The sequence below is a fragment of the Eumetopias jubatus genome, unplaced genomic scaffold, assembly GCF_037043125.1.
Source record: "Eumetopias jubatus isolate StellerSeaLion01/CBP00866 unplaced genomic scaffold, mEumJub1_p1.0 scaffold_17, whole genome shotgun sequence".
Classification (NCBI taxonomy): Eukaryota; Metazoa; Chordata; class Mammalia; order Carnivora; family Otariidae; genus Eumetopias; species Eumetopias jubatus.
The window spans coordinates 45,486,066-45,774,423 of record NW_028274823.1 but is presented as its reverse complement, the minus strand read 5'-3'; the positions used below and the strand labels follow the sequence as shown (position 1 = coordinate 45,774,423).

Here is a 288,358-nt window from a genome sequence, read left to right as displayed (position 1 = left end):
CTCAGCCCTGCAGGGTGGTTAGGCTTGATTAAGTGGGAACCAAGAGCAGGAAAAGCACAGGAAGTAAATATTTGTGGAATAGAATGAGCTGCTTGACCCAGAGTCTGGGGACAGGAGGTCGGGCTGTTGTTTCAGCTTCGTTCACAGATCATTCTGTGACCTCACGTCAATTCCTAACTGCTTTGAGCCTGCTTCCTCACATGAAATGCAAAGAATTCATGGAGTTGCTGTAGGAATCATTCTCAGATCAGCTAGCACAGTGCCTGGCTCCTAGCGGGGCCTGAACATTAGCTATATTGCTGATGGAGCTCCGGGCCTTTGGTTTCTTTATCTGAAAACGAGTGAAATCACTCCAGATCAGTGTTTCTGGGTGTAATTTTCACTGTCAACCAATGCGTAACTTCTCATTTGTAGGAGCAAGGCTCTTAGCGGGTTGAGGGGCCACTAAGACGTCAGCCCCTCTGTGCCAAACTCATGCCTTGGGAGACTTTTATGTTTGTGGAGCGTAAATGCCCTGTGGGAGTTGGGAGCTACAGCCCTGGAGGCCATATCCATGACGTATTCTAACCAAGACTTACGCAGGCCGTGGGAAAAGATGTTTGTTTACCTTGCAAAGGAGGAAACTGAGAAGACCCCAGTGGTTCCACCCCAGCGCACGTAGCTGGTGAATGGCAGGTTCAGAACCACAAACTTCATCTTTGGTCCTGGCTGGGATTCTTTCTATGACAATGGCTGGCTTGCCAGTTATCATCCTTTCCCCTTCGCTTGTGAGGACACACATAGAAGGGCCTGGCTCCAAACCAATTCTCAGGCACAGCTGCCACGTAAATCCCTCTTTCTGTTCCCCACCCCTCCCTTGGTTATGCAACTCTTTTCTAATTTGGCTCTTAGCCACACACCGTTTGGATTCTGGGACCTTAATCCTGCCCCATTGGGCTGAAATGAACGAGAAAGCGTTCCATTCCAGCTTCACAAAGGCTGCACTGTCCAACTGGTGAATGCGTTCCTTCTACTTGGCCAAAAGCACAGTTTAGGGAAGGGGGCAGCAAGAAGGAGCCCAAGGCCTAGCATAATCACCTGCATGTGCCAGCACGTGGAATGGCCCTTTAAAAGGTGGGGCCTAGCTTAAAGAGCCAAAGAAGAGCTGGGCTGGCAGGGAGAAGGGCCCAGCATGGCAGAATCGGGGTCCCTGCCCACCGGCTTCAGCGAGCTGGAAGTGTTGGCTGTGGGGACGGTGCTGCTGATAGAAGGTGAGCCAGGAAGGACCTGGGTGGAGTGGGGACCCAGTGGGCTCCCCGATCCGGGCCACAGCTATGGAGTTGACAAGAAGAGGCCCCCAAGCCCTACTCCTCTGTGCCTACACCCCTGGGGCTTCTGATGGGTGCACCTGTGGGATGCAGGCTGCAGGCTGGGAGCCGAGAGAGAGAGAAGCCAGGCAAGGCCCAGGGAGTGAGGGACATCTGCCCAGAACATGACCAAGAACAAGGTTCAGGCCTTTTCTTGTCCTCCAGCTGGGAAAAAGTTTAACCCACTCCCTGGAAATTCTGCTAAGAATCTCATATAAGCTCAGGCCTCTAGTAGGTTCTGGAGACAGCTCTGTCATGTGACTATAACCAGGTCAGCCAGGTTCTCGGACCCCAAGTGTGTGGTGGTGAAGGTTTGAAGGGGTCATGGGTGTGAAGTGCTAGCCTCGATAGACACTGAGGATTTAATTTCATTTGCCCCCATCCTCTCTGGCTCCACATTGCTCCCACCATCTCCATTCCCCAGCCCAAAGCATTTCCATTCCAGGGGCTGCCTGACTCCCTGAAGTGCCTGCCTCAGCCCAGAATCGCTAAGATGCTCCCTGAGGCCAGAGCTGGGACTAGAGACAGTGGTGCTGGGTCAGCTCAGGACTAGGTTAATCGGGAATGCAGCCCTTGTTCACAGCTTATCCAGAGAAATCGTCAGTCCATTGCCTCCCCCAACAAGAATGCATAGCGGGGAGGGAGTGGCAGTCACTAGACTGGTCCCCGAGGTCCCCGACACCATTGTCTGTGGGCCCTGCCCCTCTTCCTCTCTTCTAGGAACCCTACAATCCAGCACCCCTCTCAGTCCTCAAACATGCCTTGAAATTTTACCACTTTAAGTTTCTACACATGCTGCTCCCCTTTTCTAGAATGTTCTTCCACACCCTGTCCTCCTAGTAAACACTGGCAGTTTTTTTTATTTTACATTTTTCTTATTTTATTATGTTATGTTAATCACCATATATATATACCATCATTAGTTTTTTTTTTAATTTTTTTATTGTTATGTTAATCACCATATATTACATCATTAGTTTTTGGTGCAGTGTTCCATGATTCATTGTTTGTTCATAACACCCAGTGCTCCATGCAGAACGTGCCCTCCTCAATACCCATCACCAGGCTAACCCATCCCCCTACCCCCCTCCCCTCTAGAACCCTCAGTTTGTTTTTCAGAGTCCATTGTCTTTCATGGTTCATCTCCCCCTCCGACTTACTCCCCTTCATTCTTCCTCTCCTGCTATCTTCTTTTTTTTTCCTTAACATATATTGCATTATTTGTTTCAGAGGTACAGATCTGTGATTCAACAGTCTTGCACAATTCACAGCGCTCACCATAGCACATACCCTTCCCAATGTCTACCACCCAGCCACCCCATCCCTCCCACCCCCCAGCACTCCAGCAACCCTCAGTTTGTTTCCTGAGATTAGGAATTCCTCATATCAGTGAAGTCATATGATACATGTCTTTCTCTGATTGACTTATTTCGCTCAGCATAACACCTTCTAGTTCCAACCACGTCGTTGCAAATGGCAAGATCTCATTCCTTTTTATGGCTGCATAATATTCCATTGTGTATATATACCACATCTTCTTTATCCATTCATCTGTCAATGGACATCTTGGCTCTTTCCACGGTTTACCTATTGTGGACATTGCCGCGATAAACATCGGGGTGCATGTACCCCTTCGGATCCCTACATTTGTATCTTTGGGGTAAATACCCAGTTGTGCAATTGCTGGGTCATAGGGCAGCTCTATTTTCAATGCTTTGAGGAACCTCCATACTTACACTTGCAGTTTTGAAGGCGGGATCCTTCCCCATTTCTCCCTTCCGATGCAGAAGCCAGGGTTCAGAGACCAAAAGGAGCAGCAAGTGAGGGACCAAGCAAAAGCCCCAGGTCTGGTCTGTCAGCTGCCTGAGGTTGCCCCCTCCAGCTCACCTCACCGCTTGCTGTCTCGGGCAGCCCCCGGCTCGTACCTCCACACCCTTTGCCCAGGCTCTCCCTAATGTTGCTGCACAGCCCTCAGAGTGGCCTTTTGGAATTAAACGGACGTGAGTCTGAGTCCCAGCTCCGCCACTCACCGGCTGTGTGCTTAGGGCAAGTTAACTAGTCTCTCTAAGCCTGTTTCCCAGCTGCACGTGGGGAGGACAGCATCCAGGTGAAGACAGAACGGGAGGACCCTCAGAAAGCGCTCGGCCCAGTGCCCAGGCTGTGATAAGTGTCAGCAGCTGTCAGTGACTGTGACTATTCCAGCATGAACCGTGCTGCACCTTACTGGTTTCTTCCTTTTCTTTGAGTAAGGAAGGGGCAGGATGTGCATCTTAGGGCCTGTGGTATCTGAGAGCCAGCCCTTCGCAGAAATGTTTGACGAGCTGCACCGACAAGGTAGCTGAGCATGAAGGGGGCAGGTTGCTGAGGCTCCGTCCACCCCAGGCCCTGGTTCTGACCCCAGACGGCCTCTGTAGCCCTGACACTGGCCTCCCCCTTCTTTCCAGCTCTCACTGGTCTCTGCCTCAATAGTCTCACCATCCTCTCTTTCTGCAAGACCCCGGAGCTGCGGACCCCCATCCACCTGCTGGTGCTGAGCCTGGCTCTGGCGGACACTGGGATCAGCCTGAATGCCCTCATTGCAGCCACATTCAGCCTCCTCCGGTACCCGCTTCCCCCTCCCCCCCTCCGAGCTCAGGGGCCCGGCCTGGGGCCTGAACTCTGGGCACTAGGCAGCCAGGTCAGGGGCATTCTTCCCACCTAGAGAAAACTGTAGGGGACAGGGTGGGCAGGCAGTACGTGGTTAAATCCGAATTCCACACCATCCCTGAAGAGCAATGGCTGATTTCTGGAGCACAGGAGTTGCTCAAAACCCCCAAAGAGCTGGTTGACTGTAGGGATGAAGGGCACAGGCCCTGCAACCAGGCTGCCTAGATTTGAGCCCTGGCTTCCGTGTTTCTATCTCTTGGCTTCTCCTGTAAGTTGAATTATTATTACCTAACTCATATGGTGGCTGGAAGTATTCACTTGTTATTATGTGGAAATAACTGAAAACAATGCATGGCACCCAGGAAGCCCGACAGATGTGTTTGCAAAAGCCCACAGGATTTTGACAAGTGTCTAAAACCTCCTTAGGTGCAAACCAGGATCTTTCAACACGGTGTCTGGTGTTTACAGGATTGTTTTCTTAAGTGAACTGAACATTCCTGCTCTGGTTCCAGGCACTCAAACGGAGGCTGGAGCCCACCTGAGTGTGCTTGCTCAGGGCTGACCAGTCTGTGGGGTCAGAATCCGTGAGGATTCCTTGCCCTGATCTCCTCCTACCCCTTCCTGGGTTCAGTGAGGGGGCAATGGAAGCTTTTACTTACGATTGCTTGGTCCATGGGGCTGAGAGCTGGGAGTCCTGGGGTCTACTCTCTGACCTTGCCTTCATCTGCTGTGGGACCTTGGCTCAGTGCCTTTTCTTCTCAGAGCCTCAGTTTCCCTATCTATAGAAGAAAGGCATGGACTTTCTTCCCGGGATGTCCCATTTCCTGTGCTGGAGGCTTCTGACCACACAGAGAGACCCTTTGGTCCCTCTGAATGCAGAGAAAGACATGGAGCCCAGGGAGTTTGCATCGGGCTCCACCTGTTCACCCCAGGAACTTGACCTCTCGAGCCCCTGTTTCCTCATAGGAAAAGCAGACAAAGAAGCCCTCTTCTGGGGAGCCGGGCCAACATTCAGGAGGGTGCCCTCCACGCTCCTGAGGGGCAGGTGTGGGAGTAGGGCAGGGACAGAGGGAAGGGGTCACCGGCCCCAGTGTCTCCCACAGGCGCTGGCCCTATGGCTCGGAAGGCTGCCAGGCTCTCGGTTTCCAGGGCTTTGTGACAGCACTGAGCAGCATCTGCAGCAGCGCGGCCATCGCCTGGGGGCGCTATCACCACTACTGCACGCGTGAGTCCGCGCTTCCAGCGGGGAGGGACGTCTACACCGCGAGGGTGAGCAGGTCAAAGGTCTGCTCAGCGTTTCCCAGTCCAGGGGAGTGTGGGTGGGCGTGCATGTCCGTGAGTATGAGGCGTGGGCATTCAGGAAAGGAGGGAGGCAGGGAGAGTGGGCAGGAAAGGTGCCAGGGCACATGCCAGAAAGGCTGCCTGTGCCCTCAATGTCATCGCAGCCTCAGAGAAGTCAGGAGTCCTCTCTGAACCTCTGCCTCCTCTAAGAGCAGATTTTTATAAGCAACCTCCCAGTTTTATTCTGAAAATCAAATGAGATCATCGGTACAGAAAATGCCCTTGCAGACAGGCCCCTTTGAGGCTGTGTGTGTGTGTGTGTGTGTGTGTGTGTGTATACTGGGCGTGTATCCCTGTATCTCACACTTCCATGGGGCCTCCACCATGCCAGGGCTTCATGAAGACCAGTCCAGCCCCAGATTTCCCAAGCTGTGTTGTCAAATATCACCTTCATAATCGGCCATGTCACTGTACCACCTGCTCTGTTATTTACTTGATTTTTTTCTCTTAAAAGTGATTCATTTTAAAAAATGTAAACACCTGCTCTAGTATCCTCCTAAACAATATCTCTGATGTCTTTATCATTTTAGTACACATTAAAATAAACATGTTCACCCACCGGCCGTCTAGAATCCCACTCATACTTTGAGGAGCTGTGACTCCGCTAACCCTTATCGCAAACTCCAACTTGCAGACTGGGAAGCAGAGGCTCAGAGAAGTTAAGTTGCTTCCCAGGTCACCCAGCTAGTAGAGGTGGGGGGGGGGTGACTGGGCGTGGCCGGAATGTCTCCTGAGGCAGTCACTCCCAGGAGGGCCCCACGTCCCGAAAGGTGGCTCTGCCTGGCATGGAGGCTGCTGTGGGTCCATGGCCAGCATGGCCTGAAGCCCTGGGCATGGCCCCTTTGGAATCTGCTGGTCTTCCCTGACCCCACACGCACAACCCTCCCCACCCCCCCACCCCCCCGCCCCAGGAAAGTCACACACCTCTCCCCAGGCCAGAGAGTTGATAGAAGTGATAAGAACAAAGCTTATCATTTCTAGAGGCAGGTTAGCCCCACCTGCCCCACCTGCCCTCGGAGCTCCTGTCCTGCCACTACTGTCCCAGTCTGACCCCCGAAGCTCCCTCAGACCACTATGTGCACACGTACACGCACATGCACACTCACACACGTGCACATACACAATGCACACCTCCTCAGACAGCAACATGCTTCCCTCCCTCAGTATAGAGCAGCTGATCCCTGTTCTGGGGTCCCTAGAGCAAAGCCTTTCCTGAGCTGGACGGCACCGTGGAGCAATATGAAAATGGGGGAGGGGAATGGAGGGGGCCTGAGCTTATCTACTCCATACTGGGTGACCCTGGACATAGCACCGTGGTCATCCACTTCGAAAGCCAAAGAAGCAATACATGGGTCATGGTAGGTACTAATTATTGTGTCCACAGTTAGGGGGAGGGGTGTCTTTGTCAGCTTGGGCTGCCATAACAAAATACCATACGCTGGATGCTTAAACAACAGAGATGGATTTCTCACAGTTTCTCGACACCGGAAGTCCAAGATCAGGGTGGCAGCCCTGCTGGGTTCTGGCGAGAGCCATCTTCCTGGCTTCTGGACAGCTCCCTTCCTGCTGTGTCATCACACAGAGAAGACAAATCATCTCCCTTGTGTCTTCTCACATAAGGGCACTCATCAAATTATGGGCGCTCCAACCTTGTGACCCAATTACCTCTCAAAGGCTCTCCCCAGGAATACCATCCCACGGGGATGAAGGCTTCCACAGAGGAGTCTGGTGGGGGCTTAGACATTCAGTCCATAGCAGGAGGACACATTCAAGCAAACTGCATCCGGGGCTGTTTGTCAGTGGACGCGGTGTCAGGATGAAGGAGGGTGTAGATCTCCTCTTCTCTGTGGACCGAACCCCACACGGAGTCCTGCCCTCTGCCCTGGGACCTTGTCCACAAAAGAACATGACAAACCACAGACAGACAAGGCGCAAGGGAAAAGGCCTCTGAAGCTGGGGCCAGGAGGAACCACTGGATGGGAGGGCTGGGTGAGGCTGTTACCGAGAGCGGCATGGGAGGAGGGGGTATGGAGGCAGTCAGGTCACTGGGACTGGTCACATGAAAAGATGCTGTTGGGACCAAGCCCCTGCCATCAGCACTGAGATGGCACCCCAAGTCCTCAGAGGGTATCCTGGAAGCAGGGATAGTGGCCTATGTCTGAGCAACAGCTAAGGATGGTGGGAAGTTCAGATTTCTGCCTCCCTCCCTCATGACCCTCACCCAAACCACTGCCCATGCTTCTTCCCTAGTCGACTTGGGGAAGCACCTCTTTCTTTGCTCCTCCCTCCTTCTCTGTCCTCTAAAGAAGATGGTAGAGAGTGTCCACTAGGAGGCTTCACCACGCTTTATCTCTTTTATTCTTCATAACCATCCTCTGAGACAGGGATTATCATTCCCATTTCATGGAGGAGAAAACGGAGGCTCGGAGAAACTTTTAACTTGCCTGAGGCAATAAGCTAATAGCATCAGAGCTGGGATTTAGGAACATTCTGTGTGAGGATGAGGTCCATTCTTCTGCGCCCTGCCTAGCTAGCACCTCCTCCGGACCCTCCTCCTCCTCTCTCCCCTGCAGGCAGCCAGTTGGCATGGAACACGGCCCTCTCCTTGGTGATCTGTGTGTGGCTGTCTTCTGCCTTCTGGGCAGCAATGCCTCTCCTGGGCTGGGGCCACTATGACTATGAGCCTCTTGGAACGTGCTGCACCCTGGACTACTCCAGGGGGGACAGGTGAGGTGGGAGGAGGAGCTCCAAGGCTCCCTTCCTTGGGAACAACAGTGTCACAGCTGAAAACCTAAATGGGGAAATGTCAACATTTGCCAGACAATCTCAACTCCTTGGTCATGATGCCCACTTGCAAGTCGACAGTGGGACTAGGGAAAGCCCATTCTGAAAGGCAGCCAAGTGATGGGCATGTTATGCAAACTGGGGTATAAAGTTGTGCCCAAGAAGGAGTATTACCCCCTGAGCCGTTGGTCTGTGTCAGTTACAACAGTCGCTGAGTCCCGTGACCCCTTTGCCAACTTCAGTCCAGTCAGTTGTCCCAGCTCTGACTTGATCAGTTTCTAAAGGGAGTTGTGTCTTTTGTTCAATACAGCCAAAGAACGTTAAGGTCTTTGCATTGGGAGGGACCTCCTTGGCATAGAGTTTAGTTCTCTGAATTTCCTGAGTATCTGCTGTGAGCCAACCCCTGGGCCAAGCCCTAGGAAAAGATTGATGCATGATGGCCCCCACCATCATGGAGCATATGTCTAGTACTGCCCCATCCATGTGGCTCTGGGGACACCAGGGCTTAGAGAGACCCTTTAGGGGACACCATGGGGAGCGGCCACCTGGGCTCCAGCTCCCCTCTTCTACTAGAGGCATGTTGCATTCATCTGCTTTGCATGTTTGCTCATGGCACACCTGCCCCTGAAGACAGGCTTTCCAGGTGAGACCTACCTGAGAACACAAGTCTGGTACAAGGGTCCTTCCAGGGCACTCCCTATGGGTATCCCCCCAGCCAGCGTCCAGTCCTCTGGCAGGCTTTCCTCCTACCCGTCCCTACTGGGCAGCACCCAGGTAACATGGTCTTCCCTTCACAGAATGGGAGTCTGCCTTTCTGTGACTCCCACCTGTTCCTGGTTAGCCCTCCCACTTTCCCATGACCCTCCCTGGGCGCCCAGGCCCTCCTGTGGTCCTTTCAATGGTTTCTTCGGTGACACAGTGTCCAGTCTGTCATCTGCAGACCCCTTTCAAATCCCTGTGCCAAGCATTCCTTGAATGATCCTTCCTCTTGGTCCACTGACCTATCTTCCATTCGGCAAACATGTTTCCCAAACCGAAGTGTCCCATTCTCCATGCTTAGGGCACATACAGAAAGCAGGACTGAGCACTTGAACTGCCCAACAGAGAGTTGAAGGAGGACTCTCCCTCATCTCAGCCCTCCAACTCCTAGGGGTAAATTCAAGAAGGACACAGTGGCTCCCTGTCTCTAAGGGGAGTCTGTCTGGGACCCGGGGGTGACCGCACTCAGAGTTTTTGTCTGATGAGAGCAGTTCCTCACATGTGGCTGTCTAGAGCAAAGGCTAATTAAGCCTTCAAGGGCAGCTGATCTCCCCCCGAGAGATGGTCCTGACTCCTCTACCCACTCTGCCTGCAGAAACTTCACCAGCTTCCTCTTCACCATGGCCTTTTTCAACTTCTTCCTGCCTCTCTTCATCACGCTCACATCCTATCGGTTCATGGAGCAGAAACTCAGGAAGACGGGCCACCTTCAGGTGAGGACCAACTCCCGGAGCGGAAGAAATCCCTCTGTCCCTCTCAGGGAACATGAATGATGTGAGAGACAGTAGTTAGGGGTTTTCTGTGTTTTCAGAAAAAATTCAGCATTTACAGAGCTTGGGGTGTCAGGGCAGGAATGCACCCTCGCCATTGCTGGGCATCGCCAAGACCTGGGAGGAAGGGTCAAGACTGCTCAGGCTTACGGAACCCCATAACCTCGAGAGCCAGGGCACCCTGCTGGACCCCATGCATGCTGTCACATTTCATTCTTCCCAAGGATTTAAGGGTTGGCACAAAATGACATACTCTTCAAATGCTTCTTTTAAATTGCTCCAAAATGTTTCATTGAATCACAGGCACAGACTGTTATCCACAACATAAACTCACACCTGCAAGCACATTTATCCAAGAAAAACAATCCTTCAAAAAAAAGCCCTCCTGGCCATTTCTGAATTTCTGCCTTAATATTCCCTTTCCACAATTTTCTTTTGTCACCTGGACAATCTCTAGCAGACGAGCCATAACAAGCACCAAGTTAAAAAAAAAAAAATCAGATACTAATACTACTTTTCTGTGCACTATGCCATTCCATCTTCCCAACCACTCTCTAAGGAACGTTTCGTTATCACTTTGCCACAGACTAGAAAATTGAGGCTGTAAGGCTTTGTTAAGTAACCAGCTACAAGCTCTGAAAGTAGTAATCACAGAATTGGATCAAACCCAGGTCTGGGACTCCATGACCCAAGTGGTCATAGTGCATAAAAGAAACAATCTTTGTTGAGACACTTAATCTGCCACCTTATTTTTTTCCCCCGTAAATTGGAAAAGGACGGTACAAATCGATTTTAGCCGGAGATCCAGGCTGCTCTGAGTCAGCGGGAGGACGAGGGCTGGGCCGCGACCAGAATCGTGGCTCTGGGCTCATGCTCCCCTTGCCTCTCACCGCCTCCGGGCAGTCCTCCGCGCCGCCCGCCCAAGCACGACCTGGGCGCTCAAAGGTCGCTACATTTATTGGAAGTTCAATCGGCCAGGAGACAGGGCTGCCACGCCGGTTTTCTCTTCCCCCCCCCCCCCGCCCCGACTTGAACCCATCAGTCCCCGCAGCATCAGCAGAGGTCGCTGCGCTTGGGCGCGGGGACCTCGGTCAAGAGCAGAGCGATTCCCGGAGGCGACACTCTCTCTGCTGAGGGCTCCGTGCACCTCCGGCCTCAGCTCCGCCCCGGAGCCCCTCCGTCAGTGCGAAGCCCCTTTTTTTTTTTCTTTTCTTTTTTGGACGGAGGGGCAATTCAAGAGAATAAATGTCTCCCAACTGACATATTTTTATTTCATCAAAGAAACCTGTCCTCTTTCAACTTAAGTCACCTTCTTCGTTAAAGGGAGACGCGAAGAGATAACAGGCACTGATGTCTAGCGTCCGCATTTTAACATCCGAGGGTGTAGGGGAAGCCGGAAGAGCCCCTTCCGTCCGGAAATTAGAGCGCAAGTCGTGCGCCTCCCTGTGGCCAGAGGCGGCACCACAGGGCCCGCCCGCGGCTTGTACCTCCCACCTTGGAGAGCCGCTTGGAACCCAGCACAGACCTACCGGCCGGGGCGGGGGGGGGTGGGGGGCTGCGCTGAGGCGGCTGCGGGTTGCTGGCTGCTGGCGAGCCGGTTCTGGGACTGAGGTGTGAGGGCAGCCCAGCCTGGGGAGCCGCATCACCCAGCCACACCCATGGAGCCCAGAGCTCCTCAACCAGAGCGTGGACCAGGAAGGGAGCTCATTATCCGCCCCCTGGTCCCCGCCTCCAGGTAAGTGAAGCATTATCAAACCATTTTTGCAAACAAGACAACTGAAGTCAAGTAAGGTTAAATGACAGGTTTAGGGTCACACAGCTTACACGCCAGAGAGGTCCATCTGGCCCCGAGGTCCTCCGCAGGCTCAGCGCCTTCCCACAGCTGGGTCACACTGCCCCGCCCGGCTGCGTACCCACCTGGTCACCCCCGCTCGTGGGGCCACAGCCGGCTAGAGCAAGTCAGTGCCTCCCTCCCGTGACGATCTCTTGGCAGGTGAACACCACTGTGCCGGCCAGGACGCTGCTGTTCGGCTGGGGCCCCTATGCCCTCCTGTATCTCTCTGCCACCGTCATGGATGTGAGCGCCATCTCCCCCAAGCTGCAGATGGTACAGACGTCTCCCGGACCCAGAGTTAGAACTCTCTCCATCTCTGTGTCTCTCCGTCTTGCCCCATCTCTCTTTCCTGCTCTCTGGCCTCCTGGTAGTCTCTTCCTCTCTTCCTTGGAACACTCCTATTGCACGGGGAATTTGCTTCTCTTGGGGGCCACCCGGAGCGGCACCTTGACATTGCCTTGGCCTTGCGTGAGAGGACAGGGACAGCCACACTCTGGGACCAAGGCTGAGACTGGTGCTCAGGACGGGGTGTGCTTCCATGCGTCATCTGCCAACTGGTCAAGGAGGCCTTGGGAGTTGCAGAATCCAGCCCGGGACAGATGACTGGGGGCTGGGTGGGTGGGGGGTGGGGGTGGGACTGGGGTCAGCAAGTGGGACCAGGGAGAGGAGCCGAGGTTGCGAGGCTTCTTCCCCGAACTTTTCTGTCCCAACAGGTGCCTGCCCTCATTGCCAAAACAATGCCCACGATCAATGCCATCAACTATGCCCTGGGCAGGGAGATGGTCCACAGGGGAATTTGGCAGTGCCTCTCACCACAGAGAAGCGAACTGGACCGAGCCCGGTGAGGTTCTCCCGGGGGCTGCTCAGACCCAGGCCCACCCCTGACCCCCTGGACTGAGCCCGGTGCTAGGAGGCTGCCCTGGAGTCCTGCCCAGCAGCCTCAGAAGCCAAGCTCCAGACACTCACTCCCCCCACCCCCCACCCCACCCCTCGGAATGGCCCTGGTGGGCCTGGGCCTCGGTCGGACACGGGGCATTCAGAGAGCACCCAGTCTGCGTGGGAGGACCTGGGACTTTGGAACCAGACAGATACGAGTTTCCATCACAGTCCACCAAACAGAGGTTGAGACACCTTGGCAAAGTCACTCCCTCTGAACTGAGCTTCCTGACCCATAACATAAGGTCTCCACGGGGCCGCTGTGAGGTTTAAGCAAGATAATGTGTACTCACCACGCACACGGAACCTCATTAAAACAGCTGTCAGGGCTCCGAGTCTTACATAGAAAGGCGTGAAAGCCCCTGGTTTCTTGTGGAAGGGCCGATCAGGCTGTCAGCGTTCCAATGCCACTTATTAAACTGAGATCTGGTGCAAGCGACTGAGTCTGTGTGTGCCTCTGGTTCCCAGCTTGTGAGACGTGGTGACGGGCATGGTGACTTCACCATGCAGAAGGGACCAGAACATCACCTGGTGCATTAAGTGCTCACTGACAGTTAGCCACCAGCACCCTCTGGTCAGAGACGGCTAGCTGCGTGCTGCTGAGTTTCCAGCATTAAAAAATCAAGATAATGTATTTAAAAGTCCAGATGTCTGAAGATGAGGCCCCACCAGCCTGGAGGAGGCTCCCTGGCGACAGTCTGTAGAACTCAGAGCAGCTCTGTCCTTTGCCCGGGGCTTGTCCCCTTCCATTCCCCTTCCATCAGCTGTAGCTTTTATATTCCCTGGCATCTGGGTTTGTGACAGTGATGGGGTTCCCATCCCTGGATGGACATCTGCACCTCCAGCAGAGTCAGCATTTCAGGGACAAGGTGTGGCAGGTGCGCAGACCTGGGGGGACCCGTCGCCCTAGAGGGAAATGGAGGTGGTTGGCAGGGAGGTGGTGGGCTCCGCAGAGGGTCTGATGAGGGAGCACTGGCTGCCCCAGGGACCTCAGATGCAGGAAAGATGAAAGCTCAAGCCCCAGCTGCGGAGCCGGGAGGAAACAGGTCCCCAGGGGTTGGGGATAGGATGGTCGTGAGAACAGCGTCTGGGGTCCCTGTGTACCAGGACCTGCCTGTCAGCTTTGCAGATGCAGAAAATCAGGTCACATAAACGTGACTCACAAGAAGTCTGCGTTCAACAGAGGCTGGCTCAGTCATTTGGCAAAACCAAGTGGAAGGGAGAAGGAAGCAGCCTTCCCCCAGCATGTTTTCTAGACCACACCCCGAGCTGGGTGCTGTAGAGACAAGATGCCACGGAGCCTCACCCCAGTGACCAGTTGGGTTCCTGGTCTTAGGCCTGCAGTGGGAACTGATTGGGGAAGTCCTGGGGCCTGAGCTGGGCTCCCATACAGGCTGAGTGGGTGGCCACAAAGGTGACAGTGTCCCTAGCCCAGAGATACTGACCCTGTCTGCACAGCCCAGGAGTCCTTAAATTGTCTTTACTGGGGATCCGCCCTGCTCTCCACCATTAAAGACACTAACGCCATAAGGTGGAACAAGGGAACACAGTGAGAAGAGAAGGGGAGGTGACCCCCAGACTCAGACAGGTGGGGGGGATGCAGGTTGGCCAGCCATGGTCAAGGACACCTATAGCTCCAGCCCTGCACCCCAAGGCTCTGTGGAGAGGAGAACGTGGGCTCGGGGTATCTCTACCCTGGACTAGGTTGGCAGGAGACGGCAGGGGCTGAAGCAGCGCCCCCATGGGGAATGACCAAAGCCCTACGGGAAGCCCCAAGTCTACCCACACCCCTGCCTCTCACTCATGGAATGAGTTTAGGGAACCCTGCCACCTTGGAGCTTTTCTGCCCATGTCCCAAAGCACTTTCAGGATCTGGAGTCCTTGTGGACACTGTGTACAGAGCCTTTCCTCTGCCCTCCTTGCCACCACCCTCCAGCACCCTACCCTGCACTTCCACGGAGCAGCTCACCTCCCAGGCCAGAGGGACAAAGGAGGTGGCGCTGGGTCCTTTCAGATGCCCACCTCCCTGCAAGCCCTTGGCACAGGCACTGGGCTGGGAGAGGAAACAGAGCCGGTCCCTGGGAGACAGTCAGCACCTGAAAAAACTTAGCACACAGCCCCCAAAGCCCTGGAACCTTCTGCAACTCCCCCTGCTCTGCCCGGCCCCCACCCCAGGCCCATACACAGCCCTCAAACTGCCTGCTGATCTTCTCCAAGTTCACTGTAGAATACGTCAGGAACTTTAACAGTCAGGAAAACATATGAAGAAAGCAGTTACTTCTGTCTCCTTGACGTGTTTGTTTCCTGGCCCCTTCTGTTCATTTATTTTGGTGAGTGTCCCTCCCCTCCCTCCTCACTCTGCTGCCCCCTCAGGCTCCTGTTGAGCAGTCTGCCCCAGGTCCCTTTCCTCCACATGCGTAGGGGGCCCCCAGTGCCACTAGTAGGGACAATGCCCTGCTCCCCCCACACAGACACAACGGGCCTGGGGGGACATGCCAGCCGGTCCCCCAGCCCACACCATCCATCACTGTTGCCATCATGCTCTCCCCGAGCTCCTGCATGGACCACCTGGTGGCAAAGATGCTCTGTCCCCGTCGGACACTGGGCTGATGGGGGGAGACGGGTCCGAGAGCCTTTCCAGTCACCTCAGAAAAGGTCCATGCCTCCTTACCTCTTCCTGGCTTTTGTGAGTAAAACCTGTGCTAAGCTGGCTAAGAAGGTTCAAAAGTAGAGACTAGGGTCCCAGCTGTGTCCACGCAAGTGGAGTCACATAGTCATCAGCATTATTGACATTACCCAGAAGTTTCCTTCAGAGTCTCCGCAAGTCTCTACGTCAAAACTAAACTCTTTTCCCTCATTCTAGGTAAATTAAACATGCCCTCTGAGCTCCACGGTATGCTTGGTTTAGTCACAGGTTTCAACAGAATTGTCCCCCACTGACTTTCAATGTACAGAGAATGTCAGCCCCATTCTGGGTTTTCCTTTAAGTTGCTGTGGCTTGACTTGGTAAGCTGTATGTCTCCATTATTTTAAAAATGTAACCTATGGGGGAGGAGAGCCCCGTGCACGCCCTCACGTGTGGTGCGGAGGCTCCAGCCCTGCCACCCTCTCCCTGGGGGACCCTGGGTGAGTCCCACGCCCTCTCGGGCCCATCCTTTCTGTCTTCTCAATCTGAATGGGCTCTGACAAGGGCACGAGGTTTTCAGACTCTATCAAAAGTCTAACTCTTTTTCAAACAAGATGTATGTTATGGATTGTATGTTTTTGTCCCCTCCTAATATTCATATGTTGAAGCCCTAACCCCCAGTTTGACTATATTTGGACATAGAGTCTTTACAGGAATGACCAAGATGAAATGAGATCATAAGGGTGGGGCCCTGACCTAGTAGGACTAATCTCTTTGTAAGAAGAGATACCAGAGAGTTCTCTCTCTCTCTCTCTCTCTCTCTCTCTCTCCTCTCTCCCTTGGGCATCAGGGAAAGGCCATGTGAGGACACAGATGTCTGCAAGCCAGGGGGAGAGCTCTCACCAGACACGAACCCTGATGGCACCTTGATCTTGGACTTCTATCTCCAGAACTATGAGACAATAAATGTCTGTTGTTTAAGCCACCCAGCCAGGGGTATTTTGTTACAGCAGCCTTAGCCGACTAATACAATGTTACCCGAAAGCTCATTGTTTAAAACAGATGGAGTGCCCTGCTGTTGCCACCTGCTCACCAGCACCCAGACTACCCACCCAGTCTCACTTCTGCAGAACCAAGAACTGCTGCATGAAACCCAATTTAAAAGGCACAAAATTCGCCTTCTAAGGTCACCTACTGTTCTCAGCCCCATTTATTTCAGAGTTTATTTTTGTAAGGAAATATAAGTACAGTAGAATAATAGCCCCCGCCCCACCCCATCTTCCCGCTGGGAAAGACGGCTCTGCTTATTGACAAATGGACTTGAATTAAAGTCACAAACAAAATAGCAAGTTATCTCTGAGGTATAGGAATGTACAATCCCTGCCCCCCCCCAAAAAAAAATCACCACTGGAACAATTTTTCTGGGGAGGGGAGGGACTGTGTGCCTGATTGATTAGCAAAAAAAAAAAAAAAAAGGAAGGGGATTTTTGAAAATTTTCCACATAGAGAAATAAATTCAATAGCAAGGTAACAGGCCTCACTTATTTGTATCTTTGTCCTTGCCATGAAATTGATAGGATTTCTGTTGTTTTCTCTGTCAGAGACATTCCTGGTTCAATTTGCTCAAATACAAGCTCACTCCCCCTCCCATAAAACGGCCTCTAGTATTATTTTCCCTATCTCAGTAAATATCATTACTCTCTGTCCTGTCATATAAGCTAAATGAAAAGAAAACGAGGGGAAAATGCAAAGATCTGATACCCCTAAATACTTGGCAGTTTAGGACCACGCAGTGCTTAGCATCTACCACAAGGTGGCAGTGTGAACTCAATGATAAATTCATCCTGAGCCGTTGCCCCGGAGGTACCTTTCGGAAGAGCCTGGGAGTTCCCTGGTGAGGCCCTCCGGGTGGATTCCTGATTCCTGCAGGATCTCAGGCAAGCTTTCTTTTCTGCTCTTAGTACAGAAGCCGGATGTCTAGCGGTTTTCTACCTCAGATGATGATGTGATTCCCCATCTCTCCTTGAAGGGAACAGAAATTGCATGCCCACTGGCCAGAGACGGCCCAGGTGGCCCTACAGGGTTGCCCTTTTCTTTGCCAGCAGAACAGTCACTGGAAGTCTTCCTGCACATAGGATTTGATTAGGAGGGCATTCCAAGTACTATGCTCAGAGAAGCAGCCCGAGCCTCCGCGAACGTGCAGTAAATGGCATTTGGTGATGGTAATGTTTCTAAGGTCACGAGTGCTGGAAAAGCCTTGGGTGAAGGCCAAAATCATAATCCCTGAATCTTCCCTCTCCTTTTGGTTGTGGTAACTTGCCGTTCCCCTCGTAAGCCGTTCCCTGGCCCTGACACCGCACACCTGTTCTTTCCTCTAGCTGCTTCTACAGTGGTCTCCATTGTTTCCCTGCAAGGCACCCTCCGCCCAGCTGCCCCTCCCTCTGCAACTGTGGGAACACATGCAAGTCCTTCCCCTTCCAGATAAGAGGCAGCATGGCAGCTTGGAAAGCACGTAAAGTGTGGGCATTGGAGAGACGGAGGCATGAATCCAGGATTTGCCTTTTATACAGTGTGTGACCAAGTTGGAGCAGGGTTCTTATCTCTGAGTTTGTTCCGTGCCCACCAAAATGGACTCACCGGGTGGCATAATTTAAAGCACATGGCACGTGGTGGGTGTTCAACAAATATTTCGATTCCCTCCATCAGGGACCTTATCAGCTATTCCTTGCTACCCCCTGATTTTTCTCATTAGTCGCTCGAGAAAGGGGCATATGGGAAAATTACGAGGATTGGGAGACAACTATATGCCACATGCATCAAATCTACTACCTCATTTAATTTGCTGCACATCCTTAGAAACAGTTGTCACACTTGTCTGCACATCGAACCATCTGGGGCTTGGTGATTCAGAGTGTGGTCTCTGGACCAGTAGCAACAGTTCCGCCCAAGTGCTTGTTAGAAATATAGACTCTCAGGCTCCACCTCAGACCTCCCAAATCTGAATGTGCTTTTTAACAAACCCCCACCAGGTAATGTGTGTGCACTTAGAGCTTGAGAAGCATGGTGGAGCTTTACAGACTACTGGTGTCTGGGTTCCTCCCACAGAGACAATGATGTAATTGGCCTGAAGAGCTGGCTGAGCTTGAGACTTTTAAAAGCTCCCAGGTGATCCTACTGTGCAACCAGGATTAAGAACCACTGATGGGGTGGGGGGCGATTACTGACATCCATTTTACAAAGAGTGATTTAGCTGAGATTTACCGAGTCATCTCTGAGACCATTCTCTGCTGTTTTATATGCACATATAACATATATGCATATAATATGTACATACATATACATATATAACAAATACATGCATGTGCATATTAATATATACACACACCTGTACATTTATATCTATGTACACATGTGCATATATAATATATACACACATGCAGATATAATATATGTAGCTTTGCATGTATAACATAAGGCACATGCATATTAATATATATGCATATGCATACTAACATACACACATGTGCATATATAATATGCACATGCATATTAATATACATGCACATGTGCATATTAATATATACACACATGCAGATATATGTGCATATGCATATATTACAGGCATAGGTGTATGCATGTTGATATGTACACACATACATATATAATATATACACATGCATATTAATATATGCACACATATGCATACACATCTCCCTCCAGAAGTCCTTTATTTTTACTTACCTCCGTCTTATCCTATAGCTTGCTTTCATCTTTCCCTCACTAATTCCCCAAATCCCAAAGTTCATAGACGAGCAGGAGATCCTCAGCCCATGGCTTTTTGTTTTATCACCATGGTATCATTTACAAGATAATAGGGTCAGGTCTTGTACATAATTGAGAGACTAAAGCATAAAAAGGTTGAACACCCTGCTGAAGGTCATAAGTGTCTGGGGAAGCTTCCTGGCTCAGGGGTTTTCGGGTATCAGTGCAGGCAGTGCATTTTGAGGTGGGAAAGAGAGGCTGGCTTCTCAAATCATAAAATGCACAGGATCATCTGGGAATCTTGTTAAGTGCAGACTCTGGTTTGGTGGGTCTGGGGTGGGGACGAGAGTCTGCATTTCTAACAAGCTCCCAGGTGAAGGGGATGCCGTGGTGTGTTTGGCCAGAGCAGTGCACTATAACGTGATCCCAGCTGCCTGGCCTTCACGTCCCAGCAGCTGACTGGGGTGTTCATTCAGTCTCTCTCACCGGGCAGATGATTCAGACCAACGTTAATGGTGTGTCATTGGCTGTGGAGATCCACTGACGTCCATGCCAGGCCTCAGCCCACCACTGGGTGGCGCTCTGGGAACACCTCCCTACAGGTTTCTTGTTGCTGACCAGCTCTCCGTGTTCATTGAACAAATGTTTATTGAGCCTAATTATAAATCAGGACACAATTTAAACAAGACAGTCAAGGTCCTCATGCGCAGCTGACATTCTAGTAACAATAAACAAGTAAGTGTATAAAGTAGATCATTACAAATTGTGATAGGAACCCCAAAGGAGATAAACACGGGATAAGACAGGAAGGGACTGGGAGGGTGGTCAGGAAAGAGACCCCTGAGGAGGTGATATTTGAGCCCAGACTTAAAGGATGAGAATAAGGCAGTCATGTGGAGGGCAGGGGAAAAGCATTCCAGGCAGAAGGAACAAGCAAGTGGGAAACAGCATGACTGTTTAAGGAACATAAAGATTCGTGAGGCTGGAGCAGATGGACTCAAGGAGAAGCAATGAGAGATGCAGGGACCACGTCCAGCAGGGATGCAAGGTAGGGTGGGTGGGAGGTGGTGGACAGAAAAGATGGATTAGGGTTTTTTTGTTTGTTTGTTTTTTAAGAACAAATGAAAGTCTTTGGAAGGTTTCAATGAGGAAGTAGCCAGATCTGATTTCCATTTCTAACTAGTCTCCCTGACTGCTGTGTGGAGACTACACTGGAGTAGCCAACAGTGGAGGTGAGGTAAGAAGGTGAAATGGGTACTGTTATGCTAGTCCGGGCTTCAGGTGCTATTGCCTTGAAATGAGGAAAGTGATGGTGGTGATGGTGGTGGTAATGTTAAGTGAGCAGATATGATATATGTTTTTGGAAGCAAATATAACAATTTGCTAGTGGTTTGAATAAATTCATTAGTTTGGTTCTTTTGATTTCAGGAAACAAAACTCAATCTTAACTTTCTTCAGAAAATAAGGACAATTTACAGACATAAAAATGAAAACTGATAGTTGTAGGCTTCAGGCAAGGTTTGATCAGGGCTCTAGCCTTATTTTTCTGGTTCTCAGTCCAGCTCCATCTGTCCCCCACCCTTTGTGTGTCCATTTATCCTTAAGCTGAGTCCATACATGGTTGCAAGAGGGCTTCAAGAGCAAGATACATACATGGTGGCAGGATGGTTTTATTTGCATGGAGGAGGGGCAGGTATCATTTCCAACAACTGTAAAACAAAAATCTTGATTTTGAGATTGATTGAGCCATCTCTGAACAAATATCTATTGCCAGGAGAATGGATCAGAGAGTTACCTTAATACCCCCACTATACCTCCATTGCCAGTGGACTGATTAGCTTTGATGGGAGTTACTAGACACAATCAGCATGGATAAGGGATGAGATTACCTTAGTTGGCTTGGACCAATGAAGGTATGGGTGTGATCCCATCCTACCCAAATGACATAGGGGCTACATAGAGGGGAAGAACGACATGGATGTTGAGGAGAAACGTACAACTTCCATTATTGTAAACTGTATTAAGTTTGAAGGCATGAAAGAACATGAGGATGACACCTAAGTTTTTGGAGGTGTCAGGCAAAGATGGGGAAGACCATAAAGCTTGGAGGGGAATAAATACAGATGTCTCTTAGGTACTCAAGTATCTGAGTCCAGTGAGCATTTGGAAATATGAGCAGAGGCTAAAGGGAGTTGTCCTGGGTGGAGTCACTCACATCACATGGCATCCTGTAGGTGTGGGACAGAGTGACAAACTTCAAGCCACTGATGCAGTCTCTCCTTGACTCCTAGCCCAGGGATTAGCATGAAGAGAGGGGTGGCCTAGGATTCTGATTAAAGAGTTAGGACTAGTGATTTTCCAAACCAAATAAAGCCACAAGTATCAGTATTCTGCTACTAAGGGAATAAATGGTGGATCTTAGTAAACATGTGGATGAAAAAAATTAGAATGAAAAATCTTTTTCATGTCTTTTATTTCTGTGATACTTAGAACAACCAGAGGAGGGAAGTAGGAAGTGAATTTGGAGCCCTATTTTTTTCAATGAAAACAATGATTCACACAGGTTAACTGATGACACCAGATCTCGTGTTTGAACCCCATCCTCTTTATTCTAAATCTAACCTCCAAACCCTGTAGATCCAAGTATCTATGGCCAGATAAGATATTCTTGGAGATGAGATATGTACATGACTCAAGACAGGGGAGGTAACTTAACAGGGTCACAGCAGATAAGATGGAAAAAATCCTGGACTCCCCGTCAGAACATCAACCTTGGAGCTTTGCTGCTTCCTTCCTGTCTGATCTTGGGTGACTCATTGAATTTTTCTGATCTTCATTTTCATCTATCGAATAAGGGGCTTGGGGTAGGTTAGTTATTTTCAGAGTTTAAAAAAAGAAACCTTTTTTTCCCCCAAGAAAAGCCATACTAGGAAGTGTAAATAAGTTAGAGAGATCCCAGCATAACTTGTCTCCCACCCTCTTCCCCCAAGACCATCATCCTGGAAGGTCTGAGGACCCCTCTGTTTTCCTTTTCAGGAGTCTGTAGGGTTGCTTCCCTTTCTACGTAAGTCCTGGGGTTGACTACCTTCCCCAGCTTTAAAGCCTCCAGTCCTCCAGGAAAGCTGCCTCACAGTCCCTGTCTTCATATCTGGCCAGTGCCACAGGGCAGCAAGTGTTTATGTTCATAGCTCTGTTAGTGCATGAGCCTCGTGGATGGAGCACCTTGGTTGTTTTCCCTGCATGGGTTTCAAGGAAGGCCTTTGTGGAAGCTCAGGTATGAGGGAGTTAAAGACAGCATTGTTCATCAGTTGCTGTTAGCAAGTGCATTTGCTAAACCCTTGCTCAAATTAAACAGGAAATGATTAAAGTTTCCTGGAGTTAGGAAAGGCAAGAATAATAAACACTCATAATTATGAGCAGCATTGTCGTACACTGTGTTATGGGCTTTATGTGTGTCATCTCATCTAATCCTCTGAACCATACTAGGATCACATTATTATGATCTTAAATATTGTTATCCACATTGCATATATGGAAAACTGAGGTTCTAAATGATTATGAAAACTGCCTTAGGACACTCTATTAAAAAGTGATACAATTGGGATAGAAATTCTCAGAACTGTCTAGATACAAATGCAAGAACAGTTTTTCCAGAATTCTCTAGGATTAAGAAATAAGGCCATAGCATCCCAAGTCAACAAAAATTTTTCTCAATGGTTACCTTCTTTAGGGGTTCAATCACTCATTGCTTCAACAACAGCCTGCTATTTGCCAAGCATCTGGTTTTGCTCTGGAAGGGAAAAATAAGGAGGTGAGTAAGACACAATCCTTTCCCTCTAGGAGCTCACAGCCTAGCTGGGGAATAAAGTAGGTCATACATACCATTTGTTATGAGTGCTATAATAGAGGTTAATTCAAAATGCTATTGGATGTCAGCAGAAATGATAGAATTAAGGGCCTCTGAAAATCTCCACAAAAACAATGAAAACACTGGTGAAAAATTAGAAAATCAGTGTTATCATAACCCGGGACATTAACAAAATCTTCCAACAATCTAAGAAGTGTTTATTAAGGAAATTTTCCTAAATATTTTCAACAGAAAATTATAACGCATGCAAAGAAACAAGAAAGTATGTCCTATATCTAGGAAAGTAAGTGATCAATAGAAACCAAAAAAGCAAACATATTGGATTTACTAGACAAAGACTTTAAATCGGATATTTTAAACATGTTCAAAGAACTAACAGAAACTATGAGATCAATGTCTTACCATGTATGGAATATCAGTAAAGAAAAATTATAAAAAGAGTTAAATAAAAATTCTAGAGTTGTGGGGTACCTGGGTGGCTCAGTCAGTTAAGTGTCCAACTCTTGATTTCGGCTCAGGTCATGATCTCAGGGTTGTGAAATAGAGCTCCATGTCAGGCTCGGCACTGGGCATGGAGCCTGCTTAAGATTCTCTCTCTCCCTCTCCCTCTATCCTTCCCCCCACCTCTAAAACAATAAATAAAAATCCTAGAGTTGAAAAATACAGTAACTCATATGAAAAATTTACTAGAGGGGCTCAACAATAAATTTGAGCAGGCAGAAAAAAAGGATTAGTGAACTTGAAGATAGACCACTGGAGATGTTCTAGTGGAAACAAACAGAGAAAAAAGAGTTAAGAAAAATGAACAGAGCCTCAGAGACCTGTGGCACACAATGAAGAATATCAACATGCACATAATGGGAGTCCCAGAAAGAGAGACAAAAGAGAAGGGGGCAAAAACAATACTTGAAGAAATAATGGCCAAAATTTTTACAACTTCAATGAAAAACATTAATCTATTATCTAATAGACATAGGACAAGAATTTAACAACAACAAAAAATCACAACACTTTCTTATGATAGAAACACTCAACAAACTAGGAATAGAAGGGAACTTCCTCAAACTGACGGAGTGTATCAATGAAAAACCCACAGTTAACATTATACTTAGTAGTGAAAGGATGAAATCTTTCTGCCTAGGATCAGGCAAGGGTGTTCACTCTCACAACTTCTCTTCAACATTGTACTGGAGGGCAAATAGGCAAGAAATAGAATGCATCCAGATCAGAAAGGAAAAAGTAAAACTTTTCTATTCACAGATGACCTGATCTCATATATAAAAAATTCTAAGGATCACACACACACACACACACACACACACACACACACACACACACACTATCAGAGATAATAAACAAATACAGAAAGTTTGCAGAATACAAAATCAGAAAAAAATTAACAATTGATTTCCTATACACTAGTAGAGAATAATCTGGAAAATTCAGTTAGGAAAACAACTCTGTTTATAATAGCATCAGAAATTTCTAAAAAATACTTACGAATAAATTCATCAAAAGAAGTGCAAAATTTGCACACTGAAAACCATAAAAAATGTTGAGAGACATTAAAGAAGACCCAAATAGATGGAAAGACAGGCAGTAATCGTGGATTAGAAAACTTAATATTGGTAAAGTGGCAATAATTTCCATTTAGTCAACAGATTTACTGCAATCCCTATCAAAACCCTGGCTGACTTTTTTTGCAGAAACTGACAATCTGATCCTAAAATTCACATGGAAATGCAAAGGACCCAGAACAACCAAAATGATCTTTAAAAAGAACAACATTGGAGGACTCACACTACCTGACTTCAAAACTTACTCTGGGGTGCCTGGGTGGTTCAGTCATTAAGCATCTGCCTTCTGCTCAGGTCATGATCCCAGGGTCCTAGGATCGAGCCCAGCATCAGGCTCCCTGCTCAGTGGAAAGCCTGCTCCTCCCTCTCCCTCTCCCTGCCTCTCTGCCTACTTATGCTCTCTCTCTATCTCCCTGTCAAATAAATAAATGAAATCTTAAAAAAAAAAAAAACTTACTCTATAGGTGCCTGGGTAGCTCAGTTGGTTAAGCAACTGCCTTTGGCTCAGGTCATGATCCTGGTGTCCCAGGATAGAGTCCCGCATCAGGATCCTTGCTCAGCAGGGAATCTGTTTCTCCCTCTGACCCTCCCCACTCTCATGCTTGCTCTCTCGCTCTCTCTCAAAAATAAATAAATAAACTCTTAAAAAAAAAACTTACTCTAAAGTGACAGCAATCTAAACAGTGTGCTACTGTCACAAGGAAAGACATAGAGGTCAATAAATAGAATGAACTCCAGAAATAAATCCTTACATTTATGATCAACTAGTTTTCAACAATGATGTCAAGATAAATCAAAAGGGAAAGAACAGTCAACAAATGTGCTGGGACAACAGGGTTTCTAGATGCAAAAGAATGAAGTTGGACTCCTACCATACTCCATATACAAAAATTAACTCAAAATGGACCATTGACCCAGATGTAAGAGCTAAAACTATTAAACTATTAGAAGAAAATATAGACATAAATCTTTGCGACCTTGGATTAGGGACTGGTTTCTTAGATAGGATACCAAAAACACAAGCAACAGCAGCAAAACAATGGACAAATTGGACTTCATCGTTAAGAACTTTTGTGCTTCGAAAGATACTCAAGAAAGCAAAGGCAACCTGCAGACTGGGATAAACATCTGCAAACCATATATCTTATTAGAGAGTGGTATCCAGAATATATAAAGAGTTCTTACAATTCAACAATAGAAGGGCATATAACCCAATCTTTTAAAACAGGCAAGATATTTTTATAGACATTTTCCCAAAGAAGATATGCAAATGGAAAATTATTCCACGAAAAAATGCTCAACATCATCAGTTATTAGTTAATAATACCAAACCATAATGAAATATCATTTCTCACCTACTAGGATGCCTATAGTAAAAAAGATTGACTATAACAAGTGTTGACAGAGGTGGGCAGACATTGAAACCCTCATACATTGTTGGTGAGGATGCTAAATGGTGCAGCATTTTGGAAAACAATTGATAAGTTCCTTAAAAAAAAGTTAAATGTATAGTTATCATATGACCCGGCAATTCTACTCCTAAGTATATACCCAAGAGAGTTGAAAACATACTTCTACACAAAATCTTGTATGCTGAGGTTTGTGGCAACATTATTCATAATAGCCAAAATGTGCAAATAATCCAAATGTCAGCTGATGAATGGATAATATAGTATAGTCATATAATGAAATAGGATTCAACCATAAAAAGGAATGAAGTACTGATGTATGCTACAACATGGATGAATCTTAAAAATATTATGCTAAGTGGAAAAAGCGAGACACAAAAGACCACATTATATATTATTTCATTTATAGGAACTATCCAGAATTGGCAAACACGTTGAGACAGAAAATAGATCAGTGGTTGCCTGACGGGGGGAAACGTGGAATGGTGAGTGACTGTTAATGGATACAGGGCTCTTCTGGGGATATTGAAACTGTTCTGGAATTAGATAGCAGTATTGATTGCACAACTGTGCGAATATGCTAAAAACCACTGAATCGTACACTTCAGATGGGTGAATTTTATGGTACGTGAATTATATCTCAATTTATATCTTACCCTATGTCTAGTTTTATGGTCTGTGAATTGAAAGTGCTACAGGAGCTCAGAGGAAAGTTAAAAGTTAACGGGAGGATCCAGGAAGGTGTCCCCAAGGAAGTGATGCAAATTGTCCTTTTCCTAGCTCTCAAGTCTCTGAATATCGCTGGCTTACAATCACGTCCCGAAGCAGTGTCTCTTCAGAGCAGTGAGGTCCTCTGATACTCCTTCCTAGCGCCTTCCTTTCCTCTATGCGGGCTTTACATCACATTCTCACAATCCAAGCCCCATTTGTCCACCCACGTTTCAGTGGATGTTTCTTCTACAACTGAATACATTATTTTTCATAGTCATTTTTATTTCTTTGACATTTCATTGTCTTTTAAAAAAAAAAAAGAAGTATAGTTGACATACTATATTTTATTGGTTTCAGGTATACGACATAGTGATTTGACATTTACATGCCTCGTGAAATGATCACCGTTATAAGTCTCATCACCAGAGTTATTACAATATTCTCTAGACAAATTAATAACAAAGACACAGCCTAGTAAAACAGAGAACTCTTAGACAATGACTGTCCCCCTTCAATCAAACACCATGGAAGAAATTATGGTCTCCTTCCCCACCCACACCAGGAAAAACTGAGTGAGGAGGCTAGGTGTCCACTTTTGTGAGGGTGTAACCATACTACCCCTGCCAAGATGGCATCAGGGAAGGTCAGGAAGGGAGCAGGACTTTCCTCGTCAACTAAATCAATCCCCCAGTTATCAGTGGAGAACATGGTGGGAGCCTGAACATTCACCTCTCCCCAGCAGCAATGGAGAGCCTTCTCCTCACTTTGAACATCAATAGAGGCCAGATAGAAAACCTGAATTCCTTCCTCCACCTATAAATAACAAGGAGGTGTCACCGTCCTCTGCCAGAGAAAGCCAGATAAAACAGACTCAAGTAAGATCCAGAGACTCACAACATAAGAAGAAAATGTCCAGCTTTCAGTTGAAAATCACTCATCATACAAAAAACCAGGAAGATCTCAAACTGAATTTAAAAAGATAATCAACAGATACCAGCACCAAGATGAGACAGAAGTTAGGATTATTAGATGAAGATGTCAAAGCAGCCAGGATAAAAATGTTTCAACAAGCAATTACACACCTGCTTGAAACAGTAAAAATAATTAGAAAACCTCATCAAACAAACAGAAGATATAAAGGGAAAACAAATGGAAATTTTATTTTATTTTATTTTAAAATTTTTATTTATTTATTTGACAGAGAGAGACACAGTGAGAGAGGGAACACAAGAAGGGCGAGTGGGAGAGGGAGAAGCAGGCTTCCTGCAGAGTGGAGAGCCCAATGTGGGACTCGATCCCAGGACCCTGGGACCATGACCTGAGCTGAAGGCAGACGCATAACGACTGGGCCACCCAGGCGCCCACAAATGGAAATTTTAGAACTGAAAAATATAGTGACTGAAATGAAAAGTTCTGTGGATGGGCACCACAGCAGAATGGAGGGGATGGAGGAAAATTTTATCAAAGGAATTCAGGAGTGGCTACATTCATCTCAGATAAAGGAGATTTCGGAGCAAAGAAAATTACCAGAGTCAAAAGAATTTTATATCAGAAGAAAAGTATAAATTCCTCCAAGAAGACACAGCGATCCTAAATGTGTGCACCAAACAACAGAGTTATAAAATATGTGAAGAGAAACTGATAGAACTGACAAGAGAACTAGAAAAATACACAATTACAGTGGGAAACTTCAATGCCTCCCTGTCAATAATTGAGAGAACAACTAAATAGAACATTAGCCGGGATGTAGAGGAACTCAACACTCAGGTATGTTCTTTAACATACCTGATCAACACATACAGAACACCCCTCCTACCAACAGCAGAATACACATTCTTTTCAAGGGGTCACCGAACATTCACCAAAGTAGACCATATCTTGGGCCATAAAATAAGCCTTAACAAATTTAAAGTAATGAAAAGCATATACAGTATGTTCTCTGATCACAATGGAATCAAATTAGCAATCAGTAACAGAAAGCTAACAGGAAAACCTCCAAACACTGGGAAACTAAACAAAACACTTCTAAATGATCCATGAATCAGAGGGGAAGTCTCGAGGGACAATTTTAAAGGGCATTTAGCCCAGTACAACATAGGAAAATGTGTGAGACACAATAAAACAGTGCTGAGAAGGAAACTGATAACATTAAATGCATTTATTAGAAAAGAAGAAAAGTGGAAATCAGTATGGATCTCAAAAAATTAAAAATGGAACTAGCATATGACCCAGCAATTCTACTTCTGAGTATTTACCCAAAGTAAACAAAAACACTAACTCAAAAACATATCTGCATTTGTTCATTGCAACATTATTTATGATAGCCAAGCCCTGGAAACAACCTAAGTGTCCACTGATGGTTGAATGGATGAAGAAAATGTGGTATAGATATATAATGGAATATTATTCAACCACAAAAAAAAGGAAATCTTGCTGTTTGCTACAACATGGATGGGATTTGAGGGCATTATGCTAAGTAAAACAAGTCATAGAGAAAGACAAATACCATATGATCTCACTTATATGTGGAATCTTAAAAAACAAGTTCTAAAAAATTAAACCAAGCACACAGATGCAGAGAACAGATTGGTGTGTGCCAGAAGCAGAGGATAGGGGGTGGGCAAGATGAGTGAAGGTGGTCAAAAGTTACAAACTCTCAGTTATAAAATAAGTCATAAGGAGGTAATGTACACCATGGTGACTATAGTTAACAATAGTGTATTGTATATTTGAAAGTTGCTAAGAGAATAGATTTTAAAAAGCTCTAAACACAAGAAAAAATCTGTAACTGTGTGTTAATGGATATTAACTAAGCTTATCGTGATGATCATTTCACAATATATACATATATCAGATCATTATGTTTTATATCTGAAATGAGTGTAATGTTACATGTCAATTACATCTCAATTAAAAAAGAGAAAAGGTCTTAACTCACTTATCTAAGCTCTCACCTCAAGAATATGAATAGAAGAGCAAAATAATGAGCAGAAGGAAGGAAGGAATAAAGAGAAGAACATCATTGAAATTTAAAACAAAAAATAATATAGAAAATCAATAAAACAGATTTTTTAAGTCAATAAAATTGACAAAACTCTAATAAGAGTGATAAGAGTAAAAGAAAGAAGACACAAATTATCAATATCAGGAATGAAACAAGGATATTGCTACAGACTCGGCAGATAGCTGAAGGATTAATATGGGAATACCACACACAACTCTATACACATAAATTTCACAACATAGATGAAATGGACCATTTCCTTAAAAAGCACAAAAGACCACAACTCACCCAATATGAAACAGATAATTTAATAGCCCTACAACTATTAAGGGAATTGAATTTATAATTTAAAATCTTCCAGAAACAACATCTTCAGACCCAGAGAATTCTATCAAATGTTTAAAGAAAAATTAATACCAATTCTATGCAATCTCCTCTAAGCAGTAGAAGAGTAAGGAAGTCTTCTCAGTTCATTTTAAGAAGCTATCGTTACCCTAATACCAAAACCAAAGACAAAACAAGAATGCTATAGACCAGTATATCTCACTAATATAGATGCAAAAGCCCTTAGAACTATCAGTAAATAGAACTCAGCAATACATAAAAACAGTTTTATATCATGATCCAAGAGGGTTTAATACCCAGAGATACAAGACTGGTTCAATATGGGAGAATCCATCAATGTAATCCACCATATTAGACTATTAAAGGATAAAAAGCACACAATCATATCAACAGATGTAGAAAAAAAAATTGATAACAGCACCCATTCGTAATAAAAAGTCTCAGAAAAATAGGAATAAAGCGGAACTTCCTTACCTTGATAAAGAGCATCTAAAAATCTTAGAGCTAACATCATACTTAAAGAAGAAAAAATAAATACTTTATCCCAAGACCATGAGCAAAGTAAGGATGTCCACTTTGATAACTCTTATTCAATATAGTGCTATAAGTTCTAGCCAGTGTAATAAGGGCAAGAGAAGGAAGTAAATACCATACAGATTGGAAAGGAAGACATAAACTGCCTCTATTTTGCAGATGACAAATGACCTACATAGAAAATTCCAGCAAATGTACAAATATACTCTTAGAACTAACAAATATCCTACAAGCAAGATTGTAGGATAAAAGAAAAATGTACAGGGGTGCCTGGGTAGCTCAGTTGGGTAAGTGTCCAACTCTTGATCTCAGCTCAGGTCTTGATCTCAGGGTCATGAGTTCAGGCTCCATGTTGGGCTCCCTGCTGGGCATGGAGCCTACTTTTTAAAAAAATGAAAAAGAAAAAGAAAAACATACAAAAATCAATTGTATTGCTATATATTAGCAATTAGCATGTGAAATTAAGATACAATGCCATTTACAATTGCTGAAAGACAATGGAATACTTAGGTTTTAATCTAACAAAACATATATAGGACTTACATGCTGAAAATCATGCAATGGTGATGAAAGAAATAAAAAAAGACCTAAGTAAATGGAGAAACACATCTTGTTCATGAATTGGAAGACTCAACACAGTAAAGGTGTTCATTCTCCCTAAATTGATATACAGGTATAATGCAATTCCTACCAAAATCCTAGCAAAATTTTTTATAGATATAGGTTTTAAAAATCGTATATGGAAAGGCAAAGGAACTTAAATACCTTAAAATTTTTGAAAAGGAAGAATAAACTGGAAGGAATCCATTTACCCAATTTCAAGGCTTATTATAGAACTACAGGAATCAAGACTGTGTAGTATTGGCAGAAGTTCAGTCACGTAGATCAGTGGAACAGAACAGGGAACTCAGAAAAAGACCCACACCGATACGCCTACCTGATTTTTTTTTAGAGATTTTATTTATTTATTTGAGAGGGCGAGCACAAGCAAGGGGAAGGGGTAGAGGGAAAGGGAGAAACAGACTCCTCACTGAGCAGGGAGCCCAATGCAGCACTTGATCCCAGGACCCCGGGATCATGACCTGAGCTGAAGGCAGTTCACTTAACCAACTGAGCCATCCAGGTGCCCTGCCCACCTGATTTTTGATGAGGGTGCAGAAGCATACATAAATGGTGCAATTGGACATCTGTAGACATAAACAAACAAATAAACAAATTAAAATGAAACTTGACCTAAGTGTCACATTTCATATAAAAATCAACTTAAAATGGGTCATGAACATAAATATAAAGTATAAAACTATAAAACTTTTAGGAAAAAATCTACAGGCTGTAGAACCAGCCAAAGTGTTCTTAGACTAGACACCAAAAGGATGATTCACAGGAGGAAAATCTGATAAATCTGACTTTATCAAAATTAAAAACATTTTCACTGCAAAAGACGCTGTTACGAGGGATTTTTGATAAGAACACATTTAATAGTGTCTAGGAAGGGACAGGGAACCTCACTTCAGGTCAATAGAGATTATCATTTGGGACCCTTTGCAAACAACCAATTACGACTATCCCTATGATACTGTCATCCAGCCCCCATTCCTCACTTCTGTCTTTGTGGTAATTAGGAGGTACTCACCTCATGCCTTGCTGAAGTCCAGACACCACTGTGTAAAGCAGTTCTTTAATCTGCCTGTCTAGTGATCCCATCACAAATGGCTCAGTGGAGTCTGGCACATTTTGGGCATGGTGTGATTTTCTACACAGTACACTCATTATAGGTGGATGGGACAAATGATCTAATTAATAAAAAAGCTACTTTCAAAGCCTTCTGTCCCAGACCCAGCTATATGTCTGTTAGGAGGAAAACACATTGCATTTTCTATTTGAGAACCTTTGGAGTTAAGTCTTCAATTTGGGCATTGGAGGGAATACGGAGAAGATGTTGTGACATCTGTTTTACCCAGATATTTTTACAAGGTGAAGATTTATTAACCACTTATTGTTTTGAACTCTCCATATTAAAGTTTTGAGTGAAAAACACAGTCTGTGATGTGAAAGGTCCAGTATCTTCTTACCTTGAAACTCATTTGTGCCATTTATGCTATCAAGGAATCAAATGTTTATAATCATAAATACTTTGTTATAAAAACTGCTTTCAACTCTCCTGCCTTCACTATACACTGCTCTGAAAATGTTTCAAATACTTCCAAAGACAACTGCCTAGGGAGCAGTCCTAGAGCATTTTCCTTCCACCTGGATATTAACCTGGCAAGCAGCAGCTTCAGAATTATGCACTTGTGATCAAGCCAAATGTGGTAGAAGCATTTACCCTTGTCTCTTCAGAGGCAAAGACACTCTATTTTGCACATCAGCCTTATTTTTTTTTCTTTGCTCTCTGCTCAGAGATCCAGCCCCACCCCATGAAAAGGCTGTCTATTCAATCAGAGAGACACAAAGTTGGCTTGTGCAAACCAAGCATAAAAGACACAAGAGCAATTTATTCTGGTTAACAAGCTGGGGGGAAACATGTAGAGGCCAATTGTACAGTGAGCACAAGAAGGGTTTCTTGTCTGGAGAGTGTATAATGTGGCAGACACTGTCATTTGTTTGCCCGTCCAATGATCATCCCCCTTTTTTATTGCTTAGGAAAAAAAAAAAACTATTTGCTACAGAATCAGGCAGGTGGCAATGGGATTTAGGAGAAAATGATTTGCTGCCAGTCCTTGTGGATGAGCAAATTACAATCTCTCTATACAAATTTTGGTAGGCAGCCTTCAAGATCTTCAAATAATTCTTGCCTCCTGGTATTTACACCCTCCTGTAGTCCTCTTCTATATAAAATAGGGCTGATGTGTGACCAACGGGATATTGTGGAAATGCAGAATTTAAATCCGACTTTCAAAGCTAAATCATCAAACACATTGCAGGCTTTACCTTGCTTTCTTGGATTATTCATTCAGGAGGAACACAAGTCTCACAGGGTGAAAACCTTCAAGCAATCTGATGATAAAATTCATGGGACCAGGAACTGACACCTCCTACCAACAGCCAGTATGAAGTTGCTGGTCATAGGGGTGAATAAACTTTGCTCAGATCCTCCAGGTCTGGCTTCAGACAACTGGAAATCCAGATGACATCTTGCCTGCACTTTTATAAGTGACCCCAAGCCAGAACCACACAGCCAAGTCTCTCCCAAATTCCTGGTACTACAAGTGATAAGACATACTATTGCTTTAAGCCAATAAATTTCAGGGCAATTTGTTACACAGCAATATATAACAAATATTCCAATCATGTTAATTCCCACTTCCCCTGTGTGGTATAGAGGTAGTCAGAAAACGACCAACTAAAAACCAGAGGCATAAATGAGAGACCTTGACATTGCCTATATCTTGTTCTGACAGCCTGGGCAAGTGGTGTGCTCATAAGCCTTACTTCAAGAACAATTTAGAAAGCCCTGAGTCTTAGTATTTACCTAGTTCTGTGGTATAAATATTCCCACCATGGTTAAGCTCCTGCTATCACCACAGTTGGGAAAAGTTGCACACAATTAGCTCTCTTGAGCCCCTGTGAGTCAGCTCTAGCATTGGAGAAAGAATTTAATTCCAGGTCTCTTTCAAGTCAAAGCTCCAGCTCTTTATACTCTGGATGCTGCTATTTCCAAAAAGTTGATAGCACTGAAGACCCTTGACCTAGCTAAGAAGAACTAAAGAGCATTTGGATTAAGTAATAAATGCTTTTGATTACTTATTATTGTAGTGGTCTGATTGAAGCCAGCGGATACTGCTTCTTCCATACCCACTTCTTCAGCCTTAAGGGGAGCTCCGCTTGGTGCTAGAGAGAGCCAACAAGTAGCTACATTCCTACTCAGTGGGAGAAAGTAGGTCATCCCTGAAGACGTGGACCGGCAATGTCCTAAGACAGTGACTTAAGAGTGCCAGTGCTTGACAGCAACTTAGGGATTTCCTGATGTGTGGTTAGGTACCCAGTGAATAGAATGGGCTTCACAAACTAAGACCAGGAGCCTCCTTTGAAGCCTAAGATATAGTTGGTTCAGGATTAAACAGACTTAGGGAAGGAACTTTTTATGGTAAGATAATAGCACGGTGGTTAAGTGTCAGCTCAGATTGTCTGCATTCACACTGTTTCCACTAGCTGTGTGACTTAGGGGCATTTACTTAATTTTATAAGCCAGAGCTTTCCCATCTTTAAAATGGGGATAATAGAGTTGATTGTATACAATTGTGTATGTTATATGCTTGGCCTATGGAAAGTATTCAACACAATTTAGCTATTAGTAGTGTTATTATTATTATCATTACCGTGCCATGATGCAGGTCACTGAAGGAAAAAAATGCAAATTTTTGACAATAAAAGGGAGATACTCCTTAGCATGTCTCCATATTCGCAGTGATGGAACTGGAAAGACAAGATGGATAGGGCCTCAGTGCCCCAGGCCCTCCCCGTGGACGTGTCAGTGATATTCCGCTGCAGAGGCAGCCCCACCCATGTCCTGAAGTATTTCCAACCAGGACAGGAGGACATCACAGCCTCACCCACCAGCTGTGCCACAGCTGGCCCTCCTGTCGGGTGCCCACCGAATCCCTGGTTACCCCTCCTCTTGTCCTTGTCTATCTGACCTGGTTTCCAACTCATTCGCTCTGCTGGACACTTGTCTGGGGCTGGAGCCCTACCGGGATCTTGTGGGCTTTGTCAAGAGGTTGGGGAAAGAGGCTCTCACGCCCTGAGATGACAGCTGAAGTCCCTCCTGTGTGGGTACCAATGGCCGGAAGAAGGGGGGCATCATCTGTTCAATGTGCACCTGTCCCTGTGAATCCCTCACCCAGATGGGGGCTTGCCACCCCACTGTGGATCCGCAGCTGCTTTCTAGAGAGGCTCTCCAGTCCCATGAGACCTAACCTGGCATCCTAATCTTCGCCACAATTTGATATTCCTGAAGTTTCTGTGGGTCTTGTAGATGTCCTCACAAAGGACATCTCTACACAAAAGAAGTTTGTTGTAATTAAACAGTCCTGTTCTTCAGTTCCTGGGCCCTACCTCACACCAGCCTGCAGCCAGCTGTCTGAGTTACCCACATGAACCGAGGGGATTCAGAAGTGTCCCCGTCCACACTGAAGTGCGGTACAGAATGGAAGGTGGTAACTCTAATGGGTGGGAACACTTCTGGGAGGAAATGCACCCATGTGTTGGCAGTTGTTATCTCTGGGTATGGACATAGAAGTGATTGATTTTCTTTTCTATACTTTTCTGCATTTTCTTATTTTAAAAAAGACATCTACCATGAGATGCTATTTAACAAATGTTTTTAAATATTAAAAAAATCTATCTACCTACCTATCTGTCTATAAAGTAGCAGGAGTAAAAGGAACCATCTTGAGTTTGAATCACAGTCTATTCTGTTTAGGTCTGTTTAGACACATCTGACCACTGTGGTGTTAGGAGCAGAGGTCACTCTGCAAGAGGGGGCACCCCAGGATGGCAGAGACTGGTCACTGTTGAATGCCCAGCGCCTAGAGCAGTGCCTGGTACATAATGGGCACCCAAAGTATGTTTTTAAAATGCACTGGTGAGGGAACGGGAAGGGAGGAATTCCTGCAGGTGGAGCCTGATCCAATCAGGAACTTGGTCATCAGGGAGGAGGCCAGACCTGGCACCTCTCAGCTTTGTCTCTCAGCCCCATGTTTAATATCAAGTACCAGGAGAACAGGATGTTGTAAGTAAAACTTCTAGAGACAAACACCCTGCTTTATAGCTACACCAAGAAAAGGCATTACAGGAGGTGGGGAAAATGTATTCATTCCCCTGCTTTGTCAAAGACCACACAGAATCTCTGGCAAGAGGGACTTCCCTGTGAAACCCAGGCAAAGCCCATCCCAGTGGAGCTGAGGTGCCTGGGGAAGCAGCCAGCAGGGTGAATGGTTCTGAGTGGCTTATCTTTCCCGGCATGGGGCACTGTCATTAGAATTCAGCAGGACAGCAAGATGCTCTCTTAAAATTTGCTATTTGTGGGAGGGTAGTGGCAGTTTCTAGCATTGTTTTTCTCCCAACTTGCCAAGTCTAATAGCTCATTCTTGAGGGCCAGGAGACAAAACCATAATGGAAAGTGGAACTTTCCACTTCTATCATCCCTGATTGTTACGTCTGTGGCCTAATTTGTCCTTGTTCTTACTTCCAAATAGCTTTGTGATGACTGTATAGGTATTCTTATCATTTTTTGCCAAACATTATTGCTCAATAGTGAGTGTGACGGAGGCAGGTGTCCCTGGACCAATGGGTCCCTGGATATAAGATGTCCACTTGAGGTCAAGGAGCAAATACTTTCTACCTCACTTTTATCTCTAAGTTATAAAGAGAAGTGTTGTCGTGAGAAGGACTCCTCTGAATTGTCTTCTCTAAAAATGGAATCAGGAGATAGAAACTGCCACTACCCATGCCGGGGAAAGTGAAGCCACTCAGAACCATTCACCCTGCTGGCTGCTTCCCCAGGCACCTCAGCTCCACTGGGATGGGCTTTGCCTGGGTTTCACAGGGAAGTCCCTCTTGCCAGAGATTCTGTGTGGTCTTTGACAAAGCAGGGGAATGAATACATTTTCCCCACCTCCTGTAATGCCTTTTCTTGGTGTAGCTATAAAGCAGGGTGTTTGTCTCTAGAAGTTTTACTTACAACATCCTGTTCTCCTGGTACTTGATATTAAACATGGGGCTGAGAGACAAAGCTGAGAGGTGCCAGGTCTGGCCTCCTCCCTGATGACCAAGTTCCTGATTGGATCAGGCTCCACCTGCAGGAATTCCTCCCTTCCCGTTCCCTCACCAGTGCATTTTAAAAACATACTTTGGGTGCCCATTATGTACCAGGCACTGCTCTAGGCGCTGGGCATTCAACAGTGACCAGTCTCTGCCATCCTGGGGTGCCCCCTCTTGCAGAGTGACCTCTGCTCCTAACACCACAGTGGTCAGATGTGTCTAAACAGACCTAAACAGAATAGACTGTGATTCAAACTCAAGATGGTTCCTTTTACTCCTGCTACTTTATAGATAGGTAGGTAGGTAGATAGATAGAAAGATAGATAGATAGATTTTTTTAATATTTAAAAATATTTGTTAGATAGCATCTCATGGTAGATATCTTTTTGAAAATTAGAAAATACAGAAAAGTATAGAAAAGAAAATCAATCATTTCTATGTCCATACCCAGAGATAACAACTGTTAACACACAGGTGCATTCCCTTCCAGTTTTTTTTTTCCCCCCAATATATGTAAAATTGGGAACATACCACACATCCCTGTATGGGAAGAATTGGCCATTATCTCCCTTTCCTTCAGAAGGACATGGGGGCCAAAGGCTCTTGGCTGAGAATGAAATGAAGACACTGTTGGAAGAGTCATTTCACAGCCCCTCTTGGGGTAACCCAGGGGGCTCCCTCCAAAGCATAATATGGCTTCTTTATTTTTCAGGCCAGCCCCAAGGAAATCAACCAAACAGGACATCCCATAACAATGCAGCGTACTGACTCCCAGGAAAAAGAGAGGTGTGTTACTAATTACAAGACCGGTCAGGGAAGAGCTCTTTCCTCATTGTAGGTTTGGGCACTGTCCCTGACAATTAGCATTGGTATTCGTCCATGGGACATGTGGGTGTTGGCACTGGATTTAATGGGTTCATCATTTGAGGAAGCAGAAGGGCCCAAGGTCATGCCAGTAGAAATGCGACAAAGGAAAGCTGACCAATGGCAGGCAGCACGCACCTCCATCACTGGCCTCTGAAGACCAAAGCCCCTCCTGGCCCCAGGATTCACAGGGCACTAGGTTATGGGGTAGGAGTTCCCCAGAGGGCTGCTTGGGATGGAAAAACCCAGATTTGGGGAAAGGTGCTGAAGCCATATAAAAGGATAGGTGTGGGGAATGAGGTCTTATTCCTCAGATGGGGGGGGTGTTGCTCAAATGGTGGGTTTAAAGAGAGAGACATCACCACAGTGAGGCAGGTGCAAGCAGACGGCCCACAGCAGGATTAGGATGTGGGTCGTTCCCTGGGGGGTCTCCTCCCCTCAGGGAGGGCTGTACCCTGAGGGGCTCACCTCATCAGTGTTCTTTGGATTCTAGGGAGAAGTGCTAATTGCCACTTTCTATGAGACAAAACTTCTTCCTCCACTGCCCTAATCAAAGCCTCTGAATGACATCCCGGGCAGCAGGCAGAGTAGACAGACATATGCACTGGGAGGGGTCTCTATCTCCTGAAAAAAAAAGGAGGTAACTCCATCCCTCATACCACGAGGCCTTGTCTTTGTGGTTATCATTTAATGAAAGAAAGGAAAGCATGTTAGGACTCCAGGAGAGGAAGACACAAAGCTATACAAGAAAGGATCTGTAGTCATAACACACTCCCTAGCTCTACCAAGAACACTGTCAACGTAGACATAATAAGGTAGCCTCTGTTTATTGATTTAACCAACAATAGTAAATAGAGCTCTACTGGGAGAATGGAGGGAAGAGAAGGTGACGTAAGAGAGCTAAAATCTATAGCAGGCAGAGAGAATGTCTAAGACTAATGTTGGGATTAAAAGTGGTTGTCCAGGGAGAGCTGGGTGTGGTCAGAGGTGCAGCAAGGTTTTGCTTTATCACTACCATCATCACCCTCTTACACTCGTCCCATGCTTGTGAGGGACTTTTATAGCAACTGTTACCTCTATGAAGTTATTTAGAAAACGGGAGTGTGCCTGCTCTGTATGGCAGGGGTCTCTGGAGAGGAGGCCCTGGGGACTCTACGGGTGTGGGAGAGGAGAGGGGCCTCCGACACGACCCCACCATCTCAGTGCTGTCCTGGATGACAAGGAGCAGCCAGGGCCCAGGTGAGCTGGCAGCAAGTTAGACCTGACATTTCAACGTTTAGCTCTCTCTTCTGTGTTTCTTATTAGAGATAAATCATCCATCGATATTCAGTCTTCTACTTCTGAATGAGGGATCTGGATGGATGGGAGCATAGCTTGCACTGGGGACATGGAGGGGCACGTCCTCGGGCAGGTCTCCCAGCTGTGTACTTTGCCACATCTGGCTATGGGGTCCAGCAGGCACCCGAAGTCTTTGCAAGCCCCTCTCTGCCACTGAGACTCCCACTCCCAACTCCTCTGAGTCTCGACACTTTCTCCATCCACCTGCTGGCCAGGCTATCTTCACCAGTGTTTTTCCAATTGCAGCATGCAGAAGAATCCCCTGGAGAGCTTGTCAGAACAAAATCCTGGGCACCACACCCAGAGATTCTGATTCTGGGTTCTAGGGTGAAGCTGAAGAGTTTGCAATTCTAACAGACTAACAGGTGAGGTGGGTCCAAACCCATACTTTGTGGAGCCCTAGACCACTTCTCCACCATGGCTTCTACTTGGGGGTCACTTTGCTCTCACGGTGGTATTCCTACGGCTGGCTCATGTGGTTCTCAACTCAGCTGCCTACCCCACATGTTCCTGGGAGCTCAAGAGAATTTCTGGAGTCCTTGTATCCCACAGGAGAAATAGTTCTTGTATCCCACAAGGGGATGAGGGAACACTTCCTCTAGCTGTCCCTCTGATGAGCATTCCATGCCACCTCCTGTCCCCTAAAAGGATGTGGGAGCTCCCTGTGAAAGGCATCCTTCTAGAGTACCAAAGGGGAAGAGAAATACAAGCTCCCTTTGTTTTAGGCTTTCTACCGGAACGGGTAATTTTTCCCTGCCATCTTCCCCCATTTTAACATTAGAATCCAAATGTGGAGACGGGTAAACACAAGGACACTGGCGCCTGACATTAAATTTATCTGTCTCTCGTCTCTTTCCCCCCAGAACCAGAAAGGCTTTCTTTGATTTCCCCTCTGGTCTGGAAATTGCTTCTCCATTGTTAGTTCCTCCTTCTTCCTGTGGTGGACATTTGGCCACGTTCCATGGAACCGTAATGGCAGGGCGGCTGCTGGGGAACATGAGTTAGAGAATATTCAGAAATAGTTTGTCCAATGTTTTCAAAATATTGTCCTCGATACATGTAGAAATTATGTTATCCTTTTTCTTTATTACATTTGCTGGGCATTCTTTTATTTGTTTATGCTTCTTGATTTGGGTTTATTCATTAATCCTACTTTTTTCCTATTTTCAGATTGAATAATTTTATTACCTTTATGATGTTTTTCATTTTTAGCTTTCTTTGTTATTTTTTCTAACATCTCAAATGGAAAGCTTTGTTGGTGTTCATTGACAACGTTAAAGGTATATTTCACAATCACATAGAAATCTGTAATTTTACATAAATGGGATCGTGTCATATGTGATGTTTTTATTGCAGACACCTTTGCAAGCCCTCGGCAGTATCCCCTTCCATTAGTACCACACCTTGCATAATCTTTCCTCTTATATAATAAAACATTTGAGGCCAGAAGTTTATCTTTTTATATGATTTGGCCGGATTCCACTGGTTCAACATGTAACATTGTCACTGTCTTTAATTTCTACAGATATTAAAATCCTGCCATAGATAATGTGAATTTGGACATAATCCCAATTTAGATCTATGGAGATTGGTGCTTCCTTTCTTCCCTCTCTCAGCCCTCCTCTTCCTTTACAAAGGAGGCAAGCTAAAATTCTTTTCTTCCTCAGGGGATGGGGGAAATATCAGATTGGGCTGTGAAGTGAAGAGAATATCGCCTCCAACTTCCTGGGATTCCCCTGGCCCTTTCACTCCAGGTCAGTTGGATACCAACCAGCTAAGAGATCCTGGGCTTGTCCCTCCTTTCTTGGATGTCTGAATCAGCCACAGAACCTAGAATCACCCCTGTGAGTATTTAGGTTGAGATAGCCATCTGCTAGCAGGTGGCACCGAATGCAGCCAGGACCTGGATAGATACATGGTAAAGCTCCAGCTAAAGAGACTCATCCTGTCCTCTCATTAAACTTGCAGTAACATAACCCTGCGTATTTTACAAAACTGAGTATTTGGGGGTCTTCTAAGTGAATTGTGGTGGGGTTTTCCTGGGGTAGGAAATACACCAGAGTCTGCTCCTACCCCCCCCCTTCATTGCAAAGGCGCAGCCCAGAAAATGGCTCCCTGTCTGTGGTATTCTGCTGCTCTTGCTCTCCTTCGGGCTTGCTTCCATCACGCTGTCCTGGCTCCTGGCTTTTCTGCACTTCATAGCCTTGGCTCCTAATCCTATCTGCCATTTCCTCCCTCAATCTTTCTTGCTTCAAACAATGATTCTGGTCATTTCTTTTTTGGTTGTGTATTACTATCATATAATTTGTATTTATTTCCTATTTTGAGTGGTATTTTTTTAAGATTTGTTTATTTATTTTTGAGAGAGAGAGAGCACCCAAGCTGGGGGAGGAGCAGAGGGAGAGGGAGAGAGATAGACTCTCAAGCAGACTCCCCGCTGAGTGGGGAACCAGATGTGGGGCTCAATCCCCCAACCCTGAGATCATGACCTGAGCCAAATCAAGAATCAGACACCTAACCGACTGAGCCACCCAGTGGTATTTTTTTTTTTGAGTGCCTCTTGAGTGGTATTTTTTTTTTTTGAACATGATATAACATTGAAAAACTACACAAGGTTTGGGGCGGGGGGGTCCCTGGGTGGCTCAGTCAGTTAAGTGTCTGACTCCTGATCTCAACTCGGGTCTTGACCTCAGGGTTGTGAGTGGAGCCTACAAAAAAAAAAAAAAAAAAGAAAGAAAGGAAAGAAAGAAAGAAAGAAAGAAAGAAAGAAAGAAAGAAAGAAAGAAAGAAAGGGAAAGAAAGAAAGAAAGAAAGAAAGAAAGAAAGAAAGAAAGAAAGGGAAAGAAAGAAAGAAAGAAAGAAAGAAAGAAAGAAAGAAAGAAAGAAAGAAAGAAGAAAGAAAGAAGAAAGAAAGAAAGAAAGAAAGAAAGAAAGAAAGAAAGAAAGAAAGAAAGAAAAAGAAAGAAAGAAAGAAAGAAAGAAAGAAAGAAAGAAAGAAAGAAAGAAAGAAAGAAAGAAAAGAAAGACAGACTACACAAAGGTATAGAATGAAATAAAGTCTTTCATTCCACGTCTCTTAGTAACAGAATCCCCTTTAGGGATGTTAACCACAGTTAACATTTTCTTGAGTATCTTCTGAGAAATGGCCTTTGAATTTAAAAATATTTATGGATATACATATATTTATTTTTCCCTATGCAAATTGTAGCATACTATACATACTACTCTGTACCTGGTTTTTCCCTCTTTCCATCATGAATTGGAGAGAGCTCCATTTCAGTACATAGAGCACTGTTCATTTCTGTTAATGCCATTACATTTCTTTGACTTTTGGAAAAGTGTCTTAGGTCATTCTGAGGACCCCCCCCCCGCAACCTGCCCTCTGTTCCCCATATTGTATCTTCCAGTAAGAGGTACCCCCTGAGTCCTCCCATCCCCCAAATATCCCCCACCCCCCTACATCCCCCACTCAGCCGCTGGCACCTTCCCTGAAATTCTCCCTGCTTTCCTGCCAGTGGTGGACAGGAATGAAGCAATTCTAACCACAGCACTTTAATTTCTCCCAGAACAGCTGAGCTGAAAAGGGAAATGGCTGTTTCTGGAAGGGAGTCTGTGGACCTTCAACAATGACATGCTGACATCTGGCAAGGAGCCCAGAGTCACAAAACCTCCCCAGCCATAGCAGACAAATAGCATTTATACAGCGAGGGCAAGGCTCAGCAATATCAAATCAGCAATCCTTTCTGCTTTATCAGAGTGTTTATCGTGTAAGATAAACAAGGGGTCACTCTCCACAAAGAACAGTCAGCATCTTTCTCGGGGCCCAGGGCTGTAAGATATCTCAGTTTCATTACCCCTTGATCATGCAGGTTATTGCATTATCACTCCCTAAAAAGTTAGCCTTTTCCTCCCCAATTCAGGTAATAGTTTTGAGTGCTTACTACATTACAGGTTGTATTTTAGGCACCAAGAATATAATTGTAGGAAGGCATGGTCCTTGTTCTCAACCTAGTTTATGGTTTTTTCTTCTCTAATCTTTCCTCTTATATGTTCTAAAACCTGCCTGGTGTCTGCTTCTTGCATAATGTTTCCATTGGAGAGCAACTTGATGGGAAGGATGGAAAAGTACTCAATCTTTCTGCTTGCTTTCCCTTCCTGTTCCTTCCCCCAGTGATTTCCATGGCTCAGGGGGAAAGAGAGTCTCCTGCCTCCCCTGGCTTCATGCCCTGGTGCTCAAGATAATGCAAAGGAGTGAAAGGAAGGGAGAAGGGAGCAAACACTGCACTGAAGTCATCTGTGGTCAGAGACTGTCCCTAATACACACTCTTCTTTTCTTCAGTAGTTGTAGATTTTGTATCTGAGCGCAGAACTGCAGAGAAGAAAGAACACATTTGCCAGCCTCCCCATAACTAGTTGCGATCATGAACTAAAGTTTGGCTGAGGAAATGTAAGAGGAAGTGTCCTATGCCCACCTTCAGGAACCCACCTTAAGTGACTGCTGGACTATGCCTTTTGCCCTGTCTTCCTTCCTTTCTCTGCCCTGCTGTCTAGAACACAGTTGCTGACTTAGATCTTGAAGATGAGGGCCACACCCTAGGGATGGAAGAGGGACTTTCAGAGACTTGATGGAGCCACACCCACCTACCAAATTGGAACTACATACACCCTGACTTTTCCATGAGGGAGGAATATGTTTTGGTCTAGTTGTAACCTCTATCAGGATGAATTTTGCTGACATTTTTCTTTTTTTCATCTCGACTTTATCCTAATAAACTATCATCCTCTCAGAATTCTCAAGAAAGAGATTTTAATGTTCATTTTTAATTTTTTGCTGCTAGTAATGGCAATGGTTAATCTGTAGATGTTGGTTTTAAAAGCTATCAGCTGTTCTCAGCCCTTGCCTTTCCCACCTACGTAGTAAATCCAGCTTGAAACCTCCGCCCTAGTCAATGGGTGAGCCGAACGGCAGGAGTATAGTGTGCATCTGGGGCAGGGCAGAGGGTTGCAGAGCAGTTTGAAATTCTTCTTTTGGGAGGTTGGATTCCAATATGCCCGTTTTTACTGAGGTGACACCCTGGACACCTATGTATTCATAGACCCTCAGCCTAACTCCTGCCTGACCCACAGAGTCGGAAACAGACTTCTTGCCTCTCTGTCATGAGCAGATCACTTGCTTCTCAAGGGCACACATCTTCTTCTTATGTCTGTTAGAAGAACCGGCTACTGGTCAGTGGTCTGGGATGGATATCCTCTCCATAACTGATCCCAAGAACCAAGGAAACTGGAAGCAGATTTGACATAGGAGCCAGTTGGGATGAAGTGAGAAAGGCAGCCCATGGGTCACTAAGCAGATGGTTTCTTTCTATCACTGGCACCACTGTTGGCTGGTGATGCGTGGGCATATTCACCCAGCTTAAAGATCCAGGGCAATTTGCATAGTTTCTGAGAGAAGCCTTTCTGGGTTGCTGATGCTTGGCCACCTGCACTCTGCTCAGCTCTAAATCGGAGGGATCATTTGGAAGTGCTCAGCTGCTGTCAACTGACTTAGAGTGTCCCTATTGCTTAGAAAAGCTGCTTAGAGAAGTGACTCCATCAACTGTACCAGACTGAGGTGCATGCTGGCTCATCATGTAACTCATATTTGCTAAGTACCCTGCATGTTAATTTAGAATCCTTGCCCCTACTATTAGAAGTCCTCTTTACAATGTCTTCAGTGACACGAGCCTTGGAACTACCTATCATCCTTTTTCTCCCTGGCCCATTGCTTAACCACCTACCCAGAATCACAGACACACTTCAGAGGGTCTTTTGTGTTTGCAGGAGCTCAAGTGAGGCTATGTCATCCAGGGAGAACCAGGGAGCCCTGTGTAAGTCAAGAGAACTATATCACCTGTTACTTCCCCTGCAATCATCTGTCTGGAAGAATAGACAAGGGGCAGAGGAGGCAGGAGACATCATGTTTGAGGACCAAAACTCTTCCCTACCACCGTGCAGTCTTGAAAGCTATAGCCCTCCTCCTACCCCCATACCTTCGAAGATACCTTCTTAGAAAGAGAGGCAGGGAACGGAGAAAGCCACGGAGGTATTAGATAGACCCTTTTACCCAGACATGATCAGACTTCTTCAAGGGTATTGTTTAAAAGATCAACTATGTCCAAGTTTTAAACAGGTAGATATTTAATAATTTTTCTCCCCAAAAAAATCAGGTAAGGACTCAGGAAATAAAGGCAGCTTAGTTACAGTCAAACAAAAGAATTTAAATTTCTCTGCTGTTACTGGCTGAACTGGGTCCCCTTAAAATTCGTATGTTGAAGTCCTAACCCGCAGTACCTCAGAATGTGACTGTATTTGGAGAGAGCGTATTTCAAGTGGTGATGAAGTTAACATGAAATCATTGAGGTGAGCCCTAATTAAATATAATGTGTGTGCTTATAAAAAAGAGGAAATTAGGACACAGACCCAGAAGAAGACCATGTAAAGGGCACAGAGAGAAGATGACCACATACAGGCCAAGGAGAGAGGCCTCAGAAGAAACCAACCCTGCTGACACCTCGATCTTGGATTTCCAGCCCCCAGAACTGTGAGAAAACACATTTCTGTTGTATAAGCCCCCCAGTCTGTGGTACTTTGTTACGGTAGTCATAGCAAACTAATACATCTGCGGGGGTGGAGAAAGATGGCAGAGGAGTAAGAGACCTGGATTTCCTCTGGTCTCAGGAATTCAACTGGATAGGGATTAAACCATTCTGAACACCTACGAACTCAACAGGAGATCGAAAAAAAGAATAGCAACAACTCTCTGAACAGAAAAGCGACCACTTACTGCAAGGTAGGACGTGCGGAGAAGTGAATCCGAGGCGATATTCGGGAGGATAGACGGCAGGGGAGGGGGCCTCCGTCGGCCGCTTCTGGCAAGTGATAGAGCCGCAGAGCATAAAATCGGAACTTTTAGAAGTCGGGTCCACTGAGGGACGCCGCTCCAGTGGCTAAGCAGGGGGTGGAACCCTCGCGGGACAGTGTGGTCTCAGGACCCTCGGGGTCACAGAAAGACCGGGGGTGCCTGAGTGCAGCAGAGCTCCCAGGGATTGGAGTGGGGAAGCTGGCTGCAGAGACGGAGCTGAGGCGCAGGTTCTCAGCTCAGCGTTGCCATAAACTGTGATCGGTGACAGTCGGGCCCCTGCTCCTCCAGCAGGGACCCAACAAGCAGCAGAGCGGGGGAGACTCCCCTTCCTCTCCCGGGAGGAGTGGCGCGGGAACGCACCGCAGGGATCTACTGGGTTTGGAGACTCCACACAGGGTCGGGTGCCAGAGATAGAAACGCTAGGTCACAGGCCGGGTGAGCACTGAGTGCGTGCGGCCGGAGACCAGGGACACGGGAGTGACTGCTTTTCTCTGGGGGCGCACTGAGGAGCGGGGCCCCGAGTTCTCAGCTCCACCGGGTGGAGATTGGGAGGCCACCATTTTCACTGTCGTCCTACAAAGCTGTACGAAGAGCTTGCAGGGAACAAAAGCTCCCGAGAGCAAACCCGAGCAGATTACTTAGCCCGGACTGACAAGGGCGGGGCAATTCCGCCTCCGGCAAAGACATTTGGGAACCACGGCAACAGGCCCCTCCCCCAGATCAGCACGAACAGCCAGCAAGCCAAGACCAAGTTTACCGATCAATGAGAATGGGAGAACTCCAGCGCTAGGGGAATACTGCACATAGAATTCATGGCTTTTTTACTATGATTCATTAGTCTTTCAAAGTTAATTTTTTAACTGTTTTTTTTAATTTTTCTTTTTCCCTTTTGCAACCAACATCTTATCAATCTCTTTCTTAAAAAACATTTTTATTTTTCATTTATAGAGTCATATTCTATCCCTTCATAGTAGTTACCCTTACTTTTGGTATATATATATATATATATATATATATATATATATATATAAGTTGTTCTCTCTTTAAAATTTTGAGATACAGTTTCTTCTAACAGATCAAAATATACCCTAAATCACTGGAGTATGGCTTTGTTCTAGTCTCCTGCCTGATCACATTCTCTCCCTTTATTTCTTTTTTTTTTAATCTTCTTCCTTCTTTTTTCAAACAACTTCTTATCAATTCCTTTTACAAAATCTTTTATAATTCTCATCTTTACAGTCATATTCCATCCCTTCATTGTATCAACCCTCATTTTGTACATATATAAGTCTTTCTTTCTTTAAAATTTTAGGAGGTACTTTCTTCTAACAGACCAAATACACCCAAATTCTAGTGTATGGCACCGATCAATGCACTAGCCTGATCATATTTGATCATATTCTGTTTTTTTTATTTTGTTCTGTTTTTGTTTGTTTTTATCTTTATCTTTTTCTTTTTTCTTCTCTTTCGTTTTTCTTTCTTTCCCTTTCTTTTCCCCTAATTTCAGGTCTTTTCTGATTTGTTTAGAGTATATTTTCTAGGAACGTTGTTAACCTGTTAGCATTTTGTTTTCTCATTCATCTATCCTCCTCTGGACAAAATGACAAGATGAAAAAAATCACCTCAGCAAAACGAACAGAGGTAGTACCGTCTGCCAAGGAATTACTCAATATGGACATTAGTACGATGTCAGACCTAGAGTTCAGAATCATGATTTTAAAGATACTAGCTGGTCTTGAAAAAAGCATGGAAGTTATTAGAGAAACCCTTCCTGGAGAAACAAAAGAACTAAAATCTAACCAAGTCGAAATCAAAAAGGCTATTAATGAGGTGCAATCAAAAATGGGGGCACTAACTGCTAGGATAAATGAGGCAGAAGAGAGAATTAGCGATATAGAAGACCAAATGATGGAAAATAAAGAAGCTGAGAAAAAGAGAGAAAAACAACTACTGGATCATGAGGGCAGAATTCGAGAGATAAGTGATACAAGACGAAACAACATTGGAATAATTAGGATCGCAGAAGAAGAAGAAAGAGAGAGAGGGGCAGAAGGTATATTGGAGCAAATTATAGCAGAGAACTTCCCTAATGTGGGAAAGGAAACAGGCATCAAAATCCAGGAGGCACACAGAACCCCCTCCCAAAATGAATAAAAATAGGTCAACACCCCGACAACTAATAGTAAAACTTATGAGTCTCAGAGACAAAGAGAAAATCTTGAAAGTACCTCGGGAGAAGAGCTATGTAACCTATAATGGTAGAAACATTAGATTGGCAACAGACCTATCCACAGAGACCTGGCAGGCCAGAAAGGACTGTAATGATATCTTCAGAGCACTAAACGAGAAAAATATGCAGCCAAGAATACTATATCCAGCTAGGTTGTCACTGAAAATAGAAGGAGAGATAAAAAGCTTCCAGGACAAGCAAAAACGAAAGGAATTTGCGAAAAAACGAAACCAGCCCTCCAAGAAATATTGAAAGGGGTCCTCTAAGCAAAGAGAGACCCTAAAAGCAACATAGACCAGAAAGGAACACAGAGAATATACAGTAACAGTCACCTTACAGGCAATACAATGGCACTAAATTCATATCTTTCAATAGTCACCCTGAATGTAAATGGGCTAAATGCCCCAATCAAAAGACACAGGCTATCAGAATGGATTTAAAAACAAGACCCATCAATATGGTGTCTGCAAGAGACTCATTTTAGACCCAAAGACACCACCACATTGAAAGTGAGGGGGTGGAAAACCATTTACCATGCTAATGGACACCAAAAGAAAGCTGGGGTGGCAATCCTTATATCAGACAAATTAGATTTTAAACCAAAGACTGTAATATGAGATGAGGAAGGACACTATATCCTACTTAAAGGGTCTATCCAACAAGAAGATCTAACAGTTGTAAATATCTGTGCCCCGAACATGGGAGCAGCCAATTATATAAAGCAATTAATAACAAAAGCAAAGAAACATATTGAAAACAATACAATAATAGTGGGGGACTTTAACACCCCCCTGACTGAAATGGACAGATCATCTAAGCAAAAGATCAACAAGAAAATAAGGACTTTAAATGACACCCTGGACCAAATGGACTTCACATACATATTCAGAACATTCTATCCCAAAACAAAGGAATACACATTCTTCTCTAGTGCCCATGGAACATTCTCCAGGATTGATCACATCCTAGGTCACAAATCAGGTCTCAACTGGTACCAAAAGATTGGGATTATTCCCTGCATATTTTCAGACCACAATGCTCTGAAACTAGAACTCAATCATAAGAGGAAAGTCGGAAAGAACACAAATACATGGAGGCTAAAGAGCATCCTACTAAAGAATGAATGGGTCAACCAGGAAATTAAAGAAGAATTAAAAAATTCATGGAAACCAATGACAATGAAAACACAACTGTTCAAAATCTTTGGGATACAGCAAAGGCAGTCCTAAGAGGAAAGTATATAGCAATACAAGCCTTTCTCAAGAAACAAGAAAGGTCTCAAATACACAACCTAACCCTACACCTAAAGGGGCTGGAGAAAAAACAGCAAATAAAGCCTAAACCCAGCAGGAGAAGAGAAGTAATAAAGATCAGAGCAGAAATCAATGAAATAGAAACCAAAAAAGAACAGTAGAACAGATCAATGAAACTAGGAGCTGGTTTGATTGATAAACCCCTGGCCAGACGTATCAAAAAGAAAAGACAAATGACTCAAATCAACAAAATCACGAATGAAAGAGGAGAGATCACAACCAACACCAAAGAAATACAAACAATTATAAGAACATATTATGAGCAACTCTATGCCAGCAAATTAGATAATCTGGAAGAAATGGATGCATTCCTAAAGATGTATCACCTACCAAAACTGAACCAGGAAGAAATAGAAAACCTGAACAGACCTAGGAAATTGAAGCAGTCATCAAAAATCTCCCAAGAAACAAAAGCCCAGGGCCAGATGGCTTCCCAGGGGAATTCCACCAAACATTTCAAGAAAAATTAATACCTATTCTCCTGAAACTGTTCCAAAAAATAGAAATGGAAGGAAAACTTCCAAACTCATTTTATGAGGCCACCATTACCTTGATCCCAAACCCAGACAAAGACCCCATCAAAAAGGAGAATTACAGACCAATATCCTTGATGAACATAGATGCAAAAATTGTCACCAAAATACTAGCCAATAGGACCAAACAGTACATTGAAAAGATTATTCACCATGACCAGGTGGGATTTATTCCTGGGATGCAAGTTTGGTTCAACATCTCCAAATCAATCAACGTGATACAATACATTAACAAAAGAACAAGAATCATACGATCCTCTCAATCGATGCAGAAAAAGCATTTGACAAAGTACAGCATCCTTTCTTGATCAAAACTCTACAGAGTATAGGGATAGAGGGTACATACCTCAATATCATAAAAGCCATCTATGAAAAACCTACAGCGAATATCATTCTCAATGGGGAAGAGCTGAGAGCTTTCCCCTAAGGTCAGGAACACGGCAGGGATGTCCACTATCACCACTGCTATTCAACATAGTATTAGAAGTCCTAGCCACCGCAATCAGACAACAAAAAGAAATCAAAGGCATCCAAATCAGCAAAGAGGAAGTCAAACTCTCACTCTTTGCAGATGATATGATACTTTATGTGGAAAACGCAAAAGACCCCACCCCAAATCTGCTAGAACTCATACAGGAATTCAGTAAAGTGGCAGGATATAAAATCAATGCACAGAAATCAGTGGCATTCCTATACACCAACAATAAGACAGAAGAGTGAGAAATTAAGAAGTCGGTCCCATTTACAATTGCACCCAAAACCATTAGATACCTAGGAATAAATCTAACCAAAGAGGCAAAGGATCTGTACTCAGAAAACTATAAAATACTCATGAAAAAAATTAAGGATGACACAAAGAAATGAAAAAACATTCCATGCTCATGGATTGGAAGAACAAACATTGCGAAGATGTCAATGCTACCTAGAGCAATCTACACATTCAATGCAATCCCCATCAAAAAACCATCCACTTTTTTCAAAGAAATGGAACAAATAATCCTAAAATTTATATGGAACCAGAAGAGACCCCAAATAGCCAGAGGAATCTTGAAAAAGAAAGGCAAAGCTGGCGGCATCACAATTCCAGACTTCCAGCTCTATTACAAAGCAGTCATCATCAAGACAGCGTGGTACTGGCACAAAAACAGACACATAGATCAATGGAACAGAATCGAGAGCCCAGAAATGGACCCTCAACTCTATGGTCAACTAATATTCGACAAAGCAGGAAAGAACATCCAATGGAACATAGACAGTCTCTTCAACAAATGGTGTTGGGAAAATTGGACAGCCACATGCAGAAGAATGAAAATGGACCATTTCCTTTCACCACACACAAAAATAGACTCTAAATGGTTGAAAGACCTAAATGTGAGACAGGAGTCCATCAACATCCTAAAGGAGAACACAGGCAGCAACCTCTTCGACCTCAGCCGCAGCAACTTCTTCCTAGAAACATCGCCAAAGGCAAGGGAAGCAAGGGCAAAAATGAAGTATTGGGATTTCATCAAGATAAAACCTTTTGCACAGCAAAAGAAACAGTCAATAAAACCAAAAGATGACCGACAGAATGGGAGAAAATATTTGCAAATGACATATCAGATAAAGGGTAGTATCCAAAATCTATAAAGAACTTATCAAACTCAACACCCAAAGAAGAAATAATCCAATCAAGAAATGGACAGAAGACATGAACAGACATTTTTCCAAAGAAGACATCCAATTGGCCAACAGACACATGAAAAAGTGCTCCACATCGCTCGGCATCAGGGAAATCCAAATCAAAACCTCAATGAGGTACCACCTCACACCCGTCAGAATGGCTAAAATTAACAAGTCAGGAAACGACAGATGTTGGCAGGGATGTGGAGAAAGGGGCACCCTCCTACACTGTTGGTGAGAATGCAAGCTGGTGTAGCCACTCTGGAAAATAGTATGGAGGTTCCTCAAACAGTTGAAAATAGAGCTACCCTACGATCCAGCAATTGCACTACAGGGTATTTACTGTAAAGATACAAATATAGGGACCAAAGGGGTACATGCACCCCGATGTTTATAGCAGCAATGTCCACAATAGCCAAATTGTGGAAAGAGTCAAGATGTCCATCGACAGATGAATGGATAAAGAAGATGTGGTATATATACACAATGGAATATTATGCAGCCATCAAAAGGAATGAGATCTTGCCATTTGCAATGACGTGGATGGAACTGGAGGGTGTTATGCTGAGTGAAATAAGTCAATCAGAGAAAGACATGTATCATATGACTTCACTGATATGAGGAATTCTTAATCTCAGGAAACAAACTGAGGGTTGCTGGATTGGTGGGGGAGTGGGATGCATGGGGTGGCTGGGTGATAGACATTGGGGAGGGTATGTGCTATGGTGAGCACTGTGAATTGTACAAGACTGTTGAATCACAGATCTGTACCTCTGAAACAAATAATGCAATATATGTTAAGAAAAAATAAAGAAGATAGCAAGAGGGGAAGAATGAAGGGGAGTAAATCGGAGGGGGAGATGAACCATGAGAGACGATGGACTCTGAGAAAGAAACTGAGGGTTCTAGAGGGGAGGTGTTGGGGGGATGGGTTAGCCTGGTAATGGGTACTAAAGAGGGCAAGTTCTGCGTGGAGCACTGGGTGTTATGCACAAAACAATGAATCATGGAACGCTACATCAAAAACTAATGATGTAATGTATGGTGATTAACATAGCAATAAAAAATTTAAAGAAAAAAACTAATACATCTGTATGTCTGAATAATAATTTAAATAAATTTACAACCCTATTACATCTTCATTATGTTGTTTTTTTTTTTTTTACAAATATTGGAGCATTTTATAATAATATCTAGTTATTTTGCCATTCCTATGGGCCAGGCATCGTTCTATGGGCTTACCTATATCAACTCATTATATTTTTATTACCACCTCATTTAATCCCCATTTACAGGTATAAACACTGAAGGACAGAGGAAAGCCTCACAGAGCAAAGTGTCAAGTGGCAGACAGGATTCAGGGCCAGGCGTTTCCATTAACACAGGGAAACTTGGTTTTTCACTTAAACTTACTTCCTGGTGGTTTTCCATATCAGTCCACATATAGTGACTGCTTTTGTTTGAAGAGCCATATGGAATTCTGTGTTTTATTCCAGGGTATAAAACTTAAACCTGCATTAGTGTCTTTGCTGCTTTAGCAAGTGGCCTTGTGCCCATAGTCAGAAACAGTGATTCATCTAGAAAGAATTAAGGCTTTTCTTCTCACCCCTACAGGAGCAGAGTGGTCATTGTGTTTCTAAGGATTGGTAGGCTCTCCTTAACTTAGCAGACACTTTTGCATTGCTAACAGAACTCCTTTTTGAGAAGCTTTGGCTGAAAGGATTTTAAGCCACATTACCACCGAAAAGAAGCAAAATGAGGGTTTTTTTTTTTTTTTTTTTTTTTTTTAGGAGTGCTACTAGATGGATTTGGAGCCAGCATCCCAAGAAATGGCTGAGGGTAGAAGACAGGAAGGCCTTTCAGTCCTGAGGTCCAGTGCCTGGGCCATCTGTGAGTGGTCCCATCTGTGGTGTGTAGACTGGAAAGGGTCAGATTTAGTGTGAACAGGGCCAGAGGGGTTTTTTTTTGAAGTGCCCAGGAAGGATATCGGACGAGAGAAGAAATAGCCAGGTCAGGCTGCCCAGAGGAGAAAGGAATGTACAGGTCTGCACTTGCCCTGCCTGCCCAGCCTCATGGGAGAGCCTACTAAGCCCTTATCCCACAGTGATTCATCTGCAGTGAGGGGCTTCTTCTTAGTATCTGAGGACTTTGGCCAACTTTCAGGAGACCTAACTAGATCATTTCATCCTGTATTCTCAATCTCTTTTTCTGTTTGTTATTAGTGTCTGTGAGATATTTTTCAACATTATTTTTGATTCCCTCTGTTGAGTTTTCATTGTTGCTGTATCTTTTTCATTTTCAAGGGCTCTTTTGTGTTTTCAGAACATTTCTTTTTAATAACACCTATTCTTGCTTCATGGATGCAATATTCTTTCTTCTCTGCACATATTACTGATAGTTTTTTGGGGAGGGGAGTGTATGGAGGGGAGTTTTCTTCTTCCTGCAGAGTTTCTGGTTCCTTTCAGGTCTAATAGAACTAAAAGATCCTATAAAACTATACTGAATTCTGTACCTATAAAAAGAGACTATACCTTTCTTTGCAAGTGAATATGGAACATTCATAAAAATTGAGCAAATAATAGGCCACCAAGAAAATCTCAAGAAATTCCAAAGAATAGAAATATACAAATAACATTCTCTGGTCATAATGTAATAAAACTTTTAGAAATTAATGACATACTTCCTTAAAATGTTTTAATTTTCTTTTTCCTGGTAAGTTAAAACACTCTGTTAAACAACTAATGGGATAAAGAGAAAACAAAAAAAAATAGTAGAATTTCTTGAAGATAATAATGAAAACAATGCAGAATCTCTGTCATACTGCTAAAGCACATATCACAGGGAAACTTAAAGCTGGAAATACCTGGTACAATTAAAATGAAAACATAAATATAAATTAATTTAACATCCAAATGGAAACCTAGAAAAAAATTAAGTCAAAAGAAAGAAGAAAGGAATTAATAAAGATACACTTATAAATAATAATTTGGAAAACAGAAAAGAGTAGAACTAATAAATCCAAAAGTTGGTTATTTGAAAAACACAAATACAGAAACCATTAGCTAATTTGAGCTTTGAAAGGGAGAGAGCACAGAGGTTCCTGGGTGACTCAGGGTTAAGCGGCTAGCTTCCACTCACATCATGTTATCATGTTCCTGGGATTGAGCTCCACACAGGCTCCATGCTCAGCCAAGAGTCTGCTTCTCCCTCTCTCTGTGCTCCTCCCCCTCACTCATTCTCTCTCTCTCAAATAAATAAATAAATAAAATCTTTAAAAAGGGAGAGAGAACGAGTATACAAAAATAGAAATGATAAGGAGGAAATAGCATAAAAACAGAGAAAACAGTTTTTAAGAAGAAAATACTTTTTATAACTCTATGCAAATAAATGTAAAAACATAGAAGATTCAATAGGTATATTTTTAGGCAAACACACCTTACCAAAACAGATCCTAATAGAGAGTCTAAAAAACTAGTTAATGTAAAAGAAATGAAAAGGCTCTAGGTTATTCCACAAAAAGAAATACACAAAGAATCACAAAGAATATACAAAGAAGACAAATGGTTTCACAAGGAAATTCTACATAATCTTTAAGGATCAGATAATTCCATTGTTACTTAAATTATCTTAGAGCATTTTATTTTAGGAAGCACATATAATATTAATCCCAAACCTGATAAGGATTGCCAGGTTTTTATTCCAATAAACTTCAAATTTACTTGGAATAAGTTCCAAAGATTTTTATTCCAGTAAAAGGAAACCACAAACCATTTTCACTTAAGAATGTCAATGCAAAAAACTTAATATAGAATCTAACAGCAAATTTAAAAGATACATTGTGATCCAGTGGAGTTTATTTCAAGAATGAAAAAGAAGGCAATATTAGAAAATCCATTAATATGTAAGCATTTCCACAGATGTAGGAAAGGCACTTGATAGGATTCAACATCTATTTGTGTGTTTTTTTAAGTCAAAGCGCTTGGTAAACTAGAAATTGATATATATCCTTAACATGATAAATAAATAAATACATACATATATATATATATATATAGAGAGAGAGAGCGCTATGGTAGATATATATATATATGTACCATAGCTCAAAAGTTAGCTCCTTACTAGCTTTTCTACTAAAGTAATGAACAAAATAATGTCATTATGTCTTCTATTATATAATATAGAGTTGGAGGCATTAACCAGGAATATTTACAGAGAACAAATTGCATATGTGGAAACCCCAAAGAGTTAATGAGAAAAGTAGTACAAACAAGATAATTTAGTAAGGTACCCAAAAAAGGCATCAAATTAACATATAAAACCCAATGACCTTCATCCATGCAAACAAGAAACAGAAGACATAATGGAAAATAAGTCGCCATATATTACAGTATATAAAATACTAAGGCATAAGTATAATACGTGCTATCCAAAGAAGGAAAGCTGAAATAACCAAGAAATCACAAATTTGAATGTGAAAAAATGGAAAGACATCAAGTTGCTGGATAGGAAGATACAACCTCATAGATATGTCAATTCTCCCTAATTTATAAATGCAGACCCGTTCCAATAAAAATATGTCTTTTTTTTTTCTGAAACCATGTAAGTTGATTGTAAAACTTGAGGAACAGAGGAGCAAAATTAACCAGCAAACCACTGGGGGGAAAAAAAGAGCAATGGAGAGGCTTGGAGTTAACCTTATGCAGCTTTTATATTTAAAACATTTTGATAATGGTCCATTAATGTGCAGAAAGATCAATAAAATAGAATTTAAAAATCCAGAAATAGACTCAATTCCATTCATAAAGTTAATATATGACAAAGGCAGCATCTCAAATTGATGAGATAACAAAAGGCAAGCTGAGGGCAAAAGGCAAACTGACACTTCACATACCCTCTGCCTGCAAGACGACAGTGCGATATATGCGACATTCCCCAGGCAGTCATGACTGCCCAAGAACAAAAAAAGGAAAAACAAATGCTGAACTGATAAAGATCACAGTCATGTGGAACACGAAACTGTCAGTTTGTCACTGTCTTAATGATTTACAAGAAAAACACAATCTTAATCATAGCCAGACCTCCAGAAACCTATAGATTCAATTTCCTGGAGCCCTAACATCATCTTCCCCCCTCCATAGGATAAGAAACCCTATGTAATTAGTCATTTCTCAGACTTATAATACAGATTTTTCTGCCCAGCGGTCTTGTCCCGTGCTTTAATAAAACCACCTTTTTGCACCAAAAACGTCTCAAGAATTCTTTCCTGCCATTTGCTCTTGGACCCAAACATCAAACCTTCATTATTTTGGTGCTCATTCTGGGGCTCAAGTCTTCTCATCTGGACTCTGAGCCTAGGGGCAAACTTGGTGAGTACTTCCTCTTCTCTTCCCTTACTTTGATTTCAGGGGCTTTTCAGGGAGTACAGTCTTATTGGAACGCTTTCATGTTGATTGCTCAGGCTGCAATCCTCTAGCCCATGGCTACTCTATAGGGAGGAAAAAAGCCTGCCTTTTGGCTGGAAGTTACTACCAAGGCTGGAATGGTAATAAGACCCAGAAACTTGATGCCCTCTCATATTTCTGTCCTTATACAAAGTTGTCTTTTCTTGGGCAGAAGACAACCACTTAAGTCACTAGGACAGGTGCCAATCTTAAGACTCCCATGTGAGATTTCCTCCTCATTGGTCTAATGTGGTCCCCTTCACATCTCTGGTCTAACCACCTTTTGCCTCTGCCTGGAGCCAGCTGAAACCACCCAAGTGAATTAAAGCCCAACCAGGGTCCATTTCCTAGGGAAGTTGGCTGTAAGGACTACATGTGTTGAAATGTTGCTTAGATCATGGTGGATTTCTGTCTTTACTGTTTTTCATCAATGTCCCCTACTAACTACTTAAATTACAAAATTAGGTACCTTGTAAAACTTTTTTTGTGTGTTTTCCCTCGGTTAAAAATGGCAGGTTCTTCCTGGCACAGCATGGCATTTTGGTCCACTCACTGGCACCATTTGTAGCCTAAGATGCAATGGGGGATACCCACATCCCTCCCACAAGGCAGGGGCGGTGATCACAGCAATTTTGTTCGAGGGTCATCTCCAGTCTTTTTGACACCAGGAATCTCTGACATATCCTGCATGGGATGCCACCTGGGAGTCAGGGGTGGATTTTTTTTTTTTTTTTTTTTGGTAATGGACTTTCTCTACTTTTCTAGGAACGTGGGATCTTCTTTAGTTCCCAAGAATTCTCCCTTGGGATGCCTTTTAATCCCCTGGAATCAATTCAGATTGCAAGATTTAAGAAAGAAAAAGCTGATCTTCCATAACACTGCATGGCCTCAGTACTCCTTAAGAGACAAGGAAAAATGGCCCATTAATGGCTATCAGTTAGATCTCTTCTGTAAAAAAACAGGGCAAATGGACTAAGGTACCCTATGTCCAGGTCTTCATGTCCCTGAATCAGGACCCTGACCTAAGGGCCTCTTGCAGAATGTGTTTAACTACCAACCAGGTTAATAAACCCCCCTCAACATATTGGATGATGATTGTCTAAATAGGCCCATTCCTCCTAATATACCTGGGCTACTGGAGGAAACACCAGCCAGTCCAAACAAAGAGGACACCAGCTCTGTTGCTATCCTTTTTCCTTATAAACCCCAAGACCCCTCTGCTCCCAGCCCAGCTGGACATACCAAGAGTAGAACCCCCTATCATCTGGCAGCTCCATCTAAATCTCGACTGCATCCTCTTAGGGAGGTTGCTAATGGAAAAATGGGCACAATTATGTCCATGTCCCATTCTCCAAGGCAGACCTGACTCAGGTAAAACAAGAATTAGAATGATATTCCTAAAACCCTTCTCAATTTATGGAGGGCTTTCAACAATTATCTATTATGTTTGATTTGACCTGGCAAGATCTATACATCATATTAACTCATTGTTGCACCCCTGAGGAAAAGAACTGTATCTGGGCAGGGCCTCAAGAATTTGCTGATGATCTGGCAGCCAGAGATAGAAATTGTTATCGGGTAGGGGGCACTGCTGTTCCCAATATTGAACCTCACAGGAATTATCAAAAAAAAGACAGGAAAAGGAAAGATGAGACCATAATCACCTGTTTAATAGAAGGAATGGAAAAAGATTCTCTAAACCTGTAAACTTTGATAAAATTCAGGAAGTTACTCAAGGAGCTTGCAAGAATCCAGCTCTATTTCAGGGTCATTTGATAGAAGCCATCCATAAACATATAAATCTGGATCCAATCCCATCTGAGGGAACAACTATACTAAACATGCATTTCATGAGCTGGCGCCTGACATTTGCCAAAAAATGACTAACATGACTTTAGGTCCTTGAACACCCCCCCACCCCCAGCGCCTACTAGAGGTAGCTACTGGAAACTTTAATAATAAAGTTATGGCCTTACAGCAGGAAAAGGACTGGAGAGCTAAATTGCAGGATAAAATACAGGCTCAAATATGGGCTGCTGCTATTGCAGATTCCTCACAACACCAGACCAACCAGGGGCCAAAGAAAATGCCAGTATCAGACAAAGGACCAGGTAAGACCCAATGCCGTGAGTGTGGCCAAATCAGACACTGGAGTAAAGAATGTCCGAACAAATGCTTTCCACCAGGGCCATGTCCTGTGTATAAGGAAAAAGGACATTGGAAGAGAGACTGTCCTCAACTCCAGAGAAAGAGGAAGACAGGAACTCACTTCCCCACCTGAGAGCAGGCACCAGAGGATGGGGCCCTCAGGCTGGTCTGGCTCCCTTTGACATCAAGATGACTGAGCCCTGGGTTATCCTGGATGTGGGAGGTAAGTTTATAAATTTTCTTATTGATACAGGAGCCACTTAATCCATTCTTATTCAGCACTCTGGCCCTACTTGTCTTTCTAACCATACAATTGTTGGCATAGAACGATAAACTAAAATGTGCCACCAGACAATGCCTTTAACTTGTAAATATAGAAGTCAGTTGGCCACTCATATTTTTCTAGTCTTTCCATCTTGTTCCACTCCATTACTTGGACGAGACTTGATGTATAAACTAAGGAGCAGGTTTGCTCTTACTAAAGAAGAGGATGGATGGCGTGTTCTCTTTAACACCAAGAGAATTAAAAACTTACCCCAGTATCCTTTCTAATATCTGGAAGGAAGTAAATCCACAGGTCTGGGATTTCGATGTCCCAGGATGGGCTCTTAAAGCCCAACCAGTTAAAATGACCTCAAAGGACTCAACCACTATACCTCATAAAAACAATACCCCTTAAAACCTGAGGCAAAAGCTGGGTTACAATCACTTATTGATAAGTTTCTCAAACGTGGTATTTTAAAACCTTGTCAATCTCCTTATAACACTCTAATCTTACCAGCAAAAAAGTCAAATGGGGACTATCAAATGGTACAAGATATAAGAGCTATAAATGAAGCTGTTGTGCCTACTCATCCAATAGTGCCAAATCTATATACAACCTCACACAGGGCCCCGGTGATGCCAACTGGTTTATAGTACTAATCCAATAGCGCCAAATCTATATACAACCTCATGCAGGGCCCCGGTGATGCCAACTGGTTTATAGTACTTGATTTAAAAGACACCTTCTTGAAAAAAATGAAGGGGGGGAGTTGGAGGGGGAGACGAACCATGAGTGACGATGGACTCTGAGAAACAAACTGAGGGTTCTAGAGGGGAGGGGGGTGGGGGGATGGGTCAGCCTGGTGATGGGTATTAAAGAGGGCACGTTCTGCATGGAGCACTGGGTGTTATATGCAAACAATGAATCATGGAACACTACATCAAAAACTAATGATGTAATGTAGGGTGATTAACATAACAAAATAAAAATTTAAAAATTTAAAAAAATGGGGTGCCTGGGTGGCTCAGTCGGTTAAGCATCTTGCCTTCAGCTCAGGTCATGATCCCAGGGTCCTGGGATCGAGCCCCACATCAGGCTCTCTGCTCTGTGGGAAGTCTGCTTTCTCTCTCCCACTCCCCCTGCTTGTGCTCTCTCTCTCTCTGCCAAATAAATAAATAAAATCTTAAAAAAAAAAATAAAAGGCACCTTCTTTTGCATTCCTCTAAGTGAAGAAACACAGCTACTACTTGCTTTTGAATGGACCTCACTTTTAAGCTCACAGTCTCCTCAATTAACTTGGACAGTCTTGCTGCAGAGATTTAGAGATAGTCCTCACCTATTCAGGGATGCCCTTAGTAAAGAACCCCATGCTATCTCCCTTTCTCAAGGGACTATAGGTTAATATGTGGATGATATTTTAATCTGTAGTCCCACAAAAGAAACATCTGATAGTAATTCTGTAACTCTACTTAATTTCTTGGCAGACAGAGGGTGTCACTTCTCCCCTAAGAAGGCGCAAATGTCTAAATAGAAAGTACAATATTTGGAATATGAACTAATACCAGGTCATTGGACCTTGTCTACTGACAGAAAAAAGGCTATATTAGATCTTGGACCCCCAGTTATGAAAAAACAACTCCGTACTTTCCTAAGCATGCAGGTTTTTGCTGCCTTGGATTTGGGCTCTTAGCCAGACTATTGTATGATTCAATTAAAGACCCTGATGAAGAAACTTTACTCTGGACTAAAGCCCAGCAGACAGCCTTTCAAACATTCAGAGCTAAGCTTTCATCAGCCCCAGCTTTGGCTTTACCAAATTTAGAAAAACCTTTCATTTTACGTGTAACAGAAAAACAGACAAGCTCTGGGAGCTCTTACCCAGAAATTAGGAAGTGAAACAAGACTGGTGGGCTATTTTTCATAGTCGCTTGACAATGTAGCAGAAGAGTGGCAAGCTTGTCTTTGAGCAGTGGCTGCAACAGCTCTCCTGGTAGAAGCAGCTTCAAAACTTACTATGGGGCAATCCTTGACATTGATGACTCCACATCAGGTCTAAAGTGTCTTAGAGACCAAAGGCCACCAATGGATAATGGGAGGCTGACTTACTAAATACCAGGTGACGCTTTTAGACACACCTAAAATAATATTTAAAACCTGTCAAACTTTAACCCAGCTATCCTTATGCCTGTACCTGACCATCATACTTTTATGACTAGAACATGACTGCTTAGAGATTATTGATCTTGTTTCTTCCAGCAGACCAGATTTGAAAGATTTCCTACTGAAAATGTATATGACAACTGGTTTACAACCCACAGGTGCAGATGCCAGTAGCTTCATGAATAGGGAGAAAGAAAAGCTGAATATGCTATAGTTAGTTTAACTAAGACCATTGAGGCAAAACCCCTCCAATAAACACTTCTGCTGAAAAGGCTGAATTAATAGCACTTACCTGTGCTCTTCAGTTGGCAAAAGTTCTAAAAATTAATATTTATACTGACTCCAAATATACTTCCTGGTGCTACATCCCCATGGGGCAATTTGGAAGGAAGGGGAATTATTATCAAGCCATAACTCTCCAATCAAATATGTGCCTGAAATAATTACGCTTCTTAAATCTGTACACCTACCTAAGGAGGTAGCCATGATTCACCTCTGAGGACATCAAAAGGATATGACCTTAGAATCTAAAGGCAACAATTTGGCAGACGATGCAGCCAAGCAGGCAGCTCAAAATAAATATTAATTCATACCAGTCTTGACTCCAATAAAGTCCCTAACTTCAGTCTATTCAGACCAAGAAATTCACATAGCCCAGGAACAAGGATATTTAAAAAATGCATAGGACTGGGTTATTAATCATGAGGGAAAAATCTTTATACCCCAAAATAACACCCAACATTCAGGATGACTATCATTGGAAACGTTCTCTGATCATTGCGCTCCAGACTACTGACTGGTTTGCTACTGATTGGATAAGGCGACCTGGAATTGGATGGCTAGCTCCAAATGGAACCCAATGGTTATGTGGAACTAACCTATGGCCCTGGCTTCCTCCAGGGTGGATAGGCCATTGCACCTTAGGTTTTACCTGGATTCATGTGCACATTATCAAAACCATCACTACCCCAGCTAATCTTCCCAATTTATTTATTTATTTTTAAGATTTTATTTATTTATTTATTTGACAGAGAGAGAGAGAGTGCAAGCAGGGGGAGTGGCAGACAGAAGGAGAGGGAAAAGCAGGCTCCCCGCTGAGCAAGGAGCCCGATGGGGTCTTGATTCAGAACCCTGGGATCATAACCAGAGCCAAAGGCACTTAACTGACTGAGTCACCCAGGCACCCCTAATCTTCCTAATTTTCTTTTTTTTAAAGATTTTATTTATTTGACATGGAGAGAGAGACATAGCGAGAGAGGGAACACAAGCAGGGGGAGTGGGAGAGGGAGAAGCAGGCTTTCCACGGAGCAGGGAGCCCAGTGCGGGGCTCGATCCCAGGACCCTGGGATCCTGACCTGAGCTGAAGTCAGATGCTTAATGACTGTGCCACCCAGGTGCCCCATAATCTTCCCAATTTAAAACACAGATGAACATGATCGGTTTTCAATGGTATGACCATTTAGTATCCATTGTTGTTCCATCTGTAGGATTAGAAAGCACAATTTGGCATATCTAAGCCCTCAATAAGTACACCATGAAGGCACTCAGTGATTCACAAGACAGCATCTCCTTACTTGTTACTAAAGTCACACAAATGCACAAAGTGGTTCTACAAAATAGAATGGCTTTAGATGTCCTAACCGTGGCATAAGGAGGTACATGTGTCATTATTAAAACAGAGTGCTTTGTATACATCCCAGATCATCACAAAAATGTCACAGGACTACTAAAAGATATGAATACCCAACTTAAGGCTCTACAAAATCCTTCCCTCTCTTTCAATAATTGGTTAAGTTCCTGGTTTGGGGAAGGACTATGGTTGACTATTAAGGGTCTCTTTGTTGGACTTCTCATCCTTATAGCCATTTTAATTTTAATATATTGCCTTTTTCAAAGTTTCTCTGTTTGGTGCCGAGACTCCGTCGCTATAATAACTTCACATAGAGAGATGGCCTTACCACCCACAGAGATACTTCTTTGCTGTCCACATTGGACTCAGCTGCCTCCACCTTTCATAACTCCCCTATACATGCCCTGACTGATGTTGACCCATAGGTAGGGACATCTCTTTGCCCCTGTTTAGCAGAAAGAAGCTACAGAAGATGAGATCTTCCACCTTCAACAGTCTTAAAGATTTAAGGGTCAAAATTGTTCAGGGGGGAAAATAAGATAACAAAAGGCAAGATAATGGCAAAAGGCAAACTGACACTCTACATACATGCCCCCACCCCCAAGGTGGCAGTGGGATATGTGTGACATTCCTCAGGCACTTATGACTGCCCAAGAACAAAGAAAGGAAAAACAAATGGTGAAATGATAAAGATCACAGTCACGTAGGACATGAAATTCTATCAGTTCATCACTGTCTTAATGATTTACAAGAAAAACACAATCTTAATCATAGCCAGACCTCCAGGAACCTATAGATTCAATTTCCTGGAGCCCTAACATCATCTTCCCCATCCATAGAATAAGAAACCCTATATAATCAGTCATTCCTCAGACTTATAATGCAGCTTTTTCTGCCCAGGGGTCTTGTCCTGTGCTTTAATAAAAACCACCTTTTTGCACCAAAAACATCTCAAGAATTCTTTCTTCACCATTCGCTCTTGGACCCAAACATTAAATTACATCAGAATCTGTGAGGAAAGGATGGACTTTAAAAAAATACTCTCTTGGGGCACCTGGGTGACTCAGTCAGTTAAGCGTCTACCTTCAGCTCCAGTCATGAACTCAGGGTCCTGGGATCTAGCCCTGAGTCAGGCTACTTGTTCAGTGGGGAGTCTGCCTCTCCCTCTGCCCCTCCCCCTGCTCATGCTAGTGCTCATGCCCTCTCTCAAATAAATAAAATCTTTAAAAATGAATAAATAAATAAATAAATCTCTCTTTTTACCCAGAAATGATGATAGACTTCAATTTATAGTTTCAGGAAGCACAATAAACACTGCACAATATAAATAAGATGAAATCCATTGAAAACCACATAATAATAAAACTACAGAATGTTAAAATCAAAGCTATCTTAAAACATCCAGAGTGTATAGACAGTTTACCCCCAGATAATAAGAAATCAATAAAATATTATCAACAGTGAAAGTTAGAATACAGTAGAATAATATCACCAAAGGTTTAAGAGAGAAGATTCTCACACTAAACTTTACCCCCAGCTTAATGTTAAATTCAAGAATGAAATAAACTAAAATATTTCATACTAAAAAAATAACAGAATTTACTATTAATGAACTTCACCTAAAATAACTTTTAAAGGATATACTTCAAGAAAATGGAGTATGATCCCTGAACAAATATGAAATGCGATAAATAGTAAGGAAAAGTGGTAAACATATAATTATAAGAAAACTTATACTGTATAAGACCAATTATAATGTCAAAGTCTGGAGGAAAAAATCCAAAGCTATTTAAAATATTGGACAGTCCTAACCTGAGAAAAAGCAGAGACGAAAGGAGTTACAGAGCTTTAAGATACTTAAGAGATATATATTTATGGTTTTCCCCTAAATATGTATACTATACTTTTAAGAACAATCAATAAACAATAGAATTCTCCTTAAATGTTATTTATTGCAGTTGAGCTGTTGATAAGTGTGGCCCACAAGGATTTCACTGAGCAGCTAGTCTATTTGCCACATGCAGCTTGCAGGCTTTAACACTCAGCCAGACCTCGGAGACCTCCAGGGTAAGAGCACTAGAAAGGAATGGAAGAAGGCTTGTGGGTGATGGAAGTTCCAACGGGAAGTAGGAACCGATTCCTGGCAATGGGAACTCAGATTGATGGTGCCACGGAAGATGCTGCAAATCTCAGCACTTGGGGGTGCCTCTTCCTTCCCCCCAGCCTCAGCAAGACCCCGTGTTTTGGTGTGGTGGGTTGGGTGTATGGTTCAGGCATGGCCCAGAGCAAGGGAGGGCAGGGAACAGGGATGGACACAAATACTGGAGATGCTCACACCACTGAAAAGGTGGGAGAGGAGCCCACGTCAGTCCTGAAGCTCAGACTATCAACTTCTCGGGGTCAGGAGGTGGAGTTGACAAGTTTGACCGCGGTCAAGCAGCAAATGTTATTAGTTCAAGGTGCCGGCTAAAGCTGAGGTCCGACGCGGTGCGGGCGTCACGGGTCCAGCCTAGCAGACACCTGAGTCAGGGGGCAGAGAGGCAAGGTCAGGGGAGGGGGGAGCGGGTCCCTAGGTAGGGGCGGAGCCTGGGAAAGGCCGGCGCGGGTGGGGGCGGGGCCAGAGGTGGGCTGAGGCTAGAGTCAGGCGGTGGGGGCGGGTCTGAAGGCGGAGCCTGGCCCCGTGGGGTTTGCGCCTGCGCACGGGGGTCCCGGGGGCGGGGTTGCGCGCGCGCGGTGCGCGGGCCCTGGAGGGCGGAGTCCAGGGCGGGCGCAGGCCCAGGGAGGGGGCGCGGTGTCTCTGGAGTCAGGCGCTCCCTCAGGCCGCGGGCGCGATGCTGGCTGCTGCGGGTTCCGCGGCGATGCCGGCGGGGATGTGACGGGCAGTCCCTCGCCTCACCTGCAGTCCTTGGACCCGTGGGTCACTGGGCGGCCCGCAGTCGGGCCGCAGCAGAGGAGGCAGCGTGACCTCCCCACGGTGAGAGTCGGGGTCGGGAGAGGGCCGGGGCCGGAGTCGGGGCGGGGCTGGCGTCCGCGACTGTCCAGGGCTGGGGGCGCGGCAGGTCTCGGGCCCAGGCACCTGGGGTGAGGCAGTGACGCTCTCCGGCCTCCCGCCCTCCCGGCACCTTCTTGAGCTCCCCGCGAGCCGCCTGAGGAGGGGCGAGCGTGGAGCCTGGAGGCCGGACGCCCCCCGCCCCCGGGCTGTGACAGGCGCGCCGGGGGCCTCGGGCGCTGGGGCTGTGCCTTTCTCTCAGGAGGAATCAGGGCGAGGCCAAGTTACCCAGGGATTTCAGGGCCAGGATGCTTGTGAGGGTTGACAGGGGAAAGTACCCGGGTGCCCCAGTGACGGTTTTTGTTTTTTTTTTTTTTAATTACTGGGCCAAAACAAAGACACACCCTAAAACACATCCTGAGATCAAACTTTGGTGGACCACACCGTTGTCACAGGTTCAGATGGTGCTTCTCTCTCCTTTTGACATCTGCTGTTTTTATACATGTATTTGTTTTTTATGCTCCTAGTTTTTTTTTTTTTATCATAGTAAAAGGAAGAATGATTCCTTTGAGGTAGTCGTCGGTGGCTAAGCTTGAATTTGAATTTCAATAATTGCAAATTCATCTTTGTAGGCTACCCAGCCAGTTAGGCTTGCAGTTCCAAGACTAGGCCTTAGCAGTGTGGAAATTACTGATTCAGGGACTCTTCGTGGTCCCAGATTGAAATGTGGATGTTTTGCTCCCATTGGTGAGATAAAAATTGAGTTTTAGTCTTTTCAGAGTAGTCATTTGAGAAGGCATTCCTTTTCTCCTTTTTTTCTGAGCATTAATTTTGCCAGTTAAAAAAAACCATCATCTTTTAGGCTAAAGATTTTAGTGGTGGCAGCTCTTCTTTAACCAAAAGGAATTTAAGATACCCTTCTGCACAAAACATGTCTTATCTGCAATCAATATATGACAAGTATTTAAACATTCCTGAATGTTTACCTGAAGTCAGTCTTCTCAGACATTATTACTGTTTGCCTCTTGTGATTTTTTAAGCTAAGTATTATTTCATTGTTTTCTTTAGTGTTCTCAACAACATTGACTTCAAAGAATCTTTAGGTAAAAATACACACACTTTCTTGAATCCTTTAGCCATAATTCATACTCTTTCACTTCAGTGTGGTATTAATATGCTGTAGTAAGAAACTGCTAGAAGCCATCCGAAGTGCAGGAACTCTCCATTTGAAAAACAGCAACAACCAACCATTTATTCTCTATTTCCATATTGAGACCTGCATTTTTTTTTGTTTGTTGCTTTGACTCAACTCCTTTGACTGTATGCTAGAAGAAGGGGACTTTGCTTCCATCCATGACTCAGTATAGTTATTGAGTCCGTTAGTGACTCTCCATAATCTGTGTTTGATAAAAGTCGAAGTCCTTCACAATTTCTGATAACTTGTGTTTCTGATTTCATTTCTACCATTTTGCCTGCCTTTCCATACAAAGACTACATAAGAGTTCTCTGAAGATGACATCTTCCTTTGTGGTTTTACATTGTTCCCTCTGTTGAGAATTCTTCTCTACCTAATAAACAATTTGCTCTTCAAGACCTACTGAAAATATCAACTGTGAAAATGGTCCAGACATCTTATCCCCCTTGTCTTGACTGATCCAATATAGCACATCATATATTCTGCATTTAGCATTTGTCAGTTAGTAATGATTTGTTTATATGTCTGTCTCCATTAGACTTTTGGGTTTCTTCAGGGAAGGACCTTTGCAACTCTAGCATATACTGTTATGTAGTCAGGTACTCAACTGTTTATTGAATACATTTTTGAGAAATGCTCTTAATCCTGAATATAGGTTGAGGATAGGCAAACTTTGTTAACTATCTCTTTCAATATCAGAAAACATGGAAAAGATGGATGTGCAAGGTACTTTTAAATTTCCAAGAACACAGTCAAAATTGTTGTTGGTTGGGAATGAAACCCCAGTTATGACAGTGAAAAACCAATACATTTTATGATGCAAGATTAAAAAAGGCATGGCCAGTAAGGATTGCAGCTTCGTTGATTTTAGGACTTTATTTTGAGGCAAAGTAAATTGCCCAAGGTCATGCAGGTAGAAAGGGACAGACCTGGGATACAATTTTGACTATCTGTATTTTATGTTTGCTCCCATTTTCCTAATTCTAAGTCTTAATAATCGTTCTGAAATCTGAGTGGAAGGTTTTGAAAGTCATAGACATGTGTTAGTAAAGGGGGTCTATAAATAGAATGTTGAATTTGAAGGAATTAGTACATTATTTGGTTCAGCTGTAAAAATTTTACCCATTAAACAACTAAAGCTCGAAAGGTAAGTGCCTTGTTTGAGGTTGCTTAGAGTCAGTCGTACCCCACATCTCCTGACCTCATGCTTGTGTATTTTTCATTACTTCATGGTGCTTGTGGGGAAAATGAGGAAGCTGTCAATTTTCAGAGGGAGAACAAATCAGCTTGTATTTTCTCCCTCTTTGAATGCTTAGCTGCCATTCTTAGGAACTTAGAGCCCTTGAGTGATGAGAAACATGATTATTCATTTGGGGATAGAGGAGAAACCTGACCTTCACTACTCCATTGGCTGGATAGTTTTTAACCTCAGTGCTTGGGGCCGTCTTTCCAGATGCCCCATAACAAGTGGCTTCTGCTCACCATATGGAGATTCCATATACAGTTACGTTTTGATGGTAAAATGAGATTTTAATATAATAAGGTTACAGATGGTTAGTAGCATGGCTAAAATTACATGTATGGCTAGTCTGTATGTGAGAAGAGCCTATCTGATTACTCCTCTGTGATAGGTTTTTTTGGGGAAAAAAGTGGACAGTTGTGGCTTTATGCCTCTGAAAAGCCAGTTTTGAAATGTGTACTTATTGTAGTGGGCCTGATCAATAAATAGCACATAAGAAAAAAAAATAAACGTTTAGTTTTTCTTCTTATTTAATTCTTACCGTATATATGTGATTTTATACTATACTATTTTATACTATAATCAAAGCATAAATATAATGTTTAATATTTGTTTTCATATTTAATGTTTTCTTTTTGCTATAATTTTTGTACACTTAAATTATACATGTTACAGTGAACTGAGTTACTTATTTTTAATAGTTGGACATCTGAGTTGTTTCTTGTTTTGCAAGTAATGCAGTTATCATATAGCTGTGATGTTTTGCTTCTTTACTTTAGGCTAAAGACCCAGGAGGGGGAATTTCAAGGTCAAAGGGTATGAAGGTTTTTGTCACTTTTGAAAAATATTGCCGAATTTATTTCTGAATTTTTTTTTTTTATTGATTTACACTGCCTCCTGCAGTTTGGTTGACCAGTTTCATCATAATTTTTTTTTTAAGATTTTATTTATTTATTTGACAGAGAGAGACATAGCGAGAGAGGGAACACAAGCAGGGAGAGTGGGAGAGGGAGAAGCAGGCTTCCCGCTGAGCAGGGACCCAGATGCAGCTTGATCCCAGGGCCCTGGGATCATGACCTGAGCCGAAGGCAGATGCTTACTTTCATAGGTTTTTGTTTTTAAAATTTGTGTTTTAGGGGTGGCTGGGTGGCTCAGTCAGTTAAGCATTTGCCTTCGGCTCAGGTCATGATCCCAGGGTCCTGGGATCGAGTCCCACTTCGGGCTCCCTGCTCGGCGGGAAGCCTGCTTCTCCCTCTCCCTTTCCCCCTGCTTGTGTTCCCTCTCGCTGTCTCTCTGTCAAATAAATAAATAAAATCTTAAAAAAAAAAAATTAGGGGCGCCTGGGTGGCTCAGTCAGTTAAGCATTTGCCTTTGGCTCAGGTCATGATCCCAGGGTTTGGGGATTGAGCCCCACATTGGGCTCGTTGCTCAATGGTGAGCCTGCTTCTCCCTCTCCCTCCTGCTCATGCTCTCTCTCACTATCTCTTTCTCTCTCAAATATAAATAAAATCTTTAAAAAAAAGTTTGTTTTTTAAAAACAGGTGTAAGGGCATCTACTGTCTAACATCACTATCCACAATAGAAAAGCAAATGCAGTATTTTTCTAGTTTTACCTTCTCCTTTGTATGAATTGTCTTTTGCCCATAAATTTATTGGAACCTTTTTACCAATTTTCATTAACACTTAACATCATAAATATATGAACCTCTTAAAATATGTATCTGATCTGTTGTTATTATTGTGGACTTGGCAGTTCTTAAAATTATTTAAACCACTGACTTACAAAAAATTTTTGTGATTTCATCTTTTTGATTGTGAGGTCTAAGAATGAATGTCACTCCACAATCTGATATACACTTTTATTTTCTTAAGCTTCTAGAGTTTGTTTTGTTATATGTATATATCTTTAGAAAATTATATATGCAATTGAGATTGAATTTAGTTTATGTGGATTTTATACTATAGAGAATCACATTCTTAGAGATATCTGAGTTTCTATTGGTAAGCAGCTGTTTTTTTCCTTCCTGAACTTGAATAGAAAACAAAACATAAGTAATCTAGTTATTTTTTTTAATAAATGGATACTTGTTTTTAAATAAATTATAGTAAATTTCGACAAACGAAAATTTCAGGAAAGCATATTTTGGTTAATTGAAGTTTTTGTTGGTTCATTGTTAACGAGAAGGTCATTTCTGATTTAACTCTTATTATTAATCATTCTAAAGTATATGAGAGTAAAACTTTGGTTATCTGCTTCCTTTGATGAGTGAGACATTCTAGACAGATGAGATATCCCAGGGTAGTAGTTAACATTAGTTGAATGCTGGATACTGTGCGGGTACTTGGCATGGAGTTGCTTACTTCATTCTCCTAACAACCATGAGTAGGTTGTTTTTATACCCTCACTTTGTAAATGAGGAAACTTAGAGAGGTAAAATGACCTGGCAAAGGTAACACAGCTAATGAACAGTGGAACTGGAACTCCATCTGCCTACTTTTAAAAGGCTCTGTTTGAGAACTGTATTATCTTATTTTCTGTGCTAAGGATTTGAACTTTATCTTGTAGGCATTGGAAAGATATTAGATGTTTCAAAGCAAGGGGATGATAGGGTATGTCATTTAGGGAGTTGGCTGATGTGGCAGTGTGGAAGTATATTGAATTGTGTTTCTGATAGGAAGTAGTTGAATAGGTCATATGAGAAATGAAGCCTGAAATGCAAAGTGAATTTGGAGATCAGGGGATATTATGGAAAGATACAGGACTGAGTAACTGATTTACAAGAGAGTGGGAAGCTGGAGTGTTGATTTGAAAGATATGGAGTAGGGTAATGACAGATAAATATCTGCTTCTAGCACTTGGTTGTATTTCTTTCATGGCACTGACTGTGATGTATTGTACCTAATCTAGTGACGCATCTACCTGCCCCACTGGATTATGTCCTTTTCAAAGACAGGGACTGAGTAGAAGGCATGATCTAATACAGGATGAGCTAATACAGGAAGAGGGCAGAAGACTGAATTGGGGGTGGGAAACACCAAATCACCTAAATCAAGTAGTGCCTGGAGGAGAGGAGATCTAAAAAGTGGCAGCTGTCAGGGGGGAGCGGGGAGAGCCTTCAGTGCCAGACTGGGGAGGAGTGTTAAGGAGAGGGAAGTATTAGCACAGACGCAAATACAGAATGCCACTTTAGGCTACAAACAATTCTAGTTGTTGTGTCCTAGCAGTGATATGCTGCTGACCAGCAGTTATGTACGGCTAAGTTGTCTTTACTTTGTTACTGACTTTTTCCTCCCATACCTTTCTCAGAGCATCCTGTGGTTTCCTGCTTCTTTTAGCGTCTGACACACTTGCTACTGTGCTGATGCTGGGATGTGACTCAGCCTATGGAGAGCAACCACTCAGAACTCTCCTTCCTTTTTAAGTGAGTTGACAAATCAGAGTATGTTAGGTGTAATCTGTGAGTTTTCAGCTCTTCTCTGCTGAGTTGATTGCTTTTGAATGTTCCCCCAGTTACTTCTCTGACTTTCAAGACTTCTGATTGGTGGTTTTGAGATTTAGAACCTTGAGGAGCCAGAGGATTCTTAAAGACTGGATCCATGAAAGCTGAAGTTTTTTCACCTGTTTACTTTTCCATGTTGATCAGTTTGAATATAATTGGGTCATCTTTGAGGATTGTTGATCTTAAAAATGCCCCAGGACCATCATTCCAAATAGTTAAGAATCTCTGTTCTCTTTGTACAGTTCTGTAGTTATCTAAGGTGTGGGGGCTTGTTTTAAATTTCCTTGGTCAGTTCCTAACTTATTTCATATGACTGGTTTTCAAAGAGCCACTTAGAAAAGGAATTTGTGCTTGATTTCTTCTGCTGTTATTTGCTTCAGAGCATCCTCATTCTTCACTCTCTGCCTTCTTCCCGGTTTTCATCTATCTGGTTTCTATACTTGGTAAGTACAATAGGAAGGGGAAAAAGAGAAAAAAAAATGGGTATTACTTTTCTCTTCCCTTCTTTTCTGTAGTTGTTACCACACTCTTCACCCCAGTCACTGCTCCCAACTGTCCAATTTGTCATGGCCCCCTACCCCATATCTTCAGTTCTGTGTGTGGGAATGGGAGATGCAAGACAGCTTTTTAGCTGAGGAATGTGAATGTCTCAGGGTTTTGGTCCTTCTGTAATGTGATGTCTTATAGCTTAGTAGATGCTTTTCATTCCCTGGCAATCTACTTAAATAAATTTAGGCCCTATTTCTTTGAATTAATTCCCATTTATTCTCTCTCTCTCTCTCTCTCCCCCCTCCACTTCTCTCTCCTTCCCCTCCCTCCCTCCCTCCCCCTCTCCCTCTCCCTCTCCTCTGCCTTTCTCACTGTCCTCCCCCTAGCTTCCTCAAACGCACCCCTCCCCCCATACCAAGATACCATAATCTTGATGACAGAGCCCCTAGAGAATACACTAGGCACAGCTAACTTAGGCAGACACCAGAAGGTACTTTGAATTTTGTTGTCATCATATTAATGATATTTGGTTGCAGCCTGAGTGCTTTGGGGAAATTTGAGAGCTTTCTCTGACCATTATGTCTTGGCAGGCAGTGTTGGGGTTGGCAATTACAGTTTTCACTGACAATCATACTTCAGAAAGGCAGGAACTATTTGTAACAGCTATTTAAGTGTAGAATGGGTCTGGTGATGTTTTGGTCTGAGTTTGTAGGCCAGGTTATAGGAAACATATCCAGGGAGTGGGGAGGCAGAGATGGCCATTTTTTTCTTCTTCTTCTTTTTCCTTTTATTTTTATTTTTAAAAATTTTCTCAGGTTTATTTTCTTCATTTCATGGTTGCTTTTGGCAGTCAGCATTTTCCCAGGCCTTGAGAAGTTCTGCTGTATAAATTCCCTCAACCCAGTCTTTGAGACCAGATCCTGAGTCTAGATTTTCCTGATTCATGCCATCCATCCATTCAAGAAATACCCACTAAGCCCTTGCTAATAATAGTGCAGTGAAGAAAACATATTTTTTGCCCTGTGGAACTTTCATTCCAATGACAAGATACAGAAAATAGAGAAGTATATATGTAATATGTCAATTAATACAGTGCTGTGGAGAAAAAGCAGAATAAGGCAGAGAGGATGCAAGGAGGATGCTGCTGTGTTATGTAAGACGGTAGAGAAGGCTGCAATGATGAATGATATTTGAGCAGTTATATGGAAGAAGTGAGATTGTGATTTAATCTTTGCAGGTATTAAGGGAGAGTGTTTGAGGAAGATGAAAGGCGTGCAAATATCTTGTAGCTGAAGCATGCTTGTTTTGTTTGAGGAGTGGCAAGTAGGTCAGTGGAGGCATTGAGGGGAATGATTAGTGGAAGATGAGGTGGGGGGGCATAGGCAGTACTGGGAGAGGGGTATATGATAGATCATATATGGCCTTGTAGGCCAGTGGGACATTAGCTTTTACTCTGAAGGTGGGAAGCACTGAAAGGTTTTGACTTGTTTTAAATAGACCTCTCAACAGTTTTGTAGAGAATATCTGAGGCTAGGTATAATGAGATCATTCAGGAGGCTCCAGCAGCAATTCAAGCTGGGAGATGAAAGTGATTTTAGGCAGGGATTGGGAGAAGTGCTCATAATCTGTATACATTTTGAAAGCAAAGCCAACAAAATCTGATGGTGGATTGGATGTGGCCATTTGTCGGTTTTGTCCTGAACAAGTGGAAGAATGGAATGGCCGTTTATCAAGATGAGGAAGACTTCAGGAGAAGCAGGTGGGAAATAATGAGTTTAATTTTGGACATGATAAATTAGCAATTCAAGTGGAGATACTTTCCAGACAACAGGTATACAGGAGTCTGCAGTTCAGGCCAGAGGTCTGGGCTGGAGATACGTATTTCCAGTCATTGACATAGAGATAGTGTTTAATACCCTGGGAACTGATTAGGATAATCTAGAAAGGAAGTGTGGCTGAATAAGCCCAAAGATTTTGCCTTAGGGTCCTGTAATGTTGACAGGGAAAGGGAGAGGGAAAGGAAGAGCTAGAGCTGAGAGAGTAAGAGTAAGAAGCACTCCACGAAGGAGGAGAATTAAGAGGGAATGGTACAAATAATGCAATATATGTTAAGAAAAAAAAAAGAAGAAGATAGCAGGAGGGAAAGAATGAAGGGGAGTAAGTCGGAAGGGGAGACGAACCATGAGAGACGATGGACTCTGAAAAACAAACTGAGGGTTCTAGAGGGGAGGAGGGTGGGGGGATGGGTTAGCCTGGTGATGGGTATTAAAGAGGGCACGTTCTGCGTGGAGCAGTGGGTGTTATGCACAAACAATGAATCATGGAACACTACATCAAAAACTAATGATGTAATATATGGTGACTAACATAACAATAAAAAATTATTAAAAAAAAAAGAGTGAATGGTATCCCTGAAGCCAAGTAAATGTTTTAAGAAGGAGGGAGTGAGTGAATAGCTGTGTCAGATGTTATTAGATCCAGGACTAGGATATGACCAGATTGCTAGATTTAGCAATATGAAAATCATTAGTGACTGTAACAAGTTCCTGGTGGATTAGTGGTGATGAAAACTTCATTGGAGGGGGTTTAAGAGAGAACTGTAGAAGAGGATGGAGACAACTAATTCTTTCAAGGAGTTTGCTATAAACTGAAGATGAGAAAAACGGCGATAGCTAGAGGGGATGTGGAGTCAAGGAATTGTTTTTTTAAAGATGGGTGCTTTTCTAGTATATTTGAATAAATAGAAAAATATTTATAGCTGATGTAATGATCCAGTAGAGAGAGAAGAAAATTGAAGGAGCTATTTCTTTGAAAAATAAATGAAATTAATTTAATTCTAGTCTGAGAACCCAGGGTCCATCATTGTCATATATATGTCCTTATGTATTGACCTATTTCTTTCAAATTAAGACAGTGGCTAGTGGGGAGAGGTGTTAAAGAATAACTTCTACCCCCAATTTGGCAAATTTTTATCAGTTCAAAACTAGTTTTTATATGTGAGTAACAAAGATTGTGTTTTTTTGTTTGTTTTGTTTTGCTAACCTGTTTTTGTCTGGTAACTTCTCCCTGTTTATCGTTCTCAGCAGTTTTGCAGAGTGCTTGGCCTGTGGTTCTAAATTCTGTTTTGGTAATCTCTGTCTGATATGGTAGTTCCACTGTGAAGTATCTTTTTAAAAAAGGAAAAAAAATATTTAATTAAAAAAAAACTTCATAAAGTGTAAGTGAAGTATTTTTAAGAGAAAGATTTGATGGCCATTCTTTTTCCTTTTTTTTTTCTAATGTACCTGACCACACTTTTTCTGTAATTGCTTCTGATTACTGAATTGATGTTTGAGATGACTTCACAAACTTATGTTGAAAGCCCATATTACAGTTACGTTACTTTATATGCCTCCTTCTGTGGTTCATTTATGTTTGAGTAAGTAGTTGTCAATATTTAGTGCTGAAGCATTACTGCAATTGCTTTTTAATCTTCTTCATTGGTTTGATTTTCATCCCTTAGCCACTTATCCATACTACTGACTTTTGAATTTCTGAAACACAGATCTGATAAGGTCTTATTGTTGCTTAAAAATCTTTTGTGGCTTTCTGTTGTCTTCGGAAGTGAGACACCTTTTTTTTTGCTTCTTGCCCACCTCTTGCCTACACCTGCAATCTGCTTTAGGGGATTTGCAGTGCTCCTTACTGGGTTCTAATGCATATCTGATGTTTCTTATCACAGGATAATGGTCAGATTTGCTGTCTGTGTACAGAAAAGTCCTCCATTTGCTGTGGCCCTTATCTTCTGTCATGGTTCCATGAAGATGAGAAACTCTTTGACATCTCTATGCTTTTGCACATAATATTCCTTTTTCCAGAATGCTATCCAACTTTTTAGCTACTTTGCTAATAAATCAGTTCATCTTTTTAAAAACCCAAATAAAAGTCTCCTCTTCTAGGAAAGCTTCTAGGCATATTTTTACCACGCCTCCTCTATCCATCCTCCATGGTACTCTTTGTTACCTGTATTTCTGTAACATTTTGCCGTTATTTTGTTGTAGTACTTGCTGTATTTTACTCTGTTTGCTGTCATGGCTGGTCTCCCTTGCCTCAACACCAAATTTACAGTCACTCAGTAAATTTTTGTTGAATGAATGATTGAGTAAAGCAGATGGTTATTCAACACTGACCCAGTTTTGACCCATTTGGTTGTGCTTTTTACATCAATTTAATTTGTAAAGATTATACAAATGAGCAATTCTTTTTTTTTAAGATTTTATTTATTTATTTATTTATTTGAGAGAGAGAGCGAGCGCACAAGCTGGGGGAGAGGCAGAGGAAGAGAGCGAAGCGGGCTTCCTGGAGGGAACCCAATGTGAGGCTCAATCCCAGGACCCTGGGATCATGACCTGAGCTGAAGGCAGATGCTTAACCGACTGAGCCACCCAGATAGCATTCTTAAAGAGAGTCCCATACAAAATGTATTAGGAAGTTAATATTTTATTAAATATTTGCTCTTCTGAGCAAATAATGAGATTTGTTGATTCCATTGTGTATCACAAATCTTTTTTTTTTTTTTGTCTGAATATCTGAATAGTTTTCCTTTGTGGTTTTAGTTTTTTCTCTTTGATGTTTCTATTTGGTTATCTTTACTCACCCTCTCTACCCTAAACATATCTTAAACTCAGTTTCTAAACTTGATCTTGACTTTTACATTAGTATTTTCTGTAGCACCATCTTGTAAGTTACTTAAGTTTCTGTCTAGCATTTTTAAGTCTCACTTCTGTATCTTATCGTTATTGAGTTCTATTCTAATTCAACACACATTTTTTGGCCACTTCTCTTGTTCCTGATTTGTTAGCACTTGTGATGAAAGGCTGAATAAGAGAAGGTCTCAGTCCACAAATTATTGTCATACATGATGAGTATAGTAATATAGTAAGAGTGGAATATTTAGGGCACCTCGAGAGTAGAGAATAGCTCTCTTTTATGTACTCCTTAATTCTTACTTTGGCTGCTACCAACCTCTGTCAGGCCCTAGATAATTTTAAGACTGCTTAATAGTTTGTCTTGCCTTAACTCTCCTGTCATTCCAGTTCATCATGAATGCTGTCATCAGATCAATTCATTGTCTTTGAAAGGAAAAAAAGAAGCTATCAGTCTTTCTTCTTCCTGCTCGTGGAATAAAATCCAAAATAGAATACAATCTGGAATGCAAAGGCTTTGGCCCAGACTTCCTTTCTTTTCTTCTGCTGCATGAACTCTCCATTCCAGCAAAACTCTTCTACATTCTGTTCCAAACATACTTCATACTTTTCCTTTTTTGCCTTGTTTGAGCCATTCTGCCATCCCAACAGTGTTGTTACTCATGATTCTTCTATTTACTGAAATTGTGTCTGTACTTGGATTTAGTTCCTGTTGTTAAATCTAGTGTGAACCTTTTAGATGATCATGCCAATGTTCGTAACACCCTCTCTGCCTTCATGACATCATTCCTGTTTCTCCTTCTTACTTATTCTTTCTCAGCTGTCTTTACCGACCCCATCCCTAAATGCTCGTGTTTCCCAGGGTTTTCAGTCTGACCTCTTTATCTTCATTCTGTCATGCTTTCTTGGAACACGTGTCGTTTTTCATTATCTCCTTTGTATTCATTTCTTCAGCCCTGTTTTCCTCTTGAGCACTCCAGTCCTTAGGTGAGCTACTTAGAATGCCCACCTGATTGTCTAGCAGAAAACCTGAAACTTAAAAACATCAAAAATGAAGTACGTGTTTTCCTACAGACTCGTGTATTCACCTCATTTTCCTATCTTGGTTAATGTTGCTGCCAATCACTCAGTTACTCAAATTATAAACCTGGGAATCATCCTGATTTCTGGTCTCCTATCCCTCATTTTCCATTAGCTGCAATGTCCTGTTGTTGGAGTTGTTCCCTCTCCATTCCCTTTACTGTTTCCTTGGGCCAGGCTCTATTATCCTGAGTAGACCATTGTAAAAAGTCCCTTTAAAGTAAGTTTTCTGCCTGATCCTGGATTTTGTGTAAGCAATGCATGTTGATTGTATTCTGGAGGAATGCCAAAGGCAAAATAATTTTGGGTCTGCTACCCTAGAATAGCACCTGAACCATGGATTAATCTTTGTGTATCCATTAAAGGTCAATTTCGTAATATCTCTATAAAATGGTATTGTTAAGAAATAATTTATGCTTTGTACAAGAAATTTGCTTAAGGATTAAGAATGTTTTTTCTAAGGATTAAAGGGAAAAAGCAAGGAAAGATATAGGGAGACAGAGGTCTGGCTGGGACAAGTGCCAGAAATGATCTTATAGGGCATTTTCTTAATGAACTAGAAAAGAAATTGTAAGTTTGAAAATAACACTTGGTGCCTCGTGTCCAAATGCCAGTTAAAGAGCAGTTAACTACAGAAGGATCTTGAGACTGTGAATAGACAAAACTGAGAGCTTTAGGGTGGGGAATTATAAGCTAATATATTTGAGTAGTACTTTGAAGAGATGTTGTTTAACCATCAGTTAATACCCAAGAGAGACTCCTGATACCATTCTTGCATGTTCCTGGAAGATACTGGCCTAATGTGCTGATGCTACAGATATGGTACCATACTAACTACCTATATGTCATCTAATATATTTCATAAGCACAAGCCCTTTAGTATTGAATCATTATTTTCTGAATTCAGATATAGTCAAAGAAGAGCTCTTTAGTTTTTTGAATTTTTTCTTGGTTTGCTAATAGATTTTAGATAGAATTTGTCTTGCTTGTAACATTTTAAAAAGTCAGATTTGCAGAAGAAAGTACTTTAAAACTTGAGTCCTTTATGTTCTTTTTTTAATTTAAATTTTAGATAACATACTTGAGTCCCTTATATTCTGAATGAGTTAGCATATATTTCAAAATAATTGAATTTTATATATTGTGAATATTTTGCCAAGCTATTAAGTGTATTTTTATTAGCTTTTGCTGTTGCTGTATTGTTGATCTTTATTAATTTTCCAGTGAATTTCGGGTTTATGAGGCTGGCACTAGATCCTCACTTGGAAGTTATCTTGGAAAATCTATTTGAGCATTCTGTATTGTAGCATTTTGAAGTTGAGAATGGGGTGTGTGTATCATTTTGGCTTATGCTGTTCTGCCTCGGAGTTCCTCTGCAGAGGAAAGAAAGGAAAAAGGCTTCAGAGAGAGTTCTCAGGGTAGACCAGAGTGGCATTTTGAGCAAGGGAGTAGTGTGTACTCTGGTAAAGAGTCCTGAAAGATCATAGTCATAGTGTGAGACTGGGTCTTGGGTAGTTTGGCATGAAGTGGAAGGCAGGGTTTGTTGGGTAGTAGAGAGAACAGCTGCAAAGGAATACCAAAGCCATGTTTGGAGTCTTAGCTGTTCTTGCTTACTATCTGTGTGTTTGGGGACAGATTATGTGATTTCTCCATGTTGCAATTTCCTTAAATCTGCAAAGTCAGAATAATAAAATTACCCATGTTGTAGGATTGTTGTGAGATTTAAATGAGGTAATAGGTACCTCGTACACAAGTGCTCGGTAGGTACCAGCTGCTGTTGTTTGTACTGTTGAAAGGCATTTTTTTTTGAGAGCCATTGAAGGATTTTAAATTGAAGAGTGACATGATCAGGTTTATAATTTTGAATATTAAGTCTGGGAAAAGTATAAAGGGTGGATTAAGGGGAGGAAGCCAAAGGTAGGGAATTAAGGAAACTTATGCTAGAATACTGGCTAGAGATGATAAGAGTCTAGATTAAGTGGTGTTGGAGAACACAGGATGGATTTGAGAATTATTAAAAATTGACATGTGTGGGACATGTGACACATGTTAAGTGTTTAACTCTTGATCTCGGCTCAGGTCATGGTCTTGGGGTTGTGAGGTTGAGCCCTGCTTTGGGCTCTGTGCTGGGTGTGGAGCTTGCTTGGGATTCTCTCTCTCCCTCTCCTGCTCCCTCTGTCCACCCTCCTCCCCATCCCCCCCAAAAAATTGACATGTGCATTATAGTCTATGAGTTGGGAAAATCTAGAGGGAACTAGAAAAGTAGACAGCAAGGATGTAGACAGAGTACCCAGCTGGGTAGGAGACATTGTATTCTTTCTTTCTTTAATAGGAGAAGGCGGAAGAGGATGGTTAGAGGCACATGCTCACCATTGCCAGGGATCTAATGGCTGAGCTGGGCTGCCTACTGTTCTCCAGATGGGGCTGGAGTATTTGGGCAACTCAAGATGAGTCCAGAGCAGTAACTTGGGCAGCACACAGGGATAATGTACCAAATAGCAGGAAGCTCTCATGAGTGCAGGAGAGACATGATAATAAACCACACATAGAGCTAAAAGCAGTACTAGGCTTGAAACAGAGGAAGAGCTAAGGTCCAAGGGACTGGAAGGAGATTTGAATTATGTTTGGATTTGAATCTCTGGGTTCTGTCCTTTCTAAGTGCTAAAAGAAGGTCAGGCCCTACTAGGGACTTAACTAAGTTTTGTTAATTTTACAAGTTCAGAAGTATCTTTTAAGCATTTGGTATTGTAGCATTTGATAGTTGGGACATTTTGAAAATGTTAACATATAGTCATTTTGCTTAAGGATGCATATCTGCTTTATAGTTTTGTTTTTGGAGTACTTAATGTATATTCTCATTTAATCACATATTCTTTGGCAAGATTAATTGTAGCATTTAAAAAATGCTGCCTTTCACAGTAAAATGATTAGTTTTTAATTTGTTTTACTAAAGTTGAATATTCTTACCTTACATAATTTTACTTAAATACTCTTTGATAATAAAGAACAAAGTTCTGCCTAGAATATTATGACATGTATTTTCTTGTCACTGAAGTGTTCCTTGCATTGATTGACCAGTAGCAAGTATAGGTTAAATATAAATGTACTTTGATTTTAAGGTGTGGTTGATACTTAGGCATCAGCCTACAATACCCTTTTACTTTTTATTAATCGTATTTTATAAAATTATAATTATCTGTGTTGTTGAAGTGAACAATATTTGGGGATTGTGCATAGTGTTACTGGCATTTTGAGTTCTTTATCAGCAACACTTAGATATTATGTCTCCGTTGCTATGGAATTAGAGTAAGACTCTTTCTATATACTGCTATGTCCAAGGGGAAGAAATGGAATACCTTCTAGTAAAGCTGCAGTCATACATATTTAGATTTTTCAGTAACTTTCATTTCTTCACTCATTAGCTTTCATTGAATGTTTTTTTTTCTACATATTATGATACTCTTTAGGAATTGAAAAAAAACCCAAATATATTATGGTCCTTGTTCTCAAGGAGCTCCCAGTCTAGTAGAGAAAGTAGAACATATGTAGATATGATTTTAAAAATAAAATAGGATGACAATTGCTATACCCAGAGATGTATGGGAGCATACAGGAGGAGCACTTAATCTAGGCAGGAGTCACATGAACATGCTGATTCTATAGTGAGCCTTATTGCTATTTATTACATGAGAAGCGAAAATACAAAACCTAAGAGCTGTCATCTAGCAGCCTGATATAGATCAGGCCATAGGACTTAGTACATTCCAGAGAGCAGAGGTATAGATATTGTATGTCATGGGAAATTGCAAATTGCAAGAAGCCTGTTGTTATAGCCCTCACTTCTTGTCGTGCTCTCTTTGTGGAGCTATTGTGTATGCTTCTTATCTCCCTGATGGAGACACCACTCTTGGTAATGGAAAAGACAAGATGGCTGGTTGGGGGGAAATACATATGAGATGGATCGAAAAGAATTAGAATTAGTTAGCATGAATAAGGTAAGTGTAGTATTGACTGCCTAACTTTTTTTTAAATTTGGAAATAATTTCATACTCAGAGGAAAGTTGCAAGAATGAAAATAGTACAAAGAATATTCACATAGTCTTAATCCACATTCACCTGTTGTCAAAATTTTATGCTGTTTATCATTTCCTCTCTTCCGTATACACACATGTACATATACATGTACATATATGTGTGTATACATACATATGGTCTTTTGTACACACATGCATGCATACACACACACACCACGAGCATTTGAGAGTAAGTTGCATATATTATGACACTTTACTCCTAAATACATCCACATGTATTTCCTAAGAATAGGGATTAAAAAAAAAAGTCTAACCACTATGCAGTTATGGGTTTGCTAAATTTAACACCAATACAATAATCTACCATTTGTATTCCAATTTTTTTTTTTTAATTTTCACTGACCAAGTCTCCTTTATAGCATTTCTCCCCTTAAACAGACTGGCTTTTATTTTATTTTTATTTTTTATTTATTTTTTAAAAGATTTTATTTATTTGACAGAGAGAGGGAACACAAGCAGGGGGAGTGGGAGAGGGAGAAGCAGGCTTCCTGCCGAGCAGGGAGCCTGACATGGGGCTCGATCCCAGAACCCTGGGATCATGACCGGAGCCGAAGGCAGACGCTTAATGACTGAGCCACCCAGGCACCCCCAGACTGGATTTTAAAGAGCAGAAAATGAAGAATGAGATTTTTTTGATAGATAGTTTTTATTAAGGGTCTAAAGAAACTCATAGAAACTTGAAGTTGGATTCCCCTTTTACTCCAAATCTGTCTCTCCCCCATTCTTTCCATTTCAGAAAATGGCAGCACCATTTGATTATTCAGGCACTCAGAAACCTGAGTGTCATCCTTGATTTCTCTCTTTCCCTTTTTCCTCATCCCATGCATTTAATCTGTCAACCAAATGCTATAGCTCCCGTTTACCCCTGCCTGCATCTTCAGCTCTTTTACTCCTTTCCATCCGTCCACTTCAACCTGCCCAGACCATCATCATTTCTCATCTGGGCTCCTTCCTACCTAGCTTTTTTTTTTTTTTTTTAAGATTTTATTAAGAGAGACAGAGGCAGAGATAGTGAGAGAGAGCACAGGTGGGGAGGAGAGGGAGAAGCAGGCTCCCGCTGAGCAGGGAGCCCGACATGGGGCTTGATCCCAGGACCCTGGGATCATGCCCTGAGCCGAAGGCAGACACTTAACTGACTGAGCCACCAAGACGCCCCCCTTCCTAGCTTTTTAACTAATTTCCCTGCTTCTGTGTTTTCTCCCTTCCAATTCATTTGCCACAAAGCAGCCAGAATGATTTTTTAGAAATGAAAGTCAGATCGTGTCACTCTCCTCATAACCTTCAATGGCTTTCTATTGGGCTAGAGCACTAGAGTCTAGCTGGCTCTTCTTTCTTTAGGTTATAACTTCAATCTTTTTCCTCTGAGATGCCTTCCTTGATGCCCATTTTTCTCCTATAGCATTTTGTTGTTTTCCTTCAACAGGACTTATGATTTGTAGTTACTTTTTTGCCTGTTTTTTTTTTGTTGTTCTTTTTCTTTCTCTTTTTCTCTGTCTCCTACACTAGACCGTAATTGCAAAAACCGTAGAGGCCATGTCTATTTTGTCTTCTTTTGTATATTTAGCAGCTAGCACATTGCTGGGATCATGGCAGGAGATTAAATATTTGAATATGCTTAGTGAAAGGAAACATGAGAGATTATCTGGTCCTACTGCCCATCCAGTGTAAGAGTCTGCACTTTCTCTGGCAGGTGATTATTCAGCTTGTTTTTGAACGTTTTCAGATGTACAGCTTAGTGTTTTATGTGGTAGTGCATAACCTTGTTGAATAATTCTGATAGTTTAAAAGGTTTTCTTTACTTTGAGCTGAAAACTGCCTTTCTGTTATTTTTATCCATTGATCCTAGTTCTGTCCCTCTCTGACATCTTAAACTATTTGATAGTAACAATCATATATTCTATTGGTTAGGCTAAAACATTTGTAAATGCTTTACATTATGTAACATGGTTCTTCACTTCTAGCCCCTCTGAACATAACCATTTTGTCAGGGTGACTCTAAAAGTGTGGTATATTGAAGAATAAAGATGTTCTTAATCTTTGGTCTAGTAATTTGTGGTTAAATGATTTAAGCATATTATCTTAATGTAATAAAGCGATTGAAATAATAAGTGTAACTATAGTAATATGGGAAATACTTTAAAATAATTTAAAAAGTAAAATGTTAAATCGTATCTAGTTATTATAGCCAACTGACTAGTTTATAGTTAGTTTAATAAGGGGAAAATGTAATGCTAAGAACTATTAGTGTCATTCCAGCTAGAGGTAAGTGAGCCTTCAATAGTTGGCATTAACTCCTCTCGGCATTAACTCTTCTGATTTAGATAGTGTGTTTCTTTTAGTGTAGTCTAAGATTGCTTGTTTTGTGGCCTTATCACACTGTTAACCCCTTTGACCTCAGCAGCTAAAATTACTAAAGTTAAACTAAGGAGCAAAATTTGTTTCCTTGAGATTAAAAAACATTTGAATTTTTCATGGTGACTTCAAATTGGGTTAGAGACTTGAGGTACACTGAATGACCAGGGGATTATTTAGGGCATTTTTTTGCTGTCTAAATTATTTGTTGAAGGTACTGCTCGTATATTATTTGAATATTCTGTACCAATGCTGTAATTCCTGTTGTCCTGAAATAGGTTAATATTTTAATATTATTTTTAATCAAAACTAATAAGTAGTAATTATAACTAGAGTTTAGACAGTTATTTTTGAGAAAAGGTTACTTAATATGCTAAAAGTAGCATATTTAAGAGCAAACTTAAAAATAAATCCATACCTTGATTTTACAGAAAAATGTCTTTAGAATTGAATTATTTAATATTGTCCAAACTTGGAAAGCTTTTTTTCTCATAAAGACATTATTTTATATTTGCCAACCAAAAATAATAGAAAATGATACCACTGTATATTAGTAATTTAATGTAGAAAATAAAATTGAAATTATTCTTTTAATTGATATGTGAAGAAAATCAAGTTTTATTAGAGGAGCATTAAGGAGATAGGTGGACACTTGGAAAGAATAGGAGCAGGGTTTCTTATTATTCTTTGGATCTAGTAATTTGCTTAAGTGGTTGTTGAGTGAATTCAGAAAGAATTGCTGGGCCCATCCAGTATCAGAAAGGCTGGCTTTGTGGTCAGCAAACTCTGAATGGCAAATCTCTTAACTTTTCTGGACTCAATTTCCTGTACAAGCTGTAATTTCCCAGTTCTAAAATTCTGGTTTATTGAAGTACACTGTATGACAGGGTGGCATTTTCAAAGGTATAGAGGTTAATAGCACTTTTATTTATTACATCTAATTTCACTTCAAAATATTTTTCTTGCTAAGAAGTTATTTTTATCTGGTTTATCTATTTTTTTAATGTCCATTTTATATTTTTCATATGGAGAGAGTAATAAGTTTGTGTGTGTGGAAAGTTTTCAGTTTTCTAAAAGGTTTAAGAGGAGACTCCATTTCTGGTTCTCATGAGCTAGGACATTCCAGCCAACCTTCCTTCTAATAATAAATAAGCATGCTGGACAAAATATTTTATTTAATCATTTTATTTTTTTAAGTTTTTATTTGAATTCCAGTTAGTTAATATACAGTGTGATATTATTTTCAGGTGTACAATATATGATTCAGCAATTCCATACATCATTCAGTGCTCATCAGGACAAGTGCCCTCCTTATTCCTCATCACCTATTTAACCCATCCCCCCATGCCCCTCCTCTCTAGTAACCATCAGTTTGTTTTCTATAATTCAGAGTCTGTTGATTTGCTCTCTCTTTCTTATTTTTTCCCCTTTGCTTGTTTGTTTTGTTTCTTGAATTCTGTATATGAGTGGAAATAATATTGTATTTGTCTTCTCTGACTTATTTCACTTAGCATTATACTCTAGCTCCATCCATGTCAACGCAAATGGCAAGATTTCATTTTTTATGGCTGAATAATACTCCATTGTATGTTACATCTTCTGTTTTTTTACTTTTTAAGATTTTATTTATTTATTTTAGAGAGAGAGAGCAAGTGCAAGTGGGGGGAGGGAGAGGGACAAGCAGACTCCATGCTTAGCATAGAGCCCGACGTGGGGCTTGATCCCAGGACCCTGAGACCATGACCTCAGCTGAAACCAAGAGTTGGACATTCAACCTACTGAGCCACCCAGTGCCTGTATGTGCTACATCTTCTTTATCCATTCATCTATTGATGGACACTTGGGCTGCTTTCATATCTTGGCTATTATAAATAATGCTGCTATAAACATAGGGATGCATGTATCCCTTTGAATTAGTGTTCTTGTATTCTTTGGGTAAATACTCCATAGTGTGATTGTTGGATTATAAGGTGGTTCTATTTTTAACTTTCTGAGAAACCTCCATACTGTTTTCCACAGTGGCTGCCCCAGTTTGCATTCCCACCAACAGTCCATGAGTGTTCCCTTTTCTTCACATCCTCACCAACACCTGTTGTTCCTTGTGTTGTAGATTTTAGCCATTCTGACAGGTGTGATTTATCTATTTTTCAAGCTGTATCTATCTTCCACAGGCACATTTTGTGATTCATAACCAGAACGAAAATAAATAAGAGGTTTTTTTCCTCTGAATAATAACTGGTCAAGAATTTGAAAAGACAGAAGGAGAGAAGGATAAATATTTAGCTTTTATGTTTGTGTATAAGACTGTGCTTTCCATTATAGTAGCCACTAGCTGTGTACGTAGAGCTATTTAAATTTAAATGAGTTAAAATTAAATAAAAGTAAAAGTTCAGCTCCTTCGTCACCCTAGCCACATTCTTAAGTGCTCGATAGCCTCGTATGGCTAGTGTCTACAGTTTTGGATAGGGCAGATACAGAACATTTCCATTATCACAGGAAGTTCTATAGATAGTGCCATAATAAGAAATTGTATGGGATAGGATTACTCATGAGAGTGAAGACAGACAAAATGGTGACTTGTGTGCACACTCCTTTTAAGGCAAAAGAGACTCAATCTTGAAGGTAGAATGAGGGAGAGGTTTATGAGCAGGGCCCCAAGACATACATACATTTCTTTGTACTGGCCATAAGGTGGCAGTGTCCACTCAGATCAGCTGGTTACGGGACAGTCACTGGGGAAAGAGGAAGTATGAGGGGAGCAGTCCTCTGGATGAGTGGTGGCCAATGAAGATTTCTGTATATGCAAAAGTTTGTTGATAAGGTCTTTACATTTTAAGGAATACCTATGCAGAAAAAAGTTTCTTAGACATTACATAAAAATGTTTTATCCTTGTGTATTTTAAATCTTAGGATGTTCAGAACATATTACATGCTGCGCATGTATATACACACATAACTAAAATGTCGTGAAATGCTGTGTATGCATGATGCCTTCTGATATTTTTTATTCTGTTCTGTTCTTGTATGTGTAGCAAGGATTTTATTACTAAAATAGGACAAGTCTGCCTTAGGATATTACTACAATAAATCTAATTTCCAAAATATAAAATGACTGAAATGTTGCAAAATTAATTTTGAAAATCCATCTGAACATTATAGAAACTGCTGAAGCTATAACCATCTTAGGTTCTGTATTGGTTTTCCTTATGTGAGATACTTACAAAAGCAAAAATGTTTACATGAAATAATTTTATTGTACTGTTTCAGGTTTTAAGAAACATAAGTCAGCAAGTTTCTGACTCTGAGTCCACTGAATGTGACATGCCTTGGTTTTTTGATCTGATAATAAGACCAGTACCAGGGGCACCTAGGTGGCTCAGTCGGTTAAGTCTGTTCCTTCAGCTCAGGTCATGACCTCCAGGTCCTGGGATTGAGCCCAGCTTTGTGGGCCCCCTGCTCAGCATGGAGTCTGCATCTCCCTCTCCCATTGTCCCTCCCCCAACTCATGCTGGTGTACTCTCTCTCTCCCCCTCTCAAATTAAAAAAAAAAAAAAGACCAATACCACACACAAATGGAATCACTCCACATGAAGAAACTGAGTCTGTCACCACTTTATAATCCTTAATCTACTTTAATATTTCATTGACAGCTTGATTTATAGAATTATTTTGTAATTCACCCCAAATAAGATAATTCTTTTTCACCTTCAGAAAGTTTTGATTTTGATTTCTCACTTACATCAGAGTTTCTATTTGATGTTTTTTCTCTTTCAAACAATAAATACCTACATGTATGTGTATACTTTAACATCTTTTTGCCTTCTATTTGTTCTTTAATGAGAAGTTTTAGATTTCCCTGAATTTCACCTGTTTCCTCTTTGCAAAAATATCAGTCTTCCTTCATCTGTCTTGTCTCACTGAAAATTTTCCCAGTTGTCATTTTATAGCTACTATTTTCCTTATTTGTTCCTTAACTTCCTTAAAATGATGGAGCTGACTGGTTTCCAGTTCAGTGTCTCTCCTTTTGCTTAAGATTTCTTTCTCAAGGGGCGCCTGGGTGGCTCAGTTGGTTAAGTGACTTGCCTTCGGCTCAGGTCATGATCCTGGAGTCCCAGGATCGAGTCCCACATTGGGCTCCCTGCTCAGCAGGGAGTCTGCTTCTCCCTCTGACCCTACCCCCTCCCATGTGTGCGCGCTCTCTCTCTCTCTGTCATTCTCTCTCTCAAATAAATAAATAAAATCTTAAAAAAAAAAAAAGATTTCTTTCTCAAACTGCTTTTCAGAACTTTTCTCTGCATCATCTGGATCAGCCACGTCTGCTTCTAGTGCTCTCTTGTCATCTTCCTGTTTATGTATTATTATTTTTAATTTTTATTTTAATAACAGTATAGGTAACACACAGTGTTATATTTGTTTCAGGTGTACAATATAGTGATTCAGCAATTCTGTATATTACTCAGTGCTCACCAAGATGAGCGTGCTCTTAATCTCCTTCACCTATTTCACCCATTCCTCCTCCTCTGATCTCTCTGCTGGTAACCACGTTTGTTCTCTATAGTTGAAAGTCTCTTTTTTGGTTTGTCTCTCCCTTTTTTTCCTTTGTTCATTTGTTTTCTTAAATTCCACATATGAGTGAAGTCATATGGTATTTGTCTTTCTCTGACTTATTTTGCTTAGCATTATACTCTCTAGCTCCTTCTGTGTTGTGGCAAATGGCAAGATTTTATTCTTTTTTATGGTTGAATAATGTGTGTGTGTGTGTGTGTGTGTGTGTGTGTGTGTGATGTATACGCACAGCATATCTTCTTTATCCATTCTTCTATTGATGGCATTTGGGCTGCTTCCATAATTTGGCTATTGTAAATATTGCTGCAATAAACATAGAGGTGCATATATCCTTTTGAATTAGTGTTTTTGTATTCTTTGGGGTCATCTTCCTACTTAGAGCATTGCTTTTCATTTTCCTCTGCTGATTTCTTAGCCACCTCTAATTTCTTTATGGTGAGAAGTATCTTCTTTGGCTTAATGTAGAAGAGACTTTAATTCTTTTTTTGTTTGTAGTATTCTTATTTATATTTCATATTTCATTTTCTTAGCTTTAGCTATGTTTGCATAAAGAATTTTTTTAAGATACGTGGGGTGCCTGGCTGGCTCATTTGGAAGAGCATGTGACTCTTGATCTCGAGGTCGTGAGTTCAAGCCCCATGTTGGGTGTAGAAATTACTAAAAATAAATAATCTTTAAAAAAAAGTTATTTTAAGATACAGTTCCTGCCCATGTTACAATTCACTGTTAAAAAGTGAATTTTTTCATACTATGATATTCTTGAGAAAAATTGCAGTTTGTATATTGTTTGTTTTCAGTTCTTTAAAGACTCTGGTAACTGGTTCTCTTTTTCATTCTTTTAATTTTGCATACTTGTGTTCAGTGGCTTTGTTTTTTTTTTTTTCTTATTAGAGTTAAATTGAACGTCTTCAGCTTTCTGTTCTCAACTCCCCACCCTTTTCCTCGTATTCTTCTAGAAGTTTCCCTGAAGTGTTGATTTCTTTAAAAAAAGTTATTTTTTGTTTCTTTACAGTTACTTTACAGTTACTTTGAATAACCCTAAACATTTTCTCTTATCTATTCCACAAAATTTTTATACTCATAAAAGAAGAGAGAGATTTTCTGATTTGTGCTCCATGAATAAGTTCTTGAATACTTCTCCACTGTTAAATTTGCTTCCTTCCCTACCCATTACAGAGCTAAACACATTCATTACTTAATGCTTTTCCTGCAGTTTGCCACCTCCAGGATCTCAGCCATTTTGTCCAGCACTAGAGAAGGTACTGGGAAAAAAACTGGAGGGGGGGTTCCATTTTATTTTAGTCTTTTCATTTACAACAAAACTTGCTTGTCGTAAACTAATAAATTTATGTCATGATCAGCAGTTTGTAAAACACAGGTATATTGAGTGTTAGCTTAAGAAAATGAATTGGAGAGAGGCTGTATAAGGTAATGGTTAAATTTGAATGCTAGCCCCACTACTACTAACTGAACACCTTGGGAAAGCTACTTAACCCTTCTCTGTTTAGTTTCTTTGTTTGTAAAATAAAGATCGTATTTACTTCTTAAAGTTGTTGTGAAGATTAAATAGGTTAATATATGTGAAATCCTTAGAACATTGCCTAACACACAGTAAGAGCTATGAAAGTATTAGATGCTGCTGCTCTTGCTCCCACTCCCACCACTACCACTACCACTCCACTCCACGCCGAGTCCCACTGACGAGTTTAGTGGTCTTGGTCCTGAATAGCCGTATGAACTTGGACAAGTTACATGATGTCTGCAAACCTCAGTTTCTTCAACTTTGAAATGAGAATATATGTACTTCTAATGTGTTGTCATGAGGTTAAGATATGATAATTCTTGTAACTGCTTAACACAGTACCAAGCACATACCGTTCTTGATAAAAATTAGCTGTTATCATTAAGGCCCCTCACAATCATGTTCTCTCTTGTCTTCAGCAGGGACAATTAGGTCTTTCCACCCTCCTGGTCCCAGAGGAAGAAGTGTTTCTTGTTCAAGTCATGGGGACACTGCAGAGCCTATCTTCCACTGATTTTTCTGTCTCTTGGGATTTTGGCCTGAGCTAGCCCTAGAACATCATTCATTTGTATGCACTGTTGTCTTTTATGTCAGACTCTATGCTAGATGCTGAGAATTTTAAAAATGAGTCTTTTAATTAAACTACTGATTATAGGTTATAGGCATTTTCATTATACTTACATTTTTTAAATTATTTGTATTGAGCACTTTTCCTGTGTGCTCATAACATTTAGTAAGACCCTACTTTCTCTACCACCATTCAGCTGCAAGCACAATTCCCATACCCTACAGGTTCAGCCAGTCCTCACTAAGGTGGGCTGATGGGACCTACAATCAATGTGGTTACTGTACTTGCAGTGTTCAGTGTTCCTGGGGGCTAGAGCCCTGAACAGTATGCGTTTTAAGCTGCCACCTTCTTTGCAGCTCAGCTATAAATCAGGACCTCTGCCTTGTCTTCTTGTCTAACATTCCAAGTCTTATAGTGGGACTGATGTCCACCTAGATCTTGTATCCTATGTGAGTTTGCTTTACCTATTGTTCCCACCATTTTTAAAAAAATTTTTAGCTTCCTCTTTTAGCTCTTTCCCTGCATCTTAGAAACAGAAACGAGAGCACAAAATTAGAAAAAAAACAAAACTATTGTCTTTTTCTTTGTCTTTAAAAGAATGGGTTATGTTTCCTGACTTTTTTTTTACTCTTGTGCTCATTGTAGTCATTTGTCTGTGCCTCATCTTGCATCCTGAAACTGCTCTGGCAAAAGTGACCAAATTTGTAAGCTACTGAGTCAAATCATTCTTTTTAGATTTTAGATTTTCTTTCCTTATCAGTGGAATTTGACACTACTGTCACTACCATTTAAAAATTCTCTTCCAGGGGCTCCTGGTGGCTCAGTGGTTAAGCATCTGCCTTCGGCTCAGGTCATGATCCGAGGGTCATGGGATCGAGTCCTGCGTTGGGCTCCCTGCTCTGCCGGAAGCCTGCTTCTCCCTGTTCCTCTCCCCCTGCTTGTGTTCCCTCTCTCGCTGTGTCTCTCTCTGTCAAATAAATAAAATCTTAAAAAAAAAAATTCTCTTCCAGTTCTTTGCTTTCCTTTTGGATTATACATTCTCAGCCTTCTCTGTTGCTTTTTTTTTTTTTCCTTCTGTTCATTCCTTAAATGTTGGTGATCCTCTGGACAGTGCCCTTAGCCTTTTTCTCCTTGTTCTTTTTTTTTTTTTTAAGATTTATTTATTTTGAGAGAGTGAGAATGAGAGAGAGAGAGCGAGAGAGTGTGTACATGAGAGTGGGGAGGATTAGAGGGAGAAGCGGAGCCTGATGCGGGACTCGATCCTGGGACTCTAGGATCATGACCTGAGCTGAAGACAGTTGCTTAACCAACTGAGCCACCCAGGTGCCCTTTTTTCTCCTTGTTCTACATCTTCCGTAGGTGGCCTCAACTGTTTCCGGTGGAACATTTGACCATTATCTCTGTGCTGACAATTCCCAAATCATCATCTCCATTGAGACGTTGTTCTTGGATTTTAGACTCCTTTACATGACTAGTAAACATCCCCACCTGTACCCTCTGTAGGTACCTCAAAGTCAGGTTGACATGCTAAGTTCATGATCTCTTTTTCCAGACATGTTTGCCCACTGTCAGATCGGACAGCCTGAAATGTTGAACCCTATTTTCTCTTTCATCTTCTACATTTAATCACTTACTCAGTTACTCATCCATTTATTCCAATTAAATATTGTGCTCTCATTTTATGCCCACTATTGTGATAAAATTCTTAAGATTCAATATTAATATCTTTTGTGTTTGTACCTTTTCTCTAACCTTTTTGTTACAGTCCTTGCCATCTTTCTCATGTTATAACCTGACCTATCTCCCTTTCTTCCTCTAGTCCATCCTCCATACTGAAATCATTTCACAGTTTCAAACATTTCAAAATTGAGGTCAGATCACTGTTTTTCTGACTTAAAACCCTCGATTTCCTAACTCCCATAGTAAAGTCCACATTTCTTAGTATGGCACATAAGGCTTTCCGTGGGCTTGTTTTCTCTCCAATGTTCTCTTTTCCTGCTGCATTTCTTTGAACCCTGTTCTCTACTCTTGTTTAATAATAGTTAATGACTGTTTCTTGAATGTGCCATGATGGTTCTGTGCTTTTGTTCATGCTCTTAGGCTGTATTACTTTTCACATTCAGTGTCTTTATTATTATTTGCTATTTATCATTTGAGACAGCTTAAACATTGCCTCCTCTATGAAGCTTTTTATGATATCCCCTTCTCCCAGTTAAGGAATTTTTTTGTGTTTTGTGTGTACCCCCATGTACTACTACTCTGTACACTCTCCTATAGCCATTATAGAGCTTCATTGCCCTTTTCTTGTCTATATGTCTTTTTCTCTGTGTGGAATGTCTTATATTTGCACCCTCAAACACAGAACCTGACTTGTAATAGGCTTTCAATAAAAGTTTGATGACTGAATGAATATAAGTTATTACCATAATGAGACATTCTTTCCTTAGATAGGAATTCCTTTACTAGATCTTAAGCTTCTCCTAGCAGGTACTTTATCTTACTTTGTCTATTTTTCAGGATCTTGTCTCGTAGCTGCTTAATAAAAAAGTATTGTAGTAGTCAGAGGTGTAGGTATGCAGTGGCTTAAGCAGGATTTTCCTGCAGAGGAGGAAGTTGAATTGTGTTGGTCTTAAGCACAGTAGGATTGTTCTTATATTTAATGGTCCTTATGTTTTATCCATACGTCTTGATCAATTTATAGATGGAAACATTGCTTTGATATTTGCCAAATCAAGAAGATTCTCAGGGCAAATACTCTAGGGATTCATTAAATGCTGTTAACTAGGTTGAGGATTTTTACTTTTTAAAACTGTTAAAGTGTGGGTATCCTAGTTGCTGTTAAAAGTTGTGGGGTAATTATCTAAAATACTTTGTAACTAGGGGAACCTGAGTGGCTCAGTTGGTTAAGCATCCAAGTCTTGGTTTCAGCTCAGGTGATGATCTCAGGGTTGTGAGATCAAGCCCCACATAAGGCTCAGTGCAGAGTCTGCTTTGGATTCTGTTTCCCTCTCCCTATGCCCCTCTCGCTCATGCTCTCTCTCAAATAAATTAATCTTTAAAAAATAAAATAAAAAATAAAACACTTTGTAACTAAATCACACAAGGAGTTAACAGGTAAAAAGCACAATCAGACTGAGACTGTGTCATGTCCAATTTCTTTTGTAATTTAGTTTTTTAAGTGATGTTTTATACGAAAAATTGTAGGTTTCTTCTTGAAAAAGACTAAAGAGTTAGGCATCATGGATATGGGTAGGGATTGAGATTCCAAATTGGAATCAATTATTAAGCCAGAAAGAAGCTATCAGGAAAGAGATTGGTTTGTTAATTGGGTTTCATAACCCAGGGTGGTTTGTGGAGGGGTGAGAAAAAAACCAATATCATGAATTTGGGTACCTTTTTTGCCTAGGAAAAAAGGAACTTATAAACAGAAGCTATAAGCCAGTTCTGTAGGACCTCAGATATTAGTTGAAATATACTGCCTGTTTTCTGTCAAGCTGTCTTATGCTTTTTATACAAAAATGTTAATATTATAGGTTTGAAGTAAAACTAACAGTTCTCAGCAAGACACTGTTAAAGGATATGCTGTTCATTTATAAACAACCTACATTTATAAAACACCACTTTTGTGCCAGGCTGTGTCCTAGGGCTGGAGTGAAGAAACAGATGAGTGAAAGGCATAGTCTGGTTTCTAAAAGAACTTGGCCTCCAGTGGAGGGAGCATAAACCTGAAGTGGTATGAGGAGCATCTTGGTTTGTTGACAAAACGGAAGCCTACAACTTTAGCCTGCTGGACTGTGCCCTGCAAAGGTTGCTTGATACTATGAAGAATGTGTGAAGGGTGAGGGGTTGTGCATTCCAGGTGGAAGAAACTCTATGTTTAAACATATGGTAGTGGGAGACCTTGCTATGTTGTGGAAGCTTTGGGTCCCAAAACTCAACAAATCATCCATGAGCCTTTATAAGCAATTAGTGGAATAATCCTGGCCTGATGACTACCTACACTATCCATAGAAACCTTGAAAATGCCCTCATCCCCCCTTACCCTCCCATTGGACTTGGTTCCCATTGTATGTCCTGATACCATCTTTTATAACACTAATTATATTTTTATGCATGTTTTACTGTCTTCACATGCATGTTCAGTCTTTGCTGTGTGAATGCAAGGTTTATGTCTGTTTTAGTCACAACTGTTTCCCCAGAACCTTGTCCAGTGATTGGGTTGTAATGCGTGCTCAGTAAATACTAGGTCAACAAATAAATGATATTAAAGATAACATTGTAATAGTGTTATGGAAAGCATATCGTAATAGTTTTGTTGGAGAAGGGAGTGTGATTTAATGCATATTTTTAGCTGTGGGTTCTTTTCCTTTTAATTTCAGGCCAGATTTCTTCCCTTACCTGCTGGCTGTAGTTTAGCCATTTAGACTTCATAGAGAACACCCGTGTATCTTCAGTTGTTTATCTTGATTTCCTCTACCTCTAGTGATTCAGAAGACACGTGTAACGACAAAAGATACCTTGTTTGAAGTTAGGTTCTAGTTAGCGTGGAGGTTAAAAATCTTGTAATGTCACAATTGCCTTTGAAAAGTCAGATGGTGACCTAGGGTCAACCTAGTTCTTTTCTGAAGCTTTGCCTGAGCATTAGTTCAAGTAGTTGGCTTATGCAAGAAAACTCTACCTTCAGATAGTATCGCATTCCTGGTAATGTGCTCATGCCGACGGACATGTGCAAACGGAGACTTACTGAAGAAAGAGACTCGTCTCTTCCCTCCTATGTCCGCTTTGCTTCCTTCACATGTATAAAAGCTTGTGAGTTCAAAGCGGGTAGAGGAGCCTCTGTAGGTAGGTCTGTGAACCTATTTATTCTCTTCCCTGTGGCCCCAGGACCCCGACTGGCTTTGTGAAGTTTGCTCCTCAAAAGAATTCCTGTAACCTCTCTCCACTATTACCGATTCAAATGATGGGAACATCTAACTCCCAGCTATAGGTAGACCTTTTTTTTAGAGCTTTATTTCTAAAGGATTAGTTAATTCAGTCATTACTAATACTAATGTATATAATTCAAGAATTAACCAGAAACTTGATTTATCTGCTTTATGGTCACTTGCAACTCTGAAGGAACTAGAAAACATGAATGACCATTCTTTTAAAATTCTGTAAGAGTGGAGGGCTGCAATCCAGCTATTCTTTTAGCTAGAAATCTCTAATCAGTGGAATCTCTGTTTCAGTTTTTCAATGAAGTAACTGAATTTTGATAACTCTGAGAGAGATCCTGTGGCCTTGAGGTGCTTCCTGAATCATCAGAGAAAGCTTACATTAGATGTTACTATAGCTCTTGCACCAAGTGTATACTATTCAATTCTGTATATTAGTATTTGGTTATCAGAACAATTTGTTACCTAATTTACCAGGTTGGTTTATTATTTCAATATTTGTTGTTCAGTTATATTTGAGATTAATATTAAAATATGAGCTTTATGGTATAATATACTGTTTTATATTAAATACTTTTTAAAATACTATTCTTAAAGCTTAAATATAGGAAAGAAGCTGGGACTGTTATAGGAAGTTCTGTACCATGCTGATAATGAAACTGAAAATGGATACACTGCATTGTGACCTAGACATTTTGGTGAAAACATTTTGTTTTACTTAAAAAATAATGAACCATGAGAGACTATGGACTCTGAGAAACAAACTGAGGGTTCTAGAGGGGAGGGGGGTGGGGAGGATGGGTTAGCCTGGTGATGGGTATTAAAGAGGGCACGTATTGAATGGAGCACTGGGTGTTATACACAAACAATGAATCGTGGAACACTACATCAAAAACTAATGATGTAATGTATGGTGATTAACATAACATAATAAAAGAAAATGACAAAAAATAAATTATTAAGTATCTCACTTTTGTGAACCACAAAGTAATGTGTGACACAGCCACTTCTGCATCATTTCTGAGCTTTGGAGTGGGGTAGCACTTTGGTGTGGTAAGGGTCAAGGATGCCTGTTGTTCTTTCTACTTGGTAGTGTTTTCAGGAAATATCTCTTTGCAAATGTTAAAACAGCAGGTCCAGACTGGCTTCATCAGATTAGATTGTTATGTTAATCTAAAACAGCACAGCCTAGAAGAAAAGCCCTGATTAGGTACTATTATTTATCCATCATTTACATATTAAAAAATGAAATTTAATGAGAGACCACACTCCTAGGAAGTGATCTGAGTGTAAGATTCTAATCTGGGCAACTCCACAGCCCTCTTAACCATTACCCTTTACCACTTTACAAGATAGTTTTTCTCTTGATGGAAACTCTCAAGCCTTTAGGCTTATGGTACTGCTAAATCAAGACGCCTTTGTGGGAGAAGTTAAACGTAGAGATCCAGACATTGAGAGTTCTCTGAATGGAAGTACAAACTGAGACTTATTGAGGGGAAAAAAGAGAAGTGCTCCTGAGTTGGTTGAGGGGAAGGGAAGAAAGAAAGGGAGAGGTGGGAGGGGGTTGGAGAGAGAATGAATCCTAAGAGGAGGAGGGGGAACATGTAGAATGTGTTGTATTTTATTACACCTCTTTTCCTCTTATGGAAACATCCTTATTTGAGGTTTACTTTTTTAAAATTTTACTTTTTATTTATTTTTTAAAGATTTTATTTATTTGAGAGAGAGAGCACACGGGGATGGGAGGAACATCTGGGAAGGAGAAGGAGGGAGGAAAGAATTTCAAGCAGAGTCTGCTGAGTGCAGAGCTGGACCTGGTGCTCAGTCTCAGGACCCTGAGGTCATGACCTGAGCCAAAACCCAGAGTCGGAGGCTTAACCAACTGAGCCACCCAGGTGCACTTCTCTTTTTTAAAGAAAGAATTATATAGAGAGTATCAAACATACTTCTCCACAGTATGGTGAATCCCCCACCCCTCCAGTGTCATCACTCAGCTTTTAGCAGTTGTCAGTATTGTTTTATGTATAACACTTTTTTTTATAAGGTATGAGCATTATACTCTTTAACACTCCCAACAACAAAAATAATAAAATCCATAATATGATCCAGTGCCCATTTCATGCTCAATTTCCCTGAATTGTCTCAAAAACAATTATTACTGGGGGTTGGATCTGTTATGATCCACACAAAGTCCACACATTGCATTTGGTTAATATATCTCTTAAACTTGTAACATTTTCTTCCTATTTATTTGCTGAGGAAAGAAACTTAATCCGTCCTCTTGTCGCATTTTCACATTCTAGATTTGGGTGATGATGTCCTAATGTTTAACATATTTTTCTATCCCTTGTCCTTGCTGTAAACTGGTAGATCTAGAGGCTTGAATAGATTCAAGTTGAGTTTGTTTTGGCAAGAATATTTCATAGATGGTACTGTGTAGATCCTCTTGTCATGACAGGACGTTAAGATTGATTCAGAATCGGGTTCTTTTCACTTAATGGATTTAACAGTCATTAGTGATTGCTTCCTGGATATATTAATTCCTTAGAGATTGCTTGCTAACCAAACAAGTATATCTGGTTGTCTTTATTTTGTGATTCCATCATTTTTTCTGCATTTGTATGGTTCTTCTGTAGGGAAAACTTTCATCATCAATTATTTGATTGCTTTGAAATATAAGAAATACTAGTGTAAAGACTTAATTCTTTAGAGAAGCTTTTTTTTTTAAATTGAGTTATAACTTACATACAATAAAGTGCATAAATCTTAAATGTTGTACCTCTTAGTGAATTTTTACGTAAGTGTTCACCTGAGAAACACCATCCAGATTAAGTTACAGACTGTTAACCAACACCTCAGCCAACCTTCTCATAGAGGTAGTCTCTATTCCAAGATGCTAACCTCAGATCAGTAACTTCAGTATCACCTAGGAACTTGTTAGAAATACATGTTTTAAGACCCCATTTAGACATATTGGCTTAGAAAGTGGGGTGGGGGTGGCGCAACAATCTTCTTTTAATAAACCCGCCCAGGTGATTCTGATGCACACCAGCATTGGTGAACCACTGCTCTGTCCTAATCCTTATTATCATCATTAGTCTGTTCTTGACCTTCCCTTTATATGAATGGATCAACTGAACGTTTTTTATGTTCCATTCTACTTCCCCAGGTGCAGTGGATTTTTCCCTGTGTCCCAGGGGTAAGAGGGTTTGCTGCCCCTTCCCTGGGAGTTTAAGGCTTTGCTGCATAAAATAGAAGGATGCATAGAAGCTAGTGGGGCTTTGTCCTTGTTCCAGCTTAGCGTCTTATCTCCTGCATGCTTGTGCCCTTGAGAGGAGGCTCTCTGGTGTAATTTTCCTTGAATAATAGGTTGAGGCCCATGGAAAAAAGCTTGCTATTCCAAGCTGACATTTTACTCCACATTTGGCTTTTAAGCATCCATGAAAATGTGAGGGTATTACTTACTCCTTATGATGGTCACTTCTTTCTTTTATGCTCTGCCAAAAGTGAAACTGTTAAAAAATGTCTTGTCTCTTCTTGGAGGTTCTTGGCCCCCTTTGGAATTTGGCTTACTTGGTTGTCTTCTGATGTTGGCTCTCCGATGGGCTCAAGAAAAGTTAGGATTTTGAAGACTATCTAGCTGTTCCAGGTTGTTAGGTAGTAGTGACATTCATTGCAACTTTCTGCATCCTAAGTGGAAGTGACATTCTGATCTTTCTATAAATGGAACCACAGTATATGTACTCTTAAATATCTGGATTGTTTTGTTTAAAGGATCTTGCTAGATTCATCAATATTGTTGCATGTAACCAGTAGCTCCTTTTTTAAATTACAATGTTGTATTCTATTAAGTCAAAATTACTAGTAAATTTATTTTTCTATGATACTCTTTCAGTACATCTAAATCTTAACAAAATGTTTCATTTTGGGCTATTTATTGAGTGTCTGCTATATACTGAACGAGCTTAGGGTTGCGTAATGTATACTGGTGTATCAAACTCAGCCTGTGCCATTCTTGAACTTTTATAGCCTAGCAATGATCCATCTGTGTTAATGTTACCCCTGTCACTTTTCTCCATGACACTTGATTCTCTATAGCCCTGCTCTCGTTGCCTATTTAATTTAAGAACTTTGCTTGAGCAAGTCCTAAATAGACCAAAGTGCTAAAGGATTGCATACCGTGATTTTTCAATACCCAGTGTCTTATAAAATGTCTGGTTAATTGTTATGCATGTATACTATTTTAAAAGGCAGTGCAACTACTCAGGTGTTAGGGTTGGTCATTATTCAAGCAGCTTGGCACCTGTCATCTTTACTTAGCCCTTAGCACCTTAATGTCATTTGCATGCCCCACACAGTTATTTAAGTTTATCGGAACTAAATGGTAAAATTTGGAGAGAATTTTTGTGGTTTGGCCAGGGGAGCTTCTGGTTCCTCTTTATCTGCTAGTGTTCTCCTGTTCCTTAAATTAAAACTTCAGAAAGTAATATGCCTTGAATCTACATTTAATAACATTATTTAATGTTCCTAAACCACAAATTAATTTAAAGCCTCACTTTCATGAGTTGCTTTGATTCCCATCTGCTGAGTAGTAAGTTGTAGCTGGAGGACAAAAAGTCAGCTTGATACAATAATGGGGCTTTCTATTGAGCTTGGTGTGCTCTTTTTAAAACCACAAACAATCTGCAAGGAATGAAGTACTGTTTTAAACCTTTACTTTTAGCTGAAGGTGTCATTTTTGTTTATTTGATTATTGTAATCAAGACTTTGAATCAGTTTATGCCACAGATGAAAGCTAGGAGAAACAGGGCAGAAGGGGATTTGGGGGAAGTGGTTGAGTAACACAAGGTTAAAAAAAAAAAATTAAATTAAGGTATATATATCTGAATGTGAAAGCACATATTAAGAAGTGACTGGTTATGGATATGCAGTCATCACCATTGCTGTTCAGTTAATTGTGCTGGGTCTCAGTAGTGAATTTATGCCTTTGTAAATCCCCAAAATGCAGGTAGTTCATACCTTCTAAAAAGCTATTTGAAAAACTAAAAAAAGAATGTGAGTGGGTGGTTCCTCAGATGATAAGGTAATGGATATGAAAGGAGTTTGAAAAGGTGAAAGCTTCTACTGTTGCTCTGCAAAACTTCTCATTTAATTATACCTAGGTTCCTTGCAGTCTTTATGCTTCCCTAACCTTAATTATCCAGTCCCTTCCTTCACTTTTGTACCTCTCAATAAGGCTTTCAGAATATTTCATTCCTGAGGTGCCTGGGTGGCTCAGTCAGTTAAGTTTCAGTCTCTTGATTTCGGCTAGGGTCATGATCTCTGGGTCCTGGGATCCTGCAGAGCCCCATGTCTGGCTCTGTGCTCAGCGGGGAGTCTGCTGGAGATTCTCTCCCTCTGCCTCTGCCCCTCTCCTGCACCCACATGCACTCTCTTTCTGTCTTTCTCTGTCTCACTCAAATAAATAAATAAATCTAAAAAAAAAAAAAAAAAGACACTCATTCCTTTGTCAGGAAGGCAGTCTGCATGGATCCTGGAATCAGGTAGACTTGAAACTGAATCCTTTTCAGTAGTTCATGATTTTTTGGACAAGTATTTTAGCTTTTCCAAATCTTGGTTTATCTATTTAAAATGGTAGGACATCTACAACCTTATAATGTTATGATGATTAAACAAGGATAGAGTGGTAAGCATGATACCCATCATGTAAATGCTCAATGAAGTTTGCTTTTTCTTTTCCCTTCCCATCCAATTGTGGATTCCTTTTAAAAGCATAAAACAAACAAACCAAAACCAAAAAAAACCCCAAAAAACTTTTATTTACTAGATTTATTTATGGGGGGGAGGGGCAGAGGGAACCAGAGAGTGAGAATCTCAAGCAAGCTGACTCCCTGCTGAGCACAAAGCCCAACATGGGCTGGATCCCAAGACACTGAGATCATGACCTGAGCTGAAATCAAGAGTTGGAAGCCTAACTGACTGAGCCACCCAGGTGTCCCTGATTTACTAGTTTTTTAAAAAGGAATTTATATGTAGTTTTGAAATGTGAAATACCAATACTGTAAATGTGCTCTACTTCAAAAATCATTTTACAGAAATTAAATCAGAAAATCTCAGGTATTTCCAAGCCCTGTGCTAGGTGTTATTCTTAGTTCAGCATTAAATTAAAGCTCACAGACAATATTGAAGTGTTTCAGAGATGATATCATTAGATTTTGTAGCCAGCATGTACTTTTTCAAATTGTTACAACTGCATTCTTTAATCACTTAACAGACTGCATATCAGGGAAAGTTCATCAGAGGTAGCATAGCTACTAAAATGAGGCAGACTCACAATGTTTGTTTTATTTCATTTCATAGTTACATAAGCAAATATAGGAGAAAGTTTCATGAATATTTAAAGATAATAGGTAGTCAATCAATTAATGAAGTGACAGTATTCATAATATAAGCAGATATGCAGGCTTTACAGTTGAGCCATCTGATTAGTTTATACTTAAGACCACAGCCCAAATGATTGATTTCATTTATTATAATCATTTGTGCATTTAGAAATAAATAAATACTCTTGATGGGAAATAGTGTATTCAGGTTCTAATAAATTTCTCTTGTTTTTGTTCTGAGTGGTGGCACCCCAAACACTTTGTAGCAATAGTGTGTCTTTCTTGTGGGCTTATTCTTGTGCCTCTAAATTATTAATACTTAAGATATTCTTGGGAGATAATATATATTACTCTCATTTACACAGTAAAATAGAGGAATAGAGAAGTGAGTCTACTTGTGATAGGCAGGGAAATGTTAAAGCCTTTCTGACTCATAGACTGACTCACCAGAGGACAGAATCTTTAATGTGTGTTATTCAGTGATTTGCAAAATGACCCTTATATCTAATATCGTTACCTTTCCTTATGGTTATCCTGAAAGTGTTTGTAGGTGTGGACGTATGTTTTGTGGTACAGACTATTATAAAAAAAATGGGATGGCCGTCATCTGGCATGGATACTCCTTCTGTCCTTTTTTTCTGGTCATGGCATATATTGCTGTTTGATCATGATAATTTATCAAAGAGTCTAGATTTTACTTTAGAATCTTTTTCAACATAATCCTCAGGGCAGCTGCTACCAGTTAATCACAGGCTTACAAAACAAAGTTATTTTTCAGTCTTGATTTAGTATTTATTAAATTAACTTGCACTAAGAGATTATGAATTTACTTAAAAGTTGAGGATCTTTCAAATTTGTGGTCCTGTGGCAGGCCCCAAAGTATATAACACTTAGTTTATGCTCTTAACAGGTTTACTTTCTAATAGGTCAAATAGACATGCCCACAGTTATAAGACAGACTCAGCTATATTATTGATGCGAAGGGAATAGAGAAAGATGAGAATCAGTTTTAACTGGAAAGGTTTGTGGATGTAGGGATTTTGAACTTTGAGCATGGGGCCTTCGAGGTGGTCTTTCCAATAGCAAAGGCATAGAAAGTAGAAAATACAGGATAGATTTTGGGGAATGACCAACAATCATCTTGGCTTGAATGTATAGTACTGCAAAGATAGTGTAGAACCAAATAGAGAAGTTTAATCTCTGTAGTGGATTTTGGGTTTTATTTTGTTGTTCCTGGCCATGCATAGTTTTTAATTGGTAGAAGGATATGATCAGATCTGTGCTATAAGAGTGTAACTGTTGACAGTTTGAATCAAAGTGAGATGGGAGTCTTAATAATGTAGGAAGCCTCTGTAGTAATACAGAAAGACATGATGAGGGTAAGAGCCAGAGTTACGGAATGGAAATAATGCATTTAGAATAGATTTTTAAAGATAAAATAGATAAGTAAAACATATTAAATTGAGGTTTAGGTCTGGAGAAACTGAAATGGTAATTTATGAAGATGTTCTATCTATTGAATAAAAAAATCTTTTGTTTTTTATTCAGACATCTTCTATTTTTGTGCCTTTTAAGTATGTTTTATGTAATATTAAACTTAGTTTTGAATAATTGTTTTGGTTAGATTAAATTGTTAAGTCTTGTTTTCATATTGAGGGGTGCCTGGCTGCCTCAGTTAGAAGAGCATGCAACTCTTGATCTTGGGGTTATGAGTTTGAGCACCCCATTGAGTGTAGAGATTACCTAAATAAATAAATAAATCTTAAAAAAGAGAATCTTGTTTTCATATTGAATAAATGGTTTTTATTTTTAAGACAGTTTTTTAGTTAAAACTTTTTAAATTGCAAAAATATGGGCATGTTTAAAATATTTAAATAGTAAAGATTTAAAGGTAAAAAGAAGTCTTCCCTTCACTTAATTCTCACTTCCCTAATGGTAACCACTATTAACAGTTTGTTGTGTTCAAATGTATGTGTGCACTCGTGTCTTTATGTGATTTCTATCATGCTACCTTTATAAAAGTGGGATCCAGTGTAGTTTCTCAAAGTAGCAAAAATAGTTGTGTTCATTTACATGTCCCAAATCTAGTCTTTCTCTATAGTAACAAGAAGCTTCTGTAATAATAAGAAGTGAAAGCATATAAACTTGAAATTATGCTTTGTAATCAGTGTTTTAAGCATTCTGTTTTACTTAGAAATGATCTAGTAAGTCAATGATTATTCATTAGTTAATTCAGTTTATTTTTTAAGTTACCTTTAAAGTTCTTGAAAATTATGAGTAAGCTGACACTATAAAACATAATTACTGTTGAAATAAAAAGCTTGTCAGAATAATCATTCAAATTATTTTTTTAAAGATTTTATTTATTTATTTGCCAGAGAGAGAGAGAGAGAGAGAGAGCGCGCGCACACGCACAATCAGGAGGAGTGGCAGGCAGAGGGAGAAGCAGGCTCCCCGCTGAGCAGGAAGCTGGATGCTGGGCTCATCCCAGGACCCTGGGATCATGACCTGAGCTGAAGGCACACGTTTAACCTACTGAGCCACCCAGGCGTCCCAAAATAATCATTCAATTTAAACACAGATTTACATTTTCATAATCTTAAACATTGTTGTATGAGTAAGAATGGTTTATTTGATCATCAAACGTATATGTGTTTCATTAAAGTTACTCTACTGGAATAAAAACAGATGCTTATGTTATATTTAACGCTGATAAAAAATCAGAAGACAGACTTGTTTCATTAAACTAGTTTTGTTTGCCAGATACTTAACCTTAATTATGTGAACTTGGTTCTTAAAACCTTTCTGAGTTAGTTTCTGTAAGAATAATTTTTAAAAGTATAACACATTTAAAATATTAGAAGATCAATTTTCTTATTTTCTGGGAATTTTGATAATCTGTATAAATGCATATTTATCTCTATAGGCTAATCAGAACAGAGCTGCTTTAAGAGACTTTATAATCTAATTTATTAATAACCTCCAGGGGTAGGAAAGTAATATGTACTTGAGATGAGAAATAAAAGACCTTTCTGAATTATAGATACATAGCCTTACAGACACTCAGAGAGTTTATCGTTTCCAATTCTACAATTTTAACTGTGGCTACAGAATTAACACAGAAATACAAAACCTGACCTGTCTAGATACCAAAGGGCTATTCTTTCTGGTCCATGTGAGATTCTTAATTGATTTGAATTCAGAATAGGTAAACAGAAGAGATAAATGAACAAATCACCAATGGATCAAATTCTCCTTTTTGTCTCACCCAACACAGAATAGGTCTCTATAAACCATCAGGGATTAGTAAATGGCAGTCCATGAAATCAAACTCTCAATCATTGTTACAAAGTAATTTTTTTTTCTGCCTGCATTCCTGGAGAATGACTTCTTTATCCATCCTTGATATTTTATTAACCTAGATATGTACTTAGATCTGTGGTTTAATTTTCCTTCTGTTCTATAGATTTTTTTTTTCTCCTTTATTTTTGGGACAGTTTCTCTTATGTCTACCTGCTTTTTCTCTTCTATTTGTTTAGTTATTCTGTGTCAGGGATACTAATGATCTTTACATTCAATCTCTGTCCTACATCTTCTATCTCAGTGCTCTGATATCTTTTTTCCTCCTCAATACTCAGGTTATTTTAAGACTTTTCTCCTTGCCAATTAGTTTGATTTTTAGTCTTTGTTTCTTTACTTCCTAATTGATTTCCTTAGCTGATTTTAATTTACCTGTTTTGTTTTTTTATCTTTGAATTCTTGTTGTATTAAATGTTTGTTATTAGGTTGTTCTTTGTTAGAAAGAACTCACTGGGAATTTCCTTATTTCCTTTTGTGTTTTCTTTCACTCTGGGTTCTTCCTTTGTTCTGCTTGCTATAGTCATTATTTGTTTCTCTCCTTCCTTCTACTCACTTGTTTATGCAGTTGTGTGGCCATTTCTTTTTATCTTTCTAGGTAGAGACTTAACTAGCTAGATCAAGACTTGTATTTGCCCTGATAGAACATGGGTGAATTCCCATTGATTCCTTTTTCATCTTAGCTATGATTTTGTCTCCTCCTTTTACTGCACCCCCTCAATAGACCTTTTGAGCAGTTGTATGCTGTTCTCTGTCTGCTTCTCTGTGATCGAGGGGTATAAGGTGGTGTTGTGAGAAGAACTCTTCTGATGCTCCAAGCTCTCCTGTCTCCTTAGGTTTTGTTAAATGTCTACTAGCCTCACTCCATCCTGCTGAGGGTATAGTATAATTTTAGGGGCTTCAGACCCTTCCCTCAAGTCAGAATAGTGCCTTGGTAGTTGATAGGTTCTGGTCCCACTGTGCCTCAGCTGAGATTTCAGAGCTTCTATGCTGAAGGTGTTTTCCTGGACTTTTCTAAGGCATGCCAAACCAGTTTCTATCCAAACTGGAGGATGCTTATTAAAACCTTGAAGTTTTATCAACTCACCTATTTTCTCCATTACTGCTTTCAGGCAGTGTCATCAGGCTAGGAACCAGACCACATTGTACAGAATCTTTTTCTGTCCACTAGTTTTTAAAGTTTAGAGGTTAAAGTTCAACAATTTTTGTTTGAAGCTGGTGACATTTTGGCTAAAAATTGTATACACACACATGAATATATAATCTTTCTCTTTTATTAGTTACTGGGGATAGGAAGTTCTGAAATTCTGCTTCACCCCACCATCTTTACTTGAATGTCTGTATGATTTCCTAAATATTTACTTTTGACATAATAGCATATACATACTCTAGAAACTCTCAATTTTTAAAGTATAGGGATGGCTTACTAAAAAAACGAAACCAACAAATTACAGTGTTGTAAGAAAATGATTTTAAAAACCATCGGTGACCCTAAGGCATATATTTTTCTTTTATTCACATTTTGTACTTGTGTATGCTTTTGTAGAATTTTTATGTAATCGCAGCGAGCATATAGTGAGCAGTAAGCATATAGCATATTATATTTCTGTTAATGTTAGGATAAACATTTTAATATTTCTATCTCATCTTTGTAATCTCATAATGTGACCATGACATAATGTCCTACCTTATTAAACAGTTAAATAAAGAACACTAGCTGTTTCTAGTTTTATGTTCTTGTCTGTGCATTGAACCCTTTTGTGTTTGTTGTTTTGTGTTACCTTTAAAATAAATTTGGAAGGTTGAGATTAGTGGACTAATCAACTTTATTAAAACCATTATACCTTTCACCATGACACCTACTGTAGTATCTATTTATTTTACCACTTGGAAATTTTTTTGAGATAGTTGCTTAAAATGATACCTGATATCTCCACTGTTAATGTCAGAGAATTTTTTTGGCATTACTGTATTTTTTTTCCTACATCCTACCATGATTTTAGTAATGAATTTTAAAAATGTATTCCAGTTTTTATAAGATCACATATGCTTTAAAAAATAACAAATCACATTTTCTTTTTTAAAGGAGATAATACTATCCAAAGTGAAAAAAATAATTCGGATTGGAAATTGAAAGATGTGTTTTTTATAGAAGTGTTTCTTTTTTTTTAAGATTTTATTTGTTTATTTATTTATTTATTTTTTAAAGATTTTATTTATTTATTCATGAGAGACAGAGAGAGAGAGAAGCAGAGGGAGAAGCAGGCTCCCCTCAGGGAGCCCGATGTGGGACTCGATCCCAGGACCCTGGGACCATGACCTGAGCCGAAGGCAGATGCTTAACTATCTGAGCCACCCAGGCGCCCTTATTTGTTTATTTGACAGAGAGAGACACAGCGAGAGAGGGAACACAAGCAGAGGGAGTGGGAGAGGGAGAAGCAAACTTCCCGCAGAGCAGGGAGCCCGACGCGGAGCTCCATCCCAGGACCCCAGGATCATGACCTGAGCCGAAGGCAGACGCTTAACGACTGAGCCACCCAGGCGCCCCCGAAGTGTTTCTTTTTTTAAAAATACAGTCAACATAGAACACTACATCAAAAACTAATGATGTACTGTATGGTGACTAACATAATAAAAAAAATACTGTCAAAATTGGCAGTCTAGTTTCATTAATTCTGGATTTTGCTATCATGCATAGCTTAAGTTTATAAAAGTATTTATAAAAATGTTCTTTAGTTTCTCCTAACATTAATTTATTAATTACTGCATTCAATATTTATTAAGAGTTTTGTAGGAATCATAAGTAGGTTTTGGGCTTTGCTGCATTTCATTGTCTATGAATATACTTATTATGTAATAACCCATGTAATTTTGCTTATTTAGGAACATTTAATCTACTTTTTTGTCTCCTCAGATTCTGTCAAATTTTAAGAACAAATGCATTTTATAGCTCATGGAAGAAAAAACACAAATCAAGACATTTTTGGGTTCCAAATTGCCAAAGTATGGAGCAAAATCTGTGAGAAGTACACTGCAGCCAATGCCAAATGGGACACCTGTTAATTTATTGGGAACTTCCAAGAGTAGCAACGTCAAAAGTTACATCAAAAATAATGGCTCTGATTGTCCATCATCCCATTCATTTAATTGGAGAACAGCAACTAAATACCAGCTCAGTGCACAGAGTGTTGAAGAGCGTAACAGTACTCAAATTTCACACGATAAAGTAATTGATCCTGAAAAGCATGCACCTACTCAAGGAATGTTTGATAAAAATGGGATAAAGGGAGGCTTGAAAAGTATTTCTTTACTCACATCAAAGTTAGCAAAGCCATCCACTATGTTTGTGTCATCTACAGAGGAGTTAAACCAAAAGTCTTTGTCTGGACCATCTAGTTTGGGTAAATTCACCAAAGGCACATTGTTAGGAAGGACTTCATATTCTTCAGTCAGTGCTCCAAAATCACAGTTGAATGGATTGTATGGGAACCGTTCAGCTGGTAGCATACAAAGGCCTAGAGCAAACTCCTGTGCCACCAGAAGCAGTTCTGGAGAAGGCTTAGCACAGTCCCTAGACAATATTAAATCTCTTACTTGTGAAAAAATGGTAAGGTCACAAAGTTTTTCACATTCCATTCAGAATTCATTCCTTCCACCTTCATCTATAACCAGATCACATTCCTTCAATAGAGCTGCAGATCTTACAAAGCCTTATCAGAACCAACAGCTACCCATTAGAGTGCCTCTGAGGTCAAGTATGCTAGCAAGAAATTCCCGACAGTCAGAAGTACTCAATGGAAATGATCACTTAGGGTTTGGATTTAATAGGCCTTATGCTGCTGGTGGAAAAAAGTTGGCTTTACCAAATGGCCCAGGTGTAACTTCCACTTTGGGTTATAGGATGGTTCATCCCTCTCTACTGAAATCTAGCCGACCTCCATTTTCTGGCACTATCACAGTTGATGGTAATAAAAATTCACCTGCTGATTCATGTGTAGAAGAAGATGCTGAACTTACGGCTGAGGACAGAGCTACTAATAAGGACCAAGAACTAATTGAAAATGATAGTTATAGAACAGAAAATGACCAGACCATGAAGCATAATGCTAAAATTAGATACCTGAGTGATGATGTGGATGATATTTCCTTGTCGTCTTTGTCATCTTCTGATAAGAATGATTTAAGTGAAGACTTTAGTGATGATTTTATAGATATAGAAGACTCCAACAGAACTAGAATAACTCCAGAGGAAATTTCTCTCAAAGAAGAAAAGCATGAAAATGCACCATCGAAGGATGTATTTGATTCCCCCAAGGAAAATGAAAAAAGTAAAACTGACGAGTGGATAGATATAAGTGTCTCTGGTAAATATTAATATTCTTAAGTTTGTTTGCTTTTTCTTAGATAATATAATTGAACTTACATTTAGGATTACCTTTTGATTAATTCCAAGATACTGTCAATTTTGTGGAGGGATGGATCTAGATAAAATTGGGGTAGGGCAACTTTTATCTTCCTGTGACTTTTGCTCCTGGTCTTATTTTTCACTATTTAAAACAACAATAAAAATATTCTTCCCTAATGTATCTTAACTTTGTTCTTCTTTGACTCTCATGTACAGGCCTATTCCTACTGCTTCAGAATTTTTTCTTTTCCCCCACTTCCCTAAACAGTGGCATGCCATTTTAGACCATCTCTTCCCTTATGGTAATAGATGCTGTTTGTTTAGAGTAAAGCTGTGCCAAAGGGTGAATTAGCTAATAATAACATAGGTTATGTCCAACCTAATGAATGTTTTTATCCTAGGAAATTTTCATTTTTTTTAAAGGAGAACTTAGATTTCTTATAGTTATACCTTCAGAGGAACTTTATTTTTTTAACTGAGGAAAGTGAGATTAGTACCTCTTAAACATTTCCTCTTATACTTGGTCATCCTGGTACTAAAAGTCTGGAGAAAATATATCTTTGTGCCCATATAGCCTGAAAAAGAGCAAACTGAAGGGATTGGGTGTAGGCATGTGATCTCGTCAAGGGTCTAGGCCATGAGATGTGCATAAACCCTTGACTGTCTGAGGGTCTTCTAGTTAGAAGTAAATACCAGAACAAGTGTTTCTTTTATAAGGAGGCAACTGCAAGGTTAAATGATATATACAGAGTAAGGAGTTTCATGGCCAGTGTATAAAAGTAAATATCTTAGGAAATATTAAAAGACTATGAAGCTTTATAATTTTAGAAGTGTTGCAGAAGTGAAAGATGGCTCCATGAATTTTCTTTCACATAATGTATTGGGAAACATTTCAGTAGGTTATTTAAGATTTTATCTCTGGATCTTTTTTATTATTTAGGATTTAGAAAATGCTATAGTTACTAATACTTTTTTGCCATTTTTTTGCTATAATATGTTAAATTATTAGAGTTTATAATTTATTTTTGAGAAATGTATTTTTGTGAATTAATAACCTTTTTTTTCTTTTTCTTCTTAAAAAATCACTTGAAGACAGGAGTGAATGTACAAAACATACTTCTGGAAATAACTTGATTTCACCAGATACAGATTACAGAGCTGGTTCTTCATTTGAGCTCTCTCCATCTGATAGCTCTGATGGAACATACATGTGGGATGAAGAGGGTTTGGAGCCCATTGGAAATGTCCATCCAGTTGGGAGCTATGAGTCTTCAGAAATGAATAGCATAGTACGTATGAATTTATATATTCTTTTGCAACATTTTGTTTACCTTACTATGGAAAGACTTGTGATACTGCTTGGATTTTAAGTTTATAAATAGCTCTCCTAGTTTAAGAAAAGGAAATTCATATCTGTTACGAGCCTACAAAACATCTGACCTTAATACATAATAAAGCATATATTTGTGTCACATGACACGAGTTAAATACACTGTCATACATTATATACACACATGTATATATAAATAGATATACTGTATTCAGGTTAAGCTAAGCTAGTGGTTCTCAAATTTGGGGAGGAAGGCCACGTCTGGATCTAATTTTGGTTGTCATATTGAGGGGCGCTACTGACAGCGGGAAGATGCCAGGGATGCTGCTTAATGCCCTACAGTGGTATCCACAGCAAAGGATTATCCAGCCCAAGATGTCAGTAGTGCCACTATTGAGAAATCCTGGGCTAGGCTATGTTGAGGTAACATTTAAGTGCTAACTCAGTGGCTTAACACAATGAAAGCTTATTTTTTACTCTTCCGAAGTCTACTGTAGGTCTGGAAAACTATATAGGGCAACTTCAGTGTTCTCAGCTGCGTTCATCTTCACCATCTTCACCATCACCAAAACTAGGTGGCTTCACCATTGCCTTTTGAGGCCCCATCAAAAGGTCACTGTTGTAGAGGAAGAATGCTGCTAGGTCTCACATGTTGCAATTACTTGCCGTGGCCTGCAGATGGCACGTGGTACTTTTACTCACAACCTATTGACCCTATTAAGTACTAACTGGGCAAGAAGTGTAAATTTTCCTGTGTGCCTGGAAGGCAAGGGAACCAGATATGGGTCAGCACTAGAAGACCTACCATACATTATTATGTGCATATTTTAAGAGACATTGCAAGTAATGTGGTTAATATGCCACATGAGTAAAGTGTAGTTGGGGTGTTTAAAGTGACTCATTGTAATTACTCAGTATATAAAATACGATTTTCCAGTAGTTGTATGGGAAAACTGGTAGTCTTCGTGGATATACTAAATTCCAAGTGGATTTTTGGCAGTGTAATTTTCTGTGCTCTCATAAACCTGTGCCTTGGAAAAAATAAACATTACCAGGGAATTGTTAAATTGCACAGACATAGAGAGGACACATATTTAATTTAGAGAGAGTATCTCTATCTCATTAGATAAAGGAAGTTTAAAAAAGTTGGTAGTTTTAGGGCCTTATGTGCTTGCTTACCAGGACTTTTTAAACCAAGTATGATCAAAGTGGGAGTGAATATTGTGTCCAGCAGATGGCAGCAATAATCCACTTAGTACCTGACATTTTTCAGAGGTTCCCACTATTTTCAGTTCACTGTTCCTATAACTTAATGATGCCTCTAAAAGAGTTCAGAATGCACCTCGAGGGGCACCTGGGTGGTTCAGTCGTTAAGCGTCTGCCTTTGGCTCAGGTCATGATCCCAGAGCCCTGGGATCGAGCCCGCGTCGGGCTCCCTGCTCGGCGGGAAGCCTGCTTCTCCCTCTCCCACTCCCCCTGCTTGTGTTCCTGCTCTCTCTCTCTGTCAAATAAATAAATAAAATCTTTAAAAAAAAAAAGAATGCACCTCGATTGACCATTAGTCTTTAAGATTTCAGAGCTTCTGATTTAAGAGGAAAACAGTCTGAGAAAGGATGGAGAATTGATGGTAGATGTTCAAAAAAGTGTTAAGATCTCCTACTGGGATGGTGGACTTAACATTTTTGTTCTGAAATTCTATCAGTTTTTGCTTTTTATATTTTGAGTGTATTTTGTTAGGTGTGTACCTGTTTAGAATTGTTTTCTTGGTGAAATTGGACTTAAAGTCATAATTTAGTGATCTCTATTCCTCGTGCTTTCTGTCTTAAGGCCCTTTTTTCAGGTATTAGTATATTTTATCATTTTTATTTATATATGTTCCATGCTTTTACCATGAACCTTTTGATACATAGCAAAAAGGTTACAATTTTTTTAAATTACAATTTCTCTTTTTCTTTTAACCTGTGAATTTAGTCCTTTTATGTTTGCATTTATTGATATACTTGGACTTCATTCTGCCATCTTACTATTTTTAATTGTCTCACTTTTTCTCCTTTTTTTTTTGCCTAGAATAGTTTAAATGAATATTTAAAACTTAATCCAAAAAGAACTTTAACATATTCTCATTTTTCTTGGTCTCCCTGTCCCTCTCACCAAAGCCCATGTCCCCACCCCCTTCACCCCTAGTTCCCCAGCCACCATCATGGTTGTTCTCTACAACAGTGCTCCTTCCGGTCCAGGTCAAGATAAGGAGCTTTCATTAGAATGTGAGTCAACTGTGTCACTACTAACACAGTTTAGTTCAACCCACTATTTAGTTTAGTTGATATTGTTTTCATAGTAAAACTTTCTCTTTGAAAAAAGCAATGCGTTGATATGCATTTTGGTGGAAGCTCCTCATCTTTGTCATGGACCCTAACAAACAGTTTGTAGACTACTTTGCATAGTGCTTATCTAGAATCTAGGTGATTTTTTTTTAAATATGAAGAGTGTTTTGTTGAGGTGTAATTTACATTAAATAAAACGCACAAATATTTTTCATACAGCACAGAGAATTTTGAATATTTTTATATAATTGTTTAAGTTATCCACATTGTGATAGAGGATATTTCTATCACCCCAGAATGTTTCCTGTGCTTTTCAGTCATTCAGCCCCTACCCCGAAGGCACACCCTGTTTTGGTTTATATCACTGTAGATTAGTTTTGCCTATATTTCATATAAGTAGAATTATAAACATGCCTATTTTATATCTGGCTTCTTTGAGTCAATATTTTGTACTTTTTATAGTTTGTTTCTTATTATATGATACTCCTTTGTGTGAAGGTAGTACAACTTACTTTATCCTGCTTATTGATAGACATTCAGGTTGTTTCCAGTTTTTGGCAACTGCTACTGTTGGGAAGATTTTGCTACATGTTTTTGGGTAAACATTTATGCATTTCTGTTGGTAAAATGTGTAGGAGGCGCACCACTGGATTATTGGGTATTTATGTATATAACTTCAGATGCTATTAGTTTTCCAAAGTGGTTGTACCAGTGTACAGTACCACTGGTAGTAAATGAGCATTCTAGAAATTCCACTTTCTTTTGGTGTTGTCTGTCTTTTTTCATTTTTGCTATTCTGGTGGGGGTATAGTATTGCACTGAGATTTTTGTCTTGCGTTTTGTGATAACTGCTTGTTGAGCACCTTCACCTATGTTTATTCACCCTAAGATATCCTCTTTTGTGACATGTCTTATATTGAGCTGTATTTTTTCTTTTTGGTTTGTAAAAACCCCTTCGTATATTTTGGATATAAATTTTTTTACATACATATATACAAACACATTTATATACATGTATGTGTATATATTTCATACATATGGGTTGCTTTTAAAATCTCTTAATAGTGTCTTTTGTTGAGTAGAAATTAACAATTTCAATATAGTGTAGTTTACATTTTTTCCTTTGTTGTTAGCTCTGTTTTGAACTGCAAAATTTTCGTTTACCCCAAAGTCTTAAAGATATGTTCCAGTGTTTTCTTCTAAAAGGTTTGTTTTTTAGCCTTTTACATTTAGATCTATGAGACATCTGGAAATTATTTTTGTGCATGTTATGAGGTAGAGGTCAAGATTAATTTTTTTTCTTTTTTTGAAAAGTTTTTGTTCCCTACTCTACTGCAGATTTATCTTTGTTTTAATCAGTGATTGTATCAATATATTTCTTGAGTCTCTTTTAGTTCATTGGTCTCTTCTTTTATCCTTGGGTCAGTGCTATACTGTTTTTATTTCTGTAGCTTTAAGTATTGACATCTGGTAATGTAAGTCTTACAGCTTTTTCTTTTCCAAGGTTTCCCTAGCTCACCTTTTGCAATCTCTTTAATTATTAGAATGAACACGTCAATTTCTACAAAGAACTTTCAGGGATTTTGAATGGGATTACATTAACTTTGTAAATCAGCTTGGGAAGAATTGACACGTTTACTATAGTGAATCTTCCATTCATGAATATGGTGTGTTCTTCCATTTACTTGGGACTTCAGAAATATTTCTTGCTAATGTTTTCTATAAAAATTTATACATATTTGCTTTATTTTTAGGTATTTGATTTCATCAGTATAAATGGTACCACTTTAAATTTTTATTTTCTTCTTTTTTGTTGTACGTACAAATATATTTGATTTTTGTATTTTGAGCTGTTTTTCCAGTGACCTTGGGGAATTCACTTATTAGTTTTAATAATTGCCTGGAATTTCTACATATATTGTGACATCATACTGTTTGCAAAGTCTCCATCTTCCCATCCTCCCTTTTATTGGATGTGTTAGGACCTCCAACATAATGTTGAATTGAAATGGTGATAGAATTTCAGCAAGGTTTTAATAGTCCACCATTAAAATTTCTGTGTGTGTGTGTGGTGGGGGTGGTTATAGATATCTTTCATCAGATTAAGCAAGTTCCCTTTTGTTTCATTTGATTTTTTTTTTGTGAGTAGATGTTAATTTTTCTCTACATTTATTAAAATCATCAAAATTTTTTTTCCTGTTATATGTTATCTGTTAGTGTGGTAGATTACATTTCTTAATTTTCAAATGTTAAACCACCTTCTATTCCTTCTATTCCTGGAATAAATTCACTTGGTTGTGATGTATTATTCTTTTAAATGTTGTTGGACTTGATATCCTAATAGTTTATTTAGATTTGTTGCATTTATGTTCATGAGCAGGATGGCTCTATCTTTTCTTTTCACATTTGGTATCAGGGTTGTGCTGGCTTCATAAATGAGTTGAGAAGTATTCCCTGTTTTTTTGCCCTTTCAAGGAATTTATGGACGGTTGATATTCCCCTTTCTTAAATATCTACAAATTCACCAAATAAAACTTTAGAACCTGGAGTTTCCTTTGTGAGAGGTTTTTAATAACATATAATGTTTTAAGTAGATATGCCCATTAAGATATATAGGTATAGTTTTTTGTGTGTTGCTTTTTGAGAATTTGTCCATTTCATCTAAGTTGTCATTTCTTGGTGAAAGTTATTCAGGGAGCTCCTGGATGGCTCAGTGGGTTAAGTGTCTGACTCTTGATTTCAGCTCAGGTTATGATTTCAAGGTCGTAAGATCCAGCCCAGTGCTGGGTGTTGCACTGGGTGTGGAGTATGCTTAAGATTCTCTCTCTCCCTCTCCCTCTGCCTCCCCCCACCCCACCCCACTCATGTGCATGCTGTCTCTCTAAAAAAAAAAAAAAAAGTTACTCAGGATTACCTTATCTTTTTTTTTAAGATTTTATTTATTTGAGAGAGAGAGACAGAGGTAGTGATAGAGAGCATGCGCAGGGAGGAGAGGGAGAAGCAGGCTCTCTGCTGAGCAGGGAGCCTAATGTGGGGCTTGATCCCAGAATCCCAGGATCATGACCTGAGCTGAAGGCAGACGCCTAACCAACTGAGCCACCCAGGCACCCCCAGATTCTCTTATATTTTAACATCTTTATGGTATTGTAGTGATGTCTACTGAGCTCTTGCTATAGTCCTGGCATTAAGTATCTTATGTGTATGACCTTATTTAATCTTTATAGCAACCCCATGAGATAGAGATGATACTCAAAATACTCAACACCAGTATCACCATGGCTATTACACTATTCAGGCATGTACTTCCTAATACCAGCCCAAGAGGTAGGTGCTGTTATTATCTCCATCTTATTAAAAAATGGAATAAACATAGAATCCAAGGATACATAGCTAGTACATGATAGAATGGGATTTTTTAATTTAGCTTATTCCAGAGCCCTGGTTCTTAATCACTGTGCTATATTGCCTCTCAATATACAGTGACTTGAGCCGAAGGTAGCATTTAACCGACTGAACCACCCACGTGCCCTTGATGTCATTAAATTTAGTAATTTTTTTCTTTATGGTTTTTAGTCATGATCTCACGGTCCTGGGATTGAGTCCCACATCAGGCTCCCTGCTCAGCGGGGATCCTACTTCTCCCTCTCCTTCTGCCCCTTCCCCTGCTCATGATCTCTCTCTCTCTCAAAGAAATAAATAAAATCTTAAAAAAGTTAATTATATCAAAATTTAAAACTAGACATAGATAATAAAAAACGAAGTTAAAAGCTACTGGCTAAGAAATTATTTGTGACACATTTAATAAGAATTAGAAGTCAGACCACATGATAAATTTTCCTTATCAATAAGAAAAAGGCAAAATAATACAACAGATAGAAGATAATAAAATAGTAAATAGCTAATGTGTACTGAGACATACAATTTCATACTCACCAGACTGGCTAAAATTTTAGTCAGATAATAGCAAGTGCAGTGAATATGACGAACAATAGAAATCTTTCTTCACTGCTGGGAAGGATAAATTGCTAAATCATTTTTGGAAGGCATTTGGCAAAATCTAGTATAGTTGAAGAGCCAAATATGCACTGATCCAGTAATGTTACTCTTAGGTTTATATCCTAAAGAAACCCTAATATATATGATCAGAGACATGAATAAGAATCTTTGTTTGCTGTACTGTCTTCTTCTTAGGGATAACTTAAATGTCCATTAGCAGGGAAACAAATTAACATATTTAAGTGGTATTATAACAGTATATTATATATATTATACAGCAGTAAAAATGAATGAACTTACACTTATAGTACACATGTACCACAAAAATGTAAAGAAGTTGCAGAACATTATGTATCACTTATATAAGCTGTAAAAACACATATAAAACAATATTATTTACTGTTCACAAGTACATAAATGTATTAAAGGGAAAGAAAGCCATTCCTCCAAGAGCCCTGGTTCCTTTTAATGGAAAATGCTGTTTTTGAAGCCGAATTCTGGGAACTAGAATTCGGCTTCTGTTGTTGAAAAGTTGCTGCTCCCAGGCATCTTCAGTGGACAGAACTAGGGAATATAAGTGTGTGTGTTTATTTATATACATACACATTTACATCAATATTTGTTTCTGCTTTAGCTGTATATATTGAAAACCATGAGTTCATACTAATACCTCCAGTTCCAATCCAATGCCACAGGATTCATTCAAGTTTTCTTTCTATATTTGTAACCTCCCTTCTCTGATGGTGATAAACCTGGCTTCTGTTATCCTTAAAATACTTACTTATTTGATCTATTTCCCTCTTATGTAACTGATTTCTGTTCTTTGCCACCACTTCCTCTTTCCCATTTATGTCTTTCTCATCCTGCTTGGGCTCTGAAACCCCTACAGTGGGTCACACACCATGCATGGATAATGTTTCTACCCTGTTTGGGCTCTGATGTACCATATCAAGCCATCCCCCACATATATTCTGCTTAAGTTCTCATATCTCATACCAGGCCAACCTCCTGCCTCAAATGTTCCCTCTTCACTCTCATCATTACCCTAATGTGCCTTAAGCCCTGATGTACTAGGCCCACCTGGGCATGGATGCTCTTTTCACATTACTTGGGTTCTAATTTCCCATGTTCACTGTCCCTCTGTATGTATGCCTTCCTTAGCTTGCTCAGTCTCTGACTACTCATGCCTCACTCCTCCACTCCCAATCCTACCTGCCAATTTGAAAGAATATTTATGAAGATGCTCTTGGACATGTCAATCTTAATAATATAGGTACAAGATAAACGTTCCCAGACCTGTACATGTATCTGTTTTATTATCAAAGCAAATGATAAAAAATTCATAAAAATCATGAAAAATGGTTCTATATGTAGTAAATTTTATAGAATCTGTATTATTTTATGTGACTAATATGAAAATTTGGGTCTGGAAGTATCCAGACAGCTAAAAGTTTCATTTTTTCAAATAGTTAAATTCTAAGTTTGACGTGAACTGCTCTGATTTTTAGAAAATGTGAATTCGATTATTATAATGGTCAGTGAAATTAATTATAACCAATGAGGAAAGTGAACGGTGTCTTGTGTTGGAAGGATTCATGAGAATCTGGGATTGTCTCAACCATAAAGATTTAAGAGGCATCTATTGCAAAACTGCTTTTCAAAGGGGAAAAAGTAGTATTTATTTGGAAAAAATATAGCACATATAATACTATCTTTGTTGTGTGTTTGTAGCAATAAAGAACTACATAATTGTTGTTCTTAGAAAAATCTCATTAAGGTTGCTGGGCATTCTGATTTTTATTGTTTTTGTAATCAGATTCAGACTTTAATTAAAAACACATTTATAAATCTATAGGTATATTAGTTTTTTCTTATTGCTGTGACAAATTACCAAAAATCTTAGTAGCTTGAAACAACACAAACTTATCTTACTGTTTTAGGACCCAGGCCCTCACTGGACTAAAAAAAAAGGTGGGCAAGGCTTCCCTTTTGAAAGCTCTAGAGGGTAATCTCTTTCCTTGTGTTTCTAGCTTCGAGGCTGCCACGTTGCTTTGCTCATAGCCCCTTCCATCTGCAGAGCCAGCAATGGCAGGTTGAGTCTCACCTCATGTTACTATGACCTTGTCTCCCTCTTCTATTTAAGGACCCTTGTGATTACATTGGGCCCAACTGGATAATCCAGTATACTGTCCTATTTTGAGGTCTCCTCATTAGCAATCTTAATTCATTTGTAACCTTAATTCTTCTTTGCCATGTAACCTAACATATTCACAGGTTCCAGGGATTAAAATATGGACATCTTTGAGGTGGCCATTATTCTTCTGCCTAGCCTTAGAGTTTTTTTTAAATAATACGATTATTAATTTAAAGAAATTATTCTTTTGAAGTTGGCAAATTCAGCTCTAGAACTAAAAATAAAATAGTAAATTTTAAGCACAGTTTAGCCAAACTCATTTTTTTCAATTTAAGTTATTCTAAACTGATGACATAGTTATTGAAGTGGTCTTCACTAAGGTTTGTCATCACTGTAGCTAATCATAGGATTTATTATTTGGAGATATTTGAATATTTTTATTTGTAATATTTGATATCTTCCAATAACTGGAAATAACTTACAGCAGCTTGTGTGTGTGTGTGTTTGTATTTTCCGAAAATTGGTATGGAATTTAAAGATGACTGATTTCTAAGAAAGGCAACTAAGGGGATGATGGAATCATTGGTCTGTTAAAATTTAGGTATTTTTGATTCAATTTGTAGGAAAAATTATTTATAAACACTGACTTGAAAACGGTGTCCAGTACTGTACAGAATGTGTAACACTAATTAACAGTGTTGATTACAAAGTATAATATACTTTATTTGCTAACAGTGCACATGATAAATGTATCTTTGATATTATTGATTGCCTTACATCAACAGCTGCCTAAAATAACTACAGATATAGATTCCTTCTGACAGAGGTAAAAGCATTTTTTGTTGTTTATTTGTTCATTTTTGTCTTGTTCCTATGGACTATTTTCACTCCTTTGATTATTTTAATTGTCCTATGTTTCTGTTGTGTTTCTGTTGAGATGTATCTGTTCAGCATGCTAGGTGTGCTGCACTATGACCTATGATTTTAAATAAAAGGAGGATGGGATTACTTTATAACTCCCAGCTTTTGTTTTCTTGGACATTGGACCAATATATACTCTGGCAATTTATACATTTACTCTGAATTTTCATTTTAGATCTGTTGGTCATACCTATCACAATGGAGATTGTATCCTACCCTTTCCCACCCTTTGTTATTCAGTTTTATGAGATTTTGCATTTGTTTCCATTCATCCACTTGGCAGTGCTATGTTGAGTCTTTTGTATACAGAAAAATTAGATGCTATAGAATTGAGGACATAGAGATCATTTACTCTTATCCACTAATTTTATAGAGAAGGATACTGAAGCCTAGAAAAGTTAAGTCACACAATCACTTAAGAGACACAGAGGAATTAGAAGTTGGAATAAACCAGCTCCCAGTTTATTGTCTCTACTGTATGATGTGGCACCATAAATTTATACTGGGTTTCTTCTTTAAGGTAAAGAAGGTGCTATTCACTGTTGTATTCTGTTTTCTCTTTGTTATTAAATGTCTGTCTGCCTTTTGGAAAATTGTTCCTTTTCAGTCTTACTGGAGAGTATCTTTTTTTTTTTTTAATTTTCTTTACTTATTTGACAGAGAGAGAGCATGCACAAGCAGGGGGAGTGGCAGGCAGAGGGAGAAGCAGGCTCCCTGCTAAGCAAGGAGCCTGATGCAGGACTCAATCCCAGGACCCTGGGATCATGACCTGAACTGAAGGCAGATGCTTAACCAACTGAGCCACCCAGGTGTCCCTATCTTTTTTGAAAATCGAAACATACAGATTAATTGCTTCTCCTCTTGTCTCTGCACCAAACTATAGTAGACTAGAAGAATGAAAAGGGGAAAGGCTAATCTATGGTTGGGTCATTCATTTGTTCAGCATGTGTTTTAAATTTCCACTGTGTGCTCTGTACTCTAGTTACTGAGAAATACATATGAATAAAGAGACAGTTGCTGCCTCAGCATAAATTTATGATCCACATTAAGAGAGGACATATACTTAATTCTGACCATTAAAGGAAGATTCCATGTGTGCTTTTAATTAATACATGTTAACCCATTTTGAGTTCAAAGTTTGGGGAAAAGTTTGTATGGCATCTCAAGAAAAGCTTCTTTATGAGTTTAAAATGAAAGAACAGTTTTATTTTTTTTATTTGTTTAATTTCTTCCTCCTCTTTCTTTGGGATGTATTAATAGGGGCCAGCAAAGCCGTAGCCTTAGGCTGCCAACCTGTTTTTGTAAATAAAGTTTTATTACAGTGCAACCATGCCTTTAATTTATATATAGTCTGTGGCTGCTTTCATGCTGCTATGGCAGGATTGAATAGCTGCATCAGAGACTGTATTGCCCACACACCTAAAATACTTACTATTTGGTCTTTTTTTTTTTAAGATTTTATTTATTTTTTATTTATTTGGGGGTGGGTGGGGGACAAGCAGACTCCGCAATGAGCGCGGTGGAGCCCGATGTAGGACTCGATCCTAGGACTCTGAGATCATGGCCTGAGTTGAAATCACGAGTCAGACGCTTACCTGACTGAGCCACCCAGGTGCCCCTACTATTTGGTCTTTTAAAAAAGTTTGCTGACTCTTGCGTTAGAACATTACAGATAATTTTAAAGATTCAGAAATTAATTTTTCAAACTCAGTATAAATCTATGTAAGCTCTTTAGGCTTTCACTTTTCTTTTTGTTATTTCTAGCACCATTCTTTCTCTGGCCTCCAGTGGAAGGCATCCATCAATCCATTCGACATATTTGAATGACTGTTATGCACAAGATGTTGAGGATACATCGATCAGGCAGTTATAGCTTTTATTTTAGTGGTGCTTGTGTCCTAATGAGGCCGATGTGGTTGAAATATTTAGCTAACTTAGAAACTATCTTCAGTTAGTAAGTGGGGAAAGTTCTACAGAGGAGAATTACAAAGTAGCATGTTATTGGAAAAGCATGGTCTAGAGTGGGTGTTAGGTAAGGCGTTTTTGGAAATGATATTTAGGCTAAGTTGCCCTAGGGTTAAAAGGGTATATGTAGTTGCAAAGATGTTACCTCTTTTAGTAAACAGCACATGAGAAGGCCTTGAGGCAGGAAGAGATTATGGAATATTTGAGGAACTATGAGAAGGCTACTAGCACTGACATGAAAGGGAGGAGTGGCAGGAGAGGAGGCTATAAGTACAGGCTTTTATGGAGCTCAAAGGATTTGGATCTCTGTCCTAAAAATTGAAGGGGAACTGACGGAGGGTTTTAAGCTTGAAAGGGACACAATTTGATTTACATTTAAAAAATGCTCTGTATGAAGATTGAATTAGAAGGGAACTAGACAAGATGCTGGAAGCTACTGTTCCTGAAGATGGGTGGTAGTGGCTTGAGCTAAAGTGGGCAAAATGGAGATCTAGAGGGGTGGGTGATTTTGAAAACAGGTTTAGTGGGTACAATTGGTGAAATTGGATTATTTGTTAACTGTAGGGGAGAAAAGTGTTACCTCCTCACTTTTAGAAGTTCTGACTAATATTGTTGGTTCTATTCATTCTGCCAAAATCATCCTAAATTGTTGGTTTGACTTGTTATTTTTCTGTTGGTTTTCCCATTACTTCTAATGTCAGATCTAAACTCCTTTGACTGGTTCTTATGCTGGTCTGTCTGGTTGCTTTTAATCTCCTATTATTAGAATATACTGGAATATACTTGATATTTCATTATCTCTCTCATCACTCTTAGGTTTCTCGCACTAAGTGCTCAATATATACTTGTTGAAATGGGTGCTGTGATGACATGCCATTTAATTTGAGATAAATAGAAAAACTTAAAGGTACTGTTTAATGCTATTCAGTATTTTTCCATTCATATTGTGACATAACCTATTTACAAAGTAAGTTTCTAAGGTACCACGTGTCATAATAGCAAGGTACAAGTAACTAAGAATGTGACATTAGCATGGATGTCATAGTGGAGGGACAGCTTACAGAAAGTTGAGACCGTCTTAATATAGGTAAATGAAAATTTCAAACTGATACTGATACTTTCAGCTGTGCTGTGATATAGAATACAGAACTTGAACACATAGAAGGATTTAATGCAACTCAGCTTTTGTTTTTTGTTTTTTTCTTAAGATAAGGGGATAAAATGAGATAAGGAAACTAAATTTTTTTTAATTTATATTTTTTTGCCAAACTAGTAAATCTTCCATTTGCATTTAATTATTAAAGTAGGAGTTTTTTTGACCTGTTAATGTAACTTTTATATATGAAAAAAAGTTTAAATTTGTCAAATATTGTTGTGATGACCCTTTAAACACAATATTTTTCCTCACTTTATTTCTTATAGATTGTTTATTACAATCTGAAGTTTAATTTAGTAATTATGTATTGAGCTTCTACTATGTTCCAGACATATTGTTAACTGCTGAAGTTACTGATACAGATAAGGTTATCTTTGTCCTTAATGAATACAAAGTCTAATATGATTGGCAGATATAAATAAATTATCATACTGTAATTTTGTAAGTGATGTGCATGCTATGATTAGTATGCATGTGGTCTCAAAATAATGCAGATGGGAGGTTAACTCCATGTTTGTGTGTTTGGAAGGTTTCAAAGAGGAAGTTATGTCTGAGTTGAGTTTCAATAAATGAATACAAAGTTGACCGGTTGGCCAAGGAAAAGAGAGGGTGAACATTCATTTTAGGCATTGAAAACAGCATATTAAAAAGTCCATTTGATGTAATGTGCAATAAGTCTGATGCTCAGCTAAAATGGGCACTCAGTGATGCACTGTAACTTGACTGGTTTTAAGGACAGAAAATTGAATCTCAAAGAAGGAAATTCAGACTACTGAAGGAGTTGGGGCCATTAAATACATTCATTTTTCCATCATCCAACAAGAGTACTACACTAAATCACCAATGCATTTGGCATTTCAATTTATTAAACATTGTTATGATTTTGTTAAATCAACATTTTTAAGTAGAGCCCCCAGGATGCTGGATGGTGAGCCAAAAGACCACAAGAGAAGCAAAGAGAAGTTTACTACTCACAGGCCTTGTCTTGAGGGACCACCCAAGAAGGTCAAGGCAGGGTACAGGCAGAAAGAGTGAGGAACTGGGGCACATGCCTTTATTAGGGTCTATGGGTGGAGTGCTTTGGGGTTCCTGGGGTAAGGTGGATTGTCCAGTCAGACCATAAAGAGCAAGGGTTTTGGTAAGCTTCACAGGAGTTTTACCTAAGGGCCACACAAGGGGAAGGTGTTGGGAGGCAGGGAACTTAACATTTGCTTGTGACTGTGGGCTGTTATCTAGGGCTTGTACTTGTACAAGGGATTAGTGTCAGTTTAAGGCCCTTGCAGGCAGCTTGGCCAAAAATGTATGCCGAGGCAACAAATGATGGAATAGCTCAGCTAAGCTCTCAACAAACATACATGTTAACTGAAATCTGCCACCCACCCTTATAATCAGTGTGGCTAAAATTATTCATCTGAAACCTGTAAAGGCTAAAGTAAATTTTAAAAAGATCTAAGTCAAGTCAAGCAGAATTTGACTTGGATTTTTTGCCAAAGTCTACAACGTATTACAAGACTGGCAGGGCAGACAGTTTACCCACCTCCAGGAGAAGTCCCACACAAGATCACACACTCATCTCTCCTTCCTTTTCATCAGGTGATGTGCTTATGTGTTGGTCTTTGTCTCTTTCAGCCCACTGGGAAGTACCACAGAAAGGAGGGAACAGATACTTAAACTATAAAGTTCTCAGGCAGTAGGAATAGGATTGGATTTAAAACAGAAGAAACATGGGGCACCTGGGTGGCTCAGTTGTTAAGCGTCTGCCTTTGGCTCAGGTCATGATCCCAGGGTCCTGGGATCAAGCCCCACATCGCGCTCCCTGCTCAGTGGGAAGCCTGCTTCTCTCTCTCCCACTCCTTGCTTGTGTTCCCTCTCTCACTGTGTCCCTGTCAAATAAATAAATAAAATCTTAAAAAAAAAAAACCAGAGGAAACAGAAGTAAGTCTTACTATAGAATTTAAAGAAACAGAATATATTTGATTTCTCTTGCTGTTTTCACAGATTACCACAAACCTAGTGTCTTAAAACAACACACATTTATTATCTTACAGTTCTGTAGGTGAGAAGTCAGATACAGGTCTCAGTGGGCTAAAATCAAGGTGTCCGCAGGGCTGTGTTCTTTTGGGAGGCTCAAGGGGAGAATCCTTTTTTTTTTTTTTTTAACTTTTTCCAGTTTCAATTGGCTGCCCTTGAATTATGACCCTCCCCACTTCCTCCATCTTTAAAGCCAGCAACACTGCATCTCTTTAACCACTCTTCCTCTGCCTCCGTCTTGCACTCTAAAGATAATTACAGTGGACCCACCTAGATAATCCAGGATAAAATCCCTATTTTAAGGTCAGCTGACTGTCAGCCATAATTCCACCTGCAAACTTAATTCCTCTTTTGCTGTGTAACTTAACATATTCACAGGTATTATTCCAGGGATTATTCTTTTTATCAAGAAAATTATTTCATTTCTCCGGAATTCCTATTTTTATTGCAGTAGAATTCTTAAAATATTTTGTGAGAAATCATAATTTCAGCATGGAGATCCCAAAATGAACCAGTGAGTAGTCATTTCTTCCTCCGGAGCTCTTAGATTTGTGACCCTGTATGCTGTGTTTATTTTTGTAAGGTGTTCCTGGCTATTAAGGTAGGTTTGTTCCTGGAAAGAATGGAGGAAAATCTAAGATGAGCGTTTCTTGAGGGCAAAAGAGAAATTTATAAAGCATTGAGCTATAGCTGAAGTCTTCTCTTTCTAGTTGCATAATTCACAGGAAATACAGTGATGAACGGTCATTTAATTTAAAAAAATTTTTTTTAAGAGTTTTGTGTCATAGGGTATTCTTTGTAAAGAATTTGTGTAGAAATGTCAATAGAGCCCTGTTGTTCTGTTCTCTTGGTCTGGGAACAGGCTCTATTTTAAGGAAATTTCTTCTGTAAAATGTTTGTATTGTAGTGATATTTTATAAGCTTATTTAAATTTGGTCACTGTCATCACATCTGGCCATTGGAGTTTTGTTTACGGTTAGACTAGCTGCCTCAGCCTTTATTTCAGGTAGTCTTGTAGCAGTACTACATCTGAAATTTCTCTGAGCAGGGATTTTTTAATATTGTGGTGGGAGAGACAAGGAAGAACTCTGGATTAGAAGTTACTGAGGCTGAGTGTTACTCTGGATTCATTTTCACTCACTATGTTTTTGGTATCTATGAGATGATAATCACAAACAAGAATTTTTGAAGCTTTCTTAAATGAGTTTGATCCATTATACTTTTCAAATCTGGAAATTTTTGTTTTCTTTTTTTATTATTTTATCCCCTCCATTGTTTCTGTGCCCTTTTCCTAGAACTTCTAATAGTTGGTTATTATATCTCACATGAGCTTATGAGCTTCCATTCTTTCCTGTTTTTCTATTTCTGTTCATTCTTCTATTATTATTATTATTATTATTATTATTTTGTCCTTTGTCTTTCTGAGAGATTTCTTAGAGTCTGTCTTCTGGCCCTTTCTGTTAAATTTTTAAATCAGGCAGTTACTTAATTTTTTATAGAAAATTTCACACCTATTCCAACCTAGAGAGAAGAGTCAAGGGGGTTCACTATACCAGTTATTCAACTTAAAGGATGATCAAAATCATGGCCTTTTTTCATTTATATCCCTATTCACCCACTCCTCTCCCCGAACAGGATTAATTTGAGTGAGTCTTACACATCATCATGATTTATGTGATATAATAATGTAATATAAAATATTTATTTATTTATTTAAATTTATTTATTTATTTATTTGAGAGATAGAGCATGAAGGGGGGCGGACACAGAGTGAGAGGGAGAAGCAGACTCCCCGCTGAGCAGGGAGCCTGACACGGCTCGATTCCAGGACCCTGCGGTCATGACATGAGCCAAAGGCAGACACTTAACTGACTGAGCCACTCATAAAATTTTTATATGTAAATGTACACTTGTACATTTATATATAGATATTTCACTATGCCTTAATAATTAGTTATTTCTCAATGTTTTACTAATAGATGAGGACTCTTGTTCAGACATAGCTAAATTTCATTACTATACCTCTAAAAAATTAAGTCATTTCTTAATATTATTAAGATCCTAGTAAATATTCAATTTTTAGTAAACTTTTTAGTTTTAGGGTTTTTTTTATTTGAATTCAATCAGCCAACATATAGTACATCATTAGTTTCAGATGTAGAGTTCAATGATTCATCAATTTTGAGTTTTAGATTTACAGAATTATTGCAAAGATAGTATAAAGAGTACTGTTATATCCCATATCCAGTTTCCCCTATTATTATATTAATATGGCATATTTGCTACATTAATGAACCAATATTGATATTTTATTACTTAGAGTCCATATTATTTGGATATTCTCAGTTTTCCCCTTCTTTTTCTGTTCTAGGATTCCATACAGGATATGTATTATAATTAGTAGTCATGTCCTAGCCTCCTCTTGGTTGTGACAGTGTCTTGGACTTTCCTTGATTTCGATGGCCTTGACAGTTTTGAAGAGTACTACTAGTTAGATATTTTCTAGAATGTTGCCCAACTGGGATTTGTTTCATGCTTTCCTTATGATTAGACTGGGGAAATACGTTTTTGGGCAGAAGACCACAGCTTTTAACTTGTTTGTTTTAACTCTGGATCGTTAGCATGATAAGTCACTGGAGTTTGTGTCATAAAAAGTGAAATTTGCTTTATCAACCCTGACTCACTGAAACATAATTTGAGAAGAGAAAGGATGAAGGGGCAAAGGAGTGCAGAATTTTTTATTTTTAGATGGCTATATATTCACTCATGATATGAAACTGTAGCTGTGCTGTGATCCATTACTAAAGGCAAAAGTTATGGGATGGAATTTAGAAATGATAATAAATTCAACTCCCAATGAGATGGTTCACTGGATACATACATAAGAAACAAACTAAATATATAATTTCTTGATTATTGTTATGTGTAATAGCTAAAATGAAAATAATGTAGAGTTCTGGAGCTGATTCTGATGCTGAGGCAAGCTTAGATTTCGGTCAGTTTGAACTGAAACCAGTAGTCTTGAAGCCACCTGCAATGGGAAAAATTATTCTAGGACAACACAGTATTGCTATGACCTCTGGTTAGCAGAAAAGTAGTCCAGTTGGAGGGAGGGCAAAACCAAGAAACTTCTGAAACCAGTGGTTATAGTGCCAAGGAGTTGTCTCATTTTGTGGATCTGTTCATCATCAGCTTCTTGAAGAATTTTTACTGAAATGGATTGTGAGAGTGACTAATTTAGGGATAGTATCTTTGGTTTTGAATGTTATAAAGAGGAAGAGAATGGTTGATATAAGACCCACAGCTTACTATATAACAGTCACAAATGGCTATATCCAGTGGGTTATTCCCAAGGGAGCAGGTAGCCTGGTGGACTGGATAAAAACTGCTGTGAAGTTTGTTTACCTGAAAAGAGAGACTGTCTTTCCTCTGTAAATGCCTAGTGGAAAACCCAAGATGAAGTGGCTGTACACCTTATAGCAAGCCATCCTGGACTGGCTTTATGGTGATTGGGATAGTCATCTACTGAATATGTTCCTTACCCAGATGATGGTAAGTGCTATGATTAAGGGGGCCCCTTTTACATGGCCATCCTATGTAACCATGCTGTAAAACCAAGCAACTGTTCAAGAAACTTTGTCATATTTGCTGTCTCTGTTTCCCTTATAGGTACTAAAGATCAAAAAAAAAAAAAAAAAAAAGCATTAACAAGAAAGGAGGGAAAGACAGAAGGGGAGAGAGCCTAGGGACTTGTTCTTTCAGGGCTGGATGTTTATTAGAAATGGGATGAATATATCAAACATTGATGAGGTTGAAGCAGAGGTGTTAATGCAGCACTATAGAAGATTAAATGTACCAATGGAAGCCAGTGCTGGTCCCATAACCATAAAGGGCCCTAAATAAGTACCCCCTATTTATCTTAGTTTGGGAGAATTTAAAAGGTGAAAGGCAGAGATGCAAATGAGAAACCTGACCTGGAATTACCTGGGACAGTGGTCTGGTAGGTTAGTCAAAGTGAAGATTGAAGAAGGGTCTGGGTCCCTTGGCTCTTAATTCTTCCCCTCTGGGGACCTAAGGCCTTATGTATACAAATGGGTAAAATGGTGATTGGGTGTAAAGGAGACCTTTCTGGGACTCTTTAACATAGGAGCCCCATGTGCTTTGGTATCAAAACCTGTTGATGGGGCACCTGGGTGGCTCAGTCATTAAGCATCTGCCTTCAGGTCAGGTCATTATTGAGCCCTGCATCGGGCTCCCTGCTCAGTGGGAAGCCTGCTTCTCCCTCTCCCACTCCCCCTGCTCGTGTTCCCTCTCTTGCTGTGTCTCTCTCTGTCAAATAAATAAATAAATAATCAATCAATCAGTCAATCTGTTGATGATGTTCTAACTGTGGCTACTTTTAGACTGAGAGAATATAGTAATGTATGGATTGATGGGATTAAGGTAAAAGTTCAGATGAAAACTGGAATGTTTAAACAGGTTTTATGTGAAATGATTGGTTTTCTTTACCTGAATGTTTTATGCAAAATAATATGCCTTACCTAGTATTATAAAACCAGAACTGCTTGGTGAAGTCTTAATGATAGAGGCTACCATTGGGGATGCAACAGTTGATGGGATTGTCTTGTTCTATGAAGGTTTCAGAATAATAATTCTACCACTGATGATATAATTACTGAAAACAGTTTGAGGATTTTTTTTTCTTTTTTTCCTACTTGAAATAGTTTCTCCCTGAATCGTTATTCCATTAACTTGATATATAGTTGGGTTTGTGTATATCATTTTACTTTAGATTTTTAGGGATTCATTCAAGCATTGTTTGTATTAGTAAGAAGATTGGAAACAACCCAAATATCCAAATAATATCTCTATTACATAAGAATATATATTATGGAGGCTAAGTAGTGGAAGGGATATGAATATACCTATTTTTGTTTAAAATTTTTACCTTTTTTTGTTACTCCAGTGGTTTTAGAAAAAGTAAGCCAATATGTATATATTTACTTCCCCTCAACTTCTATGCATATGTAATATGCTTTTGCTATTACAAGTAAATATTTGATAAATAACTTTATCTTTCTGTATTTTGGGGATAGATACTTCGAATTATGGTGTTGAATCAGAGGTTAAACGCACAAGTAATTTTGTAAGATGTTTGAGCAATAATTTTTAATTTCCAAAAGCTTTTCTTCCCTTTAGGTGAAATTCACATAACATAAAATTGACCATATTAAAACAAACATCTCAGTGGCAGTACACTTTGCAATATTGTACAGTCACCACTCTGTCTAGTTCCAAAATGTTTTCATCACACCAAAGTAAACCTTGTATCTAGGTATTAAGTAGTTACTTCCCACCTGCCCCTCCCCCGCCTCTGGAAACTTCCACTCTGCTTTCTGCATGTATGGATTTACCTATTTTGGATATTTCTTATAAATCATACCTACAATATGTGACCTTTTCTGTCTGGCTTCCTTTACTTGCCATGATGTTTTTTTAGGATCATCCACATTATAGCATGTATTGGTAGTCCGTTCCTTTTTAAAGCTGAATAATATGCATCATATGTACATCCCATTATTGATGGACTATGGGTTGTTTCTATCTTTTGGCTATTGTGAATAGTGCTGATATGAACATGCATGTACATGTTTTTGTTTTGAGTACCTGCTTTACATTTTTGAGGGGCATGTACTTTGTAGTAATTCTGTCTGAGTTTTTGAGGAACTACCAAACTTTTTAAAGCAGCTGAATCATCTTATAAACCACCAGCAATGTATAGGGCTTCCAATTTTTCTATATCCTTGACAGTAGTTGTTTTCTACTTTTTTCCTTTAATTTTTTTACCTTAAAAATTTTTTTTAATTAAAGCCATCCTACTAGATGTTAAATGGTATTTTATTGTGGTTTTGATTTACATTTCCCAAATGAATAGTGATGTTAAGCGTCTTTTCATGTGCTTGACGACTATTTATATATCTTTTTTCAGAGAAATGTCTATTTAAGTTCTTTGCCCACTTTTTAAAAAATTAGTTGCTTGTGTTTTTACATATTCTGGATACTAGACACTTATCAGATACATGATTTGCAAATATGTTCTTCCATTCTGTAGGTTGTCTTTCTACTTTATTGATAATATCCTAAGATGCACAGTTTTGATGAAGTCCAGTTTATATTTTCTCTCATTGCTTTTGCTCTTGATGCCATATCTTAAGAATTCACTACAAAATCCAAAGTTACAAAGATTTACCTCTGTGTTTTCTTCTAAACATTTATGGTTTTAGTTATTATATTTAGGTTGTTGATCCATTTAGTTAGTTTTTGTGCAGGTTTATTATGGTGTGAAGTAATGGTCCAACTTCCATCTTTTGCATGTGGATATTTACCTCTCAGCACCATTTGTTGAGATGACTCTTTCCTTATTGAGTGATATTGGCACCCTTGTCAAAAATCAGTTGGCCATAGATGTATACATTTATTTCTGTTCTCTCAGTTCTGTTCTGTTGATCTGTATGTCTATCATTGTGTCAGTAGCACACTGTTTTGAATACTGTAGTAATCTGTAATCGCATGTTTTTGATTACTTCATCACAAAGATAAGTTTTGAAACCAAGAAGTATGAATCTTCCAAATTTGTTGTACTTTTTCCATACTGTTTTGATATTTGAGGCGCCTCACACTTTCATTTGAGTTTTAGAATCAGTTTTTTCATTTGTACAATAAAGGCCATTCGAATTTTGAAAGATTTCATTGAAAATATAGATTACTTTGATTAGTAGCCATTTTAACAACATTAATTCTTACAGTTTATGAACACAAAATATCTTTTTATTTATCTAGGTCTTTTTTAGTTTCTTTCAGCAATATTTTGTACTTTTCAGCATGTAAGTCTTTTACCTCCTTGGTTGAATTTTTTCTAGGCTTTTGTTTTGTTTTGTTTTTTTGGATGCCATTGTTAATGGAATTGTTTTCTTAATTTTTTTTTGATTGTTCCTTTTGGTATATAGAAAAAAAATAACTGATTTTTCAGTGTTGATATTGTACCCTTCAACTTTGTTGAGTTTTTTACTAGCTCTAGTAGTTCTTTTGTGAATTCTTTATATCATCGTATATATGTGTGTATATATATATATATATATATATATATATATATATGGTGCCCCAAATATCAAAACAGTATTGAAAAAGGAAAATGATGTCATCTGTGAAAAAAGATAACTTTACTTCTTCTTTTCCAATTCAAATGCCTTTTTATTTAATTTTCTTGTGTGATTTTTCTGGCTAGAACCTCCAGTACATTGTTGAATAGCAATGGTGAAAGCATACATCCTTGTTTTGCTTCTGATTTTAGGGAAATAAACTTTTAGTCCTTCTCTATCGCGTGTGTTAGGTGTGGGTTTTTTATAAAAGGTCCTTTATCATGTTGAGAATGTTCCATTATATTTCTGCTTTTCTGGATATTTTTGTTATGAAAGGATGATCATTTTGTCTAATGTTATTTCTGCATTAATTGAGGTGATGTGGCTATTTTCTTTCCTTCTATAAACGTGGTGTATTATATTGATTGATTTTCATATGTGGAACTATCTTTGTATTCCTGGGGTAAATCCCAGGCATATAATCTTTTTGATATGCTGATTGGTTGAATTTATTAGGATATATTTATATTTTTATATCCATATCAAGGATATCAGTTTGTAGTTTTCTTTTTTTATAATTTTTTTATGTTATGTCACTATACAATACATCATTAGCTTTTGATGTAGTGTTCCATGATTCATTGTTTGCGTGTAACACCCAGTGCTTCATGCAATACATGCCCTCCTTAATACCCATCACCAGGCTCACCCACCCCCCCACCCCCTCCCCTCTAAAACCCTCAGTTTGATTCTCAGAGTCCATAGTCTCTCGTGGTTCGTCTCCTCCTCTGATTTCCCCCTTCATTTTTCCCTTCCTTCTCCTAATGTCCTCCATGCTGTTCCTTATGTTCCACAAATAAGTGAAACCATATGATAATTGACTTTCGCTGCTTGACTTATTTCACTTAGCATAATCTCCTCCAGTCCCATCCATGTTGATGCAAATGTTGGGTATTCATCCTTTCTGATGGCTGAGTAATATTCCATTGTATATATGGACCACATCTTCTTTATCCATTCATCTGTTGTAGTTTTCTTTTCTTGTAGTATTTTTGTCTGGCAGTTGTATCAGGGTAATTCTGGACTCATAGAATGAGTTAGGAAGTGTTATTTTTTTTTTTGAAGAGTTTGAAAAGGAATGGTGTTAATTCTTTAAATTTTTGGTAGAATTCACTAGTTAAGCCATCTGATTTGGTAGTTTTTTTTTTTATTGGGAGGTTTGTGATTACTTATTGTGTCTCTTGTTTTAAGTTTGTTCAGATTTTCTATTTTTTTTTTTGGAGTCATTTTGGTAATTTCTATGTATCTACAAATTTGTCCAATTATTTTAATTGTCTAATTTTTGTACTGTTGTTCATAGTGTTTATAATACTCTCTTAAAATCCTTTTTATTTTAGTAAGTTTGGTAGTAATGTCCCCATTTTTGCTTCTGATTTTAGTTATTTTGTATAGTTTTGTCTTTTTTTCTTTGTCAGTATCGCTAATGGTTTGTCATATTTGTGCTTTTCAAATAACCAACTTTTGGTTTCATTGAGTTTTCTGTTTTCTATTTTATTTTTTTCTGCACTAATCTTTATGTTTTCTCCTCTGCTAACTTTGGGGTTTAGTTTTCTATTATTTTTCTAGCTCCATAAGCTGTAGTTAAATTATTGAATTTTAGATTTTTCTTCTCTTTTTAAGGTAGGCATTTGCTGCAAAAAAATTCACTCTGAGCACTGTTTTTGCTCCATTCCATAAGTTTTGGTATGTTGTATTTTCACACTAATTTTTCTCTAAGTATTTTCTATTTCTTCTGTGATTTTTCTTTGATCAATTGATTAAGAATATGTTGTTCAGTGCTCGCTTCAGCAGCACATATACAACAATTTGGAGAAGATTAGCATGGCCCCTAGGCAAGGATGATATGCAAATTTGTGAAGCATTCCATATTTTTAATAAAAACATATTGCAAAGTTCTTTAAAAAATGCATTGTTCAATTTCCATTTTTTGTGAGTTTTCCAGGTTTTTTCTGTTATGATTTGTAATTTCATTACATTTGCACCAAGAAGATTTTCTTGTGATTTCAGTTTTTAAAAAAGTTATTGAGGATTATTTTGTGAATAACATGTTATATCCTGGAGAATATGCCCCATGCACATAAGAAGAATGTGTATTCTGCTTTTGTTGGGTAAATTTTTTTATTTTGTGTGTATACAAATATATGTATGTCTATATAATTGAATTTTTATTTTATATATAATTTGTAACATGTAATATAAATATTATATGTTTAAAATTATATAAATATAAATCTGTATCATGTGTTATATATATTTAAATATTACATATCTGTATCTGTATATATCTTTCAGGTCAAGTTGGTTTATAGTATTGTTCAAGTTCTCTATTTCCATAACAATCTTTTATCCAGATATTCTATTCATTATTGCAAGTGTAGTATTGACATTTCCAGGTATTATTGTAGAACTCTCTATTTCTCCCTTCAAATTTGTCAGTCTTTGCTTCATATATTTTGCTCTGTTGATTGGTATATACATGTCTGTAATTGTTATATGTTCTTGATTAATTCATCTATTATCAATATATAATATCCTTAAAGTATTTTGTCTGATATTAGTGTGGCCACCCAGCTGTCTTCTGGTTCCTGTTTGCATATTTACTTTTAACCTTTATGTGTCTTTAGATACAGTGTGAGTCTAAGGTGACTATATGTATATTTACATATGGATTTTTTTTTTTTAAACCACTCTGCCATTTGGAGTATTTAATCCATTTACAGTAGTCACAGATAAGGAATTCCTTACCTGTATCTAATTTTGCTGGGTTTTTTTTTCTGCATGTCTTATACTTTTGCTTCTTATTTCTTCAGTTGCTACTTTATTGAGTTTAATTGATTTTTTTGCAATATACCATTTTGATTCTCTTCTAATTTTTCAAATGTGTGTATCTAAAATATTTCTTTGGTTACCTAGGAATTACAATGAAAATCCTAAATTTATGACAACCTAGTTTGAATTGATACAAACTTAGCTTCAGTAGTATAAAAAAACTCTATTCCTATATAATTTTGTTCCCCTTTTTTTCATGTTATTGTCACAAATTATATCTTAATACATTGTGTACACATTAGCATATAATTCTTATTTTATGTATTTGTGCCTGAATGACTCCCCTTAGCATTTTTTGTAAGGCAAGCCTACTAGTTACAAACTCAGTTTTTCGTTTTTGTTTTTATTTTGTAATCTCTTAATTTCTCCTTTATTTTTGAAGGATAGTTTTCCTGGATAGAGATTTCTTGGTTGAGTGTTCTTTAAGCACTTTAAACATGCGATCCCATAGGCTTCTGGCCTCCATGCTTTGTGATGAGAACTTGGCTCTTAATCTTACTGTGAATTCCTTGCATACGGTGCATTGCTTTTCTCTTGGTGCTTTATCTTTGGCTTTTGACAATTTGAATATAATGTGTCTTGGTATGCTGTCTGCATTTATACTTTTTGTAATTCAGTTTGTTTCTTCAATGTGTAAATCCCTGTTTTCAAATTTGAGAAGTTTTTGGCCATTATTTTTTCAAATATTCTTTCTACCTGTTTTTCATTCTCCTTCTGAAGTTCTTATCATGCATATGTTGGATGCCTTGACAGAAATCTATCAGGCTTTTTAAAAATTTTTTTATTTAAATTCAATTTAGTTAACATATAGGGTATTATTAGTTTCAGGGGTGGAATTTAGTGATTCATCAGTTGCATATAACACCCAGTGCTCATTACATCAACTGCCCTCCTCAATGCCCATCATCCAATTACTGCATCCTCCTTACCTACCTCCCCTCCAGCAACCCTCAGTTTGTTTCCTATAGTTAAGAGTCTCTTGTGATTTGCCTCCCTCTCTGTTTTCATCTCATTTTATTTTTCCTTCCCTTCCCCTATGTTCATCTGTTTTGTTTCTTAAGTTCCGCATATAAGTGAAATCATACAGCATTTGTCTTTCTCTGACTTATTTTGCTTAGCATAATAACCTCTAGTTCCATTCCCATCGTTGCAAATGGCAAGATTTCATTCCTTTTGATGGCTAATATTTCATTTTTTACACACACACACACCACATCTTCTTTATCCATTCATCTGTTGATGAACATCTGGGCTCTTTCCATATTTTGGCTATTATGGACATCGTTGCTATAAACATTGGGGTATATGTGCCCCTTTGATTGACTATGTTTGTATCCTTTGGATAAATACCTAGTAGTGCAGTTGCTGGGTCATAGGGTCATTCTGTTTTTAACTTTTTGAGGAACCTCCATACTGTTTTCCAGAATGGCTGTACCAGTTTGCATTCCCACTACCAGTGTAAAAAAAGTTCCCCTTTCTCTGCATCCTTGCCAACATCTGTTGTTTCCTGACTTGTTAATTTTAGCCATTCTGACTGGTGTGAAGTGGTATCTCATCGTGGTTCTGATCAATCTTTTTATTTTTATTATTTTTCTTTGTTCTGCATAGCCTGAATAATTACAATGGACAAATCTTCATATTTGTTGATTCTTTCTTCTCCCTGTTCAGATCTGCTATTGAAATTCTTGTGATTTTTTTTTTCACGAGGACCAAATCAAGGTAATTTATTTGAAATGTTTATCACAATACCTGGCATCAAGTAGGTATGCAAAAATATAGGTTTACAACTGTATAATCTCTTAATTCTCAAGAGTTAACAGTTAATTGTTCTTTCTTAATTTTTAATTGTGGTAAAAAATTACATAAAATTTACTATTGCAGTTTTAAAGTATAGTTCAATAACATTAACGATATTCATGTTGCTGTACAACACCTTTGGAACTTTTTTTATCTTGCATAACTGAAACTCTGTATCCATTGAACAACAAGCTCTTCTTTTCCCTCTCACCTCCAGTCCCTGGTAACCACCATTTTACTTTCTGTGTCAATGAGTTTGACTATTCTAGATATTTCATATATGTGGAATCATGCAGTATTATCATTTTGTGACTGGCCTATTTCACTTAGCATAGTGTCCTCAAGGTTCATCCATGTTACTGCATTTAATAAGCTTTCCTTCTTTTTAAAGGAGAATAATATTCCATTAAATGTATATACAGATTTACCCATTCATCTTTTGATGGACATTTGGATTGTTTCCACCTCTTGTCTATTGTGAATAATACTGCAGTGAATGTGGGTGTGTACATAGCTCTTTGAGATCCTACTTTCAGTTATTGTGGATATATACCCAGGAGTTTCGGCAAATTTTTCATTTGTTATACTTTAACTCCAGAATTTCTTTTTGTTTGTTTTTTATATTCCTTCTTTACCCATGTTCTGTACTTGGTTAGATATTCGTTGCCTGTGGTTTTCTTGAGTTCTTTGAACATATTGTTGTTCAAAGGTATGTTCAAAGATAAAACAAAGACTGTTTTAAATAAGTCCTTGTCAATAGACAAAATTCAGTGCTTGAGCTTCTTCAGGGATCATTTCTATTATTTATTTTTTCTGTGAATGGATGATACTTTCTTTGCGTGACTTAAAGTTTTTGTTGAAAACTGGACATTTTGAATATTTTAATGTGGTAGAACTGGAAATCATATTCTTTACTCACCTTAGGATTTGTTTTGTTACTTGCTGTAGGCTATCGGTGTTTGCTTTTTAAGTAGTTTTTTTAAAACTATTTTTGTATCCTGCTCTCGCTGTGTCTCTCTCTGTCAAATAAATAAATAAAATCTTTAAAAAAAAAAAAAAAGGGCGCCTGGGTGGCTCAATCGTTAAAACTATTTTTGTAAAGTCTTCTTGCTTGTCATGTTTGGTCTAAGAAGTTTGTGTTACTTTAGCATGTGTTTCTTTAGTGTTTTATGCAGGGATTTCCTTGAATGCCAAAAACAAACAAAAGAGACAAAAGGAGGAGAGAAAGAGAGTGAGAGTAAGAGAGAAGGGAAGGAGGGAAAGATGAAAGGAGGTTGACAGAGAAAGAACAAAGAATTCAAAGCAGGAGAATAAAAAATTCTCAAAGTCAAAATTAAAAAACCTTGTTATCTTTATCTTTGCATTTTGGCTCTTTGTTCGGGTACTCCTTCAGTGCTTAGCCTGATGGTTTACAACCCTGCCTTAACCTTCACTTACTACTTTTTCTGAGCCTAGAGATTAGCTAGAGTTGAAAGCTTTGGGTCCTCTTAGGTCTTTACTGAGAATGCATCCTGCCCTGGGCTTTTTTGTGGCTTTCTAAATTCCTCACTGTAGGGGTGTCTGGGTTGCCCAGTCGGTTGAGTATCTGACTCTTGATTTGAGCTCAGGTCTTGATGTCAGGGTTGTGAGATCAAGCCCCGTTGCTAGGTGTGGAGCCTGCTTAAGATGAGAATCCTTCTGCCCCTCCCCCGCCATGTGCACATGCACGCTCCCTCTCTCTCAAAAAAAATAAATGATAAATTCCCCACTATACATGGCACCTCTGAATTATCTAATTTCCCAAGGGAACACTCTTTCTAGCCTTTTTCTCAGTCTTTCAGTATTCAATTTTATGTGTCAACTATAATATTTTGCTCCAGGGTGATTGTGGATTGTTTGCTTCACAGTGGTTTTGAGCAATGTCCATTACTTTTCTACTGTGTGTGAATTCCAAGTTAGGCAAAACAAAGACATGCACTTTGTGTCAGTCATTCAGGTAACACCAGACAGGTTGGAACAGAGAAACACAACACTGAGCTCTTTGGAAACAGGGACCAAGGTCCCCTAAACTGGGAACAAGATCTGCTGTCTTCAGATTTGCAGTCAAGCTGTAGAGGGGCATATAGGAAAGGCCAGTTTCAGTGATAACTAGAATGCAGACCCTTAGAGCTACTCTGAGAAATGGTTTAGAAGTTTCTTAAGAAGTTAAACATATACTTACTATGTCACCCAGCAATCCCACCACTTCTGGAAATGAAAGTTTATATTCACATAAAAACCTGTACATGAATGTTCATAATAGTTTTATTTATAACAGCTAAAAACTGGAAAAACCAAAATATCCTTCACTGAGTACATGGATACACAAACTGGTACATCCATGTAATGGAATACCACTCAGCAATAAAAAGTAATGCATTATTGATGTATTCAATGACTTAAGTGAATCTTTTTTTTTTTAAGATTTTATTTATTTATTTGTCAGAGAGAGATAGAGAGAGGGAAAGCACAACCGGGGGAGCGGGAGGCAGAGGGAGAAGCAGGCTCCCCAGTGAGCAAGGAGCCTGATGTGGGCAGAACTCGATCCCAGGACCCTGGGATCATGACCTGAGCCGAAGGCAGATGCTTAACCAGCTGAGCCACCCAGGTGCCCCGACTTAGGTGAATCTTAAAGGCATTCTGTTGAGTGTAAGAAGCCAGTCTGAAAGGGTTAAAAACTGTATGATTCCATTTATATGACATTCTTGAAAGATAAAACTGTAGTGATGGAGAACAGATCATTGTTGGGGATATGGGTGGGCAGCGGGTGTAACTATAACTGGATAGTACAAGGGAGATTTTTCAGGTGAAGAGACTATTCTGTGTCCTAATTGCATTGGTGTTTACACAAATTAATATGTATTTTAAAATTCATAAACTGCATACCATAAAAAATTTTACTGCATGATAATTACAGCAGATAGTGATAGTGCTATTCATTTGTCAAAAACTTGGAGGCTTTTGGGGAGCCTGGGTGGCTCAGTTGTTAAGCATCTGCCTTCAGCTCAGGTCATGATCCCAGGCTCCTGGGATCGAGCCCTGCATCGGGCTCTCTGCTCAGCGGGGAGCCTGCTTCTCCCTCTCCCACTCCCCCTGCTTGTGCTCCTTCTCTCGCTGTGTCTCTCTCTCTGTCAAATAAATAAATAAAATATATATAAAAAAAAAAAACTTGGGGAGGCTTTCTCCAATTTATTAGTGAAGGAGGGATTCATGGGAGGAAGAACTGGCACACCATCTCATAGCTCGCTCTATTTTTTTTTAAGATTTTATTTATTTATTTGACAGAGACACAGCGAGAGAGAGGGAACACAAGCAGGGGGAGTGGGAGAGGGAGAAGCAGACTTCCCGCTGAGCAGGGAGCCCGATGCCTGGCTTGATTCAGGACCCTAGGATGGATCTTGACTTGAGCTGAAGGCACATGCTTACTGACTGAGCCCAGGTGCCCCAGCTTGCTCTATTTGAATGGAAAAGTATTCTCTTCTCAGAGGTCAAGGAAATTCTGTGATGATTCTGCTAATATGTATTCAGAGTTTTAATTCCAGTGAGGCTTGTGGGAAGCCTCTGGGAGCCAGAATATACAGATTTAGGTTTTCTTTGTCATGCTCCCAGCTAATGGTCTTATTAGATGGTCTCCCAACCAAAACAGTTAGAAGTGGATATTGGCTCTCAATAAGTGCAGGCTTGCCAGTGAGAGGAGCCTGGTATAACAAACATGGGAACAGAAACTCTTTCTCACATTAACCAATCTCCATGCTACATGGTTTTCTTTCTTTCTATAATAATGATACAGCTCCTAACCTGTGCAGACGATGGATTTCTAAGTTGGTGAAGAGAAATTACAGTAGATCAATTTTTTTTTTTCTTTCTCTCTTTGCCTGGTTCCTTACTGAAAAGTCTCAAATAATATCTCTGATATAACTCAGAGAAACATAGACCTCCTATAAAGATGAATAGGGGGAAATTGTCTAAAACAGATGTTAGAATTCAGTCTTCAACTCTGTACTGTCCCTCTTGTGAAACTCCTTATTCAGCTTTCTATGTCATCAGTGTGGTGCTGACTCCCACACCTCAAATCTCTTTGCCCAACTCCACACTCATATATTGTCATCTGCTGAACATGTCTTCTCAGAGATGCAGTAAGCATGTCAAAATTACCAGGTTCTAAAATTATATATTAATTCTTTTATCTCCTACTAGATTTGGTTTTCCTTTTTTTATACTTTATTTCAGTGAGTAGGAATTATCCATTTGTTTCTTAAGCCAGGAACCAAGGAGCTATTCGTGGCTCCTTCCTTACCTCTCAGTGAGCTTTGGTTCTATAGATCCTAACTCCTCAGTATGTTTCCTAACTGCTTATTTTTCATTCTCACTGACACTGATTAATGTCAGACCACCATCATATGTCACATGCATTCTGCAATAGCCACAAAACTGCTTTTTCTTTCCTACTTAAATTCATTTTGTACACAGCAGCCAGAATAATATTTCTTTAATGTAAATCTCAATTTACCACTTGTGAAAGCTCATCAGTCATACCGCTTTCATTGACATAAAGTCCAAACTCCTTAATGTGGCCTAAATTGTTGTTCACGATATAGATCTACTTCTCTGTTTGAGTGTTGTCTTAGTCATCTAGGGCTACTATAACAAAATACTGTAGACTGAGAGTGGTTTAAACAACAGACATTTATTTCAGTTTTGGAGGCTGGAAGTCCAAGATCAAGGTGTTGACAAATTCATTTCCTGGTAAAGACCCTCTTCTTGGCTTTCAGACAGCCACCTTCTTACTATATACTCACATGGTGGGGGGAGAGAAAGTGTGTGCTCTGGTTTCTTTCTCTTCTCTTCTAATCCCATCATGGGGTTCCCACCATCATGACCCTGTCTAAAACTAATTACCTCCTGAAGACCCTACCTCCACATACACTCATATTGTGGGTTAGGGCTTCAGTATAAAAACTTTGGGAAAATACAGATACTCGGTCCATAACAATTATTAACGAACTACTTGCAATTATTTGCATTGAGCAGGTCAGCAAACTGTGTCATATAAGCCACATCTGGCCAACCACCTTGTTTTTTAGAGCTTGGGGAAAATGTTTTTTATATTTTAGGTGGTTATACTTTAAATGGTTATATAAGTACCTATATAATATACTGAGTTTGTCTGTGGGCCTGTAAAATCTAAGTATTTACTTTTGTCTTTTAAAAACAAATTTGCTAACACTTAGAATAGGTTATGCTTTTTGATTCCTTGCCTTTAGCATACTGTTTATGGATAAGGTATTCTCCTCTTCCATGTTCTAGAGGCCATATTTGCTTGTTCTTTAGATTTTCTCTGATTTGACTTTGTTTTAGGCTTTTTCTGACAAGCTAAGACTTAGATATCCATCCATTGGGCTTTCATGGTAGTTGAGCCACTATCATACTGTAAAGGAACTGTTTGAGGGAAGACAAGTAGCCTTGGAGGGTTGTTCAACTTTGTTAAATTAACATTTGTGAAGTAGAGCCCTGGAGTGTTGGATGGTGAACCCCAGTTCAATAAAAGACCACAAAGGAAATTGAAATAGAGAAGCGTTTATTACTAACAGGTTCTGAAGGAAGTATTTGGCATGCCTGAAGGGGCCATAAAAGTGCAGATAGGGAGTCACAGGATCTGGGATATGTGACTTTATTAGGGTTGATGACTAGAGTGCTTTGGGATTCCTGAACTAAGTCTGAATTGGTCAAGTCAAACCAAAAAGAGCAGGGTTTTTATAAGTCCCATGGGGGCTTATTTAAGGGGTACACAAGGGGAAGGCCCTGGGAAGCAGGGTGATTATTGCTCACAAGGGCTGTTGGAGAAGTCATATCAGGAATTTACATTTGCTTTTGATGCTGAGGCTGTTACGTAGGGCATGAACTCATGGGAGGGGCTAGTTTCAGTTCAAGACCCCTGCAGGTCCTTTGACCACACTAAATGGATGCCAAGGCAGCAATATCATAGAGTAGTTTAGCTAAACTCTTGACAAAGACGTGCCTTCCATATATTGTTTTTTTTTATGTGTTGAGTTATTGAGAGTGTGTCTTTCAGTTGCCACATGGAGGGACAGGGTCTACTTCCCTCCCCCCAAATTTGTTTAGATGTCAAGACTGTATACTGAGAAGGTATGAAACAATTTATTACTCACATAATGATGCTTTATGGGGAGAGCAGTGCAGGTACCCAACGTGGTCCAGAATAGTTTGAGTGAAGTTAGGAGGGGCAGATAGCTCTGGTTTTTATTGTTGTTAAGGGATGTGCCAGGTTGATGGGTTCCCACACTCAGGCTAGATTTGTGTGGTTTGAACTTCTCTGCTGATCCCAAGAAAGGTACGCTTTTTCCAACATGAAGTTTTGCATATTATAAAAGCTTACTACAGAAAAAAAGAATATAAAGAACATAAGTACATATTATCTCACATAATGGAAAATTATAATAATCCTTTGGCTTTTTCAGTATTAAAGATGAAGTTATATTGTACATATGCAATCTTCTTTCCCCTATCCCCATGTTACAGACCATCTTCCCACGTGACTAAATTTATGAAACATCATATGCAGTGATTTATTGTGAGTGTTAAGTTGAGGCATAAATGTGGATGGTTTTTCCTCTCTTCTTTTCTCCCTGTAACTACAGTTAACTGTGTTCCCCTTCCTTTTCCACTGGGTTTTCTTAGTACTTTCTCAGTGTGATATCATAATTATTCTATTACTTTTACGTTCATTGAAACAGGCTCATTCTCATTCTTTAAGATTAATTTTTAAACCTTTCATTATAAAATAAAACCTACAGAAAATAACACAAAACAAATGTAGGGTTTAGTTAGTTATTAAAAGTTGAACATCTTTTTGGCAGTGGTGACAGGGCTGCTTTTGCTGATTGGTGTGTCTCAGCAAGGCAAGTAAGTCCTGCTCTGGACTTAGAAAATGAGGTTCTCTATTGCCTTTGATTCTTTGCTGCATCCTTATTTATCAGAGATGGCTTGGGGCACCCAACATTATTTTGTTTCACACATACTTATATATACACAGACAGCCAAATGTTTTTATAGGAGATAGGATTTTTTTAGTAAAACTACATGTCAGTGCTTAATGCAGAAAATGAGAAAATGCAAGTACTCTAACAAAAACAAAAGAAAAACTCCATAACCCATGTTTTGGCTTCCTTTCAACTTTTTTCTTTGAATTTATACAGTGTTTTTTTTTCCCCATAAAATGTATAATTCTGTACATACTGTTTTACAGACCTAGTTTTTTAAGTTAATATCTAGGCCTTTTCAGTGGAAAAAATGTATTTTCTCATTTAAGATTAAAAACATTTTGTGTTCAATCCTGCACTTATATTCAGGAACATAGGGTTTTAATTTAATTTCATTGTTTTTTTACATCCTTTTTTCTTTTTCCTAATATGAGAATCCACTTTTCAACAAACACCAATATAACCGTTTTCATTTACACCCATGTATACACAACTAGAATAATGACACCATACTACCATCCATAATATAATTACTGAAAATAGTTTGAAAATTTTTCCTCACTTGAAACAGTTTGAGTATAATGCCATAAACTTAATATACAGTTAGACTTATGTATTTTAATTTACTTTTGACTTATAGGGGTTCATCAAAACATCTATAAGAGCAAAAGATTAGAAACAACCTAGTCTGTTTTCTCCCCAGTTGACATTTTTCCATGTCTATAAATATATTTTCATTATTATTTTTTAATAAAACATAATATTCTGTTGTATGACTGTGTCATACTTTGTGTTTAGTCATTTTTCTGTTCTTGGGCATTTCTACTTTTTTGCCATTCTAAATGCTGCAATAACCATATTTACACATATATTTTTGTTTATTTCTGAGGGCTAAAAAGACAAAGGAAGAACTTGTCTTTTTAAAAAGGTTTTAGTTAGGGGCGCCTGGGTGGCTCAGTCGGTTAAGCTTCTGCCTTCAGCTCAGGTCCTGGGATCGAGTCCTGCTTCGCGCTCCCTGCTTCTCCCTCTCATTCTGCCCCTCCACCCAACTCATGCTCTCTGTCACTCACTCTCTCTCAAATAAATAAATAAAATCTTTAAAAAGAATAATTTAAAAAAAAATAAAAAGGTTTTAGTTAAATTTTGACCAATTGTCTTCCAGGAAGTTTATGAATCTAATCCTATCTGCAATATTAATGAGTACTAGATTCTTTTCAATTGTGTTGTCGCCATGGGTGTTAGCATTTTTTCCTACATCATATTTATTGGCTGTTTATTTTATATTTTGTGAATTGTCTATTATGGCCTTGCCAGTTTTTTTCCATGTCCATCTTTTTTTTTTTCTTGGCTTTTAGGAAGACATATATTAGGGACAGCAGGTATTTCATGATGGAAAGAGGTTCTGTGAAATAATCCCTTTTTGTGTCAAGATTAAATAATTATCCAGAGGTGTTTTTTGTTTCTGCTTTTTCAGAAACAATTATTCCATTTGCTTTAGTCATCAGTGCATCCTGGAAGGAAGGCCAACAACACAAAACTGGAAAGTTTTGGATGGAATACCCAACATAGGAAACAAATTCTAATTTTATTCATATCATCTGTAATAAAGTAGATATCCCCCTTCTATAATGGTTTTTCAAGCCCATAATCTCTAAATTGTTGTTTTTTTTTTTTTTTTAAAGATTTTATTTATTTATTTGAGAGAGAGAATGAGAGATAGAGAGCACGAGAGGGAAGAGGGTCACAGGGAGAAGCAGACTCCCTGCTGAGCAGGGAGCCCGATGTGGGACTCGATCCCGGGACTCCAGGATCATGACCTGAGCCGAAGGCAGTCGCTTAACCAACTGAGCCACCCAGGCGCCCTATCTCTAAATTGTTTAAAAATTTGTGGATTTTTTTTATCTTTTTTTTTATATATACTAATGAAAGGTCTTGCAGTATTGAATCAGTTCTTGGATTGGAAGGATCTGCTAGTAGGCTACAGGTCAAACTAAGTCCTGACTTTAAATTTAGTTTTTATTTTGCTAATTTGACTTCAGAATAAGAGTCTTTGAAAGCAAAACATTACTTTTCTCAGGATAGGTGAGAGCTGGCAAGGTTGCAAATAGAGCCCAGGAGTGGCTGCTTATACCAATTTGACTAGTCCAGTACTATTTGTCTTTTATAGAAAAACAAAGTAAGGCAAACCAAGCCAAGGTAATAGTGGTACTGAAGTTAAGAGTAGGTGGGTTTGGCATAAGAAAGGAAATGGAATAATCATGTAGTTAAATGCTTTTGTTATTTACATGAGTGGTCCAATCCCTATATATAATCAAACACAACCTCACACCAAATATGAGTAAATTTTGGGAGATTCTTTACCATCTTTGATTATTCAAGGAGATTGGTAAAAGCATGGACTCAGGAGGTAGACTTTTTGTGTTTGCATCCTATTTTGGCTCTCTGTACATTAATTTCTAGTAATCTTACTAGTCATTAAATCATAGAGTTATTTTGAAGATTAAATAAATGAGTTAATATTTGTAGAGTACTAAGAACAACATCTTGTGGACAGTGAGCATTGTGTAAGTTTTTAAAAATGAATTAAAAATTTCTTGGTGGGAGGAAGAGTAGGAGAAGAATGTTACAAATAGTTTAACAAGTAAACCAATTGAATCTTTTTTATTAAAAAATTTTTATCTTAAAAATTTATTTTTACAACACAAACATTGAGTAAATTCGGACTATCATGAGTGATGTTTTCAAAAGTAACGATTACATACGTTTCTTGAGGGAGGTTATAGCATTTTTTACTGCTTTTGTTCACAGGATATTCTGAATAATCTTGAATCATGTGACCTTGAGGATGATGACCTTATGCTTGATGTGGATCTGCCTGAGGATGCACCTCTTGAAAATGGTAAGTGAGGACAATATTGAAATTCCAGAGGCGTATATAGTTGAGCTGCTTGTCTAGGGCCAATTTACTATTATTTACAAACTTCTTAATCTCAGTGAAGGAAGTCTTTCAGACTGAGAATCAGTCTTAAGTGATATTAAATAAATTCATTTGCAAACTTATTTAAATGTTTAAAACCTCGATTTCGTAGGTCTTAGATATAATTCTGTATGATCCAATAAAATTGTATATCTATATTATAAAGTAAGTAGTAGATAGGATGTGTCCTTTTTGCCCCTGTGTACATATCCAGCTTTTCTTCCCTTTCATTTTGATTCTAAGAAGAAATACATTTAGAGAAACAGATATCATTTGACTTGTGATACAGCAGTAAAACTCATTAAGTTTTACTTATGATAAATAAGTTTTACTAAGAATAAATATTTTTAAAAGATCAATTCTGAGAAAATTTTAAAAAGATTAATTCTGGGAAAATGGTGACCTTCTGAATGAATCATTCCACTTTTTTTTTACTCCCAAATCCAATCTCTCATCCTCTCTGGATCCCAGTAATGCTGGAGTAGGGATTTAGACAATCCATATGCAAGAGAGGCCTAGGTACTCTTGCCCCCACTGACTTAATATTTGTAGGATTTCCTATCTTAAGGACTGATCTAGAATCAGATAGCAGCCTAAAAAAGCCCCTGGGGCAAGGGTTGAAATGGGAATTCTCTGGAAAGAGGAATGGCTCCAGAAGATCTGTGGATTCCCTGTCAGTCAACATTTGCCTGGTCTCTCAGGCCTCCCAGGGGCAAGAGATGAACCAAAGAAGGTGGTGAAGTCCTTTTTATACATGATGCTAGAAAAATGCAGGGATATTTTGAAGAGGGCAGGTGTTTGTTCTGGTGCTATTGAAGGTACTAGGAGCTCATGTTTGTCACTCCTCCCTCCCCCGCCCCATGCTGCCAGGATGCTCTGTTAACAATCTCAAAATCTCAGTGGCTTTCAAAATAAACATTTATTTTCCGTATTCATGAATCTATAGATTAGCTGGGACAGCTCAGGCTGTAGGATTGAGTTCAGGTCTACTCCTTGTTTCTTCATTTTGAGACCAAGATTACCTGGAGCAGGTTGCTCTCATGGCAGATGGCAAAAGGACAACAGGTTGAACAGAAACGAAAATATATTATCTCAGGGTCTTGACTTAGAACCAACACACTGTTACTTCTGCCCACATCTGTTGGCCAAAGCAAGTTATTTACCAGTGGGACTGGGAAGTGGATTCTGTGTGCAGTTAGAAACTCTGTGGCAGAGGACACTGAATATATAATTCTACTAAAGGAGAGAGTGAAGAGCTGAGAACAATATCTACTCTACCACAGGGGTAGAGACTCTAGCACCTTCTCGTGGTTCTGCTGTCACCTGGGATACTCTGGCAACCAGAGTTGAGTTCCAGTCAACTGAGAAAGAAAAGTCGCAGCCAACATCCAGGAAGAAGAATAGGGAAAACAACAGAACTCCCAGGATTAGAGTGGCCCAAGGAAATAATAATGAAAGCACTTAAGGAAATAACAATTGCAGTACAGTGCTTTCTGGAGCTATAAAAGATTTCCTAATAGAACAGTTCAGTAGATGACAGAAAGCATAGCTGCTGTTGAAATCCAAATTAGTGTCCTGGGAGATCAAGTGGAAAAATACTGGAGAACAGGGGGAAAACATAAACCATTGACAATTATGGGGGGAAAATGAGATGATGATCTAGGAGAATTCATGTGAAGTTTTAAGGGCTGGTAGTGAGGAGTGAGGGATATACTTCCTTGGAATAAATCACATCCTAGATAATGCATTTTACTTTGACAGATTTTAACTTCTCTTTGGAAACTTTATACCCTTTCTGAGCTATAGGAATTGGTATTAGAACCTGCCTCATCTTTAGAGGACAACATAAAGTTATCCTCATGATAGATAAAATTGGAATCATAGGGAAATTTAAAATCTTCGAGGTCTTGGTTGGGGACTTATGAAAAGTAGTAGGGAACCCCTGAGGTATAACATCTCATATATATTGTAGATTTTCCTCAGAGAAGGCAAACAGATTTTGACTGTTTTGAGCTAACTGAACACTGAAGAAAGCAGAACATAAGTCTAAAATATGTAGCCTTCTGAGGCACCAAACATAAAATAGTATTCAGGTTTGGTACTACTGGGGAGTAAGGAGTGACTGTTCTCTTTATAGCTCTGAGGTCCTGGATGACTATACCCCCCCCCCCTGAGTTTTTTGATTGGGAGGATAGGAATGTTACAAGGACTGGTACTAGGTTTAAAGGAGTTTTCTAATATACTTTTGACTATTGATTTTCATTCCCTTTAGCTTCTGGTTTTGGTGGCTATTATTCAAATTTGGGTAGAGTTTTGAATGGGTCACTCTGAAGCTTGGTGTGTTCAGCATCACTAATTCTGCCAATATCAGTGGAATTTTTACCAACAAGAAGTCTGAGACTTTGTTGAGATCTTTAGTTTGGGTTTGACTTTGGACACAAGCTTGTTATGACTTCATTGTGAATAAGGGATCTTCTGGGATTTCAAGGAAAAGGCCATGAGAATATTCATCTGGCAATTATATTTGTGTAGTAAGTCATGACCTATTAGGTAGCATATGTGATAATACAGAGGAGGAAAGAATGTTTGTTGGTCAGGTGTTTCTTGGATTGTTATGGGCTAGGATTTGGGAAGTGAGAGTTTTCAGAAATATCCATAACTGAGTTGCTTGGTGACACTGAGGGGGGCGATTATACAACTATAGTAGGATTTAAGGTTGATATCATAGTGCCTGTAGCAATAAAACATTTGCAAGATTTTCTTTTAATATTTAGAGAAAATTTGGGGCACCTGGGTGGCTCAGTTGTTAAGTGTCTGCCTTCGGCTCAGGTCATGATCCCAGGGTCCTGGGATCGAACCCCGCATCGGGCTTCCTGCTCAGCGGAAAGCCTGTTTCTCCCTCTCCCAATCCCCCTTGCTTTGTATTCCCTCTCTCACCGTGTCTCTCTCTGTCAAATAAATAAATAAAATCTTTAAAAAAATATTTAGAGAAAATTATCGTTTGAGTGCAAGGATAAAATTGGAAATTGAGTACTTGATCTCCCCTTCAGAACACTTTGATTAATCACCTACTTTATTTTTTCTTTTATTTCATAGGTGATGCAGGACACTTGTTTTTCCAGTGCCCTGCTGTTGTAAGTGTACTAAGAGACTTCTTCCTCTAGTGTTTAATTGGCTGTGGTGGAAGCATCTAGTTGTGATATATGAAGAATATCATTTTATTCTGAGTTGTATTCTACTTTTTTCTAAGGCTCTTTCCAAATATTAGAAGTCTGGCAATGAGGCTATATTTATCCTATTTCTGCCTTAAAATCCTTTATAGAATGTGAGAAGAGAGACTGGTCACATCTCTTTCAGAATCTACCCCTGAATGCTATCTAAAGGTGTTAGTCTACTCTTGAAGTCTGCAGTGGATTTATCCTTTCTTTCCTTACAGAACTGAATCAGAGCCCAATCTACATTTATAGAGAAGACTTTGTTGACAGCCTCTGAAAGTCCTTTTCTAACCTCTTCTAGTTTCTTATAAAATTGATGGAGTTCAGTATGGTACTACCCCAAAATATGGCACCTGGCATATTGAATAGTTTAAGCTCAAGGAGTTTGAGAAAATGGCAGAAGCAAGAAAGTCACTTTGACCTCCTCCCCACCTCACCCTCCTTCCCTGAAACAGATCATAAAACCCTCATGTGAGAGGTACCCTCCCTATACCCAGAGGAAAGGCGCATCCTTTTTTTTTAAATTTTTTATTGTTATGTTAATCACCATACATTACATCATTAGTTCTTGATGTAGTGTTCCATGATTCATTGTTTGTGCATAACACCCAGTTCTCCACGCAGAATGTGCCCTCTTTAATACCCATCACCAGACTAACCCATCCCTCCACCCTTCTCCCCTCTAGAACCCTCAGTTTGTTTTTCAGAGTCCATCGTCTCTCATGGTTCGTCTCCCCCTCTGACTTACTCCCCTTCATTCTTCCCCTCCTGCTATCTTCTTCTTTTTCTTTTTTCTTAACATATGTTGCATTATTTGTTTCAGAAGTACAGATCTGTGATTCAACAGTCTTGCACAGTTCACAGCGCTCACCATAGCACATACCCTCCCCACTATCACCCAGCCACCCCAACCCTCCTACCCCCCCACCACTCCAGCAACACTCAGTTTGTTTCCTGAGATTAAGAATTCCTCATATCAGTGAGGTCATATGATACATGTCTTTCTCTGATTGACTTATTTCACTCAGCATAACACCCTCCAGTTCCATCCACTTTGTTGCAAATGGCAAGATCTCATTCCTTTTGATGGCTGCATAATATTCCATTGTGTATATATACCACATCTTCTTTATCCATTCATCTGTCGATGGACATCTTGGCTCTTTCCACAGTTTGGCTATTGTGGACATTGCTGCTATAAACATTGGGGTGCACGTACCCCTTCGGATCCCTACATTTGTATCTTTGTGGTAAATACCCAGTATTTGCAATTGCTGGATCGTATGGTAGCTCTATTTTCAACTGTTTGAGGAACCTCTATACTGTTTTCCAGAGTGGTTGCACCAGCTTGCATTCCCACCAACAGTGTAGGAGGGTTCCCCTTTCTCCGCATCCCCGCCAACATCTGTCGGGAAAGGCGCATTCTTAATTCCAAGACAAAGAGACTCCCAAGAAGAATCCTAAAAAATAGGGCTTGCTAAGTTTCCCTCAGTTTACTACAGTTACCTCGTACTCCTTAACCTGTCATATTCCTCCATGACTGACCCCTTTTTATCAAACCTAGCATAAAAATACACAGGTCTGGGGCGCCTGGATCGCTGAGTCGTTAAGCGTCTGCCTTCGGCTCAGGTTATGATCCCAGGGTCCTGGGATTGAGCCCTGAATCAGGCTCCCTGCTCAGCAGGAAGCCTGCTTCTCCCTCTCCCACTCCCCCTGCTTGTGTTTCTGCTCTCGCTATCTCTCTCTTTCAAATAAATAAAATCTTTAAAAAAAAGTACACAGTTCTAACTCTTTCTTTGGGTCTTTATTTCCTTGTGAAGGCTCCCCTGTTACATATAATAAATAAGTTTGTATGCTTTCCTTCAGTTTAATTTTCTGACCCTACAGGATCAAGAAAAACTCTTTCCTCTTCTACACAATCAATCATGGTTCTTAAGTTACATGACCTTCAGATTCTTCACACTGTGCCTTTTCCATTTTATTTTTTGCACCTGGGTTTCCCTCAGTATATGAACTAATAATGTGTAATAGGGATCCTGGATTATCAATTCCTGAAACTATTCTAAATTCCTCTGCAAATTTCTCCCAATCTTATTTAGATCTTAGAAAACATGCAGCCATGACTCTCAGCTTAGAATGAGTCCAGGTCTTAAAAATCAATCTTATGGGGTTTTCCCTCTTCTGAAAGAGGTTTAACTTTAAGAGATAATGAGACTTTGAGGTTTCTGGCCAGCTTCAGGGTAGGGAAACGGGTCAAGGGAGAGATGGGGCAGAACAAAATTGAGGAGCGTAGAATGAGGGAAAAAGAATAAAACGAGAAAGGACTTTAGGTTTCAGTTGTGATTAGGAAGGATCTGAAAGACAAAATTGTTTTAATTCTTTTAAATTTTTTCTTTTACCTTTGTCAAGGAATCTCTTAAGGAAACAGTTTTGGTTCTGAATTTCTTTTGGCAGACTGTTAAGTATTTGATATTTTCACCTTTTTTGTTCTAAAGTGTCTCACAAATGAACTGTTCAGGTTGTATCAAAAACACAATTGTATGGCTTTTTTCTCTTGCTGTGGAACATCTAATAGTCACTCATTGCCGACAGATTAAAGCCTAGCATTTGGCATATTTATAGTTTAATCTTCAGGTTTATGATGTTTCCATAGTATATACCTTGTTACATGTGCTATTTCATCTACTTCTTCTGTTTTTAAACTTTTCTCTGGAAAAAGGTGTCTTCTGGGGCGCCTGGGTGGCACAGTTGGTTAAGTGTCTACCTTTGTCAGGTCATGATCCCCAGGTCCTTGGATCAAGCCCTGCATCAGGCTCCCTGCTCAGCAGGGAGTCTGCTTCTCCCTCTCCCTCTGCCTCTCCCCCCCACCTCGTGCTCACTTAAATAAATAAATAAATAAATAAATAAATAAATAAATAAATAAATAAAATCTTAAAAAAAAGAAGAGAGGTATCTTTCTAATTACTTCCTGAATCCCACACCACAGCAAGTTATGGTTCCTATTAAATTGTACTTATTCTGTGTTATATTTCCTAAGGCCACATTTTTGCTTTTATTGAATTATATGAGTTCTATAGTATTATCCTTGATCACTTTCCAGTTACTGTGTTTTCTTCTGGAAATTTCTCTTTCTTTTTCAGTGCTAATTGTGTTTAGTAATAACAAGGCTCGTGATTATTATTATTATTTTTTTAGATGAGCTTTTCTTCTTTTGAACCAAATTTTAGTTCAGAGCTTTTCTGATCAGACTGTAAAACCTCCTGCAAAGCACATTCTTTCTAGGCTTTGTAATGTGTAATTTCTTCCTGCCATCTTCATAGCCAATTGTTATTCACAGGTGGAAATAATACCTATGTCATCCATTACCTTCCTATGACTTTAAATAATCAGAGAAATAATCTAGGTTACTTTTGGTGTTATATTTTTTCCTTTATCAAATCAGAAGAAATGAGTGTGATGAGTGGTAGATCTAGGCATCCCAAGTCCCATACCTTTCAGTTAGCTATCTATATTAGATCCTCTTTCCCTACTCCTACTCACAGTAAAAGAACTAAAATCTGCTGCCTCTTACTTTTGGGCCTGGAAACCTCCTTCACAGGCCCTTTCTTTTCTTTAAAGATTTTATTTATTTATTCATGAGAGACAGAGAGAGAGAGGCAGAGGGAGAAGCAGGCTTCCCGCAGAGCAGGGAGCCCGATGTGGGACCCCGATGTGGGACCCAATCCCAGGACCTGGGATCATGACCTGAGCCGAAGGCAGATGCCTAACCATCTGAGCCACCCAGGCGCCCCAGGGCCTTTATTTTCTAGTCCTAAATGCATAGTTAGGGCAAAATCTGGTGTGTAGAGAACTGTGATCAACATACTGGGTTAAAATTTTTCAAACCAGGATATGTTTTGGTTTGCCTCATCATGCCTTATGGTATTTCATGTTCAGAGGGATTTATTTCCTTTCTTAGTCTTCTTTGTCCTGTTCCATCATTGGCTATGGAAGTGGTTTTGATTTATCTCCATCTTGTAATTTTGCTTGCTTTCCATTTTCTTCTCTATGTTATTTCTTTCATTCTGTCAGAGAACCCCCTAATCTTATCTAAGAAGCCACCACTAATATTATTTCACATTATCTTCTTAGTAACATTTTAAAGTACGTAAATATATGTTTGATGGATGCCTCAGATAGGAGTATAGTTAACCCTTGAACAACACAGGTTTGGAATGTGTGGGTTCATTTATATGTGGGTTTTTTCAATTAATAAAGGACAGTACTGTAAATGTGTTTATTTTCCTTATGATTTTCTTAATATTTTCTTTTTTTGATACAGTGCAGTACTGTAAATGTATTTTTTCTTAAGATTTTCTTATTTACATTTTATTTTCTCTAGCTTATTGTAATACAGTATATAGTACATATAATGTACAAAACATGTGTTAAATGACTATGTTATTGGTAAGTTTTCCGGTCAACAGTAAGCTATTAGTAGTTAAGTTTTGGGGGAGTCAAAAATTATACACGGATTTTTGACTATGCAGGGGGTCCCATACTCTAACACCCACATTGTTCAAAGGTCAACTATATAAGCAGAAACCTTAAAAAGTCTTGGAGCAGTCTTTTATCTGAGAATTTAGGCCCGTCTATCTCAGTGTTTACCAGTAGTCTTTTGTGGTCATGGCAAATGTTTGTTTCCACCATTTATTTGCCATTGTGTCTGTGGTTGAGTTCTTGTTTCAATAAAGGGGCTTTAATTTGTAGCCTGTGTGTAGTATCAACAACCTCTTTAGCAAAAACAAAAGTGGCACATCAATTTTATGCACTTTAATTTCCCACAGTATTTAACCCCATCTCCTGGCCTATTTGCCTGGTTCATTTGCTTCTTGCTACTCTGTATGCACTGTGTTGATGATATCCTAATTACATATCAGATTTTTATTATGACAGAATTTCTTGTTTGGGGAGTGAGTGGAATTTTACTTGCCTGAATTAAATATGAATTTAGATAAAAGTAGATACAGATTATCTCTAGCTTTATAGAATTGCTTAAACTAAAGTAACATTTTAATGGCATGTAGAAATACTTGATGAGCTTAACTGAGTCTTTGAGTGTAATAGAAATGTGAACTAAAATCAGTTTTAAGCCTTTCTGGGATATTTTTAAATTTTTTTTTTTTCCGATCTCATCTTCTACTCCTTATTTTTTTCATTATAATGGTCACCATGTCTTTATCTAAGTTAGGTTTTCTATAATGAACTTTAAAAAAAATAGATTGTAATTTATCTCAATAAAATGACAAGAAATTGAAATAATTTCAAATGTAAGGCTTCTTTAGAAAATGTTTTCTTTAAATTTGTTTGAACTATAAAATGTATAGTTTTCCCCCAAAATTGATTTCTTTAATGGTTATAAACAAAATTTCAAAGTGTTTTAAAAAGTTATACAAAATTATTATGCATTTAGAAGAAACTATGTTACAGTGAGTTTAGTGTATATGAGAATTGAACATCTGCACTTTAACTACTTTTTTGGAGTGGGGTAGTTTGTTTTTATCTGGTATACTGTAATGAAACACTTCCCTGTTTCAAATTCAAGTTTTAGGTTAAGTGAAAATAATCACTTAAATAATGAATTTTTTTAAAATTGGGGATCACATTGATTTCTGTAGCTTCTTTATTCTAAGCATTCCGGATTTGAACTTTCTCATGTAATAATTCTAAGACTAGAGAAACCTTTTCTGTTCCTGGCTTGAGTTAGTGTTTAGTTGTATTTTTAGTAACAGTCCTAACTCAGTAGCTATGTAACCACTGAGCGAAGATGGAGTCACAGGGTAAACTGGGCTTGCTTCCCACAGGGAGGGCTGGGAGTTGAGCAGGAAGGAAGGCCTGTTTGTCAGTGCCCTGTATGCAACTATGTCTGAGTAGGCAGCCGGCGACACAATGTCTCCCTTGTACAAAGTAACTCTCTTAGTGAGTGCTCAGATATGTGAGGAAAAAGTGTTTGGGTAAGTGAAGGAGAAGCTTGGGGTGTTTGAAGGAGGTTCTTCTCGTGTTTTTGTGGCATTTGGATTTCAGGGAGTGTACTATTTGTTGCGGCAAAGTACTGGCTTTGTTTTCAGTGACATTTTAGACTTTTTGAACAAGCTCTACAGTAGGCATATTGAAGCTTCTTACTTTCTAAACTGTGAGTTTAATTTAAAAAAAATACGATTTGTTTGTGATGAAAACTTAATCTGTGCTTCTTGAAATCAGTGAAAGCTAATTGTGGCATTTATTTTTGGGAACAAGTTCTCTGCTAGACTTAAAATCTTATACTTTTTCTAATCATTTTCATTCTGAAGTCAGAACCAGCTAGTGATAATGATGAAAACCACTAAAAACTAATTAGTGGTGTTTAAAATGTATACTGTTGATAACAAGGGTAATTTGCTTGTTTTAAAACACTGGGATAGTTGTTACTTAAGTGCCTATGATATGAAAGTTTTATAATTTTCAGTTTGAATACTATAAAGTTCAGTTTTCACCAAAAGAACTGGTTACTTTTCTTCTGGATATTTTGATTTTGTGATTAGCTAATATAAATGGCTGGTGTTTTTAGCATATCATTTTTATATTCTGAGCAGCATTTAATTATCAAGCTATAAGTAGTTAACTTTAAGAGTGTGTGCATGTTTATAGTGTTTTGCTTTTGAATCTGTCTAGTGGAGTGTGACAATATGAACCGCTTTGACCGGTCAGACAGAAATGTTCGGCAGTCTCAGGAAGGATTTTGGAAAAGGCCACCCCAGAGGTGGAGTGGACAGGAGCATTACCACCTCAGCCATCCTGACCACTATCATCACCATGGAAAAAGTGACTTGAGCAGGTGAGTCTAATTTAGATTATATTCCCTATCTTTTGATTAATTTTGAATCCTAATATTCCCCTGCCCCCTCAAAACTATTTTTTAATTTGGTTTTTAGAGGCACCAAAAAATATTTCAAATTATATATGGTACTAATTGGAATAATTTGTCCAATTCTTTCCTTTTGGCCCAAATCTTTTTTCATTAGCTTTATCATAAATAAAAGTATTTTATTTATGTCTGCGATTTATACTTCATATTTTGGTGTGATTTTCTAGTTCTCCTTTGGGAATGATTATATGTTGAATTTGTTAAAGTTAATTATTTTTAAAATAATATATGAAATTAGTGCCAAGTGATTTGTCTTCTTTTGCTTATATAATAAATTAAAACTTAAAAGTTCCTCAAGTACTGTTAGAAACGAAGATACTGTACAATGCCAGGATTCTTTTCCTTTTTGAAGCATAGCATAGTTTTTAATTTGATAAGATATGTAATATGGCTCTGTAGTCAGTCAAACCTGAGGTCAAACCATGGCCTGACACAGATTAGCTTTGTGAGCTTAAATAATTTATTTAAACCCTCTTTATTTCAGTTTATCATCTGTAAAACATAGTTAATAATACCTTTCTCTCACTGTTCAAGGATGAGAGACAGAAGTGCTTGAGCAGTATATGGCTTAGAGTAGGCACCCAGTGATGGTAGTTATTATTAATTTTTTTCCTTTTCACTTCCTCATCTCATTTCACTAGGGATTTGAGATCATTTGGGGGCACAGTTACCAAGCAGATAATAAAATTGGATAAAGAATCAATGGAAGGGAAATGTGTGGGCCCATATAGTTCTTGAAGTAAGAAAAAAAAATTGGCTCTAAGAATCCTTGCAGCAAAAACAAAGAACAAACCTTGATGCATTACAAGATTTATTCTATACATAAGAAAGAATGTGTTTCTCCTGAACTGATTTGCTTTCATGAGACAGAAACCTGAAAGAAGTTGCTTTGCATGAGTTCTTAGAGAAGGGGAATACTTTGTGATATAGTGAACAGGTCTCAGCTTCCCAAAGTAGAAATGATAAATTCCTTAAGTCAGTTTTTTACTTATGTTCTCCAGTGCAAGCTACAAAGAACTCTAGACTAGTGAGAAAAGGCAGTTCTGCAATGGGCACAAAATAATGAGGTTTAACTAAGGATCCCTTTGTTGGTATAATTGGATAAAATGATAAAATGTAGAAGATCTAGAATACACGGAGTATATATTTTTCCAGGCATTATTTTGGCTGTTGTTTTTTTATAGCAGCTTTTGATAAGGAATGGACATCAGAGTTGTTATTGTCAGGCAAGAATATGATGTAAAGATAGTCATGATTGTAAATAATGAAGATTATGCTTCCCTTACTTTTGATGGTTGGTTTATAAGAAGGTAAATTTGAGGCCAACTTATGAAAATTTAGAAGCCTAACTAAAATATGAATTGCTTATACTTCTGATAATATTTATTCATCCATTTAACAAATATTCATTGAGAACCTATATGTTGAACTCTGTGCTAAATTCTCAAGCTGGGTTGAATTTGGAAATAGTGTGAGAGGTGATAGCTGTGGATTGGTAATGGCTTCTTAGAGCATTGTTCTGAGGATTCTAAAAACAATTATGTAATGCATGAGCTCAGTTGGAGTCATTACAGTTATTGGTTATGTAGAAGATTCATGTTCCTCTTCCATACGAAGTTGAGTAGTAAATATTTCTTGGATGTTGAGTCTGTGGGAGAGGCAGGTATATTACAATATTAGTGCAGTACAATGATGATGGGTGCCTTAATTAAAGTGATTTATATAGGACTCCAGAAGCATGCAGCATCTGTTTTTTGTCTAAGGTAGTGGTGTGTAAAGGAGGTTACTATTGAATGGGTAAGTGTGACTGTAGAGATTGCAGAGGAGTGGTTTCTATAGGAGAAGGATGAGTATTCAGATGGAAAAAAATAGCATGTACAAAACCATATATCAGTACTGTGGCATTTTTGGAGAACTAAGTTCATAGCTGGATTGCTAGGTCATTTGGAGGAGTGAATAGATGTGCTCTCTAACTCTAACAGCAAAACTCTCTATTTTAAGATAACAAGTGACAAATTGCAGCTTAAAATGGGATTATAAATCAGACTGTCCCAAATGGAAGGAGTTACCTGGATGGAGGTAGTAATCTCTGTCCCTGGGAATGATCAAGCTGAGACTGAGTAGTCATCTTTCAGAAAAGTTAAAGAACATTTTCCAAAAACCATATTCCTAGATGTTAATAGGTGTAGAAGAGCAATTATCTGATCAAATAAGTACAGGAATAAACAAATTAATATTAAATGAGTTTTTTGTAAAGTGGACTTTGCATTGCCTTTAATATATATAGTACTATGATTTTGCAAAATGTGGTAAAAGATACAATATGTAGCCATTTTGTAAAACATATGACTGCAGATTCCTTTTACACAGTGTATTTTGAGGGACTAGTAATTTGTGGATCACACTGTTGATTCTCAGGGAGGAGAGAGAAATGCACCATATTCTTGGGGGTTGCTCATTTGACTCAATGCAGAACTTCCCAACAAGTGGGCACACTGGTTTGTCATGAATAGTTATAGGTTAACCGTTTTATTGATCCCTTCAGGCTTTCGGGTGGCCAGCTGGGTTTGGGTTATCTAGATTCCCTAGAACTAGTTATGAAGTTGGGCGGTACAGAGGGAAACCCCATTTAAGACAAGGCTTACTCTCCAGTATACCTTAAAACTATTCTTTTCTCTCCATGCCTTGATTTTTAAAAGCTTGGATACACTAATCCCAGGGCCTTTTTGACATTACATGTGTAAAAGTATCTCTTCCCATTCTATGACTTCTTGAGTGTAAGTTCCCTTTCCTTTCTGTCCTTTAATTCCCATCATTGTCTTTTTTTTTTTTTTTTAATTATAGGAATCTGTCTTATCCATAATTTAGGGGACTGGTAGTTCAGTTTCCTTTATATTTTTATCATAATACTATGCTCTCTTTTCATCTGGCCTAAGCTTTCACTCCTCTTTCTCCTGCAACCTCCTTCTTTCCCTGTACTTTTCATTATGCTGTATGGAATTCTCTCACATCCTAACAAACTCACATTTTTTACCCCTTTGCCTACATTCTCCTGATTGCAACTGAAATCTCACTCTTTCCTAAATGTACTAGTTCCATAGTAGTATTTTTATATGAAGGATTCTTATTTTCCAATCACTCTAGTACTTTGCTGTTTAGAGGTGGGGTCTTTGTCTTCACTCCTGATTTGCTTCTAATCAAAGTATTCTTCAGTCTCTTTCCTCGAGACTTAGGGCATTTGGCTGTATCAAATCCTCCTTATTGGTCCCTACCCCTCGCTCACAAAAATCTTGACCCTTGGCTTATTTTCCCTCTTCATTGTAAGCTTTGCTGCAATCCTGAATGCCTCCAGCATTCATGTACATGATTCTTTAACCTCCTGGCTCCTTAGTTTCTTAGAATTCTCTGTATATGAGATCATGTCATCAGAGAATGGAGATAGTTTTACTTTTTTCATTCCCATCTGGGTACTTCTCTTTTTTTACTCCTGCATAATTCCTATGGCTAGAACCTCCAATACAGTGTTGAGCAGGAGTGGTGAGAGCAAACATTTGTGCCTTTCTAATATTACGGGTAAAGCATTCAGTCTTTCACTGTTAAGTATGATGTTAGCACTGCTTTTTCATAGGTAGTCTTTATCAGTTGAGGAAGTTCCCTTCTATTCATATTTTGTTGAGTGTTTTTGTCATGAAAGACAGTTGGAGTTTGTCAGATGATATTTCTGTGACTATTGAGATAATCATTTTTTGGTGTTCATTCTCTTAATGTGGTATATGACATTGACTGATTTACAGATGTTGAACCAGCCTTGCATTTCTTGGATAAATTCTACTTGGTCATGGTATATAATCCTTTTTATGTATTGCTAGATTCAATTTGCTAGTATTGTGTTGAGGATTTTTGTGTATATATTCATAATAAGTATTGGCCTATAATTTTATTTTTTTGAGATGTCTTTGTGTGGTTTTGGTATTATGATCATATAGATTGAATAGGGAAGTGTTTCTTTCATTTCTGTTTTTGGAAGATCTTATAGAATTCACCAATGCTGTTATTTGGGTTTAGGCTTTTCTTTGTGGAAATTTTTTTGATTACTAGTTTAATCTCTGTAGATGTTCTGTAGATATCTATTGGGTTTTGTTAGTTTGTGTATTGTTCACATCTTCTAGTTCCTTGCTGACCATTTTTCTAGTTCTGTCCATTAATGAGGAAGTATTAAAGTCTCCAACTATAGTTTATCTTGTAGGGAAGGTCTGATAGCAACACATTCTCTCAGTTTTTGTTTATATGATGATGTTTTAATTTCTCTTTAATTTTGAAGACTAATTTTGCTGGATATAGAATTCTTGGTTTACAATCTTCCCTTTAACATTTTGACCCCCATGCTTTCTTATGAAAAATCAGCATGTCTTCTCATGAGTCATATTTTTCTTGCATTGTTCAGGATTCTCACTTTTTCTTTAGCTTTTGATAGTTTATGATGTGTTTCTCTTAATATATTTTGGAGTTTGTTGAGCTAATGACTAAACAATTTTTTTTTAAATGTTTTGAACCGTAAGTATCCCAGCCTTTGCCAAGGGGCTCTATATGTGTATGTGTTTAGGGATACTTTGAACAACCTGGTATTGCAGCTCTGCCTTAGCCTTCGTTTCCTCCTTGCTCAGAGACTCACGGACAGTCAAATGTGAGAGGTGAAGGTCTTTCCATGTATTTCCTTGGCATGCATAGCCCTACATAGGTGTATGGCCTTCTCTATGTCCAAGAATATGTTGGGGCATTTCAAAGCCTCCTGTAGGCATCTCCTTCCTCAGGTTTTTCTTTAAGTTTTTTGATCACCATCTCTGGCAGCTTGAAATTTTAAACAATTGCACTGATTTTTTCCAACAAATGTGCTAGAGATAAGGCTGTTCCCACTGAGAAACCTTGGAATTGGGTCAAATAAAACAACTGAGAATGGGCCTTTTCTTAGGGAGGTGCTAGTTAGGTCAAATAGTAACTATTTTCTGGAAATGGTGCTTTTCCAAGAATTCCAAACCCAGTTTACCATTCACCCCTCCCCCTAGTGATTGCTGAATTTCACTGCTATTATGCTTGTAAGGCTCTTGTTTTTCAAGCTACCACGGAGCTGGGGAGATAGGCATGGCAATAGAGTAAATTAAAATCCACAGAGCTTGTTCTCACCAAGATTCAACTTTTTTTTTTTTTTTTTTTTTTTTGGTAAGTGCTCCTTGGTTGTGGCAGGCATTTGGTTGATTTCCATAGTACTGAATAAGTTGATTTTGACAAATTCGCCAGTGTTCTCAATGCTTTTATGGAGGAGTGGACTTTTTGGAGATCTTTATTCTGCCATCCTAGAAATACTTCCTTCTGTCTTTTTTTTAATTAATGGACTTCATTTCTTAGAGCAGTTTTAGTCTTAGCAATATTGAGCAGAAAGCACAGAGAATTCTCATATACTCCCTCACCTTCTTTTATATAATTTTTCCTATTATTAACATCTTGCATTAGCTGTTCCAATTGATCAGTCAGTATTGATACACTTTTTTTTTAAGATTTTATTATTCATTTGGGACACAGAGAAACAGAGAGAGAGAGAGAGAGAGAGAGCATGAGCAGGGGGAGAGGGAGAAGCAGGCTCTCCACCGAGCCAGGAGCCCGATGTGGGGCTCGATCCCAGGACCCTGGGATCATGACCTGAGCCGAAGGCAGACGCCCAACCATCTGAGCCACCCAGGCACCCCAATATAGATACACTGTTACTAACTAAAATCCATAGTTTACATTAGGGTTCACTCTTTTGTACATTCTGTAGCCTTTGACAAATGCATAATGATCTGTATCTACCATTACCTATCATACAGAATAATTTCACTCCCTTAGACTACCACATCCTCCTTGTGTTATCCCTTCCTTCTCCCTCAACCCCCACCAATACTAATGGCAACCACTGATCTTTACTGCCTTCATAGCTTTGCCTTTTCCAGAATGCCATATAAGTTGTAGTCTTTTCAGATTGGCGTTTTTCACTCAGCAATATGCATTTAAGTTTCCTCCATGCCTTTTCATGGCTTGATAGCGCATTTGTTTTTATCACTAAATAATAGTCTATTGTGTACGTGTACTATATAGTTCATTTATCCATTCACCTCCTGAAACACATCTTGATTGCTTCCAAAATTTGGCAATTATGGATAAAGCTACTCTAAACCTTTACGTGTGTAAGTTTTGAACTCATTTTGATAAATATCAAGAAGCACAGTTGCTGGCTCATATAGTAAGATGTTTAGTTTGGTACAAAACTGCCAAATTGGCTGTACATTTTGCATTTTCTCCAGCAATGAATGAAAGCTCCCGATGTTACACATCCTCACCAGCATTTGGTGGTGTGTTTTGAATTTTAACCATTCTAATAGGTAGGTAGTGATATCTCATTGTTGTTTTAATTTGTAGTTCCCTAAGGATATATAATATTGAGCATTTTTTCATATGCTTATTTGCCATTTGTACATTTTCTTTAGTGAGATGTCTGCTTAGAACTTTTGCTCGTTTTTAAATTTGGTTTGTTTTCTTGTTGAATTTTAAGAGTTCTTTATATATTTTAGATACCAGTCCTTTATCAGATATTTTACAAATATTTTTCTCCCAGTCTGTGACTTCCTTTTCAAATCTCCTAATGGTGTTTTTTCAAAGAGCAGATGTTTTAAATTTTATGCAGTCAGGTTTATAAATTTTTTCTTTCATGCATTGTACTTTTGTGTTGTCTCTAAAAAGTTATTGCCCAACCCAATGTCACCTGGATTTTCTTCTTTGTTACCTTGTAGTTTTACATTTAGGTCTTTGATACATGTTGAGTTAATTTTTGTGAGCAATGTGAAGGATCATTTTTTTCTGTATGGATTCTAGTTTTTGGAGTATCACTTGTTGAAAAAACTATCCAGTCTCTTTTGTTTTTTTGTTTTTTTTTCTTTTTGTAGGTTTTCTTTACTTTTTAATTGAAGTATAATTAACATACAGTGTTATTAGTTTCAGGTATACAACATTTTGATTCAACAGTTCTGTACATTACTCAGTACTCACCATAAATATAGTCACCGTCTGTCACCAAAACAGCATTATTGTAATATTACTGACTAAATTCTCTGTGCTGTACTTTTCATCTCTGTGACTTATTTATTTTATAACTGGAAATTTGTCCCCACGAATACCCTTTACTCATTTCACTCATCCCCCGACTTAGATTCCCAATGGCAACCATTAGTTTGTTCTCTGTATTTAAGAGTCTGTTTCTTTGTTTCTTTGTTTCTTTTTTAGATTCCACATATAAGTGAAATTATGGCATTTGTCTTTTTGTCTGACTTATTTCATCTAGCATAATACCTTGTAGGTCCACTCATGTTGTTGCAAATGGCAAGATCTTTTCTTTTTCTTTTTTAAATAGCTGAGTGATATTCCATTGTGTGCATACACACACTTACACACACCACATCTTTATCCATTCATCTATCAGTGGACACTTGGGTTGCTTCCATATCTCAGCTATTATAAATAATGCTGCAGTAAACATAGGGTGCATGTATCTTTTCAAATTAGTGTTTTTGTTTTCTTGGGTAAATACCCAGTAGTGGAATTACTAGATCATATGGTATTTCTGTCATCCTGTCTCCTTTGAATTGCCTTTACTCTTTTGTCAAAGATCATTTGACTATATGTGTGGATATATTTTGGATTCTCTCTTTTGTTCCACTGATCTATTTGTCTGTTTTTTCATCCGTACCACAGTCTCGATTACTGTCACTTTATGTAGTAAGACTGGAAATCAGATAGTGTCAGTATTCTGACTTTCTTTTTCTTTGTATTGGTTATTCCAGCTCTTCTTCCTGTTCATATAAACTTTAGAATCACTTTGTTGATATTCACAAAATAATTTGGTGGGATTTTGATTGAGATTGTGTTGAATCTAACATTGAAAAAATATAAAGCCATGAATATAAAATACATATATTTAACTTTTAATATACAATTTTTATTAAAGATGAAAAAAGAAACACTAAGGGTTTTGTGAAGTTGAAGTGCGACTCGGATTAGGAAATAAATGAAGAAGAAAAATTCTCTTTCTCCCTGTCTCTTACACACACATTTCCACTTGCTATTCTAACGTGTGAATCACAAGCCTTCAGATTAGCACAGAATCATACATCTTAGTAATTGAGAAGCTTGGGTAGAAGTGAAGGATATAAGTATATGGGTACAGCCACGTAATTTGGAGAGATTCCTTTAAAACTGCAATAATGATTATGCAGTGATGTGATTATTAGGTGTGTGGATTGAATATCAGGTGCTGCTATTGTATGGATTCAGTTTAAATGGGTTTTAAAAAAGCTTATCTCTTTGAGATTCCTTTTTAGTTATTCTGATCCCATTTCTGGGGGATGATTTTATTGGCTGTACTTCTAGAACAATGTTAAATAATATTGGTGATGGTGGACAATTCTTTCTCACGCTTCTATAACTACTGGACTCATTTTTGCTGTAACCCATACCTGTATTGGTTCACTTCTTCATATTCAACAGCCTGCTTGGCCTGTGGTCAGCTACATAGAGTCTGCCTGTGCCAACACACTGCTAACTGTCCAGGGTATTCCCGCAAACAGCATGCAGTCTTCTGTTGCTTTCACTGTCTGAGTTCTCTACCAGAAATCCACGATTGTTAAAATCTGTATACAAATACAGATTTATGCCTGTCAACTTATTATGAGGTGTTGGGTCCAATAATTCCTCTGTTGTGTCATATTTATTTTTCTTTACATTCTTTATGTCTTCAACCCTCGGGTTGTGCTTGTACTCTTGGAAAGTGATTTTGCCTCTCATTCTGTTTTAAAGGTTCAGATTTCCATGTGTGAACTGCATCATTCTCTCAGAATGTGGAATCTCAAAATCCTCATTATCTTTCTGTCCTATTTTTTTCCTCTCCTGTCTTTAATAGTGTCCTTTTATTTTCTGAAAATAACCCCTGTTTTATATTTGCTTTCTGTTCCATCTTTGTTTTCTTTTGCCTCTTGACCTTTTCAGTTATCTTCATTTTTTTCCAGCAAAGTTCAGTAAGGTGTTAATGTTATTTCCAATGTATTGTCAGATGGTTTCACACCAAATACACAAGTATAAACAAATTGTGTTAAAATTTACCAATTGGGGAATATAGGTGAAGGTTGTATGGCCTTATAGTATTCTTTTGACATTTATGTTAGAAAATTTTTTCAATATAAAGAAGTTGGAAATTATCGTAACAACAATAATACAATAGCAGTTAGTTTTTATTTAACATTTACTGTACGTCAGGCACTGTTCCAAACACTTTAACATATATTACCTCATTTGAGACTCATACCAACCTAATGAGGTAAGTACTCTTATTATCCTCATTTTATAGATCAAGAAAATGAAGGATTGCTAAAGTAACTTGTCCTGTTACTAGCTAATTGACAAAGCTGAGATTTGAACTCAGGTAATCTGTGCAGATAATATAAAAATAGGACATGGGCCTGCTTTCAAAGGGCGTGTAATCTAATTAGAGGTAACAGCTATATAGATTTCTTTAATTGTACTAAATAAATTAAGGATCCTAAAGTGCTAGTTTTATCTAGTTGAGGGGATCAGGAAGGGCTTTAGGAGGAAGTAGCATTTTAGTATGAGGAGAATATGTAAGTTTCATTTTGGATCTCATAGTGGAAGTATTTGAAATGCAACCTAAGGTATATCAACTTTATTTCGCACTGGAATTTCGCACAAGAACATTGAGAGTTAAAGAAATTATGGCCCAAAGATATTAAGTATTTTCAGTAGGTAGTTACTGTCAGTCAGGATTTAAACCTTAATCCTAGGAAAGAGGTGGCTCTTTTATACCATTGTGGTTTTCTAGATACCAAATCTTTGACCCTATATTATTAGTGATAAAGACTTGTGGCTCTTCCTTTGAACGTTTTTAATTCATTAGTTCCTTGCATGTGGTTAATATTTAGTAAACCTAAAATAAGCCTTACTCTGTACCTGTTTCTTATAGATTGCAGACCAGTCTCCTTCAGTCTCTTCCCTCTCTAATCTTTGTTTTATTCACTTGGTAACATAGCAGGTAAAGTTTAATTTGATTATTAACTGGGATTTTTTAATGTAACTGCTTCCAGATTATAATTTTAAAGTAGTAGCTAAAGAACTTTAGAATTTCAGCGATGGAAGCTTGAAAAGAAACAACCTAGGGGTTAAAATCCATGATCCTTAATATTCAGTGAAAGCAACAGCAACAAAAATAAATAAAAAGCTAACTGGTCTCTGACATAGAGGAAAAGCATATATAGTCTGTGTCTTCATGGAGTTTATAATTTGGCACAGATTGCAAATGAACACAATATACTATGTCAGGTAATATGGTGGGGCATACTAGAAGGGCTCTATAAGGACACCTGTGGAAGTACCAAGCCCTGCTTTGGGGGATTAAGGAAGCTTTCCCTAGGAAATGCCAACTAATTTAAGATGAAGAAGAGTTACCATTCTCCAGATCCAGTGTGCAGTGGAGGGCAGGGTGGGTAGCCTGGCCAGGAGTACAGAGAGATTGACATAGGTTTGGAGATGGGGGAGATTGTAGCATGCTTCAGGCAATCTCAGGTAATTGACTGTGGATTAAGAAGTCAGTCTGTGGGAGGCAGATGTGTTAAGGGATGAAGTTAAAGAATAAATTGGATTCAGGCTATCTTTGGCCTCTTAAGCCATATTTAAGAGTATCCCTGTCCCTGAAAAACATGCCTTGCACTTTGTGCCATTGCTTTTCATTTTCATTCTCCAGAAAGCCTTCACTTTTCATTCCAGTCAAATTCAAACCTCATACTTTATAGTTCACCCAGGTTCTTTTCTGTCCAAGAAAATCTTCCAAAGTATGTCAGCTTTTTTCTCGGAAAACATCGCTTATCTCACTCTTCATAGGCCAGATGATTCTATATTTTTGTTTTACTGCTTTGCTACCTTATTATTACTATATATTTTTTATCATTTCATGTATAGATTGTCCATTTATTCAGTAATGAATGGTTAAATCATATTAATTGATCAGTATTTGAAATTTAATAATTCAACTATAATTTGAACCAATAAAAATAAAGCAGAATTATATAGAAATACATTAGGTCTTAACTATGGATCAAAATTTAAAAGTTCTTAAATTTTTTTTCCTTGGTTAAAACAAAAATCAGACCTGAAATCAAATATGAAAAATAGTTTCAGAGAAATATAATCTTGTAAAAATCAAACTTATATTGAATATTTAAGAGTTTGGGGATTTGGGAATATTTGTTTAAAAACTAGAGAATTTAGTGAAAACCATGTTTCTACTTTTTCAGTCTGGTTAAAAATTAATGTGTGTGGCTTTTGCAAATTTAATGCATCATAAATTTAACTTTAATCCTGATATGTTAACATAGCCATTATATTGGAGAGAATACTCTTTCAGTGTGTTATTTTATATATTTTATATGTTTTTTATTTTTATATTTAAATATACATATATATGCGTATATATTGACATATATAAAAAGTTCATGTCTTAAGAACCAACTGGAATTATGTATTATGTGAATGAAGTAATTTCAAAATTGCTGTAGCTTAATGACTTCTAATTAAAACATTGTGTTTTTCACATCTTTGAAACACATCAGCCCTAGTTGTTTATTTTTTTCAGCATGTATATTGTATGAAACTAAAGGGAAGTTTAAATTTTCTTAGAGTCAATTTTTTTTTTAAAGATTTTATTTATTTACTTGACAGAGAGAGACACAGCGAGAGAGGGAACACAAGCAGGGAGAGTGGGAGAGGGAGAAGCAGGCTTCCTACCGAGCAGGGACCCTGGACCCTGGGATCATGACCTGAGCCAAAGGCAGCCACTTAACGACTGAGGCACCTAGGCACCCCTTAGAGTCGATTTTTTTTAAATATAGTTTAAGATTGGAAATACATGGTGTATATAAGACTTTTTTAAAACCAAGTTTAACTTTTATTGGAAAAGAAGATTTATCAATAATGTAAAAACAAAATAAGAAGTAACAGTTCGTCTGTCTTAACTGTTTTCTGGGACTTACAAGAGACCGGAATCTAGGGGTGTGTGACCAAACTGGGAATTAACCCAGTTAACCTAACTATTAGGCAGCATAGTTATGGGGCTAAAAAAAGATGTGAAGTTCAAGAGGCCAATTAAAGTCAAAAGCTAAAGCGCAGACAATCTGTTCAGGCAAGGAAAATAAGTATAATTTTTTTCAGGCAAGGCCTTTCCCTAGAGTTTTTTGTTTCTCTCCATTTCCTAAGGAATAAGGTTTATTCACCAATGTGTAAAATGCACAAAAAGGGGGAGGAGTGAGAAGATAATTATATTAATGAGAACTAGAACTGATATCATATCAAACCATGTCATTATGGTTTATATGATTGGAAATTTTGGTGGAAATAAATTCAGTGTCTGAGGTAAGCAAAAGTCAAAGGCTATGTGATAATGATAAATGATTTGTAATAATCACTGCAATAATTTCATTACCCTATTTCTTTCTGAAATTATATTGTATATCTTTTCCTCCAACTTCTTCCCCTGCCCTTCCAGAGGCTCTCCCTATAGAGAATCTCCTTTGGGTCATTTTGAAAGCTATGGCGGGACCCCCTTTTTCCAGGCTCAGAAGATGTTTGTAGATGTACCCGAAAATACAGTGATACTGGATGAGATGACGCTCCGGCACATGGTCCAAGATTGTACTGCTGTAAAAACTCAGTTACTCAAACTGAAACGTCTGTTGCATCAGGTGAGTATATGTGAACATTTTTAGCTCTGAAATTTTGAATTGCAAAATGGATTAACTTTACTTTTTTTTTAAGTTAATTGGGTTTCTAACATCTATTCAAATTTCTCTAGAAATAATGCTTGTAAATAATACATAACAAACTTTCGTTGGAGAAAACATGGGATTTTGTGTGATATTTCAGTACAGTCCCCAACATTTATGAGCTGTGTGGTATTTGGTAAGCCAATTTTTCTCCTGTTTGTTTATTTTCGTAGTACCCACATTTAAGATTATTGACAGAATTAGAAATAGTAGTTGTAAATTTAGAGATCTAATACCTGAAGTATGGTATTCAGGCATTTAGTCATCAGTGGCTGCTACTATAATTTCAGCTAAGTAGGAAATAAACAGCAGTTTTTACTTACATAATCATAGTCATATAATTTAATTTTTGAAAGCTTCAAGTTTAGTCTTCCTCAGTCCTTTCATTTTTTTAATTTTTTTATTGTTATGTTAATCACCATACATTACATCATTAGTTTTTGATGTAGTGTTCCATGATTCATTGTTTGTGCATAACACCCAGTGCTCCATGCAGAACATGCCCTCTTTAATACCCATCACCAGGCTAACCCATCCCCCCACCCCCCTCCCCTCTAGAACCCTCAGTTTGTTTTTCAGAGTCCATCGTCTCTCATGGTTTGTCTCCCCCTCCGGCTTACTCCCCTTCATTCTTCCCCTCCTGCTATCTTCTTCTTCTTCTTTTTTTTTTTTCTTAACATATATTGCATTATTTGTTTCAGAGGTACAGATCTGTGATTCAACAGTCTTGCACAATTCACAGCGCTCACCATAGCACATACCCTCCCCAATGTCTGTCACCCAGCCACCCCATTCCTCCCACCCCCTGCCACTCCAGCAACCCTCAGTGTGTTTCTTGAGGTTAAAAATTCCTCATATCAGCGAGGTCATATGATACATGTCTTTCTCTGATTGACTTATTTCACTCAGCATAACACTCTCCAGTTCCATCCACTTTGTTGCAAATGGCAAGATCTCATTCCTTTTGATGGCTGCATAATATTCCATTGTGTATATATACCACATCTTCTTTATCCATTCATCTGTTGATAGTCCTTTCATTTTTTTGAGAAAATCTAGACTCATAGCAGTGATGTGACTTGTCCAAAGTCCAAAGACACAAGGTGAGCTGATGTTAGAACCTGGCTTCTCATTCAATAGTACTTTTTTTTGTTCAAACTTACAGACAAGGTCAGATAAATAGCAGAAAACTAAGGAATAAAATACTAATTTTAAATCATGGATATCTTTTGGTTAGTTTTAAAGCTGTGTTTATTTTTTGTAGACTAGCCACGTTTTTGCTTAAAATTATGGTTGAGAATGAACAATCTAGCTTCTCTGCTGAATTTATTTTCTAGATTACCTTTCTCAGGATTGTATGTTATAGCTTCTTATGAACAGGGACCAATTCTTAGAATTCCTGGTGTCAATCAAAACCAAACTCTTGATATATGCTCAGTAAAGGCTAGTTGAAGTGAAGTATGGCTCCTGTGTTAGTAATAGTAATGACGATTTGTGTAAATATCCTGTTGAATTCATGAAAATTGTTATGTAAGTACTTGATGGTGGATTCTTTGGACTACTCTTCTCCATTCTTGCGGATGTTGGATTACTTTTTGAAAATAAACTCTGTGCTATGGCTGGGAGCAAGAAAGTGGAAGATCTTTTTCAGATCTGAGATCCTGGGACTTCTTTAGAGGGAGAAAGAGATTTCATGATTGAAATATCCAAACATAGAGCTTAGGGTTTTAACTGTAACTAGGAGATATACTCTGGTTTATAGTATTTTTCTGCTCACTAGTCTGGGGAGATTTTCTTTTTCTTTTTTTTTTTTTTTAAAGATTTTATTTATTTATTTGAGGAGAGAATGAGAGAGAGAGAGAGCACATGAGAGGAGGGAGGGTCAGAGGGAGAAGCAGACTCCCTGCCGAGCAGGGAGCCCGATGTGGGACTCGATCCGGGGACTCCAGGATCATGACCTGAGCCGAAGGCAGTCGCTTAACCAACTGAGCCACCCAGGCGCCCTGGGGAGATTTTCTTATCAGAAGCTTCAGAGTCAAAGGAAAGAGAAGGTAGAAGTGGTGGGGAGTAGCTAAAATATGTTCGATATATACTTTGAATCAGTCCTTGTACTACCTATACCGCATACCCTCTTTTTTGTCTGGGTTTATTGCTCTGAAACATGAAGCACGATAAATACCAGCTAACCAGACCAGGCCTAATCTCTAATAATGGGAGAAATAGTATAATTCAGGAGAGAATACATGAAATGATAACCAATGATAAAATACCATAAAAACAGAAAACTTTTTTTAGACACATTAAGAAAAACTGTGACTCTCTTAATGGGTTCTTTTTTGTCATTATGACCTCTGAAATGTTATAGTAAACACTGGTTAACTTTACTTTTTGTTTATGCAGTGAAAACAAAATTATGAGAAGAAAAATTGCAGAATCTTTTTAGGGCATCTTTGAAATTTCCCAAAATGCTAATAGAAGTTAAAAGCTGAATGAGTTTAAGATTTCATATAACTATCTCTATTTTTTCCAGTTTAATATTACTAAATTTAAAGAAGTTCAGTATGATACATATACATAGTTTTAAAACATTCACATAGTATTTAGAGACTTAATGAAAATGCAGTATTTCTGTCCTTCTCTCCACCTCAATTAACCTTTTTAGTCTGAACAGATTACCATCTGAAGATTTCTCTAGAGCTATCATGCAGGGCTTTCCTTTTGTCATATTCTGGGATTGGGTATACTATTTCTTGTGTATCTTTTTTTGTTTGTTTGTTTATTCCCTCATTTTGCTAGAGTATATATTTAATTTACTTTCTAAGAGAGGGCAAATGGATGGTAAATTTTTTTTAGTTACTGCATTACTGAAAATTTCTTTTATCTACTCTAATATTTAATATTAATGATTTGGCAGGGATGGAAGAAATGAGTTTTCCTTTAGAAGTCTGAATGCATTGCTTTTCTAGGATTCAGGTTAGCCACTGAGAAGAGTCTACATTCTGATCCATTTTACATTTTATATTGCCCGTTTTTATTTTTCTGAGAGATTTGTAATTTTTTTCTGGCACTTTAATCTTTTATTTCTGGCATTATGTAGTTTCACAGAGATGTCCTGGGATTTGAGTTTTGCTGTAGTTGTTTATATGTTTCCCACTTAATGTATGGATAATTTAGTAGACTCTTTGGAGATTCATATTGTGTGAAATTTTCTTTTTTTTTTTTAACTTCACTTTCTCTGCATCTTTCTGGAATTCTTGGTAATTACAAACTGGAACTTCTGAGTTGATTTTCAATCTTTCATCTTTTTCTTTCGTATTTTCCTTTGGATTTGATTATCTTTTCTGGTATATTTGCTCAACATCATATTCCAGCTCTTCATTTCTGTGAATTACTTATCTTGGCAATTGTATCCTCATTTCCAAGAACTCTTTATTATATACCACTCCTTATTCATATCATTCAATTTTTGTTTCATCACTAACTATATTAAGTAGAGTGTTCCTGTTAGGTTTTGTTAAGATTTCTTAGGTTCATTGTATTATCTCTCTCTTTCCAAATAGTCATTTTGTTCTTTGTGTTTATTTTGGTTTCTTTCTTTTGGAATCTTTCTTCAAATATCTAATGATTATTTGTTGTTTATTAATATTTAAGAGTGAGGAATTAAAAAGTTGATTCAGGACTCTTTGTACATGGGCTGGGCTGGTCAACTGGCTGGCTTGATTTTATAGTACTAGATGGATAGTGGAGGACCCTGAGTATCTATTGAGTGGAGGATTTTTCTTTCTTAGGTTGTTCTATTTTCTCCAGAGAAGCAACCTCTGATTTTTTTTGCTTGGAATAGAGGTAGAAGACTGGAAGTCTGTTCTTGCCTTATGCAGACTTCCAGTTCATTCCCATCATCTTTAACTCTGATCGGTCATATTCTTACTTTTTTCAGTATCTAGCATTTTGACCCTGTTTGGGGTTGTGGGGAGCAAATTGGTTCTCTTTTTATCCATGTTCCCCATCTATACATACTTCAGGTCTTTTTCCAGTCCTGCTAAATCACTTATTAAAGTTTCTGTCCCCTTTGTAATGCTCTTTATCATTATGGTTTATATGTTTTTAAAAAATTTCTTCTCTGTTGGGAAGCCTGGGTGGCAAAGTGGTTAAGCGTCTGCCTTCAGCTCAGGTCATGATCCCAGAGTCCTGGGATCAAGCCCCACATTGGGCTCCCCGCTTGGTGGGAAGTCTGCTTCTCCCTCTCCCGCTCCCCCTGCTTGTGTTCCTTCTCTCACTGTCTGTCAAATAAATAAATAAAATATTTTTTAAAAAATTTCTTCTCTATCATTTTAATATAGGTTTAAAAGAAAAGATAAAAGTATCTCTAATCAGGGACACCTGGGTGGCTCAGTTGTTAAACATCTGCCTTCGGCTCAGGTCATGATCCCAGGATCCTGGGATCGAGTCCCTCATCGGGCTCCCTGCTCAGCAGGGAGCCTGTTTCTCCTTCTCCCACTCCCCCTGCTTGTGTTCCCTCTCTTGCTGTCTCTCTCTCTGTCAAATAAATAAATTAAATCTTAAAAAAAAAAAGTGTCTCTAATCAAAAGTCCTCTTCTTTTGGGGCACGTGGGTGGCTCAATTGGTTAAGCATCCGCTCTTGATTTTGGCTCAAGTCATGATCTCAGGATGATGAGATCGATCCCTACCTTGGGCTCTGCACTAGGTGTGGAACCTGCTTAAGATTCTCCCTCCCCTTCTCCTCCTCCTCCCTTTCCCCCTGCGCCCCCCCTTCTAAAAAAAAAGTTCTCTTCTTTTTAAAAATATAGAGAAAATATTTTTAAAATTACTTTAGCTGTGTGAATGCTTCCTTTTGAAATTTCATTGTGTCACAGCTCAAAATTTGATTATTCTTTGTACGTTCTTGTTGTTTGCTGGATTTGCTATTAGAGAGGTGGGGTTTTGCACTCATTTGCAAACATAAGAACTTAAATAAGCACTGGTAACCAGTATCTGCTTGGGCCTACTCATAAGAGATTGATTATTATAGGGAGGAGTCACCCTGATTTCAGTAAAATATGAAGCCCTGAAAGATTTTGACTGAGTACTAGCTCAGAAAGAAGAATGTCCACAAAGAAAGAGGTAGTTGCATTATCTCTTATGTTCTTTTACTTTGCTGTTCTCTTTTCCAGATGGTTTACCTCAAGGCAATGTTCCTTAAATTTAGACAGAAATCTTTTCCTTGATTATTTTTAGCAGTTTAGTTAGGCTATTTCCCTTATAAGATTGAATTAAATTGGGCACCTGGTTGGCTTAGTTGGTCAAGCGTCTGCCTTCAGCTCAGGTCATGATTCCAGGGTCCTGGGATTGAGCCCCATGTCAGGCTGCTTGCTCACTGGGGAGTCTGCTTCTCCCTCTTCTTCTACCCCATGGAGGTTGTTTTGGTAGAAGTATTGTGAGCAGAGAAGCAAAACCATATCCAGAGTAAGTGTCTATTCCAGTAAGAACAAAACATTGTCCTTTCCATGATGGAAGTGGTCTAGTATAATCAGCCTGCCACCACGTAGCTGGCTGATCGTCCAAGGAGTGGTGCCATATCAGGGGCTCAGTTTTGATCTCTGCTGCTGGCAGGTTAGGCACAAAGCAATAACCATAGCCAAGGTGGCCATGTTGCTAAGTCTATGCGTAACCTTCATCTCTGCCATCATTGCCATTTTGTTCATGAACCTGTTGGGGGATGACAGAGGTGGCTGGGGAAAGAGGCTGACTGGTATCCAGGAATGGATCAGACTATCCACTTAATTTTTTAAATTCTCTTTTGCTGAGGTCACCCTTTGGTAAGCATTCATGTGAGACACACATCTTCATATTTTTTGCCCATTCACAGAGGTCTATCCACATACCTCTTCCCCAGATTTACTTGTCACCAGTTTTTCAATCATGTTTCTTCTAAGTCCCTGACCATTGGCCCATGTAGTGCTATATAATTGCATGTCTGGACATTTTTCCTTCTAAGTAAAGTGAACAACCCATGCAGTGCTTGAAGTTCTGTCCCCTGGAAGGATTTCCCTTCCCTGCTATCCTTCCAGGATGTACCAGAAAGGAGCTGTAGTGCTGCAGCTGTCCACTTTCAGATGTTGTCTGTGTATCATATGGAACCATCTGTAAACTACACCTGAGTCTTCTCTTCCTCTGTCAGCTGATTCTAGGGAACTCCCCATGAGGCCATAGTGTAGTTTGGGAGAGAGAAGACAGTGTAGGAGGAGTGGGGACCACGGGCATTTGAGCCACTTCTTCATGTGACCTATTTGTATCCTTAGGGCCCATTTAGGCCCAATCACATTTATACCACTTCCATTTGATAATGGAATGTTTCTGTGCACCTCCAACTTTATGACTTTGTGTGTCAGATAACACCCTGTTCACGATGGGCAGCTCAGGTAGCATGGTAACTTGGTGGCCCAAGATTAAGCATTCAGTCACTACTAATACACAGTAGCAGGCCAAAAGCTGTACTTCAAAAGGACAGTAGTTGTCTACAAAGAATGGCAGGATTTTGCTCCAAAATCTTAAGGGCCTGCACTGAGATTCACCTACAAAGGCCCGCTCTAGTCTCAAACAGTATCCCTATCTGTCATTGACACTTCCACATCATGGGACCTGCCGGGTCATATGACCCACAGAGCAGAGCAGCTTGCACAGCAGCCTGGACCTGTTGCAGAACCTTCTGGGCCCTACTGAAAACTAGCAGCTATTTGGGTCACGTGGTAAGTGGGCCAGAATAACACATCCAAATGAGGAGTGTGTTGCCTCCAGAGATGCCCACTACGTACTGTACATCTTTTTTCGTTATAGCAGGCTCCAGGTGCAATGACCTGTCCTTTACCTTAGAAGGGATATTTTGATACACCCATGGTCCTTACTCCTGCACACTGCCTTCTTTCTCTACAAACAATTTTTTATATTCCTTTTGTGTTCCTGGCAGTTAAGGGTAAATTGATGATTGGACAGTGCTATTCAAAGTAGCTTATACAAGTATTTGTTATTAGTCCATGGAGAGTTAAAGGAGCTCTTGCCAGAATCAAAATAAACACATTTCATCCTTCTTCCAGAAATTCTTGCTATCAAATAAAAAAACTGAGCCAAAACTAAACTGTGTTTAGTAACTAGTTGATTTATAGTCTGGTGCAAGCTCTTTATTGTGTCACAGACAGAAAATAGTTTGTGCCACAAGTGATCTGCAAATCAAACTGTAAGTAACACTGGTGAAAGATACTATCCTTACTTCTGAAAGAGAAGTCCAGGAAATGAAAAAGATATGCGACCAAATATTACACTAGAGGTATCTTTTTTTTTAATTTTTTATTATGTTAATCACCATACATTACATCATTAGTTTTTGATGTAGGGTTCCATGATTCATTGTTTGTGCATAACACCCAGTGCTCCACGCAGAATGTGCCCTCTTTAATACCCATCACCAGGCTAACCCATCCCCCCACCCTCCTCCCCTCTAGAACCCTCAGTTTGTTTTTCAGAGTCCATCGTCTCTCATGGTTTGTCTCCCCCTCCAGCTTACTCCCCTTCATTCTTCCCCTCCTGCTATCTTCTTTTTCTTTTTTCATAACATATGTTGCATTATTTGTTTCAGAAATACAGATCTGTGATTCAACAGTCTTGCACAATTCACAGTGCTCACCATAGCACATACCCTCCCCAATGTCTATCACCCAGCCACCCCATCCCTCCCACCCCCCCACCACTCCAGCAACACTCAGTTTGTTTCCTGAGATTAAGAATTCCTCATATCAGTGAGGTCATATGATACATGTCTTTCTCTGATTGACTTATTTCACTCAGCATAACACCCTCCAGTTCCATCCACGTCATTGCAAATGGCAAGATCTCATTCCTTTTGATGGCTGCATAATATCCATTGTGTATATATACCACATCTTCTTTATCCATTCATCTGTCGATGGACATCTTGGCTCTTTCCACAGTTTGGCTATTGTGGACATTGCTGCTATAAACATCGGGGTGCACGTACCCCTTCGGATCCCTACATTTGTATCTTTTACACTAGAGGTATCTTTATGTAGTATACGAAATAGAAAAATTGCTCTGGGATTGGAAATGAAGAAATTCATTCTATGGCATTATGGAGAAGATGTGAAACTGTAAGTTGAGTTTATCAGGTGAAGAATTTGAGGGAGATCAGTGGAATCAGTATGAACATAGTTAGAGGTTCTTGAGAGCATGAGCTGCATTTGTCATAATGACTTTGGGAAAACCCATGAGTACGTAAGATAATCAGTAAAGAGAAAGCCAGAAAAAGCAGTGCTCACTTGATACATTTTGAGATAACTTTTTTATTGTTATGTTAATCACCATACATTACATCATTAGTTTTTTATTCTTATGTTAATCACCATACATTACATCATTAGTTTTTGATGTAGTTGAGATAACTTTTAATACAACTTCTTACTTTAAAAATGTTTATTAATAAGAAGAATTAAGCATTTATATTGCATTTGTAGTGGTGTCTATATTTCAGTAACTAAATCCTTAATGAAATAGGATTGAATTTTGCTGAATGCCAGCAAATAAATGTAGAAAGTCTGATAAAATTAGAAAAACATTATTTTACAAAGCCTAAAGAAATTTCTGCTTTATGCCAGGATTATTAATTGTTGCTATAACTGTTACGTGAATGGGCAGTGGGTTCCTAGTCAGTTCTTATTGTGCCAAAGTAACACCATATAAATTATTTATGATTGCAAGAGAAAAACATTCTTGTTCACTGGAGAGATCAAACTGTTTTTTTGTTTGTTTGGTCTGTTTTTAAAGATTTTTATTTGAGAGGGAGAGAGAGAGAGTGAGCGAGTGAATGAGAGCGTACGAGCAGGGGGAGGGAGAAACAGACTTCCTACTGAACAGTGAGCCCCATGTGGGGACTCGATCCCAGGACTCCAGGATCATGACCTGAGCTGAAGGCAGATGCTTAGCTGAGCCACCCAGGCGCCCCGAGAGATCAAACTGTTATCATCCTAATCCAGAGATGGTTTTCCCATTACTAATGCGTTGAATTATCCAGATAATATGTATTTGCTCATATGATACATGTAATTGTGCATAATATATTCTAGCAAAACCATTTAATTTTAATTCCTCAAGCCATTGCTTACAACTTTCTTTTTATAGGATAAACAGGTGATAGAAGAAAAAGAGAGGAAAGAACCAGACAAATTCGTATGGTTGAAAACTCTAGGAAAAACAGTAATATCCCTTTAGCTTGTTATTGTCCTAAAAAGTTGATGCAGGGAGGTGAAAGTGCTACATTAAAAGAAATTTAACGGACAACTGGATGTAATGTGAGATTCTGAATTGGATGTTGGTTGACAGATCAACTGTAGAAGCCATTTTTGGCCAATTGGGGGATATTTGAATATGGCCTATGTTTAGATGAGGTAGAAATTTACTGAAATGGAAAGATAAAGATTGTTGACTGAAGATAGGTTATAAAACAGTATGGGCATTATAGTCATATATCTATATATGTGTATCTCCAAAAGGAAATGCACTAAGGTGTTAATAGTGATGATACCCAGATGGTGAGAATGTTATGCCTTTTTTTTAATCTACATTTTCTAATTTCTAATTTTCTGTAATATGTATTTATTTGGGGGGGAAAAAGGTATTGAAAAAGTACATGTCCGTATTTTTCATATGGGATATGGTTAAAATGTAGGATGCTGGAGAAGAGGCAGTAGTGATCATTAGGTTTAGGGCAGATTATAAAGGGCCTATGTGCCACAGAAGGACCTTGAGCATTACTCTTTAGGCAGTAGTAAGCCAGATGAGTGACATGGCCAAATTGTTATTTTAAAAATATTATTTGAAGGAATTTGTGGAAAATGAATAGCAGAGGGAATGACTTAAATCTTAATATTTAAGAGGCTGTTGCAGACATCGAAATTTTAGCCTAAATTTGTTAAATTTAATTGCTTTGAAAATAGTTAAAATTGTGTTCTCTTTCATGCATATGTGCTACAGAGTTGTGTATGTAAAACTTTTATATAGTTGTCTATATTGCATACTGGGCATTTTTCTAGGTTTTCTAATGTTCATTATCTCTCGTCCTTGAAAAGTAGGTGATCGTTGCTTCAACTCACAGCTGAAGAAGTTGAGGCTCAGAAAGCTAATTAGTGGGGCAGCTGGGTGGCTCAGTTGGTTAAGTATCGGACTCTTGATTTCAGCTCAGGTCATGATCTCAGGGTCATGAGATTGAGCTGAATAGGGCTCCGAGCTCAGCGAGGAGTCTGCTTCTCTAATCTTAAAAAGAAAAGAAAAAAAAAGATAGCTAATTAGTGATAAAACCAGGATTTTTTTTTCTCCCTCAGTCTTCATGACCCCAAGGCCTGTCGCACACAGTGGCATTCTTAGGAGATTCACAGAGGACAACAGGGAGAGGAGAATGTGAAGGCAGCTCCCAACCCCTCACCGTCACCCTGCATCCCCTCAGCCAAACCCACAGCTATGGAGTCTTTATTAAACAGGCCTCTATATTTAAGCATTCACTTGAACAGAGTTCTCATTGCACACAGATAAAATTTAAAATTGTGAACCATTTGGCCTTTGATCTATTTTTTGTTTTATATGTAGTTCAAGGTTATTTCATAGTTTAAACAGCACTTTCATGTACCCTGTTTTCTTTTCTTTTTTTTTTTTTTTTTTTTTGAGTCAAAGTGTTTTATTAAAAAGGTTCCTGAGTGATTTTCCCACCATGTTTCCTTGCCAGCCATCTTGTTGGGTTCCAGGTGGCTGGCTTTTGAGAATGGAGGTTACTGTGTCTCCCTGTTCCACGGTGCTGGGGGCCACCTCCACGACACTGACCTGCCATTCAGCTCTGCTGGGGTTCCCTGCTGGCCTGCCTTCCCTTCCTTCAGCTACTATCCACTATTCTGGCCCCCCGCTTGCTTTCTATGATCTCCCTCCAGTTGTCACTCCAAGAGAGCAGCCGTCTCCTTGTTGGGCATAGGGCTAGGTGCTGGTTGTGGCAGCAGGTGAACAAGATGTGCTCCCAGCTTGGGGTCTCCTCTTGGCCTCGAATGGTGTCCTTGTCATCAATGAGCAGGTCCCCCAAGACCATCATCTTGTCCCTCGTCAGGATAATGCGCTCCACAAACTGGGGCCCCAGGTGATTCTCCACCCAGCGGTACTTCTCACCCACACAGTGTTCATACTTCAGCAGAGGGCTGGAGCAGATGAAGACCTCCGTGTCCTGCATGTTGTTCATCTCCTGCATGGCTTCCAAGGCTCCAGGGATAGGCTCCAAGTCTAGGAAAAAGCCTGGGGCTTCATACACACTGGCAACTTTGTCCGCCAGGTCCGGCCGCAGGGCTCGGTACTGCTCGCGGGCGAGGAAGCCGCGGCGCTCTTCCAGCGTCACATGCGGTTCCCCAGGGAAGCGGCAGCGGAAGCCCCGCAGGAGGCCAGCCTCGAAGTCGGCCAGCACGCCGTCCATGTCCACCAGCACCCGCACGGGGCGCGCGTGCCGCGCCGCCATCGCCGCCGCCATCGCTGCGGCCGCCGGGCAGGGGAAGGATACCCTGTTTTCTTTATTACAGCGACACTGTGGGGCAGAGAGGATTTCAGTAATCTTACTTTAATGGCAGAGAATTGAGAGTCCCAGATTTAATTGTTTTTCTCAAGGCCACACAGTTGCATTCTAATGCAGAATGCATTTTAAACTCAGGGCTTTTGAAATTTTTTAGTTTAGTACTTCTCGTATTGTGTTGCCTAATTTAGAGATATTTAAATAAGAATTTTGATCCTGCTCTGGAACAAGGGGACATACAAAAAAAAATAATCTTTCAGTGGTGTCTTGTCTCCTTACTTTAATTCCGTATACCCTATTTCAAACACTTGAGAAGTTACAGTTAATAAATGTCTATCTCTGTCTTCACAAACTGAAAATACACATGTAGACAACACCCAGTAAGAAACAGAACTTTACCAGAACCCCCAAACAGAAGCATCACTACCCCTCATTTCTTTTTTTTTTTTTAAGATTTTATTTATTTATTTGACAGAGACAGACAGCAAGAGAGGGAACACAAGCAGGAGGAGTGGGAGAGGGAGAAGCAGGCTTCCCGCTGAGCAGGGAGCCCGACACAGGGCTCAATCCCAGGACCCTGGGATCATGACCTGAGCCAAAGGCAGATGCTTAATGACTGAGCCACCCAGGCGCCCCACTACCTGTCATTTCTAATGGTGACTACTAGTTTTTGAAAACATAGATTTGTTTGCCTGTGTTTTAACTTTATATAAGTGAAATTGTATATACTCTTTTTGTATTTGGCTTCTTTTGGTCAACATTTTGTTTGTAAGTCATCCATTTTCTGCATTCATTCACGTTGCTGTAGATAAGAGTATTACATAATGTGAATATACACAGTTTATTTGTTCTACAGTTGATAAGCATTTAGCAGTTTTCCAGTTTGGGATTACTATGAATAATGCTGCTATAATATTCTAATATGTGTCTTTTGGTGAACATATGTGTACATTTTTGTTGGGTCTATATGACTGGAGTAGCTGAATCATAAAGTATGTAGATATTCAGCTTTCATATATAATGCAAAAGCAGTTTTCCAAAGTAGTTATGCCCATCCATTTTCTTGCCTCCCATCTTTTTTCATTATTTTCCCTGTTTGCTTTTATCATATTATCATTGTCAGCATCTGTTTTAACCCTAGGGTAGGAAATGAAAACTCTAAGATGGAATAACGAGAAGAGCATGATGATACCTCTTTCTGACATTTTCTTTGGGATTGTAAAATATTTGATCCTGATGATTCATACCCTATCTACCTGTTTAGGGGATAAAAATAAGTGTATAACAGTGTTTTATGAACTGTCAAGTGTAATATACAAATGTTTTATTTCATTATTTCCTCTCACCTCCAATGTTGAGAATAAAACCATTAATTTTTCCCTCTTTTTTTTTTTAAAGATTTTATTTTATTTTGACAGAGAGAGACACAGCGAGAGAGGGAACACAAGCAGGGGGAGTGGGAGAGGGAGAAGCAGGCATCCTGTGGAGCAGGGAGCCCAAAGTGGGGCTCAATCCCAGGACCCTGGGATCATGACCCGAGCCGAAGGCAGACGCTTAATGACTGAGCCACCCAGGCGCCCCTAATTTTTCCCTCTTCTAATGCTTCTTTCTGCCCCTACCTTGGCTCTTGCTCTCTGTGTAAGTGAGTGAGGGAGAGTGTGTGTGTGTGTCTAATTGATGGAATATTTAAAGCAGCAGCATCCTGGGTGAGTGTACTAAGAATTAAGGAGCTGCTGAAATAATGCCTCTTGGTGGCAGAGAACCACAGAAAAGCCAGGGACATCATGCTTCTTTATCTCCGGACTTCTTTCATCATTCTAGGGGGAAAAAGTTTATGAAATATACATGGAAAGCATATACACAACATAAGGGTACAATTAAATGAATAATGTGAAACAGTTTTGTACTCACCACCCAGGCTAAGCTTAAAGGAGGCATTAAGAAGCTCCTCTGTACTCCTTCCTGATTACAGTGACTTCTCTTCCAGAGTCTAGCATTTCCCTTGTTTTTCTGTTAATTTTTAGCCATCTGTGTTTGTAATCCTGTGATACTGGTTTTGACTCTTTTATAAGTTTATATAGATGAAATTATACTCTAAGTGTTTCTCTGTGATCTTAAGGCATTTTAAGCATTTTAAGGTTCATTCACATTTATGTTCTGTTTCATAAATTTTCCATTTCTGTATTTTATGAACAAACAATAATTTCTTTGCCCATTTTACTCTTGATGTACACTTTGTTTCTTTCCAGTTTGGGGTTTTTTCCTGCTATGACAAATAATATGAACATTTTCCTGGTACACATGTACAAAAATTCTTCTGGATTCATTAGGAGTGGAATTTCTGAATCATGGGGCATAGAATTATTGTACTCTAGAAATATCATATTTTCCAAAATTGTTCAATCTGTTTCACTCCCCTTAAGTAGTTTATGCTGTTTTCCATTGTTCTACATCTGTGCAACACTTGCTATTATCCAACTTCTTAATTTTTGTCATGTGATGGGAATATAATGATACTTAATTGTGGCTTTATTCTGCATTTCTTTGACTAATAATAAAATTGAGCTTCTTTCTGTGTTTATGGAATGTTTGTTGCCTGGTCATGTCTTTTGTCTGTGTGTGTGTTTTAGAGTTGTTTTGTATATTCTAGATATAAGTATTTTGTTACGTGTTGCAGATACCTTCTTCTCTTCTGTAGCCTCCTTTTTCATTCTGTGGTATCTTTTCATGAAGAAATATTCTCAACTCTAATGTAGTTGAATTTATCAGACCTTTTCTTGTGTGTGTGGGTTTTTTTTCCTTTCAGAAATCTTTGTTTAAGAAATCTCTCCTTGCCCTGAGGTTATAGACATAATCTCCCTTTCTTTTCTAAAAAATTAAGAGTTTTGACCTTCACAATTAAATTACAAATACCTTGGAATTGATGTCAGTGTGTGTAAGTGTGAGATAGAGATCCACTTTCATTTTTTTCTACATGAATAATCAGTGGGTTCGGTACTAAAAGTATTAAGAATCCACTCTTTTTCCTCGGATATGCGGTACTTGTTCATATATGTGACATTATCCCAATGTCAAGTCACACAGTCTAACATTTATAATACAGCTTGATAATACATCACCATGGTTCCCTATCTTGCTCTTCTGCTAAAATATCTTAACTATTCTTAGTCTTTTGCTTTTTCATAAAATGTTAGAATCATTTTGTTGAGTCCTATGAAAAATTCTTTTGGGATTTTAATGGGAATAACAATGAACTAATAGATCAATTTCAGAAAGAATTAACATCTTATAATATTTATTTACTTATTTAAAAAAGATTTTATGTATTTGACACAGAGAGAGAGAGAAAGAGAGAGCGAGCATGAGCACAAGCAGGCGGAGTGGCAGAGGGAGAAGCAGGCTCCCCACTGAGCAAGGAGCCTGACATGGGGCTTGATCCCAGGAATAAAGTTTTATACTTTTTTATTTAGAAGACTTGTATAATTTTTTTAGATTTATTTCTAGTACTTAAAGTTTTTGTTGCTATTTTAAGTGCTATCATTTTCTAACAGATTGTTGCTGGTTTACAGAAGTGCAATAGACTCTTGATATATTGAGTTTGTATCCAGCAACCTAGATACAGTTATTAGTTATTTAATAATTTATCCATAGATTTATTTGGAATTTTTTATTTAGATTATTATATAATTTGCAATAATGACAGTTCTTTTTCCTTTTCAGTGTTTGTATTTTTCCTTGCCTTATGGACTGGCTAGCAATTCCAGGTTAATACTGATTTGTTCCTGTCTTGCTCCTGAACTTAACAGGAGTATTTTCAGTGTTTGCCTGTTAAACATGATATCTACTATATCTTTTTTGTGGATATCCTTTATGAGATGAAGGAAATTTGTTTTTTATTTTATTTTTTAATATGAAAGTTTAAAAAAAAACATTCTAATTCTTACAAAAACATTTTAAGGGTCTCCTGGGTGGCTCAGTCGCTAAGCATCTGCCTTCGGCTCAGGTCATGATCCCAGGGTCCTGGGATCGAGCCCCGCACCGGGCTCCCTGCTCCACGGGAAGCCTGCTTCTCCCTCTCCCACTCCCCCTGCCTGTGTTCCCTCTCTCGCTGTGTCTCTCTCTGTCAAATAAATAAAATCTTTTTAAAAAAAGATACGTTATAAAGGGCAAAAGATAAGATACAAACTGAGTGTGTGATTGGAACGTATAGTTCTTCCCAGTATTATTTTTATAGATGTAATACCATTTCAGTCTAAATCAAAACACCTTTGTGGTGTTCATGAAAGTGACTCCAAAGCTGTTAACACCAAAAGAGCTTGCTCTTTGTGTTCTTTGAGAAAGACGGAAAGAGAAAGGGGGGTGGGAAGGAACTCTTTAGAGCAGGATTATAATACTGACACAAATAGAAACATAAAGCAGTGGAAAAGAATAGAAAATGCAGACATATGCGCCCAGGTATCTACTAAAAAACAATTGGACACAGATTTTAAAGGAAATGTTGAGGAAAAACTCAGTAGTATAGAAGCAGTTATTTAGTTCATACTATAGTAAACAGGTGGTTTGAAGAGTTTATTTTTTTTAATTAAAAAAATTAGAAGAAATTTACAACTAATATTTTCAAGTAACAGAAGAAACCTGTAGAAAAGGATATCCTGTCTCAGATATATATAATTAGGGCTCAATATAAAAGCTGAAACAGGAAATTTGTAAATACTATTTGCTTAGAATATTACAGACCTGTCCATATATAACAATGTTCTAGTCAATTGAAATGCCAGATTTTTCTGTTTTAAAAATATCTTTACCCCAACCATTTGTTAGGATCACCTCATCTCTGCAGCTGTTATTGAAAATCAGACTTTATAAGTTTGCGTTCTAGAAATCCTCTCAAGTATAGCTTCAATGATTAGATGTTAAATCTCATAGGTGAATTACAGCATTACTCAAAAATTATTCTCAGTGCACATTGTAGAGTCTATGTGATTGTTCATCCATATACTTTTGTTTTTAAAGAAACGACTTTTCAAAAAGAAAATGAAAAAAATCAATCTCTCCTCTTCCTCTACTCCCTTTCCTAGGATGCCTCTTGTGATTGTGTTGTAGCATATCTGAAAAACAAGGCAGCTTTGTTGACATCACTGATGATGCTTGTCAGCAGAGATTGGTCAACGCTGCCAAAACTTTTTTGTTAGTCATTTCAAGTATCCATGTCCATTGCAGCTGCTCTGGAACTCATAGGAAGATCCCAGTTTTTGCAAACTCATGGAAGAACCACTTGGGTAAGATGGAGTTTGTTATAGGGTTTTCCAGTAAGTTAATATGTGGAAGAGTTAAAATGTTAGAACGAAAGTTTACCTTGATGCTATGTCAAAAGAGAAAAGTGAAAGATGGCTTGCTGACAGTAGTCTCCTAATGCTCTTAGAATAAAGGAAAGTTTATCTATCTTTTTGAATCTTAAATAAAATGTGAATGGCACAAGAGTTAATTAAGGTTAATTATATTTAGAGTTTAAAAATCCTAACTAGAACCCATAGAAACTTCTGAGACACTTCACTTAGTAAAGCGGCCCAGCATACTTGAACAATCAGTTAACTATGAATTGCTTATTTTTTGTGCATTGGTGTGTTGTAGTTATGTATTTTTGCATCTGTGCATTTGTTAAATATGTTTATGCAAAATGCTTAGAACAGTGCCAGCATTGTCCAATAAATGTTAGCTTCTTAGTATATGTAATATGAAGCATGAACATTGCATGCATGATTGTTATTCAGTGTTTTTTTAAAAAGAGAAGGTTTTCTGTCCATTTTATATTTTTCTTCCCCCTCTAATGCTTAAAGAAGCTTTTCCTAATTTAGGCTTAGGCACTTTTCATTTGAATCAAGGTTTAATAGGGAGTACTACCATTGGTTAGTCTCAGAGTTATTTGGAGGGGAGATGGTTTAGTTGGAGATTTTATTCATGATCTTTAGGCTCTTGTACTCTGATGGAAATAAATTTTTCCCTGTTTGATTGCCTAAGTCTAGACTGCTGGACATTAATAAAAAGTGGAATTTTTTTTCTTTGAGGCATAGCAAATAACTTAAACATTAATAACTCTTCATTGTCTTGGCCTATACTATAAACTTATTTTATTTAGAATAATATTTTTTCAATTTTCAAAAATACTGGTTTCTGTATGGGCTTTCATTTTTTATTGATTTATAGTCTTAGTACATTAACAGTAAAGAACATCTATATGATATAAGTCCTTTGGAATGTGTCAATATTTGCTTTTGTGTCCTAAAGCAGGGGTTGGAAGACTTTTCCTTAGAAGGCCACATAGTAAATATTCTCGCTTTTTGGAGCAAGAAACAAAATTGCAGCTCTTATGTTGATATTTATAAAATCATTCAAAGTGGAATCATTTAAAAATGTAAAAGCCATTCTTAGCTCATGGACTGTAATAAAAATAGACATCTGGCTGGATTTGTCCCATGGACCATAATTAATTATTCCCTGGCTTAGAGTATGTTCAATTTTTGTGACCATTCTGTGTTTGTTTGAAAAGAACATATATTCTCTATATTTTAGGTAGCGTGTATCTATTATATTAAGCTTTTTAATTGTATTATTTATATCTTATTCATTCTTACTAAATTTTTATCTTTGATCTGTGAGTTTCTGAGAGTAGTGTTAATTTCCTGCTATAATTATAGATTTTTCAGCTTATTTTAATGCTGTCAGTTTTTGTTTTAGTATCTTCAGGCAATTTTATTAGGTATATAAATGTTTGTGATTGGCATATCATCTTGGTGGAGTGTTTCTTTGATCACTGAAGTCTTTTTTTTATCATTAATACTTTTTATCTTTAATTCTTCCTTGCCTCTTGTGTTATAGTAATATTGGTATGTCAATTTTCTTTTTCTTGTGATTGTGAGATTTATCTGGTGTTACACTCTCCTTTTGTTTGCTTTAAAATTTTTTTTAGTCAGGTCTTTTACTAATTTTATAGGGCTGCCATAATAAAGTACAAGCTAGGTGGCATATAACACAGAAATTTGTTCTCTCAAAGTTCTGAAGGCTAGAAATCTGAAGTCAAGGTATTGTCAGGGCCATGTGCTCTCTGGAGGATCTAGGAGAGGAATCTTCCTTGCTTCTTTAGCTTCTGGTGGTTGCTGGCAATCTCGGGCATTCTTTGCCTTGTAGGTACATCACCACTGTCTCTGCCTCCCATCTTCACATAACCTTCACATGACCTCTGTGTGTGTGTGTGTGTGTGTGTGTGTGTGTGTCCAAATTTTTCTCTTCTTATAAAGACACCAGTCATATTGGATTTAAGCTTGATACTAATCCATTATGACCTCAACTTGATTACGTTTGCAAAAACCCTATTTCCAAATGAAGTCACATTCCCAAGTTTTGGATTGGCATGAATTTCTAGGAGGACACTATTCAATCTAGTACAGCTCTTTTGAGGTATAATTTACAAGCACTAAAATTCAGCCTTTTTTGTTGTATAGTCTGTGAGCTTGACAAATCTGTACAATTGCACAGGTATTACAATCATCCCCAAAATTCCACCCCCCCCCCTTTTTTTAACTTTTACAGTCAATCCTTATGCCCACTGCTAGCTCCTGGCAACCACTGATCTTTTTTATGTCTCTGTAGTTTTGCCTTTTCAAGACTGTCATATAAATGGAATCGTATATAGTCCTTTGAGTCTGGCTTTTTTCACTTACCATAAGTAATTTCAAATTCATTCATGCTGTCCTCGTATCACTAATTTATTCCTGCTTATTGGTGAGTAGTATTCCATTGTATGCATGTATCATAGTTTGTTTATCCATTCACCAGTCGAAGGATATTTGTGTCACTTTCCAGTTTTGGGCATTTATGAATAAAGCTTCTATAAACATTTATGCACATATTTTCATGTGTACATGTTTTCATTTCTCTGGGGTAAGTGCCTTGGTATAAGATTTCTGGGTTTTATGGTAAGTATATATTTAACTTAAGAAATTGCTGAACTGTTTTCCAAAGTGACTGTCTGATTTTGTATTCCTACCAGTGATTAATGGAAGTCACAGCTGTTTTGCATCCTTGCCTGTGCCTGGTATTGTGTTTTTCCAAAAGCCCTTCACAGAGATATGTAATGGTATCTCACTGTGTTTTTAATTTGCATTTGCCTAATGACTAATGATTTTGAGCATATTTGCATGTACTTATTTACTATTTGTGTATCTTCTTTGTTGTCTCTTATTTTGCCCATAAACAAAATATCCGTTTTATTATTGATTTTTGATAGTTCTTTATGTATTTATGTATATAAGTACTTAAGCAGGCATGTGAATGATGAAACAAATGAATATTGAAAAAGTGGAATTTGCTTTTTAGGCAGCTATGTACAATTCTGAGTTAATGAAGTCTGTACAAAACCTCACATTATCATTATTTTTACTGTCGCTATTGTTTAAAAAGTAGCTAACAATTTATAAATGCTCTCTATGAGTTACACACTATGCTCAGTATTTTACCTGAATTATTGCAAATATTTTCTCCCAGTTCATAGCTTCTCTTTTCATTCTGTTAATCGTTTTGTAAAGAACAGAAGTTCTCTTGAAGTCAAAGTTGTCAGTTTTTTTATGGTCATTTCTGCAGTATCATATTTAAGAAATCTTTGCCCAACCCAAGGTTACAAAGATTTTCTGTTTATTTGGAGAATGTTTTAAGTTTAACATTTAGGTCTATAGACTGTTTTGAGAATTTTTGTATATGGTGTGCGGTATGAGTGAAGTTAATTTTATTGTATATGGATGGGTGTTCTAGTACCATTTGTTGAAAAAACTTTCTTTGTTGAATTGCTTTGGCACTTTGGTCAAAAATGCCTTTGAACATATATGTGGGTCTATTTCTGGACTCTTTTGTTTCTTTGATCAATGTTTGTCCTTTTGCCAATATCACATTCTCTTGATTACTATAGCTTTATACTAAGCCTTGAAGTAGTATGATATCTCCCAGCTTTATTTTTAAAAGTGTTTGGCTGTTTTAGTTCTATTACCTTATGGTATAAATTTTAGAAGCAGCTTTTCTATTTCTGCAAAAAATTCTGCTGGGAATTGGGGGAGGGCACTGATCTGTAGTTGAATTTGGAAGAGAATTGACATTTCAAAAATACTGAGTCTTTATTTTTTTTTTAATTTTTTATTGTTATGTTAATCACCATATATTACATAATTTGTTTTGGTGTAGTGTTCCATGATTCATTGTTTGTTCATAACACCCAGTGCTCCATGCAGAATGTGCCCTCTTTAATACCCATCACCAGGCTAACCCATCCCCCTACCCTCCTCCCCTCTAGAAACCTCAGTTTGTTTTTCAGAGTCCATCATCTCTCCTGGTTCGTCTCCCCCTCTGACTTACTCCCCTTCATTCTTCCTCTACTGCTATCTTCTTCTTTTTCTTTTTTCTTAAAATATGTTGCATTATTTGTTTCAGATCTGTGATTTAACAGTCTTACACAATTCACAGCGCTCACTGTAGCACATATCTTCCCCAATGTCTATCACCCAGCCACCCCATCCCTCCCACCCCCGACCACTCCAGCAACCCTCAGTTTGTTCCTGAGATTAAGAATTCCTCATATCAGTGAGGTCATATGATACATGTCTTTCTCTGATTGACTTATTTCGCTCAGCGTAACACCCTCCAGTTCCATCCACGTCGTTGCAAATGGCAAGATCTCATTCCTTTTGATGGCTGCATAATATGCCATTGTGTATATATACCACATCTTCTTTATCCATTCATCTGTCGATGGACATCTTGGAAATACTGAGTCTTTAAATTCATTAACAGAATATGCCTCTCAATTTATGTAAGTCACCTCTGATTTCTTTCATCGATTTTTTTTTGTTTTTAATATAGAGAGTTTATCTGTTTTGTTAGATTTGTACCCAAATATGTCTTTTTTTTTTTAGAATTTTGGATTTTGATTTTTTTTTTTTAGTTTTGATTGTTTTTTATTTCTTGGATTTTGGTTTAATGTAAATAGAAGTAATTTTTTTATTTCAATTTTCAGTTCTTTACCACAGAAATGGTAGATTTTTGTATATTGACCTTGTATTTTGTGACTTTCCTAAATTCATGTATTAGTTCTAGTAGTAGTATTATAGATAACTTGGGAATTGCTATGGCTAAAATTATATTACTAAATGGAGATGGTTTTATTTCTTCTTTTCCTACTTGTGTTTTTTATTTCTATTTTTCTTGCTTTATTGCACTGGTTCCTGGTTTTAGGGGTAAAACATTCAGTCTTTCACTTAATATGATATTAATTTCAAGGTTTTTTAAGATTTTATCAGGTTGAGCAAGTTCCCTTCTAGTCCTAGTTTGCTGAGGCTTTGTCATGAATGATGTTGAATTTTGGCAGAAATGTTTTCTGTGTCTGTTGGTGTAATAATGTAGATATCTCTTGATATGTGGAATCACATTGCTTTTTAACTGTTGAATAAGCTTTACATTCCAAGGATCAACTCCACTTGTATACGATCTTTTTTTCCTTTTTACATATTGTTGAATTTGATTTAAAGATATTTTGTTAAGGACTTTTGTGTCCTTAGGACTTTTCATGAAGGTTATTGATCTATCAGTCTTCTTTTTTCTTTCTTTCTTTCTTTTTTTTTTCTTTAGAGAGGGAGAAAGGAGTGGGGAGGGGCAGAGGGAGAGGAAGAGAGAATCTTAAGCAGGCCCCACGCCCAGCATGAGCCTGACATGGGGCTCCATCTCACAACCCTGAGATTATGACTTTGAGCCGAAATCAGGAGTCAGATGCTTAACTGACTTGAGCCACCCCAGTGCCCTGATCTAGAAGTCTTCTTACACTGTCTTTGTTTGGTATCAGGAAAGTACTAGCCTCATTTTTTTTTCTTTTTTTTTTAACCAGGATAGGGGAGAGGCAGAGGGAGAGGGAGAATCTTAAGCAGGCTCCATGCCCAGCACAGAGCCTGAAGCAGGGCTCAGTCTCATAACCCTGAGATCATGTCCCCAGCCGAAATCAAGAGTTGGATGCTCAATCAGCTGAGCCATACAGGCACCCCAAGGCTCATTAACTTGATTAATTTTCTAATTTAATTTGATTTATGTTTTCGGTAAGAGATTATATAGAACTGATATTATTCCTTTAAACTTTGGAAGAATTTGCTAGGAAAACATCTGGCCTTCAATATTTCTTTTACAGAAGGTTTAAATTATGAATTAAATTTATTAATAATCACAGATTTCCTCAGGCTGTCCGTTTCATTTGGAGTGAGTTTTGATAGTCTGGTTTTTGAGTAATTCTCCATTACATGTAAGCTGTCAAATTTGTGTGCATAGAGTCACTCATAGTATTATTGCCTTATTTACTTTTAATGCCTGAGACATCTGTAGTGATATCCCTGCTTTCATTCCTGATGTATGTTTTCTGTGTCCTGGTATGTGTCTGATTTGTGCCTTCTATTTTGTTCTTTGGCAGTTTTGCAATTATCAGATAAGCAGTTTTTGGTTTCATTGCTTTCTTTCTATTTCTTGATTTTCAATTTCATTAATTTCTGCTCTTTATTATTTTTTTCTTTCTGCTTGTTCTGGGTTTATTTTGCTCCAGTTGTGGATTTGACACCTTTGTATTAATATAAGCATCTCCTACAGTAATTTTTCCTCTAAGCATTGCCTTATTTGAATTCCACAAATTTTGATAATGTGGTATCTTCATTTTCCTTCAAATCAAAATAATTCCTTATTTGCCTTCAGGTTTCTTTTTTGACCTATGGATGATTTAGAAGATTGTTGTTTACTTTCCAAGAGTTTGAAGATTTCTAATTAAATTCCCTTATATTCAGAGAGCATGCTTCATGTGTTCTGGTCTTTTAAGTTGAGATACTCAAATATGTAGATTTATGTCTTTAACCATATTTGAGGTGTATATATCCATTATTTCTTCATTTTTTTTTCTGCCCTCCACCCTTCCTTCTGTGACTTTAATGGTATGAGTTTTAGATCTTTCGTTTTTGTCCCATAGCCCCCTCAGCAGGCTGTGTTTTTTGTTTTTTGTTTCCACCAGTCTTTTTTCTTTTCATGGCTCAGATTGCATGATTTCTGTTGATCTGTCTTCAAGTTCAGTCTGTCATCTCAAATGCTGGTATTCAGCCCTGCTAGTGCATTTTAAAATTTGGCTATTGAATTTTTTCAGTTTTAAAGTTTGCATATGTTTCCACTTTATATATTCTGTTTCTTTGCTGAGACTTTCTCTTTCTATTCCCTTCAAGAGTTCTCTTTTACTTTTAGAGAATTTTTATAATAGCCCTTTTAAAATCTCTTTCAATTAATTCCAACCTCTGTCTTGTTGTGGCATTGGTGTTTGTTGATTGTCTTTTCCTGTGTGAGTTGAGATTTTCCTTGTTGTTTGTAGGTTGAGTAGTTCTGGATTGTATCTTAGATCTTTGCATGTTTTGTTATGAGACACTTAATTTTGTTTAAATGAACAGAATACTGTGGGATTTCTTGGGGTTTTTGGTTTTGGTTTTTGTTTTAATTTTAAAGCAGGTAAACACTCTGGTTGGATTCAGGCTATAATTTATAACTAGCCAGCTACCTTTTGTAATGTCAGTTCTATTTCAAAGCCTTTGCTGTGCTTGTCAGATCTGTTCTTAGTATACATCTTTCAGAGGCTAGATTAGGTCTGGGCAATGGTCTTAGTTTATTTCTCCAAGTCTTTGATATACTGTTTAGAGTGAAGCCAAAGTGCTGCTGAGGGGTGAACCTAGAAAGTTACATACAGCTTTCTGGAGTCACTTTCCTGAGCTGGTACTTCGTGGTCTCCCTGATATTTTCTCTTTACCTGGGGATCCCCTTTTTGTTCCTTCACCCTGAAAGCTGATGTTTTATTTTTCCTGTTCTGCTACTTACTTTCCACAGCTATGACCATGTACAAGACAAAAGTGGTGTATACTTGTGTTGTGTCCCATTCTTTGGGGTTCCTGCTTTGTAGTGGGCAGGAAGATAACTGACATGTTTGAAAATAAGTGAGATTTTACAGCTCCTCTTTTCTCAAATATACAGTTATATGTAGGACTGTTTTTATATGTCAAGGTATTTACAGCAGAGATGAACTTTTACTGAGATGAATCTTGTAAAATTTCTTTCTTTTTTATTTTAAACATTTAACATTCTAAAGACATTTAGTTATTCATTAGGACATTGCCTTCACTCTCAGGTCAAATTCTTAATCTCCAAAAAATATAATTTATTTATTGTAGAAATTTGACAAATGCTTATTTTTTGCTGTCAGTCAATATTACCTATTGAACTTTACTAAATACACATTTGTAGACCCCATACCTAGAGGTTCTGATTCAGTGGGTATATAGTATAGTATATAAAGAAGAAAATGACCTACATGCTATGTCTTCTACTTTAACATTCTTCTTTTAATACAGGACATTTCTATGGCCTAGACTTCCTCAGAACAGATATGTCTGAGGAGGATTATGATAATAGCACTCTTGAAGGTTGTTGATTCAATGGGTGTCCCAAAGCAGCTAGGTACCATCTGAACAAACCAGGTGTCCAGCCACACTTGTGCTGCCTTGGTCAGGGGCTCAGTCCCTCACCATCATCCCAGGCATATTCTTTACTGGTTCATCTTTCTCAAAGTTGTCTGTGAATTATTTAACATGCCATTTCTTAGTTGGTTATTCCTAACCAGTTCAGCAAAGGGTAGGCCTTAATTCTTATCTTGTCATTTCGTTATTGCATTTAAGGATGAGAGTTTAAGGTGCTTAAGGTATACCTTATACCTATATCGTAAGTGTATAACGAACTGTTCGTATATACTTACCCACATAACCACCATACAGTCAAGACATTTCCAGCATCCTAGTAGATTTGCTAATGCTCTTTCCCAGTCAGTAGCCCCTTTCCCCTGAGTCAACCCCTGTTCTTATTTCTAGCACAATAAATTAGTTTTTCCTGCTCTCAGGCTTCATATAAATAGAGTCATGGAATGTGTATACCCCTATCTAGTATTTTTAATTAAATGATTTTTGTGACCACGCCTTGTTGGGTTATTGTTTCTGACTAAAAAGAAAAAATACTCAAAAAACTATATTTAAACTAAAGCAGATTTAGTTTGACTTTCATTTTGTATTTTTTGTAGGTGAGTTAATCCTCAAATTTTCTAGGAAATTTTCCATATTCCTTTTCCCACTCTAAAACTTTCAGTGGCTTTTTGCTTCATCCACTCATGTAGTATCTTATTTATTTCCACAAATTATTCTTGCCCTAGCTCTCTTTTTTCCTCTTCCACATTTTCTTCTACCTGTGCATAGGGATAAAAAGGAGATTTCTGAAATCTTATTTCCTGTTTGTTCTTTGCCATTGCTAGCATTTGGTTGGGGTGAATTCAGGTTGAAATGAGTGTCTGCAGATACTGTATTAATTTCATGTTTTCCTTCTCTTCTGACAGCATGATGGAAGTGGTTCATTGCACGATATTCAACTCTCTTTGCCATCCAGTCCAGAACCAGAAGATGGTGATCAAATATATAAGGTATAATTAAGAGTCATGGTAAATTTTTCAAAATTCTTTTTTATTACTAAAATTATAAAGTAGTAACAATTAAAACATTTAATAATAAATATGTTAAAACCTGAAGCTTTGCTGTGTTGAGTTTTAATCAGGTCTGTTTTTAACTTTTGCTACCTTACTAAGTTAAAATGATATCACTGTGGTACTTTAATTTGAATTTATTTTATCATTTGGGTAATTATTTGTCTATTACTGGTGCAGGATTCTTTTTCTTAAATCAAGAAATTATTAAATTTTTAAATTCTTTTCGATAATTATGAATAGCAGTTTTTAAAATATAACTACCAATTAAATGATTAACAGGTACTCCTCATATATAATCACATTGAAGAAATATACAGAAAATGAAATTAATTTATCTTTTTTCATGTTTAAAAGTATAATTATAGAAACCGGATGCATTTTAGTTTTTGAAAATATATTTTTTATAATTTTCATTTTTAGTTGAAAAAATTTTTTTCTGGGTACCTGGGTGGCTCAGTCAGTTAAGTGTCTGCCTTCAGCTCAGGTCATGATCCCAGGGTCCTGGGATCAAGTCCTGCGTTTGGCTCCCTGCTCTGCAGGGAGTCTCCTTTTCCCTCTGCCCCTCCCCCCACTCCGCTCAGTCTCTCCCCCTCTCTCTCAAATAAATAAATAAAATCTTAAAAAAAAAAAAAGAAAGCTCTTTTCTTTTGCAGTTATTTCTGAACTACTATTTCTTAAGCACACTAAAGCATTCTTGGTTTAATGTTTCCAAGTAAAATTATTTTTTTCTTTTACATTCTATTTTCAGGGTTTGCTAGTCAACAAATAATCTTGAAATACTGGTGGCTTACAATGACAAGAATGTATTTCTCACTTGTTATTTTTCTGTATGTTACATATTGACTAGATATCAGCTGGGACTCTATGCTTCTCCTTCATTCTGGGACCCAAGCTGAAGGATCAGCCCCTATCCTGGGACATGTCTTTGTACCTGAGGGAAAAGAGCACTGGCAGAACCACGTGTGGATTCTGCTCGCATGTTGCGTATTTCACTTCCAAATCAAGTCAAGTAGCCAACAGCTGGTATTAGAGGTCAGAAAAGCATAATTTTCTCGTAGGATGTAGGGTGACTTATTGGGAACAAGACTGTATATAAAACAACCAAAATCAAAAGAATATAGGATTAATAGTCACATCTGGTTATCTAGGTTTTTCAACATGTTATCTTACCTGTTTTTGCACAGATTTCTTCCCATCTCTGTGCTTCCATCCTATTGTGGGTATGTGTAGTATTCTAAATCAGCAGGTCTGCAGTAGGACATCTCTTTTTTTAAAAAAGCTTTACATATACACCAGTTGAGAACCATTGACTTAGATGGTCTCTGATCATCTCTCAATTTTGTTTTGTGACTGACATTTTTAAAGTAAAGTTGACTTTTCCTGCATTCTTTTTTGTGAAAAACTTTTAGAAATAAAATAATTTTTAAAGAAAAAATTTAATTCCAACTTTTTTACACAACTAGTGTCTGTTTTTTTTCTGTGTTCCTTTCCAGTTTGTCTATATATTTAGTGTTACATGATAAATATATTGTTACACGGCATTTATTTCTTGTCCCTATTCCATTTCCTTCCAAGCAGGTAGTTCCTAGTCTTCCTTCTTTTCCAAGGTGAGATGCTATAGCTGATACTGTTTCCAGTACACTGGACTCTCTTGCACTTTGATCATCAAATTCCCAGTTATGTCCCCTGTTCATCCAAGATGGTTTAGCATACAAATATGGCGACTTGTGTCATTGCAAATTTAGGGTCTAAAATCTCCACTGGACCTACCATATCTCTAATCTGTCTTTTATCTCAGGACAGCTCCCGCTTCCATTCCCCTGATGAGCTAGTCTCAACATTGACCACTCTCTTCAAGCCTCATTCTTAGCTGCTCTTCTGTTTCTGCAGGTGGCCTTGTGTTCATCAAGCAAGATCTGCTACCTTCCTTTCTGCCTTCTGACTTACCTGTGTCTGTTATCATTCTCATTCACTTTGTTCCAGTTATAGGACAAAAATGGCCACTATGCTGTGGAAGACCATCCTTTGTTAGGTTCTTGACTATCTTCTGCTGCTGTTAAGGACCTAACTAGCTCCTCCTCTCTCATCTCTCTTCTCGATGCTTTCTCTACTTTCTCTTCATTCTCAGTTTATAAATTTCTGTATCATAAATTTGTCATAAATTCAGTAAACCAAATAAACTTTTCCTTGACTCTCCTTAAACCTTTTTCCAGTTAACATGGAAGCCTGGAAAGATGAAAGCAGCTACTTATTTTAATGCTATAAACATTTGTGTGACTGTTGTCTTAAAAGCTTTATCCTTTATTTTTATGTCACTTCTCTCTAAAATTCCTTACACTCCTCAACATTTTTCCATTTTCCCATTTCCTTCGTAGGTTCCTTCTCTTCTGTAGAATAGAGATTTATATATTTTGTCCATTTCTTTCTGAACTTTTTACTGTCGTGATTTCATATATGATATATGTGTTGATAACATATACAATTTCCCTTTCGTACTTGGTGATCCACTTGCCTACTGGACATTTCCACTGTGTTCCTTCCACAGGTACCTCTAATAGTATATCTAAAACTCACAAATATTCCTCCTCTTTTATTTATGTATTTCTCCTCTTTTATTCTCCATATCTTTTGGTGGCATAACTAATCACCATATCACCCAAGCTAGAAATACAGGTAATCACTCTTGACTGCCCCTTGTGCTCTTTCACATGGAGACAATCACCAATATCTCCTAATTTTCATTCCTGCTCTTCCTTTTTCTCCCTGTTATCACTCTCTTGGGTCAGATTCCTACTGTCATCTGAAGTATTACAACATCTTGGTAACAAGTTCCCTAGTCTAATTTTGTTGTTGTTGTTGTTCTCAAGTGTGTTCTCTAAACAGCTGTCAAAGACATCTCAAATGCACTGTCACTCTCCTGGCTTATTAGGCCATGCTTGATGTTCATGGCCCTCTGTGATTTAGCCCTTGCCTAGTTTACTAACCACATTGGTACCCACTCTTCGCTATAGCCTTTGTGTGACAACATCACTGCTTATAATTCTCCAAATATGCTATGCTTGCCTTCATCTCTGTATTGTATGATACTGAGACACTCTTACTCTAAAATCCAAAGCCTGACATACTTCGGTGTCTTCAGAACTTTTTACTTCTTTAAAACTTCACTGGAGTTACCCATTTCCTGATATGTTTTTGCCCATCTTTATGTGTAAAATTCTTAGAGCAGTGCCTGTCATAAAGTTAAGTACTATGTACATGGTCATTAATACATTATCGCATTGTATTTGGATTTCATTTTCAGGTCCGTTTCTTCCAACACTGGCAGGACCTAGCAGTGACTGAAAGATGGCTACATAGTATTTCATCAAATTGCTACATTTTATTTCAGTTGCCCCCTTTTTGAACAATTATAAATTTATCTCTTTCATACTTGGTGATCCACTTGCCTACTGGACATTTCCACTGTGTCCCTCCCACAGGTACCTCTAATAGTATATCTAAAACTCAACATTGTTTCTTTTTTTCTTTTTTAAAGATTTTATTTATTTATTTGAGAGAGAGAGAATGAGAGAGAGAGAGAGCATGAGAGGGAAGTCACATTGTTTCTTTGGCATAGTTTCCAGGAGTGGGACTGACTGAAGCAGAGTGCAAGCATTTTTATGACTCCTTTTTGGCATAGTTTCCAGGAGTGGGACAGCTGAAGCAGAGTGAAGCATTTTTATGACTCTTCTATGTACAGCCATGTGTTTGTCCAGAAAGGCCAGTTTTGATGTCTGATAATGTATCATTTTTTCCTGCAATTTTGTTAATCACATTGACTATTTCTCCCATTTCTCCCCCCAACTTAATACCTTTAAAATAATACCTTAATACTTGAATTTGTATTTCTTCAGTGAGTCATATAGAACATTTTACCAGTTATCTGTATTTGTGAGAACTGGTTTATTTGTCTTGGGGCCTAAAAAATGATCTGTATGTTTGAACAGGCTCTTAATATACTTGAGTATAAATCCTTTGTCATAATTGGATAGGTTTTCACCAGCTTTTAACTTCAATGATAACTGTATAGATGCTTTAAAATTCTATATAGTCAAATATACTTATCATTTCTTAATAGCTTCATTTGCCACATAGCTTAAAAGTGTATCCTTCACGATCTGCAATCCGATTCTCTCTTTGGTTGGTCTTGATTTATGATTAAAAAAATTAAATTCTTTAAATTCAACTGGAAATCATTTTTTATATATAATAAACAGTCTTGTCCAATTGCAGTATACATAACAGCATTACAAAAATCTTTTCTTCCCCATTTTTGTGATGCTTATATGTATTGTTAAAGCCTTTGTAAAATGTCTGTTACCGATCTCTTGTTAAAGAGACTGCAGTATTTTGTGTTTGTTCCCAATGTATCTGCAAGAGATGCCATACTTTGCTCAGTAACAACATATTATAATTATTTGCTTACATATTTTTCTCTCTAGAAAGATATATCATTCACGTATATATATTCTTATTTCCTTGCTTATACTATTTCCTCAGTATGTATTTCTGGATAATTGAATAGTAGTAAACACGGTGGACTAACTATAAGGTAATGATACTTTACACTTCGAAATGTAACTGGATTCCTGCTTAAGAAGCTTGACAGTAGGTTTCCATTTAATACTATTAGGAATTTCTTATAGACTAAATTGACAGGCAGTTCTCAGGAAAGTGGCTCATGGAAAAAAGAATCTCCCTGTTACCCTGCCATGCATATTTATCTTTCTGCTGATTTCTGAACCAGCTGTGAAATGACTCTGTGCCTTTAATTATGCTGTTCTTCTGTTTGTTGTGCCCTGCATTGTTCTTGGTAGGCAACTCTCATACATCTCTTTAAATCTACCTGAAGTTTCTGTTTTATATGTAATTTATTTTACTATGGGCCTCTGTCCCTGTTTCCTTATCTGCAAAGGGGGATAATAGTATCTACCTCAGGTTCTCAGGGTCATACTCAGGATCAAATGCTTAGATATCTAAAAGTACTTCGTTCTTAGCACCTAAAAAGTACTTAATGTTAGCTGTGTTGCTATTATTGTTCATTTTTCACATGTTGGTCTCCATTACAAGATGAATTCTTTTTTTCAAAGATTTTATTTATGGGGCACCTGGGTGGCTCAGTCATTAAGCATCTACCTTAGGCTCAGGTCATGATCCCAGGGTCCTGGGATCAAGCCCCGCGTCGGGCTCCCTGCTTCTCCCTCTTCCCCTACCCCTGCTTGTGTTCCCTCTCTCACTGTGTCTTTCTCTGTCAAATAAATAAATAAAATCTTTAAAAAGTAAATATTTTATTTATTTATTTGAGATAGAAACAGAGAGCATGAACGGGGTGAGGGGCAGAGGAGGAGGGACAAGCAGACTTCTCACTGAGCATGGAGCCCCATGTGGGGCTCAATTCCAGGATCCTAAGATGACCTGAGCTGAAGTCAGTCGCTTAACCAACTGAGCCACCCAGGCACCCCTACACTATGAATTCTTAGAAGACCAAAATGGGTTTTTGTTTGTTTTGTTTGTGTATAGGTTAATAGCTGGCATGTTTAAGAAGAGTTCTCCCTTTAATTTCCCCTTAACAAAAACCATTCATTCTTCAGTCTTTATCATTGATTTAATGATTGCTAATTTTTTAAATATTTCAGAATGAAGATTTAGTAAATGAGATAAAACAGCTTAAAGAGGAAATAAAGAAAAAAGATGAAAAAATTCAACTATTAGAACATCAGCTTGTAAGTATTATAGTATAGTACATAAAGTAGAGGCTTTTCAAACTACACAATATACGTGTTTGTTTGTTTTTTATAAAAGTCTGGCCAGAATTGAAATTTGACTTTATTTTTGGCTCTCAAAGTTGCACTCTTGTATTATATTTAGATTATATGCACTCTGAAAGTATGTGATCTACTTCAGTCTAAATATTAAGAAAGTTTTGTCTAAATATTAAGTATTCAAAGTGTAAAGAAAATCTTCATCAATCCATTTTCAGTGGCCTTTATTTGGAGGTTCTGAAATTCACCAACTTATCGTTCATGTTATTTGATGAAGGGTAAATGTCTTTCTTCATATATGTTAAAGAAATGAACTGGTGAGTTGAGAGCAGTATTTTTTTCTCTCTGAGAGCAGAAATTAAACTGGATTTTAGGGTTAAGTTTCTGTCAGTAAGACTGTCAGAGTGAACAGTAGTCCAAGAAAATGTTTCTTCCCATGGATGATATTGAGTGATCCCTCAGAGCCATGTTTGGATCTTTGTAATTTTATAATTGTTACAATTTCAAGTGTTAGTCTCATATAAAAACAATTTGTACACTCTTGAGTGTAATTATAAGTTAGTTCATAAAATCTAAAAGGCAAGGATAACAACATAATGGCATAAAAATGACAGCAGGCCAAGGAAAATCTTTGTTGGAAGTCAAAGGCATATTTTGGTATAGCAAAGCTTTTAGTAATATAAAATATTAATATCACTTAGAATATAAAGGATATAATATACTGAACTCTGGAGCCACTGAGGTCAGATCACAGAGATCCAATTCATGAATAAATAATAAGGCCAGTCAGATGTTATGTTTTAAGAGTATGAAGAAAACTTAAAAATCTGAAAAATGAATGAATGAATATTGCAAATTGAGGGCCTACCAAATATAAAATTAAAAAGGAAAATAATAAGACCTAATGTTTGTATTTCAAAACTAAAGATAAAAACCTAGCTAGTTTGCAGGGAGAAGAAAAACAGCATTAGGATATTACAGAGCACAAGAATTGTGTCTAGTACACTTCAGAAAAAGGTTATGCCCTCATATTTTATATCTAAACAAATTTTTATTCATATACCAAGATAAGTTTTCAGACCTTCCATCCAGTTATCTTTGTAAATTGCATTTTTTTAAAATAATGCATTCCAAATACTTGAGGGAGAGATTTAAAAATAACTCAAGAATTAGGACGTAAAGGGGGCACCTGGGTGGCTCAGTCAGTTAAGCATCTGCCTTCAGCTCAGATCATCATCTCAGGGTCCTGGGATCAAGCCCCGCATTGGGCTCCCTGCTCAGGAGGGAGTCTACTTCTCCCTCTCCCTCTGCCCTTCCCCCTGGCTCATGCTTCTCTCTCTCTCTCTCTCAAATAAATAAAAAGTTTAGAAAAAAAATTAGGAGGTAAAGATTAAAATGAATGAAGAATGAAATGAAAACCATTTTGGGGGCACCTGGGTGGCTCAGTCAGTTAAGCGTCTGCTTTTGGCTCAGGTCATGATCCCAGGACCCTGCTTGGTGAGGAGCCTGCTTCTCCTTCTGCTTGCTGCTTCCTCTGCTTGTGTGCATGCTCTCTCTCTCTTTTCTTCTCTATCAAATAAATAAATAAAATCTTTAAAAAAAAAAAAAGGAAAGACCATTTTTAGGTAGGCTAGATGAGAGAAACTTAGTAATGGGAGAAAATTTATTGCATCTTACGTAATTATATATCATTTGAATGTTGGACTTTTTGAATTTATACATTCTTATTTTCTTGAAATTGAAAGTTTTTAGTTTTTAAAATTTTAAATTACTATTAAATTCTTGAAAATGTTTACATTCAGTAAAATACAGGTTTGAGGAAGGAAATAAGGAGTATCCTGAAGAAGTCGTATTGAAGTTTTAATCTTCTGCAAATGGATATTAAAATTATTTTTAAAATTATTTTGATATGCTTACATAAATTATAAAATGTTTATGAAATGCTTTAAGATAACTATTAAGTTAGAATAATGTATCTTGCAAAAGATAAAATTTAAAAAAGACATAGGAAATAGAAAAATACCAAGGATATCTAAAAACAACAGAACTAAGGTGACAGAAATTAGATCAAATGTAATAAATATAGCAGTAAATGAAAATGGTCTTATCTCCCTTAGTTTCATTGAGGGTTTAATGCAAAATCCATTAATTTTCTTTGTATATAAAAGAAATTTAGATCAAGTAAAATGGTACAATAATGCTGAACATAAAAGGTTGGGTGAGGCAGAATGAAATTATTCTCATCAAAAAAGCTGGGGTTGCAATAGAAAAATAAGTTTAAGACAAAAAATTATGAAAAGAAGTCACTTTATATTGATATATGATTAATAAGGAATGAAAAGGTAAAGCTTTTTATGCTGAGAAGTTTTAATAGTGTTCTGTTAGTCTTAATATGTTTCTTTAAAAAATAAGAACTGCTTACAGCTGAAATATTACCATCTTAACCAACTAATATTAAATCCTTAATGTCTTCTAATATGCAGTCCATCCTCTGATTTCCCTAGTTTCAAAAATATCCTGTGCCTTTGTACATTACATCTAGTTGCATCTCTTAAGTCTCTTTTCATGTAACCATTCTTTTTTGTTGCTGCTATACTGACTTATTGAAGAGACTGGCCCAATTGTCCTGAAAAATATCTTACCTTGCAAATAACTTTTAGAAAGATCTTAGAAATATCTAAGAGAATCCTAAAGAAAGAAAACAGAAGAAAAGTGAAAACATTACTTTTCAGCAAAAGATGCTTTGGACTTTTCTATATTTGCTATGTTAATTTTTTTTGTTTCTTTTTTTAAATTATGTTCAGTTAGCCACTGTATAGTACATCATTAGTTTTTGATGTAGTGTTCAGTGATTCGTCAGTTACGTATAACACCCAGTGCTCATCACAGCACATGCCCTCCTTAATACCCATCACCCTATTACCCCTGCCCCCGCCCATCTTCCCTCTGAAACCTTCAGTTTGTTTCTGGAGTCCAGAGTCTCTCATGGGTCATCTCCCTCTCTGATTTCTCCCCTTTCGGATTTCCTTCCCTTCCCCTGTGGTCTTCCGTGCTATTGCTTATGTTCCACATATAAATGAAACCATATGATAATTGTCTTTCTCTGCTTGACTTACTTCACTTAGCAAAACCTCCTCCAGTTCCATCCATGTCTATGGAAATGGTGGGTAGTCATCGTTTCTGATGGCTGAATAGTATTCCATTGTATATATGTACCACATCTTTTTTATCCATTCATCTGTTGAAGGGCATCTCAGCTCCTTCCACAGTTTGGCTGTTGTGGACATTGCTCCTATGTTATGTTGCCATATTAAACCTAGGAATCATATTTATTTTGGAAGAGCTCATCACCTATCTTTAGTTTAGTAATGGAACTCTAGGAAGTCACTTGTTCAAATCAAGATAACTTAAAAAGATATGGATAGGGGACTTTGCCTTCAGTATTAATTAGCTGAATGACATTGGCAGGTCCACCACTCTCCAGTGCTTTTCTTATCAAAAATGTGAAGGTTTTGGAAGCTGGGAAGGTGGCGGAGCAAGAGGACCCTAAACTCAGCTCCTCCTACAGATACAACTAGAAAATACTCCCATCAGTGTAAATAACCCAGAAAATGACCTGAAGATAGGCAGAACAAACTCCATAACTAAAGGTAGAGAGGAAGCCACATTGAAGAGGGTAGGAAGGGTGGAGATGTGGCTGGGAACGAAACAGACTGCAGCCATCTGTGGAGGGGAGGGAGCCCCAGGAACAGAGAAGGAGAGAAACAGACTATCCTACTAGGACACCTGCGTGGGGAAGGTGAATCCCCATAACATTTGGCTTTGAAAGCAAGAGGGGCTGAATTTCATGAGTTCTTACAACAGGGGGACTTAAAGCCTAGAATTTTAAAAGTCAGTGAGCTTGGATTTGGGAGAGTCTGAAGGATGAGAGGAAGTTGAATCCCTGCCCTTAAAGAGACAGCATGACAGCCCACGGAGATACAGTAAAGAAGCAGCAGTTTGAAAAACAGCTGGGACATATGTAAGGGAGAGCAGTTTACTTATTTTGGAGCATGTCCAGAGGGGCAGGGACTGCTGAGGGATTTCTACAGGAACAAAGGAGATGGCAGGCACCATCTGCCTCCTCCACCCCCAGCATAAACACATGACCACCTGTGTGAACTAGCCAAGTACTGACATTCACTACTTAACTTGGTAACACCAAGCCCTGCTCAACCCCTCGTGCTTTGGGGGATCTGCCCTTCTGAGTCACATTTGCCTCAGTCCCCAATACTGCAGATCCCCTCCCCCAGAAGACCTGTACAAACCTTACCAACACTGTCACCTGACCCAGGCATTTTGCAAGGCTGGGTTGGCAGCAGACCCATTGGCAGCAGGCCCTGTGGAAGCCCAAGGTGTTAAAATTGTGCATCCCAGCCAGGGACCAAACACTGCCCACAGCAGGCAAAGAGAACCTCTGCAAACAACTGGACTAAAAGAAAAAGTGACCAGGAGACAATAGCAGGGCACACACAACACACATAGGAGAACCCTCACCCCTGAAATGCTTGGAGAGCAGGGGACACTGCACTGCAGGGTACTATAGGACCTCTTCTTCATACGGGCTTTACTTTTCAAGAGCAGAAGACATAGCTGACTTTCCTGACATGAAGAAACAAACGCAGAAAGTTAGACAAAATGTCCCAAATGAAAGAACAGGACAGAATCACAGTAGGAGATTTCTAAGGGAAACAGAAGTAATATGCCTGATAAAGAATTTAAAGTAATGATGATAAAGACACACACTGGATTTGAGTAAAGAGTGGAAGACATCAGTGAGATCCTTAACGAAGAGATGAAAAAGAACCAATCAGAGAAAAAGAACACAACAAATGAAATTAAAAATACAACTAGATGGAATAAATAGCAGGCTAGAGGAAGTAGAAGAATAAATTAGTGGCCTGGAAGACAGAGTAATGGAAGGTAATCACGCTGAGCAGGTGAGAGAAAAAAATTTAGGCAAAATGAGAATGAACTTAGGGAACTCAGAGACTCCTATCAAGCATAATATTATAGGGATCCTAAAAGAAGAAGAGAGAGTAAAGGAGGCAGAAAATTTACTTGAAGAAGTAATAGCTGAAAACTTCCCTAATCTGGGGAAGGAAACAAGACATCCAGATCCAGGAAATATGGAGATCCTTGAACAAAATTAACCCAAGGAGGTCCACATCAAGACACAGTAATAAAATGGCAAAAAGTAGTAAAAAAGAGAAAAATTTAAAAGCAGCAAGAGAAAAAAAGAGACCCCCTAAGGCTATCAGATTTTTCATCAGAAACTTCAGGCCAGAAGGGAGTGGCATGATATATTCAAAGTTCTGATAGGAAAAATCTGCAGCCAAGAATAGTCTATCTAGCAAGACTGTTGTTAATAGAAAGTAAGATGATGAATTTTTCAGAAAAGCAAAAGCTAAAAGACTTATTGACCATTAAACCAGCCCTACAAGAAATGTTATAGGGGACTCTTTGAGTGGAAAGGACAGACTATAAGTAAGAGTAAGAAAAGTAGGACACATAAAAGTAGTAAAAATAAGTATATCTGTAAAAATCAGTCAAGGGATTCACAAAATTAAAGGATATAAAATATGACACCATGTACCTAAACTGTGGAGAGGAGAAGAGTAAAGAAAGGGTTAAAACTTAACTGACCATTAACTTAATATAGACTGCTACATGCAGATGTTACATACAAACATAATGGTAGCCACAAATCGAAACCCAGTAATAGATACACAAAAAATAAAGAGAAAGGAATCTAAGTATATCACTAAAGAAAGCCAGCAAACTGTGAAAGAAAGCAAGAAAAGAAAAGATCAGAGAAGAATATAAAACAGCCACAAAACAAGTAACAAAATGGCAATAAATTCATATCTATCAGTACTTACTTTGAATGTAAATGGACTAAAGGCTCCAATCAAAAGACTTAGGGTGACAGAATGGATAACAAAAACAAGACCCATTTATATGCAGCTATGAGACACATTTCTGACCAAAAGAAACCTGCAGATTGAAAGTGAGAGGATGGAGAAACATTTATCATGCAAATGGATGTGAAAAGAAAGTCGGGGTAGCAGTACTTATATCAGACAAAATAGACTTTAAAACAAAGACTGTAACAAGAGATAAAGAAGGGTGCTATATTCATTGAGGGGACAGTCCAACAAGAAGATATAACAATAGTAAATATTTATGCACCCAACATGAGAGCACCCAAATACACAAAACAGTCAATAGCAAACATAAAGGAACTAATTGATAGTAATACAGTAATAGCAGGGGGCTTGAATGACACACTGGGCAGATGGACTTACCAGATATAACCAGAACAATTTGGGAGGAGGGGAGCAAGTTTGTCGCAGGATAGGGGACCTTGTTTCATCTGGTCCCTTGAATTTAGCTTGATATCTATCAAACCATTCCGAACACATGCGAATTCAACCTGCGATGTAAGAAGATTTATCTAGATCTCTACAAGCAAAAAAACGACTACTTTTTGCAAGGGAGGAGGTACAGAACCTTGAATCTTCGGGGAAAATACCAGAAGATAAATGGAGGTGGGGGAGAACCTCCATAAGCCGGCCACCGGAAAGTGATATAACACTGTGCAAAAAATCGGGACCTTGGAAATTTGCTCTAGTGAAAGACACCCCTTTCTGAAAAGGGCACAAGGGATGAATAGGGCAGAATTCTAGGTGGATGATTGTGGTCTCAGGATTCCGGGAGACTCAGAAAGAACAGGGGAGACTGGTTATGGTCAGTGAGTCCAGAAGGGACTCTCAGCTCCAGTCAGCATAAACTGAGAGTCGAGGTAGGGAGACCGCTCTCTGCCTGACCACCCTGAAAAGGATTAGAAGGTGTGGGCTGTTTAACATCCTAGCGGAGATATAAAACAATTTGCACCCACAACAGCGTAACAGCTCTCAGGGTGGTGTGACCCCCGAAGGGACACTAGGGCAGCACCCAGCGTGACCTGGGAGCTGTGAAAGAGGGTGCACATGAAAGCACACGGCCGCCAGCAATGCAAAGTCACAAAGTGCAGAGACACTCGCAGGTCCCCATAACTCCCCACGGGAGAGCTGCAGTGAGCATGAATAGTATGAGCTGGATATCTATCAAATCACTCTGAACACATGCAAATTCAACCTGAGATGTAAGAAGATTTATTTGGATCTCTACAAGCAGAAAAACGACTACTTTTTGCTCTGGGCCACAGATTCCCACATGGCCATATATGCTCTGACCCTCTAAAGAGAAGTGGAAAGACACTAGGGAACAAAAGCCACACAGCGGACCAGCTCACATTAAGCCCATCCCCCTGACAAGGGATGGGACATCTCCACCCAGGCAAAGATGCCTGAGAAGCCGAGCAGTAGACCCTTCCCCCAGAAGACAGACTGGAAGGACAGGTGAATGATAAGCTTAATTTCCCACAGGACTGTAAAACTCCAGCAACAGGGGAAAATAATATAGGAAGCTCCAGGTGTTCCCTCATGACTCGTTTATACTTCAGGCTAAAATTTTACATTTTTTTTTCTTCTTTTCTTTTCTTTTCTTTCTTTCTTTTCTTTTCTTTTCTTTTTCCTTTCCTTTCCTTTCCTTTCCTTTCCTTTCCTTTCCTTTCCCTTTCCCTTTCCCTTTCCCTTTCCTTTTCCTTTTCCTTTTCCTTTCCTTCCTTTTCCTTTTCCTTTTCCTTTCCTTCCTTTTCCTTTTCCTTTTCCTTTTCCTTTTCCTTTTCCTTCCCCTGTTCCTGTTTCAAATAGATTGTTCCCAACTTATGTTTTTAAGTTGTTTTTTAACTTTTAGGTTTTTCACATCTATGTTTTATAGATTTATGCCCCATACTAGCCCGTTTTTCACTCTATTCAATTTTATCTTGATATATATATATACATACATATCAAGAATATATATATATAATATTCTGATTTCTTTGCAATTTGGGAATATAGTGGACTTTAACATAGAGACCAAAAATCAGTCAGGAACAGGCAGATCACCCTGCTTTGTCCACCCTGAGAGATTATAATCTCTCTCCCCTCCCCCCCTTTTTTGTTTTGTTTTGGATCATCTTGGCTTTGGTTGTGTATCTCTGGTAGCTTTCGACCATTTTGGATTTTTTCTGGGGTGCATTTTGCTTGAGATATTTTGGACTCTGTTCATTCACTCAACCATCCCTCGACAGAATGACTAGGAGGAGGAACTCCAACAAAGAAAAGAACCAGAGACAGTTGTCCTCTGCCAGAGAACTAATGGATATGGATATAAACAAGAGGTCAGAGATAGAATTCAGGATAGCAATCATGAAGTCAGTCGCTAGGCTGGAAAAAAGCATTAGTGACAGTATAGAATCTCTAAAGGTAAAAATGAGATCCAATCAGGCTGAACTTAAAAATGATATGAATGAGATGCAGTCTAAACTGGTACTCTAACAGCCTGGGTAAATGAGGCAGAAGATCGAATCAAGTGATCTAGGAGATAAGCTGATAGAAAGGAAGGAAGCTGAGGGAAATAGGGATAGGCAGCTATCCCTAGCCCATGAAATAGACTTAGAGAGATCAGTGATGCCATGAAATGTTCCAGTGTCAGAATTATTGGGATCCCTGAGCGGGTAGAGAGAGAGGACTAGGAGGTATATTTGAGCAACTCATAGCTGAGAACTGCCCTAATCTGGAGAAGGAAACAAGCATTCCTGTCCAAGAGGCAGAGAGGACCCCTCCCCAAATCAATAAAAATAGATCAACACCCCAACATATAATAGTGAAGCTTGCAAATCTTAGAGCCAAGGAAGCTAACCTAAGAGCAGCTAGGGGGAAGAGATTTCTTACGTACGGAGGGAGGAACATCAGAATAACATCAGACCTATCCACAGAGACCTGGCAAGCAGAAAGGGCTGGCAAGACATATTCATGCAGGCAAGAACACTTTATCCAGCAATGCTGTCATTCAGAATGGACAGAGATTTAAAGAGCTTTCAGGACAGGCAGAAACTGAAAGAATATGTGACCACCAAGCCAGCCCTGCAAGAAATATTAAGGGGGGTTCTATAAAAGAAGAAAGATGCCAAAAGTAATATAGACCAGAAATTAAGAGAGACAATCTATAGAAACAGGGACTTTACAGGCAATACAATGGCACTAAATTCATATCTTTCAATAGTTACTCTCAATGTGAACAGGCTGAATGTTCCCATCAAAAGAAACAGGGTTTCAGGTTGGATAAAAAAGCAGGACCCATCCATATGCTGTCTATAAGAGACTTGTTTTGAACCTAAAGACCCCTCCAGACTGAAAGTGAGGGGATGGAGAACCATTTACCACACCAGCAGACCTCAAAAGAAACCTGGGGTAGCAATCCTCATATCAACAAATTAGATTTTAAACCAAAGACTGTAGTAAGAGATGTAGAGGGACACTATATCATACTTAAAGGGTCTATCCAACAAGAAAATCTAACAATTGTAAATATCTATGCCCCCAACATGGGAGCAGCCAATTACATAAACCAACCAGTAACCAAAATAAAAAATCATATTGATAATAATAATTGATGGCAGGAGACTTCAATACTCCACTCACAGCAATGCGCAGATCATCTAAGCAGAAGATCAACAAAGAAACAAGAGCTTTGAATGACACATTGGATCAGATGGACTTCGTAGATATATATACAGAACATTCCATCTTAAAACAACAGAATACTCATTCTTCTTGAGTGCACAGGGAACTTTCTCCACAATAGATCACATGCTGGTAACAAATCAAGTCTCAACTGATACCAAAAGATTTGAGATTATTCCTGCATATTTTCAGACCACAATGCTTTGAAACTGGAACTCAACCACAGTCAAAAATTTGGAAGGAATGCAAACACTTGGAGGTTAAAGAGCATCGTGCTAAAGAATGAATGGGTCAACCAGGAAATTAAAGAGGAACTTAAACAATTCATGCAAACCAATGAAAATGAGAACACATTGGTTCAAAACCTATGGGATACTGCAAAGATGGTCCTTAGAGGGAAGTACATAGCCATCCAAGCCTCTCTCAGAATATTAGAAAAATCCCAAATGCACAAGCTAACCTTACACCTAAAGGACCTGGAGAAAGAACAGCAAATAAAGCCTAAACCAAGCAGGAGAAGAGAAATAATGAAGATTAGAGCAGAAATCAATGAAATAGAAACCAGAAGAACAGTAGAACAGATCAACGAAACTAGAAGCTGGTTCTTTGAAAGAATAAGATCGATAAACCTCTGGCCAGACTTATCAAAAAAAAAAAAAAGAGAGAGAGAGAGAAAGGACCCCAATAAAATCATGAATGAAAGGGGAGAAATCATGACTAATACCAAGGAAATAGAGACAATTATTAGAACTTATTACCAGCAGCTGTACGCCAACAAACTAGGCAATCTGGAAGAAATGGATGCATTCCTGGATACTTCTAAACTACCAAGAATGAAACAGGGAGAAAATAGACAATCTGAACAGACCAATAACCAGCAAGGAGATTGAAAGAGTAATCAAAAACCTCCCCAAAAACAAGAGTTCAGGGCCAGATGGCTTCCCAGGGCAATTCTACCAAACATTTAAAGAAGAAGAAGTCATACCTATTCTATTGAAGTTGTTCCAAAAAATAGAAAAGGAAGGAAAACTTCCAAACTCATTCTATGAGGCCAGCATTACCCTGATCCCAAAGACCCCATCAAAAAGGAGGATTACAGACCAATATCCCTCATGAACAAGCATGCCAAAATACTCAACAAGATCCTAGCCAGTAGACTCCAACAGTACATTAAAAGGATTATTCACCACAACCAGGTGGGATTTATTCCTGGGATGCAAGACTGGTTCAACATTCGCAAGTCAATCAACGTGATAGATCACATTAACAAAAGAAGAGACAAGAACTATATCCTCTCAATTGATGCAGAAAAAGCATTTGACAAAATACAGCATCCTTTCCTGATTAAAACTCTCAGAATATAGGGATAGAGGGAACATACCTCAATATCATAAAAGCCACCTATGAAAAGCCCACAGCAAATACCATTCTCAATGGGGAAAAACTGAGAGCTTTTCCCTTAGGTCAGGAACACAACAGGGATGCCCGCTTTCACCACTTTAGTTCAACATAGTACTAGAAGTCTTAGCCTCAGCAATCAGACAACAAAAAGAAATAAAAAGCATCCAGATTGGCAAAGAAGAAGTCAAACTCTCTTCACAGATGACATGATACTTTATGTGGAAAACCCAAAAGACTCCACCCCCAGATTACTAGAACTCATACAGCAATTGAGCAATGTGGCAGGACACAAAATCAATGCACAGAAATCAGTCACATTTCTGTATATGAAAAATGTGACTGAATATTCAAAGAGAAATTAAGGAATCCATTTATAATAATAAACACCAAAAACCATAAGAAACCTGGGAATAAACCTAACCAAAGAGATAAAGGATCTATACTTTAGAAACTACAGAACACTTGTGAAAGAAATTGAGGAAGACACAGAGATGGAAAAACAACCCAGCAATTGCACTACTAGGTATTTACCCCAAAATACAGATGTAGTGAAAAGAAGGGGCACATGCACCCCAATGTTCATAGCAGCAATGTACACAATAGCCAAACTGTGGAAGGAGCTGAGATGTCCTTCAACAGATGAATGGATAAAGATGTGGTCCGTATATACAATGTAATATTACTCAGCCATCAGAAAGGCTGAATACCCGCCATTTGCATCAATATGGATGGAACTGGAGGGGATTATACTAAGTGAAATAAGTCAATCAGAGTAAGGCAGTTATCATATGGTTTCACTCATATGTGGAACATAAGGAATAGCACAGAGGACCACAGGGAAAGGAAGGGAAAATGAATGGAAGAAATCAGATAGGGAGATCAACCATGAAAGACTCTGGACTCTGGGAAACAAAAAAGGGTTACAGGGGGCGGGGGGAATGGGGTAACCAGGTGGCAGGTATTAAGGAGGGCACGTGTGGTGATGAGCATTGGGTGTTATATGCAACTAGTGAATCATTGAACACTACATCAAAAATTAATGATGTATGTTGGCTAATTGAACATAATAATAAAAAAAATACTCGGAACGTTTCATCCTAAAGCAGCAGAGTACGCTTTCTTTTCAAGTGCACATGGTACATCCTCCAGAATATAACACATATTAAACCACAAAACAAGTCTCAACAAATTCAAAAGGATCAAAGTCATACCATACATCTTTTCTGACTACAGCACTATGAAACTAGAAATAAACCACAAGAAAAAAATCTGGAAAGAGCACAGATTCTTAGAGGTCAACTAACATACTATTAAACAATGAGTGAGTCAACCAAGTAGTCAAAGAAGAAATAAAAAATTATATGGAGAGAAATGAAAATTGCTACCTTAAGCAAGAAACATCTCAAATAAACAACCTAACCTTACACCCAAAGGAGCTAGAAAAAGAAGAAACAAAACCCTAACCAGCATAATGAAGGAAATAATAAAGACTAGAGCAGAAATAAATGATACAGAAACTTAAACAATAGAACAGATCAATGGAATCAGGAGCTGGCTCTCTGAAAAGATCAGCAAAATTGATAAACATCTAATCCAGACTCAGAAAAAAAAAAAAAAGAGGACTCAAAATCAGAAATGAAAGAGGAGAAATAACACCCAACAGCACAGAAATACAAATGATTGTAAGAGAATATTTTGAAAAATTATATGCCAACAAACTGGACAACCTAGAGGAAATGGATAAATTCCTAGAAATGTCACCTTGCAAAACTGAAGCAGGAAGAAATAGAAAATTTGAAAAGAGCAGTTACTCGGAATGGAATTAAATCAGTAATCAAAAAACTAACAAACAAAATCAGGTAAAGACATCACAAAAAGAACTTTAGGGCAGTATCTCTGATGAACAAATTTGCAGAATTCCTCAACAAAATATTAGCAAACTGAATCCAGCAATACATTAAAACAATCATTTGCCATGATCAAGTGGGATTTATTGCTGGGATGCAAGGATGGTTAAAGATTTGCCAGTCAGTCAATGTTGATACATCACCTCAATAAGAGAAAAGATATGATCATTTCAAGAGATGGCAGAAAAAGCATTTGATAAATTATAACATCATTCAAGATAAAAATCCTCAACGAAGTAGGTTAGACAGAACATATCTCAACATAATAAGGGTCACATATGAAAAACCCATGGCTAACATCATACTCAATGGGGAAAGACTGAGAGCTTTTCCTCTAAGGGCAGGAACAAGAAAGGATGTCCACTCTCACCGCTTTTATTCAACATAGTACTGGAAGTCCTAGCCACAGCAGTTAGGTAACAAAAAGAAATAAAAGTCCTCCATATTGGTAAGGAAGAAGAAAAATGTTCACTTTTTGCAGTTAACATGATACTGCATATAGAAAACACAAAGTCTCCATCAAAAAACTTACTAGAATTAATAAATGAATTCAGTAAACTTGTAGGATACAGAGTCAACATACAGAAATCTGTTGTATTTCTACGTACTAATAACAAAGCAGCAGAAAGAAATTAATAAAACAATCCCATTTGCCATTGCACCAAAAATAATAAAATACCTAGGAATAAATTTAACCAAAGAGGTGAAAGACCTGTACTCTGAAAAGTATAAAATATTGATGAAAGAAATTGAATATGACAGAAAGAAGTTGAAAAACATTCCATACTCATGGATTGGAAGAACAAATATTGTTAAATTGTACTACCCAAAGCAATCTACAGATTTAATACTGTTGCTATCAAAATACCAACAGCATTTTTCACAGAACTAGAAGAAGGAATCCTAAAATTTGTATGGAATCACAAAAGACCCCAAATAGCCAAAACAATCTTGAAAAACAAAACTGGAGGTATTTTAGATGTCAGGTTATATTACAAAGCTGTAGTAATCAAAACAGGTTGCCTCTGGAATAAAAGTAGACACATAGGTCAGTGGAACAGAATAGAAAGCCCAGAAATAAAACCACAATTATATGGTCAGTTAATCTACAAAGGAAACAAGAATATGCAGTGGGAAAGATCGTCTCTTCATCAAATCGTGTTGGGAGAACTGAACAAATACATGCAAAAGAAGGAAACTGGACAATTTTCTTACACTATACACAAAAATAAACTCAAAATGGAATAAAGACCAGGGTGCATGGGTGGCTCAGTCAGTTAAGTGTCTGCCTTCAGCTCAGGTCATGATCTCAGCATCCTGGGTTGAGCCCCACTTCAGGCTCCCTGCTCAGTCGGGGCTCTGCTTCTCCCTCTCCCTTTGTCCTCCCCCCACTCATTTTTTTTCTCTCTCTGTCTCTCAAATAAATAAATGAAATCTTTTAAAAATGGATTAAAGACCTAAATATGAGATCTAAAACCATAAAAATCCTAGAAGATTGCAAAAAAAAAATCCTAGAAGAAAGCAAAGGCAGTAATTTCATTGACATTGGTCATAGCAACATTCTTCTGAGGCAAGGGAAACAAAAGCAACAATAAACTATTGGGACTTAATCAAAATAAAAAGCTTCTGCACAGCAAAGGAAACAACCAACAAAACTAAATGACAACCTACTGAATGGGAGAAGATATTTGCTCATGACCTATTCAAGAAAGGGTCAGTATCCAAAATATATAAAGAACTTAAACAATTCAATACCAAAAAGATAATCCAGTTTAAAAATGTGCAGAAGACATGAACAGGCATTCCTCCAAAGAAGACCTACAGATGGCCAGCAGACACATGAAATGATATCATTTATCATCAGGGATAATCAAAACCACAGTGAGATATCACCTCCCACCTGTCAAAATGGTTAAAGTAACTCAAGAAACAACAAGTGTTGGTGAGGATGTAGAGAAAAAGGAACCCTTGTACACTGTTTTTGGGAATGCAAACTGGTGCAGCCACTGTGAAAGACAATATGGAAGTTCCTAAAAAAGTTACAAATAGAATTACTCTACGATCCAGTAATCGCACTACTGAGTATTTACCCAAAGAATACAAAAACACTATTTGAAGGGATATATGCACCCCTGTGTTTATTTTAGCATTATTTACAATAGCCAAACTATAGAAGCAACCCAAGTGTCCATCAATAGATGAATGGATAAAGAAGATATGGTGTATATATATAGATATATATATAGATAGATATGAGAGAGTGTGTGTGGATGGTATGTAATACATATATGTGTAATATATATGTATATATATATTACACATATATATGTATTTCATTACACACATGCTCATATATATGTATATGTATTGGAATATTATTCAGCCATAAAAAGAGAATGAAATCTTGCCATTTGCAACAACATGGATAGAGGCAGAGTATAATGCTAAATGAAATAAGCCAGTTAGAATAAGACAAATGCCATAGGATTTCACTCATGTGTGGAATTTAAGAAACAAAGCAACCAAATAATGGTGGGGGGGGTGAGAAACAAACTCTTAACTATAGAGAACTAACAGATTGTTACTAAAGGGGAAGTGGGTGGGGGGGTGAAATACGTGAAGGGGATTAGGAGTGTGCTTGTCTTGATGAACACAGTAATGTATGGAATTGGTGGATCACTATGTTATACATCTCAAACTAATCTGTCACTGTATGTTAACTACACTGGCATTTAAGGAAAAAATGTGAAGGATTTTCTAGGTGATTTCAAAGTCCCTTTTTCGTTCTAGCTTTCTATGCATTTTATCTTTTTTTTTAAAATATGCACTCACCCCTAACCTGGATTTGCATGCAGACTTTCAGAAAAGTGACAATATAAAGTGTTGAATTCATATTTTATGTGAAATGTGCATATATAAAAGCAGATTGCAGTGCTCCAAGTATTTAACTGGATCGTATAGAAGCTCAGCCATTTAAACCTTATTTAAGATGCTGAGAATGCCCTTTTATTTTCCCCTCAGTATACTAGTTAAGTAATAGTTAATTTAGATACATTTACTCATTGAACCCTCAGAATAATCAGTGAAATTAATAGTGTAGAATTTTCTTTATAGAGCCATAGAAAGTAGAACTCCGCTTAAGCAGTTAGCACTGTCATATATTTGAAAAACTATGACCAGCTATGAAAAGCTGCATATATCTGGGTTCAAATCCTGCCCTGAAACTTAATAACCATGTTGTCCTAGGGAAGTTACTTAATTTCTCCTAAACCTCTTCTGTATGTGGGGGTAATAAAAATAATACCATATAGGATTATGATAGTCTAATAAACTATGTATGCAAACTACCTAAGGCTATACCTGGACCATGGGTGCATAATAAATATTAACTCTTATTTGATGACTTACCCCAGATCACCCAGCTTAGTAAATCAATGCATATCTTAAGATGTTGTAAGTTCCAAGTAAAAGTCCCTAACTAAAAGTGACTTAAAAATTAGACCATTTGTAAACTCAAATAGCAAAATTGTATAGGTCTCATGGTTACTTAAATGGTCATTTGGGTAATCATGAAGTTCTAGGTTGGCTTTTCTGGAATCTTTTTGTATGTCCTGTGATGGTTACAAGATGTCTTCTTTGGTTCTATGTGTCACATACTTCTGTATTAGTCCCCAAATGTAGGAAAAGGACCTGTTTTCTCTAGCATGCCTATTTTTTTTAAAGATACTTATTTATTTCAGAGAGAGAGAAAGAGAAAGTTAGGGAGAGGAAGAGAATCTCAAGCAGACTCCATGCCGAGCACAGAGCTGATGCAGGGCTCAATTCCATGACTCTAAGATCATGACCTGAGCCAAAACCAGGAGTTGGATGCTTAACTGACTGAACCACCCAGGCACCCCTCTAGCATGCCTATTTTTAAAATCAAGAGCACTTTCTCAGAAATTACCCAGACTTTTCACATGTTTTATTGTCTAGGTTTAGATTCTTTGTCCCTTCCTAAGCATGGGATTAATCTGATTGGTTCAGACTAATCAAAATGTATCACTGGGTCAAAAGGTAGGATACGCTTCCCTGAATAGGGACTACATAGAATGTGATCATCCAAACAATCTATTAGCAAAAAGAAAAGCATGTGGACAGGGAATGATTTGGGTAGTCGTTTTACATCTATTGAAGTGTCACTAAAAACTAGGTTTTTCAAATTATGAAAAATTCAAACATTTGCCAAGTAGTGTTCTTCATATGTTAGCAGATAGATTACAAAAAGGAAAGGAAATTACTTCTGGAATTTCAGTAGTCAGGATAGAATACATAATGTGCTTGCATTAAGATAAATATTCTATCTTTTTTATATACCTTCCATATATATTAAAAGTTACATCCTATTATAGTGAATTCTATGACTTTTTTTTAAAGATTTTTTTTTAATTTTATTTTTGAGAGAGAGTGTGTGAGCAGGGGGAGGGGTGGAGGGAGAGGGAGAGAGAGAATCTCAAGCAGATTCTGCACCACCCCAGACGCGGGGCTCCATCTCAGGATTCTGAGATAATGACCTGAGCCGAAACCAAGAGTCGGACGCTAAACCAACTGAGCCACTCGGGTGCCCCCATGAGACTCTTAATTTGCCTACTTATATAGTGAATTTTTTTCAGTCACTATCCCATTTCTTAGGAATGGGGAATATTTCACCTGTACTATAAGGAATGGAAAAATGTCTATACTACAGAGATTTTTGTTTTTAATTAGATCTTATTTTATATATGGAAAATAGAATGATCTGATTAAAATTAAGAAAAATGCTGAATTTTGGTAAATTTTTAAAAATAAAACACCTAATTTTAATTTGATGCAGTAGTTAAGAATTTGTTATGTGGGTTTTCCTACAAGAAAGTATGTTTACCTCTGGTGAGGTTGTTTAATAAATAATATGGTATATTCCAACTTCACACTAAGGAGAAATTCTCATCAATCTTTTCATTCTTTTTTTAAATTTGATCATTATTTATTTGAGGGACCAGAGTTTCCACGATAGGTACATTGTTTTGTGTTGTATAAATGACTAAATGAGTATGCTTTAAGTGGAATCATATGTAGAGAATTCATTTGTGAACTGAAATGGTCAGATATGTCTTGTCAAAAGGCAATGGTCCTTCAAATTCTTTAGTTCAATAAGGTCAACACATCATTAAGGAGGCTTAAAAGCACTACACACATGAATAGACAACCTTATCTGTGGACTGTGGTATTTAATATCCATAGAGTGCCATCAAAAATGAATTTAAGAAACTGGTGTAGTGACTGTAGTACCATTGTAGTTTAGATAAATACATTATATTTTGCAATTGTATGCTTTATAATCTGTATGTTGTATATATATTCTACATTTATATACAATAGTATTGTATATACTTATGTACATAAGATCATAGTGTGTTTATGGACAATGTAAGAAATTCCCAAGGTTAATTTTTACTATTCAAAATTTTAGGTTTACTGACTGACTCTAGAATCCAGTCTCTAAATAAGATGGGAGACTACTTCTATTGAAGTGTCACTAAATGATGTTTGCCCTTTTTTTGTGATGGTGGTCTTTTACCCCATAAGAAAGCCTCTAATTATTTTTGTATGTATATGTGTGTTTATAGAATTATACCAGTGTAAAACTTTGTGGTTTTATTCAGGCAACTCGGTGTAACTGTCACCAAAAATCTAAAGAGGAAAAATGCACATATGCTGATAAATATACTCAAACACCCTGGAGAAGAATTCCTGTAAGTAACATGTGCCCTTAACCTCTTCTCATGTCATTTACTCTTTTGATGTTTGTTCCACTCTTTTTACTCTAATCTAATAATTTTGAATCTGCCATGGCTGTAATTTTTTTTTTTTTTAGGTAAGTTGATTTTTCTTGTCTCTTAGGTGTTCATGTACTTTCTAAAGCTTCTCTTGTGTGTCTTATATAAATGAATGTGCATTTAGTAGCTTTTCCATTCTGCACACTATATAGCCCATTTTATTTGAGTGTTTAGTCTCCTCTCATTGCATGTATTTATGAGAGTAGTATCTCCCCATGCCCTAAAAGAAATAGAAATCCAAAAAAGCAGTCTTCCCTCTTTAGCAGCATGACTCTTTGGAAATATGTGATGTAGCTTATTCTTTTGTTGTTGTTGAAATTTTTCAAATATATTCTATTATAATTACTCAAATGTTGAGGCTGTTAAGTATAAATGCATTAAGATATAGATAGTAAAGGTTATGTTTTAGGCATGGTTAGGGAATGGTTTCTTCTAACCATGCTTTCTTGTTTTTCAAAACATATTTAGGCTAACATACACTGAGGTCTGAAACTAAGTTCAGGATGTGCCTGAGCCAGAGAATCATCACATGGCCATCCAGTCATCATAATCCTGTTGTTGGGTGCCAACTAATAGACATTTTTTGTTAAGAGAATGCCTAATAAGCCACCTTTGACTCTTCTTTTGCCTTATTTTAGCAGTGGAATCCTAGTAACAAATGAACAGGGACCTATAATGGTTAATATCAACAATCCAATATTTAAAACTTAGCTACGGGCTTTAAAGTTTGTAAAATACTTCTTTTCATTTTCATCTAATAAGTAATTATTTTTTGTGTGCTCTACATAAGGTATAATGCTAATAATTAATTTATTCAACAAAAGTTTGTGAGCTTCTCCCATCTCAGTTATTAGGTTCTTGAAGTAGAAGTAAGAATTGGGAAAGAAAATACACAGACCAATAAGGATTCCTTCCTCCATTAGCAGGTGTTTATTAAAGGAACTGGTGATGTGATACAATTAAAGTGTAGTGAGTTCTGTTAGGTTCAAAGGATTGAGAAAGTCTAGTTGGAAGAATCAAGGAGCTTGGTTAAAAAGGTGAAGGTTGTGGTTGAATTCTAGAAAGTAAAAGATGCCAGTAGACAGAGATGATATATTTCTTTAAAGGATGTGGAAACTTATCTATTTGAAGGAAATTGCAAAATAAGACTATGCCTCTTGCTTCTAGATGAGGGTTTAGGCTTTCCCTGTTTCTCCAGATGTTTGTGATTTCAGACACTTACTAAGTAGACTGGTGATTTCTTTAAATGTGAGAAGTTCCATTTTCCCATCCTCATGGGAGTTTTTATATACCATCTCTGGGTTCCTCGATCTTTCTGTTCTGAAAACTGGCTGTTAATCAGACAAAAGTAAATGGTACAAAACAACCCCAACACATTCCTCAGTTAGTTTTACTATAATTTTGGGTAAAATGAAGGTCAGTTTTCCAGCCTAGCACTGCTAACAAACCCAGACCTTAGGCTTCCTTGTCATCTACTACTATAGGAATCACCTGGCTTAGCACTTTTGTTTTACAGTTATCTAAGTTAATAAAAAGCAGGGAGATCAAATGGCATATTAAAGTTTCCATAATTAACAAGTGGCTGAGATAGTACTCTAACTTCAGGCCGCCGACCGCTAGTTCAAGGTTCCTTTCCCCAAAGGCACACTGAGGAGCCTTGCAGGATCGAGAGAGGTTTGGCAGTTTGAAATGGGAGAAATATCCTTTACAAAAGGAACAGTACAAGTAAAGGTGATGAAGTAGGAAGATGCATTTGGGCAATAGTAAGTGTATGATTTTGGTTGCAACACAGTTGTATGTTTAGGGAAATAGTTGAAGTTGGTGTAAAGTCCACATGAAAATAGAATTTAAAATTTTACCCAGGAATTACTGGAAAAGTAGTTTTACTGAGTTGGATGTAGTTAAAGAGGTCGTTACATATATTTATTTACTTAGTTAAGTGATGATTATTAGCTATTAACATTAAATATTGAGTTTATTCTCTGATTTTTATGTTTTTTGGACTTAGCATTCATTTGAAATAAAATTATTTTAGAAACCATTTACTATAATAAAGATTTTCTTTTCTCTTCCAAAAAGTTATACTTGACTTTACATGTTCGTTTTTTAGCAGGAACCCAACATCTTTAAACAAAATGTTGATGATGGGGAGGTGGAGTGGGATTCTTCTTTGGCCACAGTGAGTTTGTTAGGTAGCAATTTGGGGAATCAAAATGTGTTATGTTTCAAAATCCCCAGGTTGAGTGTAGGTAACATTTTTTGATCTGGCTAATAAGACTTTGGGAAGATTAAAAGTTATAGTCTGAGTCCTTGTTCTTTACCATTCCCTGAATATCTTGGAAAATTTAAATGCCCTTCTTGACACTCGTAGTTGAGGATCTGAAGTAGAATTACTTCAGAGGTTTGTGAGACATATGTAAGCATGTCCTCGGAACATTACCTGGCATCCGAGGAAGAAATCTGGTTGTAGTAGAAAGCAGAGAAGGATGGTGGACAAGAGAGAGATACCGTCCGTAATACTTGTTGGCAGCCACTTAGGATATGGAAAGAAGCATGAAAAAAAATGGACATTTTTGGAAGAAATGAAGGAAAATAAAGGAGATGGATTTCAAATTTAGGGAGGGAAAGAAAGAGGGAAGAGAGATAAGAATGAGCTATAGGAGAAGATGCTACTTTCAGAGGAGAGTGGATAAGTCTGCTTCTGGTGAAATATTCTCATCTGAAGGACAGAATACCAATAAAGTGGTGAAATGGGTAACATGGAAAAGAACAACAACAATGTGGAAGATATCTAATCATTCACGCAGAAACAGTTTAAGTAAGCTAGGAATCGTAGGAAGATGGTGATTATGTGAAAAAAGATGGTGATTATGTGAGAAGGTTCATGTTAAAATGTATAAACTTATAAAAGTTTATTTTTAAAGATAGTATGACATTATTGATTTGTGTACAAGCGTGTTCTTATAAATAGCATTATCTTGGACTGAAGTAAATATTTTTAATGTATTTCCAGTATTGTTTCAAAGCATTTAACATCAGTGTTTGAAGATTTGTACATTAAGTAAATTCTAAATTTTCACAATATATACATTTTACAGAGCCTTTGTTTAAATATCTTAAATGAACTAGAGAAGCCAAAATATCAAAAAAGAAAACATTTCTAGACTCAAACCATCAACTCTCTTATTTATCCCTTTGAATCTCAAAGAAGGGATTGTAAGATGAACCCAAAGGATCTACCTGGCCTGTCACATAATGGCCCACCTGTATTCTATTAAAATTGAGTGTAGAAATAAATGTTGTTGTATCAGTATCAGTGGGAAAGTTGCCTACCAGTTGAAATTCAGAATATACACAATTAGATCTGTTACTAGTTTTCTCTCATATTCTAAGAACTCACTTTATTATATGGCAAAGAGGTAAGAAAAGATGATTTTATATGCATTTTAAAATGTTCTCTTAGAATTAGTTTCTAGTAGTGAATCAAAGATTTAATCAATTTTATGGTGTATTTAATAGATATGTATGTAACATATAAATTCAACAATTAGAATATGGTCAGCATTATCAGCAATTCTTTGTGCTTACAATTAGGTTCTCATGTCTGAGATTTACTGGATTGTGCATATAGTTCAAAATATCATAGTCATGTATGTTCCTATCATAACTATTTATAAAATAGAAAAGATAAAATCAGAAAACTTTATCACAGACATATAACAGAATTCATGTCAACTGTTCATAATTTCCAAAGGAGAAGGAGTTTGCCTACTTCCTAGCAGCATGCTATTATGTACTATTAAAGAACTCTGCTCCCTCCCTTTTTTTGCTTGCCTGGGTGATAAGATAAAATATTAAATGAAAGGAACATCACAACCTAAAGATTTGTCTTAAGAGGACTCTCTCCTAAGTCCTTTTTCTTTTATTCTGTACGTCTTCCTGATTTGGGAGTGGGCAGCATTATTAATTTTTACGTGAGATTAATGTCCTGATTTTATACTTTGTTTTTCATTTTATCCCAATTGGAGAGGTGTTACATTACTATTCATGTATATTTCAGAGGGAATTAAAGATTTTATTTCTTTGTGGAGGTCTTTATTTATATTCACTATTGTTTATATATAGCATATGCCACTAGAAGTATTTTTTAAGTGAAATATACATATACTTTGGTGTTTAAACAAATAATTATAATGTGGGCATGTAATTATTTTTAAGTTATTGATGTCTAGTCATTTTTATTGAATATGGCCCATGTTTCAATGAGCTAAATGCTGACAGGAGCCATCTGTGTGACTGAGACATCATGCTAGCCGCATGTATTTATGACAATACAACAAGAATCCTATTATGTGTATCTTTACACTGATTTTTAAACCATTGTACTGTTACTTTTGTGGATGCCTCTGAAACCACTAACTGAAAAATAGAATTGTTTTTCAAGGCTAAGAACAAATTAAATGACTATTTTCGCAATTTAGTGACTTACCTGGTCATAAATTTTAAGGGTATCTAAATCGGTGCCCTCTAATACCAAATGCCAGAGCTATAGAAAGCATTTTTAGAACTTTGTTTAAAGTATCCATTGAAGAAGCAAAGTTTATCTACACTGTAGTTAGAAAACAGAGGATAGCACCAAAGTTTTCTACTACTGGGATCCATTTCATTTGTGTAATACAGAGTTTAATTTACTGACTTGTACACCAAGGGTATAGGCAGGACATAGATTTTACTCTTAGAAATTTAATGATAGCAATCACTAAGAAATGGATAATCCTGTTATCTTTCAAGAAGCAACTTGATCAAATCAGTCTTTCAGGAGAAGTTAGGTGGAGATGTAGATTCAGAGTGTGGAGGGGACTTGAGTGTATGGAAGGCAGAAATCTTTAAAGATAGAGCGTCATCTACTAGGAAACCTCAGTGTTGTAGTGCCAAATGCCACAGACCCTTTGGGAGCAAGTAAGACCATTCCAGGAAGCTTCCTAAACTCTCCCAGAAAAGGGAGAAATAGGCAAACTAATCATGAATCAGGAAGAATTTTATCTCTTCGGTGTTAAGATAAAAATCCCTCACACTCTAACTTCAGGTGAAAACTCTCATCTATTCTCACCTTTGCGTTTAGAAAAAGCAGCTGTTTAAGGGAAGAGCTACAAGTGTTCTGGAGGAATTGGCTCACAGTTCCTTGTCTTATCCCACACAGAGCTCACACAGTGTTTTATGTGAAGACTTGGTAGGCTTTATCTTGAGAGAAATGAAGTTACCTCTAAAACCCTGAGTTCAGACACTTCTGTTTTTCATGTTTTCTTCTTCCTTTATTTTTTTTTATGTCCCACCAATTTAAAGTATAATTAGAATATTATGCATATTGTTAAACTATATGTCAGATATCCCAGGTATGTTTTTCTACAACTAGATTTTATTTTTCCCCTTGGGTGGAATATATTCATATGCATACCTACTTCTCTTTGTTTGTAAAACAAAGTGTTTTAGAAAAACCACCGTGGTTTCTCTAGCAGAAAGCATCTCATATCTGCCATTTCATCTTGAAAGTCACCAGAAGCTTTAAAGTAGGCTCAGATGAGCAAAAGGTACTTTCTTGGCTAGAGCTTAGAGAACTTCATGAGTTCATGGCATCAACTAAGAAAGACTTATGCACTCTCTGCCCTCTAGATTAGTGCTCCAGTAGAAATATGTGAGCTGCATATGTAATTAAATGCCCTAGTATCCAAATTAAAAAGAAACACGTATTGCAATGAGCACTGGGTGTTATATGCAAATAATGAATCATGGAACACTACATCAAAAACTAATGAAGTACTGTATGGTGACTAACATAACATAATAATAAAAAAAAGAAGCACACAGAATTAATTTTAATAAAATATTTTATTAACCCAGTAGTACTATTCAAAAATGGAATCAATATAAAGAAGATATTGAGATATTTTACATTCTGAGTTTTGGCTTTTGTTTGTACTAAGTCTTTGACATTTGGGGGTATTTTACATTTATACAGCATTTCATTTCAGACTATCCATAATTCAGCTGTGTGGTCATCATTGGATTAGGCTTTAAACCTGAACTAAGTAGCAGGAATTAATGACCATCCTCCCCCCAAAAGGTACATTCCTTCAGCTTTTAAACCATAGGTTCATTCATTCATTCATTCAGTGAATCTTGACTAGTTTATTCTATATTTCAATCCCAGTGTGCTAAGGGTTTGGATACTAAAAAGACATTGCCTGATTCTTAGTTTATGATCCTCATGAGCAGACAGCAAAGGGTAAATCGGAGATGATAGGAGGGTGAGGCTCTGTTTCTAGACCAGAGGAAGGTGGGCGTGTGTTCCAGACTTGGGGACTAGACCTTCTGGCTCTCAGATCCATCTTAAAACTGCCATCACTTAATGGTACACTTCAGTTCAGGAGTGTAGCATGTTCAGCACTCACTGATGGAACAGATCCATGGATCTGGGAATTTGTGTTGCTTCTGCTTTCTTTTTGCTGAAGATCAGGTCTCCCACCCTTTCCTTATATCTTAAAAATCCTAAGTCTTCTAAGTTTCTAAGTTAAGTTCTTCTCCACAAGTTCTGTTTTATTTTAGAAACACTCCCAATGGATAGGGAATCATGGGGAGGCAATACCTGCTCTTAGTGCTGCTGCTTAGTGTTGTTCAGATGTGTAGTATTTCTGAACTGGCCTGGTCTTGGGGTTTGGTCATGTATTTTACAGCTATTTCAGTTGTTTACTGTTGAAAGGAGTAAATAATCTTTCTTCTTTTCATACTCAGGGAAATTACCTTTAGTTTATAGAGATGAGAATATCCTTAGACATGTTTTCCATCTCTCCCCAAGAAAATATGACTTTACCAATATAATCAGCATTTTAAATAATCTTCCTCTGTATTATTCTAATGTGCATTATGGTTTTATTCCTCTATTTTTTATTTTTATTTTAAATACTTAAGATTCATAAAAAGTTATAAAAATAGTACAGAAAGATCCTTTGTATGGTTCACCCAATATCCCACAATGATTACATTTTATATAAGTATAGTACAGTTTCAAAACCAGGAAATTGACAGTAGTATATATGTAGTTCTATGCCGTTTTATTACTATGTAGATTACGGCAACAACACCGTATTTAAGATGCAGAATTATTGCACCACTACAAAGTACTGCCTTGTGTGCTGCCTTTTTTTTTTTTTTTAAGATTTTATTTATTTATTTGTCAGAGAGAGAGAGAGCAAGCATGAGCAGGAGGAGGGGAAGAGGGAGAAGCAGGCTACCTGCTGAGCAAGGAGCCCAATGTGGGACTCGATCCCAGGACCCTGGGACCCTGACCTGAGCCGGAGGGAGAGCTTCACCAACTGAGCCACCCAGGCGCCCCTGTGTGCTGCCTTTTAATAGTCACAATAATTCCCTTCTTCCTCTACCATTCCTAATGGCAACCACTAATCTGGTTTTCCACACCTATAATTCAGTCATTTCAAGAATGTTATGTAAGTGGGGCGCCTGAGTGGCTCAGTTGCTAAGCGTCTGCCTTCGGCTCAGGTCATGATCCCAGGGTCCTGGGATCAAGCCCCGCATCGGGCTCCCTGCTCAGTGGGAAGCCTGCTTTTCCCTTTCACACTCCCCCTGCTTGTGTTCCCTCTCTCGGTGTGTCTCTCTCTGTCAAATAAATAAAATCTTTAAAAAAAAAAAGAAGAATGTTATGTAAGTGATATTATATAGTGTGTGAGCTTTTGAGGTTACTTTTTTCACTCAGAATAATACCTTGGAAATTCATCCAAGAAGTTGTGTCTATCAATAATTTGTTCCTTTTTAATGCCAAGTAGTATTCCATTGATATGGGTGATCCATAGTTTAACCACTTCATCTGTTGAGAGACATTTTGATCACTTCTAGTTTTTAGCTATTACAAATAAAGCTGCTGTGAGTATTTGTGTAGAGGATCTTGTGTAGATGTACATTTTCATTTCTCTGGGATAAATGCCCAGTAATGTGATTTCTGGGTCATATGACAATTCTCTGTTTAGTACTCAAAAAAATTCTCAAACTATTTATCACAACTGCCAGAACAGATTCTCATCAACATTGTATGAGTAATAGTTTCTTTGCATCTTTATCAGCATTTAGTAGTGTTATTATTTTTTAATTTTAAGCCATTCTGGTAAGTGTATATTGATATATCAGTGTAGTTTTAATTTCTATTTCCCTAATGGCTAATAGTGTTAACTTCTTTTTGTGTGCTTATTTGCCATCTTCCTTGAAATATATCTTCATGTCTTCCTATTTTCTAACTTGATTTTTAATTTTTGTACTGTTGAATTTAGAGTTCTTTATATACTCCCCAAGTTCTGACATAAGAGTAAAGTATGTGGTTTGTGAGTATTTTCTCCCAATAGTTTGTCTTTCCATCTTCTTCACAGAGTCATTCAAGAGTAAAAGATTTTAATTTTGAAGTCCAATCTATCAATATTTTTTTCTTTTATGGATTGTGCTTTTTACGTTGTGTCTAAACTCTTTACCAAGGCCAAGACACTGAAAATTTTGTTTTCTTCTGAGATGTTTATAGTTTTACATTCTACGTTTAAATCTGTGGTCCACAGGGTGCCTGGGTGGCCCAGTCATTTAAGCATCTACCTTTGGCTCAGGTCATGATCCCAGGGTCCTGGGATCCAGCCCCTCATTGGTCTCCCTGCTCAGTGGGGAGCCTGCTTCTCCCTGTCCCTCTACTACTCCCCCTGCTTGTTCTCTCTCTCTCTCTCTCTCTCTCTCTCTCTCTCTGTCAAATAAATAAATAAAAATTTTTAAAAGATTTTACTTATTTATTTGACAGAGAGAGACACAGAGAGAGAGGGAACACAAGCAGGGAGAGTGGGAGAAGCAGGCTTCCTGCTGAGCAGAGACCCTGATGTGGGGCTCGATTCCAGGACCCTGGGATCATGACCTGAGCCAAAGAGATGCTTAATGACTGAGCCACCCAGGCGCCCCATAAATAACATTTTTAACATAAATAAATCTGTGATCCATTTTGAGTTAATTTTTAGGTAAGATATGAGGTTTGGATCAAGGTTCATTATTTTCCTACAGTTACCCAGTTGCTTTGCACCATTTTTTAAAAATATCCTTTCTCTATTGAATTACTTTTACGGTTTTGTCAAAAGTCGGTTGACTATATACTTGTATGGATCTATTTCTGGATTTTCTATTCCACTGGTCTGTGTCTACCCCTCCACCAATACAGCACTGTCTTGATGGCAATAACTATAAGAAGGCTTAAGTTGAGTGATTCCTCCTACTTTTTCTTTTTCATAATTGTTTATATATTCTAATTTATTTGCTTTTCTGCATAATTTTAGAATTAGCTTGTGTTTATCTAAAAAAAAATCTTGCCAGGATTTTGACAGAAAATGTGTCATACCTAAATATCATTTTGGAGTTAACATCTTTAGTATGTTGAATATTCCAATCCATGAATAAGGTATATCTCTCCATTAATTTAAATCATTTTTTAAATTTCTTTAATCAACATTTTCTCATTTTCTGAATACGAGTTCTACATATGCTTTCTTAGATTTATTAAGTATTTCATCATATTGAGTGGGATTATAAATGGTATTGTCTTTCAAATTTCAGTTCCATGTGTTCATTGCTGGTATTTAGAAATACAAATGAGTTTTGTATATGGATCTTGTATCCTTTGAATTTATTAAACTCACTTTCTGGTTCTGAGTTTTTCCTGTAGATCTAGATATTCTATGTGGATTGTCGTCATCTGCAAATAGGAACAGTTTTCTCAATTTTTTTATCTATATGTCTTTTATTTCCTTTTCTTACATTATGCCACTGGTTAGGACTTTCAATAGTATGTTGAATAAGAATGATGAAAGTGGATGTTCTTGCCATGTTCCTGATTTATGGGGGAAAGCATTCAGTCTTCCCATTAAATAAATGTTAGCTATAGATATTTGAAAGGTGCTTTTTATCAAGTTGAGAAATTTCCTTTCCATTCCTAGTTTGCAGAGAATTTTCATCATGAATGTGTGTTGGATTTTGTTCAGTCCTTTCGCTATACTAATATATGAACATGTCATTTTTTTCACTTTAGCCTGTTGATTGCATTGATCATTTTTGGAATCAGTCTTATTGACCTAAACCCTCCTTGATCATGGTGTATAATTCTTTTATGTATTTCTGAATTCTAATCAATAATATTTTGATAAAGCTTGTTTATGTTTATATTCATGAGGAGTAATAGTCTGTTGATTTCTGTTTTTTGTTTTGTACTATCTTTGTCGGTTTTCTGTTAGGGTAATTCTAGCCTCATAAATGAGTGGGGAAGTATTCTTTCCTCTAGATCTGTTTTCTGGAAGAGATTATGTAGAATTGGTGTTAATTCTTTAAACATTGGTAGAATTCTCCAGTGGGACCATCTAGGTCTGGAGATTTCTTTTTTGGGGAGTTTTTTAATTGTTATAGACCTATTCAGATGATCTCTTTCATCTCAGATGAGTTTTCATATTTTGTGGTTTTGAGGAATTTGTCCATTTCTTCTCATTTGCCAAATTTATGACTGCAAAGTTGTTCATAGTATTCCCTTTTAATGGTTGGAGGATCTGTATTGTGACCCTGTTTCATTCACGATTTTGGTAATTTGAATTGTCTCTCTGATCTTTATCATTTGTAGTGGTTTGTCAATTTTATCAAACTTTTCAAAGAACCAACTTTTTGTTTCCTTGATTACCTCTGTTTTTGTGTTCAATTTCTGTAGTTTCTGCTCTTTATTGTATTCTTTTTTCTACTTACTTTTGGTTTATTTTGATATTTTTTCCCAAGTTTCTTAAGGTGGCAGTTCAGCTTATTGATTTGAGGGTTTTTTTCTCTTTTCTGTTACTGTTGTAGCTGTGTTCTACAACTTTCAATATATATTTCTTTTGTATTCGGTGTGTGTGTGCATGTGTGTGTGTTTAATTTCCCTTGAAACTTCTTTGATCCATGAATTATGTTGTTTAGAATCCAAGGGTTTGGAAATTTTTCTGTCATTTTTCTGTTACTGATTTCATTTTTTTTTTTTTAAGATTTTATTTATTTGACAGAGAGACAGTGAGAGAGGGAACACAAGCAAGGGGAGTGTGAGAGGGAGAAGCAGGCTTCCCGCCGAGCCGGAAACCCGATGCAGGGCTCGATCCCATGACCCTGGGATCATGACCTGAGTTGAAGGCAGATGCTTAATGACTGAGCCACCCAGGTGCCCCTCAGTTACTGATTTCTAATCTGATTCCATAGTGGTCAAAAAACACATTATGTGCAATTTTTATTCTTTTAGTTTGCTATGGCCTACACTGTGGTCTGTTTTGTTAAGTGTTCTATGGACTCTCGAATGTTTATTTGGCTTTTGCTGGATGGAGTAGTCTATACATGTTGAATAGATCCTGATTGTTGATGGTATCCTTGAGTCCTTCTATATCACTGCTGATTTTATTGTCTAGTTGTTTTATCAATTATTAAGAGAGGAGTGTTAAACTTTCCATCTGTAATTATGGGATTTGTCTGTTCTCCTTTCAGTTCTATCAGTTTTTCTTTCATGTGTTGCACAGTCCTATAGTTTGGTGCATACACATTTAAGATCACTATGTCTTTTTGGTAGATTGACCCTTTTATCATTTTATAAGGTCACTTTTTATACCTGGTAATTTGCTCTGAATCCTCCTTTATTTGATATTAATATAACAACTCTTACTATCTTTTGATTTTTTGCATGGTATAACTTTTTCCTGTTTTACTTTATTTTTTTTCTTCTTTCACATCTTTAATATTCAACAATTATGTCTCTCCTTAATATCCTTTGGCATTAAATTTAATTGACCCTGGTTGTGTCAATTAGAAGCACTTGTATTATTTATGGATTTTTTATGAATTGTCTTTATCAGGTCTGTAGAGCTTTAGGCCACTTGCTTATTCATCACCTTGTTCGTCAAATCCCCATCTTAAAATATGGGGATTTCTGAAATAGTTTTTAATACAATAAAACATCCACTCTTACTACTATATCCTGATGTAGGTGGCAAACATTTTCTGTAAAGGACCAGATAGTAAATATTTTAGGATTTGTAGGTAACATACTGTCTCTGTCACCTCTTCTTCTTCTTAGCAACCTTTTATTTTTTTTATTATTATGTTACGTTAATCACCATACATTACATCATTAGTTTTTGATGTAGTGTTCCATGATTCCATGATGTAGTGTTCCATGAAACAAGTGTTCATTGTTTGTGCATAACACCCAGTACTCCACGCAGAACGTGCCCTCTTTAATACCCATCACCAGGCTAACCCATCCCCAACCTCCCTCCCCTCTAGAACTGTATTGTTAAATATAAAGTGAATTTCTTGTGTCCGGCATATGCTTGGGTCATGATTCTTTATCCACTCTGCCAGTCTGTCTAATTGGTGTCTATACACCTTTATATTTCATGTAATTACTGATATGTTAAGTCTGCCATTTTATTTTTTGTTTTGTTTCCTCTCTCATTTCTGGTTTCTTTTTCTTGCCTTTCTGTATGTTACTTATACCTCTTAGAATTCCATTTTGTTTTATACATAAGTGTTTTGAGTGTATCTGTATGGGACTGTTATGGTTGTTGTAAGTATTATACATACATATGTAGTCTACTACCCTTTAAGTCCCTTTCTCTCCCCCATTTATAATATAAGTGTCTTAAATATTTCCTATACATATATTAAGAATGACACAAGACAATATTAGAGCCAGGGAAGGATGGAAGCCTAGGCTCCCTCGTTGGGCTTTTCTGTTGGGAATAGGGATGGAGCTGCAGTTTTTCCTGTGGCATTTAGCAGGTTCTTGTGTACAGGTTTTGTGAACTGCTAGGCTACCTCTTTCCTAGTTCTTTGGCATGGTTCAGGATTTTCTTGACACTATTTCTATTTTCGTTTTTGTCTGTGTCCAGTGGTGTTTCTATGCTGGCTTCTCCATCACCTAGTCTAGGATACATTAGGCAAAAAGATACCTCAGGAATTTTCTACTATGTCCTCAGATTTCAAGGTCCCTAGCTGATCTATCTTCTTAGCTCCACCTTTCAGAGTTTTATGTTTGTTTTATATATAATGTCGAGAGTTTTGGCCTCTACTTTGCAGAAGGAAAAGGGGGAAATGTTATCTATTCCATCTTGTGCTAGAACTGGAAGTACTGCTTCGATTAAATTTTAATCAAAGTATATTTCTGCTCTGTGAAAGTCACTTACTGAAGCTATAGTTGACACCAAGAAAAGTAAGAAAGCTGTTATTCTTAGGATGGTTATATTTCGTAGAAGAATAAGAGAAACATTCAAAACAATATAATGAAAAGCAGAAGAAAAATTCCCTGAGACAAGTGCCCACCAAATGATGTAGATGTTTATAAACAAGAATGATCATAATCAGTTCAGGTAGGATACAGAGAAGCTTCGGAAGGCTGGATAGGAATTAGGTAGATGGGGGTGGAGAGGTGGAAGGAGACATTTGAAGTGAAGTAAATAAAATGAGTAATATTTTTTGCCTTTCTAGGCATAAACTGAAATGACAGCTGTTCAACTGGTAATAAATGGGTGCCCCTTGGCAGGAGCAGGCAAAGCTATTTATGTATTTATTTCACAGGGTTGTCTCTCTTTCTCTCTCATGCTCAAGCCCATCCCAGAGATCAGGGTTTGTTGATCTTGGGTGAGGGAAGATGGGTATCATTGTTTTTGTTTCTAGAATTCTTAGGTGCTTGCAATGTGTATCCAATCCTGATGTTACAGCTTTATCTCTAGTTAAATACAATAACTTCATTTGTTTTTTAATAGCTTCATTTAATTCAGTTTAAATCCATAAACAGTTATTTAGAGTCTGCTGTGTGTTAGGGACTGTTAGGCAAAGAAGGTAGGACATTTAACATCCTTTAAAACTCCTGCCAGGTTCTAGGTATTGTGACAGATACTTTCACTTAAATTATTTCAGAGAACTAATGAATTATCATGAGACACCATTTAACACAAAGTTGGTTGTTTTAACTGCCATATAAATAGTTATAAAATTAAAAGATAGGGGCGCCTGGGTGGCTCAGTCGTTAAGCGTCTGCCTTCGGCTCAGGCCATGATCCCAGGCTCCTAGGATCGAGCCCCGCATCGGGCTCCCTGCTCCGCGGGAAGCCTGCTTCTCCCTCTCCCACTCCCCCTGCTTGTGTTCCCTCTATTGCTGTCTCTCTCTGTCAAAAAATAAATTAAAAATCTTTAAAAAATATTAAAGGATAACAATGATTGGAGTGGGGATAAGGACAGATAAAGTGAGTAACTGAATTCTAAGAACTGAAAGTGAGAATCTTCTTAGAGATGAACCATTCTGTCTTAGTCTGTTTGGGCAGCTATAATAGAACACCACAGACTTATAAACAATAGTTTATAAGTTATAAATAGTTAAACTCTTTCCCACAGTTTTGGTGGTTGGGAGGTCCAAGAGTAAAGACACCGGCAGATTCAGTGTCTGGCAAGGGCCTGCCATAGACAACTATCTTCTCCTTGTGTCCTCTTGTGGTGGATGGGGCAAGAGAGCTTTCTGGGGTTTCTTTTATAAGGGCACAAATCCCATTCATGAGGGCTCCACTCTCATGACCTACTCACCTCCCAAAGTCCCCACCTCCAAATACCATCACACTGGGGGAATAGGTCTCAACATATGAAATTTGGGGGGAACACAAATAATTCATTCTCTAGCACATTCTAATCCTGCAAATGAGGAAACTGAGGCTCGGAGAAGATCAGTGACTTTTTTAAGGTTATAGGACTTATGGAAGATCCAAAGAAAAACACAATTCCCCTGGCTCCCAGTCAGTACTATTTTCAGAAACCTCCAGAGAGAATTTATTTCTTTGAAAAGGAATCTCTAACTGCTGGTTTAGCTTATATACAAAATCCCCATCTGAAAGTGTCTTTACCCAGTACAATGGATAGAACCTTGGCCCCGGTGAAACTCATAGGAAAAGTGCAAGCCCCTTCTTGGTTGAGGATTTGTTTTGTGTAAAGCTTTTGAACCAAAACATATCTGAAACAGCAAAATAGAATTGTATCAGGCACTCCAAATTTGGAGAACACTTGGGATTATCACCCTATTAAATATTTTCTAAGCTACTTTCACAAACACCTGTGGCTAAATTAGTGGAGAAAAGATAATAATTTCAAAAAATAGGATCTTACTTACTAGGATATTCTAAAAATCATTAATTCCACATGGTTTCTGGGAGCTGTTTTTCCCCTTCATTAACATAGAAAGTGAATCATTCTGTTTTTGTTTTATAGTGAGCAGTGTAGATACAATTACTCTTAAATTTAAATTAAGTATCTGATTATACTGAACTGAGCCAAGAAATATTGATACAGAAGTGGAAAAAAATTTATTTGGACCAGTGTGTTTATGAAATCTGTAAACACCAATAAAAACTACATTAGTAATTTTCTAATTATTTCTATGTCAGATTAATTTGTCTGAAAATTATGCATACTTTTGCAAATTGAACTGGGTATGATGATTATATTATTTACAGCTCATTTTCCTTAATGATTTTGTTAGTGTTTTAATAGTTTTATTTGTGGCTATATTTCAGTTGGTGAGGGTGCTAGGAACAGACCTGAGACCCAATCTGGTTCTATTTGTGAGACATTGAACAAATCTTTTTCTTGATAACCCAGTTTTATCTGGAAAGTGAGGAAATTGAAGTAAATGCCATTGCAGATGTATTCCAATTCTGATAACCTGTTATTAAGTAAATCTAAGAAACCATAAGTTACTCATATTAAAAAGCATGCATGTTTAACCTGTGGCCTGTATGTCACATTCTTGATAGTACTCACTCTTAAAACTTCCTAAGTCTTTTTAATGCTGTGTTGGTTCTGCTATCTTCAGCCAGTGTTCTTTATTTTACCTGCTAATCTTCTGAAAACCTATGATTTAAAAATTTTTTATATGATAGTTTTTTTGTTGCCTGATTTATAATTGATGCAATTTCTGTGTTTAACACTTAAAAGTCTATCTCCCTTTTTAAATGCTTTCACATTTTAAAAAGACTGGAATCTGCTATTTAAAAAAGAGCTATATGATGATAAATGTAATGGATATGAGAAAGAATATATATTTCATTTCTTATGTATTAACTATGTTAGGGGAAAATAATTTTTTTCTTAAAATATATGGTAATACCTAGGTTTGGATTATGATGTATTTTTAATCATTTGAACTACCTATATTAAAAAAATGAAATCTGTCTTATTAACACTATTGTTGTTATTTTTTTTTTAAAGTATGACTTTGGTTTCTCTATTTTTCGGTTCCCTTTTTTATTATACCTCCCTACCCCATCTCTCTCTGCACAGGGTGGGTATTCTGCTCCCTCCTTCTCTCCTTGGCAGGGCTCCTTCCAGGGGATCCCACGGACTGTTCCGCCGCACCGCAGACAGAGTGAGTCTGTGTCTCTCACTCCTATCCTGCTCTGGCTTCCCGTTCATGGTATTTCCCTTCTGCATGACCTGTACCTCCCCCAGCACCCCATCTCCTGTCCAGAGTGACTTGCAGGCATGTGCTAAACCAGCACTCCCTGGGCTCTCTTCTCTTAATTAACCCTTCCTTTGACTGCATGTGAATAGACTTCTCCTTAGAGCCTTAGGAGAACTATCCGAAGTTAATCTCATTTTAATGCTGTTTAAACCTATTGCCAGTGACCCTAGATCTACTGACATGCATCTGCCTTTAATGTATTTTCTCTTTTTGTGACCTTGAGATCTATGAATAACAAAATTTTTTTATCTAGTTACGTCAAAAACGTACACACTATTTGCAGCGATATGGACAGATGCATACTGTTTGAGGGAGCAGGCTTGCTAGACCATTGCACATTTCTTTAAATATTTCCTAATCAAGAAGCTTTGATTGCATTTCACTGTCATCTAAAAGCAGTCTTTTTATCTTTTTAATTTAATCATTTCAAGGGTTCTTTTTTTTAACAACTAATGTTTTTTAACAACATTTTTGTAATTCATCAGCTGCTTTACAGTACAGAAAAAATGGCTTTTGAATATGCATGGTTTACTAACATTTCTAATGATTTAGTAATTGTTTGACTTAAAAAATTTTTTGTTTACATTGAATCTGCTTTCCAAAACAGTGTTTATTATTTTATATTATGTGCTTAAATACACCTGGTAAGTTGGTTATATTTTATCTTTTTTGAAAAGTCACCCAAAAAAGCTAATATTAATGAAAAAGAGATATTAATATTGTCAATCAGTCACTTCTGTGCCTCTTGCATGAATTTACTCTGATTTTTGATTCAGACCAATTTTTTCATAAATTATCTTTATCCATGTGAAGTATCAAAGGTCCCAAAGTTTTAAGCAGTTAAAAATAAGAAATGTGATTTATTCAAATAAAAATTCATTTTTTGAATTAGGCAAAATTATGAGGTATCGGTATGAATTTGAGACAAGGTTTGAGGTTTATTTTTTGGCTATTATGCCTCTGCTTCCCTTTTGTGTTTTTTGTTTCAAAGAAAACAGAATAATAGAAAGTCTGTATAGGCTTTTATGTCAGATTATTTCGTAGCAAGTTAATTTGTTTAGTGGAAGCAATGAGAAGAGGGATTCTTCCTCCTCCTCTTCCTTTCCCATCCCCTGCCACCTCTGTACGCCTCCTTTTTACTTCTCTTGTCTTCAAGTACTTCCTGTTCCTTTCTCCTAGCACATAAAAAATTACTTTAAAATGCTAGTGAACTAATCTGACTTTCAAAGGGCAGCTATAACATGATAATATATTTTTAGGCTTATAGCTAGTAAATGGCATGGTTTGACAGATTTACGCCAGATTAACATCCCTGCCTTGAATTTACTGTAGCTCCCTTTTAGTTCCTGCCCTCTTTCCCTACGATTCTTCTCCCTCATTCTCCTTCCCTTCAGCTAGCTGTAATGTGGAATTGAAGTTTAAGGTTAATTATTCCATATTGCAAACAAAGATTTATGTTTATTTTTAAAACATGTTTCTCAGAAACACTCATTTCACTAGTTTCCTATTTGTATAGCTTTAGAACTTTCTTGTCTCTCCCTTGAGTCATTGGCCCTCCATTTTTAAATGTTTCTTCCTTCTTTCCTCTTGGGTTAGAGCTGCCTTGTTCATTTCCCAACTATGAAGGAGCACTGTCCTGCAACACTATCAAGATCTGTCTTTCTGGCTTTTGTAGATCAAACCTTCCTTATCCTCATCTTCACAGTAGTAAGGAGAAAGTTTTGGTTCTGTAGAGTTTGGATGTGTTAGCCACCTATCAGAAGGTAATACATATTGGAGTCTTTTCTTGAGTAAGTTCTCACGGCTTATGTAGCTAAGAGAACTGGCCCTGGAATTTGATCTTGGAGACTTGTAGGACCCTGTTTGTGGAAAGTGATAATCAGATGACTTGTTCATGGCTTTTTGATACCTCTTACTGAGTGGGGAAAGTTCCTTTAGAGGAAAAATATGTTCTAAACTACACTATTTTGGATTTACCCAGAGAACAGCTAAAGCAGCTTACTAATAAAATTATTATTATTTTAATTTTTAAAGAATATTTTAAATTTCTCTAAAATATAGAATTTTTATAGAATATAAAATATAGAATTATATATATTATATATAAATTATCTAAAATACAGAATTTTAATTTTTTTAAAGAATATTTTGAATTTTTCTAAAATATAGAAAAGGGGCGCCTGGGTGGCTCAGTCGGTTTAACATCTGCCTTTGGCTCAGGTCATGATCCCAGGGTTCTGGGATCGAGTCCCACATCTGGCTCCCTGCTCAGTGGGGAGTCTGCTTCTTCCTCTCCCTCTGGCCCTCCCCCTGCTTGTGTGCGCACGCACTTGCGCTTTCTTTTTCTCTCAAATAAATAAATACAATCTTTTAAAAATATAGAGAGAAGAAAGGTATGGAGTCCAGTGGTTTTCATAGGGTTTTGGAATAGATCTCCCCCTACCTACACTAAACTTATATTTAGTGAAATAATATTTGTCTCCGTGTTTAGTTAGTATATGATTCCTAGGGCTGAGTTTTGGAGAGGTTAATTCTGTAAGTGATAGTAGATAGTTGAGAGAGTTCTCCCTTATTATAATCTGTTTCATTAATAAGTTCTTTTTTGAGGCCCTCTTGAACATCAACATAAGTGAACTGACTTTTCTTCTAAATGCAGAAGTCAAGCAGGCTTTAGTAAGGGCAGTCTGGTTTTGTTTTTGTTTTTAATTTATAGGAATAGTAGACCTTCCAGCCTAATGAGAGCCTGTTCTGGTTATGTGGAGAGTGAAATAATTAACATTTACAGGGAATGCTTAGCTCTGGTCACTCAGGAAAGCTGCATTGGCCAAGGATGTTCTTGCTGAATTTAAGAATAACTCTAGAAAAATGGAGAAAAAAGGAAAATGCTGGTCTTTATATATTTTTCTCTTTCTCAGGGAATTTTGACTTCCATTTCTTTTCTTGAATATATTACTAGTCTCAACTTGATAATGCTTGTCCTTCCAATTTCAAATTAAATTTTTCTCTAGGTTAGTAGAAAATAATCTACCTTTGGACGTAGAAGGGGTCTTCTTGTTGTTGACTTAACTAACATTAGTTTAGTCTTTTTGATTTCCAACTGTATAAAATTAGAAATGATAAATAACCTACCTCGTAGTTGGAAAATTTAATAAAAATAATTGCTTTTGGCAAGTAAAAAGCCCTAATGGTAATCTGAAGTAGCACTTCTTGCCAGAGCATATACTTTTAGGAATACTTGACTTTTCAAAAAGTATGTTTTGAAGTAATAGTTTTATTTTGAAGTAATTTTTTGTCATGCCTAAAAAGACTATTAAATTTGCTCTTTAACACCTTGATTGGAAGAATTTAGAAACCTTATCAATCTTTACCTTTATCTTTAATGTGCAGTAACTTCAGTGAGACAAAAATTGTTTTTAAACAACAAAAATAAGACAAGTGCATCTACCTATGTCTTAATAGCTCAGCAGTTTCTTGTAGCATTAGTATTGCCTGATTTCTAAATTTATATTATAATAACTATTCCACCCAGAATTACATTAAAAATGATGATTACATTGTCTTATGTCCTCCTCCACCTCTTATAACCCTCGGAGGATATTTTACAAACATTTTTGACAAATGACACTTAAAATTCATTTTATATCACAACCCAGTATGTATTTACTAAACGAAACTATGTACTTAACAGCCCAGCACACATATGAGTGTATTTAAAATTCAGATAAAAGTTAAATGAAATAGTACTTTCTCTTAGAACATATAATACTCTCATATTTTCTTCTTAATTTTTTGTTTTGCTTTTTTTCACATAGTATCATTATATGAACATTTTTGATATAGTACATATTTCTTGAAAGCATCATTTTAATGGGTACATGATAATACATTATTATGTGGCTGTACTATAATTAATCTTTTCCTATTGTTGGGCATTGATGTTGTTTACATTTTTCCCTGTTAAATAGAGATACGCTTGCAATGACGTTTATCCTTGTGTACAGATCAGTATCACCATCTCTCTTAGGTAGATTACTAGAAGGGTGTTGCTTAATCAAAGGGTGTGTGCACTTTCTAAAAACACTTGATGTGTATTGTTGAAATGCCAAACATGTTCATAAGGTATACGTTAATGTAGCTCAATCTGATTGGTTCCACCATGTGACTGTAATCAATTTTATATGTAAGGGTAGCATTAGCTTCAGTGCTTTACTGAGAAATTAGCTCTGGGAGTGACTTTTCATAAAAATAAAATATTTTCGGTGAAATGGAAACTAGGGTAACTCAGTAAAAACAACAAATAATACAGAATATGACACTCTGTCCATTTTTGTAGCTAATTTCAAGGCTGTTTACTTTAGTCATTGGTTAATTGACTAGAAATGTGCATTAAACTCATGGTCCAGGAGGCTGTCCCATAAACTAGTTTCTCTGGGCACTTTGTAATTATGAGAAACACAGCAATTGCTGTTTTCTGCATAAGACTTTTATGACAACCGGCTCTGTAGATTGCGGAACTGTTTTGTTAGCCGTATTTGTTGTACCATAATGCCTGCAGTATCGTACTCGGGATAAATATACCATGCATATTGGTCACCGCAATGGAATGGTACTATTATGATGTTTAGTTTTGTTTTCTGAACTACTCTGAATCCCAGAGGTTAAATGCTAATGGGTTCTGTGTCTTAGAGATAAAGACCTATGAAAATTAAGTATTCACACTGTGCTTGGGTCGTAAGTGCTTATTATTTAAGTCAATATTAATCAGTTTGATAGTTTTTAAAGAAGTTAACTGATCAACTTAGAAAGCCATTGAACTCCTTATTTCAGAATTTGTTTATATATAATTTCTGTTTATCAATCAGTTATCGTCTCTAAATTCTCTGAGATCTAGAGGCATCATTCTGAGATCTAGAGGAATAAGAGCATTCCTGGTTCCCAGAAAACTTTGGAAGTTGTGATTGGTTTCATGTGAATTACAGAGCAAAATTCTTTGAATCTAGTTATACTAGGGATCTAGTCATATCTTCTATCTTATAGTGATGTGTGGAGCCTCGCTTATAATTTAGAACATCATATTTAAGACAGACACATACATGAAGATCAGATAATACTTTAATTGGTCTTTAATGCAGCAGTAGTAATAAAGGTAAACTAATATTGAATTGTATTTAGTTTATAATGTACAAGGCTTTCTGAAATTATTAGAGAAATAATTTCTACTTGCTTTATAAGGGATTACATGTGGCTAAACCTTTTTTAGATCTTTGGAGTATGACTACTGTGTAAAAACCCTTTCAATATTTTATTTGGTAAGATTCTTCAAATGATTCCTTTTAAGTGTGAGAAGTTTTACATATACTATTCTGTGGTTATGAATATTTATATTAACTTGCAAACCTCTTTAGCAAGAAAGTATAAATTTATTAAAAATGTTTTCATTTTACATAAATATACTAAATAAAATAATACTGCCTAGAAAAACACAACAAAAGCTAAGCAAATACTGTTGGCTGCTATACCCAGTCATGGCAATTCCTTGGTGTTGTGTGTGGTCTCTGACACCATTGTCCTGTCTTTTTCTTGTCTCTGCTCTCCCATTATGCCATTGGCAAGGAGTTGAGAAGTTAGTCCATTACTTCTCTGACAAAGCGTGGTACAGTACAATTTCAGATTTTTTCCTACCACCTTCCTCATAGTCACTTTCTGTTTTTGTTTTTTTTCCAGTTTGCATGATGCATGTCAGAGCCTGCATGAAAATACAGGCATGTTACAGATGGCTCCATTTCCATCTTCCTTTTAGCCTTTAAAATGTATTTAATAATAATAAACTTATATGTACCAAGAAAATAATTTTAAGTAATTCCTGTGACTGCTATGCAGTAGCATTATTATGCTTTAGAACATTTCCTGCTTTCTACCTTACACACCTAGACATATTTTTCTCAGTCATGATTTGATGTTTCTAGCTGGCATCTTATCGTTGGTAACTCTAGAACAAAATGTTTACGGAAACTGCTATGAGTTTTTTCTTATGCTAATTCTAGAAATCTTTGAAATGGCAGGAAACAGTGAAGGTGAAGTTTTTCTCAGTGATGAGTGCTATTTTGCCTTTCCTTGTGTTCAGTGTATTTCCTCCAGTAGGTCACTTGGAACCATTTTTTTTCTCCCAAAATACTGCTGCATAGTGTGGCTTGAGTTTGGTGTCTGAGACTTAGCTTGTGTAGGATAGATCAGCTGAGAAAGACATAGGATATTATCCAGGAAAGTTAGTACCTGAATGTTGGTATTGAATTTGCCTATTAACTTTTTAAAATAATCATCCTGCTATACTGCATATTCTGAAAGTCTGTGAACTCATTGGAATTACCCAAATAACACAGAATAATAAAATTTTAGTGCTGCATTTTAAATTCTCTGTCAGTTCAAATTCTGGCTTTACCATTTGCTAAAGTATGTGAATTTCAGTATATTACTTAATTTCTTTTAACCTCTGTTTACTCATCTACAAAAATAAGATAGTACTTTCCACTGAGGCTCTTGTGATAATTAGAGATCATGGATGCAAACTTAGTGTTTGGCTATTTACTCTTGGGAGAAGAGAAATGCTGTTCTCTCAGAGCCCAGAATATCATTTCTCAAGTATTTATAATGTGTCAGGCACTATATTAAGCACTTTGGTCTGCATGTTATCATTTATTATTTACAACAATTCAGTGAGGTGTAAATACTGTTATTATCATCATTTTATAAATTATGAAATTCCTTTTTTTAAGATTTTATATTATTTATCTATTTGAGAGAGAGAGATAGCGAGAGGGAGCACCAGCAGGCTCCCTGCGGATGTGAGGCTTGATCCCAGGACCCTTCCATCTCAGAGTAGTAAGATGATTTACCCAGTATCTCACCAATAATAAGTGATGGAGTCAAAACTAAACCCAGATCAGTCTGATTCCAAAAGCTGAGTGATTCAATATTGTATTGTACTAGCTCCTCCATATAGCCATATATAAATTCTTTCTATACTTTAAAGTGCCTTGCATGTCCTAGCTCTGTTTTATTTTCAGGAAGGTACTTAAGGAACCTTGACTTCTATATCATATCAGATATGCCTGCTATGGATTTAAAACACTTAGATATAACTGACATTACTGAAATACTTACTTGAAGCCTAGAAAGCTCTTATTCTATAGCAACTAGTTTATTATACTGCTATAAAACTTGCCCCTTTTTTTCAAAACCCAGTTACAAAAGGACCATGGGTTAAATTCATCATTCTCACACCTTTTAATAATCATAGGTGACATTTATTGAGCACTTTTGATGACTAGGAGGTCCTATGCTACATGTTTTACATGTATAATCATATTTAATTATTAGGATTAGAAATGGAAAATAGTTTAATGTTTGTTAAGACAGTTTTCCAACTTATTTCATCCAGAAATGTCAATCTCCAGGTAAAAAATATTTGTAGCTTAGGTAGTAGGTCATGGGAGGTGCTATGTTCTAGTTAACGTATAATTCTTCCTGCTGCCCTTCTAAGCATTAATCATTATGCTAACCCCAAACTTATTTAGAGAAGACTTTTTTTTTCCTAAGATTTCTTTTTCATCAGTGTTTTTTTTGTAAACTTGTTTTTATTTGGTTATTAGTGCTGTATCACTGACCTAATAGGGAAGTATCATTTTGATTATTTATTACCAAAGAAGCAATTTTGGAATATACCACTTACTAATTTCATTTATTTATTAATTTATCTAGAAAATATATATTTAATCCTGACTATGTGCCAAATACTAGGCATACCAACTACAACAACAAATAAAGCATGGTACACTCCTGTAAGGAGCCCATGTCTGGTTATCTTTGTAAAAAGCAGCCCAAAATAGACATTTAAGATTATCTTTTTTTTTTTTTTTAGATTTTATTTATTTATTTGAGAGAGAGAGAATGAGAGATAGAGAGCACGAGAGGGAGGAGGGTGAGAAGGAGAAGCAGACTCTCTGCCAAGCAGGGAGCCCGATGTGGGACTCGATCCCGGAACTCCAGGATCATGTCCTGAGCCGAAGGCAGTCGCTTAACCAACTGAGCCACCCAGGCGCCCTAAGATTATCTTTGAAGATCCTACCAATCCCCTGCACAGTTACCCAGTGTGCCTCTGGCTCCCTTGACCTTGATACCTGTAACTATTTTTCTGAGAATTCTCAGAATGGTGTGCTGAGGTATTTTTATCTAACTAAAGTAAGACATGAAATCACTGAGTCTAGTTAGAAGTACTTAGTTCTTCAAATCTGGGGATGTGTCCACATTTTGAAGCTTCAGTAACCAACCATTCTGTAAGTTGCAAGGATGGAGTACTAAAGCTCTACTTATTTGTGACTACAGGATATTTCCAGAAGTCTGCCCCACCCCCCAGTAGGTGGTGGGATTCCTTTTGCCCTCTGAGTCTTTTGGGCTGCTGAGGCTATGAAATGAATGGGCTGGTGGGCAACTTTTTTGGATATAGATTAGTACTTCATCATCCATCTCCAAAGCAAGAAACCTGTAACTAACTCATCTTGAATTCCTTCCAAACAGCTGCTTACCTAATCACCGTTAAAAAAAATCTCTTTCAATCCTTTCCAGTTTTTCTTTCAGTATATTAATTTTAGACCGTTATAATTTATCACCTGGGTTATTAGCAATAGCATACTGCCTGGCTGTTCTGCTTATAATCACCCTTCCTGTACGTTCCTCACTAATTCCACCAAAATAACATTGTAAAATACACATTGGATCTTAGGATTCCTCTGTTTAAAATTTATCTGCCATCATCTGTTGCATAAAGTCGAACCACTTAGCCTGATGAGTTTATGAGCTGGCCCTTTGCCTATGCTTTCCCACCAACACTGTGATCTCCAAATTCAGTCTAACAGTTTGAAGTTACTAGAACATACCATATTCTTTTTTTTGCCTTTGTGCTTAGCATGTACTGGTGCTCTACCCCGAATGTTCTTCCCTTCTTGTCTACTTGGCAAACTCTTAACTCATCTTAAAACTCAGTTCAGATGTTTGTGATTCTTGGATGCCTTCTATGACCTCTACAATCAGGCATATTTTTTCTTTTTGTTCTCATATGTTGTTATGCTTGAGACATGGTCTCGTCATTTGTTTACCTATCTCCCTCACTAGGTCTCTAGGTTCCATAGGAACAACATTGTAAATCAGCTCCATATTTTTCTATACCTAGTACAATGCATGATATCTTGAAGACCTTTAAAAAAAAATGAATGGTCTTTGATGTTCCTTCCTATTAGTCTTATTATTGGTGAGAATATGGAGTCTTTTTTATTTATTTCTTTAGAATTCATTCTAAAGGTGTCTGAGGGCATAGAAGCAGTAATAAATGTGGGCAGGAAGAATTGTTAATATCTTGCCTTTTGTTAATAAAGATGAGTGCTTAGAATTTGGAGGAAATAGTGCTGCAAGCAACAAGCTATCCAAACCCATCTTTGCTTTGTTTACTAGAGGTTAAGAGGCAGCTTGTTGTTTAACTCGCCAGCAGGTAACTAATGACAACTCAGTCCTTCATGGGCAACCAATTCTACACAGTCATCCACCTTTAGGAGAGGTCATTTTCTTGGTCCTCACTACTGTAGTCATTTCTTCATCTTCTTTGAGAGACTTTTTTCTTATGGTAATGGAATTGATTTCAAAACTAGTTTCCAAATAAATAATAAAACAGGACATTTATTTGGGGATAGGGAAATTAGCTCACACCACTAAAATTAACTTTTAATAAAAATGCAAAATCTGCATTATTTATAAAGCACTTAGAAACCACTAATTTATTCACTGTAGTTAAGTGATTGGCATCTTTTATATAATTGTTCAACCTAACTCTCAGAAGACTCAAAATTTTATTATTTTTAAAAACCTGATTATGGGGCGCCTGGGTGGCTCAGGTGGCGGTTGAGTGTCTGCCTTCGGCTCAGGTCATCATCCCAGGATCCTGGGATCAAGCCCTGTCAGGCTCTCTGCTCAGTGGGGAGTCTGCTTACCCCTCTGCCTCTGCCTACCACTCCCCCTGAGTGTGCTCTCTCCCCTTCTCAAATAAATAAAATCTTTAAAAAATAAAAAAATTAAAACCTGATTATTTCCTAATTCTTTAATATTTGATACGGAGCTTTATTGCATTTAATACATGCAGCACATCTTCCTGCTGTCCTTCCATTTAGTTCTCAGATAAGCAGGAGTCAGTTGGGTAATAAAAGGACAGTAGTCACCCCAGCCTTATCCACAGTTTTGCTTTCTGTGGTTTCAGTTACCTGCTGTTGACTGCCACGTGGAAGCAGATGATTGTCTTTCTGACATGTTGTCAGAGGATCAATAGTAGTCTTAATGCTGTGTCACAACTCCTACATCATTCACCTCATTATGTAGGTCTTTTATCATCTCACATCACAAGAAGAAGGGTGAACACAGTACAATAAGATATTTTGAGAGAGACCACATTCACATAACTTTTATTACAGTTATTGTTATAATTGTTCTCTTTTATTATTAGTAATTGTTGTTAATCTCTTATTGTGCCCAATTTATAAATTAAACTTTATCATGGGTATGTACATATAGGGAAAAACATAGTAAATATAGGGTTCATTACTGTCTGCGGTTTCAGGCATCCACTGGAGATTTTGGAACATAATCCTGCAGATAAGGGGGGCTACTATAATCAATGCAAATGGATAATTTATCTACAGTTCACAGTGCCCCTTTTCTGGAGGTTTGGTTATCTTAATGATAAGTTTATTACTTAATTAGGAAATCATACCTTTTTATGCTTTGAACTGATAGCACGTGTTGATACCTTTTTTTCTTACTAGCAATAGGAATATTACAATAAAGTCATTTTAAATTGTTATATTTTCAAAGGTCTTAAGTTGTTTTATGATTTTTTTTATTCAAGATTAGAGTCTCTTTTGATATTTTTGAAGGTTTTGAAAAGATAGGAAAAGGGAAAGTAAATCCCCATTTCAATCAGCCATTTGGTGCTGCACCTTTCCCTTTGGTTGCTTTTTTTCCTTTTGGTAGTTTTTGGTTTGCTTAATATGATCCTGCTCTATATTTTATTAATCTTTTTAAAATGTATGATCACTTTGGCACTGTCATTTTATTCTAGGGAATCCCAACTGATTGTTATTACCTGGTGATTTTAGTACCTTCCTTCTTGAAGGACAGTTTATTCATCTCTGTGGTGATTCATTGTGAAAATGCCAACTGGACTTTAAAGTTTCGAACATTTAGCTTGAAGCAGAAACTGAGATGGCTTATTTGTTTTAAATATTCTAAAATAAGACTTAATGTAACATATTCTGTATGAATTTTGAGTAGTCATTGTCTTGATTTTACTATTTTTTTGAATGGCCAGTTGGCCATCTACCGTCCTGGCCAGCCATCCCTCTACAAGTCATTAAACTTTGCTGTCAGTCATCCTAACCCTGCCATAATTTGCCTGACTCCTGGCCCCAGCAGCCATAATTAGTACTGGTCAAGGAGGTGAAAAAGTGACAAAACATGAATGCTGCAGTATAAATAGATTTGCCCCTTTTGTTGGAGAAATTAGAGATACTGTGTAGATTTATTTGTGGATTAGTGTAGCAAAAAAAAAAAGTTATTAGTAAAAGCTGTCCCTTTAAAGTCTGTGTTTCAAAGCCCTTTGGCAAACATTTTTATATTTTCGGTCTACGTTATTTAATAGAAAATTATGTGTATTTGTGTTTATACATTGATAACAACCTCCCCTGTATTAGGACATGACCAGTAGGCTCTGCCCCATATACTTTGTCCAGGCCATTGAAAGATAACTTTAAGGTTCACATTTCTTTACTGACCACCCAAGAGTAATAGAAGGCGCATGTTTCCTCTGATTTATATAGAATATAATCACACAGTGAGCTCCAGGGAAGTGTGTGTGAGCACATTGGCCTAAAGAATTTTGTTATTATAGGCTTCTCAGCTTTAGTTCAAGTTACAGGTAATTTCACATTCGTTTTACTCTCAGTTATTCAGAAAAGCTGATTATTTTAAATCTTAAATGAATGTTCACTCATAGGCAGGGTAACTGTTTTCCATTTACCAAAACCTTAGTTGATCCCTCATATGGCAGTGAGACAGAACAAATAAGCTGTGGAAACATTTTATTCTGAAACTTTTCAACAAAAATGTTAAAGGTAGGTTAGTATTAGCTAAATGTATTGACCTATTTTTGAGTAATTAGAATTTCACATCAAGGGAGAATATAATCAATCTAAGCCTTGTTTATCTGCTGGTAACTTTAACTCTTGATAGAAGTACAGCACCTTGACACTTTTAAATTAATACTTTCTCTAGCCAAGTGTGATAAAGTGTTATACATCTTTCCTGTTAAAAAAAAAAAGTTTAAAATGGGTAATATTCTGAATGATCACAGTTTTTATCTGTGCTTTTTGAAGATTAAATCCAAGTGCTATACAAATCATTCTATCAAGCTATCTTACATATAAAGTTTTAAAAAATGAATCAAGGCAGGAAATCTTTTTTCTACAATAAATAAATACTTTAAGATTTTTCTTTTTCCCTGTTTGATTTCAAATCTTGTTCAGTGTTTACTGCCTGTATCATTTTTTGTTTGCATTATCACTCTTGTATGTGTCTCATGAATTCACTTGAATATTGCAGTTTATTTTTCTATTAAAAAAAAACCCACATACTTTTCATATTAAAACATAAGTACCAACACAGCCTAATTGGAACTTACATAAATCTGGGTGGCATTTGTAAAATGAATTGTTGCTTAATGTTTTTTTTAATTTTAATAGCCTCAAGTACTACAGCCTTCCAGCAGCCTTCCCAGACCCACAGACCACGCCCAGGGAAAACTAATAAAGCCGCAACATATCGAGGCCCACAGTGAATGCACAATCCAGGACATACAGCGGGGTGTTGCACATCTGGATGAAAGCTTTACACATGGCTTACAACAAGAAAGCAGCTATGGTCTGGAAGACCAGCCTTTTTCTTCAAGCCCACAATTTGCTGAGGATGTGGCTAAGAATACATCTTCTGAAGCAAACTTGAACATGACCACGAATGCTCAAGAGCCTTATCATTCGGCAAATAATCAAATTAGTGACATGCAATTTGTACCTACTTCCCTTCAGACACTTCCCCAGTCAAGTACAGTAGATCATACTAAGAGAGTTGGAAGAAATCAGTCTTCACTGGAGGGCTGCACATCCCAGCCCAAGTCCTTACCGCTTTTTAAGCCATCCATCTCAAATTCTTTGGTACCTCCTCCAGTTTCTGAATCATCTCCAAGTAGGACTCCCACTTGTAAAAAGTCACCAATAATCACACCGTGGAATTCATCAAAACTTCAGCCAACATCTAGTCAAACAAATCTTGCAAGCAATCCAAATCCAAAAGCATCTAAGCTCCGTCCCCCTTCTGGCTCTTTCAGACAAAAACAAATAAGCAGCTCCCAACTAGAGCCTCAAAACTTCCAGGCCAAGACAAGCATCCCAAGGCCTCTAACAAGAAGAAAAGAAATCATGCAGAATCTGAACAGCAATTTGAATTCTGGGGATTGTTTGGCTTCTAATCGATACTCCCGTCTTCCTAAACCAAAGATACATTAAGTGCACAGCCATCACCTGCCAATTTGTTTTTTAAAAAAACAATCTGTTCTGTAATAGCTTTATGTGCAGTTTGCTACCATGATGGAGGTTTCATTAAAAGCTTGCAAATCTTAAAATTAAAATGTGGAAGCTTCTAATAGTTTGGCTCTTCCATTTTATATCCTGGTTGAAGTACACAGCATTTGAGCATATTTGTCTCAGGTAAACACAAAAGTTTGCTTACCCATTTCAGAGACCTACAGAAGGCTCTAATCATGTTATCCATCCCTCTGCACATCAGAAAGTTCATAATATTCCACTTAGCAGGCAAGAAAAGTGCTTTGTTCATTTAGTCCTTTTAAGGTCTGTATTAAATGTGGTTCTTAGAGCCTCACCCTTTTTCACTTGTCCCTCCTGTGAATATGGTTACTGTTTTAACTGAAGATATGGTGATAATTGAAGATGGTAGACTGTAAGTAAAATTCTGGCCAGTGCTTTGTGTATTCAAAAGGTCTATGCAAAAGCTTTGTGATGAATAAAAGAGATCAGGCTTTTAATGGGAAGTCTATGTAAGTTTTATTTTTCCTTGCTAGGATCAGCCAGTTAGTCTCAGTATTTATTTATTTACCACATAAAGAAACAAAGATGTTTCATGTGATATAAAAACCAATTCTATGTTGCTTTAGCATCTTGTTTTGCATGTGTGTGAGTACACACACACACACGTGCACACACACACACGCACACACACCCACCCACCCCATTTGTATTTGTTTTTGCTACTCCATAAATTTTGGAAAGCTTGGGTTACATTTTGAAGCCTGTACCTAAAGATGTATTCATTTTGTAACATGTGTTGTTGGTGCTAGAGTTTTGCTGGTAATTGTTTTGAACCCTGTAGGCTTATGGATCCATGATAACTGTTTTAAGGTTCCACAGCTTATATTTTAAATTAAGTCTTTATTATAATATTTATATTTATTGACTTTCTGCTAATATCTGAAGACTGGAATAATGGACTTGAAATGTTTGCACAAACCTTTGATGAGCTATAAATACCCCACAGAATAGGGATTGAAACTATTTTCTATAGCAAAACAGTTAAAATATTTTGAGAATAATTATAAACTTAAGTAAGACTATCTTGAGAAAGCTGGAATTCTTAATACTTTTTGTTTTTCTGAGTTTTCCAGGTTTCCCTTTTATGTTAGTGTGTTTGGCAGTTTCTTGAAAAGTAGATTTGGGATGAAAAATAGAATTGGAGAGGGACATTGTGTTTTATTAAAAGGTATTAAAAGCTATCTTAATGTTTTAGGAAGGTAGCTGGGGAACCGCCAAGGGACCATATACACCAACCGAATCATGGTGCGGGCCACTCATCAGATGGTTCAATAAATTTACCCTCTGTTCTCCCAAATCATGTCATCTTTAGGCAGTTCACCTGTTGCTGCTTTAATTAGAATTAATGTTTTTCAGATAGCCTTTTACAAAGTCAATTTTTGTTGTGATCAGCTGACCAAAACTGTATCATAAGGGATTATGACCAAAAAGTTAGTCACTCAAAGTTCCAGGGATTTCATTTTAAAAATGGACACTGGTGAAATTGCCCCTTTTAAGAAAAACAACAGCAAGTGCTTTTGTGGAAATTTCGAAAGAGCTGTTTACTGTCATTTTGATGTAGTCTTCCCTTGCCTACCAGAGGACCATTTGAGTGAATTTGCCATTCACTGGATACAAAAACCATTCTTGGATTTGGTAACAGGTGAGCGACACAAATCTAGTACCATAGTCTCATTCAACAGAGAAGCGCTAAAGTTCAGAAAGATTTTCACATAGTCCAGATATTGTTAGTGTAAAGTACTCAGACATATCAGCAAAGCTCTTCTTTGTTCATAGAGACAAGAAGTGATGGCTGGCAGCTGTAAGTGGGTACATGTGGTGTATCATCTTGAAGAGGAACAAAAACTGATCTCATATATTGCAAATGGAATGTTATCACACTATATTTTCCTAAAGTAAACATTGATGAATTGGTTTTGGTTTATTTAGAAGTTGGTGTAGACTCTTGTGAAATATTATTTACAAGTAGTCCTTTAATGGAAAAGTTCAAAGCTTTTACTTATTTTTGACCCCCTAGTCTGAGGGAAATATCTTTGTCATATAAAAATGTTGACTCCTACAATTTGTTTATTCCAGTCTTTTTCCTGCTCTATTTTTTCTCCCTGATGAATTTACAGAAATATTAACCCATGAGTTTATCAACTTCTCTGTGCTTTTGTTGAGCCTCAGTCTTGGCTCAGCAATATAATTATGAAGCATAATATATTTAAGAGAAAAAAATCTAGTATGCTTGTACAAAACAAGTTTTGCCTGCAGTTTGCTTTTAAAAACTGCATGAATATTTCTTTAAAAACTGCTCCATAGTAATTAAGTCAGAAATGAGGTGAGGATGTAACTCACCTGAATAATCAGGGATCACTCTCAGATTTGGCTTGATCTCTGTTTAGTGCTTCTATAAGTCAACTCTGTGCCAAATCCTCCTCTACGGGAACTCAGATCACTTTTTTTCTGAGTTCTTGTGATTTGGGTGAAGATGGCTGCAGTATATGAATTGTAAATCCTGAAGAAAAAGTTTTGTGGGGGTTTAAGTTTCACATTTGTGAATGAGAAAAGTAATAGAGCATGTAGAATTTGACATTCGGCTGTTGATGGAATGGATGTATATCAAATTCTTTAGAGAAGGCTTGGCCTAAGGAGTTAATCAATACAGGTGCAGATGATTTTAAGGCATTAAACAAAGGATTATATAGTTATATCATTTAGAATGTTTCTAATAACTGAGACCCTCTAGCATTTTTCTTTTGGAGTCTCATTTTAATTTGTGCAATATTTTCAGGCATATAGACTACTGTTCATTGTATTTATATAGACGTTAGGGAACTTAGTAAGTATTTTAACAAGTAAAAATCTGAATAATGAGAGAAAGTATCAGATTTGCACTTTAAAATAAGCTTAATTGCTTGGAGTTGTGCCTGAAATATCGAAATGCCTCTTGGGCGTGGCTTTGTTGTTGAAATGAATTTCTCTATAACTGTTGCTGTTTGAAGTACAGCCTTTCACAGAATTATATCCTCAGCATGTCACTTTACTCATTAAAGCACTAAGTTCTTTGAATGTTTCATGGTACCCTTAAGTATTTTACTCAGTGTGTCAAAGAGAACATGATCCACCCCCTCCCGTAGCTGTCACTTCTGGTCTTCCTGTAGATGGTTGTTACAGACACAGAAGTGCACTTCTCATTTCTGGGCAGAGTTGTCATGATGGTTTCCTGGTCTCTGGGACACTGACGATGTAATTTGGAGTCACCAACTAGGCTTGCAATGAAGTTCAGTAAGACTGCAGCATAGTTTCAGTTTACTCTTCTCCTACACAGTAGTTTTCGTGTTTATAAATTAGTTCAGGTGGTTATGTTTGCATGCCTATGCATACATTTGAAAATTAATTATAGCTGTAATACAAATACCTGATGTTTTTCCTTGAGGATGATGGCCTTGCTGTTTTTCTTAATTCTGATGCTTGAATTATATTTTCTAATTTTCTTTCCACACCTCCCTTCAATTTTTCTGCTGCAGCAATTTGAAAGAATACACTTGGATAAATGATTATGATGGTGGGTGCCAATCTACAACTATGCTATTAATTAAAGATACATCATATATTTTAACTGTGTTGGGGAAAAGCTACCCACTTTCTCCTCATTAGAGCGTCACCATAACAAAATAATACTGACCCTACAAATTTAAAGTCTCTAAGTCATTACTAACTAAAAAACACCACAGTCTTTAATACCTGCAGTATTGTTTTCCCCATTGATTTTAAAAACCAGAGTAAATACTGTATATTAGAATTTGCTTGTAAAATGAGTTATAAAAACTGGATGTAAAGTCTCTTTCCTGAAAATGTTGGCATAGTAAATAAAAATAAAGTTCATAATTATAAAAGTTTTCTTGTCCTCAACACTGCCTTCCATAGTGTACTTTTTCTCGGATATATTTTTCTCCACAAAGATCCAAAATGCTCTTCATTTGGTTGATTTTCAAACTGTCATTTTACATGCTCCCTTCTACACACACGTATCACACTCCAAGCCCTGATTAAGTAGGAGGTGAACAATAATTTAGTGTTTCCACCGACTCTGTAAGTGATCTAATGCATCAGTTTCCATTTTAATCAAATGCCTGCTTTATCTCAGAAAAATAATTGGGATAACAGATAATTTTTACTTAAAAAAATATTAGCACCTTGAGTGAGAATACTGCATACAAGAGGAAGACTTTGTAATTTTAATTATTTTTTTAGACATATACAAAAAAAGCTTGAAGCAACAAGAGTGCTTAATGAAATTTTACATAGTTTTTAGGAACAAAAGGAACAAGGCATTTATAATTTTCCAATTTAACTATATGTGGTAATATATAATGAGATATAAAAAGTTGACACAGTGATATTATTAATTCAAAATGGTTTTATAAATGTTGGAAAAAGAATGAAGGAAATTTCATTACTAATAAATTTAATAATGGCATTTACCACCTCTTAAGTCATCTCTATCAGTTTTAAGGCCCTCTGAGTTATTAGCAAGTACTTTCTTAGTTGGATTAACTCTAAATTTTTCTTTTTTAGGCTGTTATCAAGTGTAATTTCATTTTTTCCTCATGTTCATTCCACATTTTCCATTCTGAAAATCTTTTTTTTTCCCCACAGAAAGACAAGTAGAAGTTGAATCTGACTTATCCTTCTATTAATGGGGTGTAATTTTTGTGGATGTCTTATGGGTGTCAGTCCCTATGCTAACTGCTGGGTGTACTGAGGTTGAAGACCACGTGGTCCCTGCCTCATGGAGCTTAAGGAGCTGCAGGTGGTTTTAACATCATGCCATCCTATTCAGGAATGCCCTGTTTATCATCTCATTTAGAACATAACAAGAAAACTCCTTTCCCCCTCATTTCATTTTATTCTGGGCTTTAACTGCCTTTTACTATTCACATCTTTGCTTCTGTATTAATTATTGGTTACATGCCTTCATTTCCCTTTGATAATCTGATTTGATTCGAGAACTCCTTCTTTAGCCATATCAAATATTCTTAAATTCTCTGCCCTTTCTTATGTCATCAGCCAGGATTTAATTTTGAGGCTTCTCTCTTAAACCACCTTCCCTTTTAGACCTTGGCCGGTAGGATCTCATATTCTGAAGTCTATCTTTAACATTCAATTCATACAGTTTACATCCAGGCTTCATTTTCCTTCTGTCCCATTATCGTATACATATAAAATCTAGTATGGCCTAGTTGATACTTTTGGTTACCTGCCATTTTTTGCTATGTGATCTGTGAGGAGAAATTTAGGTCATCTGGAAGAGCCTTTTCCTCATTCATGAATTCTTCCCCAAAAATCCTCAAATTAGCATCCATGTCTTAAAAAAAAAAAAACAATTCCTCACAGACCTTTCTTTGATTTTCCAACCATAGAAACGGTATTGCTGTTTTCCAGATTTGGGAGTATGACCTGTTATCTGATCTAATCCACACATAAATTTATTCAGGCATACATTTTGAATATGAATAATGCTTCTTTGGTGATATTTTAGGTGATTATAGTTTTCTGCAAAAGTACATCTCAAATGTTCATCTGTTAAAGTGAAAGATACCAGCTTTTCTTTGATTCCTCCCAATAAATATTGTTAAAATGCTTGTTGTGTGCCAAACCCTGGATTTGATCTTGTAGGGGATGAATGAGACACATTCCTGCCATGGAAGAGATCACATTACAGCAGAATAGGTCCCCAAATGATGGAGGGCTACCTCCAAAACCATTCTCCCTTAACAAATGTGCATTTGTGTTAGAATTTTTTACTGAATTACAAGTAAAAATTAGATCATTATCACATATGTCATAGGTAATGATACATTCAACCAACTTGAGACCTTTTTAAGCACATGACTAGTTCAAAATACTTGTGAGTTCTAAGGAATTTTCACGACAAATTTTAGATGAAATGTTATATTTATGTACTGTAAATTAAAAGTAGTTTTCATGAATTGCAGTGAAAAGAAAAAATAGGATCTTTGATGAATTATTTGTTCATGGTTTTTCGTAAGTTGTATCCCAGACTAACGCTGAGATGCAAACACATGTACTCTAAGCACCTTGCTACCTGGGTCCTGTTCAAAGAGCCAGGGTTAGAGCTTAGAGGAGATGTTTGGGATTGGGTTTATGCCTGACCTGGGCAGCTCATCTCAGGACTCCCTGAGAACCCTAGACCTTGGTCTGATTGTTCTTCTAAAGGGAGCTTGGGCTGAGGGCAAGGGAATAAAGAACAGTGAACTCCTGCCTTTCAGAACTCCCCAAGAATCTGAGAAGCAGAGGAGACCGTGGATTTATAATCATTTGTGAATGTTGCAAAAAGCATTACTTAAGTTGCAGAATGGACCAACCACAGACAAAAGTACAATGAAACATAAAAACTTGACCTTTGCTAGTAGAGTGAGGCAAAATAGAATGGCAGGCCATTTATACACCTTTGTACGCAAAGATCTATTTAAATTAAGAATGGAAAATAAATTTCTGATGGGGTGATTAAATTATTCACATATGAAGGGTTCTGGAGGGGAGGGGGTTGGGGGGATGGGTTAGCCTGGTGATGGGTATTAAAGAGGGCACATTCTTCGTGGAGCACTGGGTGTTATGCACAAACAATGAATCATGGAACACTACATCAAAAACTAATGATGTAATGTATGGTGATTAACATCATAATAAAAAAAGTAAAATAAATCCTACTTCATCATAGTAAAAAAAAAATCCATTATGAAAATAATTATATGGTCTCTTAATGTCTTAAAGAATATTTACTCAGAGTGTTCACATTATAACATTTACTCAAAGTATTCACACCATAACTGGGACAAAAGCAAAATAACAAAGCTGTGAATGCAGTACACTCCCAGTATGTATGTGCCTATAAATACCTAGACAAAAGAACAGTAGTTAAGAATAGGGATAGAATTATGGGTCGTTTGGGCGCCTGGGTGGCTAAGTCGTTAAGCGTCTGCCTTCGACTCAGGTCATGGTCCCAGGGTCCTGGGATCGAGCCCCGCATCAGGCTTCCTGCTCAATGGGAAGCCTGCCTTCTCCCTCTCCCACTCCCCCTGCTTGTGTTCCCTCTCTTTGCTGTGTCTCTCTGTCAAATAAATAAATCTTAAAAAAAAATTATGGGTGGTTTTATTTTTTAATCTTCATCTTTATATTTTCTATGTTTTTAAATTAAGAGACCGTGCTCTTATAATCAGAAAAGGGTTTTTTTGTTTGTTTTAACTAGCCAGGTCATTTCTATTGCCTAGGCAGCATTTGTAAAGCACCTGGCACAAAGGCACTCACTAATTGATCCTCCTTACTCCACACCCCCACTTCCCATAAAACACACACACTACTTTGAGCCTAGAAAATAAAGTTTTATGGAAAGGGAGAGTTGGGTCACCTTGTCCTTAGGAATTTCTGACTTTACTCATGGCTATCACCACAATCCTATAGTCCTCATTTAAGTTTTGAACCCAGAAGTAAACCTAGAGCCTTTCCTGAGCCCAGTTGACTTGGGCTATGACTTAGTGAAATTAAGGAGCACAGGAATCCTCAGTGCAGCCAGGCTTCCTCCAAGCTCCTGGTGCTGCCTGGTCTGCCTTTAAACTCTTACTCATCCTTCAGCGTTGCATCTTCTTGTCCAGCCTTTTCTGGTTCCACTGGATTTGCACACACCTGAAAGCTGTCTCCTCAGCGGGAGCCCTCAACACCCTGGAGGGAGCTGGTCCTCTCCACCACTCATGCCTCTCTATCTGGTTACTGATACATTGTTACATGAGTAGACAAATGGAAGGTCAGGATAGGACCTGCAGAAAGAGTGACCATGAATTTGAAAACCCCCAACCAATTGAGCTGAAGTTGGGAAAGGGTGAGGGATGGAGTGGGGCATTTCAAATTCTTTAAAATTTCTCTTATTAACTAGCAACAGCAAGTTAAAACATTTGAAATGGAAGATACTTAAGTTTTCTAGGAACAGGATATAATAGGATGTGAAATGTCACTAGTATGTCACAACATGGTCAAATTGGCCTCAGCTAAATTTTATTCCTGTGCCCCACCAGACTTATCTGGAGCAAGGACATGTTTGGGGCTATTGGACAGGAACTAGAAATGTTACTAAAATCCATGGGTACAAAATTGTTGCATTTTCTTTAATGGTTACCTTTATTAACTATGTTGCCCCACTCAACAAAATGTGTAAAACACTAAAGAGGAAGGCACTCAAAAAAGATGTGGCAGGTAGTGATGATCCTTACATGTAGAGAGTCAGAGCCAGAAGAAAATGGCAGGAGCTTTGGAAGCCTCCCTTTCCCAGCCTCTGGGCCCATTGCCCTGGCATAACCCTCAGTATCCCATCAGTATATTGGTCAGTATCCATTAGAGCCAATTCCTTCTCACCTACCTGTTTAAGTCTACCTGCACCTGTCCCCTTCCTATGGTTGCTTGTTCCCTGTCTCCTGTGCTCCTTTACACTTCCCTGGAGCAGGAAAAGATGTGTCCTGGGCTTCCTTCATCTCCCTGCAGGGTCCGCAGGCCCAGCAGTCTCTGGTTACAGGGCTACAGCCATGGAGGAGTGAGCCATCTTTGTTCACAACGTCCTGTTACAGGATGATGTGTCAGCAAATTTTAAGTCACTTATGCAAAGACACAGCTAGTGGCAGATCTATTTGACACCAAATGTAGTACTACTGCATCATTGTTTTACTCCATTTTGCATTCAGGTAATTGGGATTTGCATCAGAGATAGGGCCTCTATCAGTGACAAAATACATTTCTCCTGAACTTGAATAGTTTACACACTTAGCATATACTAACTGGGCCTGGAGATATTCATCTTATATCTACACCAACCCTTCTCCATGTAGTATTTTCTTATTAGTCATGGGTTTTATTTACAACCTCTCAAATGTGAGTGCCATGAGTGAAATTCTGTAGAGGTTGATTAATCCTTACCTGGATCCTACGGCATCATTAGGGCTGTTTGCTGTGGGATGTTAACTCTTCTTATATAACCGGAACTTCAGGGCTGGTATCATGCAATTGTATAGATTTTTAAAGTATGGTTCGGTGATGCTGGAAACCAGAACACACAAGTCTCAAGGCTTTGCCTGGCCATGCTTTGGTTACAGACCCAAAGACTCATCTGATCAGTTCAGCTCTGGCTCTGCTGCCTCCTGTCTTGGCCAAACTTGGGCAAGCTCAAGAACAGTCCACCCAACTCTGCTTGTTCTGAGCCAAGGAGGAAGACCTCAGCCTTTTAGTATACCATTTATTTATGGTTTCCTTAACATTAAGTTTTTACTGCAGTTTGGGGTGAGTAGGAAAATCTGCCTGAGTCCAGGTGCCCAGTGTTGAACAGCCCAGGGTCAGCTCACAGTTTCTTGCCCTAAGGAACACCACACACAACTGCACACTGTTGAGAAGTAGAACAGGAAAAGGAATCCCTAACAAGCAACCGGGTGAAAATCCAAGCATGTATTCATTCAGTGTGCAGAGAAACAGAATTCTTCCCATGACAACTGTGTCTCTTGTTATCAATACTTACCTTTCTGTAGCTGGTGGCCCAACCTCACCCCCACTTCCCCAATAGCTTCTAACTGCAAATGAAGTTACTAGACCAAAGATTGTGTTTCTCTGCCTTAGGGAATGGTAATTTTTCCTTTTATCTGAATAAGCCCCCATGCTTAACTATTTTGTCCTTATGCCACTCAGCCCTTGTAAATCATATGTGACAAGTTCAGCACTTCAAAGACAGGTGCCTTTGTGCCACGTGCATCCAACGTCTGATTCTCTGCAGAGCCTGAGAAGAGGGAAGAGACGAGTGTTCAGAGTAGTGAGCTGTGCAGATTAGGGTGTGGTGGCTCTGTGGGGAATGGGGCAAAGAACTGTTCCTCCTCTTCTGCATGATGTGGGCAAGAAGACACAATGCTCTTTCTAGCCCCTTTGAATTCCTGCTGACTATATTTTCTCTCTCCAGCTTCTGAGTGTTCCCAATATGCAAGAGAATTTTGCCCCAGCTTCCCTGAGTTCTTTGTATTTTACATTGATTAAGCATCTTTAAATAAGGTATCATTCCCCTGCCTGTCACACCTCCCCCTCCCAGAGTTGATACTCACTGGTAGGGAGATAAAGTAGGTTGTTTTTTCCCAAGCTGCGTGGCCTCACTTTACTTTATTTAAATGCTACTTGATCAAGGCATACTTTGCATATCATATAATTCACCCATTCCAAGCATACAAGTCAATGCTTTTTTAAAAATTTACCAGATCGTGCAACCCTCAGCATACATCAGTTTTAGAACGTTTTCCTCACCCCGGTGAGATCCCATATGCTCATTTAATATATTCCCTGCCCCTGTCTTAAGCATCACTATCCTACTTTCTATCTCCATAATTTGCCTTTTCTGGACTTTTTATATAAATGAAATCAAATAAGATATAGTCTCTTGGGTATAGTTTCTTCTACTTAGCATAATGTGTCGAGGTTCATCCAAGTCATAACATGAATCAGTTCATTCCTTTTCATTGCTAAATAACTTTTCATTTCATGGAAACACCACATTCAGCAGTTGACAGATACTGACATCGTTTCCAGTTTGGGGTTACTGTGAATTGTGTTGCTAACAACAGTCATGTGTAAGTCGTTGTGTGGACATACGTTTTCATCTTGCTTCGGTAGATACATACCTTAAACAGTGGAATTGCTGGGCCATAGGACAAATTTTTGTTTAAACTACGAAACTGTTTTCTAAAGTTGCTGTACTATTTTATGTCCCTACCAGCAACGTACAAGGTTCTTATTTCTCCACATCCTTGACAACATTTGTTATTGTTTGGCTTTTATTATAACCACCCTACCAGGTGTGAAATGGTATCTCATTGTGGTTTTGCTTTGTGGTTTCCTAACGACTGCCGTGCTGAGCATCTTTTTGTGGGCTTTTTCACCATTCATAGATCTTCCTTGGTAAAATGTCTATTTAAATTATTTAAATCTTTTGTCCTTTTTTTTTTGTAGGCTTGCTTGTCTTATTATTGAGGTATGGGGATTCTATTTATATTCTAGGTAAAAGTCATTTACCAGATATGTGTTTTGCAGGTATTTTCTCCCAATCTGCTGCTTGTCTTCATTTCAGGGGAATAATGTTTTTTGAAGTCCAAAAGCTTGCAATTTTAAATAGATCAATTTTGTCAATTTTTAAAAATATATTGTACTCTGGGTATCATATCTAAGAAATCTTGGCTTAATCTAAGGACTTGAAGATTTTCCCCTATGTCATCTTTTAAAAAGTTTTATTATTTTAGCTCTTAAATTTAAGTCTGTGATTCATTTTGTGTTAATTTTTGTGTAGGGTGTGAGTTAAGATTTTAAGGTTTATCTTTTCATGTGTGGATATCCAATTGTCCCAGCTCCATTTGTTAAAAAGGCTATCCTTTACTCAGTGGATTGTCTTGGCACCTTTGTTGAAAATAAATTAACCATAAATACAAGTAATTTTTTTTGGACAGTCAACTCTCCTCTATAGTCTACAGATTCGTATGTCTGTCTTTTTACAAGGGCCTTGCTTTTACCCTAACTATAACTTTATAATAAGTTTTGAAATTAGGAAGTTAAAGTTCTCCAAATTTGTTCTTTTTTTTAAGGATTATTTTGACCTTTCATGTCCTCTTATAATTCCATATATATTTTAGGATCATTTTGTCAAGTTCTGCAAAACAGCATGCTGAAATTTTGATAAGAATTGCATGCAAGTTATTCAATTTGGGGAAAATAGTCTTCTTAACACCATCGAGTCTTCTAATCCATGAACATGAAATATCTCTTGAGTTGTTTAGATCTTTTTTTTAAGATTGTATTTATTTTTTTCTTTAAATTTTTTATTGTTATGTTAATCACCATACATTACATCATTAGTTTTTGATGTAGTGTTCCATGATTCATTGTTTGTGTATAACACCCAGTGCTCCATGCAGAACGTGCCCTCTTTAATACCCATCACCAGGCTAACCCATGCCCCCACTCCCCTCCCCTCTAGAACCCTCAGTTTGTTTTTCAGAGTCCATCGTCTCTCATGGTTCATCTCCCCCTCCGATTTCCCCCCCTTCATTCTTCCCCTCCTGCTATCTTCTTCTTTTCTTTTTCTTAACATATATTTCATTATTTGTTTCAGAGGTACAGATCTGTGATTCAACAATCTTGCACAATTCACAGCGCTAACCATAGCACATACCCTCCCCAATGTCTATCACCCAGCCACCCCATCCCTCCCACCCCCACCACTCCAGCAACCCTCAGTTTGTTTCCTGAGATTAAGAATTCCTCATATCAGTGAGGTCATATGATACATGTCTTTCTCTGATTGACTTATTTCACTCAGCATAACACCCTTCAGTTCCATCCATGTCGTTGCAAATGGCGAGATCTCATTCCTTTTGATGGCTGCATAATATTCCATTGTGTGTGTGTGTGTGTGTGTGTGTGTGTGTGTGTGTGTGTGTGTGTGTGTATACCACATCTTTATCCATTCATTTGTCGATGGACATCCTGGCTCTTTCCACAGTTTGGCTATTGTGGACATTGCTGCTATAAACATTGGGGTGCATGTACCCCTTCGGATCCCTACATTTGTATCTTTGGGGTAAATACCCAGTAGTGCAATTGCTGGATCATATGGTAGCTCTATTTTCAACTTTTTGAGGAACCTCCATACTGTTTTCCAGAGTGGTTGCACCAGCTTGCATTCCCACCAACAGTGTAGGAGGGTTCCCCTTTCTCCACATCCCCGCCAACATCTGTCGTTTTCTGACTTGTTAATTTTAGCCATTCTGACGGGTGTGAGGTGGTATCTCATTGAGGTTTTGATTTGGATTTCCCTGATGCCGAGCGATGTTGAGTACTTTTTCATGTGTCTGTTGGCCATTTGGATGTCTTCTTTGGAAAAATGTCTGTTCATGTCTTCTGCCCATTTCTTGATTGGATCATTTGTTCTTTGGGTGTTGAGTTTGATAAGTTCTTTATAGATTTTGGATACTAGCCCTTTATCTGCTGTCATTTGCAAATATCTTCTCCCATTCTGTCGGTTGTCTTTTGGTTTTGTGGACTGTTTCTTTTGCAGTGCAAAAGCTTTTTATCTTGATGAAATCCCAATAGTTCATTTTTGCCCTTGCTTCCCGTGCCTTTGGTGATGTTTCTAGGAAGAAGCTGCTGCGGCTGAGGTTGAAGAGGTTGCTGCCTGTGTTCTCCTTTAGGATGTTGATGGACTCCTGTCTCACGTTTAGGTCTTTCAACCATCTGGAGTCTATTTTTGTGTGTGGTGTAAGGAAATGGTCCAGTTTCATTCTTCTGCCTGTGGCTGTTCAATTTTCCCAACACCATTTGTTGAAGAGACTAAGATTGTATTTATTTAAGAGAGAGAGAGAGAGAGTGAGAGTATGAGTAGGGGGAGGGGCAGAGGGAGAGGGAGAAGCAGACTCCCTGCTGAGCAGGGAGCTCGATGCAGGGCTAGATCCCAGGACCCCGAGATCATGACCTGAGCCAAAAGCAGACACTTAACCGACTGAGCCACCCAGGCGCTCCTTAGATTTTTTTAAAATTTCCCTTAGCAGTGTTTTATAATTTCCAGTGTCTAAGTCTTATACTTCTTTTGTTAAACTGATTCCTGTTTTTTATTCTTTTTAATACTATTGTGAAAAGAATTGCATTCTCAATTTTTTTCAGATTATTCATTGTTCATATATAGAAATATAATTGATTTTTGTATCTCGATCTAGTATCCTACAACTTACTGTACTTATGTATTAGTTCTAATAGCACTTTTGTGGGTTCTATGGGATTTTCTACATATAGGGTCATGTTATCTGCAAAAAAAAAAAAAAAAGAGAGAGAGAGAGAGAGACAGTTTTACTTATTTCTTTCCAATGTGGATGTCTTTTTCCTTCTCCTTGACTGATTGCATGGCCCTCTTGAGGCTGATGCTGCTGATGTGGGACACACTTGAGAGACTCCCTGTGGCCATGAACTCCTTCTGTGGTCTTTAGTGGCCTCGAGGACAGCAGCAGTGAGTCAAGACAACCTTCAACCTTTGGGGGGCAAGGATGGTAAAGCCCGTGCTGTCTTTGTCAGAGGCCTGTCACACTGGCCCATGGAGCCAGGAAGCACATAAAGTGTGCAGGGCCCCTGGACGGACCCTCTTAGTTTGGCATCTCCTGGTTCTGAGAGCCCCACTGAAGGCTTTAAGTATTTTATTCCTACTTCATTCCTCCAAACACACATTGCCGCAGGTGCTGACTGCTTAGGCCCCAAATGGTGGCCCTACATTTTAATAAAATTCATCTTGTATTTTCCCTTATTGAAATATCCAGGATCTTAGAAATAAAGTATAGAGGCATTTGGGAAGCCGAGCGTGCCAGACTGTAGGGCTTATGGTTTTAGATATATGCTCCGCAAACAGAATATAGAGCCTCATGCCTGATACATATATTTTTTTCAGCACAGTAAGAGGTATAGAGATGAGGAGTAGGGGTGAGAGGAAGAGATTACTTTTCATGGGAACCAAGAAGCTTCAAGGAAGGTTAAGCTGCCTTCAGTGGGGCAGATTACAATGTCTGATGGGTACACTTTAAAGAAGGAATATTCAATTCTATAATTTGAATTTTGTTTTCCAAATCAACTCCTTTTGCTGTGATATAAACAAAAAAATTAAATTCAGCAAAGTCCTCTTTGTTACTGAAAATTGCAGAAGATACAGCGAGTCTCAAAGGAAACATGGAATTGTAGGGGTTGCTGTAGTTCTCGTAGAGACTACACTGGGGAAATACCATTACTGTGGCCCCCAGGCTTGTGCCCAATGAGGAAGTTTGGCACATAGTAAGACTTAATGTTTGTTGAGGGCTTTCTATTTGCAAGAATAGAGTTAAATGCTTTATAAATGCAACTGTTATAAATGAAGGACCCATTTTGTTCAGTGTTGATCCTAGGTGAAATGGAAAATACAAAACACAGTCTGGCTACCAAAAATAATTTCACACTAGTGTAAATTCTTTACTTGCCTTGGGAAAGACTACGATGGAATCCAAATACAAGTTCTTCACACAGCAACATTACTAAAGAGGTCTCTCCACCTGTCCAGCCCACTTCCTGCAAGCCTTCCCCACATTTGAGTCACTCTGAGGTATCTTTCTGCCCTGTTCACCCACTGCGTCCCTCCACATCCATCCTTACCCCAGGGCAACATGGCCAGGAGCCAGTCCCACAGCCTCACACACAGAAGAGCCTACAGGCCAAATGGAGGCCCCATTTCAAACATCTTAGATATTCACAGGCACAGTAGTATAAACCTTGGTGTCTAAGTAGGCACCGTGCCAAGCACTTTGATGGGTGCTTTATGTGTTAATTATAATGATAAAAGGCAATAACCCTGAATTCTGTGTGTGCCATTGTTCTAAGCACCTTATATACTGCCATGTAATTCTCAGAACAATCCTGAGGCAGGTGCTAGTACCTCTGTTTTTCAGAGGAAGCTGAGGCTCAGAGAAGTTAAATAACTTACCTGAGACCTCACAGTTATTAAATGACAGAATAGAATTTGAAAGCAGGCCATCTGGTTCAGAGTCCTTGCAACTAATCCCAAGGCTATCCCCACTTCTCAAGCTGTATTTCATCTCAGTTCATTTTCACAATAGCCCTTCCTTCCTCACATGATAAACTGAGACTTAGGGTATTAAAGGTCACTCACCCAAAGTCACACCATTAGTAAATAGAATAGTCCTGACGCGGCTGAAACCAATATAGTCTATTACACAATGCTGCCATCTAGTGGTAAATATGGAAACTTCCTTACACATTTCACACCCTGCCCATTTCCGAAAGACTTCAAGGTTTCTTAAAATTTCAGAAGACAGAAACCCTGCAAAATCTCCAAAGTATTAAAATAAGAGTGAAAGCATAACTAGTTAATGATGAAGGTATTACTGAGGTGGTATCTTTGCACTGAGAACAGACCCGACTCTGAGTTTCCTAGTAGCTAAGGCAAAGAAGGAAATTTAAGTGTTCCATTGCACTCACCGCCCCAAAATAATAGATCAGTCGCAAGAGTTTGCCTGATCTTGGACCTCATCAGTCCTTCAACAACAACAGTACTGAGAAAAGCTGTCCATGTAGACATTCATTAACTTGGAAAAGGCAACCTAGAGTTTCAGGGTAACAGGTGTGCCTGTTTATATAGCAGCCCTACCCAGCCTCTTCCTCGTCTCGCTGAGCCATCGCTCCCAGGATGGAGATGCCCTGTGAAGGCTTTGGCAAACTCTATCCACTTGGTCTTTCAGCCCCAGTCTCCCACATTTCAATACTTTCGGCTCAGTTATGTTTTGAAAGCAGCACTGAGGACCTGACCCCCGGGGTTAGGACTTTGGAGAACAGCAGTAATGTTGCTCAGTTGTGCCCTGGGCTCCCAGAGTTGGACTCCTGACCTGCACAGTCCAGTGGGGTAGCCATGAGTCACATAGAAAGGCTGAGTGTTTGAAATGTGGCTAGACTGAACTGAGATGTCCTGTAAGTATAGAATCCACACCAGATTTCGTATTTAAAGAGGTAAAATATTTCATTAATAATTTTTATACCCATTACATTTTGAAATAAATTATTTCATATTAGGTTAAATAAAATATGTTATGAAACTTAATTTCACTTCTTTTTAAATTTTTAAATGTGTCCTCTAAAAAGTTTTAAATTACCTACGTGGCTGGCATTGTATTTCTGTTGAACACAGCAGGTCCAGACCATCTCCCCTCCCCTCCCTGGCTCCTACCAGAGGCCAGATGGACAAGGCACCATGGTGGTCATGTGCAATGCCCAGGACCCCAGAAAATCTTCTGTGCTATCAAGGGGAGGAACTTTGTCCTTGTCCTCTAAACACAAGCTGGTTCCAGAAGGGATTTTCAAGACCTTGATAGGCGCCACACCAAAGCTGGGTTAGATTTGGAGAACTCGGCTAAAATGTTCGGTACGCCCAAACAGCTTTGCTTTGCCAGTTGGGACATCTGGTTTGCTGTATGCGTATGCACAGTGCTGGGGAAGGGGAGTGTTGCCAGCCGTGGGAGAAGAGGAAGGCGAAAGCAGGTTTGTTTTCCTGGAGTCCAGAATGAACAACCTTGTGTACCTGAAGGGGGTCTCTCTTTTGTAAAGGGTTCCCTAGTCTCCAGGTATATATTGCTCAGTTCTCTGCAGGGTGTAGGCCTGGAGACTAGGGTTTGCACTATACCAGCTAAGGCAAGCTCTGATTTGCTACTACATCAGTTACAACGTTTTGTTTTTTTTTTTAATCATCAAGGTAGAATGTATTTCTCTTAATGGCATAGTCATACAACAGAACATTATATAGCAATGGATGATCTACAACCACATACAGCAATATGGATAAACTTCACATATATAATGCTAACTGAAAGAAACAGACACAAAAGAGTACAAACTACATGCTTTCATTTATATAAAGTACAAATATGGGTAAAACTAAATTATGCTATCAGGAGTGGTTAGTCTTGCAGGAGCAGTGACTGCAAAAGGATATGTGTTCTTTTTTTGTTTTGTTTTGTTTTTATTTATCTCATTACTTTTTTAAAACTTTTATTTTATTATGTTATATAGTTACAACTTTCAGAAGCAAATCTCTGCAAATTTCCATTGGATTTTGAAAAGGCTGGAGGTGGGGATGGGCGTGCCTGGGTGACTCAGTCGTTAAGTGTCTGCCTTCGGCTCAGGTCATGATCCCAGGGTCCTGGGATTGAGCCCCACATTGGGCTCCCTGCTCAGTAGGAAGCCTGCTTCTCCCTCTCCCACTCCCCCTGCTTGTGTTCCCTTTCTTGCTGTGTATCTCTCTGTCAAATAAATAACTAAACTCTTTAAAAATAAATAAATAAATAAATAAATAAATAAATAAATAAATAAATAAAAGAAAAGGCTGGAAATGGGGAAATTCTAGCACACAACTTTCACAAGCTATCCAAGTCCCAAGTGCATACATTTTCAACCATGCAGGAACCACAAGTCTCCAATCACGAGCTCATCGAGCTCATCATTGCTGTGATTCTATTTCTTCTGCATTATATGCTACAATATTAAGAGTCAGTTTCCCAGGAGTTTTAACAGCTTTTCTCTGTCTGTATCAATTATATGAATAACAAACTCTCAGAGTCACATCAAGTGAATGTCAGGAGATCCCAGGGCACCATGTTTGCATAATTACCAAAAGAAACAAAACTCCTTTAGAGACTTGTTGGAACATGACAGATCACAGATTTGGGAATCTTGCACAAAAATCTCAAAAATGGCATCAGGCTCTACTGTGTATCCTGGCACAGTGAAGGCAACTTGTCTGCATGAGCTTCTTCAAACTTTCTGGTTTACTCCTAGTGCATCTGAGGTGACACACCAACTCTTAGGAAAGATATGGGTAGGAATGGCACCGCCCAGATCACTGGAGGGCTGTGTGTGCCTCCCACACGATGACTCTTTCTTAAATATGAGTCACCGTATCAGAGGTGCATGGGGCCTTCTCCTGGGGCACAAACCTCGGAAGGGAGCGATGAGAAGCCCCGTGCCAAGGTACACAGGATTCACAGTGGGGCTTTGGTCCTTTGCTAAGTCTGAAATTCAGTGGGTAGATTTGACAGCCTGTCATAGTAGGTAGCGTGCTGAGTAGGTAGGTAGGGGCTCAGTAAGTACTGCTGGATGGATGAAGGAAGCCGAGTGAGCTGTGCTCTGTCTTGTTGCCTGTTACTCTGGGCCATTGCTTTTGAGCTGCCCTTAAATCTCCAGGGAAACCCTGGCGGGGCCTTGTACCCAGACCAGGGTAAAGGTGTCATGGGAGGGCAAAGTCCTTGGAGAACAAGAACCTTGGGATACAGGAGTGGGAGCTGTGCCACCCGGCAGCCCTCTCCTCAGGGGAATGCTCCTCAGGGGGTGGCTGTCCTAGGAGATCCAGTGTTGGCAAGTGCTTTCCAATTTGAGAGGGGCTCCCGGGGGCCTGAGCCTGGGGTGGCCGGTTTCTGGGACCTGCGTTCCCAGGCACGGCCACAAGGGGGCCCGCGGCTCCCTCTCCTGAGCAGCTTCATCTTCGGTCTGGAGGGGGAGGGGAGGGAGAAAGGCCAGGCGGGATGGGGCGGGGGTTGGGGGGGTTGTGGTCAACGGTGTAGAGGAGGACTTCTTTTAGGGTCGCAGGAGCCCTGTCTGAGGGCGGGATCTTCCTTGAGCATCTGAGTGGCCAGGCCCCTGTGCCTGAGTTCTCTTCTGACTTTGCATCCAAGGATGCCAAGGACAACCCGGAGGGGACTGCTCACTGTTGGAGGTGGGATAATTCTTTACCCTTCAAGGTCTAAAAGCGGGATTAAGAATTAAATTTACATGAAACAGATTAACTGAAGGAAAAAAAACAGTTTTATTATGTGCTCACAGAGGCCTAATAATGAAAATGAGACCCAAAGAAATGACCAAGGCAGGCAATTTTTATATTTTTTAGACAGAGACAATAAATTTAGGAAGAATTGACAGGATAAAGATAATAGATGTTTGAGAGCTTCTAAGTAGATTATTAAAAAAGTGACAAGGTTTGTTTCTACAGCTTTCTTGGATTTAAAGTTCCTATCTGGGGGTGACTGCCTGGCTCAGTCAATGGAACGTGGACTCTTGATCTCGGGGTTGGGAGTTCAAGCCCCACGTTGGGTGTAGAGATTGCTTAAAACTAAAACTTTAAACAAATAATAAAATAAATTGGGGCGCCTCAGTGGCTCAGTTGGTTAAGGGCCCGACTCTTGACTTCAGCTCAGGTCATGATTTCGGGGTTGTGAGATTAGCCCTGTGTCAAGCTCTGCACTGAGCATGAAGCCTGCTTAAGATTCTCCCTTTCCCTCTCTATCTGCTTCTCCCCCCACTCATGCACGTGCTCACTCTCTCTCTCTGTCTCTCAAAATATGAATTAAAAATTTTAAAATAATAAAATCTTAAAAAATATTTTTAAGTTCCTGTCTGGTGATAAGGATGTCTTTTTACTTCTTAGCACCTGGAGGGTACCCTACATGTAGGAGATCTGTTTGCTGCTTTCAGGGGGCAGAGGAGGGTCTGAGTGTCCTTGCACCTGCCGTTTCCCAAGTAGCTTCAATTCAAAATAATCAGTACGCCATTGGGGTACGTTTTGGGAGGCCTGCCCTTGGCCTCTATAGCCGCCTGACCTGCAGTGCAGCCTGGCTTCTATCTGGTTATCCAGGAGCTTTGATGACAGTGCCCTCCTTGCAGGGTTGTGGAGAGATGAAAGATTTCACTAGTTAACAGGGCATGCTTCGTCCTTCTCAAGTGCAGGGAAGATGCAAGGGGGTCTATTCCAGAACAGAAGTTGCCGGCAGGGAGGAGGGGCAGTCCTGCAGACGGCAGGGTGGGCAGGGTACCGATGAGGACTGGGAACCTCAGTCAAGCAGAGGGCTCCATCAGGGACCCTCTGCAGTCTTGGCTGTACTGGCCAAATCCCCCAGGGCGGGGGTCTGTCTGTCTGAAGTCAGTAGGACCCAAGCCTGTGCCATGAGCTGGGGAGCTTCCACGGTTAGACAAAGGCACTAGCTGCAAGTTGACAACCGAAGCAGAGGTTTCTGAGCCTCAGTCCTGCCTTGAGTGATACTGGGAGTCACAGGAGAGGCTGGGGCCCACACAATGACAGCTCTAGCACCCAGCACTTCCTCTAGGCCGGCCCTCCATGCCTGGAGTCCTCACTTAATCCCACCACTGCCCCGGGACGTTGGTGCTCCTGATCCCTGGTTTATAGTTGAGGAAGTAGAAGCACAGTGGCTTAAGGAGCTTACCCATAGCTGCCCAGATGTAAGGGGTATCACTGCAGGACCGAGACTCTCCAGGACCCAGACTCACCCCAGGGTTGAATCCCCACTCTCCCTGTAGCCAGGCGCTTCTCAGCTTTCCTACCTGAGCTCAGCATCCTTGTCTAACAATGCCTAAGCCTTCCCTCACTGCCGGGGCGACATGAGTTTCTTGAAAGCCCGTGAGGGCAGGTCCAGGCCCAGAGTGGGGGTTTACGAAATAGTTTTTCTAGTGAGCCAGCAGGCAGCTGCCGAGAGCTCATGGACTCAGGGCATGGAGGTCTAATTGCAAAGGGTCAGGGAGGTGTCTCTTAACTCCTAGAGGGTTTTTCTGTGTCTTATAAATGAAAGTCTGAAGTTCATTTATTCAATAAATATTTATAAGGTGTTTGTTCTATGTTAGATCCGGTTCTGGGTGTTAGGGATGCACCAGTGTGTGTGTGGGGGGGGGGAAGGCACAAATCCCTACCTTCATGAAACTTGCATCCTGGTCGGAAGGAGAGAAAATGTGTAAGATAAACAGAACTTTAAATGGTGCTGTGCGCTAAGAAAGAAAAGCAGGAGAGGAGAGGAGCATGTGTATGAACGTGTGAGTGTGGGATTCCTGTTTTGACTGGGAGGCCAGGGCCGGCTTCCCTGAGATGGTACTGTTTCATTAGATCCCTGAGGGATGTGCAGAGGTGAGCCAGGTGACCCCATCCTCTGACCTGAGGCTGCAAGGGCTGGAGAAGCACAGTTTCTAAGCCCTGGTACAGATGGGTGCGTAACGAGGCCCCTGGAATTCTCAGCGCTGCATCTGTAGAAAAACAGTGGGTCATGACCTCCAAGGCTCCAGCGACAACAGTTCTTGCAAAAACAAGGCCAGGGACGCGGAGACAAGAAACTCTACAAAAAAGTGAACATCTCTGAGACCCGTGGCTGGTTACAGTTGTTATATTTGACCATTTGATCCTCAGAATTTAAACATTTGGATAGCAGGCAGAAATGCTTGAATCTGACCTTCAAAAACTGTTTTATTTAAAAGCATTAGAAGTTTTGTCAGCTAATGTGCTGAGGAGGCGTTTGCAAGGCCCTCAGCCTGGTGTATGTGCCCCCAGGGTCCTACTTCAAGAACTCATTAGGCCTCCTGTGGATGGGCCTGCAAGAGGTCACCCTCTTCGAGGTTGCCCTAGAAGTCAGGGCTCTCTGCCAGCACGATTCTCGCCATCTCCTTGAAAGGTGGATGCTCCAGCCCTACATGTAACTACAGTCCAGGAGTCCAGTTCTCTGTTGACCGCCCAGAGTTTGGTCCTCTTGTCCTGATTTGGCCCAGCTCTGGGCCATCTGACCACCAGGGAGGTCCCCTCAGTCCCAGGAAAACGTGGAAGGTTGGTCACCCTGCTGCCCAGGAACCTTGGGAGACCAGCCATCCTCCTGGGCCCCTGCCTGCCTCCCCATCTGTGGCCTCTGGACAACCTCTGAGGGCCTGCGAAACACAGTTGCATTCCTGCAAGGGCTGTGCGCTTGGCTGACAGCCTAACCCAGGCCCCAGGCTCTGAGGGTCCCCCAAGGCTCACTCTAGACTAGAACCATAGGGACATGATTTTGAGTTTTGTGGTCTGACCAATGTCAGTGCAAACCTATTGTGTGACCTCGAGCAAGTTCCTTACCCTCTCTGAGCCTCAATATTCCTGTGATAGTAACAAGAATAAGGTGAACAGAAAGGAGGGCTCAGGAAATGTCCTGGGCCCCATCGGCCTCCCTTTCCCCTACTATCTGAGAATGCGTCCCGGGCCTGGTACCACTGTCTCTCTGGCACTCTGCCTGGAGTCCTCCAGAACCTCCTCCTCTGAGTTCTCATTCCTGGGGTCTGCTTGGGGAAGCGTACCTTGCGCCCCCCTCTCTGATGGGTGCCCAGCGCCTGTGCCTGCCCCTGGCTTTCCCCTCGGCCTCACTCTCCCATATGGCAGACGTGCTGTCGGGCTGTAGTCCTGCCTGTCATGGTGGACTCTCCAGTGCCAATATTGTGAAGTTTCTGTGGTGTTTTCCTCCAATCCTGTAAGCTCTGGAAATTTCCTGGGTTTTCCTCTCCTGGGCGGATATCAAAGGCACCCACCTCACCGCCTGCAGCCCTGCAATCAATTTATAGGGAGGAGCCATCTTCTCCAGGTAACACCAGCCCTGGTGGCCTCCATGCTGCCCAGAAGGCCCTTCCTCCATCCTGACTGCCCGGTTCACCCCCCTGGGGGCTCACGTGTGCTACAGGGTCCAGGCACACTGTTAGATGTGAGCAGACCAAGGCTTCTGGATTGTGGACATTAGTAGATGGAGCCTAGGGGTGTTTGTGGGAGTGTGTTGTGTGTGCGTGTTTCTCTGTATGTGTTTCCATGTGTTTCTGTATGCGTATTTATGTGTGTGTTCTGTGTTAGTGTGCGCTATGTGTTTCTGTGTACAGGTGTGTATGCATGTGTATGTGTCATTCTGTGTGTATGTATATGGTTCTGTGTGTATGTGTGTGTGTTTATGTGTGACTGTGTATGCATGTGTTTTTGTGTGAGTGTGAGAGTGTGCATGTGTGTGTTTCTCTATGGTTTTCTGTGTGTGTATGCATGTGTGTTCTGTGTGTGTGTGTACATGATCTAAATGCATGAATGAGCCCAGGCCCTCAGCAGGGGTGCTGTGTGGCAGGTCCTGTTCCTCATTTTGCCTGAGGTCAGGAGCTTCTCAGCCTGTGTCCCCCTCTGCCTCTCTGTGCCTGAGGACTCAGCGGGGAGGAGGGGACCCAGCCCTGGTGCTGATGCTGCTTTCTCCTTCCCAGCCCCGCAGTGTGAAGGCTGGGGGCCATGGGTGGGACACAGAGCCAGCCCTCAGGCTGAATCGACCCACCCTGTGCCCCTTCACGTGACACCGGCACCCACGTGTTCACCACTGGAAGCAAAAGGAGAGGAAAGAATCTTAAGCCCAAGCCAGCCCTCCCTCCCGGGGCCGAGCAGGACAAAGGAGCAAGAATCTGGTCTGGCCCTTAAGCCTGGCACGAGGACATCTCAGTCCACACAGCAACGTCTGGGCTTCTTCTCTGGCCCTTCTCAGGCCCTCAGCCTCCAGTCAGGGAATAGCCTTTGTCTTCTTTTCCTGTGGCCTCAGGACAGCCAGAGTACCAGCTCGGAAGGGAGACAGTGCTGCCTCGGGGGAGCTGGGCCCTAGTGGCGTCCAGTCTCGGGGCACTTTCTGTCCTCTGGCCTCCGCTGGGGGGTCACTGGCCCAGCTGGGGTCAGGCGACCCTGATCCACCATCACCTCTGCTCTGCCCCCTCTTCATCCTGCCCCATGGCCTCTTCCACCCACCCTGCTCCTGAGGACCGACACACACGAAGGAGCGCCCCCTGCAGGCTGTCGTGCTGGGTCCTAAGCAAGGAAAGGCCTTCTCCACTGCTTGATGTTTCAACCAGTAAGAACACAAACTGCTAGCAGTTACCTCTCAGTGAACAAAACCAGGCTAGGGATGACTCTGCTGGCAGGCAGTTATGCTTCAGTGGGTGCCCCCCAGTGGGTCCTGGCCCATCCCTGCCTCTGAAGGAGAACGGGACAGTGTGAAAGAGGGAACACTGGATAATGAGCAAAAAGTGGAGAAGAAGTAAAAAAGCCCAAGGATGACCATCCTTCTGCCCTGGTAGGGAGGTCCAGGCATGTTTTTCTTTTGCGGGGTGGGGGGTTTGCCCAGGGTGACATGGTCTCTTTGGGCAACTATCACAGAATGTCCCAGGCTGGGTGGTTGTAAACAATAGAAATTTATTTCTCACGGTCTGGAGGCAAGAAGTCTGAGATTAGGGCGCCAGGCCAGCACAGCTGAATTCCTCACTGAATGTGGTCTGCTCACTATAACCTCACTTGGCCAAAGGGGTGAGGGCCCTTTCTGGGGTCTCTTTTGAGTGAGTGGGTGTATGTGTGCAGGGTGCCAGGGCTATTGTTCCCCAGACCTTCATTTACAACCTGGGCCGTCCATGCTCTCCATAGCCCTGCCATGACCCATTGTGATAAAAAGTTTCCTGGGTCTGAGTTCTTGAGCCCAAGCCCCCCAACAGGTACCCAATTAAAGCGTTGATTTTCTGCATTATCCCTAGCTTTAAACTCCTGTGTTCTTGTGAAAGTTGTCAGCTAACTGCTTAGAAATCTGAGGATCTCATCCATAAAATCCCTGAGAAGTTACCCTAGGTAGATTGAAGTAGTGGTCCTGATCCTTCACCAACCTGTAATAGGATCCTATGCCTGCCCTTAACCATGCCTCATGCTGTGCAGAGTGTTCTTCCTGGCCCCAGACTTTGGCCTTGGCCATATGACTGTGGCCAGTGGCATGAGGTTAGCCAAGGCTTTGTAACATGCTTGACGGATTGGCTTTGCTCTCTTGCACTCTGGGGATCCAACATGAGACCAGCTTCCCCAGGTAGATGCTGGGCCCCAGAATGAGCACATGTAGCAGCAGAGGCTTGGTCCTATCGTGGGGAGAACACACCTGCCATGGAGCTACCCAGCTGAGCCCAGCCTGGCCAGCGATACTCAGAGGCCCACATTCGTAAGTGTGAAGATGGCCATACACCACTGAGAGTTTGTGCTGGTTGTGCAGCAAAGCTGACTGACTAGTGTCCTTTACTACCCAGGCCTGAATGAGTTACAGTCCAATTCCACGACATAAAGGACATCATTGGGACGATAATATTTTGAAGATTGTGCAAAGCAGATTGCTGTTGTCCTACCTAGGAAAGGAGTTTTGGTGTGTGTGTGTGGTATGTTCATGTGATATTGTGTGTATGTATGGTGTGTGTATGTGTGTGTGGTATATATGGTATATACATATACATATCATGTGTGTGTATGGGTATGTGATGTGTGTGTACGATATATGGAAGGTATGTATGGTGTGAGTGCATGATGTCTGATTTGTGGTGTGTGTGTGTGTGTGTGTGTGTGTGTGTGTGTGTGAGATAGGGAGTCAGGGCTCAGGCAAATGGCCTACACACCAGTCCCAGGTGAGGAGCAGGCTTCCTGCCCAACATCAGTGGGTAGGGCATTCCTTGTGGACTTTCTAGATGAGATCTTCTCAGTGCTTGGTGCTACAACAGTGTTATTAGCCATCTCGCACTCCTGTGGCCTTCTGCTCAGGGAATGATTGACCCCCATCGACAGATTCTGATTCTGTCTTCTCTCCCCTGGCAGGTGGAGGGGGGGCCGTTGTCCTGTCTCCATTCTGAAGTCACAGAAGCTACTGCTGCCCGTGAGATCAGTGTTTCCAAGTATTATGAACTCTGGTCCTCTTGTAATTTAAGCCAAACATGTTCTAAAGATTCCAACTTGCCTTGAGCTCACACACGCTGGATAAGTGGTTTCCTTTCTGACAGCCGTAAAATACTGTGGCTGGGGGCCTGAGGGCTCAGTGCAGGCAGGTGTCCCAAAGCAATTCGTCACCAGCCAGGAAAAGCCATCACGGGAGCAGTGGGCCAAGTTGTGGTGAACAGGCCATGTCCCGTGCATATTTGCTGTGAGAACTCGGAGAAGTAGGAGGCAAGGCTGAGTCACAAGATTCTCTCTCTGGTTTGACAGGTGGGTAGACCTCCCCAGGCTTCATGCAGGCTGTTAATATCTGGACTTTGGTCATCACTGCAGGCTCCCCTTCCAACCTCAGAGCCAACCTGGACATGGTGAGTGACCTGGGGGACTTTCTGGCCATCTCTGGACCCCTCCCCTGTCTCCCCGTGCCCTTCTACTGTGTCTTCCCTGGGCATTGCTTTGTGCAGAGACAATGCATACCTGGGAGTTATCATCAGAAAACGTACCCTTGTGCAGAGGCCCCATAGGATTCACTGCATGTGATGTCCAAGCTTCTATTTTGATATGTGGCTTCTAAAACTCAAAAAACAGGAGCAGATTTTAGCAGCCGCTCCAGTTCCTCTAGGTATGATGAAATAATAAGACAGTTGCCCCGTAACATCTGACACAGAACGTTCCTGTTTCCAGTTTACCCAGATAACAAGATAGTTTCATTTATAATGAGATAAATGGATAGCGATGCTCGGTAAGGCTTGGTGTCATTATAGAGCTATTTCTATGTTAATAGGGATGAGAAGAGAAGTGGCTGTCACCGCTGGAAAGGAGTGATGTAAAATATGCCTGTTGCCACGCAGCCATGGTGGAAGGCCCCATATCCATAAAGAGGGTGAGCAGGCAGTGTGTAACTTGCATGTTTCTTGGAGAAGAGGGTGTTTTTGCCTCTTCGTGCCCCCTCCCCTGGAGTCTTTCAAGCAATTGCTCTGGTCTCTCAATGGGCATTTGGCCATTTAGGGGCAGAGCTTCCTGGCAATGACCCAAGCAGGTACTTGAGAGAGATGCACACTGCAGGTCATCAGCCTGGGCACCAGCAGGCTAAGGAGGAGACAGACCATGGTCTTAGGGGCCACGCAAGGGCCCTGACATTGAATACAGAGAAACTGACTCCAAGATGAGCCAGGGGTGAAGCCATGGGATAGACTCAAGTAGATGGCAGGAAACTAGATCCAAGCTGCCTTAAGCAGAAGGAGTTCAGGTGTGGCTTGATTTGAGCCTACAGGAAACCTAGAGGGGGCTAGTTCTCATTTTTCCTTCTTGTACTCCACTCCCTTCCACCTTGGGTCTTGTCTCAGGCTCCCCATCATGGTCAGGCTCCACCTCCTGGCAGTGTACTCATCCTGTCCGGCTCTGGGGAAACAGAGTGTCCCTTTCTAAGCACCCACTAAAAGTGTCATTGCTGACCTTTGACACTGATCGGGCCATGTGCTCACCCCTGACACAACCCCTATGCCTAGCAAAATACTTGCTGTGCTCAACCATGCCAGGGCCATGGACTCCCCCTGAACCACATGGTCCCCAAATGGTGGTCCTCCATGAGTCACTGTCAGAAGTCTAGCGACTCATACTTGCCAGCAACACTTGATGACAGGGAGGCAGGCTGGGTGAAGCAGGGTCAGCCCCAGAGCCTGCTGGACTGTTTTAGGAAGGTGGATCAGCATGGATCCCACAGATGTGGGGTTCCCTTCCATACAGCTCTTAGGTTTGTCCTTTTTTATGCCTGCATTGCTACAGGCCTATTTATTTGTTTATATTTTTCCCTCTTGAGTTACTCTTGTCTGAGAAAACTTTGAGGAACGCAAAGGAACCACTCCCCTTTGGATACAATGGTGGCTCCCACTCCCATAAGATGAGGCCCCAGGACCTTCGTGTGTCCCCACCTCCAGCCTTCTTGGACCAGTCTAGGTCCCCTAAACATCATGCTTTTCCCATGCTTGGGCTTTGCACCTGCACCTACCTGAGGTGCCCAGCCATCTCCCTGACCCCTGCCAGCTAGAAAACTCCTCTATATCCCTCAGGACCCAAACTGTGTCACTCCTTCTGTGATGCCTCCCTCAGGTTCTCCCAGGCAGTTACCTTGTCTATGCTCTGGCTCTCTGTGCTGGCCCTTTATTTATCAGTTTTAATAGTTGTCTCCTTGTCTCCTGTCCCCAGGAGTCTGGAAACTTCTTAAGGACTGTGCTATAAAATATTCTTTTAAATGTTTTATTATGAAACATTTCAAACATTAGGAAACTGCAGAAAATAACAAATATGTATTCACAACCCAGATTTAATAGATAACAACAGCTTGCCACATTTGTTTTATCTTTCTCTTTGAAGAAATAAAAATTAGAAAATACAATTAAAACCCCAATCCCCCACTCTCTTTCCCTCTGCTCCCAGGCTCCTGAAATTGGATTGAGTCTCTATTCAACATCACACTCTTGAGAATTATCTGTGTTGATTTGTGTAAATGTTTTGTTCCTTTGAGCAACAACGGAGTGCTTCTTTTTTAAATTTTATTTTTTTATTTTTATTTTTTTTAAAGATTTTATTTATTTATTTGACAGAGAAAGACACAGCGAAAGAGGGAACACAAGCAAGGGGGAGTGGGAGAGGGAGAAGCAGGCCTCCCGGCCGAGCAGGGAGCCCGACGCGGGGCTCGATCCCAGGATCCTGGGATCATGACCTGAGCTGAAGGCAGATGCTTAACGACTGAGCCACCCAGGTGCCCCTTAAATTTTATTTTTTAAAAAAATTTATTTTATTATTTTATTTTAGTCACCATACATTACATCATTAGTTTTTGATGTAGTGTTCCACGATTCATTGTTTGTGCATAACACCGAGTGCTCCATGTAGTACATGCCCTCCTCAATAGCCATCACCAGGCTAACCCATCCCCCTACCCCTTCCCCTCTGAAACCCTCAGTTTGTTTTCCAGAGTCAGTAGTCTCTCATGGTTCGTCTCTCCCTCCGATTTCCCCCCCTTCATTTTTCCCTTCCTATTGTCTTCTTTTTTTTTTTTTTAACATATAATATATTATTTGTTTCAGAGGTACAGGTCTGTGATTCATCAGTCTTAGACAATTGACAGTGCTCACCATAGCACATACCCTCCCCAATGTCCATCACCCAGCCACCCCATCCCTCCCATCCCTCACCACTCCAACAACCCTCAGTTTGTTTTCTGAGATTAAGAATTCCTCATATCAGTGAGATCATATGATACATGTCTTTCTCTGATTGCCTTATTTCACTTAGCATAATACCCTCTAGTTCCATCCGCATCATTGCAAATGGCAAGATTTCATTTTTTGATGGCTGCATAATATTCCAGTGTGTGTGTGTGTGTGTGTGTGTGTGTGTGTGTGTGTATCACATCTTCTTCATCCATTCATCTGTCGATGGACATCTTGGCTCTTGCCACAGTTTGGCTATTGTGGACATTGCTGCTATAACCATAGGGATGCACACATACCCCTTCGGATCACTACATTTGTATCTTTGGGGTAAATACCCAGTAGTGCAATTGCTGGGTCATAGGGTAACTCTATTTTCAACTGTTTGAGGAACCTCCATACTGTTTTCCAGAGGGGTTGCACCAGCTTGCATTCCCACCAACAGTGTAGGAGGGTTCCCCTTTCTCCGCATCCCCGCCAACATCTGTCATTTCCTGACTTGTTAATTTTAGCCATTCTGACTGGTGTGAGGTGGTATCTCATTGAGGTTTTGATTTGGATTTCCCTGATGCCAAGCAATGTGGAGCACTTTTTCATGTGTCTGTTGGCCACTTGGATGTCTTCTTTGGAAAAATGTCTGTTCATGTCTTCTGCCCATTTCTTGATTGGATCATTTGTTCTTTGGGTGTTGAGTTTGATAAGTTCTTTATAGATTTTGGACACTAGCCCTTTATCTGATATGTCATTTGCAAATATCTTCTCCCATTCTGTCAGTTGTCTTTTGGTTTTGTGAACTGTTTCTTTTGCTGTGCAAAAGCTTTTTATCTTGATGAAGTCCTAGGGGTAGTTCATTTTTGCCCTCGCTTCCCTTGCCTTTGGTGATGTTTCTAGGAAGAATTTGCTGCGGCCGAGGTTGAAAAGGTTGCTGCCTGTGTTCTCCTCAAGGATTTTGATGGATTCCTGTCTCACATTTAGGTCTTTCATCCATTTTGAGTCTATTTTTGTGTGTAGTGTAAGGAAATGGTCCAGTTTCATTCTTCTGCCTGTGGCTGTCCAATTTTCCCAACACCATTTAACAACGGAGTGCTTTTGATTTTAACAATAAACCTTACTTACCCTTCTTCCTCCCCATGAATGGATTTGTCTTTGATATTTCAATATTACAAATTTGCTACAGTGAATGTTGTTGCATGTGTCTCCTGGGCTCACAGGCAGGAAGGCATCAGCAGATATACCGGTAGTGGTGGAATTGTTGGCCCATATGTAAGTGGGTTCTATGCACCCTCAACTTTAATAAACATTGCTTGAGTTCTCGCCGGGATGTTCCACCTGTTTACACAACCCCCCTAAAGGATTTCATTTCCATGCTGCCCTCAAATCTCACCAACACTTACTGTTGTGAGACTTTTAAGTTTTTGTCACTCTGACTAGAAGGCAATGATGTTTTGTTTCATTTGCATTTCCTCATGACTGATGAGGCTGAGCCTCTGTCTTAATGTTTGTTGGTCACTAGAGTTTTCTCCTGTGAGTTGCTGGTTTTCCTAATGGCTTGTTTGTCATTCTGGGAGTGTTTTAAAGTCGACTTCTTTGTCTGTTATACACAACCCTGTCTGACCCATCATTGCGTCCCTGCATCTCCCTCAGTGGTGGACAGAGGGTCAGCCCTTGGTGCATGTCTGCTGGAAAGGGATATTAACCTTAAAAATAAAATAGTTATTTTACTGGAAAAAATACATTTGGGAATAGCAGGGAATTGCAATTTAGGACATGCAAGCTGTGGCAAAACCTTAAACAAGTCCAAGGAACAAAAGAGAAGAATGTTATTTTATGAAGAAGGAGGAAACTGGGCGGGGTTGCTTTGAATGGAAGTCCATTGTAGAAAAGCAGGACTTCAGGATGATGATGGTTTCTCATTGCCTGAATTGCAAGGGTGGTCGATTTCTTGCAGGAGATGCAATGTACATCTTTCCTTGTTGGGACCTGAAACTGATGGTCCTTTCCAGTCTAGGATTCTTCTATTAGAGTCTGTAATTGACAGTTTTTTTCCTGTAGTTGACATTGACATTGGCTCCCCCTTCCAGCCTCTGGATTCCATTTTAGTGAGGTTTCCTCTTATTAATTTTCTCAGGGAGAATGAAGGAGGTGAGCCCAGGGGTCCGGAGAAGTTAGTAGCCTCACTGTGCATGTGGGGTAACCTGCATGAGCACAGGGCCTGCTTAGGAGATGGGTCGGCCTGGAAGCCACGTGCTAGGGACTAGAATCTGAGTGAATAGGAAGGAGATAATAGCCAGTGGGGGCAGGAAGATGGAAGTGGAGGCCCTGAGAAGGGATTTGAGCCAAGGGTAAAAAGATGTGCTTTAAAGAAAGCATCTGTTGAGGAGCAGGTTGGGAAGGAGAAATCTGAGGGGTCAAGCAGGAGCAGCTCTCCTGAGAAATGAGACCACAGCTCCAGGAGGCCAGGCCAGGAGGTGGGGAGGCTGCAGAGTCTAGGGGCCCTTCACAGTTTTACCCTCCATGAAGAGTCTCTGGGTCTTGCTGACTTTGTCTGCAAGTTATTCCCTAACTTCTTTGGGAGACAGTAAGAAAGGTGCCCAGACAAGCCAGGATCTCAGTCCACTTCCTAAGGTGAACCCATTTGCCACGATCCTCAGGACTCAGATGTAGACATTTTATTTCCAGTTTCTTCCTATCTTGCTACTGTTCTGGGTCATTAAATAGGCTCCTATGCACTCTCCATTTGATCACACACACTCGAGGGAGGGCAGCCCCCGGGTGCTTTTCAGGGACAGTGAGCTAGCAGCCCTCTCTTCCTGTAGTCACCATAGGAGAAGTGGGGAATGGAGTCATGAGTCCTGATCCTGTCCTTTATTAGCCAAGACCCACTTGCACTCACAGCCGGAATTCAACTCTTACCTATGTGTAGAAGAATTCTTTAAATAAATATAACGTTCAGAATAAGCTTTGAGAGGACAGGAATCATTGCTGACATTGCCCAGTTCCCCAGCACCTGCATTACACTTGGCACAGAGGAGGCCTGGTAATGATTTATTCAGCCAGTGAATGAAGGGACCAGAACACTCAACCCTCTAAAGGTGGTAGTCCTCCCAGAGCTGTCGATAAATAGAATTCCAGTTCAACTAAAATATTACTGGGGCCTTATTTTATTTTTTAACTTTTAACAATGTTCATCTAAAATAATGAACGTGAACCAGCCAAGAAAATCCTGAGATGAAAAATTTTCAGATATTAAGTTTCTTCCAGATATTAAACCATTATAAAGGGACAATAATTGAAAGAATATGGTACTGGTAGAGAAATGGTTACATTAGTGGGCAATATTAAAATGCAGAAATAGACTCAAGTAATATCAGAATTCAGTTCATAATAAAAATGGCATTTCAGAACAATAGAAAAATTAACTAACCGATAATGTTGCAACCCCTGGCAAAATATTTGGAAAACAAGAACATTTAAGTCTTGGCTTCATCCCATGCACAAAAATAACTTAAGGTCCCAGGGGGAGTCTTTTCTAGAGTGCATTTCCAATTCCCATCAGGCCAGGCTACATTGCTCCTTGCCTCCAGCCTTCCCAGTAGAGGGGTCTTGGGCCTATCCCCCCTTCCTTGGCCTGTCATGAAAGGATGGATGTGGGTCCCTCGATCCACACCTGTCCTTTCTGTTCAGGAGGCTGCAGTCTTGTAGAGGTGTGAGGGATCAGAGGGGGGCAACCAAAGAAAAACGTATGACCTCAAGATGCAGTAATACACAGTGAGTTCTGTTGGATGAAGCTTGAACACGGTTGCATTTCAGGGAAGGAAGCTCATTGCAGTAAAAATCTGTCTAGTGGCTGTGGCAGTTCAGGGTCACTACTCAGAGGGGAGGGGGTAAGAGAACTCCCTGGGAGAGAAAGTAGTCTGGAAGGGAGTTTATGTGTCTGGTGAGGTGCTGAGCAGCATGGCATGGTGGGGAGTCTGAACTCTGAAGGGCCTTAGCAGCTTGGCACCTTCTAGCTGCAAAGCCCAATCTTATCAATAGGTAACAGCTGTTGGGTGAGGTGGGGTATGCAAAGCAGGCAGGCTCCAAATGGCTAAAAACTTGCTTGTTTGACTATTTTTTAAAATAACTGGTTATGTACATATTTGAGTTTGGCACCTGCAGGCTTTTGAGCTAATTGGCCTCAGCCTGCAGTGAAGAAAGACACAAACTAGAGGTCAATACACGGAGCCCATCTTTGGCTGATTTCTAGAACAAGCACCCCTCAGGACTTTCGGTGGCTGTGGCTGGCAGGGCCACCTCCTCCCTTGCCAGAGGAGCTGTGTACGAGCAGACCCTGTGAGTAGGGCCCACAAGCTAGGATTTTTGATTCTAACGTTTCAGCCGGTATTGAAAATCACAACCCTATGTCCGTGGTCCCCAGACCTTGCTGAATATCCAGCTATTTGGGGCAGAGGCATGAGGTGACAGTGACAGAACTTTCTGGACCTATTAAAACCTGGACCCTGCTCCCGGAAGTTCTAATTTCATTTTGAGATCAGGCAGGGCATTGGTGATATTTTGACTGTGGTGGGGAGTGTAAGGTGCAGGCATGGCTGAGAGCCGCCGTGCAGGGCCTGGGAGGGAGGACAAGCTTTTATCAGGAGGGTCGCGATGCCCGAAGTCCAGGGACCGAGAGCCACCAGTTACTGACTGCCTACACGTTACACGTGCCGGGTGTCGTGCTGCTCGAGGGAGCTCGTGTCATTTTATACACGACAGCATCCACACCTTCTCCTACTCCCTTCTCCATATCACAGGCTTTGCCAAGTTTCCCCGTAACTGGCAGCCACACGGCCCAGAGCTGGGGTCCCTTGCAGTGGTCATGTCTGCAGAGCTCCTGCTACCACCGTTTGGTGGCTCTTTCCAAGGTGTTTGAAGGAGCTTGTCCTTTGCCTGGATATACCTCCAGGTTGGTCAGAGGAGTGGTCACCTCACTCAGCTTCTTAGGGAGGTGGTTGGGAGGTGTCTCTGCCCAATGGCTCTGTTCCAAGTGCAAAGTGCCACTGGAGGAGCCTGAGGATATGGGAAGGGCCACACACTCAGTCCTCAACCCCAGGGACAGAAAGCTCCGCTGGGCAGCGGGAGGGTACATCCCAGGTTCCAGGAGGGGTTGGGAGCCCTTGCCAGGGCTATGCACTGACGTGGCCCAGAGAGCTCCCCACTCGCAAGGCTTCAGGGTCAGGCGAGCTGAGTGCATCACTTCCTCTCAATGCAATAGCTGGCCGTTGCTGGCCGTATGGTCCTGGGCAAGCTGTTGTACTTTCTGCATATCACTTTCCTCTGCCCTCTGATGAGGATCGTGACGACCATCATCACGATAATAGGCAGCATGTACTGCACATTGCTATGCCAGGCCCTCTGCCAAATGCCTTCACTTAACATATCATTACATAGACGGAGCAAATTTAGGTGGCACGGACTGCTATTGCCTCTGTTTTACAGATGAGTAAACTGAGGCATAGGGAGGCTAATCCACTTGCCCAAGGCCACAGACAACAAGAGGCAGAGCTGGGTTCAACCCCACAGGCTAACCCTCCCCACCACACCTGAGCAGGTGGGCTTCCTCACCCTCATCCCTCACCCCTCATTTGTTCTCCTTTTGGTACAGGTGTTTCTCACGCGGCCTTCTGCAAGGACGCCTCCTGGTTCTGGTCCAATCCTTCTGTAGGGGTCCGGAGCCACAGGAGCCATTCGAACAGAGAGCTCTGAATACGAAAGATTCTCACCAGACACAAAGTTGTTTGTTGCATGACTGAAAGGGTCAGAGGACTCTAGGGTGTCCCAGAGGAAGTGGCTGGAAGAAGCCAGACGCCACACCACTCCTAGGGCTGGAGCAATGGAATTGGTTAAGACTCCAATCTTGGAGCTGGAACTCGGCTTGCTGGGGAGGGGCACAGGGCGCAGCGGGGTCTCTGCCCGGCTGGCAGGACAGGTAGAATGGGACGAAAAACCCGCAGACAAACTCAGCTCCTGCTCCAGGAAGCAACTGCCTCTGCCAGGGTGAAGACACGATGCTGGGGAGACCATCCCAGGAACAGGAGGCAAATGGAAAGGAGCAAGCCCGGCTCCCTCTTCCAGCCTCACGGTCTCTGCAGCGTCCCCTACTGGCAGAGTCTGATGGGAGCCGCCGTCCACACGGGCCGGTA

At 39.0% G+C, this 288,358-nt stretch overlaps 2 protein-coding genes and 2 pseudogenes across 4 annotated transcripts; 3 read left to right on the top strand and 1 right to left on the bottom strand.

Moving 5' to 3' along the window:
- The first annotated feature begins 1,171 nt into the window (after nt 1–1,171).
- On the top strand, nt 1,172–12,826 carry RGR (retinal G protein coupled receptor). 3 transcript variants are annotated; one of them, XM_028098923.1, is made up of 7 exons: nt 1,172–1,250; nt 3,791–3,947; nt 5,096–5,217; nt 7,907–8,060; nt 9,472–9,589; nt 11,640–11,753; nt 12,194–12,826. In XM_028098923.1, the coding sequence occupies exons 1-7, from the start codon at nt 1,172–1,174 to the stop codon at nt 12,323–12,325; spliced, it is 876 nt and encodes a 291-aa protein (XP_027954724.1). In that variant the 3' UTR covers nt 12,326–12,826. The 3 variants fall into 3 exon arrangements, with proteins under 3 accessions (XP_027954724.1, XP_027954725.1, XP_027954726.1); XM_028098924.1 differs by having other exon boundaries at nt 5,084–5,217; XM_028098925.1 differs by lacking the exon at nt 11,640–11,753.
- Nucleotides 12,827–66,255: 53,429 nt separating this feature from the next.
- On the top strand, nt 66,256–253,225 carry CCSER2 (coiled-coil serine rich protein 2). The gene is made up of 10 exons (XM_028098692.2): nt 66,256–66,473; nt 109,368–110,817; nt 111,951–112,147; nt 148,368–148,458; nt 158,442–158,604; nt 171,326–171,521; nt 197,684–197,767; nt 203,506–203,592; nt 222,274–222,363; nt 251,871–253,225. The coding sequence occupies exons 2-10, from the start codon at nt 109,407–109,409 to the stop codon at nt 252,687–252,689; spliced, it is 3,138 nt and encodes a 1,045-aa protein (XP_027954493.1). The 5' UTR covers nt 66,256–66,473; nt 109,368–109,406; the 3' UTR covers nt 252,690–253,225.
- Nucleotides 135,690–135,787, top strand: LOC114205516 (U6 spliceosomal RNA; annotated as a pseudogene).
- LOC114205309 (5'(3')-deoxyribonucleotidase, cytosolic type pseudogene) lies at nt 182,318–183,165 on the bottom strand (annotated as a pseudogene).
- Nucleotides 253,226–288,358: the final 35,133 nt, after the last annotated feature.

Excerpts from the sequence above, each read along its gene's own strand:
- CCSER2 (XM_028098692.2), top strand. The coding sequence starts at position 109,407 with ATGGAAGAAAAAACACAAATCAAGACATTTTTGGGTTCCAAATTGCCA. Across the intron at positions 171,522-197,683 it reads TGAAACGTCTGTTGCATCAG|CATGATGGAAGTGGTTCATT; the intron begins GTGAGTATATGT and ends CTCTTCTGACAG. Across the intron at positions 197,768-203,505 it reads ATGGTGATCAAATATATAAG|AATGAAGATTTAGTAAATGA; the intron begins GTATAATTAAGA and ends TAAATATTTCAG.
- RGR (XM_028098924.1), top strand. The coding sequence starts at position 1,172 with ATGGCAGAATCGGGGTCCCTGCCCACCGGCTTCAGCGAGCTGGAAGTG. Across the intron at positions 8,061-9,471 it reads GACTACTCCAGGGGGGACAG|AAACTTCACCAGCTTCCTCT; the intron begins GTGAGGTGGGAG and ends CTCTGCCTGCAG. Across the intron at positions 11,754-12,193 it reads TCTCCCCCAAGCTGCAGATG|GTGCCTGCCCTCATTGCCAA; the intron begins GTACAGACGTCT and ends CTGTCCCAACAG.